Below are 288,358 nucleotides of genomic sequence, written 5' to 3'. Positions count from 1 at the left end.
AGGATAGAAACCAGTGAATGAACAGAATCTCGTAGTTTGCTAGTAGGAGTACCACAGGCTGCAGTGACAAGTAGCATTTTAAACTACTATGTTGCCACCCCCTACTTCTTTACATTCTAATTCACAATATCTCTCTTTTCTTAGTTTTTTGGCTTAATAGTAACATATAATTAGTATCTCAAACTCCCCAACCACTTCCAGATTGACTGATTCACAGCACCCAGCTTACTGCATACACACATGTCAAGTTAAATAAGGACAGACTGGGCAATGGGCAGATGTCCAAGCCAGTGGAGAACTGGAGGAGGTCATCTCAAGAACTTTATAGTCAGGAGCCATGGTTAGACCTCTACTGTTATCATAAACTGATGAATTTTCATAAATCACATGATTATTGAAAGAGCACACAGTGTGAATTTTTATAATCCATTCCATATTTGCTATTTATAAAGTTGCCCTATGTTATCACCCAAATTCTATAAAGCCTTTGATTCCTGTTTATCCAAAAACGTATTGTTTGACTGCGACTCCACATCAACGTTATTGTGTATTTGGACCATGCTTTGCCCTGACATCAGTTTTTATTATGGTTTTACTTCTTTCTCCAGTAATCTACTCGTCCACTTCCATCTTCAGTTTTGCTATTTTTCAACTCCATGTGGATAAATGCACCTTCATCATGGTGGAGCACAAGGGGAAAGTTATTAGCATTTAGTGGGAAAGGAGAGTATTACACTGAAGGGGGTATTTGTGTATACAATGTACACTACAGTAAAAGCTCAATTTTACTTCCCCTAATTTTACATTTTCCCCTCCTTTTACATCAGTTTTTTCTGACCACACCTATATTTTTTGTATAATACCTTTCCCTGATCTTACATTTTCCTGGATTTCGCACAATTTTTTCTGGTCATTAAAAAACATAGGGATATTAAAGCACATAAGAAATCTATTAAGGGGCTTTATATCATCTACACAATAATGACCAGTGTGTTACAGATGAGTAAAGCTGTCACGTTCGGTACCCTAAATCCAGAACAAGTGCTAGGCTCCCCGTCATGGCTCTGCTTCTGCCTGTAGCAGCCGCCTTTGGCCTCAGGAGGAGCCCTCAGCTACTCAGATGCTGCCAGGTCTTAATAAAAGCGGAGCCAAGCAAGAGCTCTGGACAGGCAAAGGGGCACGGTCGATACCGATGTTTTGGACGGAAGGGTTCAAGGAGGAGACAGAAAGCGTAGTCAGATAAGCTGGGGTCTGTGCGGGCAGAGTTCAAGCAGGGTCAGACAGGCAGAGGTTGGTTCAGGCAGAGTTCAAGCTAGATCAATCAGGCCAGGGTCGGTACAGGCAGTGTTCGGAGAATAGTCAGAATTGGCAGAGTTCCGAATCGTTTGGTAGGCAAGGGTCAGGATTAGCAGAGTTCAGAATAGTCAGGCAGGCAAGGATCAATACTGGAATCAGACATGACAAAAATCACACCCAGAATACTAACAAGTTAGACCTAACAACAGGCGATGAGTTTGGATTCAAAGCCCCTTTAAATATTCAAAATCATGATGCTCGCGACACGCAAAACCCAGAAGTGCGCGCCGCATGCGCCATAGAGAGACCAGCAAGACCACCAGGGTATGTTACAGAAGCTCCCAGCCAAAATATCATACACTGCAACAACGCAGTGGTAAAAAAAACATGTTATTTTAAATGTCAGACAAAATGATAGTGACTCATTCCACCCATGAAATGAACAAGAAGTTGATGCTTGGCTATTGGTCTGTCACTAATACATTTAGTAGATATCTACTGTGTACCATACTCCATACTGCTGCAGACACATCTCATTTGGCGTTCATTTGAATTTTGTGTATTAAAGTGAAAACTTTAAAACATTCTTAGGCTCTAAATGTAGTGCTTGGGAATACATATTGCTAGCTTTGTGATGTTGCAGAATGTATAAAAATAGCTGCTGTTGAGACGTATGTGGAGGTGGAGCACTTGTTTATTGTTCTCTGGGTCAGGGCACCACATTTTCCCTGGCATAGCAAGAAGCTTGAAAGAGTAAATGCAATAAAAATGAAAAAAGAAGGAAAGTCATCCTGCACTTGGGGGTGCCAAATATTAGGCACCCCCAAGTGATTGTATTGACTTACCTGAAACCTGGGCTGGTGCTCCTATCAGCAGAAAACTGCACCAGCCCTGGGTTATTCCAGTGAGCACCACAGAGCGATCCTCTTCCGACTTCTTCTGCCTTCAAATTTCCCGGGGCAGACGCATGAGCAGTAGAATGAAAAAGCCAAATTTTTAGATAAAGTTTGGCTTTTCACTCTAATGCGCATGCGCATCCGCAAGAAGAGAAGTGATCCGTGGTGCTTGCTGGAATAACCCTAGGCCGGATCAGTTTTCTGCTGATAGGAGAACCAGCCCGGGGTTTCAGGTAAGTCAATACAATCACTTGGGGGTGCCTAACATTTGGCACCCCCAAGTGGTTAACGACTTTCCTTCCCCTTTATGGGAAAAAATGTGCCTAAATAAGAATAAAAAAATTGCATTTGCGATGTAGCATTCAGCATTTAACAGCTTTTATGTTACACTGTATTATTGTTTATAGCACATTGTTAAAGGGGATGTCCAGCTTCAAGGACAGAAACCTAACTATGGAGATGATAGTGCCATTTCAGTGACTACCCCCCAACCACCACCCCTTTTTGCCTCAACTTTAGTTATGTAACTCTGCATATATAGCCTCTCTATAGTTAGCAATGCATTCTTAGTATTATAGTTATTATTATTATTAGTGTAGCAAGAAACTTTCTAAGTGAGGGGTAACTGCAAAGATAACAAAAAAGTGCACAGTAACATTTATCAAATCATGTAATGACAATTCCTGAAGATGAGCTACTTACTGCTAAGCATGGAATTAATAGAAAATATCAAATGAAAACTCCACCAGCGACTCCACGGATTTTCAGACTATACTCAAGGAAAGACGTTAAAGAAGATTATACTAATCCTCTTTAGTCAGCAAAGAGAAAAAGTCAAAACAGAGAGAATTAACATAATAAATGCAATAATACTGAAAGTTTTAGATTTTTTTGTACTGATTGGGTAAATTGACTATTTCTGTTACTTGCAGAAGTGCAGAACAGAACATACTTATAGACTGATATATTTTTACATTTGTTGTTTACCATTGGACATTATTTATATTTTGCTTTATATAAGCAGCACTTGTACATATATAATAAATAATGTAACCCCTATACATTATATAAGGATATTATGTCACCTCGAAGTTCTATGGCCATATAAAAGCCTTGCTGTTTTTATACAGGTCATGGAACTCCAAGGAGACTTCAAATATCCTTAGGTGTAGGGGTGTAAGTTTTTTATTATAATGCACATGTTTCTGTGAGTCATGTGACTCAATTTATTTCACTGAGCATCGATTACGACTGCTGACATCACTAAGATCCACTGATTTGTTGAGGTTGCCAAATGAGCAGATCTTTACATTGTTTGGCATCCAACAATATGCTGGGCCAAATCAGTATGACCAATAATAAGGCCTGCAGCCAAAGAACAGATAACCATGCAAGTCCAATTGGGAGAGAACAACATCAATGTGCTTATGCATTTTTGCCGAGCAAGTTCTAACCAGCCTTATAGATATCTGCCCAAACATATATTGACCAGGAAGGCCATTCGAAAGGCCCCATACACGGACCAATAAGCTGCCAACTTGGTCTACAGGGGCAAAGTTGGCAGCTTTTATCAGCCAATAGATGGCCACCTTTAGATGTGCTTTGACTAATGAAGCTTGTGCATAATAGTGACGTTTTAACATTTGGGGGCCCATTTATTTACCTCAAATGTATCCGGTTGAGTTTTTTAAGGGGAAATGTTTTCATTAAAAAAACTATAAATCTGAAAATACTCCATCTCAAACCTGTTGAGGTCATGTAGATGTTGTGATCTGCGCTGGATAATCCGATAAAGTCGAGTTTTCACAGTGACAATTCAATTAAGTCAAGATCTCGGAGCGTCAATCGTACAATATGAATTGATGTCACTCTGACTAAATCTAGAAACAAATGACTAGGCTTAGACCAACAGTAAATATTGCTTTATGAATAGGGGCAGCTGTAGCGGCCATGCCGTCCGGCCGGTGCCCAGGGCCGGATGGCCTACCAGCTGAGTGGTACAAGGCGCACGTCCAAATCCTTACCCCCCAGCTTCAGCCCATCCTGAACAACGCCTCTGAGACATGCCCACTCCCTGATACGTGCTATATGGCGCATGTTACCCTCATTCATAAGGAAGGCAAGTCCCCGGACCTTTGTGACTCTTACCGCCCCATCTCGCTCCTCAACTGTGATGTTAAGATCTTTGCTAAGGTGCTGGCCAATAGGCTTAAGAGAGTGGTGCGGGGGATAGTCCACCCAGACCAGACAGGTTTTATGCCAAACAATGCCACGGATATAAATATCAGGCGCCTCTTTAATAACCTTGATGCCCCCCATGACAACGCAGGGAGTAGGCTAGTCGTGTCCCTTGATACTGCGAAAGCATTTGACACGGTCTCTTGGGCCTATCTTTGGGCAGTCCTCCGACACTTCGGTATCGGTCCTCGTTACATCTCCTGGGTAAAGGCTTTGTACCTAAAGCCTCAGGCTAGAGTGATGGTTAATGGCAACCTCTCTGATGCCATACAGCTGGAACGGGGAACTAGGCAGGGCTGCCCCCTCTCACCCCTGCTCTTTGCACTTGCAATTGAGCCACTTGCAATACAGATTAGGGACTCCCCGACTGTAACTGGGTTGCAAATAGGCAGACTTGAGGAAAAGGTCTCCCTTTACGCAGACGACATGTTATTGTACTTGGCTAATCCTAGAGGAGCCTTCCATGCTGCCTTAGACCTCATTGATGACTTTGGGAGGTTTTCTGGCTTAAAGGTCAACCGAGGGAAGTCTGTGATTTTCCCTATAGATCCCCTCCCTGCTGAATTTGCTGCTAGCATTGGCCGCCTTAGGGTGGTACAGTCCTTTAAATATTTAGGGATCACCATAACGAAGGATTGCAAGGGTTTTGAGGAGGCCAACTTGTCCCCATTAACCAAGGCGCTGGCCGACAAAATTGATGTATGGACGCAACTACCCCTTACCCTCCCTGGCAGAGTGAACCTCTTTAAAATGATTTTCCTCCCCAAATTCTTATACGCCCTCCACAACTCCCCCATTACACCCAGATCCCAGTGGTTTAAATATGTGGACAGGCTTATTAGGAGACTTGTCTGGGCTGGGGATCGTCCCCGTTTAAGTTTTAAAACCCTACAAGCCCCAGTCGCTAGAGGAGGACTAGCCCTTCCCAACCTTAAGCTATATTTTCTTGCGGGCCAGTTGACATACTCGCACTGGTGGCTGGTTCCCTGTCGGGACAACACCGCTACAATCCTAGAAGCCAACATTGTGGGGTCATTGGAAGCCCTAGCACACCTCCTTTATAGGGGACCTTCTATTAGACACGCTACCACGACCCCCATGCGAACAGTACTGGCGGCTTACCAAAAAGCACTCAAACTGGCACATGGGTCTCGAACAACATGGTCCAAGTGGACACCTCTCTGGGGTAACAGCTGTCTTCCTCAGTTTCTCACTATTCCGGAGGTCTCTCATTGGGCTGCATGTGGTGTCAAACATTTACAGGATGTAATTAGGGAAGGGGACTTAAAGTCATTCCAAGCTCTAAAGGACGAATTTCATCTGCCCCAGGGTATGTATTTCAGGTACCTCCAGCTTTCCCATGCCTTTCGCTCCCAATTCCCTGAGAGGCCATTGCACATATCAGACACTGCTATAGAAAAATATTTACGTAAAGAGGGCCTCACCAAACCTCTCTCCCATTCGTACACACTGCTAGGGTTGGCCTCCCCTGATCCACTAATTTCCGTCCTGGGTAAATGGAAAAGGGATATTCCTGAACTGTCCGATGACATGTGGGAGGACAGCCTCAGGCAGATCCCTGAGATTACTATACCTGTGAGGGATCGGTACATTCAGTTGAAGTTCCTAAACCGGGTCTATCTAACTCCCTATAGGCTGAGTAAAATGTTCCCTAATGTGTCTGATGTTTGCTTCAGATGTGGGGGTGATGTTGGTTCATATATGCATGTATTTTGGTATTGTCCCACCATTCAGAAATTTTGGAAGGACATTGTGTTTTATTGCTCTGAAGCAGTAGCCATGCCCCGTGTTGTGTCCCCACTGGTTTGTCTACTTGGCATATTTGAGGACCTGGATCTGGACCGCTGCTCCAAAAGCTGCTATCTCCAACTTTTCTACTTCGCTAAGAAGGCCATTCTACTGAATTGGAAATCTACTGCCCCTCCGTCTCTACTGTTCTGGCTGAATCTAGTTAACAGCTCCCTGTCTAACCAGAAACTGACATACTTCTCCCGAGGCTGTCCGGACAAATTTACCAATATATGGGGCTTGTGGCTGGCCTACAGAGAAAATCCGGTTAATCTGCTGAGAAATGTGAATTGTTGAACTGTGCTGTTCCTGATTGCTAGACATGTTAGCTTGACCTGCTCCCATTGCCTTCGCTCTCCTCTCTTCTCCCTTCTCTCTCTATCTTTCTCTTCTCTTTTTCTCTTCTGTTGAAAACCTGAAAATAAAAACTTTTTAAAAAAAAAAAAAAATATTGCTTTATGAGCCGTGGTCAGCTGAAGCATGCAATAACTTAAAGCCCAGCAAAACAATATTTGACTTAATACTGTGTCATTTGGATCTAAGGTGTGGCCAAGTGATTCATGCTAGAAATAAGAAAATAAAATGCTTTTGTGCAGTTGATTGTGAGTTGATTACATTTTGAAAGAGCTGTAGTTGTATATTATGCTACTCGTTTTTCTGCCTCCCTCTTTTCCCAGTCAGCAGTGGCAAGGCAGTTATGTACTGTGGATCATATTGGTGGAATTTAATTTTTTTTATTTTGCCTCAGTGTTGTAAAATTCAGAATCTACCCTTTCCTACTTTGTATCCTATCAATTGCAGGACAGCTTATAGTGCTTATCCATCTCCAAACACTCCATATGCCTCAGAGGCTTGGGGATCAGTTGGCCATACTTATCATCTACAGTTGATGAAAAATGTTACCATTAGCTGTAACGCCCAAGATAATAGAACATGCTGTAATTGTCTGTCTCAGAGACAGACAGTGCTATGTCTAGCTGTGATCATCAGCCTTCTTGCCATAATGATGAGTATAAAGTTCCAGCATCTCCAGAGATTGACCATGCTCATACTTTTTGGCAAAATTGCACAAACATAGACAATTCTTTGGCACAACAGAAAGCTTGTATTAAATAATAACTGAGAATGATATTTTATTTCTCTGCAACCAAGCTGCATCATATACACATTCTCAGAAACATCCCTTATATCTAACGGAATACTCTAGTCTTCTATTTTCAGATGATTTTGAGGAAACATAGCTCATCCTGTAACCCAACTTAGAAATCTTCCCCTTGGTGTAAAAATTCTGTCCCTTATAACATATGGCACACACCAACAGATCCTGATGGGAAGTTAGCCAAGCTCATGTTCCTGCAGAAATAACAGAGAGCACCAGATGGCAGTGTTGGGAATACAATAAGACTTGCATTGTGTCTATGCTCTAATAGAATCAACAGAGGAATTAGCTGAAAAAAAGCTTTATCGCCTGTAAAACGCACAAGTGGAAATGAGTGTTTAATAGATACAGATGGTGTTTCAAGATTGAAACAAATTTTTCAAATCAAGCAAAAATATTCTGTAATGCTAACATTGGAACTTGGTATACTTTTAAAAGGGAATAAATGTGCTTCTAACACTATGTCCGGCTGCTTGTGGGTCTAATTAGGAGACATAGGCTGAGCCACCAGACAGGCTCTTCAACTGCATCTCAGTGCAGGATGATTGTACTAGCGGGCTCATTCCTTCATGATCAGTGATGCCTTATACCAGGGCTGTCCAACTGGCGACCAACGAACCCCCTTCTGTTGCCCCCCACATGCTGTGTCTGCTTACCATATGTAAAATAAAAAAAGGTATCACTACAGAGATTAACTGGCCCCTTCATTGTTTAAACCTCAAATTCAGACTAATCCCATGTTTTGTTCACAGCTGTGACACCTCTATTGTTTATATCCTAAAGCCTGTACTGTTCACACCTGAGACCCAGACTGAAACTGCCCACATTGTTCACCTGTTCACACTTTATACAAAATGCTAATGGGGCACCAGCACTATGTCACTGTATGTAGTACATATTAGCATGATAGGTTTCCCTGTCTCCTGCTCTGTTCTGCCTTCCCTCCCTGTGTGTGCCATTCTCTGCTTGCCCTACGCTACCTGTGGGATGTAAGCCTGTTAGGGATTTGTTCTTGGTGTTTGTTAGGGTATTTTTTAGCATGACTTCAATTTTTCATATATAAGTGATGAGGGATTTCCCTGCAGTGAGCACCAACCATTTGATTTTTTGGTGTGCTACCACTGTTAATGTGGATATGATCTTAAAAGTTCTTGTGGTAACATGGGTGTGGTTTACAGTGGTTGTGGTTTAAAAGGGGGAGTAGCCAACCCTGACTTCCATTATCGGCCCTCCACCACATAGGCCAGTCAAATTTTGGCCCTTGGTACCACAGAAGTTGGACAGCACTGCTTTATACAATAATGTAATGTATAATAGGATTAATGTGTGGCCAGTATTCATGAATATATATAATTATTCCATTAAAATAATTTGTGGGGGGTAAAGAGAGCAAAATGATTATAGATTTGTCTGTAGCTCAGAAAATAATATAATTATGAGTTCTGTTTCAAAAAGTGGATAGCCAAGCAATGTTAAAATTGGTTGCACTTGGACACAGAGCAAAATGATAGGGTTTTTTTTTTTTTGGAAAATAGGAAATTTAATCTTAAAGTGAAAGCCATGATTTTGTAATGACCCTTATTTCCCCCTTCACGCTTAGTCGGAAAAAAACACAGAGCTTGAGGGGTAGAATACCAGACAAGCATTGTGATTAGACTTTTATAATGCAAAAAAGACTTGGGTTTGCTCACATCTAATAACCCATAGCAACAACTGACCAGTAAATGCTACCTGCTGCTTTATAGCTATGGGTTACTAGACAAGTAGTAAATTTAAGACAGTTTACTGTATGAAATCTGTGTTGTGGCACTGTATTGCTGAAGAAAAAAGTTTAAATCACTTTGGGGGGGTGTGTGCCAAATGTTAAGCCAACACTCCTGCGTTAGGCCAAGGTATTTATGTAGAAGTCCATCTTCTTTTTGTAAGACGCGCCGGGAGATTGCTGAGTGTCTTGCCGCTTGCGTTCAGCGTCATGACGTCATCAGCAGGTGCGGATTCGAATTTTGGCACCAAGGAACCCCTTAAAGGGACAGTCTCGATTTTGGAATTTGCCCAAGCTGGTTCCAGTTTATCTGTTCCTGCCGAAGCGTTTTGATCCTGTTTGGGAATTCCTGGTTTTGACTTCTGCCCGACTTGTGACTACGATTCCTGCTGCCTGTCCTGAACCACTTGACTGACTATGAATACGTCTTCTTTAAAAACTTGCTGGTACTTCGTTTACGGACTTCTTACGCACTCCTTGTCGGTTTCCCCAGCAGAAAGCCCGGGGCCCCAAAAGGGCGTCGGTGAACACCGGAACCCACAGGGTCGCCCTGTGCATCCGAAGGTACCACTGCCGAACAAGGTTCCTGATAACGTGGTCGCTACACTTTAACTTCTTATGTCTCCTCTTCCTTCTGGAAGAGGAGACATAAAGTGAAAGTAAAAGCCAAAAAACTTTTGGTGCCCCCCCCCCAAGTGATTTTAAATGTAATTCTCCTTCAACATTTACAAAGGGGAGGGCAGTGAGATCATAACAAGAGGGTTAATATTATGACCGTGTTGCAATTGCACAAAGTTTGCAGCAGTGGTTGCGGAAATATACACTATATTTCCGTCCTTACACCTTTGCACATTTGCACTCTGCTGGGTCTGCCCCATCCCATTTTGTGAATGGCACACAGCCTGCCTATTGATGAAGGATTATCCTGGAGTTACAGCCACCATTTCTGATGCATGCTGCCAAAATTACATTGCATCTGATTGTTTAGATGCAAGTTTGCAGCATCAGTTGATCTGTGGTGCTGTGGGAACTTTAAACATTTTTCAATTTGGATTGAAAAAATACAAAAGTCCATGAAGGTCAACCTCTCCAAATGAACCCCACAACCTACAAAAAGCAAACTCTTAGTAAAGATTCTTATTTTTTTTTTTTTGAAAAATACTGTAAAGACTATAGACACAAGAGTAAGAGTGAAATACAATCATGGTACTGTATTCTCAGATATTTTAATAGAGTACACTCCTTTAAAGGGGTTGTTCACCTTTAACTTAACTTTTAGTATGATGTAGAGAGTGATATTCAGAGACAATTTGCAATTGGTTTCAATTTTTTTATTATTTGTGGTTTTTGAGTTATTTAGCTGTTTATTCAGCAGCTCTCCAGATCCAAATTCCCCTAGCAACCATGCACTGATTTGAATAAGAGACTGGAATATGAATAGGAGAGGGACTGAATAGAAAGATGAGTAATAAAAAGTAGCAATAACTATAAATTTATAGCCTTACAGGGTATTTGTTTTTTAGATGAGGACAGTGCCCCCATTTGAGAGTCTGAAGAAGAAGGCAAAAAAATTCAAAAACTATAAAAAGAAAAAAATAAAGGCCAATTGAAACGTTGATTAGAATTAGTCATTCTATAATATTATAAAAGTTAACTTACAGGTGAATCAGCCCTTTAAGCACTTGCATACATACATATTTATTTTATACTTTCACTGGGGGTCTTTCTTTCACTGTATAGAGCTCTGGCAAGGCCCCGTCTAGAATATGCCGTACAGTTTTGGTCTCCATCACTCAAACAGGACATTATTGTATTAGAGAGGGTACAGAGAAGGGCAACTAAGCTGGTGAAAGGTATTGAAAATCTTAGCTATGAGGAAAGACTGGGCAAGTTGGGGATGTTCATGCTGGAGAAGGGATGATATGATAACTATGTATAAATATATAAGAGGATCATATAATAATCTCTCTAATGCTTTATTTACCAGTAGATCTTTCCAGCTGACACGAGGTCACCCATTCAGATTAGAAGAAAAGAGGTTCCAACGAAATATTCGCAAGGGGATTTTTTACAGTGAGAGCTGTGAAGATGTGGAATTGTCTCCCTGAATCAGTGGTACAGGCTGATACATTAGATAGCTTTAAGAAGGGGTTGGATAGCTTTTTAGCAAGTGAGGGAATACAGGATTATGGAAGATAGCTCATAGTACAAATTGATCCAGGGACTAGTCCCATTGCCATCTTGAAGTCAGGAAGGATTTTTTTCCCCTCTGAGGCAAATTGGAGAGGCTTCAGATGGGCTTTTTTGCCTTCCTCTGGATCAACTGGCAGTTAGGCAGGTTATATATAGACTTAAAAGGTTGAACTTGATGTACCTGTGTCTTTTTTCAACCTAACTTATTATGTTACTATGTACAGTATGTTACTATGTTACTTTGTAGTAGGTTCTTTTTGGAACTTGTATGCACTATAACAGTACTACTTTGGGAATGTTTGTTCAGAGCACTACCAGCACCTTTACTCTTCCTACAGCTGGGGGCCTCATCATCTAAAGCACTTCTGTAGTGAGTCTTTCCAAGATGTACATTCTACTGTGAATGTCTCACAGTGATGCTGCTACCATCCAGACAGTCCCCCAATATCTCTGGTACTCTGGTACATGTAGTGAGTTGTGTCTTATGCTCAAGCATATACATTGCTCAGCATCTTATATAACGTACAGAGCACAGCAGCATGTTACTAAGGTCCTTCCCTAGGGCTTTGAGATCTGAAACTGCCATTATAGAGAAACTTTACACCAAGACCCTTGTGGATAACCCTCCTGCCACATACAAGTATACAACATTGTGCCATTTGTAATTATAGTGTGTAGCCTCTGTTTTTCTGCAATTAACCAACACCATTAAGGAGAAAATGACACATGAGGCCCTGACAATACTCCAGCCGTGTATTAGTACTAGCATAATGATACATAACTAAAAGCATATTAAGTGGCAGTGAAGCATAATTAATGGATGTTCCCAATTTGTAAAATGTTTTCTTTTTCATTTCAAGAACAGAGTCCAGTAAGTGTTTTCTTCACAACAGGAGGCTTCATTGTTCTGTATGAAAACAGATACAAACAAATATAAATATCCCGGGGCTCCGTGTGCCCTAAACATTATTGGTCTGAAGATAAAAATGTAGAAAATAAAACCCTATTTCTATAAAAGTCAATATGCCCCTGGGTTGAGCATGGGCCCCGTTATTATGAATTGTGTTGGAATTATGTTCTGCCGATTGGTGGAATAAACTTAGTGGAAAAACAATTGACTCTGTGGGAAAAATTCACTAAAGGGAGAATTTTCACCAGCGAAAGATTGTATTTCTGGCAATTTTTTGCTAGCGATGGTCACTTCGCCCTTTAGTAAATTTTCCCCTGTGAATCCTACCTCCTGTGTAGATTGGAGTGATTATATAAGGGGGAGAAACTCTTTATTCAGCCTCTCCATATCTATATCACATGGTACAGCAGTTGGCAAAATGCTACAGTTCTATATGTGGTCGCTTCGGGCAGACCTTTGTCCACTGACCCAAACTCAACTATCCACATCACCCCTGCCTCAGACTGCTATGTGGCCCTACCCAGATAAGAGGCCGCACATTACCTGGCTATCCATGCAGGGCACTCAAGATGCAATAGCCTTTGCCAGATTCCGATGTAATTGCACACATTAAAACACCAGACATAGAGTACAACATTTGGGCAGATACTAAATATCATGCAGTGACATGGGCATGCAACTAGAAGCCCTCCAATATACAAAGAGCATCTTTTACAGGTATGGGACCTGTTATCCAGAATGCTCTGCACCTGAGGTTTTCCGGATAAGGGGTCTTTCCGTAATTTGAATCCCCATACTTTAATTCTGCTAGAAATCATGTAAACATTAAATAAGCGCAGTAGTATTGTTTTGCCTCCAATAAGCATTACTTATAGCTTAAATAGGTTCAAGTAGAAGCTACAGTTTTATTAATACAGAAAAAAGGAAATCATTTTTAAAAATGTGAATTGTTTGATTAAAATGGAGTCTATGGGGCCGATTCACTAAGGGTCGATCTTCAACTAGGAATTAAAATCCTTCGACTTCGATCGAACGATCAAAGGATAATTCCTTAGATCGAACGATAAAATCCTTTGAATCGAACAATTCAAATGATTTTAATCCAACGATTAGCCCCATAGCCCCATAGGCTAACATTGACTTCGGTAGCTTTTAGATGGCGAACTAGGGGGTCGAAGTTTTTTTTAAAGAGCCAGTACTTCGACTATCGAATGGTCGAATAGTCGAACGATTTTTACTACGAATCCTTCGATTCGAAGTCGTAGTCGTAGTCGAAGTAGCCCCTTGATGGTCGAAGTAGCCCAAAAAAAAACTTCCAAATTCGAAGTTTTTTTACTTCGAATCCTTCACTCGAAGTTAGTGAATCGGCCCCTATGTGTCATGGCCTTCCTGTAATTCGGCGTTTTCTGGATAACGGGTTTCTGGAAAACAAATCCTATACCTGGCCAAGGTAGTTGTTAGGGACATGCCTCCCTGCCTTGAAATGCGCTGCACACTGTGTACAATGCTATTAAGTTTAACACAAGTAGATGAAACACTTTGTACATGGTGTTTTGTTGGGGGCAATTCTGCATCCAGTTTGTCACTTTACACAGCATCTAACCTTTGTAACTGGTCCCTTTTATCCTTAAAATGTCTCTGCATTGATCAGGTTAAAAGAGCACTTAGGGGCCACTGTGCTCTGCACTTTAAAAACCAGGGTTAACCTGTACTGAAAGGAGAAGAAACGGCTAAAATGAAATAAGCTTTATCAGAACGGTCTATATATCAGAAAGGTCTATATAAATACATCAGTAATGCTGCTCTGAGTCCTCTGTCAAAAGAAACACAGCATTTCTTTCCTTCTATTGTGTACACATGGGCTTCTGTATCAGACTTCCTGTTTTCAGCTTAAACCTCCAGGGCTTGGGTTTGAGCATGCTCAGTTTGCTCCTCTCTCCCCCTCCCTCCTCCCTTCCCTACTGTAATCTGAGCCCAGAGCTATGAGTGAGCAGGGATAGACTCAGGCAGGAAGTGATGTCACACCAAGCTTTCTGTAATGTGTGCCATAGACATCTAGTAATTACGCATTGTGCCCATTGGCACTCTCTAGCTTGCATGTCTAAATAACAAAAAGCTAAGGGCCTGATATGAGATGCCCCTATCCTCTATCCTCCATCCCTCCCTCCCACCCATATATATATATATATATATATATATATATATATATATATATATATATATATATATATATATATATATATATATATATATATATATATATACAAATTCTGCGAAGAACCAGCACTCCCATATGTAAAAAGTAGTTTTTTTATTTCTGTTGCATTCCAACGTTTCGGTCCCTATTGGGACCTTTCTCAAGGAAAAAGGTCCCAATAGGGACCGAAACGTTGGAATGCAACAGAAATAAAAAAACTACTTTTTACATATGGGAGTGCTGGTTCTTCGCAGAATTTGAATATATACATTTTAACCGTGCACCCCAGCAGAAGAAAACTCCATTGGAGTGCATCAGAGTGCGGATACTCATTGGAACCGATATATATATATATATATATATATATATATATATATATATATATATATATATATATATATATATATATATATATATATATATGCAGTGCTGCAACTTTTAGTGTTCCATTTGCACCTCAACCAACAATAAAAAATGAGCCCAAACTGTCTTACAGATTCTGCACATTTTGTAGGATTTTTAACAGACCTTGCCCAAGCACATGTAGCAGAGGTTCTGTCCTCAGGCAATAAAATAAAATGTTATTAATCAGTGTATACAGTGGGGACATATTTGTAGTTATGTGTCAGCACAGAAGGAGAGTTTGTACAGGGCTGAACACTGGTTCAGGGAACATGGAAAACCAGCTGCAGGTGTAGCTCTCAGGCTGCTTAGGCTGCATTTTTCTACAGTCACTGTGTTCAGCAGAAGAATTTAACGTTTGTAAACCAGAAAGTGTGAAAAATCTTTTTGTTCTGCAATGTTCTGTTCCCTAGATCTGGACTCCTGAGAGATTGGCCACTGCAAAAAAAGGAAATATATACATGTAGAAAAATGTGTTCGTAGTCTGGAATCCAAAAAATTGGGCAGGGATCTGATGTTTGACTGTTGCCCTGTCCAGTAGTCGGACTGACCTTATTTTTTTTTTACTGGTAGTGTTTCTGCTGTTTTGTTCTTCTTGTTAAAAGGTTGATCAAGATGCATTCCACTATCACTAGCAGCAATCTCCAAGAGTCCCTATTCATTTGCTACGTGGTAGCTATGTGTATTAAAGGGATTCTGTCATGATTTTTGTGGTGTCGTTTCGATTTCTAAATTACACTGTTTACACTGTAATTAATTCACTCTACTGTATAAAATTGTATTTCTGAACCAGCAAGTGTATTTTTTTTAATATCGGTGTGTAGGCGCCATCTCAGGTCATTTTGTCTGGTCATTGAGAAAGAGCAAGCAGTGGTCACAGTGGCACTTGGATTTTTACTATTAAGTGCTATTCTCATATCTACCAGGAAGCTGGTAATAAATGTACCTTCAGGAGCGCGGCTGGGACACCCACTACGCTCCCGGCGGTGACCCCGCCGCGTCCTGTCTCTGCTTGCGATGTCCGAGAGGTTCACGCGATTAAAAATTTAAAGGGCCCTCGGACAAATATTCATTGCCCAACATAGGTCTATATTTTGTAGTTCCTGAGTGCGTTTCTAGTGTGATCTTCTGTGTTTGACCTTTCCTGTCCCTGTTCCTGCCTTGTCTTCTGCCAGTCCTGACCCTAGCCTGTGTTTTGACCATTCTCTCGGATCCTGTAAACCCACTACCTTGGTATTCTGACTCGGCCTGTGACCCAGACTACACTTTTGGGTATATTTATCAAAGAGTGAAGTTAATAGTGAAGTTCCGCCACTAGAGTGAAATTCCGCCACTCTCCATTCATTTCTATGGGATTTTTATAGGCGTATTTATCAAAGGGTGAACTTTCACTTCGCCCATTGATAAATACGCCTTTCAAAATCCCATAGAAATGTATTGAGAGCTGCGGAATTTCACTCTAGTAGCGGAACTTCACTCTTTGATAAATTTACCCCATTTGTCTCTTGATTCTGTACTGCAATGCCTGTTTTGAGTCTGACCCGGCCTGTGATCTTGATTACGCTTTGTCTATCGATTAGGTACTGCCCCACCTGATTTGGTTCTGATTCGGCCTGTCCAATGACCGCACTTCCATTCTCCGTTCCTGTTGCACTTGTGGTTCTCTTGCTCACCCAGAACTCTCTTTTTTGGTCCTCTCACACTTAAGGTGGCCATACACGGGCCGATAAAAGCTGCCGACAGACTGTGTCGGCAGCTTATTGGCCCGTGTATGGGGGCCCCCGACGGGCTTCCCCGATCGAGATCTGGCCGAAAGTCGGCCAGATCTCGATCGGATGGGACAGAAAATCCCGTCGGATCGCGGCCGCATCTGTTCGTTGATGCGGTCCCGCGATCCGACCGCCTGTTTACCGAATGCTAGGATCCGATCGTTGGGCCCTAGGGCCCACGATCGGATATGCCCGATATTGCCCACCTCAAGGTGGGCATATCGGAGGGAGATCCGCTCGTTTGGCGACATCGCCAAACGAGCGGATCTATCCATGTATGGCCACCTTAAGACCTGACAGTATCCGAGTAGCGGAGGACTCCTCCTGAATCGAAAGGCGGTTGTTATAGGCAGAACAGTGAGCTGTGACCGGAACCTTGGGGTTTGTTCTTGGTTTGGGATACCACAGTTACCTTCCCATTGTTCTGCTGAAGGGTCTGCTGGGGGGAAGGGAGGGGGTGACATCACCCTAACTTGCAGAGCAGCAGTAAAAAGTGACTGAAGTTTATCAGCCACACATCATATGACTTGTGGGCACCTGGAAAACTGACAACATGTCTAGTCCGATTTTAGATTTCAAAATAAAATATATAAAAAACATCAGTTTGCTCTTTTGAAAAACATATTTCAATGCAGAATTCAGCTGAAACATTTTGGAAAAAAATACATATTTTTGGTTTTTCAGAATCCCTTGCTATGTCACAATACATGGGGTTTTATTTTTATTTAAACCAATAATTATGTTGGACATGTTGTTAACAAGCTGGCACAGAGAACAGAAGTTAGACACCAAATACATAACCCCTAACAAGCAGCTCAGATGGAATGTCAATCTCTTCCCCTATTCTTATCCCTTGGAGGTCCCTGTGCTAATTGGTCTGCCACCTGGGTACTGGCACCACTTCCATGGTGGATCACAGGGCTACTCAGCTACATAGCCAAATCTATTTCATGTTGCTACAATAGCTATATATTTATGCAGCAGTGTAGAATTGAAGGGCATATACATCAAATATACAGATTACATATAAAAATAAATAACCGATAATCGATTCAAAGTTAAAGAGGGCCCTGCTCAATTGAGCTTATTGCAATTCTTCTCCTGCAATAGCTCAACAAAATGAAGATTGTGGGATCAATTAAAGTTCTTTCAGTTTCATTTGTCTGCACAATCCAATGCCACAAATAACAAAAACAACAAATTAACAATTGCTTTGATGATCAACAAAACCTTAAACTGTACACTGGAACTGACTAAATTCTTCTGTGACATTGGTCAAACAACAGGCATTTGTAGGGACACACATTTCCAGGGATAGCTTATTAAGACCAAAGAATGGCTCTGAAAATGAGAGGCATTTGTGAATTGTGCAATATAGTAGGCTAGATTTACTAAATAGTGAAATATATTTAATTTTAGAATATTTGCCTATTTTATCTGTATTTTCACACGTGGAGCCTCATTTTCTGCATGCAACAATGGGGCAATTCGAGGTTATTACGAGGATGTTGATGCTTCTTTTCGTGTGCAAAACTACACCTGGCAAAAGAAAATGCTACCTGTGCCACAGGCCTTAAAATTTATTTCAATTTTTTTATTATTGTCTCTTCCATTAAATACATCTTATGAATAACAATCATATGCCATTTGTTCAAATTCAGCCTACAGCGATTTTAATTTATCACCACTTCCATTTATATCGGTTCCTCTTCCTTGTGCCTTTATAAATTACATTCTCGGAAAGCTCTGCCTCATTATGCTGGAGGTGCCAAAACACCCAGAAATATGTCGCTCCATTAAAATAAAGAGAAAGCATGCACAATATAAAGTGAGAAGGGATAGAAACTATACATTGAGTTCACAAATAGTTTATGTTCTAAAATAGCCAAATTAAAATACCATGTAGCAGTAAGTTGCTAGAGAAAATAATGACCTAATGTTGCAATCAGGTCAGTGGTTGTGCTGAAGGGAAGAAGCTTATTACTAGTGATGGGTGAATTTATTCGCCAGGCGTGAATTCACGGCGAATTCGCTCGATTCGCCACCAGCGAATAAATTCGCGAAATGACTGCGAAAATTCGCCCGAGGCAAAAAAAAATTTCGCCGCGTCAAAAAAAAAAACGGACAAGTGCCGGCATCAAAGATGAGACACCGTTTCGCAAATTTTTCGCTGTTTCGCAAATTTTCGCGCAAATTCACCAATCACTACTTGTATCCTGATATAAATATATCAAGCAGACTTGGGTTGTTGCTCTGACCATACTGTATGTCATTGTTATAACCAGTTATCTATTTGTAAGTAGGGATTTCTTACTATTTGTAGGGTCTTCTATTTGTAGGGTAAAACATTTGATATAAAACATAAAAAAGTGGTGTAAAGGTGATACATTAATTGGCTAGCTGCTTGTATGTTTTCAATGGTTTTACCCTATAACTATTTGACTAGCTAACATGGTACCAGATCCAGAAACCCATTATCCAGAAAGCTCCGAAGTACAGGATGGCTCTGATAGACTTCATTTTATCTAGATAATTAACATTTTAAAAAAGATTTCCTTTTTTCTCTGTAATAATAAAACAGTAGCTTGTACTTGATCCAAACTAAGATATAATTTATTCTTTTTCAAAGCAAAATCAGCTTATTGGGTATTTTTTAATGTTGAAATTATTTTCTAGTAGACTTAAGGCAGGAACATCCAAATTAAAGAAAAACTCATTATCCGGTCCTGAGCCTTCTGAATAACTGGTCCCATATTTGTACAACATATTTGCCTTCTATTTGTGTTACAACAACTCTACATGGAATGGGTCAATCACTGGGACTTCACCAAATGAAGTAGGAGATCCACTCTTAGGGGCAAATTTACTTAAGGTTGAATATCGAGGGTTAATTAACCCTCGATATTCGACTGCCGAATTGAAATCCTTCTACTAGGGGTCGAAGATTTTTTTTAAAGAGACAGTACTTCGACTATCGAATGGTCGAATTGTCGAACGATTTTTAGTTTGAATCGTTTGATTCGAAGTCAAAGTCGTAGTCGAAGGTCGAAGTAGCCTATTCGTTGGTCGAAGTAGCCAAAAAAAACATTCAAAATTCGAAGTTTTTTTTGGATGAATGAGTACCTTTACAGAGATATATCTAGTAGGGTGCCAACCTTGATTATATAGTCTGTTTAAAAGTTCTGGGTACAGGCCTGTATACCCGACCAGTGGAACTACACTTCCATATCATTGGACAACTTCTAAGCAGTACAAATGGTTTGCAAAGTAGAGTGTTTTTTTACTCTGCTCCACATTTGCAGAGTAAAACCAGAAATTTCAGAGTAAAATCCAAGTTTTTACTCCACTATGATGGTGTACCTCCTGTGCAGAAGTCTGGGGCAGGAGAAGGCAGATCAGATAGCCAAGACAACGGAAACTTATGCAAGACTGAAACTGCAAGATACGCCAGCTTTTACTAAAGCTATAGTGAAAAAGAACCAAATGTAAAAATACTATTTTTATGCAACAAATAAAAAGAGAAATGTACAGTATAAAGGTCCTTGGAAATGTAACATTTATCATGTATTACTGTTGCTATTGTCTTGATGATGATCCCTGGTCTGTCCTTTCTGGCTCATCCTCATTCCACATTTAATTACAATTTACAGTACATGCAATCCTTTATAAATACCAGGGATTTAGCTATACATTGAAAACTGTTATCTGCTCTTGTTTTATGAAAGATTCCTCAACAGAGTGTTTGGTCAGGCTTTAACAATTCCGCGGATTTCTTTAGGGGAAACTCAGACATGGGAAATTATACATTAGTGCTGTGATGTTTAAATAAATGGAGAAGTTGTGTAGGAGAGGTGAAAGCATTAAACAAATACAAACCAGAAGGACACACAGGTAAATTAAAGTGGATATTTTTTTATTTAAAAATATATAGTTAGAAAAAATGTTGTCAGTTTTTTCTGCTTCTGTGAAGTTAGTTACAAAGCGTGTTTAGTTGCAGAGCCGCACACTTACACCACATGCCAAAAGTATTCCCAAACTAAATAATATGAAGTCGGGCCTCTTTTTTTGCATTGGATAAGAAATAAAAACACCCTACCTTGCAAAACATTTGTGCTGTTTAGAAGTTGTCCAATGATATGGAATGCTGCAGAGCCATTGGTCAACCAAGTACCCAGATCTTGTCAACCAATCAGGCAAAAAGACCACATAACCAAAGCTGGCACCCTACAAAAACCCCTACATACAGTATATGCCTGTAAAGGTATTCATTTGTCCAAGTTTCATAGTGCCTAAGAATTACCCATCTGTGCGTCAGAGACAGGCCGAGCTGACCAGGCACCCCAGGCAACCCCGACGGCTAACTCCATCCCCCGCTTCAGTGCGCAAGCAAAGGGGAGGGAGGGCAGGGGAGAGAGATAGTGGCAAGCATCAGAGGGGAGGGAGGTAGGAAGGGGAGAGTGACAGAGGAGGGAGGCAAGAGGGGAGAGAAGGGGTTGTTTATTTACAGGTAGATAAAAAATGCTGAACATATTGCCTTGTTTATAAAGGGAGAAAATGCTGCTCAGCAAAGAAAAACCCCAACAGCAATGACTTTTAAATATGTGCTGTAGAATGGCAAAAATAGGAAAATGTGATTTTTTTTTTAAATTAAAAGAATAGGCAGAATGCATTTTCAACACAAGTCCTATTAACAGAGGTAATACAATGTAGTAGTTGTTTTTAGATGTACACTGTCCCTTTAATGGCTATTTTTTTTTATTGTAGGAGGATACAAGGGGATCATGGGGGTGCACACTAAACACCATGGGGACAGATTCTTTGTGTTCCAGACTATAAATGAAACATCCCTGATGTAATAGATCCTGTAATTTGCACTGGACTGAATAGTTATCCTCTGTCTACAGTACCGTTTGAATATATTGGTGCTCATTGAATTATATAAATGAAATAGGGACATTAATAAAATTTATATTTTCGATTTAAATTTTACATTTTTAAAGCTGTTAAATATCGTAGTTTTCATCACTAACTGAAGAAACTTTCAAAAGCAGATTTGCTAATCATTCCAATTAACATGGCTCCTGTTTATCTATTAGTATTCCCATTCAAATCATTTGCTACTTAAAAGATAAAATCCCATGGTTTGTGCTTTACAACACAATCCTATCCAGAGAAGACTGTTTCATGCATTCTCCTTATGTCCTGGCATGTGTTCTGACCTTGAATTCTTTTTCCAGTATAAAGCGGCTTAACAGGTTAGTAAAGCAGATATACGATCTGTCCTTAGCCTGACATGAAATTAGGTAGTTAATTCTGGCACAACACATGCTGTAAAGAGTAACCACTTGCCGCAGACTCTCCTTTACAGAGAGGAAAATGACTTGAACAAAAAGCACACATTTTTTCTTGATTTTCCTAACATTCAAGTAGGTTATAAAAATATAATTTCACCTAATTAATGACCTTGATTATATTTCTAGATACTTTTTTTCAAACAGATGATTGTCAGGCATCCTTATCCTACAGGCATTGGAATGGCTAGCTGATAACCATTTACAAAAAACTGAGGTTTAATAGAAAACACAGAAAAGAACAATCTCAATATATGGAGCAAACAATAAATAAGTGAAAGTTCAGACAGATTTCTGGGAGAGAGCAAAAACACAGTCCTTGAAACAGGCTTAAGGTCAGGGCAAGTAGAAAAAGAGCAAAGTCAAATATCAGATCAGGGGAGGGTTGCCACCTGGCTGGTATTTTACCAATCTGGCAGGTAAAAATTATGGCTAATGATGATATTAAATCATCCTTCTGAATCCTACCCGAAGGCATGGGCTCCGTTGCCCAAGTGTCCCAGGCTACCGCCCGCGAACAGCTTTAACGGATGGGTCCCCCTTCACCGAAGCTAGGGATGGCCCACCATACCATCCCCCCCGAAGGGGTTTGAGGTCGTTTCGACTCCCCTTCGCCGAAGCTAGGGGGAGTCCCGTCTACCCTGGGTTCTGCCGAAGCTTCCCCCAGGGCTGTCATGGCCTGGGGTCTATCTAGCCAAAGGATTATGACACCATCAATGGTGCTCAAACCAAATACAAAAAGGTGGAGTGTGCAGAGCAAGGCCATTGATTGCCTTTAGTAAGGCTCCAGCTGGCAGCCGTAAAAAGAAAAAACTTCCCGCCCGCCTAATGTCCGGGGAAAAGGAAGTGAAGCAGGATTAGGCATAGGTGAATGTGCATTGCCCCTGACTCAAAAGCAAATCAGTTGCCTCCCTCATGGGAGCACAGCAACCCAGCTTTCATCAAGCTTCCGCTTGCCAGCCTAGTCCAGAGGACCAAAAAATTATGGCTGATCCCAATGTTATTAATAGGGAAAAAGATAAATATATAGGAAGGCCGGTATTTTTTTCCAGAAAAGGTAGCAACCCTAGATCAGGGTCAACACTGGGGTGTCAGAATGTGGAGAGGGAGGACAGGGTAATAACAGGACTTACAGGAACACAGATTCAGGAACAGGAACTGGATCAAGAACAAAAACACAAGACTTGGACAGTGAAATAAGATGATACACTGGTTACAGGCAGTGAGATGCTTAGCAATTTAATTTGACTATTGTCTGCAGTGTGTTTGAGAGCATGGGCCAGAGAAAACACACAGAAGAAACATTAATTAATATAACCTACCAGGCACCACCCACAATGCCTCCCGTGGCAGCACATGCACCAAGTCCCTAGTTCTAAACCAGGGAGTTCCTGATGGATTTGTAACACTATTTTGGTATAACCAAAAGGTTTAATGTCCAGCTAAAACAATAGAGCATGGATTACATTTGACTCACTTAAGGCAGGACCTTCGCTAAGTGGAAGAAATGAAGGAAGGGTGTAGTGGAACTACAACTCACATAGGCTACTGTGCTTAAAAATAAAATAAAGGATGCCAGGAGGTTCTTGTAGCAAACAAAAAGAGAAATGTATTTACAAAAATAGATGGGTCTGGAGGGTAATACAAATCCACAGAAGTGATATATTAGCAGCTGTAACATGGCAGGACAGTGAGACCGATACAACTCAGTGTGACACCATGTAGACGTAGCCAAGGTAGTAATGAACACCTCTAGGAAGAAATACGTCCAGTGGTCTGGATCCTATAGAGTGGAGTAATCAGGGAGAAAATATCTAAAGCCTGACACCCTCAGGGCCCTCACTGTAGGTAATCAGAACACCTAGGGGAGAACTACTCCCTGCTACAATCCTTTTTGGAGCACAGACTGCTCATGCTATTTAACCTATCTATGTTACTCTCCTAGAGAGTGCTATGAAAAGAATTAGCCTGTCTCTAGATCACAGGGTCCCTGCTCCACAACTTATCACTAGAGGTACTGGTCCCTCTAGGGCAGAATGGCTTTACTGGGCCTTGGTGTACCCAGGCTCCCTGAAAAACAACCAGAAGCCAAAGAGCAAGACCCCTTACCAGACACTATGTTAAAGTGCGGCAGGAAGTGGTCATATGCCAGTAGGTCAATAACTGGAATATGCCAATAACAAACTAGATACATGGGCATCTACCCAGTAAGATTAGAAAGTGTAGGGATTTAAAGCCATAGGGACATACTAAACCTATGGCACTTGAACAAGAGCTCCTGCTCGAAACATATAGTTTGTCAATAAAAGCACCCTAAATTTGCAGCAATTACCAGTGTTTGACCAATTCTTACTGCTACTTTGGCTGAATTCTAAACCTATGGGTCCCTACAGGCAGGTCCGGACTGAGAATTAAAATGAGCCCTGGCATTTCAGGTACACAGAGGCCCAATCAACCCACACAGAGGCCCAATCAGCCCCCACCAGCCCACTAAATAGTGACTTTCTATGGCACCTTATAGCAGCCCCTCTGGCATTTGCCAGAACCCACAGATTGCCAGTCCACAGGTTCATGCCACCCCTTGGTCTCCCTTATAGCTATATATGAAAACAGATGTATTTAAGAACTTGAATTTTCAAGATTTAGCAATCAAAAAAATCTTGACAATTCAAATTAGAAATTTCAGCCACTAAAACTGGGTGAGCTTTCATAGAAGTCAATGGGACATGTATTTTCAACATTTAGGCTATATTATTAACAGATGCATTTGCATAAAAAAACATTGTGATTTTCATTGCACTGAAGTTTTTTTCTTCAATTTAACATGCCTATGTTTTTCCAATTCAAGTTTTTGCTAGCAATCAAGAAAAATCAAGGTTGTGAAAAAATTCGATTATGTTTAATGGTTTTTTTTTTCCTAGGTTGAGTTTATCTCAAGTGAGATATTTGATGGATTGGCCTTCAACTAGTACAATCACATATTTCCTTGAGAATCAAGGGTAGTGTCTATTGAGAAAGGTCTCCTTGGTGCTGGTTTCAATAGGTACCACTCTTTAATGAGTTTGATGGTACTCTATAGAAGTGTGAGTTTGATGTATACATTTCATGTACAGCATAAATCCTTACATTGTTTTGCATGCTTGAATGTATTCAATTTTATTTTATGCATAATATTCCAAATACGTAAAAAAAAATCTTTACCCAAAAGTCCCATACCTGTAATGACATTATTGTTTTACTAAGATTTTACAGTGCCGGCAGATACATTGTTTTTAGTAATTAAAATGCATAATTAAATGATATGCAGTTGAATCCTGGAGACTTCCATAATATCATTTTAAAATTACGAACTGGAATATTTATGAATTTTTCTTCCACTTTTCTTGGAGCAACACATGCAAAGCTAAAACATTCTTTGTTTATACGGCTTATTACAAGGACAATCAAGGCAGAAAACATTCTATTTGAAGGGAAATGTTCTAAGAACTTGGTGGCAATGAAACTTTAAAAGTAAAGTAATCAGAGCACTGTACTAGTTCATCACTTAGAAATCACATTATATCCCCACTTGAGACTGCACTGCTATGGCAACCTCAGAGTGTTGAAAGGCACTTATCTGTAAATTATCATCATTGTAATCTCCAGAGACATGCACTATCCCTCGTTCTTTAATGATTATGACATTTAAAGTTATATCTGTCTAGATTTGGCTTTGATAAACTCGACTCAATAGATCTCTTTAAAAACAATTCAGCTATAGAGGAAGCTAATAATGTGCCTCCAGTGTTGTCTAATCTGTGGCCAAGGAATCTGCTGCTGAGTTTAAACTCTCGTTTTATAGAAATACACAGAGAAATGATGAATAGACAAGACAGCTATATACAGGTATTCAACCTGTTCCCTAGAATGCTCGGGCCAGTTTAAGGGATCTTTCTGGATCTCCATACCTTATGTCCACTAAAAAATATTATAAAGAAGAGTTAAACCCAATATTGTTTTGCCCGCAAAAAGGATTAATTAAATCTTAGTTGGGATCAAGTGCAATGTACTGTTTTATTATTACAGAGAAAAAAATTTAAAAATTAGAATTATTTTATTAAAATGGAGTCTATGGGGCAAATTCACTAACCTCTGAAAATTCGCCAGCAACGGCTTCACTCACAGCGCAACACTTTGCCAGGCGTATATTTGCCAGGACAACGCTAATTCACTAAAATCCGAAGTTGCGTCCAGGGCGCCAAACGCTGACGAAGTTGCGCTAGCGTTACTGCGCCAAGTGAAGCGAAGTTGCGCTATGAGCGCAGTGTATAGTTTATGTGCCATATGTTAGGAAATGTAGGGGGAAGCAGGTTACCCCAAAAAGTTTTATGCTCTTTTGCAGCCTATCACCCTGAAAAAAAGGGACTTACAAAAATTGTCAACTATTTTGACTATTTTGATCGCCTGGTCTGAGGCATTGAAGGCAAGTTTGGGGCAAGAGGTAACATTCAGTAAAATTCGCATCTTAGTGAATTTGCGTAATGTCCATTCGTCAGAGCACAAATTCGCCAGGCGTTAGGGAGTGAAGTACCGATAGAGTCTATCTCCTTCGCTAGCAAAGTTATACCAGCGACCATTAGTAAATTGTCGAAGTACCAAAATGACGTCACGCTGGCAAATTTTCGCCCGCGTTAGTCACTTCGCCCTTTAGTAAATTTGCCCCTATGGGAGATGGCCTTTCCCCGATTAGGAGCTTTTTGCATAATGGGTTTCAAGGTAACTGTTCCCCCATACCTGTAAATGCATGGACTGATATTTAGGGGCCCATATATTAAACTTCGATTGTTTCTGGTTGAGGTTTTTAGGGGAAAAACTCTAATTTTTTGAGATTTATTATACTCCGAAGCTGCTAAAATTCAGAATCCAAAAATACGCCATCTCAAACCTCAAAATTCTGGGTTTTTTGGGTGATAATTCGAAAAAAAATTTATATGAAAATTCGATAAAATAGAGTTTTTGGAGCATCAATCATACAATATGAATTGGCGCTCATTTTTTTGTGATGTTTTGTCTCTCCAATTTGTTCTAGAAATAAATATTGATAAATGAGTTAAAATCGTGGAAGGGAATTTGATCAGATGTGTTTTCATAAAAAAAAATACATTAGTTTGAGTTTTAGTATTTGTGCGCCTAAATGTTGATTGGGACACTTCTTACCAATTAATTAGATCATTTGCAGGTATATAGAGCAAAAATTATAGCTTTTCCAAATGGTATTTGATTGTCAGCATTGTAAAATCCTTTCCTGCTGTTGATGCAGCGCTTGACAGCATACAACAGGGGATCACCAGCTGAACGGTCAGTTATGACAAATATATAGTGAATAAAGTACCCCCTCTTGTAAAATATAAGGATATTATAAGTTACCGAGGAGTTTCATGACCATATAAAAACACGAGGCCTAAGGCTGAGTGTTTTTATACAGGGCATGAAACTCCAAGGTAACTTCTAATATCCTCATATTTTGCAACAGGGGGTACTTTATTTATTATAATACACAAATTTCATGTGACAGAAATGACATCAGAACTCACCGTTTATAACTGATGACATCAGAACTCACAGTTTATAACTGCTGACATCAGAACTCACCGTTTAAAAGGATATAATTTACAAGATATTCATGGCTTTTGTGTATTTTAAACTTCTTATGCCATCACCAAAGAAGTGTACCTTAATGTTAGAAAAACGGTGGAGAGACTTATTCATGGTGGCAATTAAGACTTATTGGCAGTGCAAATATTGATTAATAATGGGCGAATTTGCACCGTTTCGCTTCGCAGAAAAATTTGCGAATTTCCAGCGAAATGGCAGAAAATTCACAAAACGGCGCCGGCGTCTCGTTATTGACGCCGACATCCGTTTTGCTTCGCTGAAAAATTTGCGAATTTCCTTCGAAACTACGATTTTTTACGCTGGCATTCGTTTTTTTGCCCATCACTAATTAATACCATGAATACCATCAGTGACACTGATTTGTTGGCAACACATTTGTTTTATAATTAACTTTCCTTTTAAATGAACTGTCTCTGCAAACATATATTGAGTATAGCAAGTGCAGATCTATACTTTAAATATATCTTGGAAGACTTGAAAACCTTCCAAAATTAAGCTCACCATAAAATATGCTAATGATTAAAAACAAATACTTTAATTACCAGAATGAAAATAAACACAGAAAGAAATATTCCCACATAGGGAGACACCAGGGAGATCACTTTTATGTATGCAAAGTTCCCAGGCTATGTATATATTGGTTACATTTCTACTTTTACACAAAGGAGTTACATGCATTATTTATTAGTTTTATATGAGAGCTAATTTCTGCTCGGCTACAGATAATAGCAATTCCCAATATATAGATAGTACGAGCTACAAGTATTGTACATTTTTCATTCTAGTCTCAAATGATTCCCAGAAACGAGTTGAACGTGTGTCTAGAGCCTGGTAAGGGATGTGTCACCACAAAGCCACTGGACAATGCACTATACTATTAACACTGGAGGAACACAGTTTACCAATATCCCCAGACTCCAGGAACATGGAGACTATTATCATTCCAAGATATTAAAGGATACATGTACTGTTAACATGAATGAATTTTATTACAACAGCGCCACCTGCTGGTCATTTTCCCACCAGTCTGACCACCGAATAGTCGAGGAAGTTGTAAGGAGAAAGTAAGAGGCTGCTCTGATGTTCTTCTGCTTAGGAAAAAAATAGAAACCTTTCTCAAATCTTTCCTAAGCAGAAGAAAATCAGAGCAGCCTCTTTCTTTCTCCTGACAACTTCCTTGAATACATGTTGGTCAGACTGGTGGGAAAATGACCAGCAGGTGGAGCTGTTATAACAAAATTCATTCATGTTAACAGTACATGTATCCTTTAATATCTTGGAATTAAAAAAAAAATTATGAATGTACGTTGCAGAAGTGCTTAGAATAGCACCCTCGTTAATTTTACATTCACTTTTTTTAAGGTTTATTTATCTTTGAAGGAACAGAAGCAAAAACAATATAATATAGGAGTTAAGAACTCTTGCATGGAAACAATACATTTAAATTGATAGGTTACGGTACCTTTCACTATGATGTAGACCAGGGGTCCCCAACTTTTTTCACCAGTAAGCAACATTCAGATGTAAAAAGAGTTGGGGAGCAACACAAGAATGAAAAATGTTCCTGGGTGGTGCCAAATAAGGGCTGTGTTTGGCTATTGGTATCCCCTATGAGGACTGGTAGCCTACAAAATGCTCTTGTTGGCAGTTCATCTGGTTTTTATGAAACCAAAACTTGCCTCCAAGCCTGGAATTCAAAAATAAGCACCTGCTTTGAGGCAACTGAGAGCAACATCCAAGGGTTTGGGGAGCTTGCTCACAAGCTACTGGTTGGGGATCACTGATGTAGACAGTACCATTCTGAGATACAATGTAGTTGGCCTTCGTTGGGCCCCTTTCCAATTAATGTTCCAGTCTGTCATTGAGTCCATTGTCTGGTTGCCAGGGTTCAGCCATATGACACATCTCATACTTGTAACTGGTGGAGCTATGTTCAAGGACACCATACATCTTTGGTATTCTACTGCAGATGTTGCCAGTTGGTTATTGTTCAGCTTGCAAAAAGTCATTATGACCTCTAAATATGCTTTGTCTAGTTTCACTTTTGTTTGTTATTAAAATAAATGGCCTTTTGGCACAATTTATATCCTGTTTTATGAAATGCTATGCCTATTTTTGACAAATTTTATGTTGCATGAGTTTGATGATTCTTGTATTTTCTGTTGGATGCTTTTTAAACAGTAAGAATAAACTTATAATCCTTAGCCTTAAATAGTGCTGTACTAATTAAGTAAAGCTCAGTCAGGGCCGGGCAAAGCCGACCGGGCGCCCTAGGCCCTGTGCCTGCTCGAATGTGTGCACCTGGACGTCTGACCATGACTGTGTGCAGTAGTGGAGAGGGGGGTTGAGGGAGGGGAGAGTAAAGGAGGGGACAGGCGTGAAAGAGAGGAAGGGGGGAGAGCTACAGAGGGCAGTGAACAAGGACTAGGGGTACGCAGAAGATGCTTAATAGGTACCTGGCAAGCGCCCCCTTATCATTGTGCCCTATGCACGTGCCTCTTCTGCCTACCCCTAGTTCCGGCCCTGAGTTCAGAACATTGAATGATTGAAACAGTTATTGCCTAACATACTGTACACTTTAAGTTATTGGTGACGCTAGCTTCTTGAGGGGGCTTGGAACAGTGGCAGAAGGGGCTCAACCTGAAGGCCACTTAGGATGAGAATTGGGAATAATGGTTACTTGCGCTTCTGGATGGATATACCTGAAATCCTAACTTGAAGGTCAAGTAGGGTGAAATCTGTGGTGGATATATATTTCCTTTCCTACATATTCCAAAATTATGGCTGAATGGCTCATACACTATTTTCCTAATTTTGTTCTAATTTAATGAGCTAATACCCCTGAGGAAAAGTTGAAGCTTCAAGAGGGCCCTGGCTAAGTATTCTGCGGTCAAAGTAAAATCGATCGAACGATTAAATCCTTTGAATCGAATGATTCGAACGATTTTAACGTACCATAGAACGATTTTACTTTGACTGCAAAAAACTTAGAAAAATACTGTAGAAGGTCCCCATGGGCTAACATAGCAGTTCGGCAGGTTTAATTTGGCAAATTATTGAAGTCAAAGTTTTTTTAAAGAGACAGTACTTTGATTATCGAATATTCAACTATACGAAGTATTTTACTTTGAATCGAAGTCATAGTATCCTATTTGATGGTCGAAGTATCCAAAAAAATTACTTTGAATTTCTAATTTTTTTACTTTGAAAATTCCCTCTAATTCACTTCGACCTTTGATAAATCTGCCCCTAAGTTTAAAGAGGTAGGGATACTATATTTTATAATATGTTTATAGCAGATTACTTCCTCCCTATAGGGTACCAGGCAGCAATGGACAAGATATATTCAGAAGAGTAATGTTTACATCTATATCAGACTATTATGGGTCAGATTCAATTTGATGAGAAAAGCGTGTGTCCTAATTCGAGAATTTTTCATAGAGCAAGTTGCAATTGAATGAGAAAAATATACATTTTATTGCTCAAAAAATATATTTATTATTTATCACTTATGGACAATGTTATGGACAACGTTCAATTTGAGGCGAGAACATTTTGCTCTCAATTCCGTTCCAGTTTTGTTTCCCTATAGAATTCAATTGAGTTTTCATGTAATAAACAGTGACACTGAATTGCATCTGGCTCTATGGGAAAATCTGAAATTGAATTAGGAAATAATCTTTTCTTATCAAATAGAAGTCTATGGGGATATCTGGAGTGGGCCAGATTCATTTGAATAAGAAAACCTTTTTTTCCGAATTCTATTACAGCTTTTTAATGGAGTTTTCACAATAAAACTTGAGATGTAGTTTCCTTTGAGAACTGAATTTGGCCCTGAAGGACAGATTCAATTTGATGAGAAAGCTTTATTTTATGATTTATCATGTGAAAACCCTATTGAAGTCTATGGGAAATCTGGAATAAAATTAGTCTAGTTCATTGAATTGAATCTGGCCCCAAAAGGAAAATCTTCGAAACCAAATTCCAAAATTTCCAAATAACTCAATATTGAGTTCTTGGTAAATAAACCTTGTAATATGTTTTATTTCTTTTTAATTTAATTAATTCTGTCCTTATATGTAAGAGACCATGATAACATATCTTGATTTATATCTTGATATCTGACACCTGTGATCTTATCTCATCCATTTGGGCCAGTCCACGAGAAACACATATCATACTCCTAATTAGGTTTTCATAAAATAAACTGAGCCAGAGTCAAATCAATAAGAAAATGCTATTTTATGGTTTATCATGTGAAAACGTAAAAGCAAGATGCAAATACTTGGGTGGTGTAGGTAACAGCAAGTTCTTAAAATGCAGACAATTTAAGGGTCCATAAAACTTGATGCAAACACATAGATACTAGGCTCTTGCATCTACTTATATCTACTGGAACGGGATTTAATTCCCAAGTGTTTGCTCTGACACAGTTGGACTAGAATGCTATAAATTTAATGCAACATCAAATTATGGGTCTGATTCAATTCAGTGAGAAAAAGGTTTATCACGTGACAATTCATGAACATGATTCAATTTGAGATGCAATTCAATTCAGAAAAACTTATCTCAAAGTTTATAACTAGTTATGAGCGAAATTTTTCACCAAGTTTTGCCGCAAAAATGACACCCATAGACTCTAAAGAGTGAAAAGATTTGTTGCATGTCAAAAGAATTTTGTCGGCCAAAGACTTCATTGCTTTTTGGCGAATTTCGCAGTTTTGCTAATTTTTGGCGAAGCAAAACAGGTCAGATTCACCCATCACTATTTATCAGATGAAAACTCTACTGAAGTCTATGGGAAAAATTGAATTTGGAGAAAAGTTTTTTCTCCTCAAATTGAATATCTCCCATGACTTTTCACATGATAAAAACGGAGAAAACTTTTTCTCACTGAATTGAATCAAGCCCTATGCTGGATTTCACCTAAAAAAACTCACATCTCACTGGGGATGCCTGTTATTGATGGGTGAATCTGACCCGTTTCTCCCAAAATGGGCGAAGCTGAAAAAAAGTTGCTAAACACCAAACTACTTGACATTTTTTTACTATCCATTATAGATTATTAGCATGTTTTCTCGACTAAAAGAGGTGAAATATTTCGCTCATCCCTAATGCCTGTGCTGTGTTTTGTCAGAGGACTTACACTACAGGCAATCTTATTGGAGGTCTAGAATGCGACCTGAGTATTATTGCTTTCTCTAAGGCAAAGATCATTATAAATAGGCATAGATTTAGAATTCTGCAGTGTGAATAAACTCTTAAATAACAATCTAGATCTCATCAAAATGTAATTGTGCATACTTTAATCATATTCTAATCTTCAGCATAGTAGCCACATGAGTACAAATCCAAGCCTAAACCATTAAAGAAAAGTACAGAGCATGGGAAAATAATAATAATAATAATTCGGTAGCACTATCAGCACCACAGCATGTCCAATCCAGACCAAAGGGATGATATAACTAAGGCAGATGACGTTTTCCCACCAGGTGGCTAATAGGATTGTGCTGATATAAGCATCTACATTGTGCAATGCCACCGCAGTATGAACCTCCGCTTCTGTGTATAAATAAAATGTAATGTATTATAATCACAAACATGAGTAACTGCATTAGATGTGTAAATATAAGTCACTTGAAGGCTCTTACTTACTCACCTGACTGCTGGAAATAGAATTATCTTCCTACCCTCTAGTGACGGCTCTCTCTCTGACATCCACTTCATCACGGCTTATAATTAGCACCGATTTTATAAACACATCTGAAAGAAGGTGTTATTGCCAATCAGGGAAAGTAGTGTAATGCTCAAACAGTCTATGGTTGGTGTCACATTATCATTACGTGATTTTCCCAAGGGGAAATGGTTGTACTTTGTAGTCAAATGGATGGATGGCAGGTAGGGTAAAATGGCCCAGTCACCCCCAGTTTGTGATATAGTCTAGATCCTTTTCACTCACTGTTTCTCCTTTTATTACAGAATTTATTTCATGATAACTTTGTACCGTAGACCAGAAGCCAGCATTCAAATTATGTTGATGGAAAAGACTTCCACCATAGACATAAAGACATACTGTAGATGTTGCTCCCAGTGGCCTCAAAGCAGGTGCTTATTTTTGAATTTCTGGCTTGGAGGCAAGATTTGGTTGCATAAAAACCAGATGTACTGCCAAACAGAATTTCCAGTGGGCTGCCAGTCCACATAGGGCAGTGATCCCCAACCAGTAACTCGTGAGCAACATGTTGCTCTCCAACCCCTTGTATCTTGCTCTCAGGGTCCTCAAAGAAGGGGCTTATCTTTGAATTTCAAGCTTGAAAGGAAGTTTTAATTGCATAAAAACTAATTATAGTCCCAAGTAGAGCCTCTTGTAGCCTGCCAGTCCACATAGGGGCTACCAAATAGCCAATCATAGCCCTTATTTGGCACCCCAAGGGACTTTTTCATGCTTGTGTTGCTCCCCAACTCTTTTTACATTTGAATGTGGCTCACGGGTTAAAAAGGTTGGGGACCCCTGACATAGGGGCTACCAAATGGCCAATAACAGACCTTATTGGGCACCCTCATGGCTTGTGTTGCTCTCAAATCTTTTTACATTTGAATGTGGCTCATTTATGAAGCAAGTGCAATGGGAAAAGTGCAATTTTGCAAATTGCCATGTTTTTTTACCCATAATACATTATTTTTCCCATAAGAAATCTGCCACATTGTGGCCAAAACAGATACAATTGCGCTTGTTTTCTATGCAAATAAGTTGCAAGATGCATCTAGAGATTTCTGAGTGGGTTTGTATGATTTCCAGAGCGTGCATTCAAAACATAATTTTCAACCCACTGTGGGAACCCTGCAGCTACTGGCAGGTCCAGGGTGGAGGTAGCTCCAGGGTTCTCTAACGTTAGTAGGGGCAGTTGGGCACTATTTATTTGAAGAGGCAGGATGGTTGCGTTGGAAAGAGCATATTTGGTCTCAAAAACCAAAATCCATTGCATCAATACATGCTCTCCATTTCATTCATTTTAGAGTACCCACACACCATTAAGCCTCAAAACCCCAGGCATGATTGCAGATGCAACCCTGTGAGAAACTGCTTTGTCTAAAGGCAAAATAAGACACAAGACAGTGATCTTTAACCAGTGGCTTTCTAACCTGGCTCTCCACCTTAAGCTGCGATTCCCCAGCTCTGTCTCTAAAGTGAGCTGGAGGGCCATGAGGATCAGTGAGTCAAATAGTGCAATGTTGCACTAGTGAATTACATATCACTCCATGCCTGACCAATCTACGGACAAATATATATATTAGGGAGGACAGACTACAGTGCACTGACACATGTATGTGTTATGGAACATCATTATATTCCTTGTAGAAAATAGTGCTAATTTATGTAATGTTCATTGTCTGCACACCCACACAACTCCCCTGCAACCCCTTGTACAACACGTCCCTAGCGTAAAACACTCATATTTTTATAATTGATTTTTCTCGTAAGGTCTCCAGTTCACTGGGCTATGTATAATCTCTCCTCTACATAACCAATTAACTGTATAGCAGTGTCAGGACTCACTACACTGAGTAGTGGCAGCACTTAATAGGGGTTAGCACAGATCAGACATGAAGATCAGTATGTTCTCATCCTAGATGGTGGTGTAAGACAAATCCAAAAATAATTATTCTTTAATTTTTTATTGCATTCAGTGTTTCTACAGGCATGGGAACCGTTATCACGAAACCCATTATTCAAAAAGCTCCAAATTACAAAAAAGCTGTCTCCCATAGACTCCATTTTATTCAAATAGTAAAAATGATTTCCTTTTTCTCTGTAATAATAAAACAGTAGCTTCTACTTGATCCCAACTAAGATATAATGAATCCTTATTTGAAGCAAAACCAGACTATTGGGTTTATTTGTTGTTTACATGATAGTAAACTATATATATATATATATATATATATATATATATATATATATATATATATATATATATATATATATATCGTATATACTCGTGTATAAGCCGACCCGCGTATAAGCCGAGGTACCTAATTTTACCTATGAAAACCAGAAAAACGTATTGACTCGCGTATAAGCCTAGACACAACTATGTTATATATGTTGCTCTTTCTTCGCAGCTGGGATGCCTCACTACAACTTGCAAGAGCCGTGAATGCTATGAGCAAGTGTACATGCGTTTGTTCGTTTATAGCTATGTGGTCAGATGCTGCTTGTTCTAACCGGAATCTAGCTACAATATAGTAGTGTGAATGTGAGTGAGCGTATCAAAGAGAATACAGAAAAAGAGTGCCCATTCCATTGAAGTCATGCATGACATGGCAGAACATGTTAGCCAACAACCCATTTAATGAGATTAGGGAGGGGGCAAGGGACTGTGCAGGAGGGCCAGTGGTTATACAAACATTGGGGCACTTGAGATGCCTCAAGAGAATTGTTGCTTTACATCAGTTTTGAATGCACCGGCATAATTTCTGAATAAAGATAATAATTAGATGCCTAAATTCCATGAAGAAAGGTTCACAAATCTGCACCTCTTTGTTAGAAATGCCACATCTCTACTTCCATATTTGCAGTTCAATAATCCGTTTTCTACCTCATCCTGCTAAAAAACAGAAACTAGAGAAGACGCGCACTCACGGGACTCGAGAAGACGTGCACTCGCGAATCACGGAATGGAGTAGGAGACGCGCAAGCGCAGTTCAACAAAGCTGTCACGTGGGGCACGTACGCCTAGATGACACTTGCGCTGTTGCTCTTCGCGGCTGGGAGGGGGATTCATCGCTACAAATTTACAGGTAAGGCAGCTGACCCGCGTATAAGCCGAGGTAGGATTTTCAAGCACATTTTGGGTGCTGAAAATCTCGGCTTATACGTGAGTATATACGGTATATATATATATATATATATATATATATATATATATATATATATATATATATATATATGTAAAGGAATGAAGAAGCTCGCACTCACAGGACTTATCAAGTCAAAAAAAGGTGTTTATTTGGATCAAAAATCAACTAACGTTTCGGCTTGCACTCAAGCCTTTCTCAAAGTGAATATACAAACACTCACCAACCATTTAAACCCAAAAGTGGCGGGAATCTGTGTGGAGTGACGTCACAATGACGTTAATGGGGAATTTCCATTGTACAAAACGGGTAAACACATCAAAAAGACAACGACAAAGTGTAAATAATACATATGTAGAAAGATATGAACAAATAAACTTAGTTGCAATAGCAGCGTAACATAAGTAACCGGTGTGCAACAATGCTTAACAATTTACACAGAAAAATCATTAAAACCGGGTGCGTTATTAGTTTAAATCCGGATGTGCGTTTAAGCAGTACAGTCTTTTAGCAGCAGTCCAAGTAAGATAAAATCATTTTAGCAGCGGTGCTTAATAAGAAATTAATGGTTACCCGCCTGCTGGAGGGACATCTCGCTGGCGGCTCCATGTACCTCAAAGTGTGCAGCCAATGCCCGAGTTCCCCATGATCTCCTGCTCCATTGGTGAGACTGCGCTTGTTGCTGCGCTTCGTCTCACATTGCCGATGGCTGTAGTGGCAGTGTGTGCGGCCGCTCACCAGTTGTCAGTCTCACACGGGGCAAGTAGGGTTGCTGGGAGATCCTCCCCTAGCGACCCGCACGCGTGTGTCAGCACTATTGGTCCGAAGTGCAGCGTAGCAATCTATGTGTCCACTTGGAGGTTATGTGGGATCAAAGGGTTCATCATGGGGTGCCTTAGGGGTCATATCCACATCCACATCGTAGCTACGCTGCAGACACATTGATACGGCTATAGATGGCTCTATGTTCCGCAGCAGGAGTATGGGGTTGCCATGAAGTCTGTGCATAGCAACCATCCTCCTCCATCAATCCACCTGTTGTAGGGATATGTTCAAGGCGACTCCATGTTCCTCAACTTGTATAGCTAATGCTTGAGTTCCCCATGATCTGCAGTTCCATTTGTGGGCCTTCGTCTCATATTGCCGACGGTTGTAGGGGCCGTGTATGCACCCAGGCAACGTTAACCTTTAACGTGTAGTGCCGGCTTTCAGACTAATATATATATATATTAAATATTTACAAATTACAGAAAACCCTAGGTTCCAAGCATTCTAATAACAGATCCCATACCTGCATTTAAATGGCATAAATCCCAAGTTATCGGCTTCTTTATTGTACATTGTAAAATTGTAAAATATAAGCATATTATAAGTTACCGAGGAGTTCCATGACTATTATACAGGTCATGGAACTCTGAGGTGAGGTATTTATTATAATGCACAAGTTTCGGTGAGTCATGTGACAGAAATGACATCACTAAGCGCCGATTATAACCGATGACATCACTAATCACCGTTTATAAGGATATCATTTACAGGATATTCATGGCTCTTGTGTATTATAAGGATATAATGTACAGGGTGGATATACATTTGCAAGATATCAGGATAGTCATGGCTCATGGGTTTTATAGTAGTAATTAGTAATGTCATCAGTTTTTATGTTACACGTTGATGTCACTTGTGCCAGGTGTCATTGAAACTTTTATATTGAGTGCTGTCCAACTGGTGATGCTGTCGAAACACATGGTCATTAAGGGAGATTTCATAGTCATAAGATTGCTCAAGGGTTCCATAGATTTGACATCATCGTTTGGTTCCTAAATAATTTATACACTTTCACTTTGAGATAAAAACACATTTGAAAGTGAAAAGTGAACAGAACTGACCTACAAGCCTTTCAGAATGTTTCCTTAGTCCTCCTTTTCTTTCCCCACTCCCACCTTTCTGCTCTCCTTTCATTGTTTTTGCATCCTTGCAGTTCTGTGTTCTATTTTGGTCATCATGTGGTTTCCTTTGTTCTTACCTTTTGTCTCTTTTCTTCCATATCTCCTTATTGTCCCACGTACCAATGTTCTCTCTTTTCTCATACTCCCATTTCTCTTTTCCATATCCTTTCTGCCCTTTGCTTCTCTTACAGTTATTCCCAGTGCTCATATTAGCCCAAAGCTCAGAGGGTATAAGCTCCAGAGAGGACTGAATGTGCCCTTGACAAATTGGAAATGAAATTGGTATGATGTGTAAAACAAAAAAAAAAATATGTTTTATTTAATATACCACAAGCAAAAAAAAAGGTATTATTGAATTTTTTTTACTTTAATCTTTTTGGGTTTTTTGGATGTAGCCAACCTTTGAGGTCCAACAATTGTCCAGGGCCCCCTTAGTGCATCAGATACGTTATAAGATCCATTATCCAGAAACCTGCTATCCATAAAGATCAGAACTACAGGATGGCCGTCTCTCATTGGCTCCATATTATCCAAATAATGCATGTTTTTAAAAATGATTTCCTTTTTCTCTGTAATAATAAAACAGTTCCTCGAACTTGATGCAAACTATAATTAATCCTTACTGAAATTAATTATTAATTAATTAATTATTAATTATTAATTAATTCAATGTTTAAATTATATTTTAGCAGAGTAGAAAGATACAGTACATGAAGATCTAAATTACGAAAACAACCAATATCCGGGAAACCCAAGATCCTCAGCATTCTGGATAACAGGGTCCATACCTGTATATGAAAACATTCTTGTATTAGACATGTAGCCATATTTCGGAAAACATCTCATGCATCAAATAAATCCTCACCCATAGTCGCATTTAAGGAGTTTTTAGTAGAGTAAATAAACTCCCCATGCTTCTATTAAGTTGACCCCCTTTCTCACCAATGTTTTAAGCCCACTATTTGGAAACCACTGTTATATATTGTACATTTAGCTTAGAAGGCTTACTATGCCCTGCAATTTCAGTCCATTAAATAAGCATTATTAATGTTTTGGAAACAAAAGCTGTGACCTCTTGTTCTGTAGTGCACAATGTAAAGGTCCTGCCAAAAATGTCCATTTGTTACCTAAAAATATTTTCAAAGCAGGACTGAATATTCTATCATAGCCTGCCTCTTTTCTCTTGCTCATTTACATATGGATAGGTGCAAGCTCTAGAGCTCTAACTGGCAAAAAATTGCACCCCCTTAACTGTAAGGCTTAGAGCACCATTAACTATGCACTTACTGCACATTACAGCTTTCAAGGCCAAATGAGGAGCAAAGTGTAGAGAGTGCAGTTCTGACAGGTGCAACTGAGTTCTGTTCTTAATGCCTCCCATACACAAACAATTAGTACAGAACTCCCTACCACCTTGTAACCCCACCACATCTGAAGTGCATTATGAATGATGTACTGCTTCACCTGCTGCCCTCTGCTATAGCTTCTCACTTAGTCACACCCCTAGACCGGATGGCCGTCATGGTGGTGGTGTAGGATTTCTTCTCTCCCCCAAATGTAGGTTTCAAAATCTAACCACATCAATTTCTCTCTCCTTCATTTCTTTTGAAATCCACAACATATGTTTGTTTGTCATATATCGCCCCCCTGGTCCCTAATCTACTTTCTTGGATCACTTGCTGCTTAGCTTCCATACTTTCTCTTCAGTGAGACACCTGCTCTCATTTTAGGTGACTTCAACACCCCCATTGACAACTCTCCTTCTCCTGCCACCTCTAAACTCCTCTCTAACAACTTAATTTGGTCTCTCTCAGAGACCACTATTTTCTCGGAACGATCGTACGAATTGACCATCAACTAAAAGACCAATTTGCCAGGAAAACAAAGTTGAGCTGCCTGCTTGGCCCTGCAAACATAGATAGATTGCACTGGGACCAACAAAGATTTTTTGACCTGGCCGATCAATTTCCTGGCAGATGTCGACCGAAAAATCGTAAGATGAACGATCGCTCGAATCCCACTAACCGCACGATAATTTCGAAGGATTGGTCGGACTTCAAAAAAATCTGTCGTTCGGCAAGAAGAATCGTTGTGTTTATGGGGAGCTTAACACACAGATCCACTTGGCTCTGTTTTATTAGCAGCCGTAATTCGTATCATCAATACCATTCTCATCATATTTTCTACGCAAGACAAAGACAAAAGATATCTGAAGAACTTTCTCAAAGAGAAAGTAATATTTTTTCTTAGATAAATATACCCAGAAAAAGATATCATGCAGAAAACCCGAGTTATGGGATCATGGGACAATTTCTGTGGGTGCTGGACAGCCTAGTCCTGTCTGGAAACAAATTACACAAAGTCACTAAGAACCACAATCGTGTTAACATTTCAAATAATAGATTAAGCTTAGTGGAATTGTTTTCAGACAAAGCTACAGAATGGTAAAATAAGTTCCTTGCAGCATTTCCTTTTCTTAATAGTTTACTGTTCTGAGAGCTCTGCACTATATTATTGCATCCAGATATATTCAGACTGAATTGCTTATCAAGCTGTGGGGCATTTATTTCTCCTGACAAGCCCACAGCTTAGCACTTCTGATTAAATAAAAAGCACTTTGCAATTTTGTCCTCTGAACTTACAAAGATATATATAACTACAGCCGAACAACAAATGTTGGGATTTTAGTCTTTTCTCTAAAGGCTGTGTAATTTCCATATGCTTTTATACTCAAAATTAGTAGCCTTCTGCATGCAAAGTCACTCACAAGTTATTTGCTGTGTCCTTAAGTCCATGACAAATCAAAGTCAGCCAAAACTTTATTTCCTAGCCCAGGATTAAAAGATCAGTTTTACATGGAATAGTATAATGTGTGTACTATATTTGAGGAACATATATCTATAGATTAGAGATTCATTGATAAGAGATACCAGGCAGGGTTGATTCATTCTTGAGGGAAGCGTTCAGCCCACACAGTGAGAGGAGATTTAAGGAAAATCATTTTGCTAAGTTTTGATATTTGACAGATTTTTGCTCTTTTGAGTCATTATGGAAATACTCAAAAAGAAATATGATTTAGCAAACCATTTCAAATAGGTGACTTTATCCAAACAGGTCACTACAAAATAAGCCGGCTTGCTCAGTTTGTGTTTTTTAAAGATTTTATTTTGCATTTTAACTATAATAATACAGGGGTGGAACACACCCTTCAATAAAAGAGGGAAAGAAATGAGAAAGGAAGAAAAGAGAATGGGCGAGGAGGCGATATCAGTATTAGGAACATTACAAGCTGTCATCAGCTAGGTATTTCTTTCTAGTACCTAGAAATCAGAACGATACATTTGCCTCCAGCCACGGTCCCCAAATACCCTCAAATTTAGTGGGGCATCCACTGGCAAATGTCTGTTTGGGTAGGGAATCATTTCTAAGTAGTGATGGGTGAATCTGTCCCGTTCTGCTTCGCTGAGAAATTTGCAAAACTCCAAAAAAATTGGTGAAACAGCGAAAAATTTGCAAAACCTCAAAAAACCTGCAAAACACATTGAAGACAATGGGCATCAAAATTATTATGATATATGACAAATCATTTTTATGCGCAACGATTTTTATGTGCGCGACAATTTTTTTACAAGCGCAACTCTTTTGTCCAAATGCATCAAAGTCAAGGGGCGTCCGAATAATTTTGATGTGCAACAATTTTGACGAGCGTCAATTTTTTTTGTCGCAGCAATTTTCCCATGGCTAATTTTCGCGCCAGTTTCATGAAAACATTCGGCGTCTGCGAAATCCAGAAATTTGCTGTGAATCCATGCTTGGAGAATAAATTCGCCCATCGCTAATTATAAACTTTTTTCAAAAGGTCAACGCAATGGTCCAGTGGATTTTCAGTGAAACAGTATCTCCTTTTTGGCATAATCAAATAGTTGCAAGTAACAGAGCTTAGCAGAGGGTCTCAGCTGTAGAGTATAATACAGTACATAGGAGACATAGGCTAGGGAGTGCTAAGGCTGTTATGCACTTCTAGCCAGAATCCCTGTAGATGTGAAAGAAGGTACCCACAGCATTGAGACACTAGGAACACAGGTAAGAAACCCTAAGATATATCCCAGCTAGTCTTTGTGGGGTGAGATATACTCTACTTAGGAATTTTTTCTGTATGTATCTATCTCTATTAGAGATGGTTAGTTTCGGGGTACTAAAGCTAGGGCACCTTACCACATTTCCTCCTCTAGTTCTAGTATATCTCGGTGCCATTGTTGTTGAGCCTTCTTCAACTGTTGGTATTCAATTGAATTAATATAATATAATGTACATATTGGTTGACTTTTGCCAGATCCGTTAAGTTTTGCCAGATCCAAAGTATTGTCAGTAACCACTGTTGGAGGGAATTGTGACTGGTTTGCATGTTTCAGCTGCTGGTATCTGAACAACATAGTACCTGTGAGTTTGAATTCAGCTAGCTGAATGTCTCAATTATGAACACACACTCTCAGCTGGTGCTCCAAATGGAGCCCATATATTGATGCAATTCTTGAAGGTACTTGCATCCAAACATGATACTACACATCCACACAGTAGCCAAAGTGTCTACCCTGCTGTTTTAATGAATATTGATGATAGGGAACCTTGGAGCTGCCTACTCCTTGTTCATCAGATTTTCACCCATTGAATCAGATGCGAACATTGCCCCACAGGAGAATAATCATCACCACAACTCTGTTGAGCCCTGGAGTTACATCCTCCTTGCACCTGGAGGTAGCTCCAGGTTCACCAGAATCACACCCAGTGAATCAGATGCAAATGTGACCCCACAGAAGAATAAGCATCACGGCATTTGAAGTTTTTCTTTAAGCTTTTTCAAGACTGGTTCCACAGTCGGTTCTAAAACGATGGTGTCCCCAAATAAAAGTGTCTTTTGTTCTTATTAATTTTACGTTTATTTTTGATCATACAACTTTTGGTGTGCTGTCTACATTTTTTCTGTATAACTGCACCAAATTTAAGTGGCCAAAAGGGAAAACCAGGAATCATATTAAGACATCTATTGAACCAGGGGTAGAGTTCATTTATTTGTGCCACCAAATTCTGCAATAACTTACAGGATAGCCTACATATCCATCAAAAATAGTTTACGTGGTCACAAATGGATTCACAAAGCAATTTTTGTGGTAATCACGATCAACAGTGTGTCATCAGAAAGTCAGACATGTGGAGACTTTCATAAGAAAGGGTCCTCTTGTCAGTGGAGAATCAACAAGAAGGTTGGGGAGCATGTGTGGTGGACCTCAAACAGGCCCTAAGAGTATCTATCCGCGTCCTAATTAGATTATACTGTGACTCGAGCCGGAAGAATCACACTGAGACAAGCTGTTCAGTATAAAATGCGTCTTCTGCTTTATTTTAGAGGTACAGAAAGTTATATAGGCAAATAGATGATAGCTCCGGATGCATGGGGCATTGCTATGTTTCCAATGAGCATAACGTATAGCACAACTTGTCCTTATTCGGAGTTTTGTGCAGTCTTCTTCAGGAAACATGTGCAGAGTGTCATGACCACAAGCCGTTACAACGTGTACAGACTGACTCCTGGAGAGGTTCTAACTTGTATTCATCTAGCAGTTTGTGATATATGGTTTTGCAACAGCTGAGCAAGGAATGAAGCATATAGACAGTAAAATAGACATTTTAGATATGAAATAGCTATAGTTCCCTCACACATGCAACATGCCAGCAGGAAACAGGGTACAATTAAAAAAAAGCTAAGCAGAAGAAAAACAGGTTATCTTGTATCTTGACAGGCCATAATTATATGTTCTGCTGTATCCAAATTTGTGGTTTTGGCTTTGCCAACCAATACTCTTTAAATATAGCTTTTTACATTTAATGTGTGCCCTTATTTTACCCAGTTAAAAATGTTACATAAAATATATATTTATTTTCACAATCAGCAAGTGTCTCCTTAATGGTACCAACTGGCAATTTATATGGTCCGTGCCAATAAAAGTAACCCTTTCTTGTGTCCAGAACAAGCTACTTTAGTGTTAATGAGTAATGCAAATCATATAAAAAGCAAACATTATAAGAAAAAAACTTTATTAAAATGAGTTTATAAATCATGTATTTTTAAACGGGAGAAACATTAAGGGGCAGATTCACTAAGCTCGAGTGAAGGATTCGAATGAAAAATACTTCGAATTTCGAAGTATTTTTTTGGTACTTCGACCATCGAATTGGTTAAATTCGTTCGAATTCGAACGAAATCGAACGAATCGAACGAAAAATCGTTCGACTATTCGACCATTCGATAGTCGAAGTACTTGCCCTTTAAAAAAAACTTCGACCCCCTACTTCGGCAGGTAAAACCTACCGAAGTCAATGTTAGCCTATGGGGAAGGTCCCCATAGGTTTGCTAATCTTTTTTTGATCGAAGGATTTTCCTTCGATCGTTGAATTAAAATCGTTCGAATCGTTCGATTCGAACGATTTAATCGTTCGATCGAACGAAAAATCCTTCGATCGTTCGATCGCAGGATTAGCGCTAAATCCTTCGACTTCGATATTCGAAGTCGAAGGATTTCAATTCGAGGGTCGAATTTCGAAGTATTTTTAACTTCGAAATTCGACCCTTAGTGAATCTGCCCCTAAGTCTAAATATATTCATAAGGCACGCTCAGGTAAGGAGCTCCGTAATCTCGGCAGCCCAAAGAGTTTGGAATATCAGTAGGCCAGAGGCTGAAACATGTGCAGTTCTGGATCTCAGGAGAGCTTATTATTTTCATGGTTCCCCTAAAGCTTGGAAGAATGAATTCCCCATTCATGGAAATTCATTTACACAAACAACTGCGATGTAAAAATCTGAATATAAATGAACGCAATCAGCAAAAATGAATTAATTGTGCTTCAGATTGGAAAAAAAAATATTGTTTTAATCAGAAAATTAGCAAAGCTCAAGCAGACCTTTTCAACTGTAGTGTACTAAATACTTTCCATTACAGCTATTCAAGCTTCAAGCCATAAATAGATTTGCATACAATGCTAATGACTTGTGGAGCATCATAAATGGTGGCAGCTCAGCGCACACATGTTAATAAAGAGAAAGTGGCATTTGCATGTTTTTACCTATATATCTTTTGCTAGGTAAACATAAATAACAGTGTATCCACCAAATCAGTTAGGTTTCCTGGAACCCTATGCAGGATTCCATCCTTAACGTTGCTGTTCACCTTTAAATGATTTTTCAATATGATGTAGAAAGTGATATTCTGAGAAAATTTGCAATTGGTTTTCTTTTTATATTATCTGTGGTTTTAGAGTTGTTTAGCTTTTTATTCAGCAGCTCCCCAGTTTGCAATTTCCACAATCTGGTTGCTAGGGTGAAAATTACCCTAGCAACCATGCATAGATATGATTAAGAGACTGGACTATGAATAGGAGAGGACTGAATAGATAGATGAGTAATATAAAGTAGCAATAACAATAAATGTGTAGCCTCACAGAGCATTTGTTATTAGATGGGGTCAGTGACCCGTTTAGAAGCTGGAAGCAGTCAGAAGATGAAGACAAATAATTCAAAAACTATGAAAAATAAATAATGAATGGCCAACTGAAAAGTTTCTTAGAATTAGCCATTCTATAAAATTCTAAACGTTAACTTAAATGTGAACCACCCGTTTAACTGAAAAAAGCTACGTCACTCGCCGCACCACTGTAAAAGAATTTCCAAGTTAGCACTGGGATGGTGGTACATTTAAAACATAATTTTTTGTGTGACTGGATAAAATATTATGACAAATAGTTTGGTTGAGCCAAAAGTATTATTTGGCAAAATGGTGCCGTTGGCTCTCTGCTGATAGGCAGATTATAATACTACCTTGATCTACCTGCTTAAAAAAGCCCCAGTTGACTTACCTTTCAGTGCCTGCTTTGAAGGTGATATATGCAATTGTCAGTTTTACTTTGATACAAAATGATAATGACATGTCTGATGCAGCCATTCATATGGGAAGATAGGAAACAAAAGAAATGGACCGCTACTGCTCACCGCGTATTACCAACCAGGTGCTCAGTCAAACAGGGTCCTCACTGCTAACATCCAATAGACTCAAAACAGGCAGATGGCACTTCTGGAAAGGATTTATTGGGGTTGCTGCTGTAGACCTAGGTCTACAGCAGCAGCCCCAATAAATCCTTTCCAGAAGTGCCGTCTGCCTGTTTTGAGTCTATTTCATATGGGAAGGTCCAGAGAGGCCACATAAGCCACAGGAGATGGGATATCTCCTGTTCCGAATTAAGTGAACGGCCTATTGATGCAGAGGAACCTTAAAGCTACCACCACCACCACAGAAGGTGGCAGTAACTCCAGGAATCCCACAGAAGCCTGTATCAGTTGCTGAGCACATGCCATTTTGATGCCGAACATCAGAAATTATGCCAACTAGATGTAGAAAATTCTCAACACAACTGTTTCCGATTGCATCAAAGTGCAAGTACAATTGTACAAATGTTGATGTATCACACCTCTCGCAACTGCAAGTACACTGGTCCATATTCGTCCCAGACCACTGCTGTCCAATGTAAGTTTTTGCTTCAATTTACCCTGTGATTATACAGATATGGTATCCGTTATCCAGTAACGCATTATCCAGAGAGCTTCGAATTACGGGAAGGTCAGCTCCCATAGACTCCATTTTAATCAAATAATTAACATTTTTATAAATGACTTCCTTTTTCTCTGTAATAATAAAACAGTAGCTTGTACTTAATCCATACTAAGATATAATGAATCCTTCTTGGAAACAAAACCAACCTATTGGGTTTGTTTAAAAGACCAGTAACATCAAAAAAAATGTAAAAAAATTTTGTTAGTATATATAGAAAAAAAACCACCAAGACAAATAAAACTTTAAAATTGCAAAGACTTTATTAAGAAATAACTTACCGAAACTCTGCTTCCGCTCCTCTTCAGAAAAGGCGACACGGTGACGATCCATCGTGCGGAGCTTTCCTTCTCCTTTAATGTTTAGACTTAAGGCATGGAGATCCAAATTACAGGAAGATCCCTTATCCAGAAAACCCCAGGTCCCATACCTGCATGTGTTTCTAGTACATTTGAAAGCTTTGATGGGGGTGCAGTTCTGATACATTAACATAAGAAGTCACTGTATGTTTATTTTAGATTAAATGTCTCCTTCCTCCCGAGAAGTATTGAATTTTCCATGTTGCACGTGTTTTGTTATCGATTACAAAGAGAACAAATGTACCTTTTAACGAAAGTCTTTTTATTTGATTAGCAGTTATTTTATTGATCGATCTCCTAAGAAACAGGCTTTTATGTTTCAATTACCAAATAGATCTGTGATTACTGTCTGTAAGTTCTGAAATATAATCATAGTGATATTTTCTACTGATTCCAGTGATACCTTTACATATGGACCTAGACAGATGAAAATGAGGGGAAATTGGCAGACCAGAGAAGCGAAAGCATTTTTTCAGCAGCAAAGCTGGATGACAATTTAAAAATATTTGGTATCTTTTTAAAGGAGAACTAACCCTTAAAAATGAATATGGCTAAAAATGGCATATTTTATATAGTGAACTTATTGCACCAGCTTAACGTTTCAGCTTGTCAATAGCAGCAATGATCCAGGACTTCAAACTTGTCACAGGGGGTCACCATCTTGGAAAGTGTCTGTGACACTCACATGCTCAGTGGGCTCTGAACAGCTGTTGAGAAGCTAAGTTTAGGGGTTGTTGCAAATTATCCAGCAGAAAATGAGGTTGATCTGTAATATAAGCTGATGCTACAGGTCTGATTATTAAATTCTGATGCTAATTGCACTGGTTTCTATGCTGCCATGTAGTAATTATCTGTATTAATTACTAATCAGCCTTAAACTGTGAAATTTTCTATTCTATGTGTACTGTATATTGTGAGTGGGTCCCTAAGCTCAGTAAGTGACAGCAGCACAGAGCATGTGCAGTGAATCAGCAGAAAAGAAGATGGGGAGCTACTGGGGCATCTTTGGAGACACAGATCTTTACTGGTAAAGTGCTGTGCTTGCCTTGGACTGGTACGTACATAAGCCCAAAACATAATGTACAACATTAGCCTACTTCTTTAGTTAATCTTTATTTTTCCTTTAAGGGGTGTCTAACTTTTCTTTTGGGCGAATCCATCAAAGTCCTCAGTAGGTCTGATATTTAATTCCTAAGGGGGTGAATAATTGGACAGGACCAAATGATATGATAGAGAGAACTTGTGGAGAAACACTGGAACAAAACCATATCATTTCACTGGCATGAGGCACCAGAACAGCAAGATATTTTATCTATGTTCTCTTTGTCTAGTGAGAGTGACAATGCTTTTAGCATTCTGCCAAATTGGTCTGTATCTGTGATGGGGTGAGGTAGCGAGCTATTCCATATTTTCATATGTCTCAATGTCTGATGGGTATACCAGTTAAAGGGTATGTGAGAAGCTTACAGATTTGGGAAAGCAGCACATTTTGAAGAAGGTCTGACTTAGTAAACACTTCAAGCACTTTAGGGGTAGTCATACCTGCTGCAAAGAAAGTACCTGGTAACATAGTAACATAGTAACATAGTAAGTAAGGTTGAAAAAAGACACATGTCCATCGAGTTCAACCTTTTTTTTTTTTTTGTTTATTAACTACCTATCTGCCAGTTGATCCAGAGGAAGGCAAAAAAACCCATCTGAAGCCTCTCCAATTTGCCTTAGAGGGGGAAAAATTCCTTCCTGACTCCAAAATGGCAATCGGACTAGTCCCTAGATCAACTTGGACTATGAGCTATTTCCCATAACCCTGTATTCCCTTACTTGCTAAAAAGCCATCCAACCCCTTCTTAAAGCTATCTAATGTATCAGCCTGTACCACTGATTCAGGGAGAGAATTCCACATCTTCACAGCTCTCACTGTAAAAAACCCCTTCCGAATATTTAGGCGGAACCTCTTTTCTTCTAATCGGAATGGGTGACCTCGTGTCAGCTGGAAAGACCTACTGGTAAATAAAGCATTAGAGAGATTATTATATGATCCCCTTATATATTTATACATAGTCATCATATCACCCCTTAAGCGCCTCTTCTCCAGCGTGAACATCCCCAATTTGGCCAGTCTTTACTCATAGCTAAGATTTTCCCTTTACCAGCTTAGTTGCCCTTCTCTGTACCCTCTCTAATACAATAATGTCCTGTTTGAGTGATGGAGACCAAAACTGTACGGCATATTCTAGATGGGGCCTTACAAGTGCTCTATACAGTGGAAGAATGACCCCCTCCTCCCGTGACTCTATGCCCCTTTTAATACAGCTCAAGACCTTATTTGCCCTTGATGCTGCTGACTGGCATTGCTTGCTACAGCCAAGTTTATCATCTACAAGGACTCCAAAGTACTTTTCCATAATGGATTTGCCTAGTGCAGTCCCATTAAGGGTATAAGTGGCTTGGATATTTTTACATCCCAGGTGCATGACTTTACATTTATCAACATTGAATCTCATTTGCCACTTAGCTGCCCAGATTGCCAGTTTGTCAAGATCCTGTTGCAAGGATGTCACATCCTGGATGGAATTAATTGGGCTGGATAATTTTGTGTCATCTGCAAACACTGATACATTACTTACAACACCCTCCCCTAAGTCATTAATGAACAAGTTAAATAAAAGTGGACCCAATACTGAGCCCTGGGGGACCCCACTAAGAACCTTACTCCAAGTAGAGAATGTCCCATTAACAACCACCCTCTGTACCCGATCCTGTAGCCAGTTTCCTATCCATGTGCAAACGACTTCATTAAGCCCAACAGACCTTAGTTTAGAAAGCAGTCGTTTGTGGGGCACAGTATCAAACGCTTTGGCAAAATCCAAATAGATCACATCTACTGCCCCCCCACTATCCAGAATCTTACTTACCACATCATAAAATGCAATCAAATTCGTCTGACATGACCTATCCTTCATAAAGCCATGCTGATTGTTGCTCATAATGCCATTCATTAGGACAAAATTTTGAATGTGATCCCTTAACAAGCCTTCAAATAATTTGCCCACCACAGATGTCAAGCTTACTGGCCTATAATTGCCAGGCTGAGATCGTAATCCCTTTTTAAATATTGGAATAACATCAGCTTTTCTCCAATCCATAGGCACCATACCAGATGACAGTGAATCTGAGAAAATCAGAAATAAGGGCTGGTCTAAAACTGAACTAAGCTCTCTTAGAACCCGGGGGTGTATGCCATCAGGCCCTGGAGCCTTAGTTACATTAATTTGTATTAAAGCTTTTTGAATCATATCCTGAGTCAGCCACTGACTAGATTGAGCTGAACCATTCGTGCAGTTATTAAGTGAGCCTGTGAACCCAGACTCCTCTATTGTATACACTGAAGAAAAGAACTGATTTAACACATTTGCCTTATCTGTATCTGTTACAACCATACTGGTACCATTATTTAATGGAGCAACACTCTCAACCTGCATCTTTTTACTATTAATATATTTAAAAAACTTTTTAGGGTTAGTTTTCACCTCCACCGCAATTAACTCTTCATTTCTTTTCTTAGCCTTCCGGATTGCTGATTTACAACATTTATTACAGTGTTTATATTCATTAAATGCAGCTTCTGTCCCTACAGATTTGTAGTTTTTAAATGCCTTTCTCTTCTTTCCCATTAAATTCTTTACTTCTGTATTAAGCCACACTGGATGATTCTTAGAGCTTCTACGTTTAGTCCTTAAGGGAATAAATTGAGAACAGTAATGATTTAATATCATTTTAAAGGACAACCATTTCTGTTCTGTGTTTTTAGCTGAAAACCTAATGCCCCAATCAATGTTCTGTAGGGCAGCCCTCAAGGCACTAAAATTAGCTTTGGCAAAATTCATGGTTTTTGTTGCCCCAGTATATTTTTGTTTTTTGCACCAGACATTAAAAGATATAACATTATGGTCACTATTACCCAGGGGTTCAATGACTTGCACATTTGCTATAAGTTCTGGGTCATTTGAGATCACTAAATCAAGAATAGCATTTTTTCTGGTAGGCTCCTCAACAACCTGTGCTAAAAAATTGTCGTGCAATAAGTTTATAAACTTGTTCCCATTAACTGATCTAGCAGTACCGTTGCTCCAGTCAATATCTGGGTAATTAAAATCCCCCATTATCATTACTTTACCTAAACTAGCAGCCTTTTCTATTTGCATTAGGAGCTTTGTCTCTTCCTCCTCACTTACATTAGGGGGTCTATAGCATACTCCTACAATTAATTTGCTGGATTCTTTACAATTGGTGAAGAACTCCACCCATACGACTTCTGGCCCCTCATTTTCTAACATAACCTCCTCCTTTATATGAGCTTTTAAATCCTGCCTAACATACAGACATACCCCTCCACCTTTTCTATTGCCTCTGTCCCTCCGAAACAAAGTATAGCCACTGATATTTACTGCCCAGTCATGCGACTCATTCAGCCATGTTTCGGCCACACCAATCATATTTTCCTTCCATCACCAGCAGCTCCAGCTCTCCCATTTTACCAGTCAGACTTCTTGCATTTGTAAACATACATTTAATACTGGCACCATATTGAACATATGACATGTGGTCCTCCCTATCCTTAACAGTATCCCTAGCCAAATCTCCTCCCCCATTTTCCCTTTCTTTGCCCACTATCTCATCTAACCTGTCTACCACTGAATCTTTTACTGAACCCTCCCCCCCCACCTAGTTTAAAATCTCCTCCAACCCTCTAGTGGTGGTCTAGTGGGGGTGCAACGGGGATGCCCATTGCACCCACAGCGGACACCCATTGCACCCGCAACCAGCTCGGCCCTTCTGGGTTTTGCGTGCGGCACCACATGACATCATGCTGTGATGCGAAATTCAAATATTTAAAGGGGACTTGGGCAAATGTTCATTTGTCTATTAGTAGTTCCTGGGTGCGATTTCTGATTATTATGTGTTCTCTGAACCTGCCTGTTTTGACCAAGTCCTGTAAGCTTCCTATCCTGACCTCTGCCCGTACCTGACCACTCTTTCGGATTCTGTTTAGTTGATATTTGGTATTCTGACCCAGCATGTGACCCCAACTATGCGTTGTCTCCTGATATTGAACTGCACTGTTCATTTGGTGTTGACCTGGCCTGTGATACCAACTGCGCTCCTGTTCTCCAATTCCATACCACAAGCGTTTCCCTTGCCTGCCCAGAACTCTCTCCCTGGTCCTCTCACGCTAAGACCTGGTGGCACCTGTGTAGCGGAGGGCTCCTCCTGAAGTGAAAGGTGGCTGTTAAAGGTGGAAGACTGAGCCGCAACCGGGACCTTGAGGTTTGTTCTGAGTTTGGAGCAATCGTAACACCTGCCTTAACACTAAATGGTTCTACAAAATGTCTCAAATTAAAGTACTCATATAACTGAAGGCAAGTGTCTGGGGCTTTCAGAGGAAATGGTAAAATCTTGTTGTGTTTCATCCCAGTTTATTAAGATGAGAAATCTGTACTCATGTCATGCTTCACTTTTAGAGTACATTCTGTATGTAAGGGTTATTGGCTTATAATTAATAAAGCTGTGTAAGAACAGGTTTTCTGTTTCTACTAGACTAGTTTAAATGTTACCACAATTGTGGTTCCTGTGCATTTCCATATCTAGTGAGAGTGCAGTAAAAGACCTCTTTTTGGTTGAGGATCTTCTTTTTCATAGAAAAGATCTATGCAACAGCATTCTTCCTAATTCTCATAATGCTCTCCTTAATCTCAATTTAGTCCACCTTTGAAACTATATAAAATATATAAATTACAGCAAGATTAACCATAGCCACAAACGTAAAAACAAAACCCAGACTCCTTTACTGAAAGACTAAACTAATAAACCTCATAAATGTTTCGCCAACATGGAATACTTCTTTCACAGAAACCACAAGATACTTTACAGATATTATATAAAATGTTCTCCCCGGCTTAATAGCCAGGAAGAGTTCTCAATAATAATGTCAGCTATGTCTAAGATTCTTCTGAGCTGTGAGAAATCACACATTATTCTTAATAACATCCTTGCTTGATAATCTGTTTGCTGGATTTAGCTTGTCAGCCCATTTTTCTTATTCTCGCCATACACTTAGAAGTCTACTTTAACATTTCTGTTTTACGTTCTACTTATTTTATATTGAACTTCTACAAAGTCCAAAATGAACAAAGGTTAATTTTTTGTTGATGTCAGTGATTGCCCCTGTGTCTTTGTTATTAAAGATTGTAAGTATAAGAGAAGCTCCACCATCAAGGCATGAGTGTAACTACAAGACTTGCAGAATAGGAGACCAGAAACCTAACATGAATGGCCCATCACACAACATTTCCTTAACAATATCTTTAAATGTGTATAAAATAATAACGCAACTGTTGGAAGGGATGCAAGAATAAAACTATGAGGAAAGACCGTCACGGTTGGGTGTTGGTTTCTCTGGAGAAAAGGCGTTTGCAATTGGACATGATTACACTTAAGAGAGCTAACACACGGCGCTTCGATTTCTGAAGTCACCCGAAGTTGCCTCACAAGGAAACTTCGGCGACTTTGGAAGATGAAGCTCCATGAGTGCATTGGCGCTGGCGTTTTCTCATTATAGCAGGTGGAAGGCAAGGGGAAAGGCAATTCGGGGAGATTGTCGCCCCACAGAAGAGGTGATTAGTTGCCAGGCGACTAAATCTCCCCGTGTGCTAGCTCCTTTACAAGTACATTAGACGACATTATAGAGGTAGTGGGGAGTTATTTTTTTCACATAGAAAAGGTCAAAGAACAAGAGGTCACCCCTTTAGACTGAAGGAAACGTCAGTTGAATTGAAGCACAAAGGGTTCTTCACGGTTAAGGGCAGTGAGGTTGTGGAATGGCCTTGGGTGACACCTTGGACAATCTAATATCCAGGATTATAGTAAATTTAAGGTGCACTGTTCATTTTTTGTATGTATGAATGTATAAACAGTATATATATGTGGGACTATGCATAGGTGTATATATATATATACTGCTGTATATGTGCTGGGGATCATTTGGATTGGTTTAACTTTATGGAATTTTGTCATTTTTCCAAATCAACCATATAACCATATACTGTATATGAAGACTTTGTGCTTATGGCCACTTGAACACACTGGTGAGTGTTTGGAATTGGCAACCACATTATTTCTGGCTCAGCACACAACAAAGCACTCATAATTGTTCATTTACTGCCCTATATGGTAAACTTCTAGATCCTAATGGCACAATCGCAGGTCAGAATATTATCGCTCCAAAACACAGCAGTATACATTCCAAGCAATAAGGCTTAACTCATGATTGCACTGGCACCAGACAAATACAAAGCATACACCATCAGATTACTAAATATAGCTTGTATTACGTTTGAACAGAACAGTTGTTTGCGTTGAAAGATGAGTGCAGTTTGCATCAGTTCTTTAGCATGGCAACATTTGTTTTCAGAATTATAATAGCACTTTGTTACCAGTTCATGTGAAATGCTTATTGGGCTTGCTGTTTGGTTTCTTTTTTTCCATAGCATTAGCATGTAAAGTATTGTTTATTCTACTGTATAGCCCATAAAGAGTATACCGTTTGATTGGTCAGTAAAGAAGCAAGATAGCGATTTGCAAATTAAAGTTCATATTTGACAAAGACATTTCAGGGGTTATTTATCAAAATCCAAATTTTTCTGATTATGTTAAGAGTGAACTAGAATCCACTATTTCACCTTATTTATTATTAAAAAAGCACGATTTAATCGGATCGGTGAAAAACTCTAAAATAGAGAGGAAAAAAAACCTGGATTTGTCAAAAATAGTCAGATTTTTAGGCTAATTCCAGCGCAGACCACAGAAACTTTTAAATAGGATGGGGACCTCTTCCATTGACTTATTTACAACCTCAGCAGGTCAGAGATGCTGGATTTTCAGACTTTTTCCATCAGAAAATACATGGACCTATTCTAAGTAACTTTTCATTTGTTTGTCATTATTTATTTTTGTCAAGCCTCACCTGTCTAGAGTCCAGATGTGAGGAGACGAGGTCAAGCGGGAGCATCACAAGCTGATGCGGGAAGGTGTAGTATAGTAGGGGTTGGCAGAAGAGTAGTCGAAAGGCAGACCAAAGTCAGTGCAGGCAGAGTTTAATCGTAATCGGATAAACAGGCTGGAGTCAGATGCAGGCGGAGTTCAATCGTAATCGGATAAACAGGCTGGGGTCAGATGCAAGCGGAGTTCAATCTAAGTCAAGATTCAAAGCTGAAGTCGAAAACCGGAATCAAATAGTCAGGGTTCCAAAAAGTACAGGAGCAAGTTTTTATCATCAAGCACAGAGCCTTCCCCTGAGCGTCCTTTTAAAGAGAGTGTTTTGGCGCCAAACGTCAAACGCCTGCGTCCTGCGTCACCATGCCGCGCACATTCACAATAGCGGCCATTTTCGTCGCCTTCGTCCGTTCCAGCACGCAACGTAAGATGTTGCACATGTGTCCGCATCGGCGCCCATCTTGACATGCGCGCTCATGTGCGCTGAATCCTTACAATTTTGTATATGTCACGTTCAGCTCCCTAAATCCATAATAAGTGCTAAGCTTCCAGGTATCGGCTCTGCTTACACCTGTAGCAGCCGCCTTTAGCCCCGCAAGGAGCCCTCAGCTACTCAGATGCTGCCAGGTCTTATAAGAGAGGAGCCAAGCAAGAGTTCTGGACAAGCAAAGGTTTTGGACTGAAGGCAACAGTTCAGGGAATAGATGAAAAGCATAGTCAGGCAGGCCTGAGTCAGTACAGGCAAAGTTCAAGCAGGGTCAGACAGGCAGTGGTTGGTTCGAATGGAGTTCAAGCATAGTCAATCAGGCCAGGGTCTGTACAGGCAGCGTTCAAGGATAGTCAGGCAGTAAAGGGTCAATGCCAGTAGAGTTCAGAATAGTCAGGCAGTAAAGGGTCAATACCAGTAGAGTTAAGAATAGTCAGGCAGGCAAGGGTCAAAACAGGAATCAAACAAGACAAGAACCCAGGATACTAACAAGTTAGACCTAACAATGGGCAATGAGTTTGAACTAAAAGGCCCTTTGAAAGATTCGAATGATGACATCACGCGAACGGCGCGTAAATCCCGGAACTGCGCGACACGTGCGCCCTAGTGCTTACCGGCAACCAAGGAAAAAGGACCACTGGACCACCACGGTACATTACATTACATACATATATTCTGTTTTGCAGGTTTTTTTTAGCCATCTCATTCTTGCTGTTTCTAGCCTTTAGCTAAAAATGATGGTTAGGGTCACTGACCTGAGTACAAAAAAACAGATTGACTAAGAGGCTTCTATTCACTGTATTTGCCATTAACCACATAGGCAGTGGCATGTGGCTCTGTTTCAAGGAACACAAATCAAAAAAGAAAAATGAAAGAATAACATGACTTGTAAAGTGGTCTCTTACAAGGTAACCCCCAGTCCAAAGGTAACCCCCAGTCCAAAGGTTTGCCAATCATATTTGCAATATGTAGAAAATTCAAATATAGGAAAACATCCTCCACTAGTAAAGCAGTAGCCAAGTATTTATATAATTAAAAAGACTTTGGGGCAAATTCACTAAGTGACGAAGCGCCTAACGCTTGCGTCAATTCGCTAGCGTTGGTCATTTTCGTTACTTCGCAAATTCATTAACAAACGCTGGTGTAAATTTGCTATTGTTACTTCGCACCCTTACGCCTGGCGAATTTTTTCTATATTATGGGTGATAGGCTGAAAAAGATCGAAAATGTTTTTGGGGCTCCCCTCCTTCCCCCCTACATTTCCTAACTCATGGCAACTTAACTATACAGTGGGCACATGTGTAGGGCAAAAAAAAAATTGTATATGATATTTTGAAGGTTTCCCAGTCATTTGTAGTGATTGTACGTATTCCTCCATTGAAATTTGAATTTGGCGCCGTATGCAAATTAACCATCGCTAGCGTAACTTCGGTTCGATTAGCGAATCAATGCTACCACAACTTCGCAACCTTACGCTACCCCTGAGCGTAACTTCGGATTTTAGTGAATTTGCGGAGCGCTGTCGAAACTACGCCTGGCGAAGTGTGGTGCAGTGCGGTGAAGTGCGGCGAAGTTACGCCTGGCGCAACTACGAATCTTAGTGAATTTGCCCCTTTATTAGGACATATATAAGCCTTTACTAGTGGAGGGTCTTCCTATATTTGAATTTTCTTCTATGTATTAACGTTTCTTTTTTTTTTTCAAACTCTCTATCTCTTGTTCATCTTCCATAAATGGTTGCTAGAGTAACTAACCCCTATCACAATCATGTAAAATCTCATAATTGCAGAACAAAAAAAAAAGTAAATGGCTAAAGTAAAAACACTAATATGACCCACTACCTACCCATTTGTGCACCAACTGACATTAAAAACATCCACTTGCCACATGCACAATGTTTTTTTTTTTGGCCGAAATCCATTCCATATGCACAGTGATGGTGTGGACTGTATTGTGTTTTCTTTGCACACTAAATACAATGCATGTTGGATTGCTCTAAAGACTTCAGAGCAATTGCAAGTTGTTTTGGAATTTTATTGTCGACACAAGTAGACAACGTTTAAATCAACACAAGTTGATTTAAAGGTGAACAAACCCATTAAATTTCCTCTTATTGGCAGAATGACATACATGAATACAAGATCCATTTGTGGCTGATAGTATGTCTGTGACCAAAATGTAATATACTGAAACTTAATATTATGATCTTTCTGAATGCTAAAGGCATGATTAACAATACTGTTACCTAAGCTCTGTGAAATATGACCATTCTCATTGTTTTATAGAAATAAAGAAAATGGCTCATAAACTGCCCATTTAGCAGAAAAAAAGGTTACATTTCCTGACTTTGCATCTATTTTTGGAATATTGTGTTCTCCGGAGATTGAACACTATTCCTGTGCTTCGTTTTGCTTGCCTTGCTCTTAGAGATGGATAGTTTGAAGTTCACTGTCCCAGATGTGTCTAATTATCTGTTACAATATGTGCAGTATTGCAGTTTGTAACCAAAAATATATGTAAGTTACACCAGAGGACATAGTCAGGAACCGTGCCCAAATGTTAGTAATGAGGGCAATTTGCTCTTGAAAAATAATCATATTTTCATTGAGAGACCTTGATCCATGGAGTAGCCCATGGAAATGGGAAAGGACAAAGTGTGGTCACTTCACACAAAGTTCGAGATGAAATTTGTTTTATTCCAGCTGCTTTTGTCCTTGACTACTGGTTGCTATGGGTTGCTAGACCCACACACTGATTTAGTAATATGTCAAGAACTTTGTTCCATATAAGTCATTTGAGGCTATCTGCTGCTGGGAGTCCAGAGAAAATGCCTTCTCTGCCCTACAATAAAACCAGATATAGACATCACAGACCTGAATGAACTTCAACTGTAAACTCAATAACCCCTATGCCCTGGTCATTCTGATTGTCCCTTTATACATCTAGAACAAAAAAAAAAGTCCCCCCACAGCCTGATATATATATACTAATTACAAATGTCTGTAACTCTCTAATAGCTTTCTATATTAATATCAGGATGGCATTGAATTTAATATGAAACATAGTTCTTATCTATCTACACCAGTTGGATAGAGGAATCAGTGAAGGTGTAGAAAACATGGAATGATTCATTCCCATTATTTATAGCAATTTGAGATTAGCGCAAATTGATTTACTCCCTTCTGTCTTTTTCCCCCACCATACTGATAATATCAGTAATGTCATCCCAGAGGCTCCATTCTCAATAAAACTTGCAGTGTTGTTTCTTTTCACTCATGGATCCTATTTAGCTATGCCCCCATTGCACAAGATTCTGTGCATGGAGAATGATTTTAACAATATGCATAAAAGTCCATTGACCAAATCCTGAAATAATTCAAATAGTCTCTGCTTGCACTTCCATATAGTTTCCCTCACCGACACCCACTCCTTCCTGCCTTCTGTTTTGAATTGTGCCTATTGATTGAAGAGAACCCTGGAGCTACTGCTTCCAAGGAACCAGGAGGTATCTAGGTAATATTCCAAGAGTCTTGCAGAGCAGATGCATTGAAAGAACAGGGCGTACACATCACTCGCCAGAAATGATAACAACCAGATTTTAAAAATTTTGCATCGACGCATGAGAGCAATTATATTCATTTTATTCTATAGCTTCTACATAGAAATTGCTGACAGGTATTCTTTTGTGCATTTATGTAGGGAAACCATTGCTATTATTATCTAACTTTTATAGTAAGATTGTTTTGCTGTGCATAAAGATATAAAGCAAAATTTTACCAAATCACTTCTGGCCTTACTATATTGATTAATATTGAAGCAACTAGACAAAATAGTTTATAAACCTGCTAGAGATAACAAAAAGAAAAAAAACAAGCAATAGTCCTGAGTTTAGAGAAAGCATTTGACCCCCCTGGGCTGGTTTCCCTCCTCAACCCTCTCAATCTTCAAGGAACCTTCCTCCTAGCTCTACAGGCTTTATACAACACACTCGCCACTAGTGATGGGAGATTCTGACCAGTTTCTCTTGCGAAAATTGTCAAAATGCATTGAAGTCTATGGACAACACATATTTTTGAAGTGCAGCAATTTTTTTAATCATTGACAGTCTATGGGAGTCATTTTCCCTGCAAATAAAATTCGCTCATCACTACAAACCACATATCTAAAGCTAGTGACACAAGGCAAGGCTGACCCCTTACACCCAATTCTCAACACCCTAAGCAAAAAACCCTTGGCTGTATTTTTAAGAAATCACCTTGATTGTAGAGGGGTAGAAGTGGGACTTGCCAATTACAAGATCTTACTATCTGCAGATGACCCAATAATAACTCATATTAACCCCATATCTCCCTTCTATCTTTACAGAAGTTTATAAATTAATACAACACCTACTTGGGCTACAAGGTGAATGTTTTTTATGGAGGCATTACCTGTTTTTTGTTCTAACTGAAAATTTAGAAGCACTGCAAGATAATTCTAAATACAAATGAATAAAACAGTATATCAAACAAGTGCAGTCCCACTAAAAGAGATGCAAAAGTTGGATGACACAATTCATAAGAGTTACTGCATCCAAACCTGCTCTCTCACTTCTGTATAGTTGCACTATTCACCACTGTGTCCATCCTGCCTCTTCAGCTCAGTCATGTGCAAGTGAGCCTATTGACACAAGGGAACCCTAAAGCTACTGCCTCCTTGAACGTGATGGAATTCCAGCATTCCTACAGTGGATTACATCAATAGTTGCAGCAGACTTGTAACTAAAAAAACATTAACTCTGAGTGCCAGAAGTGACTACCCCTATCAAACTAGGTGGAGTAGGAGTAGAAAATGAGAGAGCTGACCATAACCAAATTCCATTGGACCTCAGGAATGGTTCTCACCATATCACTCTAATGGTTGAAACTGGTCCTCGACAAAGAAACGCAAGTCTTCAGTTTTCATGTTGAAAACCACACTCGGATACCAGGGTATACGCAGAACTATATGCAAAAATGGAAACATGTTATAGTCTGGGAGCAGGATAAAGGAGAATGAAATGTTATCTGGGATGACAACATAAATTGATGGAAATTTTTTTATACAATCCTAATGTTTTGGGGGCCCATTTACTTAGCTCGAGTGAAGGAATAGAAGAAAAAAAACTTCAAATTTCTAATGTTTTTTTTGGCTACTTCGACGATCGAATGGGCTACTTCGACCTTCGACTACGACTTTAAATCGAACTAAAAATCACTCAACTATTCGACCATTTGATAGTCGAAGTACTGTCTCTTTAAAAAAAACTTCGACCCCCTAGTTCGCCACCTAAAACCTACCAAAGTCAATGTTAGCCTATGGGGAAGGTCCCCATAGGCTTTGCTAGCTTTTTTAGGTCGAAGAAAAATCGTTCGGTCGATGTACTAAAATCCTTTAAATCTAACGATTCGAAGGATTTAATCGTTCGATCGAACGAATTGCAGTAAATCCTTCAACTTCGTTATTCGAAGTTGAAGGATTTCAATTCGGCAGTTGAATATCGAGGGTTAATTAACCCTCGATATTCATCCATAAGTAAATTTGCCCCTTGGTATCAAGCCCCAGTTAGACTCCCTACTTTGTTTCCCAAAATATCTCTTATTGAAGAGCATGTGGAACACCTGGAGACATTTTTCATCTATTCTCGTTTACCCCATATGCAATCATTTTGGGGCATATTTATTATGTGATGTAAAGAAATGGCAGGATAATTCACCACACATCACCAGGCTTCACCATGTAAAAAACGGCGTACATTTTTTACACGTTTTTTCCTAAAGTGACTTCCCCCATAAGCAATATAAAATTAAGGCAGCAAATCTAGCGTTCACATGGTGTAAAATAAAACACACCTTGACAAATTCGCCATTTATTCTACACAGCTTTTACAATGTTTTTTTTTTTTTCGCAGCTTTGATCCGTCGCAACACGACTGTCGGATGCAGACGCAGCGTCGGATCATGTTGAAAACGTCCATGTAGTCCTACCCTTAATCCTCACTTACACCATTAAGAAGCTGTCAGTTAGTAACATTTCAAATGTTAATTGATGATAACTATTATGACCTCTGATCTATTGCTCTATTATATATAGCAACAAAAATCCATAACTGAGCTTTTGTGCTATTAGTAAAATTAGTAGCTTCATTAAGTAAAACATGTTACTCATTAACATCATTATCTTCATGTTTTAGTATAAAAATGTAAGTTGTTTATATAAAAAAAACCTCTCCAGCACCTAAAATCTCAGGATTTTTATACTACTGCATCATTTAGTGCCTCCTTATAATAGCTTATATATAAAAACTGCTGACAGGTATGCTTTTGTGCATTTATGTAGGACAACCGTTGCTATTATTATCCTACTCCATAACTTTTCCTTTCTATTATGGAATTGATACTAAGGTGAGAACACGACAGTACGACGGACAGTGGTGTTAAACACGATATCACATTTGAACAGACACGGTGGTAGATTCACAAGATGTGCAAGAAACTCTGTAGGTCTCCATGCTGACTCTGTGCTGGAGCCAAAAGACCTACTGTACTTGCACACAGGCAATATATCTCAAACGTTGCAAGAGGGATGGGCAGAAAATAGTCAACCTTGTGTACACTGCCTTGAGAATTCTGTGATATCTACACTAGAAGAGCCAAGTGCGTCACCACTGGTAACATTCAATCTGAGGCAAGGTTGTCACCTTGCTGCTTGGTACAAATGGCATTCATTGGTCCGGTTCATTGAAAGTAGAAGGGCAGCATGACTTACTACACAGTTGTGAAGGACAAGATACACGTTAGCAAGAATTGGTAAGTCATAACCATGACCACAGGTGACTAGACAGAGGAGGAATTTGATATAGTGTAAATAGGGATTAAAGGAATAGGAATTTACTGGGGGTGCCAAAAGTTAGGCACCACCAAGTGATTGGATATCCATACCTCACACCACTGGGACAGGGTCAGCAGAAAACTGCACTGGCCAGGGGTTCTTCCAGTGGCTTCCTTCTTGTTTCTTCTCGCGGCTGCACATGCGCAGTAGCACAAAAAGCCAAACTTTAACGAGGTCGCTTATTCCGTTCTACCGCACACACGTCTACCATGGGAAATTTGAAGAAAGAAGAAGAAGGAATCCGATCACACCGTGGTACTTGCTGGAAGAACCCCTGAACCAGTGCATTTTTCTCCTGATAGGAGCAACGGCCCAGGGTATGAGGTAAGTATATATAATCACTTGGGGTGCCTAACTTTTGGCACCCCCAATTAATGCCTTTCCTTCTCTTTTAAGTCTTAGTACTAGGGATTCACCAAATTCAGGATTTGGTTTGAGATTCTGCCTTTTTCAGCAGGATTCCTATTTGGGCAAATCCAAGTGCCTTCCCAAACCTAAAATGAATCCTTGTTTTTGTCTTATGAACAAGGAAGTTGTGTTCTTTCTTATGTGCATGGTTCTTTTTAACCCTTCATTACCTTCATTTGTATATCCATAATGGGATTTGTTTCTGTATTCTGTATTTGGTTAAATTCCAAATAAATGGATTCAATGCATCCCTACTATTTTTGCTGAGCTTCTTTGTGATGCTGCTAGCAGTGAATTAACCGGGAACTACCGCTACCTTCATAGTTCCAGGATTCCCCAGCATTAGTTGTCAAACTTGTTTGCAAATCATCCAAACGCACTTTGGCAGGGAGTAGCTTTTTGTCTAAGTACCTTTAGTGAAAGGCATCTATTCATAGAAAAACCGCATGCACGTTCAATTAATAGATATCAAATGATTTCTATTCTTCAGGTTTTCTCATTTATAATTCAATCTCACAGTTTTAGATCTTGTACATCAGTATGCCTGGAAATATTTCCCCTTTTCATAAAAATTCAAAAACGGCATCTTTTGCTGCAGATACACCGATATACATATCATATATTAAAGCACCATTTGAAGACAGCCATTGAAGGTGAAAAAAATAAAATAAAATGCATTTTAACGAGTTAGTAATTAAAATCAAGTTTGGAACCTTGAATGCTAAAACAGTATTTAAAAATGTAAAATAGCCAACGGGGAGCACAGAGAAGACTGCACTGCACTGTAAAGTTCATGCATAATAAATGTGACTGCAACACTGAATGGAAGGCCAGATATAAATAGAAATGCTATATTAGGCGAGAGTAATTCCCATAACTCATCCCATCTCAGCTTTGCTACAGTATTTCAAAAAAAACTTCCAATCATATCATCCACCAAACACAGCTATAGAGAATTTGCTGAAGCTTTTTATTTAATCAAATCATGAACCTCAAAGCTTCGATTTTACCCTTAATTGTGAACTACCTACCTGGCTTCTTGCCAGACAGTTTAAAAAGCCTAAATCAATAAGTACAAAAGTTATTCAGACTGGTGTTCAACAAAGTAAAGCTTAAGTATTTCACACAGTGCATTTCTTCTCCTGGATTTAGATTGCTTTATAGAATTTTTCAGCTGGGGCACTGTGTGGCCTATTTATAAAGGTGTAAAAAAAAAATCAAGATTCAAATTGAAATATTTTTGTCTATTTATAAAATACTATTTGTAAGGTAAATTTGTTACCTTACAATTTCACTGCAGATTTACTAAGCTCGAGTGAAGTTTGAATGCAAAAATATTCTAATTTCAAGTATTTTTTGGGGTACTTCGACCATCGAATTGGTCAAATTAGTTCGAATTCGATCGAATCTAATGATTCGAACGATTCGAAGTAAAAATCGTTCGACTATTCGACCAAGTACTGTCTCTTTAAAAAAAACTTAGACTTCATACTTCAACACATTAAAGCTACCGAAGTGCAATGTTAGCCTATAGGGACCTTCCAGAGCACTTTTTTTGATTGAATAAAAGTCAATCGATCGCTCGATTAAAATTGTTCGAATTGTTTGCTTCGAAGGATTTTATTGTTCAATCTAATGATTTTTATTCGATTGTTCGATCAAACCTTTTGCGCTAAAATCCTTTTAGCGTTTTTTAACCCTCGAAATTCGACCTTTGATAAATCTGCCCTTAATGTTGAATTCTATAAAAGTGCACATCTCACATTATGCCATATAAAAATGTTAAGAAATTATGCCACTGTAGAATAGGTATACATTATCTTAAAGGGGAGATATCTGCACTTGGGGTGCAATTTACACAATATACAGTGTATTGTGTATCACACCTGCCTAAGTTGTTGCACTGTATTTTATACTGACAGAATTCATTTTTGTCCATATACATTCCATAGTAAATTCTGTGAACACAAAGCATTGTTTTATTATAGCCTATATATCATATTGACCTGAATAATTGTGTTACAATACAACATCTTTCTTTTAAAGCAACATTTTTGTGTTCACAGAACCTCCAAAAACCCCAGACACAACCAAAAATCAATGGGACTGTTCCCATTGAGTTTTAATGAACTCAGTACAAGAAGACGGTACTTCTGGGATAGGATTTATTGGGGTTACTGCTGTAGAACCTTACGCGTTTCGGGAGTAAATCTCTTAATCATAGGACCTATGATTAAGGGATTTACTCCCGAAACGCGTAAGGTTCTACAGCAGTAACCCCAATAAATCCTATCCCAGAAGTGCCGTCTGCTTGTACTGAGTTTATTGGAGGTATGCAGTTGGGACACTGTTCGACAGAGCACCTGGCTAGGAGCGGCGGTGAGCAGTAGCGGTCCCTTTCTTTGTCTTCTATCTCCATTAAGTTTTATGCAACCCTGCCAGGTTTGAGATGCCATGGTTTTATATTCTGGTTTTTTAGCCCTCGGGGTTTAATAAATTCCGAAAAATTTGTGATTCGTGAAATTTTTCGGATTTCAGAGAATTTCGGAGCTTAGTAAATAAACCCCTTAGCATTTGGTGTATGTATTTAGAGATACTGGATACAAGTCCACCAGGGCAGGAACTAGGGGTAGGTACCTTCCTAGGGTGCAACAATTACTGGGCAGGTACCTGTTGAAGAGTCCTCTGCCTACCCCTAGTCTGGATTGCCTGCCCAGCCCATGCTCGACATCACTGCATCCAGGACTCACTGTTTCATCCAGGACTCAAATGGATGAAACTCAATCTAGGCATTATTCCTGGATATATACTCTTTGTCGGAAAAGGACAGAATAGAGACATAACAAGAACAAAGAACACCAGTTTTTAATTAATTAACAATACTTACCACTCGTAAAAAAACAATGAGCAGTTGTTGTTTACTAAAATCTCTTTAATTTACCAGATAATTTACCGTGAGTTCATTTTTATCCATTTTAACACAGTTCATTTTTATTTTTAGTGCTTAAAGATGTGGTTGGGTGGGAGCACAGCGTATTTTGATCTGACTCATTGATCTGCTTTAATAAATGTCAGATTGTTAAACACATTCCTTATTGTCAATAAAATGTTCCTGATAATCAGAAAAGCATAAACAAAAGGACATTTTTGCATGAGCACTAAAAGTATTTCAGATTTGTAGTTTGATATTTGTAATATTTGTAGTTACCATGTACCAGAAAATTATATTGGAAATTCTGCATGAATATTTTAATAAAATTATTTTAAGACACTAGGGCAGATTTATCAACATTCAAATTCAGCTTTTTACCACAATTAAAGTTTTTTTGAGATTTATTAAGAGCAAACAACTCAAAATCTTGAATATAAAAATTTGGCTAAAATTCAATGGGTGTTATATTAGCAAAACTGAAGCTATTTTTCAATTAAAATTTTAAAGATTCGCTTGAAATTTGTCAGATGGGTAAATGTGATTTTGCTGTGTTCGTGTTTTTTCACATTTTTATGCCATCAAGTTTTTGAAATTTAAAATTTTTATTTTGAGATTTTCAATTGAGATTCTTAAAATATTTTTTTGTGATCAATCCGCATCCCTGTGTAGCTGTAAAATCACACCCCACCAATAGTGTATTGAAAGCAAATGTATTGCAAGTTATCTTATACAGCAGTTATCTTGTTTCAAGGTGAACACAATTTAGTGTAGAGTTTTTAACTCTTTTTACCTAGAAATATTGCTAACTATCCAGTTTTAGGGTAAGAACTGTAATCCGTGGATAACCATGTGATTAAGGGAAAAACATATATCAAATTAAATATGGATAAACAACAAAAAGAACAAAAAATGCAGGTTATAAATATGTTTTATATCTTTTTTATTAATATTTTTAAATGTATTTATGGCTTTGAGCAAAGACAAAAGAAAATAAATCCTCCCTGATCATACAGTCACTGTAAGAATCAGTTTATATATCATTGTTTTCCAGCAGCATTAAGGTCCAACCTTTACAAAATGCATTATAGCCTGTACAGTTGTGAAATACCTTTTATGTACATACATACAGAGGTTACAGTTCATTTTGTCTACACCAAGAGATCTTTTATATTACAGGAATGTGAATTGATTATTAAGCTATAAGTTATACTGTATGTGTATGTATATATATATATATACATATATATATTTATATATATATATATATAGTAAAATATAAACAGATATCACATTGTATTGCCAGGAGTTAACACAAATAACTTTTGTATAGATTGTACACTTTTCACTTATTTGGGGGGCATTTCTGTTGGGAAAATATAGTATAATACTGTAGATATTTAGATTCCTTGTATTTCAAAATCATGAACATCACTAATAAAAATATCATCATGGCACAGAGCTTTTATGTATTACATTTTCCAAAATCAAATATGGTTGAGAGATTTAAACAATCAGACTACTCAAAACTAGACCAAATGAAAGGTAAACTAAAAAAAAAAAAAAAATCAACATTTTTATATTTTGTGTAGATTAGAAATCATGCAAGATATTTTCATTTTAAATTAAGACTTGATCTTTTAAAGAAAACTCAGAATATGACTCAGCATCAACATATTTAAAAAATGTAAATGTCTTAATATATAAACTTCAAATATCCAGTTGTTTCACAGATCCAATTTAATCATTTAATATAAGGCCTATGTATAGTACGGCATATTTCTTTAGAGATATAAATATTCCATAACTCATTTATAATGAAATAACTGAAAATATTATCAGTGCCGAGTACATTACACTAGACTATTCAAACATACCCCAACTGCAACACTCCAAAACTTCATTTTGTAGATAACATTGATTTTAATTTATAATTTGGTAAATATTTGGTCATCCATGTAAATGAATAACAGAGGTATAAGGAAAAACTATTGTTTCTAAATGATAGTATTCTAGAGTCTATGATATTAAAATAAAATATAAATACAAATGTTTTATTTTAGCTCAAATATTCATCTTGGGAAAATAGTTGAAACTCTTCTTTTTTTAAATAATGAAGCATGAAATGTCAATGTAACATGCAGCAATATTATTAAAAAAAGAAGAATTTAAAAACATTTGCAGGACTATATCAACATTATAGAAATGATTTTGCAAGAAGTGGTAATTTTTTTTATTGTGAATTTTAGATAAAAAAAAAGCCAGTAGCTGATGTGTAGCTAATGCTGAGGTATACTATGTATTGTCTTACCGGTTTATATACCATCTTAACAAGAAACCAATTGCCAGCAGCTAAATGTATTGTCTTCTCCATAAATTCTCCATAAATTAGTGAGTGTGAATTATCTTACATTTTATTTGATGCAATTTAAGTGCTATCTATTTCCTAAACTCACAAGTTTCATTACAGTTTATTGCACTATGAAAATATTTAGTAGTATACAGTACAAAGATTTAAATAGATTTTACATTTTTATGATGCTTAGACCTAAAGAAGTAAAGTTTGATATGAAGGTGTTATAAATGAAAGCAAAAGTACTTGTGATTGTATCTTATATTAAATTCTGGGATTTGTATTGCATAGTATGAATAATATTTATTATATTTTTCCTAAAATACATGTCATAGTCATAAAAATGGAATAAAAAAAATAGGTGTACATTTATAAATATGATGTTATCTTTAAAGGCATACATTGGAACAATGTTTTACCAGCTACTAGAAATAGGATTTAGAATCTTTAATATACTGAAAAATCAACAATGTCTAAAACAATTAAGCAATTGATTTCTGAAAGGAACATTTTTATAAAATATGCTTTTCCTTGTTCCCACACAGTCTACACCTTACAAGACAAGCTCCTGGCTCTCTCCCTACTGTTGCAACTCTTCTGTTATATTTTTATGTTTATTTAAGAGGTTTAGAAGAATATTGTGGTTAAAATTGTTTGTTTCCTAACCAGGTAGGTAAAGTTTAGTAACTAAAAATATTCCAAGGTTAAAAATTTAAATATGGGTTTGTAATCTACTTTGTTTGGGACCAGGGTATTCAGTTTTTCTGTAATTTAGAGCACTATACCGTCTATGAAACACGCCAACTTTTTAGTCCCACAGAGTTATTACAAGAGTGGCAGTATAAAAAGATCAAGGGGTAGATTTATTGAAGGTCAAGGTGAATTTTCAAATGAAAAAAATTAGAATTTCAAGCTATTTTTTGTGCACTTCGACTAGGGAATTGTCCAAATTCTATTTAAACATTTGAATATCGAAATTTATCATGTAATGTCTCTTCAACTTCAACTTTGACCGTTCGCCATCTAAAACCTGCCAAATTGATGTTTTAGCCTATGGGGGACCTCCTAGAACCTATTTGGAGTCAATTGGTGGACTTTGAAAAATCAAAGTTTTTTTTGGGAAAAACTTTGAATCAAATTCAATCTAATGCGCAATTCTTTAGATTCCTACGATTTGAATTTGGCTGAATATGGACCTATTCAATTGAAAACAGACCTATTCGACCAAAAAAAATTCAACTTAATTTCAGTTGGTCTGTTTGAATTCAAATTTCGAAGTTTTTTCAATTTGAAAATCGACCCTTGATAAATATGCCCCCCCAAGTGAAGCTGCAATGAGGCTCATAGTAATTAACCTCAGTTGAAGTCTTGCAACTTTATCCTGTATTTGAAAGTCTCAAAAACAAGCTTTACACATTTCTTGCCTAATGTCAAGTGGCCCATTAGGCATAAAATGCATAAAGCTTGTTTTTCAGGTGATAATTAATAGATTTACTTCTCTTTTCATCACTTTGGATGAAGCTTTCTGGGTAACAGGTTTCCCAACAAACTTAAACCTAGTACAGGCGTTGACAGGATGCATCAGATGCATTGTTAGACATGATGGGATGCATATTATAATTCACAAATGAGGAACAGCATGCATCACTGCAGATACCTAATTTAATATTTATTAATGTGAAATGAATGCATTTCATAATGAGATTTCTGTATGCATAAAATTATGGATAGAACAAGAATTTACAGAGGCTCTGTAAGTTTTGTGCTTGGACTATGTAATTTCGGCAATGAATACTTTTGATTTAGAACTCAGAGCAGAACAATTCTTTTAGTTCTAAAATAAATACTGCTTGGTAGATTTGAACACTATTTTTTTTATGATTGACAGAATAAATTTAAAAATGAAAACATTTATATTTTTTATATAAGTATAAATTAGCTGCATTCTATGTCAGAAAATCTCATTTTAAGGCCATGAGTTATCATTAACCTATCAACTGAATTAACATTGTAGTCCACAATGTTTATAGAAAGAACACATTTTTTTAACTAACAGGCATTTTCTATTTCCACAATGTTCAATTTAAAATAAATATTTGTTCATGCTTCGACTTGTAGTACTGTTCTGGCCCCTCAAACATGTGGTATGGGTAAATTTCATTTTATTATAAAATTAAACTACCGCAACATGCATTTCAACTTCATTTTTTGTATTTTTGTGGTTTTTGGGCAGATATTATTTCAAGTTTAGAGGGAGACAAATAGAAAGCAATTAATTAAAAAAATAAACTTCTCTTCTTGTAAAGCTACCACTATGAAATAAGCCTTTTTCCATGTAACGAGTTCAAAATATCATAGGGGTTTTATATATTTAATTATTGGTCATTACAGCAAATGCAATACTATACTATATTGCAGGAAGTATTAATTTTAAAAATAAGGAGGTTCACTCTACTTTAAAGGTCACTGTTGAGACTTTACCATGGATTTTGCATATACTTTTGGAGATCCATTCTAAAGAAAGATATAAATAAAATAAAAATTGGCCAGAGAAGACAAATAAAATGATACATGGTTTAATTAATAAAGCATGTCAAGAAAAACTCCAAGGGGCACATTTACTAAGGGTCGAATTTCGAAGTGAAAAAAACGTTGAAATTCGACTATCGAATAGTAGTTCGATATTGGAAATCGAAGTCGAAGGTTTTTTTGATCGAATATGGGAATATTCGATCAAAGTAAAATTGTAAAGTTGATTAAATCCTTCAATTCGAACGATTCAAACAATTCAATCGATCGGTCGAACAATTTTCAAAAAAAAAACTTTAACTCCTAAAAACTTAGCCAAGGGGCACATTTACCTAGGGTCGAATATCGAGGGTTAATTAACCCTTGATATTTGACCGTCAAAGTAAAATCCTTCTAATATCGAAGTCGAAGGATTTACCGCTATTCCTACGATCGAAGGAATAATTAAATCCATTGAATCTAACGATTCGAAGGATTTTAATCCATCGATCGAAGGATATTCCTTTGATCAGAAAATTGTTAGGAAGCCTATGGGAACCTTCCTAACATTGGCCTCGGTAGGTTTTAGGTTGCAAACAAGGGGGTCGAAGAATTTTTTAAAGAGACAGTACTTCGTCTATCGAATGTTCGAATAGTCAAACGATTTTTGGTCGAAACGTTCGATTCAAAGTCAAAGGTCGTAGTTGAAGGTCGAAGTAGCCCATTCGATGGTCGAAGTAGCCAAAAAAACCATTCGAAATTCGAACTATTTTCCCTCTATTCCTTCACTCGAGCTAAGTAAATTGGCCCCCAAATGTTGGCTATAGGTTCTAGGAGGTCCCCGAGGCTACCATAGCAATTCTGCAGGTTTAAGTTGGCGAAGTGTCGAAGTTGAAGATTTTTTAAAGAGACGGTACTTCGATTTTCAAATGGGCGAATATTTGAAGTTTTTCCATTTCGAATCGGAGTTGAATTTGGCTTATTCGATGGTCAAAGTACCCAAAAACTCTCTGAATAGAAAAGAAACTTTTCAGAAACAGAAGATGGCTAGAACCAGCAGGCACCCCAAAAAGTTGAAAAGAGGAAAAAGTAAGACTTCATTACAGTAGTGGTAATATGGACAAACATTCCTACAAATGTGGTGGAGACTGATTGCGCAAGTAAGCATTTCCCCTTAACTATAAACACTGCTATAAATGTGACACCTTATTTGCAGGAACATGTCTGAGAAAAAAATAGGTGATGTTGATTCCACCATAAAAAGTTGAGAAAACATGAAGTGCTTATGAGTCATTTTAGTTTATGAGTGGGAGGGTTGAAGTGTAGAATAATCCCATTCACATGCAGTTGTTGAGAATTGTAAACTTGGATTTATCTTTATCAAGATCCCCAGTAGCACAAACTTCCATGGCTAGCGTAACCAAAACCAACAACGTTGCATACATTCCTGTCTTTAGCTAATGAATGCAATCATGAATGAAATCATGGGTTACTGTTTTGATGGCACTTGATGCCAATATAAAGAAATGGAAGCACATAAAAATGATATGTCAAATTAGAAAGATATAATTTAAAACAACTATAAATTTAGCTTTGCATAGTTTTCTCTCAAGGCAAACAATATTTCCAACAATTTTGATAGCACTGTCAAATCAGGCTATTTTTTCTCTGCAACATTCATTGAAATAGCCTTCACAAAACTAGAATAGTGAGACTAGAGTAATGCCCAGGTGCAAATTTGCCCAATGCAATACTACTATTCTAAAAAAGACATATTTATAAAATATGTTTAGATTATTAAAATATGTATGGAAAAAATGCTCATTTCTCATTTTTAGGTAATGGACCTTTATTGAATTATTGCAGAAATGTGTAGTGTATCAATGGTTATTGATCCAGTTATTGTTTTATACTAGGAACTCTCTTTTTATATTCCACGCATATATTTGGGATACATTTGATGCAAGCATATATTGAGATATTTTCTGTTTAATCTTTATAATGAAGAATTTATTTCTGTAAAAAATAGAGGTTTGAGGTTATCCTCATCTAATGAGTAGCAACAATTTAAACAATTTTCTGTTTCATCTACAGATATGATGAAAAGAAAATTTATTTCTGTATTATCTGTTATATCGTCTTATAACTGATTCTGGTATTAATGAACTGTCTCTGTTTACACATTTATGTTGTTTAGCATTACCATATTCCACAACACTATCAGCAGTTTAAAACCATACATTTTTTTCATATAAGGATGTTTATTTGTTATTCCTTTTAGAGGTTGCTTTGGTTTAAAAAATGAAATGATATGAAATTAATAATGTTCCAATTATCAGTGCATGTGATACTTGTTGTGGATCATGATGTAATACATATTTAAATGCAGTTTACTGTCTACAATTATCTTATCTTTTTGGCTTTGTATTTCTGTAGGACTTACAGACCCCTAAAAAATCAATACTGTGCCTTCATTAAACGTCACCATTTAGCATGAAACACCTTACATGGCTGTAATTATTCATTAATAAATTAAAGCTTTTTTGTCATCTGTGACTCCTGTACAGCGTAATTCATACAGCTATAAAATACATTTGTGTCCATTAAAGGCTTATTTTGCAGAAATGAATACATGAAATGAAGGTACATACACCTAATATTATGATATCCAGTACAATTTCTGTTGACTAAGTTGAATAACTTTTCATTTTTGACAGTTTAGGCACAAATGATTACTAGTAAACTTCCTTTGTGCAGAAGTCATCTAAATCACAAGACTTATGTCTAAATATGAATTTGGCGTTCACAAAACCGTTTGAACTGACACTGCTTTCTTTCCTCAGTGCCTTGCCCCCGTTTTTTTTTTTAAATACATTTTAAATACATTTAATAAATCTCATACTTATTGGCTAAGCTTTTTTTTTTTAACTACATGCCTTAGGATAAACTGATCCTATACATTAAACACAGAGTAAATTTCGTGCGCTTCAGGACTAATGGATTATATATTTTTTGATGATCACCAAATACACTTCTAAAGTGAGAATAGAAATTAGAAACAAAAGTAAAACTGAGACTCACAATTAACCCCACAAATGTAAGAGCAATTCGGAACAAGTTTGTTTAGGTAGACAATATTTGTATCACATTCAAAATTCTTGAGATATCTACTTGTTTTTTTACCCCATTATACCCGTAGCCGACCCCAAATTTTATTTAGAAGCCATGCAGAAGAAATCTGTTCTAATTCTGGCAAATTAACGTAGGCTTTGGGAGTGCTGAAATAAAGGCAAGCAGTCAGCAAATCAGATTACATTTTGAGGTGGGAATACTGTACATACAGAAGACATGCTGATTTTTTTACCTGCTGGTCAGAGATTCTATAGATGCTTTTGCAGTCAGATATGCTGTCAAAATTTAATCGGTTCTATAAAAACATTAGAAAAATAAACTAACCTTGGCCACCCAGATATGTGTAAATCAAGCCAAGTTTTGATGACCTTCTTAAATTCCAATCATGAGGAAGAGTGGAAATGAAAAAATATATCAATCTAATCAGCAGTTCAATACAGTAATTGATTTAAAGACTCTTGATTTTAACATTCTGACATTGAAATTTGAATTATCCAAATATCAGATCCCACCAAATAAGTTGCTATTACGCTGATAGTATAAATGCAAAGCACTGTTAGCTTTTTTTGTTTTTAATACTTTGTAATGAATTCTAAATGTGTACTTAAAGAAAAAAAAATACAAAAATGTTCTTTAATGTTTAAAATAAAGGAAGACACACATTTGTATATTAATAAAGTTTTAGAGCTAAACTCGTTGAAGATTTGTTCTTTTTCAAATAGGTTTGTACATTCCTTATGTAAGTCAGAGCAATCTAAAATGTTTCTTCATATTAGAGACTACGAATCTATAGAGTTTAAAAGAGTTTTTGGAAAAGTTTTTTTTTCCTTTTTGATACAGTGAGTGCTGTCAGTATATACAGGCAAGAGTCATCATAAATTTGAAGCATATTTTAGTTTGTCTGTGTCCGTGTCTGTGCTGGATACTGTTGAGGAATCCTTGCTAGGGGGTGCAGGGGGCTGTGTTGGTGCTCCGACTCTTGCGGGAGGTAAAGATCCTGAAGACATCTGGCGAAAAAGGGTTACCCTTTGAGGGACATTGCTCCGACTTCCAGACTGAGTACCTGCAGCCTGAACATTTGATATGGGCTGGGGGAGTGAAGCTAATGATTCTCCCACAGTCGCGTGTGGTTTAGATCCTAAAGTAGATATCTCATGTGGCAAAGAAGGCTGTGAAGCTGAAAGAGGCCTCACATCTCGAGTTAGGTTAGTATTTGCAAGAGCTTGAGCGCTCTTATGAACTTCATTTATCTGGGATGTGCCAGATGCTTGCTGCTGTTGCTGCATTAATGAAAGCTGTGATGCTGTAGGTGAGCTATACTGAAAAGTTCGACCAGCCAATGGACTCTGAACGGAAGGACTGCGGGCTGCAGCAGTAAAGGAAGAAGGTGAAAACACAGCAGCTTGTTGAGATGTCTGGGGGCTGGGTGTTGGTGACTGGAGGTTTCCATGAGATAAACTGTTTGCATTATAAACAGGTGGAGATTGGGTCCTCATCCTCAGTGATGAACTTGTGCTAGAATTTAGAGCTGGCAACTGCTGGTAGCTAACTGAGGGATGACCTTCCACCATCTCCCTGTCTTGTGTCAGCATCTGCTTCAGGATTTCGCTCTCCTGGCTGAATACTCCCGTGTTGAGGTCCTTTTGAAATCGTTGCTGAAGAATGGAGTTCCTCTTCCCTGTTGGGGAAACATTTTTAGGTGTTAATGTTTTTTTTTTATTTTCTATTGAGAAAAAAAAACAGTTAAGGAGAAGGAAAGGTTAAAAGTAAGTAAGTAAAACTGAGAAAGGTCTATAAAAATTTACGATTAAGCCCTCAAAGTAATGCTGCTCTGAGTCCTCTGACAAAAGAAACACCACATTTCTTTCCTTCTATTATGTATACATGGACTTCTGGATCAGACTTCCTGTTTTTAGTTTAAACCTCCAGGGCTTGGGCTTGGGCATGCTCAGTTTGCTCCTCTCTCCCTCTCTCCCTCACTTTTACCTCCTCCCCTCCTTGCTGTAATCTGAGCCCAGAGCTATGAGTGAGCAGGGAGAGACTCAGGCAGGAAGTGATCACATGAGCTAATATGGCAACTGTTATCCTAAAGAAACAGAGAGAGCTTCTAAAGTTGTTTACTCAGGTATGGCAAAGCATTCTACAGAAGAAATATAGCATTCTAGTTTGCACTACCGTGGTTAATCTATTGGCAATAAACCTCTTTTGTAGCTTTGCTTCTCCTTTAAGTGGTAAAAAGCTATTGTATTTCACTTATGATTAAACAGAAGCATGCCTTCTGCAATGTCACCCAAAGAAAGGAAAATTCTTTCTGATGGACTCAGTAAATTAGATACAAAACATTCAGATCATATTGGCATTGATCCACTTCCAGGGGGATGATTTTATAGAAAATTAATAGTCAGATGGTGGGGACATATACCCTATAAGTCTCTCCTTCCTTATGAGTCAATCTTATGTCTTGTTAGGATCCATATAAATATAATTAGATGCCGCATGCCTCATAATGAATATTTGATTGTGCAAGTGACGTGCAGACACATGAATTATTCTAATAGAGTGTTTACCCCACTCAGTGCCTGTTCTGTTTGTAGACTAGGAACAGTCTCTGCTAGACCGCATATGAGCTAAATAAAGGGGGGGTAGGGTAGTAAAAAAGGAATAGTGGACTAGAGCAACCCTTTCCAAACCATTTGTCAGTGTAAAAAAAGAGGATACAGATTGAAATGTATAGATAAAACAGACAGATGAATTGGAAAGTGGTATTTATGTGTTCTTCCCCTTCATGTGACTGACAAGCCTTCAAATGATTTTCACATTTTTTAAACCCTCTTCTTTCAAAATGTACACTGTACAGCAAAATGTACCAGTTACTACAGCCTACAGATGGAGCAAAACCTACTGAAACAACTGATGCTCGTATTCAATTTATTTAAATTATGGGGCAGATTTGTCAACATACACACAAGTTCCACAAGAGTTCCCGAAACTCAATTTTTTTTAGATTTATGAAGTACAGAAAACTCAAATGAAAAAAATCACCAGTAAAAGTTAGTAGTCTCATTTATCATTTTCTCAATCAGTGATTAGATTTTTAAAGCCAGCTTCAAGAAGAACAATGAATGCAGCAATTTGATTGGTTGCCATGGCTTTTTGCCCATGGGCAAATTTGCCCTTTGTTGATAAATGACCCCCAGATGAGAATGTGATTTTACTGTGTTTGTTTTTTATGTTTACATTTTTATTTTAAGCAATCCAGTTTTTAATTTACTTATAACTAAGCACATATTTTAGATTTTTTTTTAGTTTTGAGGTTTTTTTTAAAATTAAAAATAATTAAAATTTTTTAATTTTGATAAATCTTCCCCATGTGTAATGTGTGACTTGTATGCCTTAGAATGATCGATATTGTTCACGGATTAAGGATGGGATATATTTTAGTTAAAACAGTTTTGCATTCTGGCTAAAGGGTTCTAAAAAATCTAATAATGTTATATTTAGGGGCCGATTCACTAACTCGAGTGAAGGATTCAAAGTAAAAAAACTTCGAATTTCGAAGTGTTTTTTGACCATCTTCGACCATCGAATGGGCTGCTTCAACCTTCGACTACGACTTCGAATCGAAGGATTCAAACTAAAAATCGTTCAACTATTCGATCTTTTGATAGTCGAAGTACTGTCTCTTTAAGAAAAAACTTTCGACCCCCTAGTTCGCCATCTAAAAGCTACCAAACTCAATGTTAGCCTATGGGGAAGGTCCCCATAGGCTTTCCTAAGTTTTTTTGATCGAAGGATATTCCTTCGATTGTTGGATTAAAATCCTTTGAATCGTTCGATTCAAAGGATTTTATCGTTCAATCGAAGGAATAATCCTTCGATCGTTCGATCACACTATTTGCGCTAAAATCCTTCGACTTCGATATTCGAAGTGGAAGGATTTTAATTCCCAGTCGAATATCGAGGGTTAATTAACCCTCGATATTCGACCCTTTGTGTATCGGCCCTTTAGTGTGAAAGGTATAATACAAAGCCAAAATCAAGAAAGTGACTCTTTTTGGCTGTTTTATCTTTTTTCAGAATTCCCTTTTGTATATTGAAACATTACAAGTAGTGACAGGCGAATTTGCGCGTTTGGCCGCAGGCGAATAAATTCATGAATTTGCCTCAAAAATTTGCTGTCGTCAAAGTTTTTTTGAAGACGGATCGCGAAATTTGTGGCGAAGCAAAATGGGACAAATTCGCCCATCACTAATTACAAGATAATGCTTATAAAAGTAAACCTGTCTTTAGTTTAATCACGAAATATTAAAAATAAGAGAGACCAAAGATGGAAACTAAATTGTTGGTTTTATAGCATATAAAACCACTCATTTTTATGAGTTTATGTAGTTTGTTAGAAATAACAAACTAACTAAATAACTACTGCATCAATAGTACTAAACATTTTAGTTTTATATTCAGCTGTGTGAGCATAACCATTGTTCCCATTCATTCTTCCTCTGTAGCTTCTACACGTTCCATAGAGAAATACAGTTAAAGATCCATACTATAGCAGTGATATAGATCCACAGTTACAACCCAATAGGGAATACTTATAAATTCAGTTGAATATAACTGCCTTCGCTACAATAGTTATCACCAAAGAGCAGAAGTCTAATTTTTTATCATGGGTTTTTTCTATCCGATCTGTGAGTGACAGCCATGACTGTTTGTTAATACAAGGCTTGCTCTTTAACTAGCACAATGTTGTATTCTAAACGGCTTATCAGTAATTTAGCATTGCACATTGAGCCTCGGGCGCTGTGTGGCAACCTCATCAACTGCAAGAGAGCTTATTGCTTTAAGAGATTATTAGGGCATCTGAAGGAGGAATGTTTTTACAAGTAAAGATGATTGATTTAAATGCATGTCATGTCTTTTCATTTTCCAGTATTAGTTGCCACAACTACACAACTTAGAAATGAAAGACTTTTTTGTAAAATTCACAAACATTTGGCCACAGCACATCTGCATATCCTCTTCAGGCAAACAAATTGCCTAACATGGAAATACGGCAGCCATTAACTTGAATGGAATCTAGAATGGACTAGAAGTGACAAGCTTGTTTCATGGTGAAATCCATCCATCACCAGTTATGATAGGCTAATAAAATTTAAGTTCTTGACAGGCTGCATAGTTACTTTTTTGGCTGAAGAAATAAAATATACTCCACTCCCATATGCCATCAGCCTAATGGACAGCATATCATATTTTGTGGTCTTTAGCATGTCCACCGTGTCTACTAGACAACAATATATCTGCCCGCACACCTAGCATGGGTGACAGATGTGGGAGGAGGGTCATATCAATAAATGTTGCGCCTCTGTAATATATTAAAGGAATTGTTCAGTGTAAAAAATAAAAACTGGGTAAATAGATAGACTGTGCATGATAAAAAATGTTTATAATATAGTTAGTTAGCCAAAAATGTAATGTATAAAGGCTGGAGTGATTTGATGTATAACATGTCAGTCAGAACACTACTTCCTGCTCTTCAGCTCTCTTGGTTTACACTGACTGGTTACTCTGGCTACCAGGCAGTAACCAATCAGAGACTTGAGGGGGGGCCACATGGGTCATTTCTGTTGCTTTTGAGTCTGAGCTGAATGCTGAGGATCAATTACAAACTCACTGAACAGAAATGTACCATGTGGCCCCCCCTTCAAGTCGCTGACTAACTCAGAGTTATAGAGCTGAAAAGCAGGAAGTTGGATTCTGGCTGTTTTATTAGACATCTGTTCACTCCAACCTTTATATATTACACTTTTGACTAACTAACTATATTAGAAACATTTTTTATTTTGTACAGTCTATCTATTTACCCAGTTTTTATTTCCACACTGAACTATTCCTTTAATAGCTAGGTTTAGATTAACATTAGCACACCTGTGGACTGATGTCAAGCCAAGACAATTTGTAGCAACACAAAAATAGACTTGTTGCCTATCATCAAGGATTACTCTTATAACATAACATGACTAATATTGTCTATCCTAATTCTTTTTTAAATATCTCCATGTAGTTACAACAATAATGCTTCAAAAAAAGACTCTGTATGAAGTACAACAAATCCTCTGTATTTCAAGCACAAAAGATGAGCATACACAAAGAATAATCATCAAACCATTAGAAGTTATGGGCGAAATTGTCCCGCCAAAAAAATTCGCAAATTTACAGCGAAATTCGCAAACCGAGAAAAATAAGTAAATTTTATGACGCCCACAACAATATTTATATGATCGCCTATTTTGTCCAAATGCATTAAAATCAATGGGCGTCCAAATAATTTTGACATGCCACAATTTTTATGCAAGCGACTACTCTGACGCGCGTCCATATTTTTTGGACTTGGCTGAATTTTCACCTCAGTTTTGCGGATTTATTCACTGGTGGCAAAATTTGAAAATTTGCCACGAATGCTCATCTGGCGAATTTATTCGCCCATTGCTAACCATTAGGCCTTTACTTTCTCTTACTATATGTATGTCTTCTGCACAAAAGCGAAAATATTTACCACTTCAGTGAATCTAAACACTGCTCCACATTTATTAGTATTATAATAATACAGTTGCTAATGAAACCGTCTTAAGGATCATTAATACAAGGCCATGGGATATGTGGGGAATAAGATTACAAACAAATGTTAACAAACTCACAAATTGGGATAGCTGTTTTAATTCTCCTGGATGTTTTTGACTGATTTGAGCAGATGAACATTATTCTGCTTTATATGGTGTTAGACCTTAGCAACAGTGATGAGCTCTAATGCTCCTCTGAACTGTTATTACCAAATACAAAATGGGTGTTAATTCAATTTTTTCACACTGGACTAAAATAAGAAAGCAAACCAACAAATCTGTAAATGTTTTTCACCAGGCAGTAGTGTCCAAAGACACAGTAAAAATCATACTTTATCAAATGGAGCCCTGCCATTTTCTTCATGAACAAAACCAAGATTTATTGTAATCTCTGCAAATATGATACCATCTGTATGAGAAGGAAACTGTCAGGAATAGGAAAATCTCTGCCTTTAGTTATCTTTATACATATTCTGCTAATCTTACAATATACAATGTCCCTGCAGCGATCTAGCATACATTATATTGTGATGGTGGTATTTATCATGGTATCTAGCATGCATTATTTTTCTAATGATGGTATTTGTGGGAGAAATGTCCATCGAAAAGGTCTTAGGGCCACACGTGAAATTTTATGGAGCCCAACATGCCCCAGAATTCCATTAACTTAATTGTATGGCATTATTATTTAACTGAATTCTGCACCTAAGCACTGTACATAAAGACAATTTCAGACACAGTATAATATGGCAAACATTGTGCAAGGCTCTTGGGAATACAATTTAGTGTCTTGTAGCTAAACTTCTAGAATTCTAAGGGCTAGAGATCCAAGTGTCATACGGTATTATTAAGCACTACAAGCAGCCAATTACGTAGATGTAGAATTTAAAGACCAACAGAGGAAAATTGTATAAAGAATACAGAATCATAATTTTTGGCAATCAGCTTTTGTTCATTAAAATTAATCAGTTAACAGTGCTGCTCCAGCAGAATTCTGCACTGAAATCCATTTCTCAAAAGAGCAAACAGATTTTTTTATATTCAATTTTGAAATCTGACATGGGGCTAGACATATTGTCAATTTCCCAGCTGCCCCAAGTCATGTGACTTGTGCTCTGATAAACTTCAATCACTCTTTACTGCTGTACTGCAAGTTGGAGTGATATCACCCCCCTCCCTTCCCCCCCCCCCCCAGCAGCCAAACAAAAGAACAATGGGAAGGTAACCAGATAACAGCTCCCTAACACAAGATAACAGCTGCCTGGTAGATCTAAGAACAACACTCAATAGTAAAAACCCATGTCTCACTGAGACTCCTTCAGTTACATTGAGAAGGAACAACAGCAGCCTGCCAGAAGGCATTTCTCTCCTAAAGTGCAGGCACAAGTCACATGACCAGGGGCAGCTGGGAAATTGACAAAATGTCTAGCCCCATGTCAGATTTTAAAATTGAATATAAAAAAATCAGTTTGCTCTTTTGAGAAATGGATTTCAGTGTAGAATTCTGCTGGAGTAGCACTATTAACTGACGTATTTTGAAAAAAACATGTTTTCCGATGACAGGATCCCTTTAAGGATGTAGCATGAAGGCGGAGAGGTGAGAACTGCAAAGATAAGGTGACTCTTCACAGGACAATGGTAAAAAAACAGTGGTCTCCAGGTGAAAATGCTGTTTTTCCCACCAATGTGCAACATGCCCTTATTTGGACATTATAAAAATATTCAACAATGCTTTGTCATAGTAATAGAGCATACTTATTCTACCTGCTACACCATTTTAAGTCAAATGTGGCTACTTGATATTCTATCTAAACTATTTTCTAATATCTAATGGCAATAAGCATATCACTGAAGGAAGGTTAATAGAGCATTATGTAACAAAGCAATAAAAAAAATAAACTAATGTTTTGGGCTATTGCTGAGGAAGACAACAAACCTGCATTTTCTTGCCAGGTCCTCTCTGAAGCCTGAATATAAATTGCAATAAAAATAAAACATTATGAGTATAAAGTTTAATTTGTTTTCAGGAGTATAGAATAGATTTCTTACCAATATAACTGGGTGGTTGTTCAATGAGATAAATATACAGGAACACAAAAATAATAAGGAAAAAGTTGTAGATATGGTGGTCTTCCTGACTCCTATTCCTAGCACGTACAGTTATATTTCTTTTCAGGATTTCTTTTCTTTTTTTTCTGCTAAATCTTTTTTCCTAATATCTATGAAACAAATGCACCCACAGGTTTTATACAACTGTATACCGTATAAATATTCTTCCATCGTACAAAGCACAATCGGCTTCACAAAAATGGATATTGCTTTCAAAACTGTTATTAACGCAGTTGCTATGGATGGAAGTAATTTTGGGACATTTTAAAAGTTTCCGTTTTAATTTTTCCAATTTATATATAGATTTTGTATTTTCTACCTCTACAATGAATGTGATCATTTTTTATTTCATATAGTGTGGGCAATTGTTTTTATATATAAAGCTAGATGCAAAAAAGGAAGAAAAATGACTGTAATTCATATTTTATATTTTGTTAATGATTCTACTATAAACAGTATAACATTATTTATACTTTGTCATAATTTAATGATTTTGGATAAAAAAAATAGTTTGGTCTTAAATGTATTTTAGGTCTTAAGTTGATAAATTGGTTAGACTTAACTGTGTAGTAGCATAGTGACACAAAAAAAATTGCATCTGCCTACACTACTATTTTAATTGTTTTTGAACCAAAATAAGGGGCAAATTTATCAACATTCTAATTCAACTTTTTACTGCACTTTATTGTATTTCTTAGGCAAACATTTAATATAAAAATTTGCCATTTAAGAGATCATGTAGAAGTCAAGTGGAGTTGTATTTGATAGGGAGTTGGTAATTTAGTAGACTAAATTATGGGTAGAATATGATTTCACAATGGTTGAGTGTTTTTTTCACATTTTTGTGCTTGATCAAGTTTTTTTTATAATTAAGCACACATTTGAGATTTTGATGTTTTTTTTAATTAGTAAGATAAATTTATCTCTAAATCTTATGTTTGTAAAAACCATGTTTTTTTTATTTCAACCATTTCCCCGGCTGCGAATTCTTGTCAAAATGAAACGGGTCAAATTCGCCCATCTCTAATCGTGGATTCCAGTTTGGTCCGACTTCTTTTATTTAAATTCTCTGAAAAATTCAGATTTTGATAAACAACGCCTTAAGTGGTTTTTTTTTGCATTTTACCTCTTCTTTTCATTACTTGTGAAAAACCAAATTTTGCTGCAAATTTGTTTTAGGTCAAAAAAAATTCACTGATCCCTAAGTAGGTTAATGTACCAAAAACATATTATTAGGAGATGTTTTAATGATACTACATGTAGATTGAAGTCCCTATCATATGTCAAGTTCCCTCAAAAGCAATATAGCTGACAAAGTTAAGCATGGACATTAGTAGCTCGGATATGCATTCCCTAACACAAAATAGCAAAACAACATGAAACTTATAGGTTTACAAGCCACATTAGCACAAGTGTCACTTTGATTAATAAACAATGAGCTAAATTAGTGTTATGGTGGTGCTTGGCTCCTGGCTTGCTACCATTTGGTGATATTTACTATTGAAAACTGCGGTCCCTCAATAATTAGGTGTTTGGGCCACCTTGTCAGAGGGTCACCAACCCACTAGCAGTATCTGCTGTCCCATGTTGAACTAAGTAAGACCCTGAAAGGAAACCACAGGCTTTTTGTGCATACCTCCCCTGTTCATTAGTATATCATCAATCTGATTTACATCAATCATTTGAATCAATGACATGTGTAATGTGCAGAAGCATTTGCATTAAACGGACACAGACAAAAAAATTATAAAACAGCATGAAATATCTTGAAAAGCACAATACTTACATTTCTAGATGATAACTACTTTTTATCCTACGTAAAATGATAAATCATTATTTTTAACTTCATAAAGCATGAAATGTCTTAATGAGAATGCTTTCAGTCAACGCCAGCATCTCACAGGAAGCTCTTCTCCTGGGGCCTGGAGCTTAATTCCTGATAAATTATACCATATGTTCCATGTAGTTTGTAAACTAGAATGTACTCTGCAATTTCAGTTAGGCACTGAAGCTGTAACAGATTTTCTTTTAGAATATAAAAATTAATTCTGGTTCTTATTTTACAGAGTGTGCTAAAAATATTATATTTTTTCTATTATTACAAATTCAAAATAACCATAATTTTCACAAATGATTATACCACATGAAATATGATATAGTTTATCGTTCATGCAGGTACAGAGTTAGTTTTCAGAAAACGGAGTGCAGAACAAAATGAAGTTGAGGTTATGAAGAGCCAGTAAAGAAACTTCATTGTGATCTAATGGTGTGGATTTCTAGCTGTTTTGTATTTTTCATAATCTGTTTGTGTCATTTCATGTCGTTTGAGTTAATGTTTTGTTTGCATAACAGAAAAATTTTGCTGTACCGCTGGATGGTGTTAAACACTATGGGGCAGATTTATCAAGGGTCAGATTTCGAAGTGATAAAAACTTTGAAATTCGACCCTCGAATTGAAATACTTCGACTTCGAATATCGAAGTCTAAGTATTTTTCACCGAATTTGGCCATCGTACGATTAAATCGTTTGAATCGAACGATTTGAATGATTTTAGCGTACGATTGAACGATTTTACTTTGATGTGTAAAGACTTAGAAAAATGGTCTAGAAGGTCCCCATAGGCTAACATAGCACTTTGGCAGGTTTAATTTGGCGAAGTATTGAAGTTTTTTTTTAAAAAAGACAGTACTTCGAATATCGAATGGTCGAATATTCGAACTATTTTACTTCGAATCGAAGTCGAAGTAGCCTATTCGATGGTCGAAGTATCCAAAAATGTACTTTTTTAACTTCGAAAATTCACTTGAACCTTAGTAAATCTGCCCCTAAATGAATGAATACTGAAAGGCTTATCTGAAGATAGTACATCACTAAAATACAAAAATAGTGCATGAAACTAGAAACTACCACAAGTGTACTCTTTTATTTACCCTGGCTATAATGGTATTGCCAGTAATATAAACAACTTCTTCAAACACCCCTTGTGAAGATGAGACCAGCATTTTGAAGACCTTCATGTTTCCTCCTTGGCAAGCTATTATAGTGAGCTTCTAATTTTGGCATATACTAGAATCTCAAATGAATTTAGGTTAGTGGGATAGAACAGTTCCACCATCAGATCTCTGCAGGATTAATTAAAAAAAATCACAGACCCTGCTTTAAAAAGTAAGTGAAGGGACTTAAAGTAAGGGAATATTTCAAAGGAAGCAGTCTAGTAGTGCAAAAGAAGCAGCATTAACAGCATGCACGCATGTCAAGCATGTCACCTATTTGACCATACACAGAACAAAGGATACATTATCACATAGAGTTAATAGATATAATGTGTAGGGTACTGTATTGTCCTAGGAGTATTGCTTGTTATTTATTATGTAACTACTAGTAAGTAGATATGCACAGAATCCTTTTTTGTATAATATAATCCTCTTCAAAATTTGTGTATCAAAATCATAACACACTACAGAATTCAATGAAACATTTACAAAGACAAAACCAAATAAAATCTAGAAATCAAAAATCAGAAATCTATAAAAAAGTCCAAGATGCCAATTTGGTCAACAAGCTCAAAATCAACCCCAATGGGCAGATTTATCCAAGGTTGAATTTCAAATTGATGTGAATCTGTAATAAATTTGAATGTACTTACAACTCGAATGCGAGTTTACTTATGAAAAAATTTGAACGTCTAAAAATCAAATGGAAACAATCAGAAAATTAATTTTGTATTCACATTGAATACGAACAAAACTTTAATAAAAATTTCCTCTGAAAAAAACTTGAATGTCAGGAAGGCTATTAACATATTCAAATGGCCATTGCCTTGACTTGTACATTAATTTGGCAGATTTTATGTGGTGAATATTGGAATTAGAACTATTTTCCATGGTCGAGCTGTGATAAATCTCACATTTTAATTTATATTCAAATTGGGGGATTAAAATTTGAATGTCTGAAGTTTGACACCAAAATAAATTTGAATTTAATATTCGACCCTTAATAAATCTGCCCCCAAATGTCTGTCTGTATATTGCACCTAAAGACACTACTTTAATATTACCCTGGATACACTATGTTGTAATATTAATATTTAGATTTGGTCCAAATTTAATTTAAAAAAAATTGATCTAAGATAATCCTGGATTCAGTGCATCCCTACCTACAAATAACTACTTGGTCTAACAAAGACATGCCTGGATTGTAAACAAATGTTGTGGACATGGCACAGATTACTGTATTTTGTCAGTAAATATTGGATTGAATTTATGTTCTCTTAAAAAATGACAAAATAATAAAAGCAAACCTAGAAATTTGTAAAAGATAAACAGTTTTTATTTGGTATGGAGAATACTGTATCCTTTACTGTATGATAAGTGCTGTCTTTAGTGGTGATGGGACCATGGACAAAACAGACTTTGTTGCGGGATACAACATTATTCATATACAAAGGAAGTCTGACCTTTGGTCTTTCATATGTGGTTTAATTACAACTTTCATTACAGCCTTGAGCTGTTACTGGGTGATGGAGTTGTGTCTCAACTCCACCTTCCTATTGTCATTATATTGCTCTGTTGTCAGCATCTACTTCCTATGCCCTACTACACCCTTATCTTTTTTCCTACAACTGCTACTCCATGGGGTTCAAAACCAGACCTTATTTAGACCCCTAAAGACAGCTCTGCATATATATATATATATATATATATATATATATATATATATATATATATATATATATATATATATATATATAGCATCCATCAAACTGAATATAGTTCTATAGTGGTAATGTGATTATACTGTATATAGGTAGATATTTTAATTGACAAAACATGCACATGCAAAGCTAAGGGGCAGATTTATCAAAGGTCGAAGTTCGAAGTTAAAAAACTTTGAACTTCGAATTCAAAAAGACCAACCGAATGGTGGTCGGAGTTTTTTGCGGTCGAAGTGGACCTACTTCGAATCATACGATTCAAAGTAGCGCTACTTCGATTCAAAGTTTTTTTTAACTTCGACATACGATCTCCCAAACTTCCCCAATTGCCTCCATACGGGTTCTAGGAGGTCCCCCATAGGCTAAAACAGCACTTCGGCAGCTTTTAGGTAGCGAATGGTCAAAGTCAAAGTTTTAATGAGACAGTACTTCAAAAAAATTCGACCTTCTAATTTCGAAGTTTTCTTCAACTTCAAATCGAAGTTGGACTATTCGATGGTCGAAGTACCCAAAAATTACTTCGAAATTCGAAGTTTTTAACTTCGAACCTTCACTTCAACCTTTGATAAATCTGCCCCTAAATGTTCTGAGTGCAATGGAAAATATTGTATTCTATGAAAGTAACAGATGTAGTATTCATAACCAGCCCTGCTGGTGCATCAGTTACTGAAAAGATTAATGTATCAATGTGCAAAATTGCACTTTTTGGCAATGTTATTGTGCCAAACAGAATCAGTATAATCCTGTTTATGGGGTATCTAAAATACTTTGTTTTTGGGTCTTAGTTGTACGACTTCCCTACAGTGTGCTGTATATTGGTAGCTCGTTATGCTATCCACCAACAGAGTGGTCAGCTAAGTGCTCTACATCTGTACTAGGAAAGAAGTGTTCACTGTAATTATAAATATGTCATAGAAGAAAAAGCCAAAGTATAAATATATTAACGTAAAAATAATACCTATCCTGTCTAATCTGTCTATGGCCACAGTCTCAAAGGCTCTTCTCATCATAGGATATTCTTCTAGCACTTCATTGAAGTTCTCCACCGAAAGAGAATACAGACGGCAATAGGTTTCTGCTCGGACACTGGCAGTTCTCCGACCTTTTGTCAAAAGGCAAATCTCTGCAAAGAAACACATTTGGTTATCACAAGTGGATTTCAAGTTGAGATATGGTGTTACTTTTATGAAAAGCTTTCATTTGTAAGGCAAGATAATATAATACTTCTGTGAAATATTTCTAGTGTGATTCTGAGAGCATCAGCCCCAATTCCATTCATGCTTTACTTGTTATGTCGCACTAAACAATAAACACTCTTATATCTAAAGGCAGAGAAAGACGCTATGTGGCTGTTCATCTATTTGCATATTGCTGACATAAACTGAAGTTTATGGCAACCGAAGAGAATTCTGGAAGAAAAAAAAAAAAAACATCGGTAGGATGGCTGCTGGTTTCCAAAACTTGTATTTTTAGTCTTTTTATATAAATTTAAATCAAAGTCAATGAAAAAGAGTAATCCAATAGCATTAAATCAACTGATATATGCTCAGCAAATGTATGCTATTTTTCAAATTTGGTTCCCATGATGTTTCAGCTATTTCGACAGCTCCACCGAGAAGTTTTTGGGGATGATGCTGCTGGCACAGAGGAGCATTGGGTTGTAAAGCTGTTGTGTGAGAGGCAATGGAGTTTAAAGATGCTGGCACAAAAAAGAACAAGAGAAATGTACTGAAGAAAGAATTCAATTGAATGGAAAGAAAGACATAAAGGTGCAGGAAAATAAAGAGAATGGAGTAGGAGAAAGAAAACACTGAGAGGAAGGGGCATAAATGAAGGGAAAGGGACAGAAAATGAAAGGGTGGAACATAAAAAAGTGAAGAAATAGACACTTGCTGAGTATGATACAACAAAAAATGGTGGGGACGGCAAAGAAAAATGGGGAGAAAAATTAAAACAGTAGCAGAGGAGGGAAGAGTAGAAAGGAAAAGAGGGACAGCATAAAAAGTATAATAGAAGGAGATAAGAAAATAAAAGGCAAATAGAGAAGGACCAGAGAAGTGGGTGAAAAGGGAAGACCAGAAGAAAGAAAAAAAAATAACCAAAAAGCATTAGAGGAAGGGAATGAGTTGGAGACTCTGGAGTACAGAAAAACAAGGAAAAAGAGACAGAAAAAATGTAGAAGAAAATAAAATTAAAGATACAGTAACTGGGGATAATGGATGCAAATATCTGAGTTACACATGTATTTCTGTTTGGTAACAAAGTCTAAAAAACTCTGCATTACAGGCACAGAGTTAGACCAGAGTGTTGTCCCTGGCAATGCAGGAAGGCTGAGGTATTGGGAACAACTCATCTAGAAAACAGTAAAATTACAATAATATCCAATATATTAAAGGGAACACAAATACTAATTTATGATAGAAAATGCAAGTGCATCAGACACCAGTCACAAAAGTAATTGTTCCCATACACAGTCCATGTAATTGCAAGTACTTGTGGGAAATGTTACAGCTCCTGCCTAACCTTCTCTAATTTACAGTGTGCAATCAAGGTCATTTACACATGGGAATCCTGGACATGAAGGTCATTTCAAGGTTCTCTATCAAGATGCATCAATAAGCATGACTGACTTGCACCAAGCAAATGTCTGGACTAAATGATTCAACTAAAGGCACAATCCCCACTTTGAATACATTTGCCTTAACCTTTGCATGATTCCTAAAACACATACACAAATTAGCTTGTATTGGTGCATTATCATGGGTAAAATAACATGATAATGTGCACTTTGCTCCATGAGCTTCTTTTGTAATTAAGCCTTAAAGGAGAATTAAACCATAAAATGAATATGGCTAAAATGCCATATTTTACATACTGAACTTGCAGCAAGCTGAAATTGTTATATTCTCAATAGCAGCAATGATACAGGACTTCAAACTTGTCATAGGGGGTCACCATCTTGGAAAGTGTCTGTGACACTCACATGCTCAGTGGGCTCTGAGCAGCTGTTGAGAAGCTAAGCTTAGGGCTCGTCACTAATTATCCAGCAGAAAATGAGCTTCCCCTGTAATATAAGCTGATGCTACAGGGCTGATTATTAAATTCGGATGCTAATTGCACTGGTTTCTGTGCTGTCATGTAGTAATTATCTGTATTAATTACTAATCAGCCTTATATTGTGACATTTCTATTCTATGTGTACTGTATATTGTGAGTGGGTCCCTAAGCTCAGTAAGTGACAGCAGCACAGAGCATGTGCAGTGAATCAGCAGAAAAGAAGATGGGGAGCTACTGGGGCATCTTTGGAGACACAGATCTTTACTGCTAAAGAGCTGGTACAGAAGCACAAAACATAATGTACAACATTTCTAGCTACTTCTTTAGTTAAGCTTTAGTTCTCATTTAAAATGTTTTGGGCTTGCACATCAGATATAGGGCATGCAAGCCCAAAACTTTTTTGTTCAAGCAATAAACAGATTGCAGCATACTTCTGTTGAAGGTTATCCTCTTTACCATTCTGCTTCAGTCATATAGGTGAAAGAGTGGAGGTCACTAAAGAGGATAAAACCAGCTTTGCAAATAATAGTGTGGCAGCTGGCAATAATAATATCCAATCCACATGTAGGGTGGGCATGGTCCAATATGCCCATGTTACCTCATTATGTACAAGTACTGCAGCACATTGTTAGCTGGAATTAACTGGATTATTATGTGGACCATAGTCCCTTGCATGGAAACTGCAGTTTCATGTACTGTTTACACTAATTCTAATAAGCACACCTGCTTCATCCATGTACGATGACATGACTCACCTTATTCTAAACAAAGATTGTATTGTTTTCATTCATTTCATACTGACCTCCAAAATAAGATCCATCGGTTAATTTCATTTCTTTGCTGGATTTGGCTATGACACCTGCCACACCGTGCTGGATAAAATACATCTTCTTCCCCACGGCCCCTTCCCGAATAATGTAATCTCCAGGTTGAAACACTTCAAACTTCAGTTTGCTCAGCATGGCCGTGACAAAGTTTGGATCCGCATTAGCAAACAGAGGCATCGTAGCCACCAGTTTTCGACAGGTGAAGTTGACTATTTCCTAAAAAAAAGATATAAATGGAAACCTGAGTTATCTGTGTGGGGTAATAGAAAAGATTATTACTCATTCATTCATTGACTTGATGGTGACTGAATTTCCCTTGTTACAAAACCTGTCTGTCCAACTGTTGCTAAACAATGACTTATGGCAGTACTTCTAGGAAAGATGTTGTTTAGTAAGTGAAGAAAATGGGCTTTGATCCAATGGACCTTAGGTTTCCATATTAGCACTGGCAGTTGCTTTGGCAGCATCTTTAGAATGAATGTGGCAGTCCAGCAGCCAAGCACGTAATGCTCTTGCAGCCTCAAAGTGACTGGTTCTGCTTAGTGATGGGCAAATTTATTTGCCAGGCATAAATTTGATGCAAATTTCTGCATTTCGCCACAGTAATGGGCAAATTTATTTGCCAGGCATGGATTTTATGTGAATTTCCGCATTTCACCACCTGTGAATTGTTCTGCAAAAAATTTGCAGTCGAAAAAATTTGCTGCGACAAAAAAGTAAAAACTGTTGCACATCAAAATAATTTCGACAAGCGTTAACTTTAATGCATTCGGACAATAAAGTTGCGCACAAAACAACATTAGGCATTAGGCAAAAAAGTCACGGATGTAAAAATTGTGGTGCACATAAAAATCATCGCAGTTAAAATAAAATTTGACGCCCATTGACTTCAATGTGTTTCGCAAGTTTTTTGCCGTTTCGCAAATTTTTTCAGGGTTTCGCAAATTTTTCACGTGGCAAAACGGGGCAGATTCGCCCATCACTAGTTCTGCTACAAATCATTCAGTGTATGCCAAGGATCCAAGGTTTTGTTTACATGTGACCAACACTCAAATGTAAAAAGTGTGGGGGAGCCATACAAGCATGAAAAAAAATTTCAGGGTGTTGCCAAATAAGCACTATGATAAGCTGTTTGGTAGCCCAGTGTGAACTGCCAGCCTACAAGAGGCTCTAATTAAGAATAACTTAATGTTTTTATTGAGCACCTATTTTGAGGCCATGGGGGAGCAACATCAAAGGAGGTGGTGACCAACATTGGGCTTATGACAAGGATCACTGTATGCAATGTAGCTTGCTACTCCATACACCTAATACTCCACTGAGAGGAAAGCGAGATTCATTCTACCTAGAACTGTCCTCTGAACTATATCCAATGGTACTAAGAAATTAATTCCTATACTGTTACTTGTGTGTCTTACTCGACTGGGCTCATGGTTAATAATTTAAGATGCCTTGTGTAAACAATGGTGCAGTGAAATGCATAAGAATGTATATAAATTATAGACTATAGTTGCTGGATAGGCAGTCAGAATCCCTGTTTGCTTAAAACACCTATAACAGTCAATTACATTTTTAAAAAAAAAAAAAAAAATCCATGTTGCACATGCAGATATTAACAGCTGAGGGCATCCTTGCCTTGGAGGTCAAATTGCAGGAAATCTGGATATGGAAGAATGCAATTAATATTAAACCGCCCGAGGAACCCAGGAGATAATTGTAAGATGAGCTAGCACATTTCTGTCACATTAATTGTGTTAGTCAAATGTCACCCTAAGATTGAAGCGGCTCATTACAAACAGCTAAATAACGAAACTTAATAATAATTCACCAATGTATATTTTCAGCAGAATACAGAGTGATTCTTAATATGGAATTAACCTAATAAATGAACCCTTACATGAGAACCAAATGACTTCCTTTTATCACACTTAACTAATATATACTACTAAATGTTGCTTGACCACCTAACAGCATTTATCTTCCCAGCTAGAGATGTCCATTCTCTATTTGCCCAAAGACATGTCTCCTACAAACACCTGATCATTGGGCATTTGCACCCACAGTGATGCAAGGTAGCTCAGGAGACATCCCACCTCCATCCGTGCTGTATAAAGATGTGCCTATTAATGTCATGGTGCACAAAGCATGGAGAGATATACTAAGGTTTTGATACCTCTAGAATATGGATGGTGCTTCTGACAAACCAACTGTACCTTTATTTACTGATTAACACCCTTCTGATTTCATCCAAACATGCAGTGATGTACAAGCCGAATAAGAACAAAATCCAAAAATTCAGCATTGATGACAAGGCAGCTGTTTAAACATGTGACCCGGCATAATCTACACCTTTCTATCATGTGGAGGCCTATTTATCAACAGTCTCATTTTCACGGTTTTAGTTTAATTTTTTAAACCATGACTAAACTCTCTTTCTCTAAAACCACGAGTGCCATGGAATTTATTAAAAGATCTGAATTAAAAAAGTATAAATGGAAAACTGGAATGGGAAAAAAATATATGAATACCTCTAAAACCTCTTAAAATTTAAATTTTTTTTTTTTTTTGAACAATTCTCAGCGAGAAAAAAATCTGAAAACCTCTAAAAGTTTGGATTGTCTTCAAACTGTCCAATAGGATCAGCACAGCTCCCACTCACTTCTATAGGACCTTTTCCCTAGCAATGTTTTGTATTAGAAGTTTTCGTTGTTTTTCACTTAATAAATCTTACATTTTTAGGTCTTTTAAAAAAAAATAGAAAAAGCCAGATTTTTCAGAGATTCCTTGAAATAATGAAATTTTGTTTGTTAGTAAATGGGCCCCTTTATGTCAAAACAGTAACCTCGTTATCCGTCTCTTCTACTACATAAAAGCTAAACGGTATATTTATAGATGCAAATTTACTTTTATGTCAAGATACTGCTGAAAATGCTGTGCTACTCTAGGCCTAGTGTAAACCATTCAAATCAATAGGACATATTAAAATGGCAAAGAATCTCTGCTTAAAAAAAATGGTCTCGTGCTAAGTGGCAGTGCTCACTGCCGATTTACAAGCTAATGCCCTTCTTTACAACTGAATTTTAAATTCAGCTAAACATTTGTGTTAAATCAATAATTGAATGCAAACATAATAAATACGAATATATATATATATATATATATATATATATATATATTATGTTTTGCATTACATTAATGATTTAACACAAATTTTTAGCTGAATTTAAAATTCAATATCAATTGTTACATATAAGTAGCAAATAATTGAAAATGTTGGATGTTTGATTACATTTGTGATTGTTATAGAATTACATGTTTTAGATATAATTGTTATGTTGTTCTTTCTGTTGTCAAAAAACAAAATGCTATCAATTTCTATTCTCATAATTTTAGTCTTTGCAGTGCAAAAAATACTGATATATTTTTTTAAAAACACCAGAAATCAATTTTTACAAATATTCACAAATAGTCACTTACCCCAGTGAGACAAACTGTGAGTTAGACTGTCAGACATGGCACAAGACAGTTTGCTGGGTTTGTGCTAATTAAGCTATAGCCATGTAAAGCTTCTAAAAAGCAAGCTTATCACTAATCACAGCCTTGGATTGAAACATCTAAGATTAAGTCATGAAAGAATGAATATTTTATTGAAGCTGCTGCTTTTATCAACAAAATGTCAAAAAGTGTATCACTGTAAATGACTGCAATGCCTTTCAAGCAGGAAAGTTATTTCCAGACTTTGTTAGTAAAAAATATAGTCATATTAACTGTTTATTTTTATATATTTGTTTGTGGAACTGAAAATATTAAAGGAGAAATAAAGGTCAAAACACAGGGGTGTGCCAATATGTTAGACAACCCCTAGTGAATCAAATCCATAGCCTTATGGCCAGGTTATTGCTATTTCCCCACCTTCTATAACAAAGTTATTGACTCAATGTTTTATGGCTTTTAGCCATGACTTCCTTCATCTACTATAGACTTTATGTTGTATTATAGTTCCTACAAAAGTAGCCAAGAAAAGGGCATGGCATAGCATTCCTAGAGGTTATGGTCTGCTGACTTTAGGGGAATATATAACATATTACAGGCATAACTGGAACAACCCCCCACCCTAGAGGTGTAGATATTTCTTGCAGTAAGAACAATTCTGTAGAAAGTGTTCAGTAGTAGTGATGGACGACTTTGACACGTTTGGCATTGCCAAAAATAATCGAAACAGCAAAAATTTGTTGAAATGCCTTGAAGTCTATGGGCTACAATTTTTTTTTATGCACGACAATTTGACTTGACGTTCGGAATACAGCCCTGCTTTGGTGGGCATATCGGGGAAAGATCGGCTCATTCAGCGACATCTTATAGTGTATGGCCTTCTTATGAATGGATAAAATTGCAGTATCAGTAACCCATAGCAACCAATAAGATGTTTGTTTTTAAACAGGTGACCAGTAAATTTTACCTGCTAACTGGTTGCTATGGATTACTACTCCTGGGCAAATGTAGTGCCATTTATTACATAATCCCCTAAAGAGCCAATTTAAGATTGTTTTTTTTCTGCACAAGCAATCTTTAAGGAAACCCCACATGAATTTACTCATATTTTAAAAAAGCCAGCTGCACAATTCAATGTTGGTTTTAAAATATTTTTTTAATATATTAAAATATTTTAAATATTATTATGAAATCTGGAGTTATTTAATTAAGAAAACTATCCAGCACTAATTAAAAGTAAATATGAACAGAAACATTTAAAAAGGGGACATTTTCAAATCTAATGGAAAAAAACAATATCCCAGTATGACTGCTTACAAAGGTTGAGTGCATCAATCATCTATTGCACGTCCTAAAGACATTCTCCAAAATGCAAAGTCATTTTTCCTGCTGACATAAACAGCCATTCTATCTACCTTAAGATCTTCCTTCCATGGAAACAGAGGAAAGTGATTATATAAATCCCAACATCTTACTGACAGCACTTTACAGGATGTAGATGTTTTAAAGACAAAGATGCAGGGACATAGCTTGTTTTTTTCTGAATTTAAAAATGAAAAACCATAAACTATCGATTTTGCATAGAATCATGGGAAGTGGCAAAATTGGTCAGAAAGGCTATGAAAAAAATATTTGATAAATATTGGCTTTCTTTGAAGCTTGTGAAATACTACTTCTTAATGGCAACAGCGGGAGGCTGGTTCCTCTGGGCATGTATTAAACAGTTCTGTATCTCTTAATGTGTGCCAAAGTAGGTATTCTCATTGGGAAATGGGTGCAAATTCTTACACCCTTCCTGGGCCTTGCAAGAATTAACCAATCCTAAACACTCCAGTACCTAAACTGTATGAGCAGTCATTTTAATTATAAAGTCACCTGCTCTGTAGCTGTTTATTATTTTATTAAATGAGATTTGTAGTTCACTATCTGTTTAAAATGGCACTTTCCAGTAGCTCTAGTTCTATTTCAATATACAACACCTAGATGCTTAATTGAACTATATTTTCTTTTGAGATACATGACCATTTCTAAAAATGATATTCACTTTGGAATAATGTTCGTCCTAGAGAAGAATTTAGCATTGGTAAGGGTACACATGGAATACCTGCAAATGTCATTATTGAGGTGATAGAGCCTTGATCTTCTGAACATGTGGGCAGATTGGGGTGCCACTAAAGGGAATCAGTTGGGTGGCAGGCCATTTAAAATTAAAATGTAGTGACCTCACCAACCAAGCCATGTATGCCCAGATTAAGCTAAATTAACATCAAGTACAATGTACAATTTGTATTAATTTGTATTTGACAAAGTGTGTTATATTTAAACCTATAAAATTGCTTTTGTTCTATAACAGGTAGGAAAACCACTATAAACAAAATGGGTATATGGAAAAGCTTTATTATTGTGCAGACATGTCGCCATATAATAATAGTCAAAAGGAAATCATTAATCCAACCTGGTCTTGTGTGACCAATAAATAGTGGCAAAGACTTTGGGACATGTGTGTCCGGGTGGGACGGTGTGGTAAATGGCAGGGACAGGAAACAAAAAGGTGCCTTTGTGCTAAAGCTGGTAGATGATAATGCAGAAAGGAGTTCTGTGCACCATTCGGGAAGGGTCACAAAGCACTGTATAAGGGCACAGTTTACAGTACGAGTAACTGGAAAATGACCATACTACATATTATATAAATATAAGCATACAGTATTAGAAGTTACCGTGACCATTTGTACAGTCTGAAGGAAGGTCTGGTGTTGGTTCCTAGGAGTAATGTCCTATCACAACTATTTTTTAGAATCAACCTCAGTCGAGTATTTTGTGCTTCTGGGTGATGTTTACCTGTCGTGTCTAACGAATGATGTCAAGAATGTCACTTTCTTCATGATTCTTTATGATAAACTGCTGTATAATGACTTATTTAGGTAATAAAATTAATTGTACTTAATGTCAAGAGTATTGTCACAAAGGCACCATTTTTGTAGCAAGCTTCAGTTTTAGAGTTTACAACAATCATTAAAAAATATCCCCCCCAAAAATGTATCCATTCCTTACCTCTCTCAGTGGGTCGTTTAGCTCACTAAGAATGTTGTCTTCATCAAATATCTTTCCTTGATATCTGTGTTCATAATAATCATGTATCTTCTGTCGCATATCAGAAGGCAATTTGTGAAATGACATGTACTGTTCCACTTGTTTGTACTGTGAAAATAAGAATCATTATTCACAAATTAGTTATCATACAAAGAACTTTTTTCTCTATGTAACATCTAACTAACCCAGTATCATTCATGGGGCAGGAAAAGTGTATATGATAATTAATGATTTGGGGAATTCGGGATTTGGGGAATGATTTGAGGAAAAATTAATGATATGGGGAATTCGTCTAATCCAAATACAAAATACGTAGTTTGTATTTGAGAAGAGAGCATTCTAAGGAGCGTATTTTTTATGTGAAGTAATTTGGCACACATTTCCAGGCAACGCCATGTAAAAAAACATCATAAAATGTCATTTTATATGCTTTTTCTTTGAGCAACTTCTCCCGGGAACTTACTTAAAAAAGTGTGAAGCAATTTAAAATAACTGTGTAAAATCTGGCGTTTGCGTGGCATAAAATGACACACAGGTCGTCATTTATTTCACACAGCTTTTTATACAGTTTTTTTTGGTAAATTTTTGTTTTAGCCAGCATAAAAAATAGGCCCCCTAAGAGTATTCTTACCGTAGAGAAGCTAATTACTTTATATAATCTCGTGCTTTGTCTATGTTTTGTCTGAAATCTATCTTGGGGCTTCGTCCATCTGTAATTCCATGGAATTTCTTGGCTCACACTTTCCAAAGCCCCTCACTTTGTCTACAACTGACTCTGTCCCTAAATTGACATGCCACGTACACTTTTATCTACAAATTAATGATATATTTTGTGGCTTATGGTCAAAACCTTTGGGGAACATTGTGGGGCACATTTACAAATTATGGGCTTTGCACTTTGCACCCTGCCTTCCATATTGTAAATGAATCCTTATGTCTGATATCTGGTTCATGTACAATGGCATCACTCAAGTAGTAAAATGAATTCACATGACACTGCAAATCCCAATACTGACATCACTTTTTGTCATTGTTCACATAAGGGAATAAGCTGTAGAACGGCAATGCATATTATATTAATATTACAGATAAACATAGTAATACAGCCCGTACATTATATACCATACATAAATATAGCAAAAGAAAGTATTATCTCAGGCCCTCATTAATGAGGAAAATCTCATGTCTTAATTGTACATTTAGCAGCACTGCACCTCTGTAGAAGGATATTAATGAGCTGGAAAGAGTGCAGAGACTAGGCTGGTAAGAGTAAGGAAGAAATTAACTATGACAAGGCAAGATTGTCACGGTTGGGGTTGTTTTCTATGGAGAATTGATAATTGCGAGGGTACAAGATCACTCTATACAAGTACATTAGAGGATATTATGGACAGATAGTGGGGAAGATGTTTTCCAATTGACAATATATATATATATATATATATATATATATATATATATATATATATATATATATATATAGTAATAGAATGCTGATGCACACCAGGATTTCCTGGTGTGCATCAGCATTCTATTACTATATAAGTCATTCTGTCTTTGCACCCAGGTGAAGTTTTTTCTAAGTGTGTGCTCAAGCCTTCATATATATATATATATATATATATATATATATATATATATATATATATATATATATATATATATATATATATATATATATATATATATATATATATATATATATAGATATAGATATATATATATATATATATATATATATATATATATACATTACATATCTGCATGTTTGTCAAACAGTCAAGTCAATTCATTTTATTGCAAAGACGTAAAAAATAGAATTTGAAAAGAAAGAAAATTTAAATATGGAGTCGTTTTGTATGTCTGGTTTCTGTTTTTGGATTAATTGTGTTGAGATTGACCAAGTTTCTTTATATTAAGTGTCATAGTGACACAAAACGCGTCAGACGAGAGATGATTATATAAATAAAGCATTTTTTTTTTATCCATGAACTTTGGTCTGATCAATACGTGAGTGCCTTGCACCAACATTTTTTGCTTCAAGTTTCTTTAAATGACAGCTTAAATTTACTGTCACTTAACATTAATGGCTTTCTGCCACTTAATTGGTTAAGAAATTATAACGTTTAATTAATAGAAGGAACTTCTTTTTTTAACCAACAAGGAAACAAAGCTTTCTTGGTGGCTGCCATGAACTATCGGTAAAGATTTGTACTTTTTATATTCTGATCTTTTAAAAAATTACAAGGCACTCGTGATTTTAGAGAAATATAGTTTAAAACCACTAAAATTCGATTGATGACAAAAAAAATTAAATGGGCCTCAAAGTTTATACATTTGAGTGCATACACTTGTAAAACACAAATTTAAAAAACACATATGTGGGTCTCCCATCTTCTCCAGACTCTGGACACACATTCACTTGCTTCCTCAATGGGGGTCCAAAATATAGAACATGGCTTTTCCCCAACCTTTCTAAACTGACTTGTGACTGTACCAATGGGACTTTAACAAACCACATTACTAGCTTTCACCTGGTGGCTACACTAGCTCTTACAAGCTTACATATTAGCCCTCTTCTTCAAAGTACACTCTACTTTATGGAATCAAGTGCCATAAGGGTAACCACTCACTAATAACCTACAGAGGAATATTATAAAAAACTAGAACATCTAAAAATAACAAATGAATGTGAAAATCACAATTAATGCCAATCCATAAACATGACAGCCACACATGAAAGCCTGTGAGATGAACATTTTAGAAAATAGCTGCAATTAAATCAGGGGCAGTCAATCCTACCAATTTTCATAGGTTTAGAAATGATTTTCTTTTTGATCTAATTTGTGGTTTCTTCCTTTTAAGTTTAAAAGAAATACCAAAATGGAACAAATTTACTCTACTTACTGTAAATTGAATGCATTATTTTACTACATCCATATTAGCTTTCCTTGACAACTATAGTAGGATATAACTGACTTTACTGCAGCAGAAGAACTGGACCCTAATGACTTTAGATGCATCTTGAAATCATGTAAAGCAAGAACTGCTCCAAATGAGTCAGATCACAGTCAGCAGAAAGACTGTGGCTAAATACACAGACTACAGTGGAAGATATACTGATATCTAAAATCTCGGCTTTTAACTACTGGCTGGGCATTCTTGAAGAACGTTACAGTGCAACAAAACTTGGGGAGGCAGAGTACTCAAAAACTGTATATACCTGTTAATTTTCTAAATCAAATATGCACTTATTTATAAAACCTGAATCTTAGAATATCAACCTTGTAAAAATGTGGAAAAGAAACATGAATGTAGTGAACTTTGAAATTACAACTCCAGTTGACCTCTATATGAACTCGGAAATAAATGCCAATTTTTTTTAAATTCAAGTTTCATTTTTTTTGCACTTTACTATACTTACCCCCAAATGTAATATTAATACACTACTCGCAATTCGCTTTGCGAACAGTTTATGCGATTGCACGTGATATTACATTCCCCCGTTAGTGAAGTGTAGTGAAGGTAGAGATTGCCACAGTCCACTAGAGAGTATTTCTACCACTTTCCATTGTGGGGGGATTTCAAAAGAGTATCAGCGGATAAAAGTGAAAATTCACCCTTTGATAAATATGCCTTTAAAAATGCCATCGAAATTAAAATAAAGCGTGGCAGAATTTAATTCTAGCAGGCTGTGGTGACTATAACTTTATGATTATGAAAACTAGAATTCATGATTTTGGCTGCAAAAAGATAAATAAATGTTGATAAATCTGTTCCTAAGATCTTTCAGTAACTAAACCATACTACAGTAGAATATGATTCCATAAAAACCATAAAAGAAATACCGAAGACAGATGTACACAGAAACTCTGTAGAAATGCTATGACTACTTTATTGGTCATGTATGAACAGTTTCAGCTTTTTTTTTATCTACCCTTATGGTTTTAGGGTCGGACAAAGAAGGCACATGTTATGGGGTCCATTGATGTGAGCAATATAGACAGAAGTCCATATTAAATTAAGCAATTGAATCCAAGTTACAGCCATCCTGCTGTTTAACTGCCATGGTCTTGAGGGATGGAGCTTCGTAACCAGCCTGGCAACTCCCAATTAACAAAAATTTTAAGTATTCCCACTGGCATATTTCAACTAGCAGGCCATGCCCCCTCCCACTTACTTCAATGGGAGCCACACACATTTTCTCGTTTACAAGGGAAAGATTAAAAATAAAGCCTTAATTAGTATTTACTTAGCTAACATGGTTTAATCACTCTGTTTAACAGACTTCTTATAGTAGAAGCAATTTAAGAATAATTCAGTAAGTTCTCACTTATTAGAGGTAAGTTACCCATGAGACTTTTATACACTGCTTAAAACATGTAATTACATTGTAGGCCACATTAAAATGATACATTTAAATATTGGTAAACACTTTAGATATTATGCTAGGCATCTATGTCTTTTATGAGCTGAGCCTATGTTAATTACTATGACTATAAGGTTAAGGAAGATGACATGAGGCAAATTACCCAGAGTGGAGAGGTAAAGAACAATTGAGCTCCACAAAGTGAATCAAATTCATGTTGTCACCCCAACATATAGAAAAGCTGTCATTCATGCTGAGAAACATCTATATTATCCTACTGGGATAGCTGCATTTTATGTAATCACTGTCATAAAATTCCAGTCTGCAAACAATGACTCTTACACGCACACAAAAAAATCACAGAAGGCCTAGGCTCAGAATTTAGTATTTTTGACATTTGACGGATTCCTTTTCCTTGTATGTGATGAGAGTGGTGCAAATCATGTCAGTGTTTGTATGCCAGAGCAAGAAAAGTATCATTGTCTTCATTTTTCTTCTTCAGTAGTTCTTCTTCACCCTGATGAAGGTAGAGTTTGGTTTCAGGGAGGTACCAATGACAACCAGAAAACCTCCATTTAAGGACCCTTGTCCAAAGAGCCCATCACCAGCCTTGTTACATTTGCACTTAAAAGTGAGGAATAACCCCCCCCCCAAACCCTGGCAAGCAGGCCTCCCCAACTGTGACAAATAAACCTGATGCCTCTCAATGGATCCACTCCTATATATCTTATAAAAGAGGATGGGTGGGCATGTTACTCATCCCTCACTTACCACTGTAAAAGGATGCCATTTTCTCTTCCGACATCCACATACCTTGTTCACCACTGTACCTGAGCACCCACTTCCTTTCCTCTATTATTCACAAACATATAAACCCTACCTTAACCCTTTCCTAGCATAACACTTTCTTTCCCATCCTACCCTTCTAAACAAAGTCAGGGCTCTTCCCATTTATTAACTTAGTCTCTGCCCCAGTCTACAGTAAATATATAAAAATCTAAGCCAAGCCATTCATCAGACGAACACAACCAGTCTAGGAAGCAATAAATCCTTTACACAAGAAACCAAGCAGAAAATATATGGGGCCTGTTGCTTTGCCAGCCAATACCATTGACACCTCCTCAGTGCTCATAGCATCAGTCATTTCTGGTTACACCTAAAGCACACTGGTAAGAGTGCAGAAGTATGCAAGTAGTGGGAGCACCAAAGAATTTTCATTCATTGCTGTTGTGAAAGATTTTCATTGGGTCAGCAAAACTGCCCCCCTGATAACACATTGTTTTAATTAAAGTGCAGCAATTCCTTGTAAAAGAAAATCTATATTAGGCTTTAACTAATGATGTGCATGAGCAGACTAACAGAAGCCCTATGATAGGTTATCTATAGCATAGAGCTGTGAGACTTTATAGCGAAAGTGCAGATTCATCAAACGGAAGCCTTCTAGCTGCCTGGAGAGCAAAGAAGCATATACAGTACCTTCCTCATTAGTATGCTTACTGCAAAACCATAGCAAAACTACACTAACTATAAGTACAATGATTTACATTTGAGTAAAAGTAATGGGATAGGATTCATGTGAAAAGGTTAGACAATTAATAGAATAAAGCTAATTTGCATCCTTCCAGTTACTTAGATCTAAAAGCTACTTTACTCCTCCAAAACACTCAACAACTCAAAAAACCAACTCTTGAGAGCACGCATACATCCACAAGTGCAATTTCAAGTGTAATCACCATGTTTTTTGTCCAACAATGCAGCGATCCCCTCCCCAAACTGCAGTTGCAGTTGCAAAGGGCTGATGCCCTTGATGAAATTCAGCTAAGTCTACCATAACAATGCGCGATTTGACAATATGAATGCAACTTCATCACACATAAGGCACTAAAGTAACCCTGGAGGTACTACTGGGTCTGGAAATGTGGGTAGCTCCAGGGTTCTCCTGTGTCAATAGGTGAACCAGCACAATTCTGAATGGATGGTGGGAGGGACTGAATTACATTGAACTGCAAGAAGCACATTTTGATGCAAGTGATTTTATGTGCAACTGTTTAACGTGCAACGGTTTTTTAAAAGTACAATGAAACTCTATTTCTCTAAAATCTGAAATGCCTTGTAATTTATTAAAATATTTGAATAAAAAAGGCACAAATGACACTGAATGATGCGCTAAAATACAGAAACCTCTAATAATTCAAGTTTCTGGACAATTATTAGCAAAAATCCATTAAAACCTCTAAAACTGAGAATAGCTGAAAAAAAAAGGTCCAATAGGATCAGAGCAGCACTCATTGAGTTTTATTGGACCGTGACTGCTTTTACCTTCCTAAGTTTTGTATTAGGGTTTTCATGACTTCATAAATCAAAATTTTTTGTGTTTTAGAGAAATAAAAAAACAAATTTTTAGAGAAAAAAATAGATTTGTTAAAAAAATAGAAAACTTAGAAAATAGTAGTAGGCTACACAGGGGCAGATTTATTAAGCTTGAGTGAATTTTCAAAGTTAAAACAGTTCGAATTTCGAAGTAATTTTTTTAATACTTCGACCATCGAATAGGATACTACGACTTCCAATTTACTTCGACTTCGATTTGAAGTAAAAATAGTTTTGAATATTCAATAATCGAAGTACTGTCTCTTTGAAAAAAAACTTCGACATTACACTTTAAACCTACTGAGGTGTAATGTTTGCCTATGGGGACCTTCCCCAGCACTTTTCTAAAAAATTTTTGATCTAATAAAAATCCTTTGATCGATTGCTTAAAATCGCTCGAAACCTTTGATTCTAAGGATTTTATCGTTCGATCGAACATTTTATACTTCGATCGTTCGATCGCAGCATTTGCGCTAAATCCTTCAAATTCGATATTTGAATTCAAAGAATTTAACTTCGAGGGTCGAATTCGAGGGTTTATTAACCCTCGAAATTCGACCCTTGATAAATGTGCCCCTTAGTGTCAATCTGTAGGTTATACAATCATGTGTACCAAGAGGCAAGATTTGTCATCTTGAAACCATACATCTTGGAAGGGGCTGATGTATTTTATATACAGTATCTAACTTACAGTAATCGCATAGAGTTTCATCAATTCTACAGTAATGATCCAGACCTTCAATGTTGCTTAGAAAAGCTCACCATCTTAGATCCTGTTGGATTATCTTTTGAGTATCAGCTCTGGGTAGCTGTTGAGAAGTTGAGTTAAAAGGTTGTGGGAAACCATTAAGTAGAAAATAATTTTTTTTCCTGCAATAGAAATTGAAGCTGCTGGATTTTGATGCAGATTGCAGGCTGCCATGTTATGTGAATCTGAAATGATTACTAATCTGCCTTGTATCGTGACATAGATTCATACATACTGTATATTGTGAGTGGGTCTCTAACCTCAGATAAGTGACAGCAGTCCAGAGCCTGTTGCTGTGAGTCAGAAAATATGAGAATATATACAATGGGCATCTTCTGAGACATACTCATCTTTACTGCGAAAGTGTTGTGTTTAACTTCAGCTAGTCATGGCTTGTCAAGTGAAAACTCCATAAAAGTCAACAAAGCCGAAATCAATGAGGAATTTCAAAATTCATATTGGCACAGATTTTGTGGAACTAAATCTGTGGCAATATGTAGGATTAATACCATTCCTTAAGGCTTTCAAAAACAGTAAAACATTAAAAACCAAAAAGGACCATGTGGTCATCTACATGAACCGTTAGCAGATAACATCTCTGCAGTAGAATATTACTTAGAAGTTGGTATAGCTGGAATATCTAAGAGTTATTGTTCAACTGGCATATATTAGGGGCCCATTTACTAACATTTTGGGACATTTGTGTTTTTTATTATTTCTCTAAAATTTATGTAGGGGCAGATGTATTAAGGGTCGAATAGCGAGGGTTAATTAACCCTCGCTATTCGACTGGCGAATTAAAATCCTTCGACTTCGAATATCAAAGTCAAAGGATTTTGCGCAATTCGTTTGATCGAACGATTGAAGGAATAATCGTTCGATAAAACGATTAAATCCTTCGAATCGAACAATTGGAAGGATTTTAATCCATCGATCGAAGGATTATCCTTCGATCAGAAAAAACTTGGATGTATTAAGGGTCGAATATCGAGGGTTAATTAACCCTCGATATTCGACTGTCGAAGTTAAATCCTTCGACTTCAAATATCGAAGTCAAAGGATTTAGCGCTATTCGTTCGATCGAACGATCGTTTGATTCGAAGGATTTTAATCCATCGATCGAACGATTTTTCTTTGATCCAAAAAAAGCTAGCTAAGCCTATGGGGACCTTCCCCATAGGCTAACATTGACTTCGGTAGCTTTTAGGTGGCCAACTAGGGGGTCGAAGTTTTTTCTTAAAGAGACAGTACTTCGACTATCGAATGGTCGAATAGTCAAACGATTTTTAGTTCAAATCGTTCGAGTCGAAGTCAAAGTCGTAGTCGAAGGTCGAAGTAGCCCATTCGATGGTCGAAGTAGCCAAAAAAAACATTTGAAATTCTAAGTTTTGTTTTATTCATTCCTTCACTCGAGCTAAGTAAATGGGCCCCTAAATGTTCCTTTTTTAAAGTATATGACAGAATTCAGTTAAACTGGATTTAGTCTAACTTCCCTTTAATGCATTTTTGTAATGCAATTTAAATTGATATGATGAAGTAGGCATATGAAATCCCATTCACAATCTTTGTTTTACTCTGCTTTCCTAGTAACATATTCCTCTGGTACATTGTTATCCCTCCTTGTTTCAACTTGCTCTTCCCCTGGTATCTGCTTCCTATCCCAGACACTGATTAGCAGGGATTGCTGCATAGTTCCACTAACTGTTTACAGTTCTCAGACCTGTCTTGTTTTATTCAATACACATCTGAGTGGCAAGTGAAAAGCAAGATTGTATATTTCCATCTTGAAATTAAAAGTTGAATCCATACTTCTATCTCGTCTTAGTCAAAGATGTTATCATGCATAGCAAATACAGCTTTCAGTTATCATCTCATTCTTGCAGGGCATCTTCCGATTACCCACAATGCTGCTGCCCTACTAAATTTAATGGTATTGCAAAATTTATATCTCTCACTCCAAGAAGACATAAACAACTGCTGAAAAGTTGTATAACAAGGAGTTTACTGCACTCATTTCATTAAAGAGGTAATCGTCAAAAAATAAATTTTATGAGTACAACCTATCAATAACAGGGGTCTTCACCAATCCTAGCTCAGTTATTTTCCATGCAGTCAGTTGAGCAAAAAATCCTATTCATTAAAGGTACAGTACGAGTCAATAGGTGCTCCTCCCACTTCCGTTTAGTTGCATTTGCGGCTGCTTCCTGTTTCAAATTAAGTGCATCAACCTATTGATGCAGCCAGTGGAAGCTAAGGCCACCTACAAACCAGGCAGAAGCACCAGGGTTCCCACAGCGCTCCATGGCAATCATCAAAATGCAGGTGCAACAAAAGTATAGGACACTTAGGGGCAGATGTATTAAGGGTCGAATATCGAGGGTTAATTAACCCTCGATATTCGACTGGCGAATTAAAATCCTTCGACTTCGAATATCGAAGTCGAAGGATTTTGCACAATTCGTTCGATCGAAGGAATAATCGTTCGAATCAGAAAAAACTTGGAAAGCCTATGGGGACCTTCCCCATAGGCTAACATGGACTTCGGTAGCTTTTAAGTGGCGAACTAGGGGGTCAAAGTTTTTTCTTAAAGAGACAGTACTTCGACTATCGAATGGTTGAATAGTCAAATGATTTTTAGTTTCAATCATTTGATTCGAAGTCGTAGTCGAAGGTCGAAGTAGCCAATCCGATGGTCGAAGTAGCCAAAAAAATACTTCGAAATTCAAAGTATTTTTTATTCTATTCCTTCACTCGAACTTAGTGAATGGGTCCCATACTGTATGTCACTTGCAAACCAAATGATGCCAACCAGACTGCAATGGGGACATTTTAACGTACTGGACACAATTGCATCAGCATTGTGTAAATATATATATTTGGTAAACGATGTGCAGCTCAGGAAATACTCAACCCGCACCCAACCCTAACCCTCAAAACCATAACCCGCAAAATTGTATGACCCGCACCCGCAAATTAGTGGAGCGAGTCACAAAAAGCCATATCTCAGAAAACACAGCCACTACAGTATTGTGCCCCAATGTGACCTGCACCCTCATGGACACCCAAAATTCATCCCGAACCTATGGGTCCTGTGGGTATCGGGTCAGCCCACACATCACTATTTGGAAGCCATGTGTTACATAGGGGCTTTTTGCCTAGGACTCCATGATGAGTGGATGGGAGTCATAAGTGGAAAAGCAGACAAGTGCAGAAATTATCGAGTGGTGAGTTATATCCTTTTATAGGTCATTCTAGGAGAAACAATTAGCTCAGGGTTTTCAAAAGTAAAAATTTGAGAGAGAGATAGTAAAATGTGAATGTGAAAAATAAAAGAAAACTCTGGATGAGACCTGGGGATATATTTATTAAAAAGTGAAGTTAGAGATTACCACAGTCCTCTAGAGTAAAATTCCACCACTCTCCATTCATTTCTATGGGGTTTTTAAAAGAGTATTTATCAATGGGCGAAATACGCCTTTCAAAATCCCATAGAAATGAATTTTACTCTAGGACTGTGGCGATCTCGAACTTCGCTTTTTGATAAATATACCCCTTGGAGCTTTTCATTTCACAATTGTGAACTTTACAATTGTGTCCCTTTAAGTTTGGATGTCATTATCAGTTTCTCATTTTCAATGAATTACAGGATCGCTTTTATACAAAAGTGTTAATAATATATGGAAGGAAATAGAAACAGCAGGATTGCATAGAAAAGAACTGTAGGGACATGTTCCTTTTAAAGAAAGTGTTTTCAAAGCCCAAGCTGGCAATTACAGGAACATGTTTCTAGCTATTTAATTAAAATTATTCAGCCAAACCCTGCAGATTTCACAGTGCATGTTTAGGCAACATCCATCTCTGCTAATGGAATCCAAAACTCATTTCAGAGTTCAAGGTGGGCGGCCAAGGTGTTCGCTGAATTTATTCCCTTTCATCACTGATCTTGTGTACAGTATGCATTGACCTCAACGGAGCTTAACTTTTCCCATTACCATGTACAGAATAACAATTACTGCTCAATTATTCACTTAGTACTTTATAACTCAGTTCTCTCTTCCGTTTCTTCCTTTCTCTCTCTTCCTCCATTTCTACATCTGTCTCTTTATTGATCCATGTCTTCCTCTCTCTCTCTCTCTCTCTCTCTCTCTCTCTCTCTCTCTCTCTCTCTCTCTCTCTCTCCATCTCTCTCTCTCTCCCTCCCTCGCTTATGTGATGTGTCAATCTGTGTTGTGCTGAGTGCAAATAAGTTCAGCGTAGCTGCACCTCTTTCTCTTTCTTTCTTTCTTTCTTTCTTTCTTTCTTTCTTTCTTTCTTTCTTTCTTTCTTTCTTTCTTTCTTTCTTTCTTTCTTTCTTTCTTTCTCTTCCTTCAACCCTATCTTCCTTTCTCTCTCTCTCTCTCTCTCTCTCTCTCTCTCTCTCTCTCTCTCTCTCTCTCCCTCCCTCACTTATGTGATGTGTCAATCTGTGTTGTGCTGAGTGCAAATAAGTTCAGCGTAGCCGCACCTGTTCTGCTTTATGGAAGATTTGCAGAATAATAAAAACCATCTGGTACTAAAATTAAGCATCCCATTGGCTCAGAATCTAGCAGACATGTTATCCATCTTATCTGCCGCTTTGGATATCTGCCATTGTATTGTACACATTTACCAAGTTTCAACAACCTTGAGAGAGCCTTATGTGCGTGATTTTTTTAGAAGTATATGTATTTTTACCGAGTCATTCACAGTTTTTTTTTCATACATGTGTAGGGATGTGTAAAATAGCCACCTCTAGTATTTTGTGCAGGCAGTCCCTCCATGTTATGGACACCTAATTGGGTCCTAAAATACAGTTGGGAGGGGTACTGTTGACTCTTGCTACTTCTCTCAGTGACCAGCAGATGGCACTGTGCTAGGATATAAAAGGCTCTGAAGCCATGCTTTCAGGGTCCATCTTGTGCTGGCTCTAGCCTGTGCAGGAAGCAGAGCTCGAGTGGAACCTAGACAGGTCAGGTCTAGTAAGAATAGGCTACTCACCCTTATAGATCACTCTAGGAGTGACAGTCAGTCAGATTATTTAGCTGAGCAGCTTGAGGCTCCTACGAGGATTGTAGTGGGATTAAGATCCCAGGGTACTCATTGCCCAGAAGTAGGGACTAAGTGTACAGACCTAGGGTAGATAGATTCCCCTCAGGTTCCACTTAGGGAAAAGATTGAAAACTGGGTGTACCGCCTCAAAGCTGCATGTATTGTTCCTATCTCTGAGGAAAATCATACTGACCAAAGGTGTTGTGAGTACTGCCTATTCAATGTACTGTATGATCCTGCAAATGTTCTCTTTATGTATACTCCACTGAGGATTATATATATTGTGCTCAATAAATCTGTTATTTGGTTAAGTTATAAGAACCACTGGCGCCCAATTCTTTGCACCCTGAATACAGTTACAGTTGCACTACACCCTGCTTCCACCTCGATGCGAAGGCTCACTCCCTCAGGTTTTAATGTCTCATCCGGAGCATATGTACTGGGAGTGAAGCTAATAGTAGAGTAAGGTGCACTCAATTTACTATAGCGCTACACATGCTTTTTATATTTGGATCTTTTGATAAACGACATGCCTTTCATGTTTCAGAGAAATAGAGTTAAATAATGGTTTCAAAAACCGACCACTGAATTGAGAATGTTGTTAAATGCGCCTCTAAGTGGTAGATGGTCTTTGGGCAGTTACGGCAATGGCAGCAAGTATGCACATCCATGTTACATAAGGTATCCCAACCCAGAACGAATTCCAAGGACCGGGTCAAGGCTCACTCTTCTGCCTGTAGCAGCCATCTTTGGCTTCAGGAGGAGCCCTTCGCTACTCAGATGCCACCAGGACTTAATGTGAGAGGATCAATGAGAAAGTTCTGGGCAGGCTTGGAAACCGAACATATATGAATAGAACAGGGAACTGGAAGCATAATCGATGGGCAGGCCAGGTCGGTACTGAACAGGCAAAACAGGTCAGAGGAACAGAAGCGTATTCAAGGTCACAGGCCAAGGTCAACACCAAACAGTAATGCGGTACAGATGCAGGATCTGAAGAATGGTCAATAACAGGTAGTGCTCAGTACAGGCAGCAGGATAACAAAGTCAGGGTCAGGCAAAGATCAGACTGCATAAACAGCCCAGGAGTTATGGAAAATAGACCTACGTTGAGCAATGAGTAGTAGGTCGAGGGACCTTTAAATATTTGAATTTCGCACTGCGCAAAATGACGTCGCGTTGGAACTGAACAAAAGGATGCGCACACAAGTTTTGACACACTCTTCAGATTGAAGGATGCTGCAGGTGCTGGCGCCCCCACAGGGAGCATGGCGGGTGCCCCTGCGGCACCACTAGACCACCAGGTACCTTTACAATCCTATTGAGAAGCACATCAACATAAACTAAAATGTTTTTGAATGATTTCCTTTTCTATATCCAGGTTTCAAACAGGGGTCACTGACCCCAGCAACCAAAAAAATTATAATTTTGCAAGGCTAGAATTTTTTTATTCCTTGTTATTACTTATCTTTCTGTCCAGGTCATTTCCTATTCATCTTCCAGTATATATATATATATATATATATATATATATATATATATATATATATATATATATATATATATATATAACAGTAGAATGAACATGTGGAGTATGCTATACAGCCATTTAGCAAGCTTTTATCACACAAGATGAAAGAATGATCCTTCCATAGAAACCTTGGTCTAAATAAAGAATATTGGACCAGTGTGTCTCAAAAGCTTGCAATGTAGTGTACTATATGATTACTCTTTAAAGACTGCATTCTGACCTACATGAAGCAACTGTACTGGGTTGTAATTGCTACAAAACAAGTTTATTTTCTTGAGAAAAAAAAAGAAGTACAATTCCGTGAGCTATTTTGAGCACACACCTGCAACAATAACATGCTGACAGCTTGAAACTTACATTAAAAAAAGCCTTGCATTCTTATTCCACTAGCAGTGGGAAATTCATGTCTTTCATTATGTTGTGATTTCAAGGCTAGGTTTATAAAACACATCACTGATGGGCTTTGTGTCCTTAATATTCTGCTTACGCATTACATATTTGTTAGAGGTGAGATGCATGGGTAGTTTGAAAGTCTTGGTGCATATATGGTTATTATCTGATCCTCAGGAAGGATTGCTTTTGTCAAGACAGATTTATGCTGTATTATTTTAACAACCATAGTATGTATCTAGAATTGTAGATAGCACAGGCAATGCTCATTTGCATCTCTTGTTTTTCCTGTATAATGTAAGATATAGGTATCATTAAAGGAGTATCCAATGAATCATTGCAGCATATGTATATAGGTAGATTATTATATTGGTAGTTCTTATTACATTTTTAGAGCTGCAGATGGAGCAGGCTTTAATGATACGTCAATGTGGTGCACCATGACTGTAGTGAGATACAGAGTAATACTTTGATACGGGTTTTGTACAGCCTTGTAGGAAAGAACTGTTGATGATAGTTGTGTGTAACTCAGATTTGTAGAGAAGCATAGTAACCCAATATCTTATATAATACAACTTTGTAGGAAAGGTACTATTGAACTCAATTAATGATGACCCAATATGTTTATGACTCCTATTACTTCCTAAAATGGGAGTTCTCATGAGAACTTCCTTTATTAATAAGATAAGATCTTGGCTTGCTTGCTTGTAGGAAGCCTGGCCAGCTCCTGATGAGCGCATGGAAAGCAAGATCTGTTGTTGACCAGCTGGTTTAATGTATGAGCTCATTGTTTATTTGGGCATATAAAAAGGGTGGTCCCCATTTGTTTGGCTGAGATCTCTCCTGCGGAGTAGGTGCACATAGTGCCCAGGAGCCTTGTATGCGGTCTGGGGCTTCTTCGCCAACTGAATTGGGATCTCCCAGTCTTGTTGCAGATGAAGGTGCTTGCTTCTTTTGCTCAAATGGTGATGTATTTTCTTCTTCTTCTCTTATCTTTAATAAAGTCTTTGCTTATACTTTGGTTTTGCTTATACTAATGTGTCAATTATTTCTGAGACTCGGTAGTCTCAGAATCATTAGCAAAACAATGACACATCCCTTCAATTATAGTAAAAGCTATTTTTGTATTGAGCTAGAATGTACCATAATGTTAGAGCCATCTGTATATTCTATCATTAAGATAAATGGAAACCACCCCTCACTGTTAGTGACAGCCTGATTTAAGGGCAAAAACATTTAAATGTGTCATTTGATGAAGAAGAGGATGGTTCAAGGTAAAATTCCTGGGGGGACTTGAAAAAAAGAGTGTCTGCCTGAATATGAAGACTAAGTACAAGGCAGTTGTAGATAAGTCTTTCAAATATATTAGAGACTAAATAACGGAGTGGTATATTGCTTGGTAGTTATGTTATCATTGACATAAATGGAAACCAGCCATCACTGTTAATGACTGCCTGTTTTCAGGCCAAAAACATTTAAATGTGACATTAGGATGATTCAAGGTAAAATTCCTGGGGGACTTGAAAAATAAATTAGAAGACTGATGTTGTGTAAGTACAAGGCAGTTGTAGATAAGACTTTCAAGTATATTAGAGACTAAATAAAAGAGAAATATCGATTGGAAGTTAGAAGAAGAGAATGTAGAAACAGCAGCTGAAAATAAAAGGATGAGGAGTTGTGAGAAGGGAAATATGAAGAGTAACAAGCTGATTCAGGTGACGAGAAATGATATCAAGAGAATTCATTGTTGTGTTGAGAGCTGTAAGGCTGTAAGAAGGGTACATACTTCATTGGTGGCATTTACTCATTCTCTAAATGTCTGTTGACATGTTTCTAAACAAACAGGTGCCATCTCCATATGTTCCATATCTTTTAAATGTGATTAATGATTGTCAACGGCAAAACACACATTGATATGAGAAGAACATAAATCAACTTGAATGATGCAATAAATATTAATTTACAGTATATATTAGCAAGATCTTTTTATGTACAGAGGTTTTGGTTGATCTCAGTTGACTTGGCGACAAGTACAACACCTTTGTTTTAAGTTCTAAACCAATATTTACATTTTGTCAATCATGAACTCCAGAAAACGCAATTAAAAATATCTCTTGATATCATCTCTCTAATAAACTTTTCCCACAGCATATGTTCAGCAGCCCAAGGAGATGAAGTTAGATTTGTTTTTCCTAAGGAAATGAGAGCACAAAATATGTGCATTTGTCATTGTCAGTTGACTTGGTAGGAATACACCAGAGTGATGTTGTTTGCTTCTGTTAGCCTAGGTCGGTATTTTGTCACTGAATTCTAAAGAGGTATTCCTTTGGCATTATCATAAGCAAACAGACTGATGCAGTAGAATCGCTTGACATTTGTACATTGAAAAGAGAACAGGAAAGTAAAAAGGAAAGTTCTAGCAAATCTAGGGTCTAGGGTCTAATTGCTGACTGTAATCAGATTTGTTGGGATTCCTGCTCTTTAGTTGGTGTTAACATATAAACATTATGGTGTAGTTTTTATTTCTAAATTACACTGTTTACATTACAAATTCATGATTAATATTATTTTAATAGATATATATAAAATTATATTCTTGAACCAACATTGTGCCTGATCTTGTGCTTTCAGAACAGTGCCGGGCCAAGTTGGCTAGGCGCCCAAGGCAACCCGGCCAACTACATCACCCCCTCCAGATGTGCACACACGTATAGGTGCGCACGCATGCATAGGTGAGCGTGCATAGGACAAGCGCACAAACCGAACCAGCGTGCGTGCGCATGTGCAGGAGAGTGCGCAGATCCAAGAAGCAGTGATTGCTGCTGCAGGTGGGGAAACAAGGGTCTGAACTTTGGGAAAGGCAACAGAAGAGGTACCGTACCTGGCGCCCTCCACCTTTGCACCCTAGGAACATGCCTCTTCTGCCTACCCCTAGTTCCAGCCCTGTTTCAGAAAAAGCCAGCACTTCACAATGCCACTGCTTTCAGATTACCTATTGTTTCTCCTACTAATATAACTGGATGAGTTGTCGTGGGACTTGGATTTTTACTATTGAGTGCTATTCTCATATCTACCGGGGAGCGGTTATAACGTGTTGGGGAGCTGTTACCTTACATTGTTTTGCTAATGGGCTGAGGGGGGTGGAGGGAGGTGGTAGATAGCACTCCAACTTACAGTGCAGCAGTAAGGGCAGAGACACATGCAAAGATTTAGGGAGATTTAGTTGCCCGGCGACAAATTGCCTCTTATTTGGGCGACTAATCTCCCCAAACTGCCTTCCAGCTTGCTAGAATCTAAATCGCCAGCGGGATGGCACTCAGAGTGCTTAGTTTTCCAAAGCTTCCTCACTAGTAATCTTTGGGGGACTTCGGAAAATGAAGCGATCTGAGTGCTATCCCACCGGTGATTTAGATTCTAGCCGGCTGGAAGGCTTCTCGGGGAGATTAGTCGCCCGAAGGAACTAAATCTCCCTGAATCTTTGCATGTGCCCTAAAGAGTGAAGTTTATCAGAGTACAAGCAACATGGCTGAGGGCACCTGGGTATCTAAGAACATGTCTAGCCCCATATCAAATTTCAACATTAAAAAATATGTTTGCTCTTTTGAAAAATGGATTTCTGCGGAATTCTGCTGAATCATCACTATTAACGGATACATTTTGAAGAAATTTTTTTTTCCTGTGACAGAATCCTATTAAGGACAAAACAAATGGCCCTTCCTTGATAGACCTGGTTCTCCATGAAAAGATTAGCAAAAGCTGCTCATTTCATGACCCAGCTTAATAAGTGGAAAGACTGGTTCACTCACATTGCGATCCACAGGTGAATGGGACAGGGATCAGATCAAGAATCATAGAAAAAAGAGCTTAAAGGAACAGTAGCACCAAAAAAGAATGATAATATAATGTAGTGTTGCCCTGCACTGCTAAAACTGGTGTGTTTGCTTCAGAAACACTACTATAGTTTATATAAACAAGCTGCTGTGTAGCCATGGGGGCAGCCATTCAAGCACAGGATACACAGTAGATAACAGGGTCTGAAGGATCCCATTCTATACTGCAAAGCTTATTTGTGATCTAATGTGTATCCTGTGCCTTTTGTCATTCTTTAGCTTTGAATGGCTCCCCCCATGGCTACGCAGCAGCTGATTAATATAAACTATTGTAGAGTTTCTGAAGCATGACAACAGTTTTACCAGTGCAGCGCAACGTTACATTATATTTCCATTAATTTAAAAGACTTTCATTTTTTGGTTTTACTGTTCCTTTAAGCGGATAAATGTGGAGACTGTTACACAAGGAAACATATCATATTTTGCTATTGCTTTTCTTGTTACAATAATCTTGTACGTTTTATTTTTGTAAGAAAAATGTCTAAAAGCATTGTTTCAGCAAAGATCATTTTTCAGTTGCTAGTTTTAGGCACAGCAAGAAAAACTGTCAGTGCAGGTTTCTGTACAATATGTGTGTTCCTTTCATTGGGATCCTATGCTGTGGAGGGGCCTCCAGGCAATGTAAAGCACACCCAGGGCAAAGTATAGATAACAGGTTGTTTATTCCTATTCAAATGCACATTTTGATGCTAAAGAAAAAGATGAAACATAGACCAGTTATATAAACAGAATATGTGAATTTATTTATATCAACAGCTTGAGATTTTCTGTCATGGAGGCTTAAATTTATCCATTTTTGGATCAGATTTTTGCAATTCCACAAAAATTTAGGCATAAGGACAGAAAATAAGGGTAACATCTGGGATAATTAGCATTGCCCAACACTAATACAGAAACAGCCCATGTGATGTAATGGTGGCCATACACGGGCCGATAAAAGCTGCCGACAGACCAAGTCGGCAGCTTATTGGCCCGTGTATGGGGGCCCCCGACGGGCTTCCCCGATCGAGATCTGGCCGAAAGTCGGCCAGATCTCGATCGGATGGGGTTAAAAATCCCGTCGGATCGCGGCCGCATCTGTTCGTTGATGCGGTCCCGCGATCCGACCGCCCGTTTGGCGAACGCTAGGATCCGATCGTTGGGCCCTAGGGCCCACGATCGGATCAGCCCGATATTGCCCACCTCAAGGTGGGCATATCGGAGGGAGATCCGCTCGTTTGGCGACATCGCCAAACGAGCGGATCTATCCGTGTATGGCCACCTTAAAGGTGCAACCTAAACCTACAATATGGTCGACATTAGCCCAGTAAACAGGGCATGTGTTGGACATTTATTACACCAAAAAAACAGCTAGTGTATAATGAACTTCTTCTGCCAAACAATACGTTTGAGAAACAGACAGTGATTAAGATGATTCCAGAAGAGATGAGCTGCCCTGTCCTGGATTTCCTTATTCATACTTTTTATATTTCTGTAAATTTAGAGAGCCCTTTATCTCCCTTTAGCTCCCCTTGGAGTGAGGTGGAGAAAGTGAGGATAAAAGGAATACAATGATAATCAATTAGCAATTTATATTTAAAAAACAAAATTTTAACACAAGCTTTTTTTAATTGATTCATGCTGTGTGTATTTACCTTAAAATAGATAGTTGGCTTTCTAGCTTCATGATATCTACAGGAATATGTTATATGGTAAAAGTGGATATTGTCCAAGCTAATTACCTCTCTATAATAACTCAATGACAGGTACTTTTTTGTAAAACTCCTATAAATCTGCCACTCAGGTTATGGTCTTGACTGTACCACTGTGTCACCAACTTTCATGGAAAGGAGAATGGAGCCATTAACAGTTAATCGTTATGGAGCTATACATCATTAATTTATTCAAATTTGCCAAAACAATAGGTTTACTTTAATTGTAACAAGTCTGAAAGCCTGCTGTAGTTTATATGTATCCCATTGTGAAATTGGAGAGGGGGCTTACCTTTTCTTGGTACTGACGACGTGAAGAATCCAGGGACTGTATTAAGGCTGTGGCATGTCCAACAAACATCGCATAGCAAGTGGCTCCCACAATCATGCTCAACATAGTGATCCACAGATCGGACATGCTGACAGGTGCACGGGCCCCATATCCAATACACAACATATGGCTCATTGCTTTGAAGATAGCATAGGAATACTGTTTTCCCCAGGAATCATTCTAGAAAAGACATCAAGAAATAATGGTTTATGTACGACACACACAAATAGCAACATGAAAGGAAGCATTTACATGCTACGTCTAGCCAATGATCACATTTTGGCTTATCAGGTCATGGGACTTTTTGAAAAAGTCATCTAATGACACAAATCAGCCAACAGCAAGCCTACTTGTCATAAGCTGGATGTTGTGTTACTTTATTGAAAACCCCAGAGATAAAAGATAATATGAGCCTACCCTTCCTTGCTTAAAAGGCATGACAGGAAATATACCATCACATGAACACCAAAATAAAAACAAAACCCTGCACCTTTTAAAGAATTGAAGTAAATCATTTCCTCAACCACATCAATTAGAAGTCCAGATTCCAGTGAAATGTTGTGCAGGTCATCCTCCTTACTAACCCCCATACATGTACAGTAGGTCTTCAGCAACAACAGATTTCTTTACCCATACCACTTTCTTTTCTCATAGTCTTCACCCCCTGCCCAGAGGATAGTAACCTGGATACAGATAAGAAGAGTCAAGCACCCCATAGATATCACTCCTCTTTTTTATATTGTTAATAGAGTGCAGAAGTGTGTATGGTCTGCACAAAGATTTGGGGCTCCCCTATCCCTTCCTCAGGTGAAAAAGTCTGTATTTACATGGAGCACACGGGTCTGGGCTGTGAAGGTATAAAGAACCCATTTACAAGTGTTCATTTTTTAAAGGTGGTGATTGATAATTGCTGAGACTACACTGGATGGTGAATTGACCTTCACCACTAATGCAGCTGCAACCCCCAAATCCCATCCTCCCCCCAAAAAACACATGGTCTCCAGAGTGCAATTTGTGCTGATTTATAAAGTCTGGATGGTTTGACAGTACCCCTACTTTGTTTGAGGAACCTTAAAACAAACTGAAAGTTGGGAGAACATCACCTGATCTACAATATGAGTGCTGAGAATAATCTACAATGGGTGGTGAATTGACTCTCACCACTAATGTAGCTGCAACCCCAAAACCCCCTGTAGCTACAACATTTTTGTAGGCACAGATAAAAAATGTATTTGATCACAATGCCCCTTTATGATTTGCAATATTATGCTTGCAGACAACATCAGGCTTTAGAAAGATATCTGAGCTGTCTTTATTTTCTTACTGGTAGAGAAATAATGACATGGAAATTAAAAGAGTACATGGTGTAATTTGCATTGTGAGCATGACACTGTGGATCATAATACTGGAGCACAACTGTTCCTACAATAAGCACAGTCAGAACAGAACACTTAGACATCCCATTAATTACCACTGCCAGCATAATTCTAACTAGCATCACTCTATTAGGGGCACTTACAGAACTAACATTGATTTTTGTTGGGTTTATCTATTCATTGGTTCTGTGCTGTAGGGAGTAAGGTTTAAGCCCAATATATGAGTTGCAGACAGCTCTGCAAACACTCACTCTGGTAAATTGCTAAGATTAAAACATTAAAAGAAGAAAAAGAAGAAACAAACTCAGAAACTGCAGAAAGAAGAAACAAACTCCATAGTCTTCAATAGAATTAAGTGGACAAGATGTGACAGCAATTCAATGCACACAGATCTGACACTGCATCCTTTACCCATTTATTTTCTAAGTGGGTAAAGTTTTAAAAACGTTTGAAAACATTCCAAGCCCTTTACAACATTTACAACATATACTGTAACTCATCTCTCCCAATATACAAGTATCATGGTTTTAAGAGACACCACAATAAAGCATCACTTTAAAGCATATGCATGTCTCATTTTTAGTGTACTTGCACATTCCATTGAAAAAGACAAATGCTCATTTCTGAGTTTAGTATGCCTTTAAATAACCAGTTAACAAGCTTGGTTGTCAATATCCAAAAATTAAATAAAGTGTTATATTACTGAAATCATGGGGTCATACAAATTGTAGGGATACACACTAGATTTGGTTTAAGATATGACCAAGTCTACACAAATTTGAAATTCTGGATTTTGGTTTAGCTGTGCACATTATTTCATGTGAATTATAGGGCCTGGACAACTGAAAGCTATCAATTTTTGTTTTCTGATCATGACGTGTTTTATTTTAAGGGGGTTATTTACTAAAATCCAAAATGTTCTCATATTTTACACACCCAAACTTCCATGCTTGATTTGGCCTTATTTATTAAACAATAACCCAAATGAATCTGAAAAACTTGATAACATCAAGCAAAGACCCGAATCAAAGACCATCTCGTTTTTTTTCAATTTTTTTGCCCGAAAACCCTGAAAAAGTTGGATTTTCGGCTAAACCCAACACAAACCCCGAAAACTTCAAACTGAGATAAGTGCCTTTCCCATTGACTTATACAGGACCTCGACAGGTCTGAGATGCAGGATTTTCGGATTCTGGCTTTTTGCTGCATCGGGGTATAGTAAATCTCATAAAATGTAAAAACATTTTCACAAAAAAAAGTTTTTGCCCCAAAAAGCCTGACCAGATAAAGTCAAGTTTTAGTAAATAACTCCTTAAATTATTACTGTTAAAATGGGACTACAATGGAAAGTACCAACTTCAAGGGTTACTAACGAGAAGTAGCTTGTAGAAAATTGAAGCATTTTGCACTAAGCTACTGTATATCAGCCAAAATATTCACTTATAATCTCTTATCCTTAAAGATCAAATACAATTATGCAATATAAAAAATATGAAAAAATGCCAATATTGAACTTGTTCCCCATGAACTCTGAATCTTTAGGCATGTTTATTGGTAAATATTAATACGTAGATAGTAGTACTGTATCTTGGGGTGCAGCCTGAAGGCCAGTAGGATGAAAAGTAGTGGTGGAAAGTTATTCAGTCTTGAATATACCTTAAAGGCACCGGTCAAGGAAAGCTTTCTCCCACTGGAGGTGCAGACAGCCATGTTTTGTCAATTAATGAGAAATCCTCCAATGGAATTTCACTGCAAATCTATGCATGGCAAACATTAGCATTTTTAATGCTTGTATAAATGAGGTTAATTAGGGGATACTTTAACCAGTTTTTAACCAGTTTCCCTCTGTTTTGATCCTGAAGGTCTAGAAAATCCAGCATGTAGGGGAATCTGGGTAATATGGTTTGGTATAGTATTTTCCATGAAAGACGATGCATTTCATTTAATTCTTGAAATTGGAATTCTAATATAACTCTACTAATTATCCCTTTACAGGTGACACCTACATATTAACAGCTTTTGGTTATGAGATGGCAAGCTTATGACTCATTTATATGTGGTTGATTTATTGCACCTAGAAAAAACTGTACACAGGAAACCCTTGGAAATAATTACACACATGTCATACTTTGTTGTGTGCTGGTCGGGTGTGATGAAAGAGGCCAATACAGATAATTAAACCCATTATGGTAGCTGCTAACATGTTTGTCATAACATTACAAATGGCCTCCTTGTCTTTAACTGCTAGAGTTGTGGCTGATATATTTTGTGAAATACCAGTATAGCAATTAGTGTTTGGCCTGCTGATCTTGGACGTCAAATTAAATGTCTGTTTTTTTAATTTTGTTTTGACAGCTTTATCCACTGAGTGTGACAGGCACCCATAGATGGGTCAAAGCAGGCAATGGGAGCAGGCCATTATGTTATTGAACGTCCAGCTTAGACAAGTTGACATTTCCATATGACAAATGGGGCCAGTTTCAACTCAGTGAGAAAAAGTTATCTCCTGGTTTTTCACTTGAAAACTCATGGATGAGATTCAATTTGAGGAGAAAAAAACTCCTCCAAATTCAGTTCCAGTTTTTTTTTTCTTTCCATAGACTTTAATGGAGTTTTCAGGCGATAAACCATAAGAGATATAAGTTTTTCTGAATTGAATCCAAAATTGAATCTCATTCATGACTTTTCATGTGATAAACCTTTTTCTCACTGAATTGAATCTGGTTGTAGTAACAGACACGTGGAACTCTTCATGTAAGAAGCAGGGGTATAATTTCATTTAGCATTTCAGAAGTGTATCAGGTATACATCTGGGGTATATTACATATTACTTAACTGCTCCATTAAACTCTAATTTTAGCGTGATTGTATTTCAGTTGTATTACAAAACAATCTGCCTGATGTCTGTGATTCTCCTTCAGTAGTGCAGAAACAGAAAAGGACAGATAGATACTGATTTGAATAATAATTATATTTACATGTACTGCAAATTGAAATAGTTGCTTTCAGGACCTGCCTGTTTTAGACTCGTGAACTGCATTGTTTCTGTGCACCTTCTTGTTGAGCCACAAATAGCCCACACAAACATCCTCTACAACCTCTATCTCCTCTGTCTTCCTTCAACCTTTACAATCAATTTTGTTATCAATGGCCTTCAGGCCTGCCTCTTTCTGCAGCCAGTGATTTAGCAGAGTTCTGCCTAGTTGCTGTTTTAGAGTTTTCTCTTGTCTTTCTCCTGGATTCCATTTTCCATCTGCCACCTGCCCTGACTACTAGCAGTTACTGAACTTGCTTTTCTTTCCACCCTATTAGATCCCTTTGCCCTTAAAGCTACTCCTGTTTGTTTGGGGGTCTCTGTCCCTAGTAACCATGTAGCATTTTAGATGATAACCTGAAACAGGACAACAAGAACAAATACCACTTTCTACTGTCAGAGTAGCACATTGCTGTCTAGTATTAAGTGGTTATAAGATGAAGGGGTTATATCAGGGATCCCCAACCTTTTGAACCCATGAGCAACATTCAGAAATAAAAAGAGTTGGGGAGCAACACTAGCATAAAAAATGTTCTTGGGGTGCCAAATAAGTGCTGTGATTGGCCATTTGGTAGCCCCTATTGTCAACCTACATTGAGGCTCTGTTTGGTAGTGCACCTGGTTCTTATGAAACCAAAACTTCCTCCAAGCCTGGAATTCAAAAATAATAGTCTGCTTTGAGGCCACTGGGAGCAACATTCAAGGGGTTGGAGAGCTACATGTTGCTCACGAGCTATTGGTTGGGGATCACTGGGTTATATAGTTATATATGGTGAAAAGTTTTGCAGCCAATCAGCAGGTAGCATTCACTAGTCACTTGTTTCAAAGCAAATACTCTACCTTATCAGTTGCCATGGGTTAATTCTAATGTATGTGGACATTTGTGTCTAAAGCATGGTAATTCTAAATGGCATTGAAAACTAAATACTGTGTAGGTACAGATAAACAAGTTAGAGAAGACATACTGAGAAATGCCAATAGCATGATCATATTCATAGTCAGGGTTTGAGAACAACAATGGCTAAGCAACCATTGTGCTTTAAACAAGTGTTACCAATCTACATCATTTCTCTTTCTTTATATATATGGTATCCATTAAGAAAGGACACTGCATGGGAATTATTCCAATCTGCCTCTAGATTTTAGTTGTTACAAACCAACTGTTGGTATTTATGGTATAAGATGAAAAAAAATAAAAGATAATATGATTAGAAAAATAAGGAAATATGAAATGTTACCAACTTAGTCCAGTAGAGAGAAATTCAGAATGAATGAATTTAATTTTGATGGATCATCTAGGAATTGCATTTAATTGATATCAAATGATCAAATGTATACATAAAAATAATACATAAATAAATATACATACATTTATACAAATGTATAAATAAAAATTCAAGTGCCTGAGTGACAGTAAATAGTATAATCATATAGCATGGAAAATACAGTTTGTACAGTCATTCTGATTTTTTATTACAGAGGTCAGCCAATACCAAGTACATTAAAGGACATTATATTCAGATAACAGTGGATCTTCTCAAGAGGTAGGGTCCCTCAAGGGCACAAACTTTACTGGGCTTTGTTGATCCCAGGCTCAGTGCAACATACTGCATACATTGTAAACATTTAAGCAAAAAGAAATGAATAAGACTATTGCTATTCTTAAAGGATTCCCAATTCAACCTTTGATAAAGCTGCTTTCAATTTAAAAATGAATAATAATTTAAATTGAATAGTGATTACGTCTAGTTTTAAATGACTCATTTTGTGGAGCAATACACTATTGAAAATTTCTAATATTGATATAAGTAAGAATATGTAAAATTTAAAGATGAAATTACATTTTCTGTTATTTTGTTAAGATACATTTAAATGTAAAATTGCAAGATAGAGAGTGAAAGAATTTAATACTAATACTACTACAGGTATAGGATCCATTCTCCAGAATCCCATTATCCAGAAATCTCTGAATTACAGGAAGGCCATCTCCCATTGAGTTAATTTTAATAAAATCATTCAAAATTTTAAGAATAATTTCCTTTTTCCCTTTGTACTTGATACCAACTAAAATATAATTAATCCTTATTGGAAGCAAAACCAGCCTAATGGGTTTATTTAATGATTCAATGCTTTTATAGCAGACTTTCCAAATTACGAAAAGATTATATGGAAAAACCCAGGTCCTGAGCATTCTGAATCCCATACCTGTACTACTTGGAATGAAACCTTACAGTCATGCTGATTTTTAGGCTGCATAGGTCAGCGACTGCAACAATCAAGTACATTAGAGGACCTTATATACAGATAGCAGGGATCTCTTTTTCACATAGAAAAAAAGAAAAAATAACACCAGTTTCCCCCTTAGACTTGAAGAACTGACATTTGAAGCAGCGTAGGTGGTTCTTCACAGTGAAAAATGAGGTTGTGGAATGCCCTGCTGGGTGATGTGATGAAAGATTATATTAATGCATTTAGGAGTGCTTGCATGATTTTTTGGACAAACATAGTATCCAAGACTATATTTTTAAGGTCTACAGTTAGTTTAGTATAAGTAAGTGTGTGTGTGTGTGTATAAATATATATATATATATATTTATAATTTTCAGAGGCAAAATAGAAAGACTAATAATCAAGTAATTTAAAAAAAGAAGAGTAAAAAGTTCCTTAAAATATTCACATTTGCTATATCATACTAAAGGGTTTATTTATAGGGTAACTTTCCCTTCAAAGAATGACCATTGTTAAGTTTAGAAGCAAGGGAAATGTGAGTGACTTTTATTCTTTATTGAACTGTTCCTTCCTAGATAATATGCCAGAGAGACATTTTCAGGTTTGTGGGCCACATCTGGGAAATTCAATGGATCCCCAGTTTTAAAGTTAAGTGCAACCTCATTGTAACCACCAGTATTATCAGTAAAGACCAACTGCTCCACAATTTTCCAACTCTTCTGCCTTTTATTGTATATCAAGACTATCCTATGAATTTATTGCCTCCCAGGAAGGCCAACGGCTCCACATTCACTGTATGGCTTCATGTGTAATTTATTATTACCTCGCCCTTGATCATGTACTAAATTGGATAAGAGGCCCACTACATGGATTAAGCTGTTCATTATGTCTCTGTGAATTATTACAAATACCCTACATCCTTTGTACAATGCAAAACCATAGATTTTACCAGTCACAAACAGCTTTTGTGCAGTCAAACAGGTCCTTTCTTTCAATAAAACTTAAACTGAAGAAGGAAAATTCTGGTCTGATAACAAGCTTGATTGCTCCTTTCTTTCAATAAATTGGAAATCAAAGCTTTTGTCTGTTTCAACCATGCAATATAATTGTACCTCATTCCTTACTTTAAAGCAAAGTTCCAGCAGATTTGGGCCATTATGAATGAATGTAGCCTGCTGCTGCTGAAAGAAAATTCTTTAATTACTTATTCTTTGTTCCATTTTAGTACATCCTTATCACTGATTTTACTTTTGTCATGCAAATAGTAATGCAACTGGCCGTGTAAATATACATCAATAACAAATGCTTAATACAGTGGGTGATTTTTCAATCCATGGGTTGAATGCTGGTTGGGCGGGTTTGGGTTGAAATTTGATCAACCAATAAGGGTTAGGGTAGGGTGTGGGTCAGATTGGGAAAATGCACTCCTCTGTAGTGATGGGCGAATTTATTCGCCAGGCGCAAATTCGCGGCGAATTTGCGCGATTCGCCGCCAGCGAATAAATTCGCAAAACGCCCGTGAAAATTCGCACAAAAATTCGACGGCGTCAAAAAAAAAAAATTCTGAAAAAACGGACGCCGACGTCAAAAACGGACGCCGGCGTCAAAAACGAGACGCTGGCGCCATTTCGCGAATTTTTCAGCGAAGCGAAACGGCGCAAATTCGCCCATCACTACTCCTCTGCTGCTCCCAAAGATTCCTTGTCTGGGAACCAGAGTAGAGCACAAAAGAATCGTACAGAGTTAGAAGACATGGGTACGGGCCTAACAATGGCAACATCTTACATCTTGTATGTTTTTGGAGTGTAGGAACAACCAGAGTACCCAGAGTACCCAGAGGAAACCCACGCAGGCATGGGAAGAACATACAAATATCTTGCAGATATTGCCCTGCCTAGAATCAAACCCAGTGCTAATCACTGTGCTCTTTGTTGAATATGTGTATGTACCCATAATTTCTCCAAACTAATTAACCATATCACATATCATAGCACACATGGCCTACCATCTATTAGTCCAAATTAGAACAGATTGATTTTAAACTATAAATTCTGCCTCTAACTATGAGGGACAGGCAAATTCAGAATATGCTTGAGTCATGGTAGGAACAAAATCTCCTTAATATCATAATGTAATTAAAGGTTTCCATGGCTGTTGGATAAATATGTAAGTAAAGGATTAGGCAAATTATTTTTGTATGCAAAAAGCTGAACCACAAGATAACGAGTGTTCTGAGAAATACAAAAATGAGCATAAATGATTATTTCGCTCCATCACACTTAAGGGAATTTGTGAGACATTTATAAAGTATTTCATTTAAAGGAGACAAATACTATTTCAGGATTTAACCTGTTGCACAGAGAAGGTATAAATATATGACAGACTAGAGGCCAAAGCAACGGAAATGAACAAGTTGAGTTAGAATTATTGTTTTCTATCATGAATAACTCTAGGACTATACAAGATTAGCCCTTATTTATCAATAAAAAAACTAAAAAAAATTGGATCAGGAAATAATTTTTAAATAACCCCCTAAATGTCATGGGACTCCTAAATGGGCACAACATTCAAAGAAAATCATTTTATGTCCATACCATGGTATTAGAGCTCAGTGAGGCTATAAAACACCCACAATAAAACACACGCTATGGGATAATGCTCTTCATGAATAAATTGGCCTGTATATCTGGTTTGGGTTTCATTCATCATTGAATGAAGTCAGGGTACAGAAAACTGTGGCCTCATCTCTGAAACACTGAAACATGGTTGTGTGACAAAGGCTTAAACAGGTATGGGACCTGTTATCCAGAATGCTCTGGACATGTTGTTTTCCAGATAACAGATGTTTTCATAATTTGGATCTTCATACCTTAAGGGGCAGATTTATCAAGGGTCGAATTTCGAAGTGATAAATACTTCGAAATTCGACCCTCAAATTGAAATACTTCGAAGACGAAGTATTTTTCACCGAATTTGGCCATCGAATGATTTGAACGATTTTAGCTTACGATCAAATGATTTTACTTCGATGTGTGAAGACTTAGCCTATGGGAAACTTCTAGACCATTTCTCTAACATAGCACTTCGGCAGGTTTAATTTGCCGAAGTATTGAAGAGACAGTACATCGATTATCGAATGGTCGAATATTGGAACTTTTTTTCTTCGAAAATTCCCTCGAATTCACTTCGACCCTTGATAAATCTGCCCCTAGGTCTACTAGAAAATATTAACATTAAATAAACTCAATAGGCTGGTTTTGCTTCCAATAAGGATTAATTATATCTTAGTTGGGATCAAGTACAAGATACTGTTTTATTATTACAGAGAAAAAAGGAAATCTTTTTTAAAGAATTTAGATTATTTGGATAAAATGGAGTCTATTGGAGATGGCCTTTCTGTAATTTGGAGTTTTCTGGATAACAAGTTACCGGATGACAGATCTCATACATGTACTATAGATACACAAAAATAAGGTATATTGTTTCTTTCCAACAATACATGTTCTATACACAAATAATTTCAAAGAACTGCTAAAGTACCATCTTTCAAGTGAAGAAAATAAAACTGCTATTTTTGGCCCAGATGAATGTGCTTGACTGTCTCAAATGGATGACTTTAATCCAAATTACAAGCAGTCACCTGCTGAAAAAAATTCTAACAGTGCAATTGCAACTGTCACATCTGCCGCTCATCTTTGGGGGGTGGCCTCCCTTTGTAACTAATGGGTGTAAAAATAACAGGTGACAATGTGCCATTATATTCCTTCTTAGAGATCTGTAAGGAATGCTGCTCGCTCATACAGCTCACAATTCCATGTGGAATGGATATTTGACACTATATAATTATGAATCATAAAGAATACCTATATTAACATACTTAGTGCAAGGGTATAGCCTCGGTGACATGTTTTCAGTATATAATTATGATGAAGCATATGTGAAGTGTATGTGTATATTTACATGCTTAGTATGAGGTTATAAGCAGTTTGCAGTGCACATTCTAATATTTTACAGGAATGGGACCTGTTATCCAGAATACTCTGGACTTGGGGTTTTCCAGATAATGGATCTTTCCATAATTTGGATCTTCATACATTAAGTCGACTAGAGAATCATGTAAACATTAAATAACCCCAATAGGCTGATTTTGCTTCCAATAAGGATTAATTATATCTTAGTTGGGATCAAGTACAAGCTACTGTTTTATTATTACAGAGAAAAATAAATATTTTTTGTTTCAATTTCGATTATCTGGATACAATGGAGTCTATGGGGCAAATTCACTAAGATGCGAAGTTGCGGCAGGTGCAACTTCGCCGCACTTCGCTGCACTTCGTCAGGCGTAGTTTCGCCAGGGCTCCGCAAATTCACTAAAATCCGAAGTTGCGCACAGGGGTAGCGTAAGGTTGCGGAGTTGCGCTAGCGTTGTTTCGCTATATAAAGCAAAGTTACACTAGCAAAGGCTAATTTGCATACGGCGCGAAATTCAAATTTCAATGGAGGAACACGTATCTGCACTACAAATGCCTAGAAAACCTTCAAATCAGCAAATAAAAATTTTATTTTGCCCTACACATGTGCCCACTGTCTAGGTAAGTTGCCATGAGTCAGGAAATGTAGGGGGGAGGAAGGGGAGCCCCAAAAAATTTTCGATCTTTTTCAGCCTATCAGTCACCCATCATGTAGAAAACACGCCAGCGTTTTTTGGGACTTGGAAGAAAAATTTACTTTTTTTTAAACAATCCCTATCTACTCTATTGCGCTTCGCCAGGTCTGAGGTGGCGAAGGAAGTCTAGCGTAAAAGGTAGCGTTCAGTACACTGCGCAAGTTAGTGAATTTGCGTAGTTTCGTCGCTAGCGAAGATTCGCCTGGCGTAAGGTTGCGAAGTAACACTAGCGAAACTACGCCAGCGTTCGTTAGTGAATTTGCGCAGTAGCGAAAATGCCAAACGCTAGTGAATTAACGCTAGCATTCGGCGCTTCGCGGCTTAGTGAATTTGCCCCAAATGGGAGATGGCCTTTCCGTAATCTGTCGCTTTCTGGATAACAGGTACCCAGATAACGGATCCCATACCTGTATATATTTGTTAATGCCTAGCTTCTGTGTTCAACAGGGTACAATGTTTATTTCATGGCCTTAAGCAGTTTTATGGTTGGTTATAACAACCAAGGCTGTGGTTGGTTATAACAACAAACTATTAACAGGTATGGGATCACTTATCCAGAAACCCTTTATCCAGAAAGCTCAGAATTACTGGAAGGTGATCTCCCATACACTCCATTATAAAAAAATATATATTCTAATTTATAAAAATGATTCCTTTATTTCTTATTTTTTGTAATAATAAAACAGTATCTTGTATTTGATGGTAGCTGCATAAATCAATACAGGTGTGGGCCCTGTTATCCAGAATGCTCGGGACCTGGGGTTTTCTGTATAACGGATCTTTCCGTAATTTGGATCTTTTATTATTACAGAGAAAAAGGAAATAATTTTTAAAAAATTTGGATTATTTGGATAAAATGGAGTCTATGGGAGACAGCCATTCCGTAATTCTGAGCTTTCTGGATATCAGGTTTCTGGATAAGGGATCCTATACCTGTATTGGAGGCCAAACAATCATTTTGGGTTGATTTTATGTTAAAATGTTTTTTAACGTCCAAATTATAGAAATATCCCTTATCTGAAAATTCCCAGGCCTTGAGTATCCTATACTTATAAAGCATTATTATAATTATTCTGTACTTGTATCATATCCATCTTACAGGGCACTTTCCAGAGACTGTTTCTCATTTATATTAGTCACTTCTCCAGTGGAGCTAACATTCACACACTGATCAGTTTCATCAGAAGGCAATTAACCTACTAGTTTGTTCTTGGAGTGTGAAAGGAAAGCAGAGTTCCTGGAAAAAAATCTACATAGACATAGGGGAGAACTACAAACTCCAAGCAGATGATGTCCTGGTCTGAACTAAATCTAGAGCAGCAATGCTGACCAGTGTAACACCACATTGTCAGAACATTCTAGTATTCCTCTTCTATTCTTTTACCAAATATAGATCTGCAGCTACCAGTTCCTTACTAAATAACTGGTAGACAGAATATAACTCTTTTTTGGAGAGATTTTATTAACTGGAGGGTAGGTTTACTGTATATTATGAGCTGAATGTGGAATCATTAACTATGTAAGGTAAAGGATAAGACAGGAGACAGGTTTGAGGAATAGATAAATTGGTCCCCCTTTCATTGCTATTTGAGTCACCTTATGAACACACATATATTGATGCAATCCATCAAGGTATTTGTGTCCAAACACACTCCTGTATATGCAAAAGCCTCCATCGTGCCTCTTCTTGAATAATGTGCAACTGTTCTGGGGAACCCTGCGGTGATCATCATCCTGGACTTGGTTCCAAGTACGGTTGCATCAATATATACACAAAGATGTGTGCCCAATGATTTGGATGCTTTTAATGCTTCGGAAATGATGCAACCTCAACTTTGAAAATGCTAGATGCAACTTGTGCCTGGTTTGTGTCAGAATATATTGGGGGAAATGCTGCATTATGGGTTTAAAAATGGCAATTTGCTTCCAAAATTGTACTTTATGGGGCCGATTCACTAACTTCGAGTGAAGGATTCGAAGTAAAAAAACTTCGAATTTCAAAGTATTTTTTGGGCTACTTCGACCATCGAATGGGCTACTACGACCTTCGACTACGACTTCGAATCGAAGGATTCGAACTAAAAATCGTTCGAACATTCGACCATTCGATAGTCGAAGTACTGTCTCTTTAAGAAAAAACTTCGACCCCCTAGTTCGCCATCTAAAAGCTACCGAACTCAATGTTAGCCTATGGGGAAGGTCCCCATAGGCTTGGCTAACTTTTTTTGATCGAAGGATATTCCTTCGATCGTTGGATTAAAATCCTTCGAATCGTTTGATTCAAAGGATTTTATCGTTCGATCGAAGGAATAATCCTTCGATTGTTCGATCTCACTATTTGCGCTAAAATTCTTCGACTTCAATATTCGAAGTCGAAGGATTTTAATTCCCAGTCGAATATCGAGGGTTAATTAACCCTCGATATTCGACCCTTAGTGAATCGGCCCCTATATGTTAGGCACCCCCAAGTGATATATACTTACCCGAAAACCCGGGCCAGTGCTGCTATCAGTAGTGATGGCTGAATTTGTCCCGTTTCACCGAATAATTTGCGAATTTCTCAGAAACGGCGAAAAGAAAAACGCGTCAATTTTGCACTCAATGGGCGTCCAAATAATGTTGACACGCAATGGTTTTGACGCAATCGACTTTTCTGACAAGTTTCCAAAATCTTTTGATGCTGGCGAATTTTCGGCGGCAAATTTTCGCGGCAGTTTTGTGTCTGCTGAGTTTATTCGCCCATCGCTACCTATCAGCAGAAAACTTCACCAGCCCGTGGTTCTTACAGTGAGCACCACAAAGCGATCCACTTTCAGCTTCTTCTTACTAAAAGGTCAACTGTTTCGTTCTACTGCTCATGCGTCTGCCCCAGGAAATTTGAAGAATGAAAAAGCCGGAAGAGGGACGCTCCGTGGTGCTCTCTGGAAGAACCCCCGGGCAGTTTTCTGCTGATATGAGCATCGGCTCGGGATTTCAGGTAAGTATAACATTTGGCACCCCCAAGTGGAAGAAGACTTTCCTTTAAATGCTGCCTAGAGTGTTCATAAATGACCCCTCTAGACTAACAAAAATGTGCACCAGAACATTTTAATACTGGAAAGTGGCCCAACTGGTGCTTTTCAACCCAACAGGCAATGACATGGCAGATTTTGGACAGTTCTGGGCCAGCTGAGAACAAAGCTGTTGGCATGCCATTAGTCTAAGGACAGTGAAATGCAGGCTTGAATTATTTTAGATTCATTTACTTTAAATTGATGCCATGCTATGCCAGATTTCTATAATTTAAATAATTAAAAGGGGTTTTGCATTGAGATGTCCCTTAATATTTACCAGAACACAATTTCACTACATATATAATTAGATTACAGTATTTACTATCCATTAGTGCTGGGCACATCTTACATATGAAGTTATTTCCCTAAAGTTATTCTGGTAATATTATATCATAAATAAATAAATGTAGATTGCAAACACAATGCATAAACTTCCTGGTTATTATAACATATTTATGGAGTTGTAACACAGTGCTCTCTGGTATCATTGATGGTCTGTGTCCTGCTTGAGGAAACACAGAGTTAAGGAAAAAAAGATAAAAGGGAAATCGAGGAGATTGAAGGGCCCCATGTGGCGGTTGATCCAACCCTGCATAGGCAGCGCTATTTAAGTGTCAGAAAGCAAATTCCATAGGCTGAATGAAAGAAGTGGGACCTGGGCCAAGGACGAGATAAAATAAAAATAGTTTATAGATATATAGGTGGGTCAGTTGCAAAGCTTTTGCCTTTCTTAGCTAAAATTGTCAGGATGGTATATAATATTCAGTCAATAGCAAAGCTTAGGTGCAACTTGTGTTTCTGGTTGTATTAATTCTTGCCTCTAAAAAAATATCAACAAATCATCTGTTTAGGTTCCCCCAAAGCTATTTATACTTTGCATTGCCTGTAATAATGTTCATTCTGCTACTGTAAATAGTGCTGCCCTCTCTTTACCTTCTATGTTGCATGTCATTTGTATGTTTGATGCATACACCATTCTATGGTGTAATAATAATAATAATGTAACAATGATTTATTTGATACAACCTTCCTTCAAATTTTTGTTCACACTAATCCACCTGTAGTTGTCACTTTCTTGTCTGTCAAAATATTCTCCATCTGCTTCCAAAACTCTTCTATCTCAGCTACCACCCCCCCCCCATTTCTTAAAGGGATACTGTCATGGGGAATTTTTCAGTTAATAGTGCTACTCCAGCAGAATTCTGCACTGAAATCCATTTCTCAAAATAGCAAACAGATTTTTTTATATTCAATTTTGAAATCTGACATGGGGCTAGACATATTGTCAATTTCCCAGCTGCCCGAGTCATGTGTGACTTGTGCTCTGATAAACTTCAATCCCTCTTTAATGCTGTACTGCAAGTTGGAGTGATAGCACCCCCCCCCAGTAGCCAAACAAAAGAACAATGGGAAGGTAACCTGATAACAGCTCCCTAACACAAGATAACAGCTGCCTGGTAGATCTAAGAACAACACTCAATAGTAAAAACCCATGTCCCACTGAGACACATTCAGTTACATTGAGAAGGAAAAACAGCAGCCTGCCAGAAAGCATTTCTCTCCTAAAGTGCAGGCACAAGTCACATGACATGGGGCAGCTGGGAAATTGACAAAATGTCTAGCCCCATGTCAGATTTCAAAATTGAATATAAAAAAATCTGTTTGCTCTTTTGAGAAATGGATTTCAGTGCAGAATTCTGCTGGAGCAGCACTATTAATGGATTCATTTTGAAAAAATGTTTTTCCCATGACAGTATACTTTTAACTAAACAAAAAAAATACTGAAATAAAAATAGGCAACTCCTGCCCTTTGACCAATGTGACAGCACCCACTGTTGGTCGCCAAACTAAGCAAACAAATCCACTCATTCGGCAGTCACCTGAACACATGGAACTGGTGGGAGACCTATTCATTCAATTATTAATCATATAGACATGGATATAGGATGGATTCGCAACACGTTCCATTGTAGTAGTGAACTGGACCAAAACAAATTTTTTTTTTGACGTTGACCAGTTTGTTGAGTTTGTTGCTCAATTGCACTAAACATGCCCTTTGCTCTGTATAACAAATACCAGTGTTTTATCAGCTGCAAACACTACTATAGGTTGAGATAAGCTATACATGGATTAAAGGTTCCTTAATAAAACTGAGCAATAAGGAGGAGGCTAATAATATGCCAGAGGAGTTGTGGGTTGTATAAACTCAGAAGAAGGTCTGTTGGATCCGTGGTAGGGTAACATACATTAACAGAAGTTAAAAAGGGGCAAAGTTTGGTGAAATGGGGAAAATTATCTGAAACCATAGACCAATTAAACACTCATCAGTGGACAGCATTCATCATTAAACTTTCAGTAACTAAAGCCACTATATTTGACCATTTACCTAGAGGTGTTAAAAGCTGCATAGATATTGAATATTTTGGACTTAAGGAAGGCACCCTTCCACAATTATTATAATGCAATGGGTTGTATATTCGCAATTTGTAATTCTCATTTTGAATCAGTAGATATAACTTGCAGACTGTGGCATGAAGATAAGGTTAAACATAAACTAGCTAATATTCCCTTAATAATAATGTTTATTTATGGTGAGTAATTTATACTCAAAAGGGCAATTTTTAACTTATGAATCCTTGACTCAGAAATATAACCTCTCACGTAAATATTTTCATAAATACCTGAGCGTAAGACATAGGTCACTACAATTAAAAAACATAGCCACCAAAATTTGACTCTGTATGAAACAAAATGTCTCGAACAACCAGGAGGACCAAAAGGCATTTCATTATGCTATAAACACTTGAAGGATACTAAGGGGTCTTTGTTTTTGTTTTTTAACTGTTGAAATCTGATTTGCTGATTACATAAAATCTTTCCCAATGAGTTGGATAAATGCTGGAGATAAAGTGGTTTTAAAGCACAAATGTGCCATATCTGCTGGTCTAAAGTATTCAATATGATCTCTAAGATCCTAAAGAAAGACTATAAACCAAACCTTTCACTTGCTCTCACTAATCTAGACATGAAGGAATTTGATCCAAGATATATGTGGCAATTTCCCATATAATAATATCTGCCAGGATAGTTTTAGCTTATTATTGGAAAAATCCTGCCACTCAAGAGTTATCCAAAAACGTGAGTATGAAAAAACGTATTATGTTACTTTAAATGCCCTAAAAACATTCACAAATAAAATTAAATTAGGATGTATGAGTAGTTGAGATTTCTGCCTTTTTACCTCTATAAATCATCATATGGATGTACAACTTAATATGCAACTTACATTAGGCAATTTTTGGCTATTAGCCTTACTTGTATTCTAGAAGACCATATGGAGCCAAAACACCCCAAATTGTTCTTCGTTGCCTTCCTGTGCATGGTGAAATCTTACTTTCACCCATTAATAAATACAGTATGCCTCTAAAATCCCATTGGAATGAATAGAAATACACTCTGCTATAATCTGACATGGCCTAATAAAATACTGCCCTTTTGCCTCCATAAATAGTGATTGGTGAATGAATTTCGCAGGCGCGAATTAGCTGTGAATTTCCCACAAGATTCATGAAATGTCGTAAAATTTGCAAAACACAAATTTTGGTGCCCTTGTCAATTGTGACGCCCGCGTCAATTTTGACGCGTGCATTAAAGTCAATGGCCGTCTGCATAATGTTGACGTGCACCAGTTTTGACAGGCATCCAAATTTTTTTAAACATGAAACCTGAATTGTTTTTTAAATCCATGTCTGTTATCAACATATTTAAAGCTCACAACTGTTAATCATATACATGAATGGGATCCGCCATCTGGAAATCCATAATCCAGAAGCTCTGAATTACGAAAAGGCCGAAATAATCCAAATTTTTTAAAAATATTTAGTTTTTTCTCTATAATCCTTACTAAATTATAATTAATCCTTATTGGAAGCAAAACAATCCTATTGGATTTAATACTTACATGATTTTCTATTAGACTTAAAGTGTGAAGATCTAGATTACAGAGAGATTCATTACCCAGAAAACCCCAGGTCGCAAGCATTCTGGATAACTGGTCCGATACCTATATTGCCTTTCCTACCTCTAATTTACACTACAATCTAAAGTTACTATGTACAAAGAAGACCATCCCAAAAATACAAAATGTTATTCTTTTAAATTCTGACATCTCCATACATACCATTACCCGATTACAATGTCACCACAGCTGCCACCACTGAGAACAAGGGGAACATTGATATTAATATCAATCATGGATACCAGTCAAAAACAAGGCACAAGGCAGTTAAGATGACATGATAGACGGTGCCAAACCATTACACAACAGACAGATGAAATATATATATATATATACTGCATATAAAAATCTTCCATCAACTTACCTCTCCAAAAAAGTCTTTGTGAACCTGCAGACGGCAGATGTGCACAGCTTTGGAGTGGCACAGTGCTTGGCTCTTGAAGAGGCTCCACAAAATGATTCACATTACACAGTCCTCTGCACAGGCAAAGGCCAAACTATTCTTTAGAGCAATGGAAGAGCACTAATTAAAGCGCATGAAAGAAACTTCTTTTTACTGGGTAGTAACACCTGGAAATTGTATGGCAGGAAAATATCAGCTTGAGCAGTCAATGCTCTATTCACTTACACATTCAAAAGTATCAGGACCTAACACATGAAGATTAATCTATAGCCATCTGTTTAATATCAAAAATATGTGAAAATGTTTTTAAAGGAGAACTACACTTTGGCAGTATTTTTTCTAAATTTGGTCCTGTTAGGCAGCCTACTGACATGCCTGTGTTCAACTTCCTGTGTGCATGTTTGATCACTAAACAGTGAGATCCATGAAATGCAATCCAAGTTGGGTGCTGCCAATATTGTTGAGTTTTTGTGATACAAAGTCACAAAATTATTTTTCCTTTTTCAATGATGCAGTTAAAGAAGGGCCTGAAGGCCAATGAAATGGGGTTAAAGTAAGAAGTAAGAAAACTACAGTTGATGGTTGAATTCTACTTTAAAGCATAATCATTCACCTCACTGGGGTTCTTTGCTACAGTATTTTGTGCCATAACTTCAGGACACTGGTCAAACATAAATGCACTGCTCTTGTTGCCATCTCAGTAACATGAAACAATTCATTGCTCCATCAATTGATAATTAGTGAAGGTCATGGAGAATGAAATTGTGTGCTGTATGACCTGAAGACATTAGCCACAAACCATGAACATTTAGCTTCTGGTCTCAAACCTTGTTTTAAGCAGCCCCATGCCTCTCCGGCATGTCTGGGGTTATTATGCTCTTTATCAGTTTTCTGTAGTGATTATACTGGCATGTCTATAGGGAGCACCATTGTGGGTGTGGCTAACACCTACAATAGATAGATGATAGATAGATAGATAGATAGATAGATAGATAGATAGATAGATAGATAGATAGATAGATAGATATATAGATAGATAGATAGATAGAGAAATGATAAATAGAGAGAGAGAGAGAGAGAGAGAGAGAGAGAGACAGACAGACAGACAGACAGACAGACAGACAGACAGATGATAGAGATATAGATGATAGATAAATAGCTAGAGAGAGAGAGAAAGAGAGAGAAGAGAAGAGAGATGATAAATAGATAGAGATAAATGATAGATAGATGATAGATGATAGATAGATAGATAGATAGATAGATAGATAGATAGATAGATAGATAGATAGATAGATAGATAGATAATAGATAGATAGATAGATAGATAGATAGATAGATAGATAGATAGAAAATAGATAGATAGATAGATAGATAGATAGATGATAGATAGATAGATAGATAGATAGATAGATAGATAGATGATAGATAGATAGATAGATAGATAGATAGATAGATAGATAGAGCCAGATACTACTGACTTTTTTCATTTGCAAAAAATACAGTCATTCTTCCAGTACAACTGTTTCAATGACTGCATTCCACAACCTCATTCTCCACAAGGTTAAAACCCGTTCCAAACTGAAGTTGAAACCATTTCTTTCTCATCTCCAGGGACATTCTCATGACCTCTGCAAAGACTATACGTTATGTATAATAAGCACATACAGCAGAGTCTCTTTAACCTTGTTCAGTTTAAGGGTATTTAACAGTTTCCGCTAATCACTTAAGAAAAACATATTGCAAGTGATTATGGTTTTGCAGATGAAACTTAAAATTTAAACAAATATTCATTTAAAATGCATGAAGGACACTCTGCTTGAAGAAATAGGTCAGTAAAATACTAAGTCAGGTTTTATAATGCACATTGATGATGTATTTCTTCTTGTAGGCTATTTGCAAAAATGGCCCTACTGCCCAATACTGACTAAAACTTGATTTCGCCTTATAGGTAGCAAAGAAGAATTATGGATTGGGGATAGCAGCAAATGTTATATTGCATGAATCTAATACTGTAGAACTGATATACTGCTATACATTGCTAATGCATGTTTAAAGCGGGGATGCAGTCATTTTCAACGTCTACTCAATGAGATTTGTGTCACCACAGATTGAAAAAATAAATGACATTGATATTGAAGATTACCGTGAAGGCTTTGAAAGAATAATGTGGCAAATCTTCAAAGTCCAAATGCCACTGTCAGTTAAATAATAAATTGTATTCATAAACACTTGGAAAGCAATATTATCATGGTGATAACTCTCAAGAACAGAAGATTCTGTCAGCATTCGAGTACCCCCTCCATTGCTTATTCTGGCACAAAAGTGCATTTGTGTTATACAGTTAGTATAAATACTTGTTGGAGCTTAGAAAAAGGCACATTACTACTTTACATGCAAGACTATGGAATAAAATGACTGTGTGTTCCTTAGGCAAGGTTATGAGAATTTGAAACATAAACACAACATTCTATGTTTCTAATTTTGTAGATGATACTAAATTGTGCAGAACTATAGGTTCCACGCAGGATGCTGCCACTTTGCACAGTGATTTGTCTAAACTGGAAAACTGGGCAGCAAACTGGAAAATGAGGTTCAATGTTGATAAATGCAGGTTATGCACTTTGGCAAAAATAATATAAATGCAAGTTATACACTAAATGGCAGTGTGTTGGGAGTTTCCTTAAATGAGAAGGATCTAGGGGTCTTTGTAGATAACACGTTGTCTAATTCTGGGCAGTGTCATTCTGTGACTACTAAAGCAAATAAAGTTCTGTCTTGCATAAAAAAGGGCATTAACTCAAGGGATGAAAACATAATTATGTCTCTTTATAGGTCCCTGGTGAGGCCTCATCTGGAGTATGCAGTGCAGGTTTTGACACCAGTCCTTAAGAGGGATATAAATGAGCTGGAGAGAGTGCAGAGACTTGCAACTAAACTGGTTAGAGGGACGGAAGACTTAAATTATGAGGGGAGACTGTCAAGGTTGGGGTTGTTTTCTCTGGAAAAAAGACACTTGCGAGGGGACATGATTACACTTTACAAGTACATTAGAGGACATTATAGACAAATAGCAGGGGACCTTTTTACCCATAAAGTGGATCACCGTACCAGAGGCCTCCCCTTTAGACTAGAAGAAAAGAACTTTCATTTGAAGCAATGTAGGGGGTTCTTCACAGTCAGGACAGTGAGGTTGTGGAATGCACTGCCGGGTGATGTTGTGATGGCTGATTCAGTTAATGCCTTTAAGAATGGCTTGGATGATTTTTTGGACAGACATAATATCAAAGGCTATTGTGATACTAAACTCTATAGTTAGTATAGATATGGGTATATAGAATGTGTGTGAAAGTATGGAGGGACGTGTGTATGAATGCTGGGTTTTCATTTGGAGGGGTTGAACTTGATGGACTTAGTCTTTTTTCAACCTGATTTAACTATGTAACTATGTAACTATGTGAAACATCTAAAAGCAGAAATACTTAAAGATAAATCCTGGCAAATTCCAAGGAAGGGAAGAGGTATTAGCACCATTGATAATAATATTATATGTGTTTGCACTTTATGGGGGTTATTTACTAAACTCCGAATGCCAAAAACCCCAAAAATTCACATTTTTTTTTTATACAAATTTTTCGGTGTTTATTATACCCTGGAGGATGGAAAAAGTCAGAATCCAAAAATCTGGCATCTCAGACCTGCCGAGGTGGCATACAGTATAAATCAATGCGAGAAGTCCCAAAGATTTTTTGATCTGCTCTGAGTTTGTGCAAAAATCTGAAATTTTTGCCCAAAAATCCAAAAAAATCATCTGAGTTTTTGGAAGAGAGGTGAAGAGGTGAAGAGAAACTCAGTAAGCAGAACTGAGAGAGAAAAAGAAAAAGGTACAGATCTAGTAAAATATTTTTTAAATGTTGGAGGATTTAAGTTTGAGATGATTCATCAGAAGTAGGAGGTAGAGGAACAGTACTGTGGGGTTCCCTTCCCTAGACGCACAAGTGCCATGTAGCAAATAACTACCTGAAAGCTCTCCTGAAATTCCCAGAGATGATTCCAGCATAGATCGATCACAGAATTAGTCATATTTTCTTCTCCAATGATCAAGAATATGCTGTCATTCTCACAGTGCATGCAGTGTAGGCATAAGGTCACAAGGGACAAACAATTTAAAGGGGATCTGTCAACTACAGAAAATCCTGCAAGCTGAAGTAAATATTTCATTTTTCACAGATGTTTGTGTTTTTTATTCATTTTTTTTCTTCCTTCATAAATTTGATCTTCTTGCACCTACAGTATCAGACTCCTGTTTTAAGCCCTGTGCAGACAGCATAGGTCAGTTATTGTCTCTGATTCAGGTCAAGGGGATATTTGTCTATAGGAAATTGCTCTGGTGATATTTGTGAATTTATTATTGCTAATTATTTTTTTAATTCTTTATTATTTTTTCAAGAGAAATAAAGGGGGTGTGCAGAATTAAGCACTACAACCTGTAGAGCAGTTGCTTACAAATTGTGTGGAAAACATTCAAACTGTAATACACAAATTTATACATTAAACAAGAATCATCGTTTCTTTTCGAATTATTTGTTTGAATTTTTATTGCTTAACACCTGTGTTTTCCTTTTCAGGATATAAATTAATTTGCAGCTGTTTAGAAGGTAGAAAATTGCACTTAGGATTGATGACTCCCATGGAGTTGGATATCGCACTTCTGATCTAATCAATAAGGCAGGTTTAAGGAGTTCTAATAAACTTGCTCCACTGCATGTTTATATACTATTATTTATTTAATACAATAAAGTTGCAGGAATTTCTAATAGAGTAATGTAAGTGTACTTCTTTATTCTATTGTCTGGGGGATGCTTAATATTTTGACACCTAAACATATCAAAGGAGCGCAGTGGTGTGGTTCAAGAGGGGGGTTTTGTTTTGCTTTAATAAACTATTAAGGACCATTATAGAATCTTGTAAGGTTTTAGCTGTTGGAGTTTTTCATTTGAAATTTTGAGGCATGTTTATTTCATTGCATTTATATAGTGCCCGTGCAATTTTTTCAGATATTATACATCATTCACAATTATCCCTGCCACAGTGGAGCTTGCAATAGAAGGACTCTATCACATTCAAACATAATGTATCAGGACCAAATAAACCTGCTTGTTTTGGGTGTGAGAGGAAACCCAAGCAGACATAGGGAGAACATACATACAACTCCTTGTAGATAAAGCCTCGGCTGGGATTGAACTAAGGACCCAAGTCAGTGGCGTAACTATAGAGGTCTGCTTCCTCTATAGCTAATAAATAAAACCCTCCTCCCCAGCCTGCGGCGAGGAAGGGGGATGCAACTTGGGTGGAAGTAGGTGTAGAGTGGCTGGAGTCGGGGCAGGAAATGGGAACTCACCATCAACTTTTTATATGGTTATTTATTGCAAACAAATGGACTTTTTTTATAGCTAGTTGATGTTTTTTTTTTTGGATTATTATAAGTTTTCACAAATAGAGGTCACTGTTTTATCTCCTATAAAAGCTGCATAGCAGCGTAATTGCACTATCACTGAGGAAGGGACAGGTGTTCCCGAAACGTTTGATTGTAACTGCTGTGTCTGGTAGCACCATGGAATAAATTGGGATCACCCCTATTGCAGCATACTAAGGTATTGGCGTTTTTTTGTAATTGGATTATAAGATATTTCACCTGACCATTTTTGGTCACAGGTTTTAATAGTTTTTGCCAAACAAATGCCAACAACATTTCAAACTTTCATAAATATGCCCATTATGGTACACTTTTTTTGTCCAAACTGGCAACCAATTCTTTTTAAAAACTGATGTTTGTTTTTTCTGGTCAGGGCTTAATTTTCAATAGTCTTCTTCACATCTCTCTTTTTGGGGTCACAGACTCCAAAAAGAACTAGACTTACCATAAAGTGGGCAAGGTTTCAGGCTCAAAGAGGCATAACTCTGTGTGTCGTCAGGGCGAACTGGGTGTGGATCAAATTATTTGTTTGTTTTTTCAATAAATCAGGATTATAATTAGCAAGTTATATTCTCTGTTATGCACTGGAGCTTGCCGACTGCATTCTTTGGTGTACTAGAAGACTTTCTAGTATACTTGTCTCTTATGCCTGGCACCTTATGCCTTTTTAGTATACTTTGTGCCCAACCACCCATCACATATATTTCTATCCACCTTTAAGCACAGACCAATTAAATTGAATTATAAGCAGGGATCAAGCCATCTACCTTTTCAGTGGCTATTTTTCCACTTTCCACTTCCATTTCCACTGTCTCTACTTATCTAGTCAAGATTTCTAGTCAAGCATTAATAATTTGTATTTTTCCTACTGAGAATCCAATTTTTGTACTTTACCATCTTAAAAATGTCCCTCCTTGTTTGGTGACTATGATATTGATGTTATTCTGCTGCATTATGTACCAAAGATATTTTGTCCTTGTCTAGGACCTTATAAAGACATTCCAGCTTCCAGCCTATCTTGGGGTTCCACTTCCAACACTTAGTAGATCTCTAACCTCTTAAAGAACTAGAACTACAACTCTTAAAATTACTTTGAGCTCCTTGGAACTGAGACATCTGTGGTGTGGTAATTGTCTCGTAACAGGGCTGCCCACGGTGACTTGTATAACATAGGTTGTTTTGTTGTTTTAACCCAATCTAAACTTTTCAGCCACACACACACATCAGATGTTTTCATGTCTATAAAGCCTATCAAGGAAGAAGAAAAAATCCTACTATTAGTTATATGAAAGGAATAAACATTGATGCCCCTAATAAAAAAAAAATTTCTGCTGAAAGAAAATCTGCAGTAGGTTTCTAATAAAAATTAGTTATGATGTGGCTGAGAAGGCTACTGATACACAAGTTATTTCATTACAACTGAGAGGCATTTATGACATATGCCAGAATACTTTATGGAACACATCATAGATTACCCAGAATAATTGTCCTGTCAAATATACAGGGCAAAGTACCAAAGACCATCATAATAAAATACAAATACATTAATTTTTGAGGCTCTGTGACTCCCACTGATTAATTATAGCCATGCAGTGTACAAACAAGCACTGATCTTGTTGCTACTGGTCTGTCCTTGAACACAGTGTCTTCCAAATATCATGGACTGAACTGTAATAACAAGGGGAACCTAGGTCTAAGCATTCCTTCTATTGTAGATTGGACTGATAGAATGATACACCTAGGAGTTTCTTTCATTTGCCATGACTTGGCTTGTATAATACAGCTAAGAGTGCCTTACATATATGAATTGTTTCCCATACATTGATTAGATCATAATTGAAGGATGTTTGCAGTAGTTGGATTGGAGCATAATTGAAGGATGTTTTCCATACATGGATTAGACCATAATTGAAGGATGAAACTGAAGAACGGAAGAGTGACTTCTATATATATATATTATGAATGGCATGATTCTTAACAGAAATATATAACAGAGCTATAACTATAACAGAAAGATCACATAATTCCATAAATCACATCATTCTGAAGTTAAAGGCCTTGAGCTGATGCCAAGGAGAGTGATATTTTAACTAATTAATAAGAAGCTTGCTTCCATATTAATTACTGTGATTTGGGAGCCGTGATTCAAATGAATTTCTCTTTCACAGGCTGGATTAATTCAGTTCAAATATGCATTTTAAAAATGGCAAAAACCCAATGTGATCTGAATGCAAATTACTCAAAAAAAAACAAAACTTTGGTACAGCACAGTACAACACTGGTTGGGAAATTCCAAAATGAAACATTTGATAGACAAATTTTCAAATTTACTTGAAAATGATGTGCCCACAAAGATGGCATAGCAAAAACGTATGCAAACACGTGTGGGTGCTTAACATTTAGATATTGTGCTCTGTTGGCAAATTATGTTCCATAACACCATGACAATATCCTGCAAGCAGCTGTCATTCAAAGTGGCAATGCTGATTTTCCTTGACTGAGAAAAAAATCAAGTAATTTAGCATGATTAGCTGTATTTCAATAAAGGCACAACATGACAACATAATTACTTCCAGTTGTATCCATTGTAACTATATTGCCAAAGATCCTTGAATCAAATGGTTTTTGTGTTGTGATAAAGCTTCCAGAGCACCACTCTTCTATTACCAATGTTCCACTACAGGGAAAAGAATTTCATTTGTCTGCGGGAAAACCCTTTTTATCCTGTTGTCTAGACTTTTTTTTTGCTTATGAGACAGATTAAGTTCTGTGTGCACCAGGGAGGCCCATTGATCAGGTTTGCACTTAAGTTCCCAATCTCCATGGAAACCAGAAGACTACCATGTCTGGCCTTGTCTGCAAAGTGACTGATTAGAACTGTAAGAGCTGTGAGAGCCAGAAGCAAAACATTTTGACAATGCATTAACACAGGTATAATGTTAAGCATTTCTCAAACACTTTGGATAACCATGTTAAACTGGACCAAAATTATATCCTTAAATGCTTAGTCCATGTTTTAATGAGACTTCTTCAGGAAGTGTAGGTAGGTCTATTACTGCTGTTATAAAGCCTGTCTGGCGCCTCCACCATGGCTCTGGGCAGTTCAGGGATCCCATGCATTGCTTCTGCATCATGCTGATATCATAATTTTTCTCTATCATTGCAATGTCATCATTGTTCTACAACAAAGTGGTGTCATGATGATGCCAAGATGATATTACTACATCACAGGGATACTAAATGATGTCCCCATGCCATATTTTGGTACCAAAGATTTTTCAAAATCCAGTTCACTTTTTTATTATGGTCAAGTCATAGGAATCAGTTTCTGCAAAAGTCAAGCTAGGCAGCAATCACCTAAGGCAGGGGTCCTCAACCATTTTTTTATCCATGAGCTACATTCAAATATAAAAGGAGTTGGGGAGCAACACAAACAAAAGGTTCCTGTGTCCACCAAATAAGGTCTGTGATTGGCTATTTGGTAGCCTCTATGAAGACTGGCAGCCTACAGGAGGCTGTGTTTGGCAGTACACCTGGTTTTCATTAAACCAAAACTTCCAGGCTCCAAGCCTGGAATTCTAAAATAAGCACATGCTTTGGGGTCATTTGGAGCAGCATCCAAGGGGTTGGTGAGCAACATGTTGGGGATCACTGACCTAAGGACTAGGATAAAGTTCAGGGTAGGCAGAAATTGTTAAAAAGTTGTAATTTACTAAAGACAGGCATAAGAGCCACTTTTTTGCCACTTAGCCCATTAAGTTTGGTCATGAACAGGAGTAAAATAAGTACATGGCTCATGAGCACCTTGCCTCTCATGGCACAAGGAAGGGGTGAATAATGATATTGATAAGCAAGGAACAAAGAGTTACTCAAACACATTTTAAGAACAAATTTGTTGTCTAGTCTCAGTCTCTAGACATGGTGCAACATCATACATATGTTTGAAGGCTTTCAGAAGGGGTTGCACTCCATTAGCATCTGAAATCCAAAGTCGTCTTCCAGACTGCAGCTCTTTCCCTAATTATAAAACAAGTCAGTCAACTGAATTCAGAAGAAGATTAATGTCACCCCTATAATAAGTTTCAGTCATTCACAGCACAACTGCTATACTGTATTTTGCAAATCTGATGTGACTGAGGCAGGTAGCACAATCGCATGAGGGCATGTATACTGAGCGAAGACAATATTTTATTATCTATGAGCATATAATCACCCGTCTTGGTTGCATAGATGTAGCTTCAGGATGCAAAGCTGAACTGCTGTTCTAATAGAAACCAGTAGCACCTCTGACATACAGTAGGTCTATAAACCTGTAAAGGGAACAGATGCTCATGACCCAATCTTACTGTAGTTCTCTTCCAAAAACAGAGTCTATTTTGGACCCCTGTGTAAACTGTTTGGGGAGTTCCTATCGCTGTCATATTCATCCTCTAATAGCAAGGCCTGCTTTTTATTATATGCTCATATTATTTTTATTCTCCCCCTTCCCTCTATTTAAATTCAGAAATGCCACCTGGAAGCACCTGCTTTATTTCTCATTTAATTGAATGTCTCCTGCATTTTGCTAGCTGCCTGTAACTCAGACAAATAAATTGTATTCCTCAAAAGATACAGTAAAGTCAATAAATTGTGGGCTGTGGGATGACTTGTTTTCTTTCACTCTCCACTGATCATGACTCATTTGCTCAAATCAAAGAACGTCCTTAGCTGCCCCACTGCTCCTGCCTTTGCCAGCTGCAGATAAAACATATACGATTTTTAAGATGTGTTTTTCCTTGGGCTCTGCATCTCATTTTAGACAATTAAATGATTTTCTGAACAAATAACTTGATTAAACAACACATTTAATAGGCAGAATGCACTTCAAATTCAAAATGAAATGACTATAGAAGAGGAAATGCACCATATCTATAGTTTCACTGGTTTGCGCTTCATTATCACTACACTCTAAACTCTCATGACCATGTCTTAATATGACCTCTATGCATATTTTTATTCTCCTCACACAACAGTGTACATTATTGGATGGTAGAAAAAAGTTTACTTTTCCATTCGGATTTCTATTTTTTCATGAATTTTATTTTTTCTCTTAAAATTCATGTTTTTTTTATTTCCCTTAAACTCTACACATTTGAGATTTAGCAAGTGTAAAAACCATGAAAAATTCTAATACAAATACAGTAAAAGTAGTTGAGGTCCTTTAGTAGTAATTTTTTAAACTTTTAGAGGTTTTTTGAATATTTTAGAGCATCAGCGTTTTTTTGCCAGTTGTTCTATTTATATTTGGATCTTTTAATAACTTTCATGGCATTTTTGGTTTTATAGAAAATGAGTTTAATCGTAATATCAAAAAGCTCTACCACTATAACTCGACCTTTTATAAATGGGCTGCTAAGACACATCTATCATCCTTTCAATAAAATAGTAACCTTTTCTTTAATTCTATCAAAATATTGTTTTTGTCCTCAATGCATTTTATTACCCTAATCATTTTGGGCCTCTGGGGCACATTTACTAAAATGTGAATTTTCTCTTCATCTAACTTCATCAAAGTTCACCTCAATTCGCCAAGAGCATTTTCACAACACATCTCATATTTACTAAAAATCGTAAGTACACCTTTTCAAGAGAAATGTGGTCAATTTTCTCTTGACATAAATTCTCAGTGAAAATTCGCCAGTATATTTTCCCCATACAGTTGTAGTGGGTAAAACTCTCTAGAGAATTTTTTCGCCATGGAGAAAACTAGCATGGAAAGAGTGATGTTGATTATGAGATGAAAAAAGGTTTATGAGATTATGAGAAAAGCGGCTGCTCTTTATAATTGTATTACACCAACCTGAACCTGGAGAAATTTCTCTTTGAAAAAATATGCTCTTGTGCGCTTAGTGAATTTGAGCATTTATCACTAGAGAGAAAGTTCAACTGGAGAAGAGAGGTGAATTTACTCCAATGCAAAGAGAATTTTCACCCATGCGAAGTTAATTGTCCAAGACTTGAGGTATTCTCCTTTTAGTAAATTGGCGACGTTGAGGGGAATCTTCATTTTTAGTGAAACTACTCCAAATGTTCACTTTCACCCTTTAGTAAATATGCCCCTCTGTCTCGTGTAAGAACAAAATTGGCCATATACTGGCAGAGTTAAGCTGACGATACTGTTCCTTAGGACAGAGTTGGTGGCTTATCTGCCAGATGATTGCGAGAATCCGCTTCCCTGCTGCTTCTCTGCTCCAGCTCTGCCTGCACCCGGAAGCATTGCACCCGGGTGCAGGCATATACTGGCAGAGTTAAGCTGTTAGGCTAGGGCCAGACATACTTATGATTGAGGATTCAATCATAGGAATAGTGCAAAATCCTTTGACTTCGATATTCGAAGTCGAAGGATTTTACTTCGACGGTCGAATATCGAGGGTTAATTAACCCTCGATATTCAAACCTAGGTAAATGTGCCCCTAAGCATGCGACTACTCCTATAATTTCAAAATCTTCAGCCATCTTACTCCCCCTCCTCCAAGAACCACTCTGCCCTATCCCCCCATTGTGTATCAACTGTGCTTCAAATGACTGTGTTATCTTCAAACAGATTGATCCTAGTGATATCACTACTGATAAGACTAATGACTATATTAAAAAGAACAGGACCAAGCAGTGAGGAATACATCTTTCCCTTGAGCTTACAAAATTAATTCTGTTTTAACAGATAGAATGACATCCATTCATTTGTGTCAAGTCCTAAACTATGCAGTTTCTAAATCAGTTTAATGCGTTGGTGTCAAATGCCTTGCCACCATCATGTATTCTGTACAAATAATTATATCTGTACATATAATTATATTATATTTTGTTTACTGAACAGGGAAGAATATATGTACTAAAACACCTTCAATTAAGAATGACTGTATATATACAGGTATGGGACCTGTTGTTTTCTGGATAACGGATCTTTCTGTAGTTTGGATCTTCATACCTTAAGTCTTCTAGAAAATCATCTAAACATTATCAGTTAGTACAGGTATGGGACCTGTTATCCAGAATGCTCGGGAACTGGGGCTTTCTGGATAACTGATCTTTCCATAATTTGTATCTTCATACCTTGAGTCTACTAGAAAATCATGTAAAAATTAAATAATCCCAATAGGCTGGTTTTGCTTCCAATAAGGATTCATCTTAGTTGGGATCAAGTACAAGGTACTGTTTTATTATTACAGAGAAAAAGGAAATCGTTTGAAGAATTTGGATTATTTGGATAAAATAGAGTTGGTGGGAGATGGCCTTTCTGTAAATCGAAGCTTTCTGGATAATGGATTTCCTTCTGGATAATTATACCAAGTAAAGCTCCCCATAGACGCGACGATTCTTCTTGCTGAACGACCGATTTTAGGGAAGCCCGACCAATTATCGTGTGGTTAGTGGTATTCGAACGATCGTACATCTTACGATTTTTCGGCCGACATCTGTCGGGAAATTGATCGGCCAGGTCAAAAAATCATAGTCGGTCCCAGTGCAATCTCTCTATGTTTGCAGGGCCAAGCAGGCAGCTCCCCTTTGTTTTCCTGGTAAATTGGTCTTTTTAGTTGATGGTAAATTCGTACGATCGTACGATCGTTCCGAGAAGATCGTGGTCTCACGATCAGGATCTGATCTTTTAAAAATCTCAACATCTATGGCCAGCTTTAGAGACAGTCAGAGGGTATGTCAAGGCTACAAAGCCAATCAGAGGATGAAAAGATAATTCATGAAAAAAAACTAAAGTTGCCTAAATAATCAGGCCTAAAACCTAACGCAAGTTAGGAAGCTCAAGCAAAGTTCAATAATGAGTACTCAACCCAAAAGGCCCAAACAATCATAAATAGGGCCCATAGTTTATCAATCAATAATGGTGATCATTTTTTTTGAAATTTTTTGAAATTTCTGAATCAGCAACAAATCTTAATATATAAAACGATGACGGTCATGTAGCTATGGTCTTTCATTAATCCAACTAGCGTGTATCAAAGAAAATACTGAATGAAGAACAGAATGGAGCTCTACTGAAAACAACTGCTGCTGAACCATGACCGAATTCAATTGGTTTAGTCTCAATTAACAGAACTACCTGTAAGTTGTAAGAAAAATTTCTGAAACGTTTTAATCAATATTTCCAATAATTTTAAAAAGTAGGTTTTCCAGTAATTACCACCAATAAGCCGTTTGAATCCCTTACCCTTAATTCCTCCTTGGCAGAGAATTCCATCTTTTTATTGCTCTCGGTCTGGTGAACATCTTTTTTAATTTACGTTGAAGATTGGATCTCCTTCACCACTGAAAGTAAAGGAGACCTAAAGTTCTTTGAAGCAAAAAGTCTGACTATTTTAAACGCCGAGAAGCGGCTGAGAAGCAGAGAGTAAAAATCTGCATTAAAAACTGTCCAACTTACACCGAATTTAAGTGGTGCAATATCTTTGCCATCTTCATCTTTATAAACAAAAGCAGTAGAACAAAAGAGGAACCTTGCATCGTTTTTCATATCCTGCATCTTTATAAATATTAAATAATTTTTACACCGGATTTTGTATTTTTTTTCTTTTTGATTTCCACCTCTCAAACTCTGTCATCAAGTTACTGTATGTCATTTAAAATGTACCTGTGTATGCGGCACAGTGTTTATACACCCCTCCCACACACACATATATTATTTGTCTCTATTATATAAGATTTTTCCCATTTCCTTTTTACTAAACTATCAAACCAAAAAGCACAATACGAGCGTAATGGAAGAAAATTATCATGAGTTTCAACTGAGTAGAAATGTAAAATTCAGAGTGACCTACTTTCCTATCTGAGCAATTAAGCTTTCAAAGGCTACAATTTACTTTGCCTGAAAAGTTTTACGATAATTTGTTCACATATACATATATTTTTTTATGTATTATATCCGATGTATTTTTTTTTTTACCTTAATTTGTTATTGGCAACACCTTGTTGGTCTTATTCGCTAATTAGCGGCACCAAGGCTTAAACTGAATGTGGCAGTGACGTCAATGGATGTCTGTGTGATAAATAACATAATATGTCTCTATATCTACTCGCAGCAGGCAGTTTTCTTCTTTAGCCAAAATTTTAATTGTTAACCTAGATGTTATCATTACAGAATTGGATTCCAAAAGATTATCCCTTTCATTAAACTCATAGATAACAAATAATTGGTAAAGGACGTTTAGCTATTACTTCATATCCCACTTCCCTGATACATTGTGATGATATCCCAACTTATCTAAACGTTTTTACTTTTGGAATTGACAAAGGGCGACATGATGAGACCATTTTCCACAGGTCTTTTCTATGTGTATTTGATTGCCTCTCACCCGCCTAAAAGTATTTTTATTATTTTTTATGTTGTTATTCTTAATATAAATAACAAATAATAAATAAAAAGCATGGACCTAACTTTGTTGGCCAGAGATTCGGCTGTTGATTGAATGAAACAAAGATTGATAGAGTGATGGACAGAGCCATGTGTAGAGGTCTAAAGACTGTAGGGGTCAAATGCTATACAATTTGTCATGTTTTTAAAGGCTTGCTCAACTGGTTTGCTCTTTAAATAATATTGTCTATTCTGTCCACCGTACATATGATATTATAGGGGTGTAAATTAAATAAAATGTTCCCATTGAAATGAAACGGCCGTTTTATTATCATTCCGATTTCTTTCTTTTTTTCACAAATCATATTTTTTTCTTTAAAAATGTGTGTTTTTTTATTTCTCTAAGGGGGTTATTTTACTAAAACTAATTTTTTTCTCATATTCTACCAGAAACAAACTCGACCTAACTCCCATCCATGAATTTGGCTAATTTGCTTATAAATCAACTCAAAAAAAATCGGACAAAAAAAGAAAACTCAAAAAATGTTTATGGGCTTAAAAACCTCAAATTTAAAGAGTTTTCAAGTGAAAACCAGCATTAAACACCCTAAAACACCCAAAAATCGTTAAAGGCAAAAAACATCTTCATATGATTAAAGGGACCTCTGCCATTGACTTTTATATGAATTAGACAGGTTTTAGCTTGAGTATTTTCAGATTCTGAATTTTTGCTGCTTCGGGGCATAATAAATCTCTAAAAATTTTAGTTTTTTTCTCTAAAAATTTTAGTTTTTTAGTGAAAAAAACATGAATTTTTCGAGAAAAAAAACCTGGACCTTTTTAACATTCTAAAATTTGAGATTTATCAAGTGTGAAAAACTCTAATTCAAAACTGCACCATAAAAGCAGTTGAGGTTCCATAGAAGTCAATGGGACCTTTTTTAACCATTCAGGCTTTTTGAGGTTTTTGGATTTTGTAGTAATGGTCTATTCATATTTTTTTTTTTAGCGTTCTGTGTTTTCTTCCATTTGTACTTTTTATATTCAGATCTTTAATGATTTTCATGACATTCGTGGTTTTAGAGAAAATTAGTTTAATTGTGGTTTCAAAAAGCTCTAATACAACAAAAATTTGACCATTTATAAATTGGCCTCTAAGGGGGTTATTTATCAAAGGTCGAGTTTTTGAGGTTTTTTCTACTGCGAATAAACTCACTGCTCCAATGTTTGCTTATTTATGAAAAAACCCAAATGTAAAAAACTCAATTGAATCAGGGGGGAACTTGAATATATCAATTGAACAAGTTATCAGTGAAAAAAACTTGAATACCTTGAACTGATCGAGTTTTCAAGCACAAACCACCAAATTCATGCAGGCTAAAACATTTTCAAATGGTTCAAGGGACCTCTGCCATTGACTTCTACATGACGTTGACAGGTTTTAGCTGCAGTGTTTTTGGTTTCTGGCTTTTTGCAGCTTCGGGCATAACAAATCTTGAAATATTCTTTTTTTTTATCCTGAAAAATTAGAGTTTTTACTGAAACTACTCTTGAAAGACTCAAATTTTTCAGGAAAACACAACATGACCTTTGATAAATAACCCCCTAAGTGGCTTGACCGGTGAGACCTGAAGTATTCTACCAGTGGTTTAAATATATGTTGGGGTGCCCTATGCCCAGTTGATATAATGGGAGGGATTGTCATGGAATTTCAAATACCAGAGACCACTTGTCAGAACCCTGAACAAAGAAATCACAACATTTTATAGACTTGGGAACATATGACATGAGAACATACGCACACAGAAATGAAAGTGAGTTACTGGTGTGAGAGCATAGAGATATCACTCCACAGCACAACACAAAGAATTGCATTTAGAGTCAAAAAGGTGGTTCTGCCTCAAGGACAGGGTTCTAGTAACCAAGGATAGATTAAGAGCAGAATTAATCCAAGTCAGGGGGCTCCCAGGGGAATCTGCATACACAGAATTTTATTCTCTCTCAAGTATTGTCATATACAGCTATTGGACCTGTTATCCAGAATGCTCGGGACCTGGGGTTTTCCAGATAAGGGATCTTTCCATAATTTGAATCTTCATACCTTAAGTCTACTAGAAAATCATGTAAACATTAAATAAACCCAATAGGCTAGTTTTGCTTCCAAAAAGGATTAATTATATCTTAGTTGGGATAAAGTACAAGGTACTGTTTCATTAATACAGAGAAAAAAAGGAAATTATTTGGATAAAATGCAGTCTATGGGAGATTACTTTACCATAATTTGGAGCTTTCTGGATAACGGGTTTCTAAATAATGGATCCCATACCTGTACTATGCTCTTGTTTTGCTACCTGAGTTGCGTGTGGGAGTTTTGAGGGTCTAGACTCTAGAGGCTGCAGGAGGCCAGCGATGAAAGGAGCATCTAAGTGAGTAAAGGCAATGCAGAGCGCAGCTGTAGAAAATGTAGTGGAATTAGTATGCCCAAGGAAGTAATCCTTACTGTAGAGACCATATAGGAAGAAGTTGCATGTTCAAAAAGCAATTTATTAATGTTCAGGAACCACTGATGGCCAACCTTCTGAGGGCCCAACTCAAGTAATAAGAAATGCTTGCTCTGCTGTGAGTTGCCCCTCACCATGCTGAGCTGAGTGACAGTGATCAGCAGATGGCCACCAAAAAATATTAGTATAGAAGTCTCTTAAAAGACTGGCAAAAGCAATAACTTCTGGCATAAATATACATCATGACAGCATCAATACAGAAGACTTAACGGTTCATTGGTATAAGCAAACAACAAAATATTACTAAAGTTACTATCACAGCTCAGTGATAAGCAGATGAAGAGGGGAATGGTTATAGAGTCAAAATACCAGCAGCATCAGTCAGTTGTGATGATGCAAAAAATAGTAATTTATTTCGCCCAAAAACACATACCAAATGGGCAACTTATCAGGCCCCCAGGACCCTTTATTTAACATTTGCATCATCACAACTGACTTGGTGTGCTGCTGGTATTTTAACTTGATACATTTATAACCCCGTGGCAGGCGTGGATCTTCCAGTTCAGCACCAGACACCATTGCTTGGATGTCAACTTCTGAGAGTTTGAGCTCTCCATTCCTGGGGACTGGTTATAGAAACACAGCAATGTGGTCACTACTAGTGCTTGGTGCTTGAATGCTTGGTAGAACTGAAGGACACTTCCATACCAAGGCAGGCACCTTCCTTGTCCCCGCTGGGCATATGATTATTCAAAATATGACCTCATTTATCAACAGTGACAGGGGCCATTTATTGTAATAACTGATGCTCAGCAGAATAAGATCCTTTCCTAGTTTTCAAAGACACAATAAGCGGAGGAAAAAGCCAGAGTAGCAGCTAGGTCCCTAGGCTCCCCCTTGTGTTCAGAGCTTGTGCAGAGACTTCGGTCTAGACAATTGTCTCTACTTCCTTAGCTTGCCATTGGTGTCCTATATTAAATCTGGGGCATGTCCACTGATATTTCCCCCTTTGCTGTATTTTCTAGCCAGCCATCCAGTAATGTTTTGTCTGGTCCCTTATGAAATGACTTAGAGGCCATTCTTTCAGCTTTCCATTAATGATAAACTTGATGACAGAAAACTGTCAAAATTTTTTTTCACTTTTAAGTCCACAAATCTTCACATACAGTATTTCAATGTACTGACCTCTGTATTGTGTTCTAAGACCTGAATGAACAACCTCAAATGAAGTTCACAAAATCAATCTGAGGGACACCAACTACGTAACCTAAAATTGCTATTGACATTACTAGAAGAAAATCTTAATTATTTAACTGGGCACATAATTTGCTAAGTTGAGCAAACCTGATGAATTAACATGGGACATATATATATATATATATATATATATATATATATATATATATATATATATATATATATATATATATATATATATATATATATATTTCTCAAAGTGTATATATATATATATATATATATATATATATATATATATATATATATATATATATTTCTCAAAGTGTATATATATATATATATATATATATATATCCGATGAGTATCCTCACTCTAAGGTTAGGATATGTATTTGGGGTGCACGGTTAGAATGTAACTTCACCTTCATTGGACTTTGATACAATAAAAATAAAGAGGTGACTTTTTTTATATGGGTGTGCTGGTTTTCTGATATTCGTGGAGATATATATATATATATATATAATACAGTATATATATTTATATAGTTCACCCATGTACCCAAGTGCTGGGACAATAGAACACATTAGAAACAACTGAACACAATTCCACATCAAGCTTTTGTTGAATACAGACTTTTAAAAATGTAAAATGTTGACTCATTAGGCACATTTATTATTCAGATGCAAATGTATATAAATGCTATAGCAACAAATCAGCAATGGGCAATCTTCAGCCTATTTTTAATAATAAACTAGTTGGTTGCTGGGCATTATTCCACTTGGGAATGTCTATACCTAAGAAAATAATTCAAATAAATGCATACATTCCTTACATTATATTAAATGAATATAAACGTATAGACCATATTATCCAGAATGCTCAGGATCTCTGGTTTTTCATGATAGTGGTTCTTTCAGTAGTTTGGATCTTCATACCTTACGTCTACTAGAAAATTATGTAAACATGAAATAAACCCAATAGGCTGGTTGTGCCTCCAATAAGGATTCATTATATTTTAGTTTAGATCAAGTACAATATACTGGGTTTTTTTATTAATAGAAAAAGGAAATAATTTCTATAAATTTAGATTTGAATAAAATGGAGTCTATGGGGCAAATAACCACCAAAAATTTGCCAGCGACTGCTTCACTAACAGTGCAACACTTCGCCAGGCAGAGATTTGCCAGGACAACACTAATTCACTAAAATCCGAAGTTGCATCCAGGGCACCGAAGCTGGTGAAGTTGCGCTAGCATTACTGCACCAAGCGAAGCAAAGTTGCGATACCGTTCCCTAATTTGCATATGGTTCAGTGGACATATATGTTGCAGCAAATACATTCCACTACACAAGTCCGGGAAACCTTACATAGTTACATAGTTACATAGTTAAATTGGGTTGAAAAAAGACAAAGTCCATCAAGTTCAACCCCTCCAAATGAAAACCCAGCATCCATACACACACCCCTCCCTACTTTTAATTAAAATTCTATATACCCATACCTATATTAACTATAGAGTTTAGTATCACAATAGCCTTTAATATTATGTCTGTCCAAAAAATCATCCAAGCCATTCTTAAAGGCATTAACTGAATCAGCCATCACAACATCACCCGGCAGTGCATTCCACAACCTCACTGTCCTGACTGTGAAGAACCCTCTACGTTGCTTCAAATGAAAGTTCTTTTCTTCTAGTCTAAAGGGGTGGCCTCTGGTACGGTGATCCACTTTATGGGTAAAAAGGTCCCCTGCCATTTGTCTATAATGTCCTCTAATGTACTTGTAAAGTGTAATCATGTCCCCTCGCAAGCGCCTTTTTTCCAGAGAAAACAACCCCAACCTTGACAGTCTACCCTCATAATTTAAGTCTTCCGTCCCTCTAACCAATTTAGTTGCACTTAGTCTCTGCACTCTCTCCAGCTCATTTATATCCCTCTTAAGGACTGGAGTCCAAAACTGAACTGCATACTCCAGATGAGGCCTTACCAGGGACCTATAAAGAGGCATAATTATGTTTTCATCCCTTGAGTTAATGCCCTTTTTTATGCAAGACAGAACTTTATTTGCTTTAGTAGCCACAGAATGACACTGCCCAGAATTAGACAACGTGTTATCTACAAAGACCCCTAGATCCTTTTCATTTAAGGAAACTCCCAACACATTGCCATTTAGTGTATAACTTGCATTAATAAAATAAAGTTGTTATATTGCCCTACACATGAGCCCAGTGTATAGTTTATGTGTCATATGTTTGGAAATGTAGGGGGGAAGCGGGTTACCCCCCAAACAAATTATGCTCTTTGCAGCCTATCACCCTGAAAAATGGAAAAGACGTACTACTAGAGTCTATCTCCTTCGCTAGCGAAGTTACACCATTTTCACCCATGTTAGTCACTTCGCCCTTTAGTAAATTTGCCCTATTAGGAGATTGCCTTCCTGTATTTCAGAGCTTTCTGGATAATGGGTTTCCAGATAATGGATCCCATACCTGTACTCATTATCCATTAATTAATCCATTATCCATCCATCCATTAACCCCTTAGCGAACCTGCAAGACTTATGGGCTTGTTGGTTCTTTAGATCAACTGTGCTTAATACTGTCCATTGAAGGGTTTATCCCAAATAACTATATCAAATTATCTTCTAATTGTGCTTAGCTCAAACCTCATTGTTTTACAGAAGAGACCAAGATCAACACAAAGAGAACATATGGCGGTTTCAGAATATGCACAGAATATCTCCTTACTCTTATGTTTTTAACATTTTTAATCCAAACTACATATAGCATTATATAATGAGACCAAATTAACTCCATGGAAGAAACAAGGTCCCTTTGCTCACCCCCATTCCTGTTTTTGCGGTAAAACTGTAATTTTGACAAACGGCATGCAGGTCCTAAAAATGTATTATAGCAGCATAGTTCTGCTCCTCTGCTTCCTCTACTTAATATATGCTTGAATCACATATAGCATTATGTTTTTTTTTCCTTTGCTGCCCTTCTAACTATTGTGAGAACTGAACTCAATAGAGTAAGTGCCCACCTTTGGCACAAAACGCGTTAGGTATGACTATGTCCTGATAAAGATTTTCTACTTTTTTAAATCATCTGGGCTCCTTTCTCAACTAACAGTAAGTCTATCCCGCCTTTGTTTTTGTTTTGTTTAACTGAAACTCAATAACCCCAGAAATTTGGAATACATATCAGCATAAAAGGCAATCTCTGGTTGGGTACAGCAATGGCAGTAAATAACCAACAAACATGTTTTTGGTAAAAGAGAATAATCTAGTCATTTTTGGTAAACCACATTATTTATATAATGAAACGAGTAATTTAGCTCTCTATGTATTGTAGAATACATGCAACTGATCACAGTCATTTCATATGATATGTAGATATTAGGGATGAACCGAATCCACTATTTTGGATTCGGCCGAACCCCTGAATCCTTCAAGAAACATTCGGCCAAATACCGAACCGAATCCTAATTTGCATATGCAAATTAGGGGTGAGAAGGGGAAAACATTTTTTATTCCCTTGTTTTGTGACAAAAAGTCATGCGATTTACCTCCCCATACCCAATTTGCATATGAAAATTAGGATTTGGTTTGGCCAGGCAGAAGGATTCAGCTGAAACCGAATCCTGCTAAAAAGGCTGAATCCTGGCAGAATCCTGAACCGAATCTCGAACCGAATCCTGGATTCGGTGCATCCCTAGTAGAGGCCCCAATATAACAGAGAAAAATAACAGAAATTAAGGATGATCAAGCAGTAGTTGCACTGTTATATAGGTTTTTCTTTCTTGAGGTCCTCCGATGCTAAGGTGGTAGGTGACAAGGGCAAATGTCCTTTCTGCTCTACCCTAAAACTCGTCATAAATGCAGAGAAACAAGACACATACTTACCACCATGTTATTTAATGACACCCAGCAATCTGGTGGGAATTCCTGAAGTAATGGTACCAAAAACTGAAGGCAACCGTCCCAGTGACAAAGCAGCAGCATCATCCCAATGAGATTGAAGATTCTCACCACAGCACTAGCCAAGTCATAAGTCATATGGAAAATCTGTTCAGAAAAGAAAAAGATCACTGTCAGTTGCCAGTTTAGCTCATTGCAACAGGTGAACGGACATCAAAATAATACATATGCAACCGGAACTAAAAATTTTGTGTCAGTGATATACCTGATACCAGTATACTTTTTTTTTACTACTTTTGAAAAAATAGACTTCAAATATAATGAATTGAGAAAAGAACACTTGAAAAGAAACTATCTAAAACCAACTTAGTGGGCGGACCGGACATTTCTGTTCTTATTGTTGCTCTACAACAAAAGTCATTGGAGACCACTTTCCTAGCTACCAACCCAAAAATGGCACCTGGGTTGCTTGTTAGATAGACAACCATGATATTGCTGAGGTTAGCCTTGGGATAAGTATTCTTTAAAATGACTTTCCCACTTGATAAAAAAAATGGATAGGCATGGTCCGTGCCACTATCACTTGCAACAAACGTACATTGGAGAGCGCTTTATGCTGGGCTTGATTTGCCATTAAAGGTGCCATAGGCCAATTTGTTATGTTCCCCACGTTATTGTGCTACTGTGCTGAACCATGCTTCTAATCCTAACCTACCGTATATTGCATTTTATTCTAAGGTTGTGTTCCCCTCCAATACCCTCCAGGTATTTGTAACATTTTTACAAATTACATCACCAATTTAAATCAGCACACACATCCATATATCTATAATGTACAACAAACCAAAACATCTCCCGCTCTCCTCATTTTACAGCATGTCCTTCAAAATGGTTTGATGAGAATCGCAGCTTTAGCTGTCTGATGCCTTGAGGGATGCTTATGTCACCCTCTTCTACTATTGTTAAATGAGCCCTAGAATGTTTTTGTTACTCACATGTAATAATGGGTCGAATCTGTCGCATTACCGTGAAATTCACGTAATGGTGAAAAATTGGCAAAACGTATTGCAGTCAAAATAATTTTGGCGCGCATCAATTTTGGCACAGGCGTCAATTCTTTCCACAGAATAAAGACTCATGGGAAAAGGTAGAGGTGCAAAAGCACTAAGGGACACAAGAGTATGCAGAAAGCTCTGGGTCTGGCACTGAAGGAGGTGCAGGGTATCGAGTCAGTGGATACAGGTCACTACTGTCCTTAACACCTTGGTGCTTTCTGCCTCTCATGAATACACCACTGCCGAATGAAGGCAACAATGTATTCATCATGATACTACAGGTCTTTGTTTTTTGAAATCAGGGATAAAAGAAGGCAGTGGCAAAATGCTAAAAAGAAGCCTGATTGCACACTGCCTTCCTGCTCATAAATAACCCCTCTTGCTTCCTTGATCCACTGTTATTACAACAAAATATTCCAAAGCAGATGGTAGACCTCAAAGTAACCCCCAGTCTGCACTAGCAAGTCTTCAATTACTACTCTACAGAGGACCTGCACCAACTCTGTTGGGTCTTTGTAGAACACCAAGGTTACAAGGAAAGTACTTGTAATACTCTCAGGATCACATCTCAATGAACAGGGGACATACCCTGACCGGTGTTTTCTTGCTTCACATACCCTGACCCTCATATCCGATGCTTTTATGGTGCTTATAATCTGCTCACACTAATTTCTGGAAAAATCTACACAACAATCAAATGCCATTCAATGTTTTATAATCACTCAGGTTGATCTGTATTCTTGAAATTGTCTATAGATAGCTGTCCAAACAGTAAATCTGTATAAAGAGGCTGGGTATCTACAAAGCATACAATATAAAGTGTTCTGAATAATTATACTAGCTGCCTATATAATGTAAACTGTCCATGTCACCCTTGCCAATAAACTCTAATTAGCAATCCTCCATAAATAAATATATACAGAGTTCCAAGATGCCTATGAATATGCATAGAGCACAGGAAATATGAATTTACACAGCAGTCACTAATTTGTTAAATATTTGATCATATAAAAATACATCTACTGTACAGCAATGGTCAAACCATATCTAGACACTTGGCTTTCCATATCCAACCACATTTCTCTATTCAACTAAATTATTATGATACTTTTAAAGTGAACATAGTAAGTAACATATTGCGTAGTGGTGCACTGTGTGTATCTTGTCATGCACTGTCAAAACAAAGTCTGCTACATCTGTACTTTCTATTGTTCAGATGTGCATAGGCAGTAAAACATTCTATTTTAATCATTAGACGTTGCTAATCAACAAATGATTCCACAATGCTTGTCTCAGCCGAAACATCAAGGTACCATTCATCATTATGAATACAAAAGATAGAGAGAAAATACCTATTTTAAATATAACTGTTAAATTCTTGAATTTAGGTCATATACCGTATATACTCGAGTATAAGCCGAGTTTTTCAGCCCCCAAAATATGATAAAAAACCGCTACCTCGGTCAAGCGCAAAAACGGTCGCTGGTGTCTAAGAATAGTCACCGGCACCTAAGAATAGTCGCCGGCATCCAAGAATAGTCACAGGCGTCCAAGAATAGTCTCCAAGAATATACGCTGGCGTCCAAGAATGGTCGCCGGCATCCAAAAACCGAGACGCCGGCACCTCCAATGGGAGCAGAAACCCTCAATTTTTTGATTGAAACTTACCAGAAGCTGCTGCATTTCTCACCCTCGGCTTATACTCAAGTCAATAAGCTTTCCCAGTTGGAGGTAAAATTAGGTACCTCGGCTTATACTCGGGACGGCTTATACTCGAGTATATACGGTAGTTGTATTTTCACATGTATAGCTGGGCTTTGGTGCAAATGGCTTAATTAACTTCATGCTGAGGAAAAATTGGTGATGGTTATGGGAGCAAACTTTGCACCATCTATTACGTTATCAGTTTTTATTTCTCTCCCTCATGACAATACTTGACTACTGTAATAGGTCAATTCAAGCTGGCTTCTGGTTGTCTCAGATACTGCTAAAGTCTTTTCACATGTTATCTTCTGGTTATTGACTCCTGTCTGCTTCCTTGACCACGATTATTTCTGCCTGCCTTGACATTTTCCTGTTTTTTGACTATGTCTTGTCTCGGGTTGCCACCATTCATTTACGCAAAAACCAAACAAGGGGGAGAGCTGATGGTATCTGAGCAAAGCAGTAACATACAAGAGTGGGGTTATAACATTTTGGGGTGTGTTTGTGCTTTATGTGAGAAGGATTTTGACATCAGAGATGGTTATTGGTCAGATTATTGTTCAGTGGCACGTGCAGGAGTAAAAGTGCAATTCACCCCTTGGTTCTTACTTACAGACCAAATGCACCCCAGGGTTGTTGGGCTTTTTTGTAACACTTTCTACACTGAGTGGGGCATTGTATTTGACCCTTACCTCAGACAAAAACAGAGGTATGCAAGAGCACTTGAGAGTGGCCCAGTGGAATATTTTCTATTTATTTTGCACAGCCCAGAAGTAACAAATCCTTCTATGGATAACAAAAAATGTCAGTTCCAAAGTCCCACAAAAGTCTATCAACAGTCCCAGTCCAGATAATGGCCAAGAGTAGTGAAGCAGTAGAACCATTGTGCAGAAGACATTTCCCTCTATCTCTGAAGACCAAATCCAAGTCTCTCTGGGTGACTCTTGTTATACCCCTACTGGCCCAGCCTCCCGGTAAATCCCCATTGTTCTCATGCAGGTGTGTCACGTATTGGAGCCTGTGTGACTGGATTATGTCCTACTGCTTGATGCTTCTGAGGAAGTGGCGAGATGCCACAAAACGCGTCAAGCATAGGGGTACATGTCATTATTATGATACTCAGGGCCGCTCCGGCCATGAGGCAAGGTGAGAATCTTGCCTCAGGCGGCACGGAGCGGCCAGTTACCAGGGGCGGCAAAAAGCCGCCTCTGGTAACTTTAAGAGCCGAATTTCCGTTTTTTAAAACGGAAATTCGGCTCTTCTAGCGCAGCGAGCGCAATAGCGCTCACTGCACTAGCGATGCGGCCCCTCCTCCACCCGCTCCAACGCTGGTAGTTAGAAGAGCGGAGCAGGAGGAGGGGCGGCATTGGGGCTGCTGCCTCAGGCGGCAGCAGCCCCTGAAACGTGCCTGATGATACTTATGTTTATGTTTTTAACAATCTACAATAAATGAAGATTTTATGATTCAGCTGCCGACATGCTCCGCAACTTCTGTTCTGTTGCTACTGCTGGTGCTGCCTATTGTTCCTCTCCCTATTGTCAGGCACAGACTTCTTGGAACCTTGAACAATTCCTTCAGGATTTTGCTTTTAAACAGGTGACCAGTAAATGCTATCTACTGATTGGTTTCTATAGTTAAAAAGTATAGTAAACTTTGCTCCTGATATTACATAACTCCATATAATACACAAAAGCCATGAATATCTTGTAAATTATATCCTTATAAACGGTGAGTTCTGATGTCATCAGTTATAAACGGTGAGTTCTGATGTCATTTCTGTCACATGACTCACTGAAACTTGTGTATTATAATAAATAAAGTACCCCCAGTTGCAAAATATGAGGATATTAGAACTTACCTTGTAGTTCCATGACCTTTATAAAAACATTCGGCCTTCGGCCTTGTGCTTTTATATGGTCATGAAACTCCTCGGTAACTTATAATATCCTTATATTTTACAAGAGGGGGTACTTTATTCACTATATATTTTGCACTTTCAGGATACTTGGTGACTGCAAGGGGCCCATTTAATTAGTTTGAGTGAAGGAATAGAAGAAAAAAAAACTTCGAATTTCGAATGTTCTTTTGGACACTTCGACCATCGAATTGGCTACTTCGACCTTCGACTACGACTTTGACTTCGAATCGAACGTTTCGAACTAAAAATCGTTCAACTATTCGACCATTCGATAGTCGAAGTACTGTCTCTTTAAAAAAAACTTTGACCCCCTAGTTCGCCACCTAAAACCTACCGAAGACAATGTTAGGCTATGGGGAAGGTCGCCATAGGCTTTGGAACAATTTTTAGGTCGAAGAAAAATCGTTCGATCGATGGATTAAAATCGAAGGCTTTAATCTATTTGCTGTAAATCCTTCGACTTCAATATTCGAAGTCGAAGGATTTCAGTTCGACCATAAGTAAATTTGCCCCCAAGTCTTAAATACCAAACATGAACATTTACTTAGAGTAAGGAAAGTAGAAAGAATGTAAGAGATTCTTTACACTGGTCATTTATATTATTTAATAAAAACAAGGAACATTTTGTTTTTACAGAACATGAAATTCCAGAAAGTACTTTTCAAAATCATTGTACGCTACAGTGAATTTCTATGTGTGTGTTGTAGAGCTCTCTCCTCTGATTATAATGAGGGGTCTGCTGTTTCTGAGCGACGCTGCGTTCAAGAATGATTGCAGATAAAATGTACTGAAAAAATTAGTTGTAGAACGCAGAGAGTTTTGTCACTTAAAGGGCACCTGTTGGGTAAAAATGTTATCCCCAACCAAAGGTGCAGCTAATAGAGCCTGCATTCCGGTTGGGGATAAAAGTAGTATTTTTTTAAAACAAATGCCCCCAGCTAGCACTACGTTACTCGCACCGGGAGGGAGCTTGCATGGACATAATGAAAATCTGGCCCAAACTGATTTTTGCTTCATTATTAGGGCAGTTTTTTAATTAAAAGTCAAACTGTGAAATCCCGATGAATTCACAGCAGTTGCAGTTTTATCAGTTATTTCATGAAAGTGACAGACTTATTGTAAGCACCTATAGGGTTAAATCTCCATTGTCTATGAATTTTCCTATTAGTCTGAAAATTCTACATAGGAGCTTAGAACTACAAGGCCCCAGTAACGAGGAGAGAGCCCTAAAGGAGCCATCCCTTTAATGAAAGTCGGGGAGGAGTCATTTTTAGTATGATGTAGAGAGTGATATTCTGAGACATTTTGGAATTGTTTTTGCATACTGGTATTATTTGTGCTTCTTGAGTTATTTAGCTTTTTATTCAGCAACTCTACAGTTTGCAATTACAGCAATCTGGATACAAGGGTCCAGATTACCCTAGCAACCATGCATTGAGGATAGAATATGAAGAGAGAGCCTGTGAAAGATGAATAATAAAAAGTAGGAATAACAATACATTTGTCGCCTTAACGAGCATTTGTTTTAGATGGGGTCAGTGACCCCCACTTTGAAAGCAGAAAAGAGTCAGAAGAAGGAGGCAAATAATTCAAAAACTATAAAAAAGAAAAATGAACACTAGTTGAGAAGTTGCTTAGAATTAGCTGTTCCACAACATACTAAAAGTTAACTTAACGGTGAACCGCCCCTTTAAAGGGATACTGTCATGGGAAAAAATTTTTTTTCAAAATGCATTAGTTAATATTGCTGCTCCAGCTGAATTCTGCACTGAATCAGTTTCTTCAAAGAGCAAACAGATTTTTTTATATTTAATTTTGAAATCTGACATGGGGCTAGACATATTGTCAATTTCCAGCTGCCTCCAGTCATGTGACTTGTGCTCTGATAAACTTCAGTCACTCTTTACTGCTGTACTGCAAGTTGGAGTGATATCACCCCCTCCCTTTCCCCCCCAGCAGCCAAACAAAAGAACAATGGGAAGGTAACCAGATAACAGCTCCCTAACACAAGATAACAGCTGCCTTGTAGATCTAAGAACAGCACTCAATAGTAAAAATCCATGTCCCACTATGATCCTTTATTTACACTGAGTAGGAGAAACAACAGCCTGCCAAAAAGCAGTTCCTTCCTAAAGTGCTGGCTCTTTCTGAAAACACATGACCAGGCAAAATGACATTAGATGCACCTACACAACAATATTACAACAACAAAAAAATACAATTGCTGGTTCAGGAATGAAATGTTGGCCATACATGGGCCGATAAAAGCTGCCGACAGACCAAGTCGGCAGCTTATTGGCCCGTGTATGGGGCTCCCTGACGGGCTTCCCCAATCGAGATCTGGTCGAAAGTCGGCCAGATCTCAATCCGATAGGACTAAAAATCCCATTGGATCGCAGCCGCATCTGATCGTTGATGCGGTCCCGCAATCCGACCGCCCATTACCATTCGTTAGGATCCGATATTGCCCACCTCAAGGTGGGCATATCGGGGAGATATGGCCACCTTAAGTCGTAAAACATATTATTGGTTAACAGATAATCACTCTCTATACATAATGCTTTGCTCCTTATCTCAAAGCCTAACAAAGCCACTAGTTTAGGGAAGGGGGGGTTTTGTTTATACAAAGCTCGTTATCACCATCTAAACAAATGACCCTGTTTAGGGTGAAAAGATGTGATAAACAAAAATGTAATTGTATACTTTGCGTTAAGCAATATGTACAATGTTATCAGTGCCAGCATCCATAGTCGGCAGGAGTTCATTATCTAAACCGCCATGATTCTCGTTAGTCATTAATTCATATGTAATACTTTGTAGAGCTCTTCTTTATTAAAATATATTTTTTAAAGGATTAAGATCCGATTTCATTTTTCCCTAGCAAAGGATACTTGACAGGTTATTTCCTACAATTTATATCTGTAATTAAAAAAAGGTCCTTGGTAATTATCACCAAGCCAGGCACATCTTAATAAACTAATTTGATATTGGCCAAGAAAGAAACATTCTTTAATACCAAAATGTCAAGTGTTGCTGCTGATATTGCAGCATGCGGATTGAATATACATTTAAATTTGTTAGTATGTGACCTTTTCCATTTAAATGATGATTGTGACTATGATGTGCTGTGTGTCTGTGCATGGCATGTGCTGAAGGACTGATCTTCTCAAGATATGTTCCTCAAGTGACATTTGGAGGAGCTAATTCCATGGAACACAGAACAGAAAGTTTGAAAAGGTATGGGACCTGTTATCCAAAATGCTCCTGAGGTTTTCCGGATAATGAATCTTCCCCTAATTTGGATCTTCATACCTTAAATTTACTATAAAATCTTGTAAACATTAAATAAACCCCATAGGCTGGTTCTGCTTCCAGTAATGATTAAGTATAACTTAGCATGGATCTTGTACAAGGTACTGTTTTATTCTTACAGAGAAAAAGGAAATCATTTTTTAAAAACTTCGATTGTTTTGCTAAAATGGCGTCCATGGGAGACAACCTTATCGTAATTTGGATCTTTCTGGATAACGGGTTTATGGATAACCGATTTATGGATAACTGATCATATACCTGTATATAGTATATTATATATATATATATATATATGAGCCCAATAGAAGCTAGCACTCGCAGGACTTATGGTCGAAAAAAGGGCTTTACTTTAGCTTAAATAAAACCTTTTTTTCCACCATAAGTCCTGCGAGTGCTAGCTTTTATTGGGCTCTTGTACATACGATTATACAGCTCTGCACCCAGGCAGCTTATACTTTTATATGTGTTGTGCCAGCAACCTATGGTCTATATACAGTATATATATATATATATATATATATATATATACACACACAAATCTTCAAACTAGGGATGCACCGAATCCAGGATTCGTTTGGCCAGGATTCACCTTTTTCAGCAGAATTCGGATTTGGCCGAATCCTTCTGAGCGGCCAAAACGAATCCTAATTTGCATATGCAAAGAGCAGTTTGTGCTCCATCAAGGATCTGTAGAAGGGAGTAGCTTCCCAAAGCTCCTAGATTGCCTTTAATGAAGGGACCACAATGGAGTGTCAGGCTTAGACTCATTCTCCCTGATGTCTACGCTGGGTATGATCCAGACCACTTCAAGTTACATCTGCCTGGAGGTCTGCCTTACTACTTGACTACATCTTTATGGGAGTCACATTCCTAGCTGTCTCATCAGCCTGTCCTAGTTTGGTACTTCAATACTGCAATTGCCTCATTATTGTAAGTAACCCTGTGGGTCATTTGTCTTGGACAAATAAATCATTTGTTTTCACTGCAAAAACCTCCTGGCACCCATTCTTTCTATTTTTATTGTTGTAGTTACACTACACCACACCTTGAATCTTCCACTTAGCGAAGGTCCTACTTTAGGTGTTAGAGTCACATGCATGTAACCCATGTTCTAATCACTAGCTGGACATTAACCCCGTTTGGTCTGTTTAGCCCGAGTTAGTGTTACACATATACAGTATAGATGTTATAGGCACGAACATCGTATAAGAAGGTATATATATATATATATATATATATATATATATATATATATATATATATATATATATATATATATATATATATATATATATATATATATATATACATACACACACACACACATTTAGCTATATAGCTATAGATAGATAAATAGATAGATTCATGTTACTTTACACATTTCAATTTTAAATATTTTCTTGTAAATTATCCCACAAATCAATTAACTTAATTTTTTTTTTTAATCCACAGAGGCATTTTGAAGTTAATGTAGGTCAGTATTAACATAGTCATTAAAATCTTCCATACAAGTCTATTGAAATAGATTTTCTGCTTGAAAGGAAATGTATTCTTTTGTAGATCATAGTAATCAAAACTACCTATCGCATTTATACCTTTATTTCGTTTAAAAATAATACACATATTTCACAAAATAAAAGGTGAGACATCAACTGAAAATGTGCTTATGCCGGTTATCCAAAATACTCTAGACCTGGGGTTTGCCGGATAACAGATCTTTCCATAATTTGGATCTTCATACTTAGTAAGTCTACTAGAACATTTTTAAATATTAAATAAACCCAATAAGTTGGTTTTGCTTCCAATAAGGATTAATTATATCTTAGTTGGGATCAAGTACAAGCTACTGTTTTATTATTACAGAGAAAAAGGAAATCATTTTTTAAAATTTGGATTATTTGGATAAAATGGAGCTCGTAATACAGAGCTTTCTGGATAATGGTTTTCTGGATAACGAATCCTATACCTGGACACAGATATGAGATCTCTTATTCAGAAAGCCATTATCCATATTTTGTACTGATAATTCTAATTTCTAAAAAAGATTCCCTTTTTCTCTGTAATAATAAAACAGTGTTGTTTAAGATGCATTCATCCACATTGATGGCAAAACAATGCTATTGTGTTTGTTGAATGTTTAAATGATTTTTAGCAGACTTGAGGTATGGAAAAAATTAAAAGTCCCAAGAATTCCAGATAAAAGATCTCATAACTGTATTACATGGGGCAAAATTACATGGAAGTGTTGCAGCATACTGGCATATTTATATCACCATGCTACTCTTAGGAAGAATCTTACCCTAAAACTACCCTAATTGTGTTTCAGCAGGGATTATTGATGACTCCATGCTCCTGAAAGCTACCGGTGTTTTCAATATAAGGATCAATACAAAGTGATCACAGAGGATCAGGGAGTTGATCATTTCTAAGAGAACTGTACCAATCAAAATGCTCTGAGAGCCTTAGATGAAGCCAAGGCAATCAAAGTAGAACATTGCTAAATATGTGACAATTAAACAAAGTAAAATAATCTTAACTAGGATTCCATGTTGGTTTGGTTTAATTTACTGAACCCTTTAGAAACAATACTGGTTGTAACAGAAAGCTAATAATCACCAAGGAATCAATATACAGATTGCTCAATGGAAAGCCTTCTACAAACCTGTAGACCATTTATCATTCTTTACATAAAAAACAACCAATCGTCTTGACCTCTAAGTGGAATCCACAGGAGATCTATAAAATCAGTGCAAAAAGACAAAAGATTACATGTTGCTTTAAAATGACTCTCTAATTCCCATGTTTACTAATTGTATGGAATGTTACAGTTGACTGGAATACCAAATAGAATTCTGCAGAAGGTGAACGGCCCATCAGATGTGTCCCTTGAGATATTTCAGACTACAGTAAAAAATATCTAAAGATGCATTTGTTGGACAACATGGATTTTTTTACACTGGGTAAAATTACTGGAGAAAGGAGAAATAATCAAATTTGTTGAGTGTATGTAGAACAAAATATCTGCATCAGTTCTTGATATCTCCATGGCAATGTCAGCACTAGTAGTGGGCAAATCTGTCCGGTTTCACAAAAAAAATTAAATTTACGAACGGCGAAAAATTTGCGAAGTCAATAGGCGTCAAAACTTTTTTGTCCAAATGATTCATTTGCACTGACATACCAGCCACTCCTGACCTGACAAATTCGAGTTTTTCTCCATGTGTTTTGTTTCCCTGAAAAAAATTTTGTGGCAGGAAAAAAACGCCAAAAAAATGCCAATGTCATTCTTATTTTTATTGTTATTATTATTATTATTATAATTATTATTAACATGTACTTTTGGCATCATTGAATAATAAATGTGTGTATACATTATACATACAGGAAATCACCAAAACCCAATGCAAGAGGTAAAGATTGGAATTTCTCCATGCATTATGTTTTGCAGGGGGAAAAAAATGCCTTCTCATTGACTCCCAATGAATTTTGCAAAATGTTTCCATTTTCCAAAATTTTCTGTGTTTTTTTAAATGTTTCACTAAAGCAAAATGGGCCAGTTTCGTCTCATCAATAAGGGGAATCCAGCTGGATTCAACATTTATTTCAAATCAAAATTATTTGCATTCCAAGATAGTTTGGGACGGTATTCTGGTTGTCCCAAATACTTTAAATGAAAGGCTGGAACACTGAGCTCCTCAGGAGACAGAGGCATCAATAGTTTTTCCTCAATAAACCTTCCATAAGACAGGGACTAAGCCCCTCCTTCCACATAAATACAGTAGAAACCCATATTTACATTCCTATTAGTGATGGGCGAATTCGCGAAACGGCGAAAAATTTGCGAAACGTCTCGTTTTTGACGCCGGCGCCCATTTTTGACGCCGGCGCCTGTTTTTGACGCCGGTGTCCGTTTTTTCGAAAAAAACCCTATAATTATCTCAGGCATTTTGCGAATTTATTCGCTGGCGGCGAATCGCGCAAATTTGCTGCGAATTCGCTCCTGGCGAATAAATTCGCCCATCACTAATTCCTATCAAGCCCCATCAAAACTGTGGACATTTTGGGAAATGCTAAATATTGGAAAGTGAAAACACAGCTTACCTGAATGGGACAAAACAATGTCAGTTCTGAGAAAATGTAAAATCAAGGGATGTAAAATCGGGGTTCTACTGTTCTTCGACTTATGGATACATAGGGATATTCATGACTGTGATTCTAAAATGTGGCCATCCATCTACCCCTTAACCTAGCAGGAAACATTTTAAATGCAAGAAAAGCATGGAGTATATACATTCAGCAATAAAACGCCATTGTTGTACAAATCATGAAATACTTTTTATTTTATATATATGATATGCTGATATGTTGTCAGTTTCTCAGGTGCCCTCAGTCATGTGATTGGGTGCTCTAAACTTTAAAGGAATTGTTCAGTGTAAAAATAAAAACTGGGTAAATAGGCTGTGCAACATAAAAATTTATCTAATATAGTTAGCCAAAAATGTAATGTATAAAGGCTGGAGTGACTTCAGGTGACTTCAGAAAAACTAAGCGTTCTGAGTGCCATCCCACCAGCGATTTACATTTTAGTTGGCGGGAAGGCATTTCGGGAGATTAGTCGCCCGAAGCAAAGGTGATATCACCCTTTCCCCACCCCCTAGCAGCCCATCAACAGAGCAATAGGAAGGTCATAAGATAACAGCTCCCTAAAACAAGATAATAGCTGATCCTTACTCTGGATCAACTAGCAGTTAGGCAGGTTAAAAAAGTTAAAAGGTTGAACTTGATGGACGTTGTCTTTTTTCAACCCAACTTTCTATGTTACCATGTATGTTTTGGTGCTACGTGCTATGAAAATAGCACTTAGTAGTAAAAATCCAAGTCCTGCTACATTGGGTAAGAGAAACAATAGTTTATCTGAAAGCAGTTCCATAGTGCAGCACTGGCTCTTTCTGAAAGCACAGTATAAGGCAAAATGACCCGAAATTGTTGCCTACATACCAATATTACAACTAAAATAAAATACACTTGTTGGTGTAAAAATAAAATGATATGGTAGAGTGAATTATTTGCAGTGTAAACAGTGTAATTTTGAAATAAAAATGACACCATGAAAATCATAACGGAATCTCTTAAAAGGAGAACTAAACTCTAAAAATTAATATGGCCAAAAATGGCATATTTTATATACTGAACTTATTGCACCAGCCTAAAGTTTTAGTTTCTCAATAGCAGCAATGATCCAGGACTTCAAACTTGCCTACTCCTTTAGTTAAGCTTTACGTACTTCACTTCTAAAGACCTTTAGAGAGGAAGTGACATTCCTAGGGGAATGTTTAAACCCAGTACTAAATGCAAAACTACATAGCTTTCCTATGTGACTGTGGTTAATCCCTAGCCAATCCAGAACACCCAAAACAAGGAGTGTGATTCACCAGGTCACAAAACACATTACAAATTGTCAACCCTAAGCCTCTACACCCGCATAGAACCCTAAACTGCCGGCGCCCGCCCCACAATCGTCACAGTGCGTGTCTATAAACAGACATTGCCAGATGTGGGGCAGAAGCAGGTCCCATGGTTATCAGGTCATCACTAATACACATAGTCATATAGACTATATTCTAGTAGCCCACCATACACTTCACTAAAGGGCTCATTTACATCCACAAATGCAGTTGAGGTCCCACAAATCTCCCTGCAGTTGGTTGTGCATAAAAACACTTTCATTAAAGGTACTTGCAGCGAAATGCAATCCTTATCCCTGTGTTAGACAGTTCTTCCTGGCTTCCATTCCAAATCTGTGTGGCTGCTCCCATTGACTACTGTCACCTCCTGACCAAGTGTAGCACACTTGCATCTAAAGGATTGGATATGACACCAGATGGACTTCCATGCAGTTTTGGGGATTTGGACACAACTGCATCAGAGGCATCACAGTTGTGTCAAGTGGATTGCCCCCTTGCAACCTCAATGGTGCTGGAATTCTGGCAAAAATGCTACATTGTGGGAATAAAACATGGCAATTGCACTGGTGGATGTACAGTAAATGAGCCCATATGTTTCTGTTACTCATCCATCTACCTACACCACACCCTACCCCTTCTACAGAAAAATGGTCTGGACTTGGTCAGAACACCATCGGTCTTCAAGAGCTAAAATATGCTATCAGACAGTTTTCAGAGGCCTAATAAAAATGTGCAAAGAAAGATTGTTTGCACATTTTTCCCATTAACCTTTTTTATTACATTCTCCCATTAGTGTTCTTTTATTGGAAGGCATGCTAGGACAAAGCACAAATTCACACAGTGCAGACATGCAGGCCTTACTGGCATACATATAACTAGATGGCACAATTGCAAGAAGTAGAATTAAATGCCACTATATATGGTCTATATGTAAACAGCCCACAAAATGTCTGTTATATAGTTACATAGTTACATAGTTAATATACTTTTCTTTTATATTGGTTTAATATTTTTCTTTGCAATGTCCTTGTAAATTTCCTTCCGAAGTTACTGATGTGTACCATTTATCTATTAGTGATGAAAATATTGATTGCTGCTTCCACTCTGTTTTGGTGTTCACTTCGGTGACCAGGTAATCAGTGATTTCTGATAAAAAGTCTTGTTATTATGACTAAACTCCCCTAATGCCTCCTATTATTCCTAAGTATTACTGGCTCTTCATGGCAACAGCCTATACACTGTTTAAAAAAAGCAATGTTACGGATAATATGTCAAAGATTTATTTCCTTGAGTATACAGAAGATTGTAGCTTCAAAAGTATTACCTCTGCATCTATCTATCTATCTATCTATCTATCTATCTTTCTTTTTCTCTTTCTTTCTTTTATCTATCTTTCTTTTTCTCTTTCTTTTCTCTATCTACCTTTCTTTTTCTCTTTCTTTCTTCTATCTATCTATCTATCTATCTATCTATCTTTCTTTTTCTTTTTCTTTCATCTATCTATCTTTCTTTTTCTCTTGCTTTTTTTCTTTTATCTATCTATCTTTCTTTTTCTCTTTCTTTCTTTCTTTCTTTCTTTCTTTCTTTCTTTCTTTCTTTCTTTCTTTCTTTCTTTCTTTCATCTATCTATCTATCTATCTATCTATCTATCTATCTATCTATCTATCTATCTATCTATCTATCTATCTTTTTCTCTTTCTTTCTTTTATCTATCTATCTATCTATCTATCTTTTTCTCTTTCTTTCATCTATCTATCTATCTATCTATATCTGTCTTTTTCTCTTTCTTTCTTTTATCTTTCTGTCTTTCTTTTTCTCTTTCTTTCTTTTATCTATCTGTCTTTCTTTTTCTCTTTCTTTCTTTTATCTATCTGTCTTTCTTTTTCTCTTTCTTTCTTTTATTTATCTATATGTCTTTCTCCTTCTTTCTTTCTTTCTTTCTTTCTTTCTTTCTTTCTTTCTTTCTTTCTTTCTTTCTTTCTTTCTTTCTTTCAACATTGAAAACATACCAGCAAAGAAGGTGCTCTGTTTCTAGACAAATAAATATTGTCACGAGCAGCTAAAGGGTTAAATATTTACCATGCAAAGCAAACATGACAGTCAGTAGTAATTATTGGCTTTGGATAGGTAAACTAATGGCCTGATTGTGATGAATGTGGTGAATCCATGATCAGTGGAACGCGTGAGTGAGCAGAAGATGCACAACAAGGACTGCATGAAATCAGTCAGGCGCAAACGGAATTGTCTGTGGAGGAGAGAGAAAGCTAAATCACCGTTATTAAGTATAGAATTGCCTCTCTGGGTTCACTTGCAGGAAAAGAACAAATTAAGAAAATACCAGCTCTGCCTAAGCTGGGGGAGTTGGTGGTATTCTACTCATTTGTAAGGCTCTCCCATTATAATAATATAGTTATATCACTTTAATATACAGTAGATGAAGGCGTCTGGGGAGACATTTGTGCTGTCATATTTTCTGAACTCACATCAGTCGGGATCTTTTCTTTTTTAGGAAATATAACTACAAAAGGGAGAAGGAAAAAAGATGGAAGGGATGGGGAGGCGACACATCACATGCCATTTGCAGCTTTTTTTTTTTTAACTCAGGTGAGATTTTTATTTGGTACAGTTAAAAGGAATTACACACATAGTTACGTTAAACCTCCCAGAATCATACAATGTTGACAAGTCATAAAGAGCAGCAATGACACATCAATACAGAAAAACAGGTTCTCCATGTCTTAGAACATACAGTAAGCATAAGAATTTATACATTCTCCAGGATCCACAGCTGCCATATTTGCATACATTTGTCAGAAGTATTGTTACGCCTAGCAATTAGTTGTTCTACATTACACATGTTTTGAACCGATTTTTCCCAGTCCGTATATAGAGGGGGAGCTGAGATTTCCAAACTTGGGCTATGAGTCTACGCGCTTGAAATAGAATTTTATGAAGTATATTTTTTGCAGGGCGAGTCAGCTGGTTAGGGGGGTCCATACCTAAGATATACCACTTGGGGTCAAGTGGGATCTCAAAGCCTAGGATAGTGGTAATACGTTTTTGTATCCTGGCCCAATAATCCTGTAATACAGGGCAGGACCAGAACGTGTGTAGTAAAGTTCCCTCCGCCACATTGCACCTAACACAAGTATCCGGAATATCAGGATTGATCTTATGCAACCGTGATCTGGTATAATACGCCCCATGTATCAAGTACAGTTGCAAAATTCTATATTTATATATGGGTGAAATAGACAGGGGGGTTAACAACACCTGGGCCCACTGATCGTCAGTAATATAGTCAATGGAGCGCTCCCATTGCGCCCTTGCTTTTATAGAGGTTTTCCGCAAAACCAAATTTTGTAGTTCTTTGTAGAAAAGGGTGATAGAGTGCCGGGAGTTCTCAGAAATCAATAGTTCCATTATGGAAGAGGAACCAAATTGCAGACGCTTGGATTTATTCAGTCTATAAAGCGCAGCTCTCACTTTGTGGTATATTAGCCATTGAGAATTGGGCAAAGAATAGGACTGCCTTAACTCACCAAAGGGAACCATGCCCTTGTCGGACCAAACCTGGCCTACAGACCATATCCCCGCCTGGATCCACTCTTTTGGAGAGGACAGCTTGTCTAGAGGAGCAAGTTTACTATTAAACCATAAAGGGGTTTGCAGTTCTAGTACTACTGGATGGACCAGTTGGAGAGATCGTTGCAAACAGAATTTTTGGGATTCTACCAGAGAGCAGTTACTCAACAACTGCTTTGTCTTATACATGTTCAGGGCCAGAATGGCGTAGAAAGGGGGGAGATCAGACTTCAATAAACATTGCCATAGCTGAAATAGGGCGTCCTCAGGCAGAGCACTTTTCAGAGTACGGATTTGTGAGAGTTGAGCCGCGAGGTAATACAGATACATGTCTGGGAGGGCCATGCCCCCGTCATTTTTGGGTCGCTGCAGTGTTGTAGTGGACAGTCTGCATCTGTTGTTCCCCCAAATAAAGTGCCGGAAGAGGGACGTTAAGTGGGCAAAAAAGGGGGCTTGAATCTTAATAGGCGCATGCCACAGTACATAAAGAATTTTCGGGGCAATCACCATCTTTATAAGTTGTATGCGCCCAGTCGGACCCAAAGGGAGAAGTTCCCATGCCTGAAATTTAGCTTGAGCCCAGCAGAGTAGAGGCGCAACATTAAGAGTATAATAGGACGATATAGGGGTAGCAATGTGAATTCCCAAATATGTAAATTTATCAACCAAATGTAGTTTTGCGCAATCCGGGTTCAGGGGACCATTTAAGGGGTCTATTGGAAAAAGTGTAGATTTAGAGGGGTTGATTTTAAGGCCCGAAATACGTCCAAAAGTCTGCAGTCAACGTCAGAAGTTCCGTCAGTGATTCGTGTGTGTCTCCCAGATACACTAAAGTGTCATCTGCATACATTTGCACCTTCTCCTCTCTGTTTGCCAGACGTAAGCCAATAATACGCGGATTTTGTTTTATTGCTAAAGCTAGAGGCTCGATGGCCATGGCGAACAACAAGGGGGACAGAGGACACCCCTGGCGTGTACCCCTAGCTAAGGTAAAGTTCTCAGTTTGTGAGGCATTGAGTCTTAGGGATGCCACCGGGGTCTTATAGAGAAGTTGAACTAGCGAAGTGAAATGAGGGCCAACACCAAATGCTTTAAGGACACGCCACAAGTACACCCATTCAACTGTATCAAAAGCTTTGGCAATGTCCAAAGCAGCAACTGCTCTCTGACCCATATTACAGTGGTCTACAGACAAATTAAGCATCAGCCTTCTAATATTGCGCGCGGTGGTTTTGTGGGGGATAAAACCGGTTTGGTCCTCAGTAATTATGTGGGTTATAACTTTAGTCAGTCTTCTGGCAAGGACCTTCGCCAGGATTTTAACATCCGTTGTCAAAAGCGATATTGGCCTATAGGCCTCAGGTGAGGTTAAATCTTTGCCAGGTTTGGGCAAAAGAACAATCGTTGCCTCATACATAGAGGCAGGAAGCCTTTGGACGGTAAGGGAGTTATTGAAGGATTCTAAAAGTTTTGGTGCTAATAAAGGGGCATGTTAATGTCAGCGGAGCCCTGATTTAACTGAAAAAATTCTTGTATAGTGGCCGCATGTTCTTTGTCATTATTAAGAATTGAGAGCCACAGAGGGTGTAAAGACCAGCGAGGTCTAATCTGGGTACTTGGTAGAGTAAGTTGTATCTCTAGGGGGGCATGGTCAGTGATACCCCTAGGAAGGTACTCCACTAAATGTAAGTCAGAGAGGGCCTTGTCATTGACAAATGCCAAGTCTATCCTGGAGAGCACTGAATGGGACAATGAGAAGCAGGAGAACTGTCTAAGACCAGGGTGAAGGAATCTCCAGGCTTCAACAAGGCCCACATTACTAGTAAGTGAGGCTAGATTGGATTGAGGGTCTGTAATGTCACTAGGACGGATACGCAATCTATCCAAGGCCGGGTCCATCAGGGAGTTGAAGTCCCCAGCAGCTATTCCTTGGCATGGGGGAATTGAGCTATAAATTGAGTAAGTTGGGAAATACATGATGAGTCATATGGCGGAGGGATGTACAAATTAGCAATCACAAATTCTTTATGATGAACATTTGCATGTACAAAAAGAAATCTACCCCTAGGATCCGATTTTAATGATAGGAGTTGGAAGGGTACCTGCTTGGAAATTAGGGTAGCAACACCAGATGAGAAGGAGCTGTATGTAGCGTGATAATGCCAACCAACCCAGGGCTTTTTGAGTCAGAGTATTCTCCTACCCTCCAAGTGGGTCTCCTGCAAAAGAATGATATCCGCCCCCCTCTGTTTAACGTAGTTGAGCACTAACCTACGCTTAATAGGGTTATTAAGGCCACGGACATTCCAGCTTAACAATTTAAGCGTCATGGGGGATTCCAAAACCATTGAATAAGCGTGTGCAATTGGCCAGTCAACATATTGAAAAATAAACACCTGAGTTGAACAAATAAAGCATAAAACCGGATAAACATTCACAACCCACACCCACCCCTTCTACTTTGATGCCCAACTTTAAGTAGAAATGAACCCATAACAGATAACAATAGATTTATGGGGGTGTTAGCACAACCGCTCAATCAGAGCTGTGAGAAACTCGCACAGATGAGGTCCGTTTCTGCGACCTCGCTCCGTCCCTCAACACATAGTGTATAGATAATAAATTCTTCACAGATGATAGACACTAGAATAACATTGCAATCAAATTAACATAAGTCCCGTGCAATAGGAAGTTCTTACCCACATGAACTTGGCAGGCGCCAAAACACAGCCGTGCCTGCTGTGCACAGTAAAAAGAAAAAATAGCAAGGAACAGTAGGACGGTCATCATGGTGAGGAAGAAAAGCACTAAAAAAAAAAAAAAACACCCCACCCCCCCTTCCTGGAATAGAATTAGGAATATGCAGTACCTGACTGGTAAACTGAGCACAGTCCCAGGGCAGCAGGAGTATGTCAAGCAAGGAAAGGAAATGTCCACAGGAGCAAAAATCCCTGAAGCAATGCAGAAACCTACTTGTACAGCATGAGGTAATGATCCAACGCGTATCGCGTATGAAAGACAGAGAAGGTAACCAGTATCCAGTGGTAGATAGTGAATAATTGAACAGGGAAACTTGGCTTGCCGAATGCAACAAGGGAAAACAAGCACCTTCTGCAGGAGGATGTGTTCACCAGCCATTGGCCTGGTGTAGTATAGGGGGAGATAGAGAAAAAAAACAAAAAAACAAAAAAAAAAAACCCCACCAATCTTGCGAATATCAGGAATATGCCGATCCAGGAAATAAAATGGCATCAGGAACAAATATCATGTAGGCAGGATAGGAAGCCGAAGTAGAAATCTTACTGTTCCCTTTGTGGCCGATCCGGGCCCTCCTCGCCCCCATGATTGGGCTTACGGTCCAGCCAGTCTCCCAAATCTTTGGGGGAAGTAAATAAGTGAGTGGAGCCATCAAAAATCACTCTCATCCTGGCGGGGTATAGCATTGCGTATTGTATATTTTTCTGTCGCATGCGTTTCTTGCAGTCGATGAACTGTGCCCTTTGTTTTTGTACTTCGGCCGAGAAGTCGGCATAGAGAGAAATTGTACTGTCCTGGAATGTGATCGAACCCTTCTGCCTAGCCAGCTTCAACAAACCATCACGGTCACGGGCATTCAAGAGTCGGGCAATGAGTGGCCTAGCAGGAGTTCCAGGGGGACCACGTCTAGTGGGAACTCTATGAGCTCTTTCAATCGTGAAGGCCTGAGAGAGGGATTGCGGCCCAAAGGTAGCACGCAGCCAGTCTTCCAGGAAAAGTTCAGGGGCATCACCCTCCACATTCTCAGGAAAACCTACAAACCGTAGGTTGTTCCTGCGGATCCTATTTTCCAAATCATCTGCTTTTTGTTGGGCAAGTAGCAGGGACTTCTGTAAATCTTGTACGTTACCTTGTAGGGGAAGACAGGAGTCCTCTAGAGTACTGATCCGCTGCTCTGCCGCCATTGCTCGCTCACGCATTTTCTGCATATCGTGTCTTATAATGGAGAGGTCGACTTTAATTTCGTCAGTTTTAGCACTGATAAGTGAGGCACAGGTGTCTCTAGTCGAGCGAATTTCCTCCAGAACATCTCTCAACGATGGTTCGGCCAGCTCCTGGGAGTTCTGATCCGATGCGGTAGTCAGAGAGCTAGGCCCTGAGGAGGAAGCGCCATTTTGTTGTTCACGGCCTTCCTGGGCAAACTTCCCCAGCTTCGTGGCTGCTTCCGATGCCCTTATTTGCGCTCGATTTTGCCCCATTAAGTGGCGTGGTGGAACGGGATCCCAAATGTGATCCACGATGCAGGGAAATAAAAGGTCTACCGACCTGTATCAGGATAGTTACGCCGTCAAGGGACGGAGCTCGCCAGATATGCGACTGCTCACATCAGGTAGGTAATCACGCCCCCGCCATTTGCAGCTTAATACATTTAATCACTGGGTCTAAAGACAATCATCTTGACAATCAACTCGGTCACAAGGTACTGTAGCCAGAATCTCATCATAGCAGAGAGACAAAAGCTATTTGATTACACTAACCTGTAAAAGCATTAAAGTGACTATAAATGTTTTAAAACTTCAAGTTACTGTTTTATGCATTACACATTATTTCATGCAACGAATGCCAAATTTGTATTTGCTGATGGTAATGGCGTCCCTTGATGTCATAAATGTTGAAAACATTTTAAGGTGAATATGTAATAAAGGTTACTAACCCTGGTGGTCTAGTGGGGGGGACGCCCCCTCGGCAGGGACGCCCGCCACGCAAGTCTTCCTCCTCAGTGTGTCTCTCTAAGGTGCCTCTATTTAAAGGCGCATGCGCACTGGCGTCATGACGTCAGCACACAATTGGCGCGAAATCCAAATGTTTAAAAGGGACATTCATGTGTAGAATCTTTGCCCGTTATAGCATTTTGTTCCTGGTGCTTTGTGCTTTTGAAGCTTCTGTATTTTGTACTCTGATTGTGATACCCGTTTTGACCCCTGCCTGGCTTTGACGATTCTACTCTCTGTATCCTGACCCTTGCCTGTTTACCAACTCCGATTCTGCTTAACCCTCTGATTGACTTCCTGGTTTGACCCTTGCCTGTCTGACTTCGCTTATTCGCTGCCTGCCCAGACCCGGCCTGATCTGACTACTCTATTGCCTAACGCCTTGTACTACCACCTTCTGCTCAAAGACTCTCGCTAAACAGTCGTGCCCCTCTGCTTATCCAGAACCTCTCGCCTTGCACCTCTCGTTTAAGTCCTGGTGGCATCCAAGTAGCTGAGGGCTCCTCCCAAGGCTAAAGGCGGTCACACTACAGGTGAATCACGAGCCGAGACCAGGGTGCTTGGCATTTGTTCTGGTGTTGGGAGCCGACCGTGACAGAATAATACTGCTGTAGGCCAATAGTATAAGACAGAATCCTCAAGTGGACATACTCAACGTACCATCATGCACCATAATTTGTACAGGTATGGGATCTGTTATCCGGAAACAGTTATCCAGAAAGTTACAAATTACAAGACGGCCATCTCCCATGGACTCCATATTAATAGAATTTACATAAAAATATTTTCCTTTTTCTCTGTTATAATAATAAAACAGTACCTTGTACTTGATTCCAACTAAGAATAAAGAATACTTAATGAAGGCAAGTTTTGTAAATAACCCGTTAATGTTAAAAATATATTTTAGTAGATTTAAGGGATAAGCATCAAAATGACAGAAAGACTGCTTATCTGGAAAACCCCATTCTGGATAAAAGGTCCCTTAGCTGTATACAAAAGTTTATTTGTTTATCACTTTGTTCTGTTTTACAGAGTGATACCACTGTACATTTCAAATGGCAAACAGCCTATCAATGCTCTAAACATACAGTATTTGTTGGCAATGAATTTTCTCCTTGTACAGACCTTGTATAAAAATAACATTAAGTGCTGATAAAATGTATCTACTACAACAGTTTTTTTTTTTTTACAATCTGACCTACTTTTCAGATTCTATTGGCAAGAACAAGTCAAAATGCAGTCTGCCAAAGCAGACAATATCAGTCCTTTAAAATACATTACCATAAAATAAGTCTGAGGCAAGAGTACAAGGGCATACATAATTGATTAATATAATCTGTCTATTTATCTATCTATCATCTATCTATCTATCTATCTATCTATCTATCTATCTATCTATCTATCTATCTATCTATCTAATCTATCTATCTATCTATCTATCTATCCATCTATTATCTATCTATCCATCTATTATCTATCTATCTATCTATCCATCCATCTATTATCTATCTATCTATCTATCTATCTATCCATCTATTATCTATCTATCTATCTATCTATCCATCTATTATCTATCTATCCATCTATTATCTATCTATCTATCTATCTATCTATCTATCCATCTATTATCCATCTATTATCTATCTATCCATCTATTATCTATCTATCTATCTATCCATCTATTATCCATCTATTATCTATCTATCTATCTATCTATCTATCCATCTATTATCTATATATCCATCTATTATCTATCTATCTATCCATCTATTATCTATCTATCTATCTATCTATCTATCTATCCATCTATTATCCATCTATTATCTATCTATCTATCCATCTATTATCTATCTATCCATCTATTATCTATCTATCTATCTATCCATCTATTATCTATCTATCCATCTATTATCTATCTATCTATCTATCTATCTATCTATCTATCCATCTATTATCCATCTATTATCTATCTATCTATCTATCTATCTATCCATCTATTATCCATCTATTATCTATCTATCTATCTATCTATCTATCTATCTATCTATCTATCTATCTATCCATCTATTATCTATATATCCATCTATTATCTATCTATCTATCTATCCATCTATTATCTATCTATCTATCTATCTATCTATCTATCTATCTATCTATCTATTTATCCATCTATTATCTATATATCCATCTATTATCTATCTATCTATCTATCCATCCATCTATTATCTATCTATCTATCTATCTATCTATCTATCTATCTATCTATCTATCTATCTATCTATCTATCTATCTATCTATCTATCTGTCTGTCTGTCTGTCTGTCTGTCTGTCTATCATCTATCTATCCCACTTCCTCTACTACTTCTCTATAACTGTGGGAATAACCTCCACAGAAAGCCCATGTCATGCTTTATAGTCTTTACACAAGACCTAACAGAAGGATGCTGAACCTGTGAAATCCCAACTTTTACATAACCGAAACCTTCATGGTTCCCAGACAGTGTTGAGATGAAATGGAAATGTGATGTAACCTAGCAACATCTGAAGATTAGCATGGGCATTCCTTCTCTGTGCATAACCTCAAGGGTCTTGGTTACGGATTCTGAACGGCAGTACATTTAGCAACGGAGCTACAGTATACAGCATGAGAATATAAGCGCACAGGTTTCAATGAGTTCTGTAAAATACTACACAAGCCAAATAACTCATTTCTACTCACATACATGTATGGGAGGTATACAACATGCTTGGGGTCTTTCTGTAATTTGGATATCTATACTTTAAGTCAATTAAAAAATAATTTCAACAATAAAGGAAAACTATACCCCCCCAGAACAATGTAGGTCTCTATAAAAATATATTGCATAAAACAGCTCATATGTAAAACCCTGCTTCATGTAAATTTTTATAACAATATACTTTTTTAACAGGATGTGCCATTGGGTAATCATAAATAGAAAATCGACATTATAGAAGCCTCGACAGGACTAGGGATGTAGCGAACTGTTCGCCGGCGAACTTGTTCGCGCGAACTTTGACCGTTCGCGTCCGCCGAATGTTTGCGAACGTCGCGCGACGTTCGCATTTTGAGTTCGCGTTCGATTCGAATACAAATCGTTCGACCATTCGACCATTCGAATTCCTTCGACCGCTAAAAATCGAACGATTTCCATTCGTTCGAACGATTGTAAGCATTCGATCGAATGAAAAGCATTCGATTCGAATGAAAATCGTTAAAATCCTTCGATCGTTCGAATCGAACGATTTTAGCGGGTGTTCGAAGTTCGCGAACTGTTCGCGAACGTTCGCATTTTTTGCCGGTGTTCGCGAACGGCGTTCGTGAACACCAAATCGCCAGTTCGCTACATCCCTAGACAGGACTTGTGAAAAACAACAAAAGTTTTAATGGAAGCAACAAACTTAATGTTTTCGGCTGTGGCAAAGATTGTGTTACATTTTTCTAGTGATCTGCACCCAGGTATCCAAAATTGTATTTTTGTGAGTTCCGATGCCTATTTTTGTTTGTTATGTATCATATCTTCTGATTAACTGTGTGTATAGTTTATTGTGTCTTTCTTGTTTGTTTTCAGGCTTGCAGTGGTACTATTTTATATTATTGACTGAGTGCAGGTGTGGCAAGTGTTAATTGCTTTGTGTGAATGAACCTGTAACACTCGCTGTTATTTATAATGTGATGCCTGTGAGTTCTGCCAACAATGGCTGACTGCCCACAAGGTTCACACTATTCATTCATTCTTGCAAATCATTCTGTTACAAATGAAGAAATGCTCTCCTGTGATCAGTGCTTTGTGCTGGTCTGTGGGTTTTAGAATTTAGCATAGTTTACATCTAGTAAAAAATGAATATTAATGTACCTGTATTTTTCCCTTTCCTTATGGTGGTAAAGAACAAGTCTCTTCAGTATCCTACTGGACTAACTGATTAATTGATTTTAACTAGTAATGGGTGAATTTTTCCCGTTTCGCTTTGCCGTAAATTTCCAGCGAAATTCGCGAAAAATTCCCGAAACTGCAATTTTGACGCCTACAACAATCGCCAGCGTCAAAATGGGCAAGTTCGCCTCGAATTCGCGCCTGCCGAATGCATTCTCCCGTCACTAATTTCAACCAATAGATCAACACTAAGGGGCATGTTTACTAACATTGGAGATAAATATCTGGAGAGATTTCTGGAGATGTTGCCCATAGCAACCAATCAGATCTTTGCTTTTGTTTTCTAACTTGGCTGTGGCTGTTTAAATCTAATTGCTGATTGGTTGCCATGGGCAACATCTCCAGAAATCTCTCCAGATATTTATCTCCAATGTTAGTAAACATGCCCCTAAGGGGCCGATTCACTAACTTCGAGTGAAGGATTCGAAGTAAAAAAACTTCGAATTTCGAAGTATTTTTTGGGCTACTTCGACCATCGAATGGGCTACTTCGACCTTCGACTAAGACTACGACTTCAAATCGAAGGATTCGAAGTAAAAATCGTTCGACTATTCGACCATTCGATAGTCGAAGTACTGTCTCTTTAAAAAAATCTTCGACCCCTTAGTTCGGCATCTAAAAGCTACCGAAGTCAATGTTAGCCTATGGGGAAGGTCCCCATAGACTTGGCTAACTTTTTTTGATCGAAGGATATTCCTTCGATCGTTGGAATTAAATCCTTCGAATCGTTCGATTAGAAGGATTTAATCGTTCGATCGAAGGAATAATCCTTCGATCGTTCGATCGTACTATCTGCGCTAAATCCTTTGACTTCGATATTCGAAGTCGAAGGATTTTAGTTCCTAGTCGAATATCTAGGGTTAATTAACCCTCGAAATTCGACCCTTAGTGAATCGGCCCTTAATATGTACTGTATTTTACAATAACATAATAAGCACCTTAAACAGAAATAATGGTTCTCAAAATGAAACATTAGGCTGCATAAGAAGAAAGTGATTAGTAACTGAAAGGAAAGGCTTGTGAGAAATGGAGACTCAAATCCCCATGTTTTTTTGCAAAATGTAGTATTTAATTCCATAGATTTCCAACGAAATTTGCTTGCAGTTTACTAAAGCAGACAAGGCTGATTTAATGGTACCAGTAGGCCCAGGGTAGAGACTATGTGAGTGGCTAAGTGATATGTGATAGAACTACTCTAAAGCAGGCAAATTTGAATATAATAAAGCAGGCAATAAAGAAGTGCTCTGTGCTTACTGAAGTAAACATAAGATCCAGATGAGCTGCTCTGGTCCCACAGTTATAAGAATGGATAAACCCAAATTTATAAATAAAAAAGTGAAAAAAATAAATAAATCCAGGTGAATAAAATGTGGGGTCTACCATTGTGGATTATCCAGGGCAAGATTTGATTCTGATACAATCCTAGGCTACTTGCACCCTATCCCCACCCACCACCTTCCCCAACTAACACACCCCCTTCCACCCACATCTCCCTCACCTACTCTATGCTATTCACCGGCACTTTTTCCCATTTCAGATGGGCAGCCTGTCATGGTGGGCCCTAGGAAAATGCCCCATCTGCCCATTTAAGAAAACGTCTCTGATGCAGATGCAAATTGCAATTGTTTGTTAACCTTAGTGTTCAACTGCAACTAATACTGTGGGTGAGGGGATAGGGATCACTGCTGCCAAACTGTTCTGATCAATATGCCAGGGATGCCAACAATAAGATACAGTATATTATGAGAAACCCTGTGTCCATGACTGGTGCCAAAAACCAGAAAATCAACCAAATAATCTCATTCCTACTACAATTAACTTGTTGCTGAGACCCTCCTATGCAAGTTGAGGTCTGTCATTGAAACCCTTGTGTGGTTTCAAGGGTCAGTGAGATGCAAAAACAGTACAACTGAACGAATTTGCCCGTTTTGCTTTGACGAAAAATTTGCTGCAGAACTAAGAAAAATTAGCAAAACACTAAAAAATTCACAAAACGCATTATAGGTTACGGATGATTTTTTTTGTTGAGGCAACTTTTATGTAGTAAAATATATCAGAGTCTATGACGACTCGAAATGCGGAATTTCCCTCATCACTAAAAACCACGAATATAAGAAACGTATAAGTAAATAATAATCAGTTGCAAATTGTCTTAAAATGTTCATTTATGGGGGACCTGCACTAAAAGTGAACAATGATGCTGATTTTTTTGCACCAAGGATTTCTGGAGGACTCACTATGACAATGAATTTTGTAGCATCTACTGTAGATGTAGCACAGTTTTTTCCCCTTTTGCAAACAGACAAACTTATAGAACGAGAGCTTACTGTCAAAATGTGTTTCTTGAATAATTGATTAGACTGCCTGCTAAACATGGAACAGATAAGCAAGGACGTGTCAGCCCGTACTGAAAAGATTTCTCTATCCCCCTTTGTTGTGGATGTGGGAGTATCAGTTAAGAATACTAACAAAATGTGTGAATAAAGAATGCCAGAAAGAAGGCACGACAAAGAGGCAGAGATAAAGAAGGGGATTTTGGAAGACACAAACCAAACTGATGTAGATTAAAGGGCATATTTATTTTGCTGTGTAAAAAAAAACAGGGGGATAACACACCACACATCGGCAGGCTTTTCCGTGTTAAAAACAGCAAAACATTTTTACGCATATTTTCTTAGAGTGACTTCCACCGGAAGCAATGTAAAATAACAGCGGCAAATCTGGCTTTGGCATGGTTTAAAACTACACTCACCTTGATAAATTCACCATTTATTTTACAAAACTTTTTACACCGGTTTTTTTGATGAATTTTGTTTTACACAGCATAATAAATATGTCTAGTGATGGGCAAAGTTATTCGCCAGGTGCAAATTCGTGGGAAAATTTGATGGCGGTGTCGAAAAAAAAACAGACGCCGGCGTAAAAAACGGATGCTGGCGTCAAAAACAGACGCTGGCGTTGAAAAAATGGATGCCGGCATCAAAAACGGATGCCGGCGTCAAAAACGAGACGGCGGCGCTGTTTCGCAAATTTTTCACTGTTTCGCTGGAAATTCGCTAATTTTTCGGCAAAGCGAAATGGCGCAAATTCGCCTATCAGTAAATATGCCCCTTTGTGTTGCAGGGACTTGACAGAATGACACAAGGAGCGACTGATCTATAGTTCCAAACAGCGTCTTTTCATATACAGGAGACGTGGTACACAATATATTACTTTGTGAATGTGGAAAACTCTCATGTAAAGTAAAGCTGTTATAGCAGTGGTTCCCAAACTGGGAGGGGGCTGCCCCCCTTGGAGGAGTTTGAAGCAGAGAACCCAGGGACTCAGAATTAAAGACAGTTGGCATAAGATTTGGGGGGATTTTCTAAATACACTTTAATGGTCAATTAAAGTGAGATTTGGGGTAAAAACATTAGCTGCCTCAAATATTCATGGCTAAGAACTATAGCTGAATGACCAATGTTTTCCCATATCTGTAACATTGGTATTTAGCAAAAAGGGGCCCTGACCAAGGTTGTCCCTTCAAGGGGTGGCTAGAACCAAAAAAGGATGACACTTTGCATAATTTCTGGCAGTTGGCATGTAAGTGATGTGTTTTTCATGCAAATGAGCTGTGGCAATTGACTTAGGCCATGGTGGAAACCCTGACACTGCTGCCTGGTTCATAGTGGTATCTCCATGGTTTCCCTTTAATCAATAGGCGCAACTGCCAGGGTCTGACTGGGCTGGTGAGACAATGGGAAAAAAATAGTGGAGTCAGACCCAGACACGCTCCTGCTGAAGCCCTGGGTACTGCTGCCTGACCTCCCCCAGCCCTAATCACAGCCACAAAAAGAAAGACCAAGGTAGATGGGGGCGAAGGGGTTTTGCAGAGTTGGGTGGACCTAACAGTTGGGGGACCCAGGGGGCGTTGTTTGGGGGTCTTTAAGCTGGCAGCCCCTGGGGGCCCCGGACCACACAGTCCGACGCTGGCAAATGCCCTCGGTTTGGAACAGGAGACAGGAAGTACCAAGTGGCCCAAAGTGCAACTATACTTGGAGACTCCGAAAAATGTTGTGGAGTCAGAGCTTTTACCAGTGACAGGAATGTATATATAACAAGGTATCAATTTTCGACAGACTCTATATAACTAATGATTATTGTTGAGGCAAGTTTCCTGCCACAAATGACACCTGGCACATAACATATAATACTGAATATTGGATAAAGTGCCAGCTGCCTTATCCAGTGTCGACCTAAGAGGCCCAGGAACCACCAGTCCTGCTGTCTCAGCCCCCCCCAGTCCCTCGGCCTCCTGTTGCAGCCGCAAATCCCCATTCACCCCCTGCCTAATCTGCAACCACCTCTGGGCCCCTCTGCGTGAACCTTTTTCTTCTTTTGGCCACACTGGGGCCAGGTTGGGACTTTGGAGGCAGCAAAGAAGGCGTTTAGCAGAACTGCTCTGGGTCAGCAAGGCCCATCGGGTTTTTTACTGGTGTCCCAGTCCAGCCCAATCTGACCCTGGCCTTATCCCTATTTTCTCTCTATAGTAAAAGCTCAGAATGAAGACATAGTCAAGCATTATTCTTTCTATATGTATTATCTATGTCTACTGGAGACTTTTTTTTTATTATAAAATCATCTTCAACACTTTCAACAAACCACTGATTTGTAACAATACCCCTGAGCTTGCCATTCTCTAAATTCATCTCTCTCAACACACTGGCAGCAAAAACCCATCTGGGCTATTACTAACGGCATTCACTTCCCATGATTTGCAGTTTATAAAATTCATGTTCATAAATTTGTCAATTAAAGAAAGTAAAAAGCTCAGTGCTGATCGTTAATTGTTTTTTAAATATGCGGAAATGCTAACAATTGCTCCTAACATTAACTATTTTTACATTTTTCAATAATAAGGCTTTTCTCCCAAAACAATTACAAAGCAACAATGCTGAAAGATTGTACATTTAAGAATAACTGTTCCATGATGCACTGACACTATCAGAGGAGGGAAAGCCTTCCTAAATTTAGAAAAGGGACAACCTTATCAGGAATGTCATATCAACTGCCATTAGGCTGAATCATCCTGATATCTGAGAAGAGTTCCTACATTTTATCTGTCTCCAGAACAGAGGAACAAAGTATGAACAGTGTCCTGTAATGCTCATATACTGAATCGGGACTCTAGGAACAATAGTTTGTATCACCGGCGGGATGGCAAGTGTCGCTTCGGTTTTCTGAAGTCGCCCGAAGTTTCCTTGTGACACAACTTTGGACCACTTCAGAAAACTTTTGTGATCAACTTTTGTCATCCCGCCGGTGATTCATATTTTTGCCAGTGGGAAAGCATTTCGGGGAGATTAGTCACCCGCAGTAGTGAAGATTTATTGCAGACGACTATTTCCATCAGTGGAACATAAATAAGGACCCAGAACTCACTTCAGGAATAGTGATGGGCGAATTTATTCGCCAGGCGCGAATTCGCGGCGAATTTGCGCGATTCGCGGCAGGCGAATAAATCCGCGAAACGCCCGCGAAAATTCGCCGGAAAAATTCGCCGGCGTCAAAATTTTTTTTTCGAAAAAACGGACGCCGGCGTAAAAAAACGGGCGCCGGCATCGAAAAAAACGGGCGCCGGCGTCAAAAACGAGACGCCGGCGCCGTTTCGCGAATTTTTCGCCGTTTCGCGAATTTCGCGAATTTTTCGGCAAAGCGAAACGCCGCAAATTCGCCCATCACTATTCAGGAATATTACCTGTACTGTACTCAACACAGTCAACCAAGACATTAAAAATTTTCAATACATATTTACAGTGTATGTATACGTTTTTGTATGGGTTGTAATAGATTGCAATCTACTCGCTAGTAAACTGCTTAAGATCTTACAAAAGTTATCAACAACTTCTCATATTTTCCCAAAATAAAGTTATTTATCCTCACTAGTGATGGACAAATTTTCATATTTCCCGCAAAATTCGCAAAACGGGTGAAAAATTAGCGACACTGACATCAATTTGCAGGCATCAAAATTGCCATCGGCAACAATTCTAATGCGGGCGACATTTGATTACGCATTAGAGTCAATGGGCGTCCATTTACTTGTCACCGCGTCGGAATTGTCGGCATTGTTGCGGCAGCAAAAAACTTTGACGCTGGCAAATTTTCGCTGCAATTTCACTAATTTATTCACAGCAATTCGCCACAAATTCGCAACTGGCAAATTTGCCTATCAATAATCCTCACTAACATTTTGGTTGAAGTAGATATCCTTTAATAGTGTATTAATTATGTAAAGTGGGAAGAAAATGGTCACCAGCTGGTTGCATTTACTGGCCACTTGTTTTAAAACAAATATCTGATTGGTTGACACAAGTTACTAGACGTGGGCAAAGTTTGCACCTTTGATTACATTACCTACCACAGATATGGGAAAGAACTGGGCAATGGAAGGGGCTTGTTTATACAGAGCTCATTATCTATCTTTAAACCTGCTCTATTGATTACAGGGTGAGTGATGGAAATAAAAGGAAACAATGAACATATTATGTTTGAAATTAAAAAACAGAAAATAAAAGAGGGGACATGATTACTCTAAGGGGGTTATTTATTAAATTCAGAATTTATCTCATAATTGGAATAAAATATGCATGACCAAACTGCCAAGCGTGATTTTGCTTTATTTATAAAATAAATAAAATAACTCCAATAAATCCGATCTGGTAAAAACCCAATAAAATAGAGAGATTGTTCAAAAACCGTACAATTTCCCCGAATTGCTCGATTATTTTGTGTTTTTGCCTGAAAACCCCAAATTTATTGAATTATCGGGCTAAACCCTGAGCAGACTACAATATCTTCAAATTGAGATATGGACATCCCCAATTGACTTATACAGGACCTAGACAGGTCTGAGTATTTTGCAGCATCGGAGTATAATAAATCTCAAACAATTTGAAGGTTTTTTTTCCCACAACAATTCAACTTTTTGCCCTAAAAAGCCTGACAAGATAAATTAAAATTTTAGCAAATAACCCCCTAAGTATGTTAGAGGACTATATAAACAGATAGCAGGGCATTTTTTATGTAGAAAAGACCAAAAACAAAATGCCACCCATTTAGACTTGAAGAACTGAATTTTTATTAGAGTGAAGGTGGTTCTTCATAGTGAAGGCATTGAGGTTGTGGAATGCCCTACTGGGTGATATTGTGATGACAGATAGTAAGGGGCTAAATTATCAACATCGAAATTTTAATTTTTACCATAATTTGATTTTTTTTTTAAACTCACTGATTTGAATTAAGGTTTCCAAAACTCAAATATTCAACTTATTAGTAAAATCTGAATTTGATGCATTAAAGTGTTTTTTCAGTTTTATTCAATTGAGGTTTTTTTTTAGATTGACATGTTTTAATAAATAAGCATTTGAGTTTGGTAAAATTTTGGGGCCCATTTATTAAACCTCAAATTTATCTGGTCAAGGTTTTAAAGGGGAAAACTCGAGGGGAAAAAAATGCTCCATCTCAAACCTGTCAAGGTCATGTAGAAGTCAATGGCAGATGTCCATGAAGTTGTTCCTTGACATACTGATCAGCCATGGATAATACAAAAAAAGACAGGATTTTGTCTGTTAATCTGATAAAGTCAAATTTTTGCAGCGATAGTTCGATAGAGTCGAGGTTTTGGAGCGTCAATCATATGATTCGAACTGACGATAGATTTTGTCGAAACAAATTTTTGCTCCGAATCGAGTTTTTGTAAACAACCACCTTTTAGTATATTAACATTTCTTTTAAAAATCTCAAATTTTAATTTTGATAAACAGGCTTCCCAGAGTGTCTTGGATGATTTATTGGACCATAATAATATCCATGGCTAAAGTGATGTCAAGATCTACATTTATTTTAGTACAGGTATCTGTATATATCATTTATGTATGTTGGTGTATAGATAGGTCAGTATTTACTGTACAGTATCTGTGTTAGTGCTGGACAACATTTGGAGGGGTAAAACATGACTGACTATTTAGTCTATTTATCAACTAAAATTAACTATGTAATTTTACTGATAAAAAAAACAGGAGGAATACATTTATAATAGAAATTTCAAAATAAAAATATTGGCAGATAAATCAACCTTGTTAATAAGCTATTTGTAGTATATATTTATTCAGCATGAAAATTCAAATAGGATCTGAAAAGCATAATTTTGTTTGCTAATACAGATTGTAATAGATGTTGTTGAATAGTCTCTTGACCCATTAGAGTGTGTGTGAAACATCAGAATTCACTGATTAAGTGAGGTTACAAGTTCAGCTTCCAACAGCAGCTCACATAACCTTCATAGGGATTTAAAGCAGCAAAGCTGGCAAATCTCTGCATGGGATGGGATTTATTTCCTGCCAGCAGGTGCTAAATATATATATATATATATATCCTACCAAAAACAAAAGCACTCACTGGTCTTATTGTGTGAAACAAAAAAAGATTTATTGTTCAACATTTCAGCCCCTCTACGCGGGCCGTCTTCAGGAATCATTCTTGAAGACGGCTGATATTCCGAAAGATTCAGGGTTTTTTTTGGACGATAACCAAATAGAGTGGAGTTGGGTGTCAAATACAAATAATTAGTACAATTCGAGTTTTTGCTAAATTTTGGGGTGTTTTGCTTCGGCGAAAAATTCACAAATTTCCAAGTGAAATTCTCAAAAAGCACCAAAATTTGGCCATCAGGCGCGAATTCGCAACAAATTAAAAAAAGTGTCAGTTTTTGGACACTGGCGTCCGTTTTCTTCCGCCAGCGAAAATGCGCCGGTGTCCAAAAAAACAGAAGCTGGCGAATTTTCACGGTGGTTTTCACAAATTTATTTGCCGGCGTCGAATTGCGGGAATTCGCAGCGAATTCGCAGCGAATTCGCACCTGGCAGATAAATTCGCCCATCACTACTCACTACCACCTAGTGGCCAAACTAATTATACATTAACCATTACTTAACGATTCACATTTCACCACCTTACACGTATGCACCTTTATTCCTTGTCCTTCCGCTTAATACTGGTCTATATCTGGTGAGTATGCGGACTCACTGGGTGAGTGGTCACACTGGTCTCTTTTTACACATATTTTTGTATACACACGATCTGTATTAACTTACTACACTGTATAATTTTTATCCAGTGTGTGCTTCCTTGTAGTTTTACTATTTCTTCAATACCTGCATAGGAATTGTGCAGTGTGGCAGAGGCTATAAAAAGAGGTGCATACTGGGAGTTAACTCAGAAATGTGTAGCCAGCCAGGAAGATTCTTTCCCACCCACCCCTTTTTGTTGATAATTTTGTAAGCAAATTTATTAAGTTATATATGTTTTTAAAAATCTTTTGGCGCAGAGTGGAGGATATATTCAGTTTATTTCAAGGGCTCTTGGCTTGGATTTAAGGCAGTGCTGATTTGTGGAATTTTTGGTAGCCTGATTTCATGATCTAGGTTATTTTTGGATATAAAAGTTGTTGTTGTATTGGCAGTCACTTTCTGTTAATAAATGCTGCACCCAGTTTTTGAGCCCTAGTTTTGTTTATTACTTATCAATTTTATTCTGAAGTATTGGTTACAATTAGAAAGGTTGTCAAGGTTAATACCAATGCTGCATACCTTTCCCCATGGCTTATGAATATCCAGTAGTGTCTGCAGTGCTACAACTCTCAGCTTTGCCAATTGTATCACCAAAAACAGCTGTAGTATCCAGGGCCACCATCAGAATCCCATCGGCCCTTTGAGGCCCTTACAAGTGTAACATTTGGGGCCCTCTGATTCATACTAATATGCTAAATATCAATTTCCAGGACTCTAGCAATGCCCCCTCCATGTTTGTACACCTTGCTGGTTGCCCTGCATATTTCTTTACTTAACAAGTATGATGGTGTTTATATGCTATATATATATATATATATATATATATATATATATATATATATATATATATATATATATATATATATAGATACTTCCTGAGGACGGCCCGAGTTGGAGGCTGAAACGTTGAAATATAACACTGGTTTTTTTTCTATCAAGTCCTGTCAGTGCGGCTTCTTCTTTTATATATATATTTATATATATTTATAAAGAAAGAAAGACCAGCAACACCAGGATTTTTGCAAGTAGAAAAAAGTGTTATTATATGTGTAAAAAAAATCCTGGTGTTGCTGGTCTTTCTTTATTTATTTGTTGATCTTACCGAGCACCCGGGTAAAGGATTTGGAACAGAGTGCTGTCCACTACAATAAGATATATATATATATATATATATATATATATATATATATATATATATATATATATATATATATACTCAGCACCTTTAGGTCAATCAATCAGAGGGAGTGCAGCTAGAAAGTGAGGGCAATTTATTTTCCTTACTTCCTTTATCTGATCAGCGAGCCATGAACTTTTCCATTTGAAGGCAAAGAAGAAATGTGACTGTGACTTGTTCCAAAAAGTGTCTAAAAGTCTGCAGAAACATTGGGGTACATTGAGATCGGCTTATCCTGGCATAGATTTAATTTGTTTCCACTGAATTTCGTACAGGAAGGGCCGTACCTTGGGTTCTAGGTTGGTTACATCTGATATGATGAGGTGCAGGAAAGAATTGAACAAACCTTTTTGGGGCTACGTAGCCAGGGTATGTTTCGTTGCCTTTCATGTTCCCATTCAACTTTGTGATGAATAGTCATTCATTCACACACCCGGGAACTAGGACTATATATCACATCAGGGGTCACCACACTTGCTTCACAAAATTTGTGGTATATGTCCTGGTCTGTCCATGTGGTTTACGCTATGTGGGAGAGACCACGCTGCAGATCAGGACATGCCTCTCTCATTGGTCATTGGTCCACGAGACACTGTATTGAACACACAATGAGCATCAAATTAATTTTATGGTATTGGAAATGATCCCTGTACCCAGGAGAGGTGGTGACAGGGAACCCTTGTTAAATAAACGAGAAGTTTGGTGGATAAATAAGTAAATAAAATAAACACATTAACACCACATGGATTGAATAGGGATTATGATTTATAATTATATTTCTGAATGGGTTCCTCTGTTGTCCAGTGATTCAATTTTTCAATGTCTCCATTCACTCTTAGAGAATCCGTGAATTGGAGCAGATTAGATATAAAGAATGAGAGTATGGTGGTGGTTAAGAAACCGGGCTATAGTGACAGTGATGTCAGTTCCTGTGTGTGGATGCATTTCCTGTTTGACACATGTATAAGTGAATTAATCAATGCTTGTTAAATCATTTTATCCCTGGCTTGATAAAGGAGGGGATGTACTCCAAAACGTTGCAGATGGGGTAATGTAACTGTTTATGGACTAAAGATAATATTTGATATTGCATATGAAATCGGTGTAAGAAACACTCACCCTGGTGGTCTAGTGGGCCGGCGGGGACGTCCGCCACACTGCCTCCCATCCTCTTCAGTGCTGGCTTCTTAGTGCGCGTGCGGCGTGCATGTTCCTTATTTATAGGCGCACTGGCGCTGTCGTGATGAGGTCAGCGCGCAGTGGCGCCAAATTCAAATGTATTTAAAGGGGCTTTTTTTACTGTGTTCATTCCCCATTGTTAGGTTCATCTTTTGAGAGTTCCTGAGTGCTATCCTGAATTAACCTGTGTTCTGATTCCGGTTTTGACCCTGCCTGCCTGACTATATCCTTTCTGTGATCCCGACCTCTGCCTGGTAACCGACTATTCTGATATCTGTATTCCGACCCGTGCCTGTCTCGACCATTCTTTATTAACCTCCCAGCTTTGACCCCTGCCTGTTTGACTCCGCTCGTTTTCTGCCTGCACCGACTTGGCCTGGTTTTGATTACGCTTTCTGCCTGCTCCTTGAACTGTGACCTTTTGCCAAAAAAGACTTTGCCAACGGTCGTGCCCCTCTGCTCATCCAGAACCCTTAGCTTGGCTCCTCTCTTAAGACCTGGCTACATCCAATTAGCCAAGGGCACCTCCTGAGGTGAAAGGCAGCTATTAAAGGCAGAAGAAAGAGCTGAGACCAGAGAGCCTAGCGTTGGTTCTGGATTCTGGGTGCCAACCCTGAAAATCGGGTGTTGTGTTTTCCATTTATATAATATTTATATATATATATATATATATATACACACACTCAGCACTTTTAGGTCAAACAATCAGAGGGAGTGCAGCTAGAAACTGAGGGCAATTTATTTTCCTTACTTCCTTTATCTGATCATCCAGCCATGAACTTTTCCATTTGAAGGCAAAGTAGAAATGTGACTTGTGATTTATTCCAACGCATGGATGACTGGCAAGTACAGCGTGTTGAACCTATTCATTCATGCTGTCCAGGAGGGTCATGGAAAAAGCTGCTACTGAAATCGTTATAACGTTCATCCAATAGCATACGTCTAGCATAATGATACCATTACCGGTAATTTATGAAGACTGAGGGTTGGTAGATAGAGAACCTCTTGCTGAACAGTTTAACCTCTGACGACTGAACATGCACAAGTGTCTGAGGAACAAAATGAAAAGCAATGAATTCTGCAATTTCCTTTTCAGGCAGATCTGCTGGCTAATATATGGGACTGACGATGATTAAGGGCAGTAGCTTCATAATCTATGATATGATCCCATCACCTGCAAACTTAACAGACTCAGAGAGAGAGAAAAATATCAGTAATTGAAAGTGTAGACCAGTTTGGGGCATGAGTGTAAAAAGACATTGAAATGGCTGCAATTCAAATGGAGCGTGGAATGATAATAATCCTTTTCCATGTCAGTTCAAGAGACTGAAATCAGTCATGACGTCAGCAGGTGACGGGACCTAAATTCCATTTATTTGGAAGGATATCATCATTGTGGCAGACCGTTAAAGGTCCCCTGGTGAGTGATATGATGTTGCTGCTCTAAATTGATTTTCAAAGGTAAAAGTCATGATCAGGTGAGACAAATCACTGATTCCTGTAAACTAGATCACTCAACTGCCACACAGAGAAATATCTTTATTAGTCACTGGCCCTGGAAAAGGCATATACAGTCTACATTCAGATCTCTCATTTTTTTTTCACAAACCCTATTTTTATTCTCTAAAAAAAAATCATGTTTTTTTATTTCTCTAAAGCTCTAAAAATTCAAGAATTATAAAGTATAAAATCCCAGAAAAACACTAATACAAACATTGCCATTGACAGTCAGATTTGAACTGGGGGCCAACCAGTGTTGATTATCACGGAACCCTGGGCCCTTCGGACCCCCATCCGACACCCTCACAGGCCCTCTACAGCAAATCCCCCTCTGTTCCTCCTTCGGAGGGAGATCAGGAAGGAGCAAAGGTTCTGCCAGCCGTGGACCAGTCTGGTCTGAAAGCAGTTGAAATCTTCTAGAAGTCAATTCCCCGTATGTAATAAAAGGCACTAAGTTTGCCCAGGATCAGTAACCCATAGCAACCAATACGATATTTAATTTTAAACAGGTGTAAGGAATTATATAACCTTTGATGCAGTTTACCTGCAGATAGACAATAATTATGTAGAAATTCAACTAGCATCTATAGCCTCCATATACAAGTATCGGACCTTTTATCCAGAATGCTTGGGACCTGGGGCTTTCCATAATTTGGATCTTCATACCTTAAGTCTACTAGAAAAATGTAAACATTAAATAAACCCAATAGGCTGGTTTTGCTTCCAATAAGGATTAATTATATCTTAGTTGGGAGGTACTGTTTTTATTATTACAGAGAAAAAGGAAATCAGTTTTAAAAATTTAGATTATTTGATTATAATGGAGTCTATGGGAGACGGCCTTTCCGTAATTCGGTACCTTGTACTTGATCCCAACTATGATATAATTAGGGATGAGCACATTTTTTTGCCAGCCATGGATTAAGCAGTGAAATTTGCATTTCGCCATCTGTGAATTTTTCCCCGAAACTGCAGCAAAAATTTGCGGTGGAAAAAAAGTTGCCAAGACAAAAATGGCGCAGAGACAAAAAAGTCGCCATGAGAAAAAACGCCCACTGACTTTAATGCATTTAGAGCAAGAAATATTGTAATTTGGAGTTTTTTTGTCACCTCCTTTGAATTCAAAGCAATTCGAACATTTTTACACAAATGTTTTCGAAGTTTCGCAAATTTGTTGGCGAAGTGAAATGGGACAAATTCACTCATCACAAGATATAATTAAAGGGGTGGTTCACCTTTTAGTATGTTATAGAATGGTCAAGTCTTAGCACTTTTTCAATTGGTCTTCATTATTTATTTTGTATAGTATTTTAATTATTAGCCTTCTTCTTCTGACATTTTCCAGCTTCCAAATGGGAGTCACTGAACCCATCTAAAAGCAAATGCTCTGTAAAGATACACATTTATAATTGATGCAAGTTTTTATTACTCATCTATTCAGGTCCTCTACTATTCATGTTCCAGTCTCTTATTCCAAGCAATGCATGGTTGCCAGGGTAATTTGCACCCTAGCAACCAGACTGCTGAAATTGCAAACTACATCTACATCATACTAAAAGTTATTTTAAATGTGAACAACCCCTTTAATCCTTATTGGAAGCAAAACCAGCCAGTTAGGTTTGTTTAATGTTTACATGATTTTCTAGTAGACTTACTATATGAAGATCCAAATTACAGAATGATCTGTTACATGGAAAAACCAAGGCCCCGAGCATTCTGGATAACAAGTCCCAGACCTGAACCAGAAACCAGGATGTAATATGAGGTAATCCTTTTTACTCTGATATAAGGATATTAGAAGTCAAGTAAGAGTTTTGTGACCCGAGCATTCAGATTTCATGAAATATATATCAGTCCATATATACACTTTTGTTCTTTTTGTATATGAATCTATTTTCGTGCACAGGGGCAGCTTTTTTGGAGGTACAAAAAGAACAAAATACCAGCACCAAGGGTCTTGTGTTTGAAGAAAAACTTGTATTGTTACATGGTATGTAAAACAGACGTTTCGGTCCCCAATAGGAAAAGGTCCCTTGAAAAAGGTCCCAATGCCAATACCAGGGTCGGACTGGGCCGGCGGAACAACGGGAAAAAACCCAGTGGGCCACGGCTCTTGCACTTGCTCTAGTCCCGCTGCAAGTCGGAAAATGTAGGTATGTGCGTTAATGCACGAGAGGTGGGCGGGTGTCTGAGTCACAGAACAGTTCGCGGCTGGGGGTCCCAGGGGATGGTTTGGGGGGCCCCTGAGGCTACAGAACCAGTGTAGCCTCCGACCCTGTATAATACACAAGAGCCACTTTGGAGAGAGAATACTTCTTCTTTATATGGTCATAGAACTCTTTGGTAACTTACTGTATAATATCCTCTTTACAAGAGGGGGTATAGCTTTATTCACTATATAAACTGTCAATGACAAGATAGACAAGGAGTTTCAACTGCAGAGCTAATGCAAATAAGCTTATTTCTTCTGCTCAGTTTAAGATCTCCCTTGATAGCCCAGGTGCCACCCAACAGGCAGAGCAAATAAGGTTGCCGCTAAGACCAGTAAAGCACAAATCCCCTACAACAGCAAGATGCAATTAAAATCTGTCACTTAATTTGAGCTTGTGGCTTAATGAGCTTATTGCTATGTACAGCTGTAGCCTGGGGCATGGGAACGCTTTACTTTATTGCTTAACATAGTCAGATTTTAACCCAATAAATGCAACAATATACACCCATCACTAAATTCAACAACGCTAACTTTGTGCCTCAGTCTGCCCAGTGAATGTCTCTAGTGGAAATCACATTGCCAGGCTGATCCTCTGCACTGCTAATTCCCTTAAGCCTTGAGCTGCTGTGTGGCACGGCCCATGAGCAAAGCTTGGTACAGAGAAGCACTGAATCAGAGAATGCACACACGGGGAGCGATTCATCCATGTTGGATATAGATTCCTTTGATCTTATTTAATGGCTTGACAGGTGAAACCGGATACGTTGGTGAATTGGCACAGCTGCGGGCGACAGATACGAGGTTGGAGTCCGGCTGCTGTGGACACGAGGCAGATCAAAGCACTTGTCTCAATCAGGCTCATCAAGCTGGAAAGGCTGATAAGATGCCATATGAGATAACAAGTTGATAATATTGCTTTCAGACACTGACTTAAGCTGGCCATAGACGCAAAGATATTCGAACGATCGGACTTCCCCATCTCCCGACCTGCCACTAACCATTCAGATCAAATAAAGTAGTAAAAGAACAGATCAGCCGATGTTCTGCCCCTGACAGCAATCGTACGAAAGTTATGTCCGACTAAAGCTAGTGACAGTCTCACACTGAAAATCGTACGATCGGCAATACATGCAGAGATATTATCGGCAGCCGACAGAAATCTTTTAACCTGTTTGATCGACCAAACGACCGATCTCTGTGGGGCGAAAAATGTCGGGACTCTCCACACACAGTCGGAAAATCGTATGAATCGAGGATTCGTGTGATCGGATCTTTGCGTCTATGGCCAGCTTTACATGAAACGGCTCAAAACATGGTTGCCAAACATACAGCTAGTGTGAACTACAAGTCTCAGGATTCCTAGCTATATTCCACAGCCGCCTAGGCCGGTAAAATTTACAGTTCATAGATGGTCAAGAAATGACTTGTTGCTGTCATTAATCACCCCAGTAACTGCACCTATGTCCCTTTACTTCATATCAGTGGCATAACTATAGAGGAAGCAGACCCCGCGGTTGCTGTCGGGTCGGGGAACAGGTGGGCCCGGACTATGACATTTGCTTCCTCTGTAACTAATAAAAAATAACCTCCTGCCCAGCCGCTCTCTTTTACGAATAGAAAGGGGGAAGCAAGTTGGGGTGGGACTTAGGTGGAGTCAGGGCGGGACGTGGGCAAGTTTGGGCAGTACATCGGTGGGGCAGAGTCGGGTCATGGGTGGGGCAGAGGCGGGTGGGAAGTGGGCCAGAGGATAGGGATCGGAGTGCGCCGGGTCCATCTGAAGATTTCTTTACAGGAGGGCCCAGTGCACTCTAGTTACGCCACTGCCTCATATCCATTTTTCCTTATATGGTGATCAATCTGCGGAAATTGGGAAATAATAGGAAGAAAAGCACACCCAGTTACTGTGAATATATTATACAGTATATGATGCTAGGTCTCCCATTGTATACTCTTTTCCCTTTCCTTTCTTCTTCGGTTTTCTTTTTTACTTCTCTCCCTTTGCATTATAATCAATTCATGTAGTGTGCCAAAGGTGTATTGGTATTAGTAATTCAGACCAGGCAAGGCTCTTTGAATGATGTTATTTTTATGTTAGATGAAAGACTTTTTAAAGGAACGGTAACACCAAAGACTGAAAGTGTTTTAAAGCTATGAAAATGTCATGATCTGTTGCCCTGCACTGGTGTGTTTGCTTCAGAAACTCTACAATAGTTTATATAAACAAGCTGCTGTGTAGCCATGGGGGCAGCCATTCATTAGGCTGAGCATACCGTCCAACAACAATCTCAGACCAACGTGCAGTCCACTCACATCTACTTTGCACTCCTTCACCCCTGCAACTCTAGATGAAGTCAGCAAACTTCTAGCCAGCTCAAAACCCACCACCTGCTCCCTTGACCCCATACCCTCTCGCCTTCTCCACCCAATCTCTGATACACTCTCTCCTGCACTTACCCACCTATTCAATCTTTCACTCTCTACTGGTACCTTTCCATCATTATACAAACAAGCACTAATCACTCCTATCCTCAAAAAACCTTCCCTTGATCCCAGCTCTCCCACTAACTATCGACCGGTCTCCCTTCTTCCATTCGCCTACAAATTACTAGAAAGGCTTGTTTATAAACGCCTGATCCAGCATCTCACTCACAACTCCCTTCTCGACCCCTTGCAATCTGGCTTCCGCCCATCACACTCAACTGAAACTGCACTCACCAAAGTAACCAATGATCTTCTATTGGCAAAGTCTAAAGGTCATTATTCCATTCTAATCCTTCTAGATCTCTCTGCAGCCTTTGACACAGTTGACCACACACTCCTCCTTGACATTCTACACTCATCTGGCATTCGGGACACTGCTCTTTCATGGTTTACATCTTATCTGTCTGACCGTTCCTTTAAAGTTTCCTTCTCTAACTCTACTTCTACTACTTTCCCACTCTCTGTTGGAGTTCCTCAAGGCTCTGTTCTTGGCCCCCTGCTGTTCTCGCTCTATACAACTTCACTAGGAAAACTCATTCAGTCATTTGGACTTCAGTATCACCTTTATGCTGATGACACCCAACTCTACTTGTCTACTCCTGATCTTTCTAATTCTGTCCTTTCCCAAGTCACAGACTGTCTCTCTGCTGTCTCCTCCTGGATGTCACAGCGCCACCTGAAACTGAACCTTTCTAAAACAGAACTCATCATATTTCCTCCAAGATCTTCCCCTGTCCCTCAGATATCACTCACCGTAAACAACACCACCTTTCATTCCACCACACAGGCACGCTGCCTAGGAGTTATCTTAGACTCTCATCTGTCTTTTTCACCACACATTCAAACACTTGCAAAATCTTGCCGTATTCAACTGCGCAACATTGCTCGAATACGACCCTATCTCAGTTCAGAATCAACTAAAACACTGATTCAGTCTCTCATCATCTCCCGCCTTGATTACTGCAACTTACTCCTCACAGGTATTCCAACAAGTCACCTTTCACAACTCCAATCTGTTCTAAACGCGGCCGCTAGACTCATTCTTCTAGCTCGCCGCTCAACATCAGCTGCTCCCATATGTATGTCCCTTCACTGGCTCCCAATCTCTTCTAGAATCAAATTCAAATTACTTACACTCACATTCAAGGCCCTTAATAATGAAACCCCTCCCTATATTTCATCTCTAATCTCCAAATACACTCCTTCACGAAACCTACGCTCTGCTCCTGACCTTCACCTCACTTCTCCTCTGGTCACTTCTGCCCATTCTCGTCTACAAGACTTCTCTCGGGCTTCTGCTTTTCTCTGGAACTCTCTGCCACAAGCTGTCAGACTTTCTCCTTCCTTCCAAACTTTCAAGCGCTCCTTAAAGACCCATCTGTTTAAAGAGGCCTATTCGTTGTACCTTAATTAATCATTGCTGTATCAAAAATGACAAAGTGTTTATATGATCCTTTTGTCTCAATTGTACCCTAACCTTTTAGTTTGTAAACCCTATTGTACTCTGTAATCCTTGTCTGTTAGCCACCATTTATTCCCTGTTTGCTATAACTGCAGTAAAGCACTGCGTATCTTGACAGCGCTATATAAATAAATGATGATGATGATGATGATGATTCAAAGCTGAAAAAAAAGAAAAGGCACAGGATAAACATCAGATACCAGTAGACTCTGTATATCTAGTATAGGTAAATCTAAAAAAAAAAAAAAAGTAGACTCTGCAGTATACAATGGAATTCTACAGGACATATCTGTTATCTACTGTGTATCCTGTGCTTGAATGGCTGCCCCCATGGCTACACAGCAGCTTGTTTATATTAACTATAGTAGTGTTTCTGAAGCAATCACACCAGTTTTACCAGTGCAGGGCAACATTTATGTTGTGATAAATTTAAAACACTTTCCTTTTTTGGTGTTACTGTTCCTTTAATGTACTTCCTGAACAATGGAATCCAACAATTACCTTTTAGCAAACAGTCTTTAGCAAATCAGCATTGACACAAGCTTAAAAGTAACTCCAGTTGTTTCAGTTTCAGTTTTCAGTTAAGCCTTCAAATCCTTAATAAGCCAGGCTGTCAGCGGTGTTATAGTTCCACAACTAGTTATGGAGCAAATTTGCGGTGAATTTCCAGGTTTCGCCAGCGGCGAATAAATTCGTGAATCTGCCACAACAAAGAAATCTGACGCCGGCGACAATTCTGACAATTTACCGCACGGCCATTGACTTTAATGCAATTGGACAAAATAGGCGCGTGTCAAATTGGCACCAGCATCAGAATAGTCGCCAATGTAAATTTTGACAACCGCGTTTTGCTAATTTCACGGGAAATTCACAATTTTTTTGCCGAAGCAAAATGAGACAAATTCGCCCATCAATATCTACAACCTCTTACATATAAATAAATAAGTTCCGCAGGGGCCATAGTGTGCCCCAGAACACAATGTAGGAAAGCAATAATCACAATACAGTGTGAATAAATGCAAGGATTTTATTGTTTGTTTTTGTTGAAAACACACAAGGAAGAATTCAGCCCCAAAAGAGGTTGCAGTCTAATCCGGCAACAGATGCAATGCACAGTTACTCAGGATGCTTAATTTGGAGTATTAATTAAATGCGATCTTGAGTCTATGTTCTCTTGTCTATCGAGGCTTGCTGCTTAACGAATATGAAATGCAATTAGCAAATACAATGGAACGTGGTAACTGGGACCTAAATCAATAACATGGACCCATAACTTCTGGGCCATGAACTAAATCTCCTTGGATCCCCTGAAACCTTAAACTAAAGCTGGGACCATGTTGACAAACAGTAAAAGATCATATCAGTAAAAAAAGTATCATCAGGAATTTAATGTGATTTTTTTCTAGAAGTCTAAACAAAAGTGTCATTTTTTACGCTGCAATTAATTTGAAAAAAAAAATGTAACTGAGCTGTAACAAGATTATAAGGGAAATTATGTATTTCAATCTCATGCTCTTAATTGCCTGTTCTTGTTGTGTCAATGAAAGCTCTTAAAGAGGAGTAAATTACATTTAATTAAGAGAACCCTATGTATGTGATTGGTTAAACTTCAAATGAACCGTAGAAATGTAAACAACTGCAACAAACGGCCTCAGGCATGTGCCTGTATTTATTGTCGATCCCAACAGCATTCACTTCTATTTCCAGCCTCATCAGGTATTTACTCTCAATGCATTTAAATGGCAATGCTCCAGATTTCACTTTCTTTCCTTGAGCGTTGCCTCTTTAACTTCAGTCTCACACTATCTCCCACACAATGTAAGTAGGTATATCCACACCATGACTTATTGAACCTGTTCATGGTAAATGCGATGCTGATCCTTCTATAATTCTTCAACATCTTCAGGTTTCCTCTTAGCGATTGCCACACATAGGAGCACACTCACTTCTGTTCTTGATCTCAGAGGTGCTGTCAGTCCTTGTTGAAGAAGGCATTAATAAATCCATCAATAGCATGCAGCAAAAGACAGAGACCAGGTGCTGCTACAACACAGGGCTCCCAACCTTTTTTACCCATGAGCCACATTCAAATATAAAGAGTCAACACACAAGCATGGAAAAAGTCCCTGGAGGTGCCAAATACGCACTATGATTTGACATTTGGCAGCCCCTATGTGGACTGGCAGACTAAGGGAGACTCTGTTTGGCAGTACATTTGTTTTTTATGAAACCAAAACTTGTCCCCAAGCCTGGAATTCAAAAATAAGCACATGCTTTGAGGCCACTGGGAGCAACATCCAAGGGGTTGGGGAGTAACATGTTGCACATGAGCCACTGGTGTGGATCACTATCAAATGGTATTATGAGTGGAGCAGTGCTGTGGGCACCATCCTATAAGCAAGACAACATGAGGGGGCATGTAGGGTTTTTTTTAATAAGGGGTTTGTTTCTCCTTTAAGTCAACTTAAACTCAACAGGTTGGTATTTCTTCCAATTAGGATTGAATATATCTTAGTTTGGATCAAGAACAAGGTACTGTTTTATAAAATGGAGGCTATGAGAGATGGCCTTTCTGTAATTCGGAACTTTCCGGATAGCTTGTTTCCAGATAATGGATCCCATACCTGTATTTCCTTTTTCTCTGTAATAATAAAACAGTAGCTTGTACTTGATACCAACGAAGATATAATTAATCCTAACTTGAGGCAAAACTAGCCTACTGGGTTTAACTGATTTTTAATTTTCTAGTAGACTTAAGTTATGAAGATCTGTTATCCGAAAAAAACCCAGGTTCCGAGCATTCTGAATAATAGTATATTCAATTTGTTATATACTATACATATAGACTTATATGGTGATGACTAGTGTATGATGAGTACTGCTCATGTCCTTCAGTTGTCAATCAATGCCTGTCAAATTTCAATCAATTCCTGTTGTTCTGTAGCTTTCTCTAATTAAGACTGGTCACAATAGCTTTCCAATGCTGAGTCATATGAAGGACTTAAGGTAATGGTAATCTCAAGGTAAGGCTCTTCCTCTCCAGAGGATTTCCCACTATGGTTTGTTTGGTAAAGGTTCAATAACCATAGACTCATCTGCACAATGTTGTCATTGATGACAAAGGGGACAATATGAATCTGTTTATTGTCGTGTGCTTCAATAGGTATTCACATGGTATCCTCGCCATCTGGTCAGTTCCTTCTGTCAGTCTACATTACAGATTGTCCCTGATATATTAAAGCACTGTAACGAGAAGCTAAATATATAGAAATGGTGAAGCAACTCAAAAATACAGGATTTGCACATTAGGTCAGTCTGTCATGTTTCTCACTAATCCTGCTAAATCGTGCAATGAATAAACCTGTAGCCAATCAGTCAGTTAGAATGTTCCCAATTCATATAGTAACAAAGAAAGCAGGATCAACAATTAAATATATAGATACTGTAATTAACAAAAAGTTACAAAAGTTACAAAAACATTACCAGAGCAATTGTGACCCCCATTTAAAAGCTGTAGTGGCAGAAGGCAAACTATAAAAAATGTAGGCCAACTAAAAGTTGCTAAGAGAAGGACATGCTATAACATCCTCAAGGGTGAATTAAACGATGTCATCCAAGGTGAAATCAGTTTAGAGCAAATCAATGAGCCTTCTGATAATGGGTGTTTGCCACTCACAATGACTAAGGGAATGAGCACCATGTATAATTTATCATTGTGTAGGGGTTGGCAGATTGTTTTATATATATATATATATATATATATATATATATATATATATATATATATATATATATATATATATCATATGAGACAGTGGCATAGGGATTTCTCATCAGGCTAGCATATGAATTGATCTGACAAGAGCACAGAAAGGTCACAAATGAAAACTTTTGGAAAAAGCATTTTAGAAGGGCAGAGTATAGGATGAGTGCATTTGGACTGGTCTAGCTTCGTGCATATTTTACTTCAGCACTTTTAAAACAATACAGTCAAAAAAAATGTACCTACTCCCACAAAAAATAAACTTAAATATAATCAAATCTGTCCTTAAAAAAGCAGCACTGAAAACTACAATTCTAAAGTCATATATTAGCTTATATGTATTAACTAGTTATGGGCGAATTTCTGCGTTTCGCAGCTGGCGAATAAATTAGCGAATCTCCCGTGAAAATTAGTTGGAGAAAATTCACCAGCGCCAAAAAAATTTGGACGTGCCTCCAAAATGTAATTCTCATCAAAACTGCAGCGTCAACACTATCCAGACGCCCATAGACTTTAATGTCAAAATTGACACGAGTGACTTTTCGGACACGTGTCCAATCAAGTTTCTCATTTTTTTCACGAATGTCGTGGGAAATTCCCAGATTTTTTGGCGAATCGAAACAGGAGAAATTCGCCCATCACTTGTATTAACCAATTCTGTCTGTTCCACCAGAAAGTGACTTTGTTGCCTCTTGCTATAGCACTATATGCCAAATGTATGTTGACATCTGCCTGTCCAACAACTCATTCCTAAACCAATAGTATCGATATTTAGCTGGTCTTTATTAACCTGGGAAGGCTTTCTACTAGATTTAGGAACATTGTTAGGATTTGTGTCCATTCAACTATAAGAGCATTGCTGAGGTTAGGAACTAATGTTGGAGATGAAGCCTGTCTGGCAGTCAGTATTCCAGTTCATCCAACAGATGTTCAGTTGGGTAGAGGTCAGGCTTCTATGGAGCCAAATCAAGTTCTTCTATTCCTGTCTCTGCAAACTAGTTTTGTATGAACCTTACTTTGTGTATGGGGTGGAATGTTGAGCAGAAAATGGACAGTTCCTTCCATAAACTTTTTGCATCTATCTATGTATATATCATCTATCTATGTATATATCATCTATCTATCTATCTATCTACGTATCTATCTATCTAGCATCTATCTATCTATCTACGTATCTATCTATCTAGCATCTATCTATCTATCTACGTATCTATCTATCTAGCATCTATCTATCTATCTATCTACGTATCTATCTATCTAGCATCTATCTATCTATCTATCTACGTATCTATCTATCTAGCATCTATCTATCTATCTATCTACGTATCTATCTATCTACGTATCTATCTATCTAGTATCAATCTACTATCTATCTATCTATCTACGTATCTATCTATCTAGTATCAATCTACTATCTATCTATCTATCTACGTATCTATCTATCTAGTATCAATCTACTATCTATCTATCTATCTATCTATCTATCTATCTATCTGTCTACCATCTATCTAGTATCTAGTATCTAGTGTCTGTCTGTCTGTCTGTCTGTCTGTCTGTCTGTCTGTCTGTCTGTCCGTCTATCTATCTATCTACTATCTATCTATCTATCTATCTATCTATCTATCTATCTATCTATCTATCTAGCAATCAAAAGACTTTGAAGTGATAATAAGCAACAATAAGCTTTCACATGACCATGAAGAAAATACTCACAAAGGCTTTAAACCCCACTTAAAAGCCACACCACTTGCAGAAATGTTTCATTTGACAATGGACTGTGCAAAAGAGAAGCTAACAAGGAATTTGAGCCACATACTGTAGAGTTTTCATGAGCGAGACAACCCCATGTAAACAAGAGAAGGCAGTTTGTAATTTCAAAGGAAACACAAGAGTTTCTATTTCACATGGAAATGACACTATATATAGCTATCAGATAGCTGGAAGTTGTCTGTGAATTTGTACAATTACACCAATGCAGGACTTTCGTACACAACTACCAAAAACTGACAAATCTATCATCATAAATATCATTATTATTATTATTATTATAGACCTAGTCATTAACTCAGAAAAAAATATCCTTATAGATCAATTGATTTACAACAAACTGTATTTAGAAAATGCCCATTAAAATTCAGTGTTTATAGACTAACCCATGTAGCCATTGTGGCCATACATAATATTTTTTATTAACTCTTGGCTAATACTCATAAACATTAAAAAAGACTTTTCAGTCTGCCTGACTCCAAATTGGCAACTGAAACTATCACTGAATCAAAAGTTTACAGTATGTATTTATAATCTACCTATAGTCAATTTGTCAATTATATATTTATAAATGGTTTGTTCTGATGTCAGAATGCACAGTTTAGAACTTAGAGTGACACACACCTATCTTTGCTATACTATTTGTGAATATTTTACAAGTGCTTGCGTAGTCTTTTGTTATTCAATGTTTGATTATAATGAAGAAATTGCATTATAGCTAAGAAACCTTTTGCAGAAAAGTGCAACAACAGAATCACAGACCGAACACATTTTTTTTACATTTAATTTTGAAATCTGACATGGGGCTAGACATGTTGTCAGTTTTCCAGGTGCCCTCAGTCATGTGGCTTGTGCTCCGATAAATTTTAGTCACGCTTTACTGCTGCACTCTAATTTGGAGTGATATCGTCCCCTCCATTTCTCCCCCAGCAGCTCATCACAAGAACAATGGGAATGTAACCAGATTACAGATCCCTGACACAATATAACAGCGTGGTAGATATTAGAATAGCACTAAATAGTAAAAATCCAAGTCTCACTGCGACTCATTTACATTAAGAAGGAGAAACAATAATTTATCTGAAAGAAGTTCCATTATGAGGTGCTGAAGTTTCTGAAAACACATGACCAGGCAAAATGACCTGAGATGGCTGCCTACACACCAATATCACAACTAAAAAAAATATACTACTGGTTCAGGAATAACATTTTAGATGGTAACGTGAATTATAGAGTTCTAAAGAGTGTAATTTAAAAATAAAAACTATAGCATAAAAATCATAAAAGAATCCCTTAAGATTTTTTTAAAATTTGATCAACTCCACTAATTTTTTTTGATTGCTTGTATATATACAGTATATAGAAAAACTTGATTCTGAAGCATCGCATTATGCTGTGGATTTTCTTGTATCATGGAAAAAACACTATATATAATACATTTGCCCTCTAATGTTCTTTGAATTATTAGCTACAAGATCAGCTGACTTTTTTTGCTAATTGGATTTATTTGTAAATTTTAATGATCCCCCTGAATAGGGTATTTTCACTTCCAGGAAAGTGGATTTGATCACAACTGATACTGATCTAATCCAAATGGAAAATGGTTTGGGATAATAAATCCTGATAACATAATTATCTAATTATAAATGTTAATACTGATATTAATCTAATAAATCATCTTGTCCAACTAATTCCAAAAAAATCCTAGTCCTGGAAAAATACCAGACAAGGCTGTGGCCCGAAAAAAAAAAATTAACAGGCAATGCACTTGTAATATATTGTTGTTCCACCCCAGCGCGTCCCCCATCCGTCACTTCCAGGTCAGACACCTTCTGTTCTTCCCCTCTCTGTTGCCCCCACCCCAACTCACCAACCCGATCTGTTCCACTTCCCCTTTCATCATTGACCATCCCTCACAGTCTCTTCTATATCAAAGTGGCCAGAATATTTAAAGAAAAAAAGGAGGCAGCTCCACTGGTCATATCCTGCAGGATTCTTAGTTTGGAATTTGATAGTTGTACTAAAGTAAAACATTTCTCTGCTTCTTTGTATGAGAAAAATTCGTCCAGTCTCTAAGGGATTAAATACACACTCCACTGATAATATGAAAGATTTCTGATAGCAGACTGCCTGGTAATGGCTTGGCGGCTCTGGATAAGAATAAAATGATATTTTCCTGTCCATCATTGATTAAACTCCATTTCACATTAAACATAAATGCTTTCACAGTCTTCTTTTTTGACTGGCCTTAATATATTTTTTTTCATTGTTATTGTTAGGGACGGATCATCTCTCCTCTTTACTAAGGTTCAATTCCAACTGCAGGAGAAACTGCCACGCAGATATTTAAGCAACCGTACAGTGCCTTCAGCTGGGATTGCTTTTTAAAGGAAAACTAAACCCCCAAAATGAATACTTAAGCTACAGATAGTTTATATCAAATTGAATGACATATTAAAGAATCTTACCAAACTGGAATATATATTTAAGAAAATATTGCCCTTTTACATCTCTTGCCTTGAGCCACCATTTCGTGACTCTATCTGTGCTGTCTCAGAGATCACCTGACCAGAAATACTACAACACTAACTGTAACAGGAAGAAGTGAGGAAGCAAAAGGCAGAACTCTGTCTGTTAATTGGCTCATGTGACCTTACATGTGGTTTGTATGTGTGCACAGTGAATCTTACGATCTCAGGGGGCGGCCCTTATTCTTTAAAATGGCAATTTTCTATTTATGATTACCCAATGGCACATACTACTAAAAAAGTATATTACTACGATAATGGTTCATTTACATGAAGCAGGGTTTTACACATCAGCTGTTTTACTCAGTATCTTTTAATAGAGACATACATTGTTTGGGGGGTATAGTTTTCCTTTAAAAAAGGAATTAAAGTTATACTGAGCCATCTCACTCTAGTAACATTTATGAATGTAACTTAACAAATAGCTTTAGATGTCATTTTGCTAAAACTGTCATGCATACCTAAGTATTTAACTTCTTACAAATGGCCAAGGTCAAGCACTATAACTATTATTATGATGAAATCACTGACATCATATATGTAGCAGAATCCACACCAGCCAGTTCCCTGCAGAATATTACATACAGGCAGTTTATTATTCTGATTTTTAACAATGTCTCGGCTTTTAAGCAAAAGAGCAAATTGTTGCTTTCTAGAATTTGATTCTATGGCTATAGATCAATGATATTAATAAAGTGGAGATTTGACTTGTACTGGGGGTCATTAAGTCTGTGTTGGTCAGTATGCAAAGTGCAAATAGGGAGAAATTGGCCATGATTTGTACTTTGTGCTCTGTCTTGTGATTGCACCCCCGGTAGTTCTGCCACTGGATTAAGACCTGTGTCAATTCATTAAATTGTTAAGGGGGTTGTTCAGCTTTGAGTAAACTTTTTGTATGATGTAGAGAGTGATATTCTGAGAAAATTTGCAATTGGTTTTTGTTTTTTATTTTTTTATCATTTGTTGTTTTGTGTTATTTACCTTTTTATTCAGCAGTTAGCAATTTCAGCAATCTGGTTGCTAGGGCCCACATTATCGTAGCAACCATGCACTGATGTGAATAAGAGACTGGGATATGAATAGGAGAGGGCCTGATTAGAAAGTAATAAAAGTAATAAAAAAGCAGCAATAACAATACATTTGTAGTCTTTGTTTTTAGATGAGGAAAGTGAGCCGCATATCGAAGCTGGAAAGAGTCAGAAAAAGAAGGCAAATAATTCAAAATAAAATAAAAATAAATAATGAAGATTAATTGAAAAGTTGCTAAGAATTTACCATTCTATAGCATACTAAAAATTAACTCAAAGGTGAAGCACCCCTTTAAGCATGGCATAAAGTGCAAAAAACACGAAGGGTTATTCCCCTTTTTGAGCTATGCAATAATTAATTGACACAAAATTAAATTAATTGACCCACTAATTATATATAATGAACTTTCCTTTCTGATTAAAATGCAAGTTCATACATTTATATTTCAAAAGCTTTTCACCTATTCACTGTCCCATAAACAGCAATTAAACAGTACAGGTTCCAAGAGCTGGAGACAAAAAACTCCTTTCATATGCAATATATTTTAGTCAGAGACACTCCCAGAAATGTCACAACCACACATTTTAATCATCAGGGAAAGAACTACACTCTCCTCAAATAAGGGTCGAAGTTAATTCGAGGGAATTTTCGAAGTAAAAAAATTTGAAATTCAAAGTGATTTTTTGGATACTTCGACCGTCGAATAGGATACTACGACTTTGACTTCAAATTCGATTTGAAGTAAAATAGTTGGAATATTCAACCATTTGATAATCGAAGTACTGTCTCTTTAAAAAAACTTCGGCTTCAAAAACCTTCCCGAAGTGCTATGTTAGCCTATGGGGACCTTCTACAGCATTAAATTATATGATAAATTAACAATTTTACTTCGACCACAGAATACCCAAATTCGATGAAAAAAGTTTGAATTCGATATTCGAATTCAAAGTATTTATATTCGATGGTCGAATTTCGAAGTATTTTTTACTTCGAAATGCGACCCTTGCTAAATCTGCCCCTAATGGTGCTCCATAAAAATTCACTAAAATCAATGCCCTGTCTTTCCTTCCTCGACAGATTTCCCTGATCAGCTCAGAGTTTTGATGTACAGTGAAAGACATATATTAAGTTAAGTCTGTGCTTTCCACTAGATAATGTCCCCCGGCTCTATGTGATCCAGCCAACACTTTGTAGCAGTAAATTTTATTGTACTAGCGGGAGATATAAATTGCTGCCGAATCTACAAATTAGTTCCTGTCAAAGATGACTTTGACTAAGTAATAAAGGACTTGTAACAATGATAATAATAGCCCTCGGCCATATTAGCAGCCAAATTACAATTACAGCAGCTATCACGTCCAACCACAGTGATCCCTTTTTTTATGCCTTTCTCCAAATCTGACAGCCTCTGATAAACACTTTATCTGCAGCAAATGTGGGTGATAAATAGCAGAAATAAAAGAAAAGTGTCATGTTTATGAAGATAAATGATTCTTTACACCACAAAATGATGGGAAAAGCAGCAAAAGATGAAGGAAGTACAAGTGGAAGTCAGTGGAACCAAAAAGGAAAGATATAACAGCGATAAAGATTTTAACTCATAAGTACATTTGTACATAAATTAAGTAAATTAAAGTTGGGACCAGGTGTTGTAATCCAGATTTGCTATCCATATACAGGTATGGGAACCGGTATCCAGAATGCTTGCTTGTTTCCGGATAAGGGATCTTGCTGTATTTAAGATCTCCATACTTTATCTACTTAAACATGATTTAAACTTTAAATAAACCCAATAGGATTGTTTGCCTCCAATAAGGATTAGCTATATGCTAGTTGGGATCAAGCACAAGATAAGGTTTTATTTTTACAAAGAACAAGGAAACTAATTATTATTTGATTAAAATGGAGTCTATGGGAGATGGACTTCCCTTAATTTGGAGCATTATGGATAACGGGTATCCAGATAACAGATGTCACACCCTTACTAAAAAAACAGCTACCTGCTGACTGGGTCATATAAAATGCTCCTCCCTATATGTCCCTTTGACAATAGGGAAACCTTATTTCAGGTGTTTCATCCATAACCATGTCTCCATGAAAAAAAGTGCAGCACCACAATTGCCGAATAAGGGAATTACATGCAAAAATTCTGTTGATGTAGATTCCCAAGAGCTCCCTTGACTTGGATGGATGCTGTTCTCAAGCTATCCTTGGTCAATACTGGCCTTGAGGCACCTGTTTGGCTGTAAGAACAGTTCTTTGTTTTTCTGTGCTATGAAGAGATACTGTACAGTAAGCTAAATGCTTTCTGCTTTTGCCTGTTCGAGCTGCGATTTTCACACAATTTCCGCTGGCAGCAAATGAGACACATTAGAGGTAATCCTTGAGAAGATTTATCAAGGGTCAAATTGAAAATTCAAATTTTTAAATTCAAATTTTGAGATTATTTTAATGTCATTTGACTAGGGAATAGTCCAAATTCGATTTGAGTTAAAAAAAAAATTAGAAATTCAAAATGTATCATTTACTGTCCCTTTAAGAATTTTAATTTGACTATTTGCCATCTAAAACCTGCCGAATTGGTGTTTTAGCCTATGGGGGACCTCCTACAATCAATTTGGAGTCGTTTGGTGGACTTTTGAAAAAAAAAAATTTTTAGTGAAAAACTCAAATCGAATTTGATTAGAATTCAGTTTGAGTTTGCAGGTCAATCCTATTCACCCGAATTTAAAAAATTTGGATTTTTCGGATACATTTTGATTGGTCTTTTTTTTTTGAATTTCGAGTTTATGGGAGTTTTTATAAACTCCCATAGACTTTAAATTTGACCCTTGATAATTATGCCCCTCTTGTCATTGCTACTTTTTATTGCTATCTAGGCCTCTCCTATTCATATTAGTATCTCTTATTCAAAACAATGTATGGTTGCTAGGGTAATTTGGACCCGATTGCTGAAATTGCAAACTGGAGAGCAGCTGAATAAAAAGCTAAATAACTTACCCCAAATAATAGAAAATGAAAACCAGTTGCAATTTGTCTCAGAATATCACTCTCTACATCATACTTGGGGGCACATTTACTAAGGGTCAAATATTGAGGGTTAATTAACCCTCGATATTCGACTGTCGAAGTTACATCCTTCGAATATCGAAGTCGAAGGATTTAGCGCTATTCATTAGATCGAACGATCAAAGGAATAATCGTTCGATCGAACGATTAAATCCTTCGAATCGAACAATTTGAAGGATTTTAATCCATCGATCGAACGATTTTACTTCGATCAGGCTAGAAAGCCTATGAGGACCTTCCCCATAGGCCAACATTGATGCTCGGTAGGTTTTAGGTGGCAAAGTAGGGGGTTGAAGTTTTTTTTAAAGAGACAATACTCAACTATCAAATGGTCGAATAGTCGAACGATTTTTAGTTCGAATCGTTTGATTCGAAGTCAAAGTCATAGTCGAAGGTCAAAGTAGCCAATTCGATGGTCGAAGTCGATGGCCAAAAAAATACTTTGAAATTCTAAGTATTTTTTATTCTATTCCTTCACTCGAGCTAAGTAAATGTGCCCCTAAAAGTTAATTTAAAGGTGAACAATTTTTGGGGAACTAGCAGATCCCTCCTTTGGTATCTCTTAGGTTAACTTTACACAGATACATGTTCATTCTACAAGCACTCATTCTGGAGTATCATTTCAAGGACTGATGGAGGTCATTCTTCTACATTACTGAATAATGATTTTGCTTTTCTCATAAACTGCCTTTTTTCCCAAGCTGAAGGTCTCCATCTGTGTTATTAAAAAAATAAAGATTTTATAGCTATTGTCCAAATGGCTGCTGACATTCTACTACTGACATATGGTAATATAGCAAACCAGACATAAAATGCCTGTACAAAACCGATTTTCACAGCAACACATAAAATATTTTTAGAATAAAATGAAGATGCTGTACTAGAAAAAGAATTTAGGAGATAACCAAGGAGATGCGACTGCTTAACAAATGTTTATAAAATAGAAAGGAGAAAATCCAAGTTTCATGGGGTGTAGGTAAGAAGAAGTAGGTAGAGTTGGGCAAAAGGAAGACTGTAGGGCAAGATGGTGACAGCAGGGAAAGATGATAACAGTAAGAATTAAAATCTTTGTTGATCATCCTGTTCCCCTTCTGTTGTTGTTAAAGTACAAACTCTCTGGATTTGGGGGTTGTTTGGAGTTGTAGTCTTTAATGGGGGGAATGGAATCCAAATGCCATAAGACTAAACACATCCTATTACATTTTAATAGCAAAATACAACTTAATAACAAAACACACAATTAAAGAAGTTTGCAGACAAAGGTGCCATTTTAAAATAATGTATGATTACCTAATCGCATTATTTGTATGAGGTACGGTGATAATATTTCATCTAGGGCTGTTGTGGTACTACAGGTAGTCAATTTACCTGATCTTGGTCTCCATAAAGCTTGCAAAGTAGTAAAGAAGGTGTGATCATTTATCTAGGGTTCAGCTTTATTGTTTCGGTGCTTGGTTCTATATCTAAACAGCCCTTACTCAGAATAGCCACACACTCTTGCCTCTACTGAGCCTCTACTGAGTCTCCACTGTCCTGGTTCTCCCTCAGACAACCTCTTTCCCTGTCTCTAACACTGCCAGAATGGCTGCCATCCACCTACTTTGTCTTGGGGTTATTGCTTTCCTAACAACTTCAATAACAACTTGGACAATTCAAACTAACCATATTACACCACCCTACAAGCTACTCTTACATATAAGTGCCATTAAGCCTGGAGGAACCTGAACATTTCGCAGAGAGAGAGAAGTTGTACAAGTCAGCTTTCACTGATAGCAGCCAACCTTCAGCAGACTTATCCTTGTCAGTGCTGAGTTCCGGAAGTAATCCCCTTTTCCAGTAGGCTTATTGGCATTATAGAGTTAAGGCAGTTGTTCTACTGTAGGCAAGCTGCAATGATTTAGACTTCATTCATAAACCCTGATTGGCTTTTCGATTCTTTCAGTGCCTCTAGTTACTTTACTTTAGCTGTGGATTCCTGCCTGTATTGTAAAATAACTGTCACTGAAACACCAATTTCTGCACAAAATAAAAGGCATGCAGCTCAAGTTGAGAATTTATTTGAATGGAAGTACATTTAATTATTTGGGAAATAAGATTAGATTAGATGTTATATGGGGTTTCTTTAGAATGTTTGTGTTCCAAAACCTATTCTGAACACAAATAAGTGACAGCTGACATTTAGGGGGTTATATACTAAACTCTGAATGCAAAAATAACGAAATATTCAAATTTTATTTTTTATAAAATCTGACTTTTAAAAAATCACAACATTTTCGGAATTTATTAAACCCCAAGGATGGAAAAGTCAGAATTTGAAAATCCAGCATCTCTCTGTCAAAGTCAATGGGAGAAGTCCCAATGATTTTTTGATGTGCGCTGTATTTCAGGCAATACCCGGATGAAAATTACAAAAAAAATTGAAAAATGGATGGAAAAGTCCGAAAAAATTTGTGAAAATCAGATTTTTCCCACAAAGCAAATTTTCGGGAAAATGTAATAATACATAAGTGTGGAAACCCGAGTGGATTTGATCGGAATTTGTAGCAGAAAATATTGTGATAAATTCAGACTTTGATAAATAACCCCCTTAATCAGCGTAATCTGCAGTCACGTTCCAATCACAAATTGGAATTAGGTTCCTGATTTGCTATTGCATGGCTTTACAGAAATTCCATTATTAACACAAGACAAATTGATTTGTTTTTGTTTAAAATCCATATTGTTTCTAGTTTGCTGGATTGCTGCACTGATTTCCTATCTGATAGCATTAAATAAGAAGTCATGTTACCCAGCACAATGGTCGTACACAGACAGTCAATTTGATATTTTTATTTTTGTGCATAAATATAATTATTATAACTATAGACTAAATATATCAGTAGCCAATGTTAAACCAATATATCTTCAAGTTTTATCAAATTTCCTAACATCTTTAGGAAGCCAATTTTAGAACAGGTATGAGATCCAGAAACCTATTATGCAGAAGGCTCCGAATTATGGGAAGGTAATCTCCCATAGACTCTATAATTTAATAATTCTTATTTTCATATTTTTTCATATTTTTTTATTTTTCTCTGTAATAATAAAACAGTACCTTGTACTTGATTCCAGCTAAGTAGTGATGGGCGAATTTATTCGCCAGGCGAGAATTCACGGCAAATTTGCGCGATTCGACGGCATAAAAAAAAATGGATGCCATCGTCAAGAACGAGACGCCAGGGCTGTTTAGCGAATTTTTCACCGTTTCGCAAATTTCGCATGAAATTCGTGAATTTTTCTGTGAAGCGAAATGGCACAAATTCGCCCATCACTACAGCTAAGATTATAATTAATCCTTTTTGGAGGCAAAACAATCCTACGGGGTTAGTGATGGGCGAATTTGTCCTGTTTTGCCAAAAAATTCGCAAATTTACTGTGAAATTCTCGAAATGGTGAAAAATTTGCCCATCCCATCACTATACGGGGTTTATTTAATATTTAAATATTTTTTTTAGCAGTCTTAAAGTGTAGAGATCAAAATTACAGAAAAACCCCTCTTTTGAAAAACACCAGGTTCCAAGCATTCTAGACAATAGGTCCCATACCTGTAGCTGATTGGAAATCCCCATAGAAAAGGTTTTCTGGAAATTTGTTTAAAAAAATCTCTTACACATTTTGGATTTCAGTATAAATTGCCATTGAAAGTTTCCACCGAGTATTGTAATTTCAAAGGACCAGTTTCCCTTCTAATTTGAAAGGATTAAGATTAAGAAAATACCTTTTAGCAAATTCAGAAGCTTGTATTTTTCCAAGAAGGTTAATTACTGTAATGTGTTTATCTTGCTCTCAAACAATAATACCCTAAATCACGTGGCAATACCGCTATAAAAATAGGCCAGATTAACCAAATCTCTTTAGTTCGGCTATAAAAATAACTGTTGCGGTTAAACGTAACCGTGAAAGCCCTTAGAGGGAGATTTGAGAAAATTTGAACTGGGAAATCCCGAATTTTAGTAAATTTTTGAACACTTTCTTAACAAATTGCCATTTTTTTGTTAAAGTAGACCAATGGGTCGGTTCATGTTGTTGTATTTGATTGCTTTAAACCATGGAGTATTACCACCCCTCCAAAAACATCTCCAATGCATGATATGGTAGAAAAATAACAAGGGGCACAAACATGTATTCATTTTAACAAGCTGCACAAGATTTACACACACCAAATCCAAATTAATTTATTTTTTAAAAGGTCTATTTTTTTTCTGCTTATTTAGAGAAATATTTCCAGGCAATTGGATTTTCATGTATGGATGTAACATGCATTATTTAAGTCCAGAAGGGGTGGTAGACTGAGTGATAGAATATGTGTTACATGATATGATGCAAACAGATGTAGATATTGTACTGGGCTCATTTACTAAGACCAGGTGTAAAAGTGCAAGGACATGGCTTCACATATGCCTGTGGCCTCTGCTGCTCCCTGTTGTAGAGTCCTGCGCGGGTCCATTTTTTGGGACCCGTACCCGCAACCTGCAATCCACAACCCGGACCCACATTCTTACCCGCTTGGACCCGCTACCCGACACACAAGTACCTTATCCGCAACCCGGACCAGCGACCCTGGGACCATCAAGAATCAGGAAGTGCTGTCATTGTAAACTGGAAGTGACATCATCAGAAGTAGACATGGCCAGAAAAAAGGATTAAATATCGCTATTGATAAGACTGGTGGCCCGACCTGCAAACCCCCAGAACCACTGACCCGTGTCTATACCCGCACCTGGAACTTCTACCTAAAACCCGCAGGGTACCGCAGGTTTTTGCGGGTAACCTATAGGTACCCGTGGGTACCCGACCCACTGCAGGACTCTACCCTGTTGCATGTGTCTAAATGGCATGTTAGTTAAAGGCGAGCCATCACCCAAAAAAATTATTCCAAATCCTATTTTATAACATTAGTCAAGCAATATTAACTTTAATCACACTGTATAAATTATTTGAATTGTGTTTCCTTCAGTCTGGGAATTCATAATTATAACAAGCAGGCAGGTGCCATTCTGTGGACACTGTTATTAAGGCAAGTCTTTTATCATCTCAGAATCTTGTTTGTGCACCAGAATGGGGGACCTGATGTCCATCCCCATGCCCTGGTTACACAATTAAATGGTGAAGAGAACGGGGGAATGTGGGGAGAGCAGTGACATCTAGGAAGTGACATCTTGGCATCTAAGGCATAGAAGAGGGGCAGACAATATTTAATTGACAGCTGCGATTTTTTAAATGAACTTACAACAGCAATGAATGCTTTAATAAAAAGAAGACTTTGGATTTCATGTTTAATTTGAAAATGTCTATATCTAGTATAGGTAAATCTAAAAACAACTGGACTTGCTGGAGTAATCATTGAAGACGTTTCACTACTTATCCGAGCAGCTTCTTCAGTTCAACTGTCTTTTATTATACAGTGTTTTATGTCTGGGAGACAGGTCCCCTTTAAGTGTCAAGTAAGGGACAGAAAATCTGTGTGCCTACCTTCAACCCTCATGTATACAGCACTAGCAAACACAGGCAGTGTTGTATTCTTGTACAGCAGTCAGGACATCCATTGTACCCTCTGTATTACTGTCATCAAGGACTTATCAATCAATATTTTTCAATATCATTTAATAAAAACTGGACCCTATTTATAGATATAGCAGTCAAATGGGGAAAAATGATTTATAACTAGTCTAAAACCAAAAGTGCTGGTTTCTTTTTTTTTTTTTGTCAAAAAGTCACGCAATTTCCCTCCCTGACCCTAATTTGCATATGCAAATTAGAATTTGTATTTGGTTTGGCCGGCCAGAAGGATTCCTGCTGAAAAAGGCCGAATCCTGTCCGGATCCCGAACCGAATCCTGAATTCGGTGCATCCCTAATAAATAATGTAAACCAGTTGGAAGTAGCTACTTGTTGCTCTCCGACCCCTTGGATGTTGCTATGGGTGGCCTCAAAGCAGGTGATTATTTTTTGAATTCCTGGCTTGAAGGCAAGCTTTAGTTCCATAAAAATCAGTTGTACTTTTTACATTTGAATGTGGTTCATGGTAAAAAAAAGGTTGAGGACCCCTGTTCTGGAGTGTAGGGTGCAACCAGGGTAGATGAAGGAAATGATATGAGCTGTAGTCAGAACTGCACTCAGGAGAACAGCAAGGCATGGTTAACATTACTTCCTCCAACTTTGATAACTAGATTCCCCCTGCTAACAACACATTTCACAGAATATACTAGAATGTACCACTGACCTTTCTGAGTCTTTCAAAATGTATGTTCTAGTAGATCAATGCTACATTCCTTGATTCTACTTTCGAATAACGAGAGAACACAAGGATATTGTTTGAGATCCAACCCTGTTTTTAACAGATATATTCCTTACAAAAGACCATTTTTGAAGGGAAAATTGAGACACCGCCACATTTCTAAAATACTTCCTAGTATTTCACATCATTACGTGAAGCAAAGCAGAAAAAGAGAACACGCTGCTACAATTCCACAGATAACCTTTAGTCGCCTCGAGTACTGCAAGTTTTGTACAAGTCGAAGCTTGACATCTAGCCTTCATAATCAATGAGGACGATAAGGAAGAATTCTTCTGACGACTTTGCAGGTCAGGAATGAAAAAACCAGGAGTCTCTGCACTATTCTTAAAATAAGTACTAGTAATCTCAGGGCTTTCGGAGGTGTTCTGGGCAAATGGAAATGGAACGTCTAAAAGCATGTATAATTGATAAGGAGACAAAGCAGGCGGCTGAAAAGAAATAGGGTAATACAAAGTTTTACCAGCAGAAATAAGAAAACACTAAATACATTTGATTGATTTTTTTGAGGGGGAGGGAATATTTAACTTCTAATATAAAACATTTAGTAGCTCTTTGGATAGACACCCTACCACTTTACAAATGACTATGTTACAGTTCTCATCCATGTATTTAGGGTTAAGCATTATGAAATACCATATATGTAAAATAATTATGAGAAGTCGCATGGCGTAAAAGCAACTACGCTCTTCTCTCATTACCTCCTCACACACTTGCATTCAAGACTTTGTAAGGGCTGCACCCCTCCTCTGGAACTCTCTCCCACGGACTCTCAGACTTTCTCCCAACCTTTCTGCTTTCAAAAGATCTCTTAAAGCGCACTTCTTTCGAGAAGCCTACCCTCACTCTGCTTAACTACCAAACGCAACACCACATACAGTACCACATTTCTCACCCAATTAATTCTGATGTTGCCCACTCCCACACCTTGTATATTATTCCCTTCCCTTTAGATTGTAAGCTCTTTTTGCATAGGGCCTGCCTCACCTTTTGTACCGTTATTGGTTGTGATGTATGTAAATCCATATGTTATGTATATAATTCATATGATTTAGTTGTATAAACACATTTACTTTACAGCGCTGCGAAATATGTTAATGCTATATAAATACATGTTAATAATAAAATAATATGCCTTGATAAATTTGCCATTCATTTTATACGGCTTTTTACACTGTTTTTCAGAGAATTTCATTTTACACAATAAATAGGCCCCAAGTACATTTGATCTCAAACAAGACATGGGGATGCACATTTATTAGAATTCAAATTTGAGTTTTTAAAAAAAATGTGATGAAACACATTAGCATAAAACTCAAAATGGAAAAACTTTGAAATTTGTTTTTAGAAAAAAAATATAAACTAGCTTGAGTTGAAAATTCACTTCCATTTGGCAAATTTTGAATTTGAATCTCCTAAATTGTAAAACCTGAACTTAAAAATATTAAAAATTATGTTTGTTTGGGAGGGGAGGAGGGACAATTCGCTGCAAAAAAATGTATTCAGATTTTCAGAAATTTGTCCCACAATCAGATTGATTGCTTAAAGGGAACCTAGAGTCAGAAACAAAGAGTGCTTTCTTTGCTAATAAAGAGTATCCAAAATGCAGATTGGCTGCCACTCTGGCAGGTGGACCTCCAGCAAGTAAAGTAGTGTAGGTAGACAAACATGCATAGATAAAGTACACAAAGAAATGAATAAGGGCAAAAGAAAGCTAGATGATAGATAGATGACAGATAGATAGATAGATAGATAGATAGATAGATAGATAGATAGATGATAGATAGATAGATAGATAGTAAATAGATAGATAGATAGATAGATAGATAGATAGTAAATAGATAGATAGATATATATAGATATATAGATAGATAGATAGATAGATAGATAGATAGATAGATAGATAGATAGATAGATAGATAGATAGATAGATAGATTTTTTTAATTATACAGATGACATTGAAGCCCTTCAAATACTAAGGCCTATTAAAATTTAGGATTACAGCAATGGTGATTATACCTTGAGCTGACATTGATTGATGGAGCAGCCAAGAAAGCCTAAGTAAAAGTAGCCTGATGTATTTAGTAAATTAACTTGTTTGTTCCGCTGTAATAGCAATATATGTAATTCAAGTCTGAATTGAAGGATTTTATAAGTCAAACCCGAAACTTAATAAGTATAGGAAAACAAGTATCAATGCTGGCTTGTACCATTAGATCATCCACAGGTACTGTGTGTAAGGCACATTCAGAAACAATTTACGAAAAGAGACATTGATTTAATTTAATCAAAGGTTCTTTGTCCTCTGCCGGAACCAAAAGGGAGTTATTTATGAAACTCTTGTTTCAGGCTTTTTCGGGCAAAACTTGAATTTTTTTGTTTGCTTTTTTAAAACTCAAATTTTTCAAGATTTATTAAAGCCTGATGCAGCAAAATGCCCGAATCCGAAAACCCACCATCTCAGACCTGCCGAGGTTGTGTCCAAGTCAATGGCAGAGATCCCTATGAAAATTTCGAACATTCAGGTTTTTGCTCGATTTTATTGAGTTTTTACCCGAACCGATAAAATCAAGCTTTTTTAATAATAAATAAGGTAAAATCGTGTATTGGAGTTTTGATTTGAATGATAAGATACATTTGGATTTTAGTAAATAACCTTCAAAATGTCTTATTCATCTCTACTATAGAAAGCACTTCTCAGATACCCATAGATATATGTGTATATCCGTTAATAATGTTAAACCAAACTTGTAAAATAATATGTATGAAGCAAATGAACAAAATACCCAGCACATAATGAGGCTAAAGACACATGGGACATGGACATTTAGGCATATAGTCTAGAGATATTGATTACAGGCTGTACGCAACTGTTACTTATAAAGCCAATTGTTCGTTAAGTGATTTATGTTGTTGGTCTATGCAACAGCTGAAAGAGGAGGTTATCCACTGGGCTGACCCTTCCGTCCAATATGTAACAATCTAAGTAAATTGGAAGAGTGATCAAGAACACAGGATCTTAGGTGTGAAACCAAGTGTAAAAAAAAAGCACACTTAATAAAAAGCAGAAATCCAACTGATGATTTTACATGTAATTGAAAATGTACAACAACAATGGAGGAACTAAGGAGTCGATATTTCAGCTAAATGGAGAGCAAGTGACCAATGTATTTGTCACGGTCGGCACCCAACACCAGAACAAATGCCAAGCACCCTGGTCTCGGCTCGTGCTTCACCAGTAGTGTGACCGCCTTTAGCCTTGGGAGGAGCCCTCAGCTACTTGGATGCCACCAGGACTTAAACGAGAGGTGCAAGGCTAGATGTTCTGGATAGGCAGAGGGGCACGACTGTTAGCAAGAGTCTTTGGGCAGAAGGTCGTAGTATAAGGAGTTAAGCAATAGAGTAGTCAGATCAGGCCGGGTCGGGGCAGGCAGAGAATAAACGTAGTCAGACAGGCAAGGGTCAAACCAGGAAGTCAATCAGAAGGGTTAAGCAGAAGAGCTAGTCGCTATTCAGGCAAGGGCAGGATCCAGAGGTCAGAATAGTCAAAAAGCTAGGCAGGGGTCAGAACAGGAATCAAAACAGGTTCAAACAGGATAGCAAACACTCAGAAAGCACCAGGAACAAACTCCTATAACGGGCAATGTGTAAAAAGAAAATGTACCTTTAAGTACTTTACTTTTACTTTAAGTAATTTCGCACCATTGCGCGCTGACATCATACGTCAGCGCGCCTGCGCCTTTAAGACACAAGGAGGCGCCAGCGCAGCACACCAGCATGGCGGGCGTCCCCGCTTGGAGGGTGTTGGGTGTCCCCGCCGACCCCCACAAACCCCACCAGGGGAGAGTACACAGAGTACACACTTTTACACAAAGAAGTATCATTAGCAGAAATTTCTCAAATAATAGACTTCTGACAAGGGGTTATTCCATTAGAAAAAAAAACCATTATATCACAAGTTGCTACAGCAGAGGTAAACCTAATATATCAACATCAACAAAGAACTAAATCATTCAGCAGAACCTAAAGCAGAAAGAAGCAGGAAGCTAAAGATAAACTCTAAATAGAACTCATAACTGAATTATGAGTGAATCCTCTGCACTTTCAGTTGTGAAATTATAAAATGAAATCTTGAAAATAAGTCCATGGATCAGGACACCAGGCCAATTGTAGAGACATCGACCTCACATGTTGACTAAGCCCATGTACCACCCAGCACCCCTTGTTACACCCTGAGAGAGAGAGAGAGAGAGATAGAGAGAGAGAGAGAGAGAGAGAGAGAGAGAGAGAGAGAGAGAGAGAGAGAGAGAGAGAGAGAGAGAGAGAGAGAGAGAGAGAGAGAGAGAGAGAGAATTCTAACCATTTTACTTTGAAATTACGACTTCAGATGACTCTTCTGCCCTACTTTAGTGATGATTCGAATTATAACCGAGGTGAAAAACGTCCCCTTGGTGTCGACTTTAATAAGGATGTTGTGCTACAACTGTGACATTCATAATTTCATTTCTCTTCTCTCCGAGCGCATGGAGTGCTATCAAGCAGCCCGCTGTGAAATCCCCACTGTGCTTTCAGTGTACGCGCACACAACTGATGCTAAAATGCCAGTGATTACATTTTCTCAATATCAGCAGTTTTCCTTCATGTTCACTGGGGCTCAAATAAACATCATCTTGTTTCTGTCTCGGCTGCTCTGTGAGTTTATTGGAAAATATAACAAAATAAATTTATTAAAGTGGAGCATTCAGCAGGCCAGAAAGGTCTACAGAAATGAATATAATTACTTTAAATGCCATCGAGGGACGAGTCAATAGGATTTGGCAAAATAAGTCACGATGACTGTCTATTATTGGCATTTGTATAAAATCCCCTGTGAGCTTAACGCCTAATATCCCTGTGTTATCCAACAACTTTTCTCCCACGCATTCAACTGCCACCATATGTCAAACCTTGAGTTACTAAGAACATCGCACTTGCATCTTACAAATCTTCCAAGGATTTCCATATTGTACTATGCAGAAATGCACCATGTAATTGAACTAGTGTGTCAGTTTATAAAATCAATGTAGTTGAACCCCATCCACCTCTAAGATGAACCCTAGTTTGCACCTTATTCAGACACACAAGTTCAGGAGTGCAGACATAGGCTGGAATGGAGCCCTGTACTTACCCAATGGCAGGCAGTAAGGACAGGGCAGCCTTGGGCCAACTCATGCTACAGTATCTGGCACTAGGGTTATGATATTTAGGGAGGTGTGTGTGCCTCATGTGGGTGAGATTTTGACATCAGAGTAGGTTATTGGCCACAGAGTCTGACTGGGGGCTCTGGTGCTGTTGTCTAAGTGTTCCCCACATTCCCCCCCTGGGCCCCCTGCCCCAGTTGCAACTCCCACACAAGCTGCAACCCCCCTCAATCTGCCCTTCCTGGGGTGTACCTTGCTTACTCTTCTTGTGCCATGATCAGGGTCGACAAGGTCAGTGGGCAGCTCACAAAGTGTCATGCGGGAAGTGTGTCTGGATCAGCGTGGCCCACAAGTGTCAGTGCCCCACTGGCCCAGTCCGACCCTGATTGGCCAGATTATTGTTTGGGTTTCACAAGGCTTAAACCCAAACAGGCAGTTGTGACCCGAACAGCCATAAGAAAAACTGAATTGTTCAGGTTAAAAGCGAACAGGTGACAACCCCATAAAGGGGGTTAAGTAAACAAATTGGTTATATTTACCTGGACATGTAACCCTTAGCAAGAAATCACCTGTTGGCTTTAACCGAACATGTACTGAAATATCTAGCTGTTTCGGGTCACTGGTATAGGGCAAAATTTGTATGCCTTTATATAACCAGTCATCACAGTCCACATTTCTATGGATTATGATTTAAGTGCAATTTTGAGTGCAATTGCCATGTTTTTTTTTCCGACAGTGCCCCATTTCTCCTAGAAATTCTGTGCTGTTAATGGGGGGGGGTTTATGTTGTGCCTGACATAATTGTGGCAAAATGAATGGTACTGCATGAATCAGAAGCTATTGAGGTGAAAGTTTTATTATTCTGATTGGAGTCATTGTCAGGGTCCTTATGCATTAATATGTAATATGTGCTGCTAAGCTCAAGAAGCAATTGGCGGGGCATGAAAAGCCAATAAGGGACAAAGGGACAAGCTCAGTGGGAAATAACAACAGGATTATCATCTGTAACGTGGTGAAGAAGGGTGGGTAGGGTTCTGGAGTTCCTTCCAGACTGCTATCTTTGTAGGAGCTAGAATGCTGGATCTCCAACATGGCTGCCATGAAATATCAAAAATTCTAATCAGATTCGCCTGCCATCCCGCATTGATCTATGTTAGCAGAGCAGGTTTGTGTCAGTTTGCGCTTAGGGAGTAGTTAGGTGGTGGGTAGAGAGACAGCAAATTCACCTTTCAAGTCAGGCAACAGGGGATCTTTGCTGAGCTTTAATTGCCTTCAACCTCACATTCTGTTATGGCATTTGGTTAACGGGGAAATCTCAAAGAAGTAGGGCTCTGGGGATAGTGATGTTATACCACTGATTAAATCAACAGCACTCAACATATAGCCGAGTCTTATAAATTCACATTTTTACAATCTATTTTCAATACCATTCCTGTAACAACCGAAATAAATAAATAAATAAAATAGGAGACACCAATATCTTAACGCACTGTTATCCAAGCATAGGATACCCTCCCCCCCATGTTCTCAACAAACTGTACTTGATACTGCCTGAACATGCACTAGATAGACAGCTTGCACTTATTCTGAATTGCTTGATTGCTTTGACCATCCGGTATATGCAAGCATTATGTTTGAAGGGTACATACGAATATATTGTACTATTAAAGATTATGCCTTTCCTAGGGCTGCTTTTTGCCCCATGCAGACTGGGTAGGGGGCAGGTCTGTTGACGCCAGGGGGGATGATGTCATGAGACAGATGTGGATGACGGCCTAGGGGTGTGTCTGTGATGTCAGGGCAGGGTTACGACGTGACATTCATTTTAAAGCTCTGTCCAGATTTCATAATTTGGAAATCCAGACAGGCAATTTTTGCCCAGACAAACCAGTCTGTCTGGTGAAAAACAGCCTCTCCATGATATTTCTATGCCAAAATGAACATAGTCAGTGCTCCTTGTGAAATATCCAGACCTGGATTTGGGGCGAGGCCACAAAGGCCTGTTTCTAGAGCAGCAAATTATTAGGGGCAGCATGCCGCCAGCCTCTTTCTGGGGAGCACTAGGGACACTCAGCTTCCCAGTGCTCCGGGGCATGTGGCACTGGACACTGTGCAGCCTACGGGTAGGGTTGCCACCTTTTCTAAGAAATTTTACCGGCCGGTGGGGGGCGGGAACAAAAAGGGGCAATCCGTGGGCCCCAATTATATGCCCTCCAGTTACCTGGACCCCCTGAGTGGTAAGTAGTGATGGACGAATAAATTTGCCAGAAGAAGACTGAGGAGAAAATTCACAGTCAAAAAATTTGCTGCATCAAAAAAATTTGGGCGTGTTAGAATATCTGTGCGCATAAAAATTGTTGCGCATCAAAATTATTCGAACGCCCATTGACTTGACTAATGCATTTGGGCAAAAAATATACCTTTGCAAGCATTGTCACATCCTGATCCAACCTCTCTATGCACCATTATGACAAATATCTCCCATGATCTGCCCAAATCTTTCACAGGGCCACTCACAGCAGTCCCTCCTGTGCTCTGGCCATAGGCGTCCCTGTATAATGCAATGGTATTCTTCACAATTCCGACTCTGTGGCAAACGTTTGGAGAATTACCCTCTCTGGTCTAGACCAACAATGACCATATGTGCAAAACAAGAATCATACAAAATGGGTTTGCTGTGATGGAAGTAGAAGAACATGGCCTGCACAAAGCCCTAAACTCAACTCAAATGAACACCTGTGGGATGATCTGGAATGCCATTCTCTGATCTCCAAAATCAATATCCAACCTCTTGTGAATGAATGAAAAGAAGATCCCAGTAAAGGGCTCTTTTAGCAGCATAGAGAAAATCAACATAATATTAATAACCTTGATTAATTAATATGACAGTTGACAAGTAGGTGTCCTCATACTTTTGACAGATGTAGCCTCATACTAATCACTGGCTCATTCTGAATAAGAGTAAAGATTTAAAAGGTGACACTATCACTTTTTTTAATTAATACAGCCTTGTGGAAACAACTTTTCAGTATACTGTATCCATTATTATACTACAGGGAAATTAACCAAGGACCGTTTGGCTGTTATCTGTACAGAAAAACAAGCTCTTTCTCAAAGAAAATACAAAACATAGAAGGAAACAGAAAATGCCTGTATTACAGATACTGTGGCGGCATGTCATTATAAAATGTTATGTAGCATTGCTCACCACGCAGAGCCATTCCTTTTACAGGAGCACTAATAAATATGATGCAGAAAACATATCTTCTGACATGGTCTTTGGTGACTTCTTGTGACAAATAGCGCAATTATCTTTTTGGCCCCTACTGACATTTCCTACAGTGAATGGAATGAGCACAAAAATATCACTAAATCTGTCCCTCATCAACAATGCATGTAGCAATGAGTAGATCCATCTTGATGGCCTTGATTTATTTGATGGAGATGCTGATCCCCATTAATTGCACATCTATCTAATCTAAGCTGGATCCTGATGCTGTCACCAGGTCCAGGGTAGTAGTAGTTCCAGAGTTCCACAGTGCCAACCAATACAGTTGCAAACCATTCATCAAATGAAGCAGGATGGATGTATTGACCACCATGTGGAAGTTCAGAAGCACGTTTGGATGAAAGCACAGTAGACCACCCCAAGTTTACGTCCCTGAATTTTATGATTTCAACAATTATTCACAGTCTCACACCGGCAATTTGAGTTTTTGCTCTCCAGGATTTTACTTTTTCCCAAATTTTACACAACTGTGGTCCCCTGACAAACGTAGAATCAGGGTTCTACATTACCATATAAAATTGTGTCAATATGCAATCTGCACTTTGTCAGCAACCACACTTCAATTCATAAATGAGCCCTAAAGCCTTTGTTTTAACAAATTATATCTGTGATCCCCAACCAGAGGCTTGTACGCAACATATTGATCACCCATCCATTGGATGTTGCTGTCAGTGGCCTCAAAGGTGATTATTATTGAATTTCAAGCTTGGAGGCAAGTTTTTATTGCATAAAACCCAGGTGTACTATAAAACAGAGACTCCTATACACTGCCAGTCTACATAGGGGCTACCAAATAGCCAATCACAGCTCAAATTTGGCATCCCCCAAGGTTGGAGATCCTTGGATTAGATGATGAAATATTGATGTCGGGAACTAAAAACAGTGGGTGCTGTCCACTAAAGAGGTACTATTCACTAAAAAATATAAATGTAAATTTAGAAGTCTATAATTTTTTTTCTGCTTGTTGGAGAAGATACATTATGTACTTTTGGTTACATTCAGTCCCAGTGTGATGCATTACAAATGAATTCTGTAAGGGCTAATTTAAAAAACGTTGGCACCACAGTGACAGAATCAATTGTGCAACAAACAGGCGTACATGCTGCATTGGGTCTCCTACGGTCTCCAGATTATTTCTGATAGGTGAAAGTTGAAGGAACAGCAGCCGTAACTGCAGAAGCAGCCCGAAAAGCATTTGGTACACACATTCAAGACACCCACGCATGTTACAAAAATGACTGAACATTTTTATTTCTTTGTTTGGACTCTGCAGGATTTTAATGTTTATTTGGGTTCGGATCTGCAGGGATTCTTTACTAACATCCTGATGTGGTTAAAATGAGGAGATCAATGTAACATTCACATTCAGAATAAATGCATTAAGTGTATCTAACCAACTTTAATGGGTGGTCATCATGATTCTGCACAGCATGAGGGTTAGGGTATGAATTCAATTTACAACAAGGCTGTTTTGTCTCTCTTCGTGTTCATTACTTCAAGAAAACATCTTACTGGAATGCTGTTTGTAAGAAGAACAACACATAATACTTTAGAGAGAGGCTGACCCTCCCACAGGCATTGGAAAGAACTTACAAACTTTGTTTACTTCATCTGTTGTGAGTTGCAAGCTCCAACATTTTCCATGACCCTCAAGCTGGTGGGAATTATCCAAGCATCCTTATCCACTGTGGGACTGGTGGTTGTTACCAGCGAACCACAAGTTTGGCAATATATTGTACAAATCTTCATGTGTGACTTGACCAGGGAAAATGTATAAATGGCGCCTTGGAACTGTTGTATTAAGCAAAATCAAATAACCTAACAACAACCATCTACTTCTGTCCCTACTTTCTGCCTTGCCATTTCTCTCGCTTTCTCTTCTCCTTTATATATCATCATTACAGACTTTCTACTCTTCCCTTGAGTTGTTTTCTGTTCTTTTCCTGTTGTGTCTTCTCTACCTCTCCTCCATATCTTTCTTCAGCTCTTCTTTTCTTGCATCTTTTTCTGTCCTGTTTTGTTTCTTCTCCCTTTCCCTCTGTCTCTAATACTTAGAGACCTTCTACTCTTCCATCTTTATCTGTCTACATCTTACCCTGCCTTCTCTGCTTCTCCCCTTCTCACAGAATTTCTTCTCTTGGCATAATTTTCTGTCCCCACTTTCTCTCTGTTTCTTCTCCCTTATCTCTAATACTCATAGACTTTCTACCTCTTACCATTCTTACTTTTCATCTTTATCTGACCCCCCACCATCCTCTCTTTTTGACCTGCTCACCATCCTCTCTTAAATTCTTTATCCCTTACTTTTATTTTTCATCTTCACAGTCTTTTCACCTTATCTCTTGTACCTCTGTCTGTGCCCATTTTCATCCCATCCCAAAGTTCATTGGTGCTGGGAAAAAACAACACCCTTTAAATTAAATCATGAAGGGACTTAACTTTAATCCAGAATTTGACATTTGAATTGTGACACTTGACGCAACTGAAGACAGCAAAGGAGTGGGGAAAGACAGGGATAATTAAACTCAATTCAGATTCACTCCCAAAGATGTCAAATGGGTGAGACAGCTACACAGATCTACAAAGTAGAGTAGTACTCGTCAGAACAGCTCAATATAGTAGTTTTGACTAATGAACCTCCTGTTAAAGTCTCTCCAAAAATGCACATTTTTCACACATAATACATAAATAGTATTTATTTATTATAAATCTGTTTGTCTGTAACATTATCTCTCAGCTCTGGCTAATGCTATTGCCGATCTAGCTGCATCAATGACAGTAAAGCTGACTTTATTTTAAATGCCTTAAACATGATAAATGACAGCTGGCCAACTAGAAGTCCATGGGCAGGAAACTGCCCCCAAAATGATTTATATTATCCCATATATGCTCCGGAGCTTCACAAATGTCTTTATATGGCATCAAACCTTAATGTGTACTATACTGAATAATTATTATAAGGACCCCAGCTCCAAGTATTCAACACTTGCCAAATGCCAGAGAGAAGAAGAGCTAGACATGCAGAGATAGTTCATGTTAAATACCAAGCATCTAACAAAAGCTGTATAAATTGGAACACAGTTAAATAAGTGAATTTAACCAATGGGGTTGTCTTCTTCTCTAGTAATAAAACAGTACCTTGTACTTGGTCCAAATTAAGATGTAATTAATCCATATTAGAGGGAAAGAATTCTGCTAGGTTTATTTAATGTTTACATGATTTTCTGGTAGACAAAGTATGAAGATCCAAATTATGGAAAGATCCATTATCCAGAATACCCCAGGTCCCGAGCATTCTGGATAGCAGGTCCCATACCCGTTTCCTTGAATGTAATATAAGTTTTGTGCAAGGACTGACATTGGGAGTGATCCTTGGCGATACATTGTACTCACTCCGGGGGCCCAGACGCATCCCTAACATATCTCCCTGATGAGGGTTCAGTTCAGTCTGTTATCTCTACTTTCTCATCAGTACATTAGAGAACAGACAGGTCAACCAAAATGCACTAAGAATATTTCTACATATCTCTCTAAATTACCCTAAATGTTTTGGTGCCTAGAATGTACACTTATACCTCCTGAGCGTGCACTAGCTTCCCACTTTTAATACAATACATCATTATACAACAGGTAGGTTTTCTTAGCCAATTACAGTCCTGAAACTGTACAACTGTAAAGCAAACGCTGCTCGGTTTTTAATTGATGGTGTGATTTTTTATCCCATTAAATGTTAATTAGACTTTAATATATACAGATATCGCTTACTGTGCACAGAACTCCTCTCTATTTTTGCATATTTATACATAGGAGTGGAGGCTGCCGTATTATTTAGCTCTGGTGAATGAAATATGAAAACTCTCCTTAGGGAAGCAACATGGCAATTATTTCTGACTGTTCGTGTTTGGTCTACACAGAATTCCTCATCAATCTACAGTAACATACTTTACAGTGTAAAAAGGAAATTAAGATTAAGATCTACTCAGTGCCCCAGCTCCACTGAGTAGAATATGATCAGACTGCGTGTGGTCACACACATTGGGGCTGGAGCTGAGATCAATGCACTAATGAGTAATCTCAATATATATTGGCAAAACAGGCCAACTCCTGAAAGTTTTGTGGGGCCATACAATAAATGTGATGTGGTTCATCATTTACATCTATCCAAGGCAGCCCTGTCCTTGCAACCTACCGTAGAGCCCATGAACCCTAATTTGCATTTTAAATAGGAAGAGGGTTGAAGGGGGTTGTCTCTGTGTCAGCTCCTATGCACTCCTCATGAAAATACTATACAGGCTTTTGCATTCCACCTGTGGCCAGAGGTGCTGATGGTAGAGTAGGGTGCAAAAAGAGAAAAAAAGATTTTTTCGGAACCTACTTAATTCCCAATTGGCTTCGACACACCCAACTTCTCTGCACACATAAGGGTGCACACAGCCTAGAAATAATAAAAGGAAGCCCAGTGTGTAGCAGCCGGGCATTTCATCCTATCATTAAGGAGATTTCTCTAAAGGTGCAAAGGAAAACTGCTGTAATCCATGAAATGTAGCTCAATGCAGATATATTTGGAAATCCATCCATCACAACACTAACTACCATCTTAAGTGGACAATATAATGTACACATTGCTTAATGTTCTTAATATTCTCTTATCTTCCATTAGTATGGAAATGGCTTTTCTGCACGGATGGGCTTTATTTGAATGTGAGAAGCGGAGAAGGCTGAAATCCCCCATGTCTGTTCAACATAAATATCCAAAGTGAAAATGTTTATCCAGCTGAAAGAGAAATGGGCAGTATTGGTGACAGTAGATTAATACAATTGCAAGGTTACCCGTCAAGTCCTGACATCTCTGCCCACCAGCATCGCTTTAAGGTAAATTAACCCAATCGAATGGAGGTCTTGGCAAGTGGTATTAACAGCTCCTGAGCCGGCTTTTTTCATACCATTGAGCAGACTAATAGGATTAGCACCCTTTGGCAGAATATGGAAGCAAACCTTATCCAAAGAAGGGAAAGTGCTCACCAATAATTTTTAACCATTAGGCGGGGTGCAATGAGGCTGTGACCACAAAATTCATACAGACAAAGACAAGAGGTAATTTCACCAAAATGCCCTCCTCTTTAAACAAAACAGAGATTATTTGTACATATATTTAAGCTGTTCAACTTTATTAAAATCATCTCTGGTCTGACCAGTCCTACACTCAAATTTCATCTGATTCATTAAGAAATTCCATTGCTTTATTATACATTTCACACAGGGACTAAGTTTTACCTGCAACTTACTAGCTGTCAAGGTTAAAATTCCCAAACATGGTTGCTCTTTTATTGACCACCACTGGGATCTATCTGTATAGATAGATTAGATAGATAGATAGATAGATAGATAGATAGATAGATAGATAGATAGATAATAGATAGATAGATAGATAGATAGATAGATAGATAGATAATAGATAGATAGATAGATAGATAGATAGATAGATAGATAGATAGATAGATAGATAGATAGATACTGGATGGTAGGCTGCAAATGAGGCGACTCCACACACCAGGATCAGTTTTAGGGTGTCCTGCCCATGTTTATTTTCCAGCAGCTGCAGAATTTCCCCTCGCAGGGGGAATGTAACCGAAGAAGAAATAACAGTTCAACAGAAAAATCCAGCCTCCTGGCTAACACAAAATAAAATGCTTTTCTTTCCTTCTGACAGTGAGCACTCCAGCAGACTGTGTCACTCAAACACACAACAACACCTCCTGCTCAGCATCAGGTCTATTAAACAGGCCTAGGGCAACCTGAAAACCTGGTCTACGGATTTGAGAATCCGTCCAATCCTATTCTGGTGGATTCCCATTAAGACCAGCCCCAGATCACCAATTACAAAAACCCATCAGAGAGACAAAGTGTTTCTCTGCTAACAACACTATTGGTCTTACCTCAGTAAAAATGCCTGAGAATCCATGGACCAATGTACATGCCACTGCCATTTATCCAACATCAAAAACAGATTGCTCATTCCAATGCAAAATGAAAACACACACAAAGCTCAAGTATTGAAATGGTTACATTGTATGAAGAACAGTATCACAGTCTACTTTAAAAATTAACATAAAAAACCCACAATTGAAACTTGTCCATGATGTCAACAAGCTCTGGTAGTGGCTCTGGTAGCATCAAAATACAGGCTCAGTTACACTCAACTATTCATTCTGCCTCAACGATGTTGAGATTGTATTAAAAATGCTGCATTGGGGGTAAAAAACAAGACAGATTCAATCCACAATTGCACTTTTGGATGAAAATGGCCTCTGTTATGAAGGTGAACTGCAGGGCCACCCACTGTCTGCTCATGCCCTAGTCCTGCATGTACATGATCACTGGATAGTATGTAGGATAGTTTTAGCCCAAAATTGGGTACCCATGTTGTGTACAGTGGATCTTCATGAAGGATAAAGAAAAGGTAAAATAACTAGGGGATGCCAAGTTGTTAGGCACAATCCAGTGATCCTAGTTGCTAACCAGCTTCCACCTAGAGGCCCTTTTCTTCTCCTTTAAAAAAACCCCACCAGACTAGGATACTGTTTGCATGAGCTGTACAGAACTTTTTCAGAGCTCTCTGTTCATTGCATGCGTCCTCCTAGAACTGGCACAGGGGACACCTGGGAGAATGATAGAACATAAAAGACATAAAACATGAAAGAACTACTCATCTGACAACCTTTGGGAGCTGGTTGGTCATCCTTGTGCTCATATACTGTAAATTCTTACAGTTATTGTACATGAGCACCCTTCTGTATCTGTGTAACTATGACTGATATTTCAACACATATTGTCATTCTCATTTATTGTACACAGGATATAGGATCTTGTTTTAGAAAATTAGCAATTAAAAGGCATTAATTTAAAGGATTATTTATTTTCATTCATCTACAAGCTTCCAGGCTACAAACACAATAGAATATAAATGTTCTCAGAGCCAAAGTCATTGTATTTTGCACTATTTTTTATTTAAATTAGGGCTGTAGAAAATCCACCATTTCAGACACCGACTAAACACAGAATCCTCTACATAATCCACAGAATGCTCTGCCAAATGATAAAATAATTTTTTTTACTATAAAATCCGAATTTTAAAAGAAAAAAAAACTCACATTTTTCAAGATTTATTATACCCAGAGGATGGAAAAAGTCAGAATCTGAAAATATTCCATCTCCGACCTGCCAGGGTTGTATATAAGTCAATGGAAGAGGTCCCTATCAGGGATGGGCGAATTTTTTCACCTTGTTTCGCCGCGGAAATGACGCCCATAGACTTGTATGGCGGTGTGCGTCAAAAAAAAAAGACGCTCGTCAAAAAAAATTGCGCGACAATTTCTTTGACACCCATAGACTTTAATGGGCGTCAGCAACGAGTTTTTGGTGAAACGAAACGGCTCAGATTCGCCCAACCCTAGCCCCTATTCTATTTGGATGTTTCTGTGGTCTGCACTGGAATTAGCCCGAAAATCCGACTATATAGGGCTTTTCTGGGAAAAATCTGAAAAATTCTGACTTTTCGGGAAGAAGCACGAAAAAATCTAGTGATTCAAGTAAAAATCAGAAAAAAAATGTAGGATTCGAATTTTTGCAGGATTTAGCGAGTTTTACTGTGATCAGTTTCTGTGGTCTGCCCTGGAATCCAACTATTTATGGTCTGAAAATCTGAAAAATTCGGACTTTTCGGGAGAATGCCCAAAAAATGGAGCGATTTGGTTTTCACTGAATTTATCAAGTGTTAACCCATACAATTAAATTTTGCTTTTTTAATAATAAATAAGGTCACATTGTGGATAGGGATGTAGCGAACTGCCGATTTGGTGTTCACGAACGCCGTTCGCGAACACCGGCAAAAAATGCGAACGTTCGCGGACAGTTCGCGAACTTCAAACACCCGCTAAAATCGTTCGATTCGAACGATCGAAGGATTTTAATCATTCGATCGAAGGATTTTCATTCGAATCGAACGATCGAAGCCATTCGATCGAATGCTTTTCATTCGATCGAATGCTTACAATTGTTCCAACGAATGGAAATCGTTCGATTTTTAGCGGTCGAAGGAATTCGAATGGTCGAATGGTCGAACGATCGAACGCGAACTCAAAATTCGAACGTTCCCAAACGTTCGCGAACATTCGGCGGACGCGAACAGTCGAAGTTCGCGCAAACTAGTTCGCAGCAGAACAGTTCGCTACATCCCTAATTGTGGATTCTAGTTTGCTCAGACTTTTTAAATAAAATTATCAGAAAAATGATCAGAAAGATTTTGATAAATAACCCCCTATGTGTTAGAATTTGAGTGCAAAAGGCCATAATGATCAAAACTCTGGTAACTCCAATGAATGAAAATTCATCAATGAAACCTGGCATTGTTAAATTTAAAACTAACATCCAAAATAGTTGGAAAGTTGCTGACTTACCTCTTCCCACTGATGAATGTATCTTATTAACCTGGAAAGTCGCAGCAATCGCAGCAAACTGAGAATCTTTGTAAACCTGACGATGCGGAGCGCCCGAGCAGTCTTGTAGACTTCCGAATCCATCCCTTTCTCTACAATGAGAAAGATATAATCCACTGGAATAGAGGAGATGAAGTCCACGACGAACCAGCTTTTCAGATAATTCATTTTTATGACTTTTGGATCGAGGATTATCTCTGAATTGTCTTCAATTACAATTCCAGTTCTAAAATTCATGAACAAGTCAAATAAAAATACAGTGTCAGAAGCCGCATTAAAGATGATCCATGGCGTTGTTGTTTGCTCTGTGAAGAATGTGATTCCGACTGGTATAATGACCAGATTTCCGACCATCATGATGAGCATAATCAGGTCCCAGTAAAACCTGCAAGATTCAAAATACAATATAATTACTGCCAAGAACTCCCTTCATGTTCAGCCCTCTTTCATTTGCATGATAACAAGTGTGGCTTTGCTATTCAGCATGAATGCATTATAATGAGCCATTTTCCCAAGGCCCCTATTCTGAAATTATAATCTTACATATTTGCATACATTGTTTTTTTTGTGATGCAGCAGATTCAACATCACATAATTATTATTGTCGCTGAAACACATGTGCAAATCTCTGGTAGCAAATACATATTTATGAGATAAATGTATCCCCTGTAAAAGCTAACTTTTAAATAATCCCAGTGGGATTGTTCTGCCACCTGTATGTATTTACGTCGTTCAGTTCTGATCAAGTACAAGGTATTATTTTGTTATTATAAGAGGAACAAAGGATATCATTTTTAAAAATGAGAATTATTTGCTTAAAACACACTTTATGGAAGATACATTCCAGAGCTTTCTGGATAATAGGTTTCCCATACATAAATATGTGTAGCGCTATAATAAATTGAGTGCACCACCCTCTAACTATGAGCTCCACTCTCGATACTGTACTCCGGATGAGACCTCAATTCTTAGGGAGTAAGCCCTCGCAAACGGTGTGGAGGCAGGGTGTAGAGTAACTATAACTTTGTGCAGGGTGCAATAATTGGGTGCCAGTGGTTCTTATAACTTAATCAGGAACATATTTATTAAATAGGAATCTTTGCAATGCAATGTTCATACAGAGATAACAATATCCTACAGCAACAGTGGATAATCATATACTCACAAAACCTTGTGTTAATATCAGTCCCCACAGGTAAAAGAACATGTACATTAGCATTTTCTGAAGGTACATCCAGCTTCAACCCTTTTCCTTTGTGGAACCTGAGTAGAATCTCTAAACCTAGATCTGTACACTAAGGGGCAGATTCACTAACTTCAAGTGAAGGATTCGAAGTAAAAAAACTTCGAATTTCGAAGTGTTTTTTGGGCTAATTCGATCATCGAATGGGCTACTACGACCTTCGACTACGACTTCGAAACGAAGGATTCAAACTAAAAATCGTTCGACTATTCAACAGTCGAAGTACTGTCTCTTTAAGAAAAAACTTCGACCCCCTAGTTCGCCATCTAAAACCTACCGAACTCAATGTTAGCCTATGGGGAAGGTCCCCATAGGCTTGACTAACTTTTTTTGGTCGAAGGATAATCCTTCGATTGTTGGATTAAAATCCTTCGAATCGTTCGATTCTAAGGATTTAATAGTTCGATCGAAGGATTATTCCTTCGATCGAACGATCAAACTATTTGCTCTAAAATCCTTCAACTTCGATATTCGAAGTCGAAGGATTTTAATTCCCAATCGAATAACGAGGGTTAATTAACCCTCGATATTCGACCCTTGGTGAATCGGCCCCTACGTCTCTACTTCTGGGCAATCAGAACCTGTTATTATAATCCCACTCACAATCCTCGGAGGAGCCTCAAAATGCTCAGATAAATAGATCTGTCACTCCTAGAATGACCTCTTAAGGGGAATAGCCTAATCTTACTAGACCTGACTGTCTAGGTTCCACTAGAGCTCTGTGACCTGTTAGGACCAGAGCTGACACAAAATGGACCCTGAGCGCATGGCTGCCAAGGGCTTTATACTTTAGCACAGTGCCATCTACTGGTCACTGTGTGAACACCAAGGGCACAGTTTAAGATGTAATAATGAAATAGGTCCCATGTTAGGACCCATTTAGGCATCTATACCACTGGGGATTTGCCTGCCAATATTATTAGGGGTGGCTAATTTACCAGACCCCTACATATGTATATATAAATATATCATCTGATGAATGGTGTGCAACCGCACTAATTGACACCAGGAAACTCTGGCGTTGTTATAGAATGGCCTATTCCAAGCAACTTTTCAATTTGTCTTCATTATTTTTTTTTACTTGTTTTTTTCTGCCTTTTTCCAGCTTTCAAATGGGGTTCATTGACCCCATCTTAAACACTAATGCTCTGTAAGTCTACAAATGTATTGTTATTGCTATTTTTTTTATTACTCATCTTTCTGTTCAGGCCTCTCCTATTCATATTCCAGACTCTTATTGATATCATTGCATGGTTGCTAGGGTAATTTGGACCCTAGCATCCGGATAGCTGGAATTTCAAACTGGAGAGCTGCTGAACAAAACCTAAATAACTCAAAAATCACAAATAATAAAAAAATGAAAACCAATTGCACATTGTCTCAGAATGTCACTCGCTACATCGTACTAAAATTAGATTAAATATTTTAATGGTATTTTCGTCCTAGATTTAAAGAACTGCTTTCTGTCCTAGCTGTGAATTAAAGATGAGAAAGCTTTACTGGTGTGTCTGATGTATACAGAATACCATTCATATACATAGAAAATGGCCAATGATCAGACTAAGTCTGCTCCACTGCAAACTCTAACGCTCAATCGATTTCCTCAATCGTTAATTAAGTATAATGTTCATTTTATGGCAATGCAAGTCTATTCCAGGCCAATGTGAATTGGTAGCCCTGTGGAAATGATTTGTAAAACCTTTAAATAAGGGTGGATTTTGTTTTAGGATTTCAGAGATATGATATGAATATGATATACTGTAAATCTGGTAGGGAATTAGCCATAACTGATAAATAAACATAAGGCAAAAACACGAAGGGATTATAATTTAGCATAAAAATACTCTGCAAAGCATGTGTAATAAGAACTTTGTAGTAGGATTTAGTGGATTTGCTGTGAAAATGTTTACTTGCCTAAAGATCCCAGACAGGCTTTGTGACACACTTCTCTTGAATTCATAATGAGGACAGATAAAAATAGCCAACAATACTAGTTTCTCTCAAGCAGGTGATGTTGGCTGCGTAGACAACAGAAGCCTAGACTATTATTTAGAATAGGAAATGTTAATGTATCAGCATGTTTGCCTGACTTTAGCTTACTTATCATTTTATTACCCTTAAACAACTTTAGAAAAGAGTACAACTCTGCGACATTATAGGCCTGTAGCGTATTCAGGTCCGTTGATGCCCTAGACACCAGACCTGCGAGCGCCACAGTCTATGGGGCAAATTTACTTACCTTCGAAGTTGCGCCAGCGTTGGCTTCGCCGCACTTCACCAGGCTAAGTTTCGCTGTGGCACTGCTAATTCACTAAAATCCGAAGTTGCGCCCAGGGAGGCAAAAGGTAGCAAAATTGTGATACCGTTAATTGGTCGAACAAAGCGAAGTTAAGCTAGCGATGCCTAATTTGCATACGGCGCCAAGTTAAAGTACAATGGACGTATATGTAGCAACAAATACATTACACTACACAAGCCTGGGAAAGCTTCATAAAATAAAATAGAGGTGTTATTTTGCCCTGTACATGTGTCCACTGTATAGTTTAGGTGCCATATGTTAGGAAATGTAGGGGGGAAGGAGGATACCCCCAAAAAAATTTACAATCTTTTTTCAGCCTATCACCCTTAAAAAAGTAAAAGACGCCAGCGTTTTTTTTGGACTTAGAAAAAATTTCAACTTTTTTTTGACCAATCCCTATCTACTCTATTGCACTTCGCCTGAGGTGGCGAAGTAAAGTCTGGCGATAGAGGTAACATTTACGCAACTTAGTGAATTAGCGTATTTACGTCCCTTCGCCATATCGCAACTTTGCCTGGTGTAAGGGTGCGAAGTAGCACTAGAGTAGGTCCACTTCACTAAAGAATTTACACCAGCTCATCGGGGAAGTAACGAAATGATGTCACGCTGGCGAATTTTAACCCTTTAGTAAATTTGCCCCTATGAGTAAGTGCCCACCCTTGCCACAAAATGAGTCATGCTTGAACATGTCATAAGAAAGATTTTCTATTTCTTTATATCATCTGGGCTCTTTTTTCAACCAACCGTAAGTCTATCCTGCTTTTGATTTTTGTTTGATTACATGGCCCTTGGATTGGGGGGTCTGTCTGGGATTAGACCACTGTGAATAATTTTAATATAATGGAATAAGAATTTCTTAGAATCTATATAGATTTTTGGATTAGGCTCTATTAGTAGAGGTACACACCACTGCTATATAGTTCAGACCTGCGCGCGCTCCTTCATGCCGTCAGCAGGTATGATGTCATGGCAAATGATGTCACTTCAGCTGCAAGTTGATGGACCCCCGACCCCCCAAATTTAGTAGGAAGAATCAGGCAGCAGGGGAAGTTAGTTTATTTTTGTTTTACCATATAGACATCTGAGGAGCTGTTACCCTGGGCACAAGTCCTGAAGTACCAATATAGTGAAACCCAGGACAGTGCATGCTGGCAAAGGGTGCATGACAGGGGCGGGACAAAGCTGCCAGGCAGGGGATTAGTAATGGGTTAGTGATGTAGTTGGGGGGGTGGAGTTGTAAAGGGATGTATAGCACTAACTGCTAAGGAGGGAGTCCATTTTAGAAGAAGAAAAGGAGTTCACTCCCTCCCTCCCTTGTATTAACCCTTTGTGCTAGTTGTCACAATTGTGGCCTGGGAATGGTGAGTATTGGGCTGACTGACCAAGAGGTGATGAGAGGGAATAGCCCGTTGTCACAGCCGGGTGGTGGGTCCCTGGCAATGGGGAGAGTTAGTTAAGTGGAGATTTTTTACCAAGTCCCAAGTTGGTTAATGGAACTTGGTTGGTGGTGTTCCTCTCTAAAAGCGGTGGTCTCTGGGAGGGTATGTTGTATTGGTGGTAGCATGCAGTCCTGCTAGAAGGCACAAGTGGCTTATACGAATGGAAGCACCTAATTGGGTCCATTGCCAGGGGCCTTGCAGAGGATTAAAAAGCTAATGGTATATCACTGTTCATATTTGTATGTTTATAATGTTGTTAATATAAACGTTATTGATATATGTGTTATCTATTGTTGAATAATCTTTTGTGCAATAAAGCTGTGGACAAAAAGACTCCAACAAATAAAATGTATGGTGAGTGAGTTGGTTATTCCTAGGCCAGTTTGGGGGAAAGCGGTAGGTATTTGTCCCTGCCCATGTCAAGTAAATACATCCCTGTATAGGGCCACTATATTCATGTTTGTTGTATTCAAATATAAGGAAGCACATGTAGAATTATTTATTTCTTTGTTTTCACTAGCTTTTGTGAAGTTTTTTTTTACTCTTGGACTGTGATGCCATAACCTGTTTGAAACATGCCTGCTGGGGGCATGTCCTGGTGGTCAAGAGGGTATATTGAGATGTTGATAGAACATAGCAAGTCAGAAAGAGCTGCCAGTTTGCAGACCACTGCCTGTTTTAGGATGAGCAGGGCCCTAGTTGCAAAGCAAAAAGTTAAATACATAAAAAGTAACAAATTATAAGTGCAAAGTGTAGTTTCAAGAGTATCTCAGGAGAATGCAAACCCCTGTCCTTCTTGAATGTCTATAGAATGTTTATAAAATAGCCTTAAATTAAAACCATTGGTATGATAAACAATTCACTAAACTGTAGAATTGGATTTGTGAGCTACTCAACCTAACATTTTCTTCTGGCTGCAACCACACAATAATGCTACGAGTCACCGATAGATTTCACCAGAATTTTAACAATGCTCAGCAGAGCAAACAGCAGAGTGGTTTGCAGTGGGAAAAATGTTAGGTTGAGCAATTAATTATTCATATCTCAAAAACTGTATTGTTTTTTTTTTTAAATTGCCATTGTGCCATCCTGCTATGAGTTCTGGGGTATTTATACATGAAATTGCCTCTGTGCCATCCTTCTATGAGTTCTGGGGGGGTATTATACATGTAATTGCCACTGTGCCATCCTACTTTAGTTTTGTGTCCACCAAAGTAGACATGACCTCTAAAAAAGATTGCCATTATTCTGTGGGTGTGGCTTGTAGCTTTGGTTGGGGCTACACAAGCCACACACAGCATCGTTCACCTTTTTGTTTCCAAATCAAGCACTGGTGCTATGAAAAATGTATTCCCCTATAAGAGGCTGATTTATTAGAATTGGATTTTAGACTTTATTGCTTCATCTTTTTGTGCTGGTGCTGGTGCTAATGAAACATATTATATTCCCCCATAAGTGGCTGATCTATTAGAATAAAATGTTAGACTTTATTGCTGGCATTTGAAAAATATGTGGCAAAAAACATGATCGGTTTTCTTTTTTCAAAAGCTATGGGGGGAAAAATTATGTTCTTGTTGTTTTTTATTACTTAAGATTTATCAAATAGAAATTTAAAAAAAAATAAATAAAAATGAAAATCTCACCACTTAAAATCTGTTTATTTTCTGTTTGTGTTCTCTGCAAAAATGTACAATTGAGATACATTCAAGGATTTTATTAAACAAAAATGCATTTTGTAGTGCTTATGGGAAGATTTTTTTCTGATAATAAATATGCTCCTAAGTATGGTAAATGGAACAAAGCCTATTATTGGAAAAACTCTTGTGAAATCATACTTTTTTTATGAGAAAAAGTCATGCCAACTTCAGGCAGGTCTTCAAAAGCTGCTTTTAACTGAAACTTGCAGTCTAACAATTGACCAATGAAAAATAATACAGGTATTATATCCCTTGTCTAAAAAATCCAGAAAGGTCCAAACTACATGAAGTCCATCTTCAATAGAGTCTATTTTAATCATTCTAATTTAGTGGCAAAACAATTGCGTTTAACTGATTTTTTAACTGACTTAAGGTACAGTGACCCACATTTTCGAGGATCCTTTTATTTTAAAAGAAAGTCCCAAGGTTTCTGTACCAGGAATCTATATATATGCATTGCAAAATGCTGTAAATTTTCATTCCATTGATTTTTATTGCATTTTCACTGATATTTTATAAAAAGATGGGGCTTTGTCCAGAGAGCTCAGTTCAGTTTTAGACCAGCCCCTATTTCTGATTTTCTCAGATTCACTTTCATCTGGTATGGTACCTATGGATTGGAGAAAAGTTAATGTCATTCCAATATTTAAAAAGGGATTATGATCTCAGCCTGGCAATTATAGGCCTGTAAGTTTGACATCTGTGGTGGGCAAATTATTTGAAGGCTTGTTAAGGGATCACATTCAAAATGTTGTCCTAGTGAATGACATTATGAGCAGCAATCAGCATGGCTTTATGAAGGATAGGTCATGTCATACTAATTTGATTGCTTTTTATGATGTGGTAAGTAAGATGCTTGACAGTGGGGGGGGGGGAGTAGATGTGATCTATTTGGATTTTGCCAAAGCGTTTGATACCGTGCCCCACAAACGACTGCTTTATAAACTTAGGTCTGTTGGGCTTAATGAAGTCGTTTGCACATGGATAGGAAACTGGCTACAGGATCGGGTACAGAGGGTGGTTGTTAATGGGACATTCTCTACTTGGAGTAAGGTTCTTAGTGGGGTCCCTCAGGGCTCGGTATTGGGTCCACTTTTATTTAACTTGTTTATTAATTACTTAGGGGAGGGTATTGTAAGTAATGTATCAGCGTTTGCAGATGACACAAAACTATCCAGCCCAATTAATTCCATCAAGGATGTGGCATCCTTGCAACATGATCTTGACAAACTGGCAATCTGGCAGCTAAGTGGTAAATGAGATTCAATGTTAATAAATGTAAAGTCATGCACCTGGGATGTAAAAATATCCAAGACATATACTCTTAATGGGACTGCACTAGGCAAAGCCATTATGGAAAAGGACCTTGGAGTCCTTGTAGATGATAAACTTGGCTGTAGCAAGCAATGCCAGTCAGCAGCATCAAGGACAAATAAGGTCTTGAGCTGTATTAAAAGGGGCATTGATTCATGGCAGGATGGGGTCATTCTTCCACTTTATAGAGTAAGGCCCCATCTAGAATATGCCGTACAGTTTTGGTCTCCATCACTCAAACAGGACATTATTGTATTAGAGAGGGTACAGAGAAGTGCAACTAAACTGGTAAAAAGTATGGAAAATCTTAGCTATGAAGAAAGACTGGCCAAATTGGGGTTGTTCATGCTGGAGAAGAGGCGTTTAAGGGGTGATATGATAACTATGTATAAATATATAAGGGGATCATATAATAATCTCTCTAATGCTTTATTTACCAGAGGTCACCCATTCTGATTAGAATAAATATTCGGAAGGGGTTTGTTACAGTGAGAGCTGTGAAGATGTGGAATTGTCTCCCTGAATCAGTGGTACAGGCTGATACATTAGATAGATTTAAGAAGGGGTTGGATGGTGTTTAGCAAGTGAGGGAATACAGGTGTATGGAAGATAGCTCATAGTCCAAGTTGATCCAGGGATTAGTCCGATTGCCATTTTTGAGTCACAAAGGTTTTTTTTCCCCTCTGAAGCAAATTGGTGAGGCTTCAGATGGGGTTTTTTGCCTTCCTCTGTATCAACTAGCAGGTCAAAAAAAAAAGTCAAAAGGTTGAACTTGATGGATATGTCTTTTTTCAACCTAAATTACTATGTTACTATGTTACACAAGTGGTTTCGCCTATAACCTTCAAATACCAACCCACACAAACCTACATCCAAATGACAAAATTTCAGATGTCTTCCTGCAAGGTTCAACCTATTAATTGCATTATTCAAACAAATTGGATGAACATAAAATGAAGTGAAGAGGAAGATTTCAGAACACAAATTTAAAAAAGCACAAATAACTTTTCCCTTAACTAAAATCTTTAAGAAGTAGGTGAATTCAACAAAATGCTGATTGGCAATTATAATTAGGAGAACTTTTCCGAGTGTGAAGTGATTTAAGTCTGCAAAGTTCTATATTTTCTGCTTATCATACTGATTGCAAAATAACTCTGGAATCTTGGATTAAGTCTTTCCTTACACAGCCTCTGACTTTGGAATACATTAAAATAAGTTTAGATGTGTACAAATAAAATGCTAACTATTTTGAAATTCCTACAATTCAGTTTCAAAACATTACGATGTTTAGCCCAAAATAGAATTTCCTGTATACAAAGTGCTTGAAACTTTGTGGTGTTGATATTACTCAAGAATGAAAGTATTGACACCGGAACACTTTTTTTGGTGTAAATTTCAATGTTCTTATTACTCATTTGCCAAAAACTAATTATTCAGCCACCCACAGCAAATTTTGCATTTACCTAACACTGGAGTGCAAAATTCTTGAAATTTTGGTTGAAAATATTTTGCCAGAAATTATTTACAAACAGGCTTAACAATTTTCCAAAAAACTTTGACAGTGCTTTCACAGTAACCAATACTGGTGCTCAAGAAGCTATCCAATTAATTTTTTTTTGATTTCTGAGTAACCTTAAAAGAACAGTAAAACCAAAAATGAAAGTATTTTAAAGGAATGAAAATAACATGTAGTGTTGCCCTGCACTGGTAAAACTGATGTGTTTGCTTCAGAAACACTACTATTGTTTATATAAACAAGCTGCTGTGTAGCAATGGCGGAAATTGAAAAAAGTCTATATGGCACAGGTTAAATAGTGGATAACAGATAACACCATTATGTTCTACAGAGCTTATCTGCTGTGTAACCTGAGCCTTTTCTCCTTTGAATGGCTGCCCCCATTGCTACACAGCAGTTTATTTATATAAACTATACTAGTGTTTCTGAAGCAAACACAGCAGTTTTACCAGTGCAGGGAAACACTGCATTATATTTTCATTACTTTAAAACACTTTAATTTTTTGATGTTCTGGTCCTTTAATGTTCTACAGTGAAATTATTCACTTTAATTGGACACAAAAAAACACACCAATATTTGTGTGAATCCCCTGTGGGAGCTACCAGGCCATAGTTACTCTTCACTTAATTAATCATTGGCCGTTAACGTTCAGCTTATCAGATCATGTGATGATGAACATGTTTTAATAAAAAAAAAAATTGTGAAAGTTGATTGCAGAATAGTGATGGGTGAATTTGTCCCGTTTCGTTTTCGGTCTTCGTGAAATGGAGAAAAATTCAGGAAACGCAATGAAATCAATGGGCATCAAAATTATTTTCAGCGGCCATGGCAATTTTTAAAGCATGCCTATTTTGCCCAAACGCATTAAAGTCAACGAGCATCCAAATAATTTTGACGTGCAACAATTTTTATGCGTGCGACTATTCTGACGCACGCCCAAATTTTTTCACCGCAGCAGATTTTTCTCCACAGTTTCGCAATTGTATTAGTCGGTGGCTAAACGTGGAAATTCACAGCAAATTTGCTCCTTGTAAATTTGTTCGCCCATCACTATTGCAGAACTGATTCTACTCTGGTATCTTCTGATTTCACTTCATGGCATACGTCATTTGATAAATAATGCACCATTCATGAGAAATATGATACACAAACATGTCATATCGCTTGGCATATTGCTTTACACTATTCTGTAGCAATGAGCTGTGCTAATGTTTATTCATTAGGCAAGGCTGGGGACAGATAATAAGGACCCAGCCAAAGTTATATTCAAATGCAGAATCATAATATATATATATATATATATATATATATATATATATATATATATATATATATATATATATATATATTTAGATCCATAAATATTTGGACAGACAACTTTTTTTTCTAATTTTGATTCTGTGAATTACAACAATGAATTGTTAAATGAAACAACTCAGATACAGTTGAACGGCAGACTTTCAGCTTTAATTCAGTGGGTTGAACAAAAAGATTGCATAAAAATATAAGGAACTAAAGTCTTTTAACACAATCACTTCATTTCAGAGGCTTAAAAGTAATTGGACAAATGAAAAAACTGAAAATAAAATGTTCATATCTAATACTTGGTTGAAAACCCTTTGCTGGCAATGACAGCCTGAAGTCTTGAACTCATGGACATCACTAGATTTTCTCTTTTATAATGCTCTACCAGGCCTTTACTGCAGCTGCTTTCAGTTGCTGTTTGTTTCTGGGCCTTTTTGTCTGAAGTTTAATCTTCAACAAGTGAAATGCAGCTCAATTGGCTTCAGATCAGGTGACTGACTTTCATTCAATAATATTCCACTTCTTTGCTTTAATAAACTCCTGGGTTGCTGTGGCTGTATGTTTTGAGTCATTGTCCATCTGTATTATGAAACACCTCTCAATTTGACTGCATTTAGCTGGATTTGAGCAGACAGTGTCTCTGAACAGCTCAGAATTCATTCAGCTGCTTCTGTCCTGTGTCACATCATGGATAAACACTAGTGCCCCAGTGCCAGTGGCAGCCACATAAGCCCAAACCATCACACTGCCTCCCAAATGTTTTATACATGATGTGGTATGCTTTGGATCATGAGCTGTTCCAGGCCTTCTCCATACTTTTTTCTTGCTATCATTCTGGTAGAGGTTGATCTTGGTTTCATCTGTCCAAATAATGTTTTTCCAGAACTGTGCTGGCTTTTTTAGATTTTTTTTTTAGCAAAGTCCAATCTAGCAGTGCACCCTCTGTATTTACTTTCCTGCAGACTTCTCTTTATGGTAGATTTGAATTTCGATACGCCTACCTCCTGGAGAGTGTTGTTTGGCTGTTGCGGAGAGGTTTCTCTTCACCGTGGAAATGATTCTGAGATCATCCACCAATGTTGTCTTCCATGGACGTCCAGGTGTTTTTGCGTTGCTGAGTTCACCAGTGATTTCTTTCTTACTCAGAATGTACCAAACTGTAGATTTTGCCACTCCTAATATTGTAGCAATTTCTTGGATGGGTTTTTTCTGTTTTTGCAGCTTAAGGATGGCTTGTTTCACCTGCATGGAGAGCCCCATTGACCGCATGTTGTCTGTTCACAGCAAAATCTTCCACATACAAGCACCCCCCCACCTCAAATCAACTCCAGGGGAGTAATTTATCAACACTGGGCAAATTTGCCCATGGGCAGTAACCCATGGCAACAAATCATATTGCTGCATTCATTGTTCTACTTGCAGCTGGCTTTAAAAAGCTATTCACTGTTTGGTTGTTATGGGTAACTGCCCATTGGCAAATTTGCCCGGTGTTGATAAATGAGCCCCCAGGGCTTTTATCTGCTTCATTGATAATGACATAATGAAAGAATTGCCAACACCTGCCCATGAAATAACCTTTGAGTCAATTGCCCAATTACTTTTGAACCCCTGAAATGAAGTGACCTTTTTTTTTAAAAAAAAAAAAAAAAAAAAGGCTTTAGTTCCTCACATTATTTGCAATCTTTTTGTTCAACCCACTGAATTAAAGCTGAAAGTCTGCCGTTCGACTGTATCTGAGTTGTTTCATTTAAAATTCATTGTGGTAATGTACAGAACCAAAATTACAAAAAAAAGTTGTCTGTCCAAATATTTATGGACCGAACTATATAAATATTTTGCAATTGCAAAAACAACAACAACAAATTAGGAAAAAAAACCATGATGTGATGTAGAGCCTTTCAACACTGTTAACTATCCAGTGGGACCAGCTGTACATCTGGACTGTTCACATGCCTGAGCCTCATTTAACAGTCACTTTATAAGACCAGCTGCACAGCTGCAACATACGTCACCAGGAGGCATCTTCACCTTCTGTTTCCCCAGAGGGACCAGCTGTACATTTCTGCAATATATCACACCTTTACTGTAAATAGGTCATTCACTCTATATACAATGTACCCACTCCCAGACACAGCCCCCATATTGCTTCATTAGTTTTGATTTTCTTATGCAGTGATCACACAGTAAATAATGTACATGTTTGAAGGGGTTTTCCATCATACAATGATTCTGACAATATGCAGCAAAGGCGCACGCAGCAGAACAATGAACTTCATGTTCCACCAACAGCCAATCAGAGAATTAGAACATGAAAAGAACTAGACCAGCCAATTGTCAAGGAGAGGTTTAGAACATCAACGGAAACTTAATGGGGGAAATGTACTAAAATCACACACGGAAATATGTTTCCCTAAAGAAGAACAAAGTATTGCATTTAGCAATTCTTCAAGAGACTGTCATAACATTTAAGTGAACTATTTATAAAATAGTGAATTGTCAGTGGTGCAAACGAGAAAATATCCAGTCTTTTATACAGTGGCAAGCACATCTACAATAGGGTCGCAAACGCTATATAAAAATCACAAAAAGGGGAAAATGTTCCCATTGCATGTTTTTTATGTAAATAATTTTTTATGACATTTCTCCCAATGTGTAAATGTTCACCTTAAAGTAGCAGAGGTAAATAGTGGAGCTAAGTTGTGCGTAATGTAATAAAAGTTGAAAGGTCTGCTACTTTACCACGTAACAGAGCCTTTACAGCTGATTGGTGCTCTGGTTTGCCAGACCTCAGCAAAACTTTGCTCCCAATTATTTAATTACCCATACCAACCACTGAGCATTTAGCATGAAATCCTATAGGTTTTGGTTACCAGACTACTTTCAAGTGTATCCTTTATAATTCCTTAATACTCTATATTAAATTCACACATCCAGCATGTTTCTAACTGGATCGAGTAGTAGTAGCTCTAATGCAGTGATCCCCAACCACTGGCTCATGAGTAACATGTTGGTCACCAACCCCTCGAACGTTGCTCCCAGTGGCCTCAAAGCAGGTTCTTATTTTTGAATTCCTGCTTTGGAGGTAAGTTTTGGTTGCATAAAAAATAGGTGTATTGCCAAAATAGAGCTTCCTGTAGGCTGCCAGTCCACACAGGGGTCACCAACAGCCAATCACAGCCCTTATCTTTTTTCATGCTTGTGTTGCTCCTTGACTCTTTTTACATTTGAATTTGGCTCATGGGTAAACAAGCTTGGGGACCACCACTCAGAAGTGGCTTTTTAAAGTTTTTTGGAGTTTAAATTGGTGTTAAAAAGTTGCAGAAGAAATCATGGGTCATTTTTGAATGTGTAGTTATGAGTAACAGTTTTTAAGCAGGAGTGTACTTATTTGTTTGTTTTTGTAAGACTGGGTACTAGTGACATCATTAGGGTCCTTTTACAACAGATGACATCACCAAGTCTTTAAGGATATATCTTACAGGATATTTATGGTTCTTGTGTATTACACAGTTTTGAAAATATCCCTTTGCTTTTCTTTAGCTTCCTCTTCTTAAGGTTATATAATATCAACCTTGTTCTCTTTTTAATCTCCATTATAATCTCCATACACAACCTACCAATGATTAGTGGGTGTCCAAACTCAAAATCCAGATTTAAAAAATATCTGTTTTTCCACCTGATATAAATAGTGTTGGTAAAACCCATAACTTTGTCCTCACATTCACCCAGACAAAACATCTCAGGATGTTCTTCACCACAGAAGCAGTTTAGGTGACTATTGCCTGGGCAACGTGACATCCTTTATCTGTGATTGCCCTCTACAGATCATACACATTGTGCTTTCACCTTTCTATAAAATGTTTTGCATTCAGAATTTGACACAGTTCAGCCGCATTGTTCTGCAACGTCTAAGATAGTCAAGTCAATATACTTACTATCCTTGATATTTACATACACTGGCCATCATTTGCTTTCCCAGTATCCTGGTTTCTACTTCTACTTTCACTTCATCAAATAAATAAAAATAAAAATGAATTTAAAAAAATTAAACTGTAAGGGGCATATTTATCAAGGATCGACCATCGAATTTGAGTACTTCGATAGTCAAAGTATTTTTTCCAGCGAAAACGGCAGTTTTTGATCGAATTAAAATCGTACAATCTAACGATTTAATCTTTCGAATCGAACGATTCAAAGGATTTTACAAACCAAAACTTAGACTTCTCAAAACTTGCCCAAAAGCCTCAGATAGGTTCTAGGAGGTCCCCCGTAGGCTAAACAGCAATTCACCAGGTTTAAGGTGGCGAAGTGTCGAATTCAAAGTTTTTTAAAGAGATGGTACTTCGATTTTCGAATTCAAAATTTTTTCCAATTCAAATCGAATTTTGGCCTATTCGATGGTCGAAGTACCCAAAAATTACTTAGAAATTCTAATTAATTTTTAAATCGGTCTTCAAATCAACTGAAAATCAACCTGGTTGTTGGGAGTCACTGACCCTGGAAAACGATTAACTTGAGGTTTTCATTTTATAATTTGTTTCATCTTTTATTTGTACTCAGTCCGCCTGCTGCTCCTCTTACATTCTGCTGTTTGGCTGATCAAGCCCTAGGAATCAGCTATAAAATTGCAAGCTGGACAAGTGTGCAACTTAAATGGGCGCAACTTCTGCAAACACAAATTCAATAAATAGGACTTGTGCTAAATATACTTTCTGACTATTATCTTAATTAGAAAGTATCTAATTATCTACAAAAAAAATTAAATTACTTTCTACTCTTGGTTCTTAGGAAACAAATCAGCAGTCTACCAAGAAGCCCTCTGTATAAACAACCCACTCCCCTACAGCTGCAGACTTTTAGCCCATAAAATAAGCAGCTCGTTATACAGAAGGCATCTCAGTGGGCTACTGATTGTTTTTTATAGTGCCCCTACAAACTAAAATTTAGTGTCCTGCATAGCAGGGATAGCTTTCAGTGATGGGGGAATTTGTCCTGTTTCTCGGAAAATTCATAAAATTCCCTTGAAATTCCCTAAACGGCGAAAAATTTGCAAAACTCGAATTTTTATAGCTCGTATCAATTTTTATGCCTGCATCAATTTGCTACAACTTTGAAGCTCACGTTAAAGTCAATGGGAGTCCGAATAGTACTGATGTGCATCAGTTTTGACATGAGCGACTATTCCGACGGCGCGTCCAGAATTTTTTGACGCAGATGAATTTTTTGATGCCGATGAATTTTCGCCAGCGAATTTTCACAGCAGTTTCACAAATTTATTCGCTATGGCAAAACGTGGAAATTCGCAGCGAATTTGTGCCTGTCGAATTTATTTGCCCATCACTATTGGCTTTGTATGCTTATATGTATAACTGGATTCAGAAAAGTGTTACTAGGATATGCAGCACTGTAAAAATTTATTTATATCTAATCTATATCTAAACCATATTAGCATAATATTTAATCCATATTTAATCTAAGTTAGTATAAATATACAGAGTTAAGTAAGTTGACGCCAAAAAAAACGGACGCCGGCATCCAAAAAACGGACGCCGGCGTGCAAAAAAATGGAGCCTGCGTCAATTTTTTTGATGCCGGCAAATTTTCGTGGCCATTTCGCGTTTTTTGGGATAATTTATTAATACACTTTCCCGAAAATTTTGTTTGTGAGAAAAAATCTGCAAAATGCATTTCACAATTTTTTCAGGGTTTTTCACCTGAAAACTCAGAATTTTGCCCGGAAAACTCTGAAAACTTTGGGGGAATTGCCAAAAACCCAGCGAACATCAAAAAATCATTGGGACTTCTCCCATTGACTTATATGCAACCTCAAAAGGTCTGAGATGGCGGATTTTCTGATTCTGACTTTTCTATCCTTGGGGTTTAATAAATTCCGGAAAATTGTGATTTTTTAAAAGTCCGATTTTATATATATATATATAAAAAAAATCACGAATTTTTCGTGATTTTTGCATTCGGAGTTTAGTAAATAACCCCCTAAATAAACCCAATAGGCTGGTTTTGATTCAAATAAGGATTAATTATATCTTAGTTGGGATCAATTACAAGCTACTGTTTTATTATTACAAAGAAAAAGGAAATCATTTCAATTATTTGATTAAAATTGAGTAAATGGGAGAAGGCTTTCCAGTCATTTGGAGCATTCTGGAAAGTGGATTTCCTGATAACAGATCCCATACCAGTAACCTTTTGGCTGTTCACTATCCCTGGTCCCTCATCCAAGTCCACCTTTAAGGCTAACATTTATTTCCACATTTACAATTGTATGTGAATCATTTCTACTTGTTCCTTATGTGCTGGTACAGCATCCAGCAGTGATATCCCAGTAGGCATTTAGGTTATCTTGAGGCATCTCATACCAATTATATTAAGTAATGAAGCTTAGCAAATTGCTTCAGATAACAACCTAGATATGGCCCATGTTATACCTTTGGGTTATCCCATTTCAGATCATTCCTTTTCTTCTGACGCAACATTCTATATAGGAATAGCTTAATCACCATTGCAAACTAAACACTTTAACCTTCTGCTTCTTTTGCCTGGTTCAGCTTTTCTCTTTTGGATTCGACTTGCATCAATGAACTGATTAGAATTCCTTCTTTTACTAAAGGATTCTGTTCTGTGTCACTGACATCTTTCCTCTGTTATCTTTTAATACTCCCATACTCAGTGGCATAACTAGATGTTACTGGGCCCACAGCAAAATAATTTGAGGGGACCCCAAACTCTCCAGAGGTTGCCCTGTTTTACCAATATATTAAAATTATTCATTCATTAGGGCCTCATGGGGCCCCTATACACCTGGGCCCCCCTGCAGCCGCAGAGTCTGCTTCCTCTGTAGTTACACCCCTGCTCCCATTGTAAGGAGTAAAGTCTTCTTACACTCGGGGGTGCCAAATGTTTGGCACCCCCAAGTGATTGTATTTAATTACCTAAAACCGGTGCAAAAAAGCTGAACTTTAACTGAAAAGTCGGCTATTTCGTGCTACTGCGCGGGGATATTGGAAGAAAGAAGAAGACGGAAGGGGATCATTCTTTGGTGCTCAATGGAGCAGGTGCAGTTTTCTGCTGATAGGAGCACCGGCCCGGGGTTTCAGGTAAGTAAATACAATCACTTGGGGGTGCCTAACCCCCAAACGGAAGACAACTTTCCTTCTCCTTTAAAACCCTGACACTCTCTGCAAATGAATTCTGGTGTGGGGAGTAGTCAGCAATTTAAAGCTAAAAGTCTATATGTCTCTTTCTGTTTGATCTCTTTCACTGCCATCCCATTATATTTCTGACATCTGTCATTCCTCCTTCTTTACAGTCATTACCCTTCCTCATCTCCTTATCTTCTCTCTCACTCTCACTAGTGTCAATCTACTGAACAGTCCCCATTTTGTTTCTCCTATTACAAACTTCAGGAACATCTCCCCTTCACTTCTCCTTCCCGCAGGTTTCATCTATTTCTTTTCTACCCTCCATTAATTACTTTGTTTCTCCTTTAAAATTCCATTCCAAGTAATTGCTGAACATGTGCACTGAACCAACACCAACTCATCTCCGTTACTTCTTGCTTCTCCAATGACAATCCAAAGGAACCCATGCTTTCCCTAATGTTAATCTGTATTGGTTATACCTTAACCTTGAGTCCTGGATGCAGGGCCGCCATTACAAATCACGGGGCCCCATACAACAAAATGTTCAGGGCCCCCTGGGCCCCACCCACAACACCCCCCAAGTCCCACCCCAGATCCCGCCCACTCCACACTACAGTTAAAAGACCACACAGACATCAGCGCTAAAAAAGATAACCCCCCACACACACAAGTTATAAAAAGCTATTGATGGTCAGGCCCCCTTATAACTTAAAAAAAAAAAACTGTGGTGCCAGGGCCCCCCATAAATTTTTTTTAAAAAATATTAGTGGTCAGGGCTCCACTACAAGTAAAAAAAAATAATTGCCGATCAGGGCCCCCCTATAAGTTAAAAAAAAATAATTGGTGATCTGGGGCCCCTCTGCCCCCCCCCACAAGTTATAAAAAGCCATTGGTGATCAGGGCATGCCAATGCAGATTTACCGGGACTTATTCTTAAAGGACCAATGAGGTTACAGCAAATCATAATAGGAGAAAATTTTCCGTGCAGAGAGCTGCTGTGCAACACGCTGAAAGCAGGGGGGCCCGGCTAATCAAGTAAGTGAAGCATGGCGGGGCCCCCCCCCTTAGACACTAAACCCTGTGGGCCCGGGACAACTGTCCCCCCTGTGACCCCCTGATGGCGGCCCTGCCTGCGTGGAACCAATTTCTAAGACCCGGACCCGACCTGAAGCCACAAACCGCAGCCCGCGACCCAAACCACAACCCACATATTTATCCACTTTGATCCACTACCCGCAACTGCCTTATCCGCAACCCAACCTGCAACCCGCCACCACCATCAAGCAGGAAGTGGTGTAACTACAAACTGGAAGTGACATCATCAAAAGTGGGCGGGACTGAAACAAGTTTTGTAAATTTTTAAAAGGAGTACAATATAGACAATATAACATAAGATAAGAAATGTAGATGAGACCCGCAACCACGACCCACATCTATACCCGTACCTGAAAAGCATACCCTCATTCTGCAGGGCACTCACTTATTTTTTGGGTAACCTGCTGGTACCCGACCCGCTGCAGGACTCTCCCATAACTGACATTGCCTCCATAGGAACAGCCTTATTTTAATCTACTGTTTGAACCTTCCTATTGGTAGCACAACCCCATTCCCACCATACGCATTTACAGTGACAAAAAGAAGCATGTGGGGGAACAAACAAATGAGTGAATGAATCACATATGTCATTCCTTCTACCTCCATAGAGAGAGTTTTTATATGCAGATTTGAAAATGATAATGTTAATGATACTATGGCTTCTATGATGGCTCAAATGGCGGCACAGATGACTCACAAATGCAAATATAAGGTCAGATGCAAAAACCTGTAAATTATAAAGCAGCTGTAAATCATTAGCTAGGGTTCATTTCCATGCTGTGTGTTTATGTGTGCATGATACCTAATGAAGTGACTCAGTGGAACAATACTCAAATGTACGTGATCTACATAAAACAACAGAACATGCAAATGTTACATAAAATTATATGTATGGTATAATGTACATTATGAGGATGTTGGAAGTCATCCAGTTGTTCTACCTACATAATTTGCTGACCTAACATTCTAATATCTGGAGAATTTCAGGGGGAAATACATACCTATGGTCAGCATTAGTTTAAAGGAGAATGCCACTTTTTTTTGTGTACTGAAATAAATTGCCATTGTAAGCGATCTACTAAATATTCAGTTCATTATTTGAAAATATAATTGCAATTTTAAAGGGGAACTCCAGCTTCCAAACCAAAATTGGATAAAGAAGCCCACATAACACAGAAACCCTCTAATATACCCATCACAGTTACCCGTTTCTTCAAAAAGTATGAATAAATGACATTTTCTATGCTGAAATCCAGCTGTTTAACAGTTCTTCTCTTTCTGCATCATTTGAAATCCTGGCAGGGAAGAAGAAGGGACTAAACACTGATGATACAAATGGTAACTACTACTCCACAGTAGGGATGTAGCGAACAGTTCGCCTGCGAACTTGTTCGCGCGAACTTCGACCGTTCGCGTCCGCCTAATGTTCGCGAACGTTCGCAATTTGAGTTCGCGACCATTCGACCGCTAAAATCGAACGATTTCCATTCGTTCGAACGATTTCCATTCGTTCGAACGATTAAAATCCCTCGACCGTTCGATTCGAATGAAAATCCTTCGATCGAACGATGAAAATCCTTCAAACGTTCGAATCGAACGAAAAATCCTTCGAACGTTCGAATCGAACGATTTTGCGGGTGTTCGAAGCTCGCGAACGGTTCGCGAACCGTTCGCATTTTTTGCCGGTGTTCGCGAACGGCGTTCGCGAACACCAAAACGGCGGTTCGCTACATCCCTACTCCACAGCTTACAGACAACATGCAGGAACTACATAACCCACAATACATTGCACTGTGATGTTCCTTTCCTTATTGAAATCACATGTGCAGGGAATTGTGGGGTTTGGAGGATTCAGGCTGAGGACAGATGGCTGTTGATACAAAGTAACAGTAGTCAGTCAGCTCTGCAAAGAAGTCAAAGAGATCAGCAGGAGAGCAGGGGGCTAGGCTTAGGGAACTGTCAGAAACCATTAAAAATCATGAAAAGTCTGCATATTTTTTAAATGATGTATATTGCAAAGTTGCTTGAAATTATGTTTACTTTTCAAAAAGCTTAAGTTATATAAGGGGATCACATAATAATCTCTCTAATGCTTTATTTACCAATAGGTCTTTCCAGCTGACACAAGGTCACCCATTCCGATTAGAAGAAAGGAGGTTCCGCCTAAATATTCGGAAGGGGTTTGTTACAGTGAGAGCTGTGAAGATGTGGAATTGTCTCCCTAAATCAGTGGTACAGGCTGATACATTAGATAGCTTTAAGAAGGGGTTGGATGGCTTTTTAGCAAGTGAGTGAATACAGGGTTATGGGAAATAGCTCATAGTACAAGTTGATCCAGGGACTAGTCTGATTTTTGTCAGGTCAGGAAGGAATTATATCCCCCTCTGAGGCAAAATTCAGATGGGTTTTTTGCCTTCCTCTGGATCAACTGGCAGGTTAAAAAGTGAAAAGGTTGAACTTGATGAACGTGTCTTTTTTCAACCTAACTTACTATGTTACTATGTCACTTTGTTACTATGTATTTTATGTTTATTTTTAATCTAGTGTTTATGTATCGAGTGACTTTTGTTAAAATACTAACCTTTGGGCAAGACCCTAGATAGTGAAACAGGCTTACACCAGTCTCGTCACACTTGGGGCAATACGACTGAGGCTTTATTTTCATTGCAGACTGAATGGACAGGTGGTCTGTCAAAACTACCTCCTGATAGGCCTTCAATTCAGAAAATTTGCTTAGAAACACTGCCCTACTATACTGACCTGGCGATCTAAAGCCTCTGAGTTGTACAGCATAGAGCCATACTGTATTTTCTGGAGGGATACTTCTACTTGTTAGTCAGTGAATTAGTTCTATACTTCTACAGGAACTAGATCAGTGATCCCCAACCAGTGGCTTGCAAGCAACATGATGCTCATCAATCCCTTGGCTGTTGCTCTCAGTGGCCTCAAGGTGCAAGTGTTTATTTTTGAATTCAAGGCTTGGAGGCAAGTTTTGGTTACATAAGAAACCTGGTGTACTGCCTAACAGAACCTACAATAGCCTGCCAGTGAACAAAGGGGTTACTAAATCACAGCCCTTATTTGGCACCTCCAGGAACTTTTTTCATGCTTGTGTTGCTCCCTAACTCTTTTTACAAATGAATGTGGCTCACATGTAAAAAAATGTTTGGGGATTCCTGATCTAGATTTTGCTCAGAGTCAGTTCTTGGTGAACCCATTCTCAATTCAGTTCTGTAAGCTGCTGCCTGGCTTAGTTATTGCCCGATGCTGACCTGGGCACTATCATCAAAGACTTAGTAAATACTCTGGATATTCTGGATTGCTCTCAGTCCCACACTCGAAAAATAGACAAGCAGGTTATCTGGTTCCTGAAGAGACTGGCCCTACTGCACGTGCATTGTGTGAATGTGATGGGAATCTTCAACTACAAGCTCCAATGGTGCGGAAGATGTACATTCTCTGTAAAGTGCTGTGTAAATGGGATATTAAAATAAATGATAACTATAGTGACGTAAACATAAAGGCAAGAAAGAGAGATAAGGTCTTCCTGTCACTACCATGGCAGCATGTGATAAAATTTATGCAATAATGGATTTCTATTGCAAATATTATTTTTAACCCAATGCACCATATTTTCCCTTTTCCAGGTCATCAGTTGAGGAGCTGCACAGTTTACACCTGGTCTAGTAAACCATAGCAACCAATAAGATATTTTATTGCAGACCAGCAGCCAGTAAATTTATACTATGGGTTACTAGATCTTCTGCAAACATTGTGACATATGCTGCATTACCAATTTATAAACCAGAGCCATGAATCATTAGTCAGATAAGGGCTTAATTCAACTGGATAAAGTCCAGAGAGCTTTATGTGGGTTTTAGGTCCAGTGTCCAAGCTTTGATCTCATATAATATAATGAATTAGTCTCCAGAAATCATGCATTGGCTGACTGATCCATCAGTGATGTTAGGAAAAGGCACAGAGGTAATTTGCTCTGAGATCCCAGCATCGATGCGTCATTTGGGTATTCCATCAGGATAAAAAGTACAATGGTCATATGATATTTTATAACTGTATTTTCAGTGTATATACATCATGGATGCCTCTGTGCCTCTATTCAGTAACCCAAGTCCTAAGCATATCTGGAAAATATCTGTACTTATGTTGAGGTTTTAAGACTAGAACCCATTACTTTATTTAATATTCTGCTTGTAGAGGGTTTTCTAAAAGAAAAACCAGCAAGGTTTTTACAAGCCTTATTCTCCATATATAGCATTATCTTAAAAGGGGTTGTTCAGAATTTAAATGAACTTTTAGTATGATTAGTATGACGTAGAGAGTGATATTCTGAAACAATTTGAAATTGGTTTTCATTTTTTATTATTTGTGGTTTTTGAGTTGTTTAGCTTTTTATTCAGCAGCTCTCCCGTTTCCAAATTCCCCTAGCAAACATGCACTGATTTGATTAAGAGACTGGAATATGAATAGGAGAGGCCTGAATAGAAAGAGAAAGATGAGTAATTGAATGTATCAATAACAAATGTATAGCCTTACAGAGCATTTGTTTTTTAGGTGGGGTCAGTGACCCCCATTTAAAAGTTGGAAAGAATCAGAAAAAGAAGGCAAATAATTCAAAAACAATAACAACAAAGGCCAATTGAAAAGTTGCTTAGAATTATCCATTCTATAGCATACTAAAAGTTAACTTTAAATTAAACAACCCTTTTAAGAAAATTTCAAGGCATTAACTCTCACTTTAACAATGGGTGGAAACATGCAACGTATTGCTTTATGTTCCTGGGGCCAACTATCAACAGCTGCAACAGGCAGTTCTAGAACTACATGAAGCCAATTTCTTTGCTAGCATGTCTCAGCTGGCCTTATACCAAAGCGAAGGTCATAAAGTGTAATGACAAGAGCTTGCTGTAAGGAAATGACAATTCATGGCAGAGTCCCAAACACAAGTATAAATAGATAATGGCTCTGCTTTTCAAGATATTATCACAAATATAGTTTAGAGCAGATTAAGACTTTTTTTCAAGATTATAGCAGATAACTTCTCATGGGACGATATGAACAAATTAAAATAGGTTTGTTTGTTGCCCAGAACATCGTGACTTCCGATAGACCATTTGGTTGGGGGTCTACAGATGTTAATTCATTTCTCTTCAATATGTGAAAAAAAAAGTACACTTTGGGGGTAATGTAATAAAAGGCACTACATTTGCCCATGGGCAGTAACTCATAGCAACCAATCAGCAGGCAGCATTTACTGGTCACCTGTTTAAAAGCAACGATCTTATTGGTTGTTATGGATTACTGCCCCCTTAGAGCCTTTTATTACATTAGGGGGCTAGTCTTTTTGTAAAGATCTATTTCATGTCTCATGCTGTAGACCAAGTTGGTTTCAGGGAACCTTGTCGCTAATTGATACGGTTCAGAGAACACAAATGTATTTGGAAGAATGCAGCTACAATAACTGCATAGCTAGGGACCTACTACTCTTAGAACAAAACCTTGCAATAAGTCTGCTCCCCTTGTTGACAAAAACTAGCCCCTATCATTACAAGTTCTTAATTTCACTGCCTCTAACACCCAGTCTACAGCAAGGGGCTGCGTCAGCTTTCTGGCACCTGTTTGGCAAGTTGCAATAGCGCAGTAGAAATAATGCTGGGGATCGACCCATTTGGCATTGCTTTGATCAATCACTATTCCAAGATATCTCTATCCTTGCAACTTTTACATTAGCTCCTGCCGTTGATCAATGGTAATGATGGGCAATCAAACCTGTTGATTCAATGGTCATGGTCATCCTGTGTTTGTGAACAAAAAAAAATACCAACCACCCTCTGGGAGCTTTACAGTAATACAGAGGTGCTGCATAGTTATTTCAAATCCTTCTGAAATTTCACGGGTCTATTACAGTATGTCCACTTTCTTCTGTCTCTCACCCTTGCTTTTATAGTGAGGATAACCACTTGTCCATGCACTGCAGGCCCGTGCATCAGTGATTGCTTCCTACAGTGTTTATACATTTCTAGGGATTATGCCTCAAGAACCTCATTAAATGCTTTAGGAGAAGTATTCCCCAAGCACTTACCCCTTTCTATCCACTACTGAACAACCCATCCCCCAAAAAATAGGCTATTATCTACTTCCCCACCCTCATAGTTCATGTTAGTCAACCATCTGAATAAATCACCTAGATTAGGCTGACAAGATCTCTCAGCAGTAAGCCCATCCTGCCTGGAATCCCTTAAGTCTCTGGACTCAAGATGAGCACAACAAGCTTCTTCATTATCCACCATTCTGCACTTATATTCTACATTTGTGCATATTAAACACAACCGTACATATCAAGGTAAAATAAAAAGTTACAGGCCTGACATTAACAGCAACACATTATCACTTATGAACGGTTTGTTCTGCAGAAGAAGGAATATTGCAGTATACTAACAGACTTAATACATTTATATTGGCTTGTATGGTCAGCTAAGGGAGCCAGGTTTTTGCATTAAACGGGAACTGAAATACAGCCAAAGCAGTTGTGACCCTCCAGCTGTTGTTGAAGTATAACTCCCACATCCCACTACTAGTGATGGGCAAATAAATTTGCCTTCCACAGCATTTCGCCACCGGCAAATACATTTGCGAATCTCCCGTGAAAATCTGCCAGCGAAATTTCGCCGCTGTCAAATTTTTTGGACGCACACATCAACACCAATCGGATGCCCATTAACTTTAATGCCAGCGTCAGCTTGGATGCGGGCGTCAATTTCCGATTTTCAAGATTTTTCGCGAAAATGGCCGATTTTCATGATTTTTTCATGAAAAATGTCAGAATTTCATGATTTTTCTGGGAAACGTTCAGTTTTTGCCAATTTTTCACCATTTTCAGAATTTCTTGAATTTTGCAGGAAATTCGCAAATTTTTCGGCGATGCGGAACGGGAGAAATTCACCCATCACTACCCTCTACAGCATTATAAAATGTTACTTACCATTATTGTTAGAAGTCTATAGTTTGTTTTCAATAATTGCAACAAATTAGGGGGAAATAGGTGCCTAGAATCAGACAACACCTCATGTTGAACATGGTGACTACATTTATCAAGGATACTTGCGTCCAAACATGCTCCTTGCACTTTAACATGGTTGAGCCGAACGCCATTGCCTCTGTTCTGCCCTTTTATGATGAATCTTGTGCAAGTTTGCTACAAACGCTACAGGAACATGGCATTACCACCTCCCTGGACTTGGTGGGAGTTTACAGGTTCCCACAGAAGATAGCGCCAATAAGTGCAACAGATCTGTGTCCAGTTAATTGTGCGCTAACATTTTCAGTGCATGCTCCAGAAGTGACTTGTTACACACTCTGAACAGTGAATACCTTACTACAACTTGTACCCTGTTCACACACTATTGTTCCCTGCACCATTGTGTTTGTTTTGATGCATCGGATGCAATTGGCCGGCACAACTTGACACTTGGATGCAATGATATTTGAATGTGAAAATATTGTGATTTTAATGTACTTTGCACACTGCCCCTGGCAAGCAGGGTCAGACTGGTTGAGTGGGACATGGGTAAAACCCCAGTGGGTCCCAACTACCCAGACCCACACTCATCTTCTGCAGACATGGGCCCACTCTGCCCCCTGATCTCCCCCCAGGCTCGATTGTAGCCGCAACTAGAAGACAAGTACAAGTGGAGGGGTCGGGCTGTGGCAGAAGCCCCTGTGGGCCTTGGCCCCTCCAGTCTGGTGCTGCTGGCAAGTAAATGTCCATGTTAGATCTATGCCTTCATGTTCTAACTTTTAGCAGACTGATTAATACCTTCAAATAAAGTTGGTATGGGTAACTGAACATGAAAACAGTAGCACCTATATTAGAGAATTAGCCTAATTAGAGACATTTGTTGCTGGTTTTAAGATCAGTCAGATACCCACTGGTTGGTATAATGTCAGTTATAAAATACTAATAGCTTATCCTATGTCCTCAGCTGCTTACCAACAGTTAGTTTTGCTCTAATTGTTGTGTTCCAGGCCCTCTGTATTGTCCTGCCCTTGGAGCTGGCCTTGGTACTGAGCAGAAGAACTATAATGGCCAATGATATTGGATTGAGGTTACCTGACCTGAGAAGTAAAGTGCTTATGAAGGCTATTTACTTAGCCAAGCTAACAAAGCCAGCTGTGACTCAGTAAGAACATTCCCTGGTCAATAAATGAGCAGATCAGACTTCTAGGCTGGCAGGTCATTACAAGCAGGGTTGTTTGTTTATACAGTTTAGGTTTTTGCTGTTATGACTGACAAAGAGAAGCTGAGCCTTTCCATGCAAGGGTGTGTCAGTTCTGTAGAGGAACGCAGCTTGTGTGCAACATACCAATACGATGGCAAGATTATTCTTCTGCACTTAGTAAAAGTCAGTGACTGCAAGAAGAGTGATTTCCCACTGTAATTAAAGCAATTTTATCCCTAATGCAAGTGAATCATTCTAACCTACTGTCAGTCTTGAAAGTGACCTTGACATTTTACTGTGAAACCACACGGCTCAACCACAGAATGACGCTTGTGTTAGATAAACTGGGAGAGGGAGGAATGAGAATTTTCTCATTTATCAGTCAGAGATGTCAACCAGTCCCATATCATTTGGGTGATGAGCCAACCCTGGATTTTTTAAACCTAATTCTTCTTCGCTATAAATGGTAACATGAAACAAGGTCTCGACAATAAACAGGATGCCTCTGGGTTAGTTGACTTGTCTGATCTATTTATCTATTTTACGTTTTAAAATGATTTTAAAATGAAATCAAATTCTGTTTAGAAATTGGGATTATCTTGCACTTGAATCTTGAGCTATAAGGGGTCATGTACAAATGCAAATGGATTTTGTTTTACCCGTAATCCCGTCACTCAAGCTTGAATAATAAAATAAAACAATAAAAACAGTGATATTGCAGTATGTCACAAGAAAAAATAAACCGTTAAAAATTTAGAAGTTATGGGGCAGATATAGGAAAGATCCAATTTGGGAATCTTGAAGAATGTGCAGCAGTTTTATCTTTACTGAAAGTCAAGAAAGTTTTTAATGAACTGACACTTTTTTATTCAGTTAGTCGGATAGTGTTGCCGAAAGCATGCCTTCCCTAGGGTGTTAGTGCTCTGCGCAGTTCAGCACCAGCAATGAGCACTAACATCCATCAGAATCCTTACTCCCCGATCCTGGGGAGAAAGAATTTGAACAATTATTTTCTGGCCTGAAACCATTCCAGCAAAGAAAACAAACAGTTACATCTAAAAGTAAATCGGCCCTTTTGTGTGGTCATATCATACTGAATATTCTATGCAGTCAGCATCTTCCTATTCTCAGACATTTTTTACTGCCGAACAGCTCTGCTCAGCTTTCTCCGTTTATAATTACCCTTGTCACTTATCCATTGGGCACAATGGAATACAAAGGAGTTCATTAACCTGCAGCATTGTAACAGTGAACGGGTTTGCAGAGTATAAGGCAACGGCACTTGCAAAAGGAACCCTGAGAGTGAAAATCTATTAAGGGAAGAAATGTGAAACATAATAATATGTCTGAACACCATATGGTCCTTTTATCGTATTTAAAAGAGTCAATGTCGAACCAGACAAGTCCATCGAAAACAAAAACCCTTCATGATTTGCAATGACAATACAAGATGAGATTTTGCAAAGAATAGTGAAACAATGGTGGGATCTAAGTGTTTAATGTTGGTATTACAGGTTATCCGGAAACCTATTATCCAGAAAGCTCCAAATTATGGAATGCCCATCTCCCATAGACTCCATTATAATGAAATGATCCAAATTTTTCAAATGATTTCCTTTATCTCTGTAATAATAAAACAGTAGCTTGTACTTGATCCAGACTAAGATATAATTAATCTTTATTGGGAGCAAAAACAGCCAATTGGGTTTATTTAATGTTTACGTGATTTTTTTGTCGACTTAAGGTATAAAGATCTAAATTACAGAAAGAAAGGAAGCAGGGTTCTTTTGGCAAGGTTTCAGCAGATATCAGTCGGGCAGGCCTAGTGGTGGCCCTCATACATGGGCAGATAAGCTGCTAAATTGGGGGCAGATTCACTAAAGGGCAAATTGTCGCAGCGACCACTTTGCACCACTTCGTTAGGCGAAGATTCGTTATCACTACACAAATTCACTAAAATGCAAAGTTGCGTCCTGGGTGCTGAACGCTGGTGACTTTACGCTATCATTACTTTGGCAGTGCGAGCATTTCAAAGCGAAATTATGCTAGCGATCGCTTCTGCAGCCTAGTGAAACTTCGTTAGTCCTGTAACACTTTGGTCAATTTGAATAGGGCAGGTACATTAAAGTCGGTGGAGACCAGGCAGGGGCGGGGCAATGACGCAGAGGGGGCAGGCTGTGACACAGAGGGGCGGGAAAGAAATATTATTTTTGACCTGCAGCACTTGTACATCCACTGCTATGTTTGTCCATCCAGTTTAAATAAAGCAGCTTTGTGGATTCCAGGTGTCTGGTGAGTTCAGCTATCTGGCAAAGATTGCCCTCAGTGGTTGTTACAGCTCCATACAGGCCCAGCATGGAGGTCTCATAGGGAAATCAGCCATTATCACAGCAATTGGAGCCAGAATAATGCCAGCAAACACCGGGAATGACTCCAGTCACAACTGCCCCCAATTTGCAATGAAACCCATGCATGTTGTGTTAAATTTGAAGAATTGGATGCGCAATTGTGTCAAGAGAATCTCCCCTTTCCAAACATGACACCAGAATTCTGGGGAAAATGTTGCATTTTGTGGAAAATACATGGATGTACCTGGCTCAAGGCACTTGCGAACGAACTGAAGAGTCAATCTGACACAGCTTAAAAATTGAATTTACATTAAATGTTTTATAGATGGACCTATTCAAAGCAACTTTTCAACTCTGGTATCCAAAAACAGAACGACTAGAAAAACTGAAGTCTGATTGTTAATTTTCAGAGCTTATTTCTGCTTTCACCCCCTTTTTTCTTTAAATTAACCATATGACAATACATATCAGTTTTCACATTTTTAATTACACAGAAGATAAAGCCTTCTGCTGCCTCCTCGCATCTCTATTTGGGAACCCAATCGTGTAAGTAGAAATACAGATATCCTCAGATGCCAAAGAGCCTGCCCAGTGAAGTCTATCTATAACACTGGATTACCGATTACACGGGCAGGAATTTGTTGAGCAGGTGTTTTACACAACGGATATGGTATCAAAGTTACAGTTTCAGACTCAGTTACATTACAAGAAGCCTTTAATCTGGTGCAATGATTTTACCTGGAGTTGTCCCTTTTTAATGGCTGAGCTTTCTGGACATTGGGTTTCCCGTTAATGGAAACCACAGCTGTACAAGCAAATAATTCAGTTTTAAGACTAACAATCAATTTAATGAAAGAGCAAATTAAACTTAAATGGAAACTTTGATTAACTATAATTAACTACTACTACTATAAAACATACTGTCACGACACTTAAAACCCAATAGACACACACATTCTGGAGTTCCTCTGTATCAGTGATTGTGTCTCTTCTCTGGAATGATGAAGGAACACCAAAAATGCTGATTTGACAACGGAGATCTATAGTAAGAAGGATGGATTCCCAGTCTTTTTTTTTTTTTTTACCTGTAAGCTATATTCAAATGTAAAAAAAGTTGGAGAGCAATATGAGCAAGGAAAAAGTTCCTGGGTGCCTAATATGGCCTGTGATTGGGTATTGGTAGCCCTTATATGTTCTGGCAGTCTACAAAAGGCTCTATTTGTGTCAGGACTCTTAGGGATTCAAACCCTGGCCTGCATGGTATTCGACAGGACACAACACCAGCTGAATACCATGCAGACTAGGGTTTGAATCCCCAAGAATCCTGACAATTTGGCAGTACACAGGCTTTTTATGGTACTAAAACTTGCCTCCAAGACAGGAATTCAAAAATAAGCACCTGCTTTGAGGCCACTGGTAGCAACATCCAGCAGTTTGGGGAGCAACATGCCACTGGTTGGGGATCACTGATTAAGAAGATAAACTGAGCACAGACAGATCATAGAGAAAGTGCAGCTGTATCATCCAGAGTAGTGTAGGTTTGATAACAGCAGCTGTGATAAAAGTTAAAACACTAAACAACATTTACTTTCAGGGTTTAACTTTTCTTTACAAAACTCCCATTAACAAAAGGAGCTCTAGCAGAAACCGAAGATAAAAATAAAATGAAATAAAAGTTTGCACAACAGACTCCAACAATGGTTTTTCTACAAAAATCATTTGAAAACCAGAACTCTAATCCTAGATCTTCTAAAGCAAAATAAAAGATAATAAAAGCAGCGGAGAAGGCATGCCCACCCCAGAAAGAGTTCAAGCGTCAAATCCACTCCATGACATCAAGAGGCAAGGAGGGAAAAGGCCTCGAGGAAGAGGAGTGTTCATTTTAAAATGTAACGAGAAAGTTGACAGTATAGTTTCTTTAAAAATTACCAGAAAATTTGACACCTCCATGACCCAGTCTTGACAAATCCTTTATGTCGTGAGATTCTATTTAAATCCAGGATTTAAAGATTATGTTTTATGGCGTGGATGCCTTTGAGAAAACACTGGCTACCAAAGCCAATACACAAACTCACAACATGGTGTAATGAATGGAAAGACTAGTTTTGCAAGCACTGGAATAACATAACAAGGTCTGATGTGATGAATTATCTTCCAGGAGAAAGTTAAAGGAAGCCTTCAACCAATACTGACAAGGGGTTATTTATCAAAGGTTGAGTTTGTGAGGTTTTTTCTACCTCGATTAAACTCAAAACTCGAATGTTTCCTTATTTATGAAAAAACCTGAATGTAAAAAACTCTAATCAATACAACAATACAACCGGGGGGGGGGGACTCAAATACTGTAATTGATCGAGTTATCTGAAAAAACTTGATTAGCTTGAATTGATAGAGTTTTTGAGTGCAAACCACTGAAAAAACAAAAAATCATGAAGCCTAAAAACATCTTGAAATGGTTCAAGGGACCTCTGCCATTGACTTCTAGATGACCTCAACATGTTTTAGCTGGTGTATTTTTGGATTCAAGCTTTTTATAGCTTCGGGCATTATAAATCTCGAAAAATTCAAGTTTGTATTGAAAGTACCCATGAAAAACTTTTGTGGTTAAAAACACAACTCAACCTTTGATGAATAACCCCCTTACTGTTATATGTGGTTGTGGATCTGTCATAGAAGAGAAACCTCCTTGCAGATGCAGTTGGGTTTAATGGTAGAATTACATCCAAGAGGCACAAAAATATTTTAGCCACCATACTGAATGTTTGTATATTCCAAGATTATTATAAGATTCAATATCCTTATATATTATTTTAATAGACTCAATACTGGCTTTATTATAAAGTCAAAAACCATCCACAGCCTTGCCCATCACCAAATCTAAACATAATAGAACATATATGGGAATGGTTAATTGCTTTCCACCTTCCTTTTCTCTTCTATGTAAAGAATTGTTCAGTATCCTACTAAAAGCAATAAAAAAAACTTGTGCTTCAGAGATGGCTGACAGGCTAAAGGCTTGCCCTATGTCACATATTATATCAAATATTCTTTTACATGGGATCAGTATATAATGAAGTATTGTTTTCTTTAAATGATTGCTTATTTTCTATTGAACCCTTTAACTCTAAGGGTGTCACATGGGGCGTTTTTACGTTGTATTTTTAAAACTGTATTCGAGTGTAAATATTCACAAAATGAAGCCCTACTGAAAATAACCCTAATATGCACTCTAGCAATCACCACATGGTGCTTGCAAGCAAACATTGGCATATGGTAACCAATCAGATTGCTGCATTCATTGTTCTACTTGCAGCTGGCTTCAAAAAGGTAATCACCGATTGGTTGCTATAGGTAACTTACTCCTTTTTGTATCCATAAAGGATCAATAAGGGCACATTTGAATAGGCGGTCCATTACACTCTTGGAATAGGAAATTAGTGCTCTTGAATAATCACCATTAATAGAATTGAAGCCCATTGGCTTTGAGTGATGATGCGGCAGTGAATTAGCATCGAGTAACGTAATGGCACAATACGTGGCTGGGAGATACAGAACTTCCGCGAGACTTTGGAGATGACACTGTAACGGAAGTAACTTAAAACATGTACCCGGGAAAGGACCGCCATTCGCCTTGAGAAAGCTGTTATAGTGAAACGCGCGTTGTCGTTGTGTGTTCTCTTTGGTTTTATTTATACCGTTGATTTGGTTTTTAAAAATTGATCATTCTGGTTCAGTCAAATTTGTGTAGGGGTGGTGATTTGGTGCCTCCTTGTTCAGTTCAACCCTCCCCAATTCTCTCTTTATCTATTACTCCAAGGGGCCGATGATTTGTGATTTTTCAGGCTAACTTAGCTCTTTACAGTTTAGGGCAAGTGTGTAAATTGAGACCTCAGTCACGGTTACCCTGCCTTCTCCATCTTTGTGGTGTCCCAGGGATAGAAACTACCAGGCAGCAGCTTTGGGGACAGCTCCACCATTCTTTAGATCTCTAACTGTTTTCCTGAACTTGAGCAAGTGGCCGTAAATTTTTCCATTTCCATCTTAAACCATTGACTCCTTTTCTATCATCGCTCTTATTTGGAAATCAATTTATTAAGCATTGCACAGCACTTTAGAATCTTTGGTAATAATTAATTAGCCTAACGATGAATTCTCTATGAGTTGGTGCTGGGGTGGAATTTATTTAATATTGCACAGCACTTTTAAATCCGTGGCATAAATTATTTATTTAATTTTAATTAACTGGCGCTCTAATCGGATTCAAGTATTGCATAGCACTTAATATTTTTGGTACTAATAGCCTAATGATGAATTCCTAAATGAATTGGCGCTCTAATTGAATCACGTGATTATTGGTTATCAATCAGAATTATTCATCAATTTAATTTATTTTCACTCTTGTACTGCACTTTAGTTATTAAATTCAAGCACTGGCACTTTATATACTTAAGAGTTGGACTAATTAATGTGACAATCTGATAATTGCTTAAGAGATTAATAGACGAATAACATTATTTATGGAGTGATTATCTTATTTCATAAAAGGTCAGGTCTTTTTCTCTCCTCTCTACTGCTATACGTAACTACCCATGGGCACATTTGCCCAGTGTTGATTAATGAGCCCCAGTATGTACAATGCAGCATTACTAGCCATTTTTTAGAAGTGTTGGTTCTCCTTTAAGAACCAAGTGGCTATTTAGGGGGTTATTTATCAAAGTCTGAATTTATCTCAATATTTTATGAAAAAAACTCCAACCAAATCCACACAGGTTTTTTGGGCTTATTTATTAACACACTTTCCCAAAAATTCTGTTTGTGGGAAAAAACTGATTTTCACGATTTTTTCGGATTTTTCACTCGAAAACTCAGAATTTTGCCCGAATATTCTGAAAACTTTGGGATTTGCCAAAAACCCAGTGCACATCAAGAAATCATTGGGACTTCTCCCATTGACTTATATGCAAACTCGACAGATCTGAGATGCTGGATTTTCAGATTCAGATTTTTCCCATCCTCGGGGGTTTGATAAATTCCGATTTTATAAAAAAATAAATAAAAATAACACATTTTTTGTGATTTTTGCATTCAGAGTTTAGTAAATAACCCCCTTAGAGTTCAATCTATTTTTATATTTTTTTTTCAATTGAAAAAATACATTGTTATATGTAAAATATATATATAAAAAAACAACAAAATACAATAATCTTTTTGTGTTGCAACACATTTTACAACTTTCTAAACATAAAGTTTCCGAAGGGGTGTGGAAAAAGGGGTAAGAGTAGGGGGGTTCATTGGTTCAAGTTTTAATATATTATAGAATGGCCAGTTCCAAGCAATTGTTTATTTAGTTTTCATTATTTATTTTTTATAGTTCTTGAATTATTTGCCTTTTTCTTCTGACTCTTTCCAACTTTCAAATGTGGGTCACTGACCCCATCTAACAAACAAATGCTCTGTAAGGCTACAAATGTATTGTTATTGCTACTTTTTATTACTCATCTTTCTATTCAGACCCTCTCCTATTCATTTTCCAGTCTCTTGTTCAAATCAGTACATGGTTGCTAGGGGAATTTGGAACCTAGCAACCAGGTTGCTGAAATGAAACCACAAATAATAAAAAATGAAAACCAATTGCAGATTGCCCCTTCCATATGGGTGCCCTGAAACACCCATGAAGCAACGCATAGAGGCACATTTATCAAAGGTTGAATTTCGAACTCATGTGAGTTTTTAAAAACTCCCCTAAACTCCCATAAATTCGAAATTTATTAATAAAATCACATTTTTTTTAACACAGGTGAATTAAATCGACCAGAAAACTCGAATCTTAAAGGGACAGTACATGATAAATTTTGAAATTCAGATTTTTTTTTTTTCGAATTTGGACTATTCCCTAGTCGAATTACAGTAAAATAAACTTGAAATTTGAATTTCAAAGTTAGAATTTTCAATTCGACCCTTGATATATATGCCCCACCCTCTTGAGTTCATGTTTCCAGGCATGATTCCCTAGACAATTCTTTCCATGCCACAGCAGAACATGAATAACCTAGACCAGATCCAACATCGACTCTTGATAAAACAACTACTCTCAGATGCGGATAAAGTTATACAAGAGATTAGCAAACAAAAGCAGACCAGCCATTATTTGCCCTTTAGCATATTCCGTGGTGTAATCTTTCCGGGAGACAGACGGCTAAGCAGCAGGAGATGAGCCCTGTGTATGTGTCTGTCCAGGCTACCGCAGAGACAACCGTAGGCATAAAATGTATGAGAGGAATTTCAATGAGAGACAATTACCATTGGAAATGTTTTGTATTGATGACCTCACGCACATATGGGAAAATAAATAAAGCATCAAGGTCAGATGTCTTATGCAGTGCTCCGCTAGCTAATTACATAACTGTGATTAGGTGGAGCATTTGAAATGCGCTTGAAAGACTACTGTGCTCCATTCAGCGCATCTAGGGATCTACTATGACTTGACAAACATTTCTGGCAATACAAGTCTCTCACTCTCTATGCCTCCATCTGTCCTTGTTTTGTTACTAGGGATGCACCCCCGAATCCTTTGCAAAAGATTTGGCATAATACCGAACCAAATCCTAATTTGCATATGCAAATTAGGGGTGGGAAGGGGAAAACATATTTGACTTCTTTGTTTTGTGACAAAAAGTCACGTGCTTTCCCTCCCCGTCCCTAATTATACATATGCAAATTAGGATTTGGTTCGGCCTGGCAGAAGGATTCGGCCCAATCTGAATGAAAAAGGCCGAATCCTGGCCGAATCCCGAACCAAATCCTGGCCGAATCCCGAACCAAATCCTGGATTCGCTGCATCCCTATTTTCTAGTAGACTTAGGCTGGAACTAGACGGTGCGCGTCCTTCTGATCCGACACGATGAGTGGAAGTGCAGGTGTCACGTCGGATGCGCCGAATCTAATGCAAGTAATATAAATGTTGAATCTACAAACTGATTGCATCCAACACGGCACAACTGTCGGATGCAATCGCTGCACGTTGCGTCTTCATCTGACAGTCGTGTTGTATTATTTACATTCGATTCGGCACATCTGATTTGACGCCTGTGCTTCCTCTCATTGCGTCGGATCTGAAGGAATCCATAAGGTATGGAGATCCAAATTACGGAAATATCCATTATCCAGTAAACCCTGGGTCCTGAGCATTCTGGATAACCAGCTGCATAATTACTTCTGCCACAACCAACCAACATTTTGTCTGCAAAAATGTCCCATACCTTGTAATTCTTTCTTACTATGATTTATTGAAAAGGCTGCCTTCAATTGGTGAAAAGTAGTACTGCAAGTGACAACCCCCTTCTCAGGTCCCTGCCACCAGTTTTGTCTTGTGATGAATGACCTTTAAAGGAGAAGTAAACCCTATGATTAAATATGACTAAAAATTGCATATCGTATATAATGAACTTATTGCACCAGCCTCAAGTTTCAGCTGGTCAATAGCAGCAATGATCCAGTGTATAGGGTTGCCACCTTTTCTGGAAAAAAATACCGGCCGTCCTATATATTTATCCTGTTTCCCTATTAATAACATTGGGATCAGCCTTCATTTTTACTGGCCAGGCCGGGAAAATACCGGCCAGGTGGCAACCCTACCTGTGCAATGTGCACTTTAGCCCGGGTATCACAGAACAGCCAGCCAACTGGGCTCATTAGCACCGTCTCTGGGTTTATTCCTGCAATACATAATCTAGAGCAGGGCTGTAACACCTGTAGTGCCAGGAACATCGCCCCTTCGCAATTGTAAATCAATCTGTAATTTGGTATGATTATTATTTCATTCTATTGTATTTAAATATTGATGGACCTACAACCGCCAATCTGCACAGGCTGCTGGGAATTGTGGCTGACACATTGTTACAGGCCTAAAGCTTGCTAAATTATAAACATGTTGGGCATACTGGCATGCAATCACAAGCACAGCATCCCGTGTCATGTCCACTTTCAATCAAGATTCAAGGAAGGATCCCAACACAGTATGGGAAGAGATAAGTCTATTAATTAAATAACAGGGCGTTAATGATGATCCTATATTTCTGACCTCCTGTCTAAACGTAAAAGCAGCCTTTTCCAGCCATGATTTATAACAGGGAGGGCTCAGTCAAATGATTTTCTTTTCTCCTCTCTTCACCTTGACCCTCGGCGTTCAAGCAGCAGTATGGGAGGGATCCCTGTGTTAGAATTCTCTGCATGAAACACTATCAGATGTGATAAGGAGTTACGGTAATCTCAGAACATTAATTAAAATCCAAATGAAATACAATGCAGCAGCTCTTTTGCTTGTTTCTAGTGATGGGCGATTTTATTCTCCAGGAGCGAAAAAATCGCCAAGAAAAAACGCTGGCGAAAATTCGGCGAATTTCCAACGCCGGCACCAATTCCGACGCTGGCGACAGGTAAACAGAGTTTAATGCACTGCGATACTGTATGAATACAGTACGGGACCTGTTATCCTGAATGCTTGGGTCTTGGGGCTTTCTGGATAAGGGGTATTTCTGTCATTTAGAGCTTCATACCTTAAAGGGGTTGTTCACCTTTAAATAAAGTTTTAGTGTGTTGTACAGAGTGATAGTCTGAGAAAATTTGCAATTGGTTTTCATTTTTTGTGGTCTTTGAGTTATTTAGCTTTTTATTCAGCAGCTCTCCAGATTGCAGTTTCAGCAATCTGGTTGCTAGGGTCCAAATTACCCTAGCAGTCATGCATTGATTTGAATAAGAGACTGGAATATGAATAGGAGAGGGTCTGAATAGAAAAATGACAATTCATTTGTAACTTGCAGAGCATTTGTTTTTAGATGGGGGTCAGTGACCCCAACCTGAAAGCTGGAAAGAGTCAGAAGAAAAAGGTAAATAATGAAAAAAAACTATAAAAAATGAATAATGAAGAATTAGCCATTCTATAACATACTAAAAGTTAAACTGAAAGTGAACCACCCCTTTAAGTCTACTAAATTATTATTTAAATGAGACCTAAACCCAATAGGATTGTTTTGCCTCCAATTAGGATTATTTACATCTCAGTTGGGATAAAGTAGAAGGTACTGGTTAATAATTACAGAGGAAAATCAGAAAATCATTAAAAAATTGAATTATTTGATTAAAATGGAGTCTATGGGAGATGGCCTTCCCACAATTCTGAGCTTTCTGGATAATGGGATAATGGGTTTCCGGATGATGGATCCTATACAGAGTAGGTCCTGTGAGCCTCTGGCTGTCATGAACTCTCAAAAAGGCTTGTGAAAGGCAAGAGCAGAAGGCAGAACAGCCCTTACCTATCAGATAGCGGCACACAGAAGTATAAGTGACTTGGGATGGTGAGGATACATTTCTCTTGCCTTCGAAGTAGATCACAATCCGGTGTCACATATCAGCAATAAGCCACGAGAGCCGTGTCACACGTGTGTGGAACCCCAACATTTTGCTAAATCTCTTTTTGTTCTCTTTTTGTTCTCAGCCAAAGAACAAAATCAGCAACAAGTAGCAACTGTTAGACGGCAGGGGGAAAAAAGCTGACAGTTCAGAAATCCCGCAACACGGCAGGGGGAAAAAAGCTGACAGTTCAGAAATCCCGCAACACTATAAATGCCTCTGCCGGAAAACATGGCTTTCTTCTGTAAATAATATTCTTTTACATAAACAAGGGGACTTGGGTACGGAGGCTAACCAAAGTCTCACGGCTGATCAGCAAGACTGTAATGCTGAGCAGGGTAAAGCAATAAATGTTGCCCAGGTCAGCAGGAAGGATTTACAGGTCACCTGTTGGAAAGGAAAATGGACAGAACGATGGACTGTAGAGAGATCAGGGGGCATCGTGGGCAGCACAGGCCATAGACGGGTGCAGGTCTGCTACTTTTTATTAATCATGTTTCTATTCATTCAGGCCCTCTCCTATTCATATTCCAGTCTCTTATTTAAATCAATGCATGTTTGCTACGGTAATTTGCAAGGATGCACCGAATCCACTATTTTGGATTCGGCCGAACCCCCTAATCCTTCACAAAAGATTTGCCGAATACCGATCCGAATCCTAAATTGCATATGCAAATTAGGAGTGGGAAGGGGAAAACATTTTTTACTTCCTTGTTTTGTGACAAAAAGTCACACGTTTTCCCTCCCCGTCCCTAATTTGCATATCCAAATGAGGATTCGGATTAGTATCGGCCGGGCAGAAGGATTCGGCCTAATCCGAATCTTGCTGAAAAAGGCTGAATCTGGCCTAATTCCGGAACCGAATCCTGGATTTGGCGCATCCTTAGTAATTTGTCCCCTAGCAACCAGATAGCTAAAATTGTAAACCGGAGAGCTGCTGAATAAAAAAGCTAAATAACTCAAAAACCACAAATAATAAAAAATGAAAACCAAATGCAAAATATCTCAGAATATCACTCTCTACATCATACTAAAAGTTAACTCAAAGGTGAACATCCCCTTAAAAATCCCATACTTTCCAAACTGTGTTAGTATAACATACAGTTACATAACATAATCCTTCTAGCCAGGTACGGTGTAATCAAGAGTCTCTCTGAGCCGTAAGTCATAAGGATACATGGTATTAACGACAACTTGATTATGTAACGTGCTTAGTTATTTGTTACGCTATGACACTAATATATAACACAACACACAAAAGCCATGAATTACCTAGCGAGGCATATCTACAAGGTACATCCTCAACTAAGTCATAATCAGTATCTTCTGACTCACTGAAACTTGTGTATTACAACAAACCCCCTACTGTAAGAATAATAGTAGCACTGGCTATGACCTGTATATAAGCACCTTGTGCAGCCTTGTGCCTTTCATAAGGTCTTGACCTCAGTGAATTCTACTATTTTTATATGATATATTTTCTTCTTCCATAGGATTAATACACAATAGTCCTAAACACTGCTGTCCTTCTATTGTTGCTTTTAATTAGGTTCCCAGCCATGTATCCTTTTTACTGTACATTCACCAGAGCTTTTCTACTCTCATTCATGACTTAGCTCTTGAATATTTCAAGCCATACATTGAGGAAGGCTCTTTGTATAAGCAATGAATTTATGGTTTCAAGCCTCCCAGCCCATACAGAATTAGCTTCTTTAGAATGTTAAGCTGTTTAAATGTTTAAACGATTCAATGCCTTTCATAGGCTTTGCTTCTCTTAAAATATATATTATGTACTGAGGTTTCTATGTGTTTTACTCTTTTAGCTCAACCGGATTGTCAAGAAGTTCTTTAGGCCTGATTGTCAGCAGAAGGAATATGCTGTGTAAATACAGTAACAATGGCAGCATTCATTAGCAGTGCGATCCAGCTCCTGCCATGTCATGGGCCAAATTATATTGAATTGTATTAAACTTGAGTTGAGAAGCCTGAGGGTCATAATAACATCTTGGAGCATGGCATTTGGCCCATAGGCCTCCATTTGGACAGCCCTTCATTAAAGAGAAACTATTGCGAAAATAAAAATGTAATATAAGCTTTAGCATACTGAAATAAGAAACATTCTAGATACAATAAATTAAAAATGCTGTAATGTTTCTGAATAATCAAGTTGGGTGCCAGATATTAATTGACAGTTAGATCCAATATATCTTATAGGGGGGCTCCTTTTGCCTAGAAGATATATTAGAGCTCACTCTATTAAAATCACCAGAAATCCTGTCTCTCTACATGCAGAATTTGTACAAAAGGCAGTTATTTTGTAAGATTTTGTTTGTACTGGAATCATTTTTTGAATGAGCTCTAATACATCTTCTAGGAAAGGAAGCCCCCCTATAAGATATATTAGATGCAACTGTCAATGACTATGTGACACCCAACTGCTGCATGAAGACAGCATGAAGAGAAACAAATGCTGAAAGGGAGATAGTGAAGATAAACTTGATTATTTCAGAAATGATGTTGAATATTTAATTGATTGTATTTACAATGATTCTTATTTCAGTATGCTGAAGCGTATATCAAATTTTTGATATTCCCCCTTCAAAGTAGCATTATACTACCAGCTAATAGGTTTGAAATAATGTCATGGTTACAATGTCAAATGCGTTTATGGGATCTACTATCTGGAGACCTGTTATCCAGAAATATTTCAAGCCGCTCTCCATAGAGAAAGCAATTCTTATTTCTCGACTAATTTCCTTTGTCTCTGTAATACTTGTACTGCATCATATCATAACCTCATATTGGTTGATAATATTTCGTCTTTAGCAGCTTTAATGAATGGTGGTCCAAATTACAGAAAGACCCCTTATCTGGAAAATCCCAGGGCTCCAGCTTTCCAGACAGTATTTCCAATGCCTGCACAGTGCAATGCTAATGGAAGCAAACTTCAGCACCATGGACAGCTGCTCATTCAGCCAATGTACAAGGCATTCCTATGGCATTTCTTCTTATTAACCCAAATCCTCAATGTTAACTTCTGGCTCTATACTTTTATTTTTTACATTCAATTTTTATACATGTCCTAGTAACTTCACTGCGGCTACTGTAGATGTGTGACAATACTCGGGGGACTGAGTGACTCCAACACGCAGCCATATTCCCAATGCACTGATACAGTAATGCTAATTATAAATAGATGCCCAAGAGCCCGAGGGCCATTGCCTGTGATCTCAATGAAATGTCAGGTCGAAACACCAACCCATTAAACCTTAAATCATATACTGGTACAGTTTCCAACCACCCAAGGTCATTGCTATACTGAGGCAATAAATCCCTTTCTGCAGATAAGAGTGAGTTAAAAAATGTGCCAAGACTCTATCTCCTGGCCCAAAGGCATTGGCTGTAAAATGATGCACCAACTAAACCCACCTGAGGAACTGTTTAACTACAACTTCCAGCATCCCCTGCCAACAGCTACCTAAGAGGTCATATTTACAGTGTCGAACTGGCTCAATAGAATACCAGGAAACTCCTGCTGGGCCCAAATGTCAGCGGGCCCTCCTGCTTCTAACCATTTGACCTGTTTCTGTATGGGAACAGAGAGGCTAAATAGATAGAATAATAAATAAAAGAAAAGAGACTTGACGTATAGAGGTCAGGAATAGAAGAAATAGTTTGGTGAGTGGGCCCATGGACTAAGGTTTTCTAGTGGGCCGCTGGCATCCCAGTCTGACACCGCATATTTATCTTAAAAGAGATAATGACACCAGAAAATAACCTTTTTTTATATCTATCATAACATTATCTTTGCATACTATTTAGAATTTTGTCATAAAAGTATTTGCCAAATTCTTTTACATTACCTTTCTTACCCCCATGTTCCTCTATGAGGGGGCTGCCATATTTGTGCAGCAGGAGGTCATTAGCATTAGAAACTCTGACTGACAGTTTGAGAATAAACAGTCAGGTTGTCAAAACAGTCAGGTCTAGGACAACAATTATTACTAAAGCAGAACTATCAGTGAAAGACGATCAAATTACCTATTTTTAGTGTCAGTTTCACTAATAATTAGGGATGCCATTATTTTGGATTCGGCCGAACCCCCGAATCCTTCACAAAAGATTCGGCAAAATACCGAACTGAATCCGAATCTTAATTTGCTTATGAAAATTAGCGGTGGGAAGGGGAAACATTTTTTTCCTTCTTTGTTTTGTGACAAATAGTCACCCGATTTCCCTCCCCGCCCCTAATTTTGCATATGAAAATTAGGATCCGGTCCGGCAGGCAGAAGGATTCGGCTGAATCCGAATCCTTCTGAAAAAGGCTGAATCCTGGCCGACCCCGAACTGAATCCTGGATTCGGTGCATCCCTACTAATATGTTGAAATGTACCAATATAGCTATAAACCATTACAAAAAAGATACAATTTTTATTTAGGTAACACTTAACCCTGCTCATTGGTCAAATCTCGTTATCTTGCTGGTCATTCAGAACAAGCTAGTAGATTACAAGTAGAATCCCCCATTTTACGTCTTTCAGGGGACCAGGGAAAAAAATATATGAAATCAGGGAAAACTTAAAATCAGGGAAATGTATTAAAGACCCTTGAATGTGAAGTATACAAAGGCATACCTCCCAACTGTCCCTTTTTCGGAGGGACAGTCCCTTTTTTGACAGCTCAACCTGCAGTCCCTCATTTGTACTGGAAAGTCCCTATTTTCTCTCCACTGAACAGCCAGAAAAAGAAACAAAGTTTCTCATTTAATTGGCTTTTAGCAGAGAGTACAGAACACCTAACAGGTGCAAATAAGATACTTTGTAACAATTTTGAGACACAAAAAAAAAACAGTTTAGATAAGGAGAAATATTTTTAAATTTTCAAATTTTCATAACCTGCCAAATTTTGTAAAATGAACATGGTAATTAGGGGGTGTGACCACAGCAAGGTCTAAAAATTTGCTGTTCTACGTGGAAAACATTTTTTGTCTTTTTACTTCCAAAATGTTGGGGGTATGCAAAGGAAATAAGGTCAGAAGTCATAATTGTATCTAAAACACATGTAGTGCTCCTCTTTGCTCCAGCAATGCTCACCGCTTCTGCTGCTTCTCAGTCTCCTGCTCGTTCACAGTACAGCTGCATTGAAGCCCCCTCCTGCTCCACTGCAACCAGTGTTGGACTGGCCCACCGGGATACAAGAAAAAGTCCCGGTGGGCCAAGATGTCAGTGGGCCCTTATGCTGCTAGACATTTGACTTATTTCATGGCCATTCCCAATTTCTATGAGAACAAAGAGGCTAAATAGATGGAATAATTGATTATAATATGTAAAGGAAAGAGACTAGTAATAATAATAGTACTTAAGATGGCCATAGACGCAAAGATCTGATCGTACGAATCGAGGATTCGTACGATTTTTTGGGCCATGTGTGGAGAGTCCCGACTTTTTCCGTTTTTTGTCGGCTGCGGGTAATATCTCAGCATGTATTGCCGATCGTACATATTTCAGAGGGAGACTGTCACTAGCTTTGTCAGACATAACTATCGTACGATTGCTGTCAGGGGCAGAACATCGGCTGATCTGTTCTTTTACTACTTTATTTGATCTGAATGGTTAGTGGCAGGTCGGGGATGATGGGAAATCTTTGCGTCTATGGCCAGCTTAAGAGTGGGCCCCTGGTCTAAGATTAATTGGTGGGCCCCTAGTCAAAGGTTTTTGGGTGGGCCCCTTGGTGTCCCAGTCCGACACTGACTGCAACGCACAGATTTCTTCCTTCCCTGCTCACAGCTTGCCATTTTTGCATGAAGGGTCACCTTTCCTTTGTCTTCCTTAACTCCACTAGGGCTCCTCACTTTTGCCTGGAGAGTCACATTTCCCTCCCTCTCTCTCTCATTGCTGCTGCTGTACCCAGGCTTGTCTCACTGATCAGCTGGATGTGGAAGTTTCAGGAGCCGTAAATCACTAAGTAAGGGTTGTTTTTTTTATTATCTGAAAACATAGCGATTAGCATGGGACAGGGCTACAAAAATGATGTAAAATCCGGAAAGCAAAAAATAAAATGAGGGAATTGCACCCATAGGAATGGATTGACTGTAAAAAAGAGACGTAAAATGAAGGAAAACGTAAAATCCGGGGACTTTATTCGGGGTTATTCTGTATAAGCTCTTTCTGCCCAGGATCTTCCTACACAGTGACCCACCGAATGCCCATGATACCTAAACATACTGCCCACCAAATATAACAACATCATTGGGATAATGGCGCCCAAGAATGTCTTACAGGGGTTATTCACCTTTAAATTAACTTTTAGTATGATGTAGACAGTGATATTCCGAGACAATTTGCAATTGGTTTTCATTTTTTATTATTTGTGGTTTTTGAGTTATTTAGCTTTTTATCCAGCAGCTCTGCAGTTTGCAATTTCAGTATTCTGGTAGCTAGGGTCCACACCACGCTAGCAACCATGCATTGATTTGAATGAGAGACCGGAATATGAATAGGAAAGGACTTTTCAGTAATAAAAAGTAACAATCACAATACATGTGTAGCCTTACAGAGCATTTGTTTTTTTTCGAAGGGAGTCAGCGACGCCCATTTGGAAACTGCAAAGAGTCAGAAGGAAAAGGCAAATAACTATAAAACTATAAGAAATAAATGAAAACCAATTGTAAAGTTGCTTAGAATTGGCCGATCTATGATATGATAAAAGTTACCTTAAAGGTGAACCACCCCTTTAAATAGCAGCACACCCAGCAGCGGATGTTGGTGACTCCAGTTCGGCTACAGAGCTGCGGATTGGCCATAAAGTTTCTCCAGCAGTAAAGTGGTAAGAGGCTGAACAGAAAACACCAAGTTAAAGTTGGGAGTGATGTCATCACATTAAAAAGCCATTAAAGCAACAAATTGCAGAGTAATTATTAGCAATTCTTCAGATGACATTGGCACACATGCACTCTGTAGTTCCCACTTTCCCCAGGACTATGGCCAATGGAGGGCACTCTCCTGATGGAAAATTTGGGGGTACAGGGGAAGCAGTAGGGCAGCTCTCGCATGTAAATAACATTACAGGTAGGTAAGAAGCTAAGTGCAGGGTATTATCCCCTACTGAAGGGACCTGATTGGAAAGCAACAAGGGAGGCATTTGCCAATAAGAAGTGGAGGGCACTTGTAGCACCTACAGGAACAAGGGGGTAAATGAGCATTGATTCCCCAGACAGCACATTAACCCATTACCTGAAATCACTGTAGGGATGGATGATCCACACTCCTGCGGTTTTAACCCTCTCCTGCTCCTTCTCCACTGCCTTCTGGCTGCCAAACATGCGAAGGGAGAATTTATTGACCCCCGGTTGCATCAAGGAGCCGAACTGTCGCTGCATGAAGCCGTAGGGTCGTCTGGGCCCCTCTGCGTCCTCAAATCCAACCACGGGGTCGTCGGCGGTGGTGTCGGTTTTGAAGCAGACGGAGTTGCCATGCTCCTTGACGCTGGAAGTGCTGGCAGTGAGACTTTTCTCCGCTTTCCTCTGCGATACATTATTGCCATCGTCTCTGCTGTTGGTGGAGGAGTTTAATTTGCTTTCCATGCTGGGGACAGCTGAGCGGCTCGGGGGGGAAGAAGCGCTGAAGCTGATGGGCACGGGGAGCACCTGCTCTGCTCCTCTCCTGCTCCTCTCCTGCTCTCATGTGATGCCCTTCAGGAGCTCAGTCTGTCTCCTCTGCAGCTTCTGCTCCTCTGAGCTCCGGACTCCTCAGCTCTGCAACTGACGCTCACTGTCGCCATCTGCCGGCTCAAACCAAACCTCCAACCTCCTGATTCCTTTAAATACCTGGTGACATTGAATGCAGTCCTTGAACAACGGGCTGTTGATTTTCCTTCTGCCGCCAGTGACCTAATCCCCTTGTACTTTATATAGACTTACTATATTTCTTAATACTAATTATATTTCTATATACTCATATTCCTATATACTTACTGTATTTCTATATACTCATTATATTTCTCTATACTTACTGTATTTCTTTATACTCATATTTCTATATACTTACTGTATTTATATATACTCACATTTCTATATACTTACTGTATTTCTATATACTCACTATATTTCTATATACTTACTATATTTATATATACTCATTTCTATATACTTACTGTATTTATATATACTCATATTTCTATATACTTACTGTATTTCTATATACTCATATTTCTATATACTTACTGTATTCCTATCTACTCACTATATTTCTATATACTTACTGTATTTCTATATACTCATTATATTCATATATACTTACTGTATTTCTATATACTCATTATATTCATATATACTTACTGTATTTCTATATACTCATATTTCTATATACTCATTATATCTCTATATATGTACTGTATTTCTATATACTCATATTTCTATATGCTCATTATATTTCTATATACTAATATTTCTATATACTCATTATATTCTTGTATACTTACTGTATTTCTATATACTCATAGCTCTATATACTCATTATATTCTTGTATACTTACAGTATTTCTATATACTCATTATATTCTTGTATACTTACTGTATTTCTATATACTCATATTTCTATATACTCATTATATTCCTATATATGTATGTGTATTTCTATATACTCATTATATTTCTATATACTTACTGTATTTCTATATACTCATAGATATCCCAATTGCCTCCTTTATTACAGTGAACTTCAGCAGCCGCAGTTGCCTTCACAGCCAGTGTATAAATCATTCCCATCATACTGTATGTCACAATACACACGCCTGTAACCCACTAACAGACTTGCAGCTGCTCTTCCCCAACACAAAAAAGGACAAGACATAAAATATTGAATACTCTGCTGCAAATTTAATACGATTAAGAAAATGCATCATCTGTATCTAAAAAAATGGATGCAGATATTACCCAGAGCTTTAATAATCATATGTGTTCAGCCAAACCAGATCCAAAAGAGTTTTCCCAGTCGTACAAAAAGGTACTTGGATTCTGCAGAAACCTGGATTCAGTGCGACCCATGAGTTCATGCTGACGGGCAAGGCTGCAGAATGTTTTCATTAAACAGGGTGGTTCTCAATTACATTAACTCTTAGTATGTTCTAGAATGGCCAAGCAACTTCAAAGGTGATCCCTCAGAGGTGGAGATTGTTGGCTGATTCCTGAGCCTGAAATGAATTGGGGTTTTAGCCAGAGGTAATGGGGGAAAGC

General features: G+C 38.0%; 1 protein-coding gene across 2 annotated transcripts; it reads right to left on the bottom strand.

Moving 5' to 3' along the window:
- Positions 1 to 74,577: 74,577 nt before the first annotated feature.
- On the bottom strand, positions 74,578 to 286,885 carry hcn1.L (hyperpolarization activated cyclic nucleotide gated potassium channel 1 L homeolog). 2 transcript variants are annotated; one of them, XM_041569440.1, is made up of 9 exons: positions 286,359 to 286,885; positions 240,026 to 240,449; positions 159,734 to 159,895; positions 118,495 to 118,713; positions 98,108 to 98,254; positions 91,540 to 91,780; positions 88,639 to 88,803; positions 82,793 to 82,823; positions 75,698 to 75,917 (listed from the first exon to the last, which is right to left on the bottom strand). In XM_041569440.1, exons 1-9 carry the CDS (start codon positions 286,706 to 286,708, stop codon positions 75,785 to 75,787), a joined length of 1,872 nt encoding a protein of 623 aa, XP_041425374.1. In that variant the 5' UTR covers positions 286,709 to 286,885; the 3' UTR covers positions 75,698 to 75,784. The 2 variants fall into 2 exon arrangements, with proteins under 2 accessions (XP_041425363.1, XP_041425374.1); XM_041569429.1 differs by lacking the exon at positions 82,793 to 82,823 and having other exon boundaries at positions 74,578 to 75,917.
- Positions 286,886 to 288,358: the final 1,473 nt, after the last annotated feature.

Source organism: Xenopus laevis, chromosome 1L (assembly GCF_017654675.1).
Source record: "Xenopus laevis strain J_2021 chromosome 1L, Xenopus_laevis_v10.1, whole genome shotgun sequence".
Classification (NCBI taxonomy): Eukaryota; Metazoa; Chordata; class Amphibia; order Anura; family Pipidae; genus Xenopus; species Xenopus laevis.
Note: the sequence above shows the minus strand (reverse complement) of the source record. Positions and strands in the feature narration are given on the sequence as shown.

What these genes read in the sequence shown, in the direction of transcription:
- hcn1.L (XM_041569429.1), bottom strand. Translation starts at nt 286,708, where the DNA reads ATGGAAAGCAAATTAAACTCCTCCACCAACAGCAGAGACGATGGCAAT. An exon ending in CATCCCTACAGTGATTTCAG is followed by an intron (nt 240,450 to 286,358) that starts GTAATGGGTTAA and finishes TGAATCTTGCAG; the next exon opens with GTTTTACTGGGACCTGATTA. An exon ending in TAAACGACCCACTGAGAGAG is followed by an intron (nt 91,781 to 98,107) that starts GTAAGGAATGGA and finishes TCTTTTTTTTAG; the next exon opens with GAAATAGTCAACTTCACCTG.